Here is a 240688-nt window from a genome sequence, read left to right as displayed (position 1 = left end):
ACGCATCCATCTTAGGTCATTTTGCCTGGTCACGTGCTTTCAGAAAGAGCCAGCACTTTAGGATGGAACTTTCTGGCAGGCTGTTGTTTCTCCTACTCAATGTAACTGAATGTGTCGCAGTGGGACCTGGGTTTTACTTTTAAGTGCTGTTCTTAGATCTACCAGGCAACTGTTATGTTGTTACCTTCCCATTGTTCTGCTGATGGGCTGCTGGGGGTGATATCACTCCAACTTGCAGTACAGCAGTAAAGAGTCATTGAAGTTTATCAGAACACAAGTCACCTGACTGGGGGCAGCTGGGAAACTGACAATATGTCTAGCCCCATGGCAGATTTCAAAATTAAGTATAATATCATTATATATACATTATTATAAATTAATATAAATTATGCTCTTTTGAGAAACAGATTTCAGTGCAGAATTCTGCTGGAGCAGCACTTTTAAATTTCCAATGACAGTATCCCTTATTGGGCTGATCCAAATGTTCCACCCTTTCAACATAAACTAATGTGGAGTATATAAATGTTTTGAAAATTGCTGAGATCTTATTTTTTTGATTAAGTACGCCATAATTTCACATTCCATTGTGGTCTTTATTGTGGTATAACAGATGGAAGTAATGTGAAGAAATTAAAATCACCTAGACAGTGCACTAACTGCATGAAAATCCTGGGTGGTTACATGACAAAACCCCAAATCAAACTTTCAAATTATATTTTCAAAAACTTGAATGTCTGCTATTTGAAAACTCAAATGAAAAAACCTAAAGAATGAAAGAATCTAAAGTTCATGTAGAAGTCAGTAGGAGTTTTCCTAGGCAAAATTCAACCCATTTTTTTAAATTGGAGTTTTCGAGTTTTAATTCCAGTTTTGAGTTTGTAAACTCACAAATTCGAGTGTTTTAAGCCTATAAACAGACTTTTTATGGCTTTTCTTTTATGAATAAGTAAACATTTGAGTGTTTTAAAATTGTGTTTATGTGAAGAAGAAAAAAAAACTCTAAGGGGCACATTAACTTAGCTCGAGTGAAGGATTAGAAGGAAAAAAACGTTGAATTTCGAAGTATTTTTTTGGCTACTTCGACCATCGAATTGGCTACTTTGAGCTTTGACTACGATTTCGATTCAAACTAAAAATCGTTTGTCTATTCGATAGTCGAAGTCTCTTTAAAAAAACCTTCGACGACCTACTTCGCCACCTAAAACCTACCGATGTTAGCTTTTTTGATCAAAGGAAAATCGTTCGATCGATGGATTAAAATCCTTCGAATCGTTCGATTTTTCCTACGATCGTTTGAACTAATTGCGGTAAATCCTTCGATTTTGATATTCGAAGTCGAAGGATTTTACTAACCCTCGATATTCGACCAATAGTAAATGGGCCTCCCCACCTCACAAATTAAAATTTTGATAAATAGGTCTCTCCATGTTCATAAATCGATCCAAAGTGTGTACCCTACAAAAAAAAAATCAAACTACAATAATTATGATTTTGATGTGTATAGATTGACCATAAATTAACTTTCTTTGTTCAATTAGGGTCGCTTTCTTCCAAAATACAGTAGAGTAGACTCAACAGTGATTCAATATCCAAGACAAGTCCCCCCTTCTCCCCCACTGGCTACTTGATAGGGGATCTAATCTAATAACCTGTAGAATGACATTTACAATTCCTTGTACTATACAGGGCAGCATGACATATTTAAATGTGAGCTCAACATCTTACAGTTCCACATACACTAATAAAACTCAGCACTGGGTCATGTGTGGTTCATTGCCAGATGGCTGGTGGGGAATAGTTTTCTATAAGTAGATTTCAGGACTTGTCTGGTGTTATCAGGTCTCTCAGTAGTGTGTCTTCCCCTGAACCTGCCCTGTACATTCATAGGGCCAATTCACATAGTACCCGCACTTACATCCACAATTGTACAATACAGCTTATCGCTGACTCCTCTGAAAGAAATTACCATTTTTAGTTGCGCAAAACCAAGCAACTTTTTTGAAGCTCCAGAGAGACCAGCATATACAGTATATTTTGTATTAATGCAGACTACCCAGGTTTTTGTGAAAACACAAAAATGTACAGAAAAAAGCAGAAGAATGTACAGCATTATTGCTAAATAGCATTCGGTATTAGATGGCCTTGATTTAATTGGGCAAGAAGATTGTTTACATGTAATAAAAATTATATATTGAATGGAGAATGTAAGGGTACAAGAAGAAGTCCAGCACTCAAAGGAATCCACAGGCCAAGGAAAATTAGTTAAAAAATGACTTTATTGAACAAAGTTGGAAATATACTTGCGTCTCCATGGACCCTACACATTTCATTCTAACAGGGTATTTAATCATGGGCTATGATCTCACCCACAGGAAATGAGCTTTTATGCAAAAAGCAACCAATCAAAAAGGACTAAAAGAGGAAAAAACAGTTCTCTCTCGACAGCACTCGATATATATCTTAAAGGAGAACTCCACAAAAACATAACTTAAGCTTTTTGAAATGTAAACATAATTTCAAGAAACTTTGCAATATACATTAATTAAAACATATGCAGACATTTCATGATTTTTAATGGTTTCTGACAGTTCCCTAAACCTAGCCTCCTGCTCTCCTGCTGATCTCTCTGACTACTTTGCTGAGCTGGCTGACTACTGTTACTTTGTATCAACAGCCAGCTGTCCTCAGCCTGCATCCTCCAAACCCCACAATCCCCTGCACATGTGATTTCAATAAGGAAAGGAACATCACAGTGCAATGCATTGTGGGTTATGTAGTTCCTGCATACTGTCTGTAAGCTGTGGAGTTGTTACAATTTGTAACATCAGTGTTTAGTCCCTCCTTCCCTGCAGGATTTCAAATGATGCAGAAAGAGAAGAACTGTTAAACAGCTGGATTTCAACATAGAAAATGGCATTTATTTAGACTTTTTGAAGAAACAGGTAACTGTGATGGATATATTAGGGCTTTCTGTATTATGTGGGCCTCTTTATCAAATTTTGGTTTGGAAGCCAGAGTTCCCCTTTAAATGAACTACATCAAAATACACAAAAAATAAACATATCAGAAACATAAGTTTAAATGAACAAAGTTTAAACACATATTTACAATGAAAAATGCACAAAGTATTCAAACGGTGTATACAACAATCTGATTTGTTAATAGTAACATGAGACGTCAGATTCTAAATTCACGCCTACATGTACCCTTGTTTTTAAGTCAAAGATCCAAAAATCTTCTCCTTCAGTAAAGTAATTACAATAAGAAAGCACCGAATATGCAAACAGTGTATACATTTCTTGTTTGTTAATAGTTACATGAGACGTCAAATTCTGAATTCATACCTAGAGGCATCCTTGTTTTGAGGTTAAAGATCCAAAATATTTCTCTTTTAGAAAGTACCTTAGACAAATCCCCTCCTCGGTTATCAAGATAAACTCTTTCAATACCTTGTATACTGAAATAACCAAGATCACCGGAATTGCACACATGAAAGTGTTGAGACATTAGTGTCTTTATGTATATTAATGTTCACGGATTCTCTCCTTCAATTTACCCGAGGGTTTGTCCCACTTATTGACTTTTACATTATATATAATATGAACTGTCTGGGATCCATTACTCCACAGGTTTAATGAGAATACTAAGTAAAGATTAACTAGTCAGGGGTCTTGATATGCTGAATTTAAGGTGAAAGACCAGTTAGTTCCATTACTCCACAGGTTTAATGAGAATACTAAGTAAAGATTAACTAGTCAGGGGTCTTGATATGCTGAATTTAAGGTGAAAGACCAGTTAGTTCCCTTTTGCTTTTTAACAAGACTCATGATAAGTCAAGTTTAATTTGGTCATCATTATTTATTTTTATAGTGTTTGAATTATTTGCAGCTTTCCAGCTTTCGAATGGGGGTCCCCATCTAAAAACAAACTTTGTATTACAGGTATGGGATCCGTTATCCGGAAACCCGTTATCCAGAAAGTTCCGAATTACGTAAAGGCCCATAGACCCCATTATAATCAAATAATCCAAATGTTTAAAAATGATTTCCTTTTTCTCTATAGTAATAAAACAGTACCGTATATACTCGAGTATAAGCCGATCCGAGTATAAGCCGAGGTACCTAATTTTACCTACGAAAACTGGGAAAACTTATTGACTCTAGTATAAGCCTAGACACAACTACAGCCCTGTCTCCCAGCAGCGCACCTTCCGCCAAAGAGACTCCCGCAGCGATCGACCGGACTTCTTTGCAAAGTTGATGGTGACAGAGAATTGTGCAGAGAGTGCTGTGTGTCATAAAACCATCACTGATCTTTTGTATAACCAACAGATGGCGCTCTGTGATATTGCCATCACTGTTAATCCTTTATTCAACCAACAGATGGCGCTGTGTGATATTGCAGTTACTGTTATTCTTTGATATAACCAACAGATGGCGCTGTGTGATATTGCAGTCACTGTTATTCTTTGATACAACCAACAGATGGCGCTGTGTGATATTGCAGTCACTGTTATTCTTTGATATAACCAACAGATGGCGCTGTGTGATATTGCAGTCACTGTTATTCTTTGATACAACCAACAGATGGCGCTGTGTGATATTGCAGTCACTGTTATTCTTTGGTACAACCAACAGATGGCGCTGTGTGATATTGCAGTCACTGTTATTCTTTGATATAACCAACAGAGGGCGCACTGTTATTCTTTCATAAAACCAACAGAGGGCATTGTGGGATATTGCAGTCTCTCCCCAAGTGAACTGTTGGTATAGGAATGATTAAAAGTGACTGCAATCTCGGCTACTGCCCGCTGACCCGAGTATAAGCCGAGGTAGACTTTTTCAGCACATTTTGGATGCTGAAAAACTCGGCTTATACTCGAGTATATACGGTACCTTATACTTGATCCAAACTAAGATATAATTAATTAATTCTTATTGGAAGCTAAACCAGCCTATTGGATTTATTTAATGTTTACATGATTTTCTAGTAGTCTTATGGTGTGAAGAAATTACAGAAAGACCCGTTATCTGGAAAGACCCAGGTCCCAAGCATTCTGGAAAATATGTCGCATACCTGTACTCATCTTTTTATTCAGGGCCTCTCCTATTCCTATTCCAGGCGATTATTAAAATCAATGCATGATTACTAGGGTAATTTAGACCCTGGCAACCAGATTTCTGAAAAACCTAAATAACATAAAAAACGCAAATAATAAAAAAAAACAATTACAAAATTGTCTCAGAATATCATTCTACATCATACTAAGGGGGGTATTTACTAAACCCCGAATGCAAAAATCCTGAAAAATGATTGATTTTTTTCATAAAATCTGAAAAAATTGCGAACTTTTCAGAATTTATTAATCCCCGAGGATGGAAAAGTCCAAATCTGAAAATCCGGCATCTCAGACCTGCCGAGGTTGCATATAAGTCAATGGGAGAAGTCCCAATGATTATTTGATGTGCGCTGGGTTTTGTGCAATACCTTGAAGTTTTCAGAGTTTTTGGGCAAAAAGCATAAGAAATCAGAGTTTTCAGGTAAAAAAATCAGAAAAAACTTGAAAATCGTAGGAAAACATTGTGAAAACCGGAGGAAAAATAGTAAGAAATTTTCGGGAAAATGTAATAATCAGTTAGCGTAAAAACTTGAGAGGATTTCATTGGAGTTTGTAGCAATAAATATTGAGATACATTCAGACTTTGATAAATAACCCCCTAAAAGTAAACTCAAAATTGAGCAACCCCTTTAAGGTTCATCAAGTACAACCCTTCTAGGGCAATATATTTTTGCATACGTTTTATATTCTTTAAATAAATAAATAAAGTTCAAGCCTTCTAGAACACTGTTTTTTTTATAAATAATTAAAATATATATTTGGTTCCCGTCAGGGCAGACTTACAAGCACTGCACAGAGGAAATAATGTGTAATAATATTTTAGTACCATTGAAGTTATAGAGTCAGTGCCTCAGCAATTAAATTAATTTGTGCTGCAAAAAAACTATTCTAATGTGCTGACTTCATTTCATGTAAATTATTAAAAAAAAATCACATTGCAATGCAATACTTCAACTGTTCACCACCAAATATTAATGAATTACTGGAAAAAAAAATTACTGAAAAATACTAAACATGAAAAAAAAGTGAATCTTTATTCAAGGACAGTTAATAACATAACCAAACCTGCTCTTTGATTGAGTGCTGCATGCACAGTGACATGGTGACAGTTCTCTCTGTATATTCCCTTTCTCTAGTTGCTTTCCTGCTGGCATTTCCGAGCCTGTCTAAGGGCTTCAAATTGTCTTTTCACAGACCGATGAGACGTGAAACTTCATACAAAATTATTTGACCATATGGCTGTGTGTAAACTATCAGCCAATTATATCCTGACTTTCCTAAACAGAATGGAAATTACAGCCTCAATCTTTTTTTTTTTTTTTTCTTGACACCAGTTGTCCCCACTCATTGTCCAAATATAGAATTTGCTGCCTTAGCAATTGCGGCTATATAAATGAAGGTGTGATGCCAGGTTCCTTTATCCTTCACTGCCCTGCAATGTGCGGTGTTAACCACTGGTCCCCGGGTTTGCTGGAACAATATTTATTTTAACGTTGTTTGTAGCAGCTGCAAGTGTGGATTACAGGGAGACTTCATACTCCAGGAACAACGCTCATTTGGGTATATTTAAAGGGAACTCATGGTGCCATATTTATAATGAGAAGCCCACTGAACAAACAGGACATGGAACAGATTAACCTGTGGATTTATGATGTTGAACAATTACGCCACAAATTGAGTGCAATGCTAACAAATATTCTGTTTCGCCTCTGCTTACATCTGTATTGGATTCCTTCTCTCCCTCACACTCAGAGGTGGGGCTTATAAGATTGTTAAGAGCCTTAGGACTATCTATGAATCATGGCTGGTTCTAGAAAATCAGTTTTTTATGTAATGCAATATCATAGGTCAGTTGTCTACAATCCAGACTTACTGTATACTCTGTTTCCTCAATGGTCAATACTTACATCGGGTTGAACTCCTCCCCCTTGTTAGCCAGGGGGCGGGGCTTCAAAGCTAGTTAGGAGTTTTAGGACTACCTTGGAGTTTTGAAAATCTCCAAGACACGGAGCACTAGCGGGGCTAAAACCACTAGTTTGTTGTTCAAACATTTTTAAAATCATAGAGAGCACAAACTTGACACGCTTGATGCGTTTCGTGGACCAAACCACTTCCTCATAAGCTGGTTGTGGTTTGAACAATAAACGAGTGTTTTTAGCCCCGTGAGTGCTCCGTGTCTTGGAGATTTTCATTTGGATTTCACACAACGAGAAGCGGTATACGCGTTGCAGCACAGCGTGGAGGCGTCCGGAACAGTGAGTGCTGCCTTAATTTTGTTCCTTTCCTCTACCTTGGAGTTGTGGCCAGAATCAGTATTACCCAGGGATGGATCTTCAAAGCTATCTGGTAGTTTTAGGACTACCTTGGAATTGTAACTTGGATTTTATGTGGTACAAAAAGGTCAGTGGCTAAACTTAAATAGTTCACTTCACTTTTAACATTGCAAGATGGATGTGTGTGCTCAAAAATGTCCTACACATAATTTTATTAGCAACTCTTTCTGTCAAATACTAATGATGAAAATAAAGACTTAATTATTTGGTGGATGTGTTGGGGGTATATTTTACTACCTGAATTATTGTTAGAGCAATGCATAACAATATAATAAAGGCAGCTTGTATGTGTTACAAAATCATCGTTTATTTGTGTGTCTCCTGGATAAAAATGCAGCAGCCATCAAATGTATTGGCTGTACTTCTCACCCCCAAATTGTTTTTTAAAGTGTTTTAATTATTGTTGTTTATAAATTAATTCTTAGGTTCATTTATTTTTTTTACAGGTTCATTGTCTGGCCATTATAATATCTTTTACATCTGGGAGAAAGGTTAAAGGTAAATTGTGGCTTGCTGATTACATTCAATAAATACTTTTGCCAGCTAGGGAACTCATTTTATTTGGAATACTGAACCATGTCTCTAGATCATGCATGAGGTCACGTCTACAGTAAAATTGTGTAGCAATAGCTCACCCAACTACCAGATTGTGTGTAATCTGGGATTATTATGACAAAAGAAGATGGCAAGATCTTTAAGAATTCAGGATAGTTAGAGAAGTACACCACCTTCTACTTCTGGGTCAGGCTGTGACCCAATCCCAAATTCCCCATGGAGGTCTACAGTTAATGATTCAGTTAGTGATTTAATATCATATTAGATGCATTTCTAATCCGTTAATGTTTCTGAAACTGTGGGGCCTTAAAGAGCCTGTAAAGGTCAGAACCACTTTTGTTGGGTTTTATGCTGTCCATCCATGTTTTATCAAATGCATTTTTGAAAATACCTAAATCAAAGCACGATTCCTGGATAGCATTATAACTGTGCTGTTCATTCAAGTTCATATATTGTATCTCATTTCTCTGTGTACTTTTGCAGAAAAGCAGCAACCATGAGTAGTGAGGCTGAGATGGCGGCTGCCCAGTTTCTCTGAAAGACAGAGAAGGAGAGGATTGAGGCACGAAACAGACTATACTATGCAAAAACATCTGTCTTTGTGATTGATAAAAAAGAGATGTACGTCAAAGGCATCATCCAGAGCCGTGAGGGTGGCTAATCCACAGTAAAGAAAGAAGACAATACTGTAAATTAACAGTTTGTGTTAACCATGCATTCTAGTAGAAGAATTATATATATAAGTATATATATAAGTTCCCACTGGAGATAAAATGCATCTGTGCTGTCTAGAACCGTTTAAATGGGTTTTAAATTAAAAAGACCCATATCCATGATAAAAATAGTAGTATCTCTATATGCCCCTTGATGTGCTGCAGAAACAAATCTTAATGACATATTCACATTAAAGTGTAATTTTTTTCAGACTGTAATGATGATAAGTCTTCCCTATGAACCCACCAAAATTTTTATAAAATTGAAGACATGCCCATTTGATCTAACCATCTGTCCTGTATAAAGTGTTATGCAGCCTGCATGATCTATGTGAGTCTTTCTTGCTGTCTAAAAATTCTATTTAGTTCATGGTGAGTTTTTGGTTCGATTTTGCTGAACAAGAATCCATTGCATGATTGGGACTATAAAGGGTCTAATGATAATTTAGTGGGAGTTATAGTGTTTAATTTGAGCTAGCAATTTTATTTTTGTCTTCATTGTTGATTTAAGGTAATGACAGTCTACTTCAGTAGAAGGAGAAAAGTAATGGTCAACTCTACAAATATGAAGTTTTAATTTACAGGGTGGAAATTTAAAGGTGATTTTTGGAAATGTCAACTAAATTGCCAAATTTAGGAAAGGTTTGCGGCTTGGTGCTTTGGAGGAGAAAGACATGCATACCCAATTTGGATTCAGGGGATTTTGTACTTTCCAAAAATATATGGTTTTCTGGGGTAAACAAAGTTTTTCTACCTTTGCCCCTCCCCCCAAAACAATGTAAATGTGTTGATTTTGCAGTACCTGAAATGAAAGACTATATGGGGGGGTCTTCATTTTGGGGCTCCAATATGCCACATGCTTAGGTAAACCTATACATATTGAGCATCAAACTGTTCAGGGGACCCTAGGCTTTCATATTTGGGGTGATTTGTCTTGATACCTAAAAGTATGTGGGAAATACGATGCTGCAGGGTGGAAATTTTGAGGTGATTTTTGAAAATGTCAACAAAATTGCCAAATGTAGGAAAGGTTTGCGGCTTGGTGCTTCAGAGTAGAAAGACATGCATACCCAATTTGGATTCGGTGGAATGTGTACTTTGCAAAATGATATGGTTTTCTGGGGTAAATATACTTTTTCTACCTTTGCCCCCCCCCCAAAACAATGTAAATGTGTTGATTTTGCAGTACCTGAAATTAAAGACTATATGGGGGGGTTTCTTCATTTTGGGGCCCCTATATGCCACATGCTTAGGTAAACCTATACATATTGGGCATCAAACTGTTCAAGGAACCCCAGGCTTTTATATTTGGGGTGATTTATCTTGATACCTAAAAGTATGTAGTAAATACGATGCTGCAGGGCGGAAATTTTGAGGTGATTTTGTAAATTTCACCAAAATCACCAAATTTGAGAAAAGGTTTGTGGCTTGGTGCTTTGGAGTAGAAAGACATGCATACCTAATTTGGATTCGGGGGAATGTGTACTTTCCAAAAATATATTGTTTTCTGGGGTAAAGATAGTTTTTCTACCTTTGCCCCTCAAAAACTATGTAAATGTGTTGATTTTGCAGTACCTGAAATGATAGACCATATGGGGGGGTCTTCATTTTGGGACCACTATATGCCACGTGTTTAGGTAAACTTATACATATTGGGTGTGCACTAATGTATAATGTAGGTTTGGTGGATAACATAAATCAGGGAAATATTCTATATAGTGCAATATTGAATTATCTTAGTATTCATTAAATTAGATGTAAGCTAATTTGTTTACTATACAGATCTAATCATTTATGGCATTTGTTTATGCCTCAATTAAAAAAAAGTTTTACAATGTATGAGAAAAACAATGGGTAAGAAGTTATCCTCTAAACTAATGTAGTCATTAGTTTAGAAATCAACATCCTTTGATAGTTTCTTTATTTATATTTTTGTGGGCAATGGACCACCATCTGAGGTGTAATGGTGTACTTGAAGGCTACAGGATTTGCAGAAAGTGAATCCCAAGCAGGATTCTCTATGGTGACTTTAAACAGCGGTATAGCGCTTCCCATTTCATATTGTCATTATACTTACTATATCATAGAATGATCAGAAACTAAGGTTTTCTGGCTAACTTCTGTATCCTTCTGTAATTTGGATCCGCATACCTTAATTTTATCATAAAATGATTTAAGCATTAAATAAACCCAATAGACTTGTTTTGCACTCATTAAGGATTAATTAAATCTTAGTTTGGATCAAGTACAAGGTACTGTTTTATTATTACAGAGAAAAGGAAAAAATTTGTATTATTTGGATAAATATGGAGTCTATGAGAGACAGCCTTTTCGTAATTCAGAGATTTCTGGATAACAGATTTTCAGATAACGGATCCTATACCTCTGTAAACTATGAGCAAATTTAGTTAGAATTGTCACTTTTCAATGCTTTATCTCTGCCACAACCATCTTAATTGCACAGCAGGAGGTACACACCAACATGAAAAGAGAAAAGTTGCTGAACAGGAATTTACACATTAACTCCAAAAATAATTGGACACAAAAATTAGACTAGAAATGGGCACTTTAAAAATCAAATTTTTATTGATTATTATACAAAACAGCTAAATCCTCATTGCATTTGCAATGTCTTTTTTGTGATTGTGTGTTGGTTATAACAGAAAGTTAAAACTTAAAGGAAACCTAATCAAGAAAATATATTGTAGAATCTGCAAGCGTTAATATTGCATGCCTGAACATAAATCTCAGTCAGCATAAGAGACAACAGTTATTAATGATAGATCCAAATTATTTTTAGGATTTATAACATTTGCATTCTGACCTAGTTACAAGATCTTCAATGCAAGTGCCATCCTTGAAGGACAGTTAATTGACAGCAAGAAAGCATCAGAAAAACCTCTTGGATCTATTGATGTGAACCATATCCAATACAAATTTGGACATACAAAGGTACCTTTGCTGAAGGCAATTTGAGAAGACCAAGGAGTTGATGCAAAGGAAGAAGCAAAAAGAAAACAGTTGAAGTTGTTCTCCATTCTACAGGAAACCAATCAGTATGTACCTTTAGATTTTGTGTAACATCACTGTTAATGTGAAAGGATAAATGTGACTTTTAAAACATTTTTTTTAGGAAACAGAGAACCTGGCAGATGCTGAGGAGCGATGTGAAGGCTTGATTAATACAACTGGAGGCCAAAATCAAGGAACTGAACAAGAGACTGGAAGATTATGAGGAATCAAATACAGAACTTACAGCAAAGAAAGGGAAACTGGAGGATGAGTGATCTGAGCTGAAGAAAGATATTGATGATCTTGAACTGACATTGGCCAAAGTTGAAAAGGAGAAACATGCCAACGAGAACAAAGTAGTATTTTGATAATTCCTTGCATTGTATGGAAGATATTTTGTTAAGCCTAGCTTAATGTATGAATTAGAGATGTGAGCATAAACAACATTAAAAAGCAATCAAGAAACTATGTGTAAATTAAATTTTTTAGGAAATATGATTAAACATATAATGTAACATATATACGGTTAGTATACCACTACATTAAGACTATTTCAGAATTAAGTCTTTAAGCTTTTAAAGACTTTTTATGAATTAAGTCTTTAAGACATTATGGGGCAGATTTATCAAGGGTCGAAGTGAATTCGAGGGAATTTTCTAAGTAAATAAATTTGAAATTCAAAGTAATTTTTGGATACTTCGACCATCGAATAGGATACTACGACTTCGAATTTACTTAGACTTCGATTCAAAGTAAAAATAGTTTGACTATTCGATAATCGAAGTACTGTCTCTTTAAAAAAACTTCGACTTCAATACTTCGCCAAATTAAACCTGCCGAAGTGCTATGTTAGCCTACGGGGACCTTCTACAGCATTTTTCTAAGTTTTTGAAGTTGAAGTAAAAATGGTTTTAAAAGGATTTAATCGTTCGATCGTTTGATTTTACTTCAACCTCAGAATAGCCAAATTCTATGAAAAAAAGTTTGAATTCGATATTCAAAGTATTTTTAACTTCGAAATTCGACCCTTGATAAATCTACCCCTAAGATTACATTTACCTTCATTTAAGACTACATTAAAACTATGCTCTTTCTAAAAATAGAACAATACATAATATTATTAGTACTCTGATCCCATGCTTAACACAATATTTTGTCCCAAAGTTTATTACACAAATCTATTAAAATATATTTTTAAGGCACCCATGGTAATATACTCAATCTTTTTACCACCATGTAGGTTAAAAACTTTCCTAAAAAATGGTTGGATGAGAACATTTCTAAGCTCACTAAAGAAAATAAAGCTCACCAGGAAGCCCACCAACAGACCTTGGATGACCTACAGGCTGAAGAAGTTAGGTTAACATCCTGACAAAAGCAAAATCAAACTGGAGCAGCTAATTGATGATGTACGGATATTAATGTTAGGTGATAACAATAATTATGTTATCATAAAATCCATTTGTTAATCTTTGATATGTTTTATGTTTCTTCAGCTTGAGGGATCTCTGGAGCAGGAAAAAAAGCTGCATACGAACATGGCAAGGACAAAGAGAAAGCTGGAGGGTGATCTGCAGCTGGCCCAAGAGTCTTTAATAGACTTGGAAAATGACAAGCAGCAACTGGATGACAAAGCAAAAAGTAAGACAATGGTTTTACTCCAGACATTTGAGAGCATAATAGAGACAACATACAAATGGGATTAGTACACATTTTCAGAAAGAGAAATACTAATAATTACTTTGGTTATTTTTTACAGGAAGGAGTTTGAAATCAGCCAGGTGCAGACTAAGATTGAAGATGGACAGTCACTTGCTGCCCAGTTGCAGAAATTAAAGAACTTTGGGTACATATTAAATGTTACTTACATATTTCAAATAGTTTGATAATCATTCATTTAATCAAAGCTTCAAAGAGAAATACAGCAATCTATAAATGAATGTCCTAATTACTTTTAAAGGACCACATTGAGGAGTTGGAAGAAGAAATAGAAGACCTGCAGAGAACTTGAAGAAATTAGTGAGCGCTGGAAGAAGCTACAGGTGCCAATTCTTTTCAGATTGAGTTGAACAAAAAGCGTGCAGCAGAATTTCAGAAGATGAGACATGATCTTAAAGAGGCCACTCTTCAACATGAAGCTACAGCCTCTGCTCTCAGGAAGAAATATATAACATTACATCGTTATTATGGAAGATATAACTGTACTGTGTGGATGCTAAATTTATTTACTTTTTAAAGTCAAACCTGGAAAAAATGTGCAGGACACTAGAAGGACATTTGAGAGTCATCAATGACATCAATGCACAAAGAGCTTATCTTTGGACAGAGAATGGTAGTTATTTACAACAAACATACCTTCCATTTAATGGCAAACCCAATGTGTTACTTGCAATGTCTTAAATTAGGTGAATTCTCCTGTCAGTTGGAGGAGAAAGAATCTTTGATTTCTCAGCTCACCAAAGGCAAACAGGCCTTTACCCAGCAAACTGAAGAACTAAAAAGGCATTGGGATAATAAACAAAGGTAATTTTAGTTTCTTCTCAAATATCAAGAATAAGATAATTTACAATCCATGTATGATTTGCTTGTTTGTTAAGTGCAGGCAATTTATGCACTTTTATTTTTATTTGTAAAGGCCAAGAATGTCCTCGCCCATGCATTGCAATCTTGCCGTCATGACTGTGACCTGCTCAGGGAGATACCTGAAGAGGAGCTGAAAGCAAAAGCTGAGCTGCAACGGGCCCTGTCCAAGGGCAACAGTGAAGTGGTTCAGTAGTGAACCAAATATGAGACTGATGCAATCCAGCTCACTGAGGAACTGAGGAAGCAAAGTAGGTTGATTTTATAAGGTGTCTAAAAGAGATAGATATAAATTTTATCTTGTGCAGCTTTTGATAAGAAGCAGAAAAACTTTGACGGTATTAACTTTTATTTAATTTTTTTTTAGCTTTGACCATTGGTAGTGTAAGCTTTTCTCTGTGTTTCCTGGCCCTAGCTATACCTACAGCCATTTTTGTATGATCTAAGTATATGCTCAGAATTCCAGATGATTCTTCTTCTGTTGATACAGAGGAGATCTCAGATCTGACTGAACAGATTGCAGAGACTAAAAAAATCATCCATGAGTTCAAAAAGCCAAGACAGATTGAGCGAAAAAAATCTGACCTGCAGTCATTTTAGATTTTATAAATTATTCTTAACCATCATTGGAACACAATGAAGCCAAAATTATACCTATTGAGCTTGAACTGACCCATGTTAAGACTGTAATTGAGAGAAAGTTAGCTGGGAAGGATGAGGAGATTGAACAAATAAAGAGGAACAGCCAAATGGCACTAGACTCCATGCAGAGTACCCTGGATGCTGAGATAAGGAGCAGGGTTGATGCTGTAAGACTAAAGAAGAAGATGGAAGGAGATTTGAATGAGATGGAAACACAAACTATGCTAATCGACAAGCAGCAGAGTCTCAAAAACAACTCAGGAATGTGAAGGTAGATTATTGTTCTTCTTTTTTGCATGTTGATCACCTGTGTGAGCTGCCAAGTGATATTGCTTTCTGTTTATAAAAGATGCTCAACTGCACCTTGATAATGCCCTTCAGGGAATTGATGATCTGAAGGAACAACTAGCAATGTCTGAGAGTAATACCCTCATGACAACAGAAATTAAGAAGATGAGGTCTGCTTTCTAACAGACTAAGTGAGCACGCAAAGTGGCAGAACAGGAGCTCCTTGATGTCACTGAGCGTGTGCAGCTGCTCAACTCACAGGTATAGTTAAAGGTCTTTGTAAAGTTCCCCCAGTTCATTTATTGCCCTTCGACTTAATGTTCATACATGTAAATGCACATCTATTAAAGGTCGAATTTTGACTTTAATGTAATTTTTTTAAAAATCTTTTAAATAAACTGGAAATTCGAATGGGGGTTATTTAATAAAAAAATGCAAAATATCTTAAACTAGCACAAATTTTACTGACTCGAAAACTTGAATCGAATTCTAATTGAAATCAACCAAATTCGATTCAAGTTTTTCTATGAAAAAAACTAGAATGTCAGGAAGGCTACTAACATGTCCAAATTGGTCCCTGGACCTCTACCATTGACTTATACATGAACTCGCTGAATAGTCAGAGTGTAAGAGGGCCAGAGTGTGATAAATCTTGAAATTCAAATTGAAACTCAAAATGAGTGTGGATAAATCACGATTCGAATTTGAGAGTTTTGACCAAAAAAAAAAAATTTGAAAGTTTGAATTTAACTTTTCAATTTGACCCTTAATAAATCTGTCCTGATTTTCCCTTCATTCCCATTTTCTAACATGCATTGCTTTTCTAGAACACCAGCCATATCAACACCAAAAAGAAGTTTGAAACAGATGTCTCTCAGCTACAAACTGAAGTTGAAGATGCTGTCCAAAAATTAAGGAAAGCAGAAGAAAAGCTAAAAAAGCCATTACTGATGTACGTTTTACACATTTATATCCTGTTTCAGCTCCTTGTTAAGCATTTCAATACTTTTTTTATGCATGTGTATTAGACATACAAAGATTGTAAACCCAATCTACATTGTACCAAGTGTGTCGATGTATTCATATTATCAATTTTTCAATAAGACATTATTATTAGTGATGGGCGAATTTATTCGCCAGGCGTGAATTAAGCTCTGAAAATATAAGGCCACACATTAAAAAGTATAACTAGAGGATTTAAAAGAAATATTCTGCTAAAACAACTATCCAAGGTAAACAAACAAGTACCCTGTCAAATCTCCCAACATTTGAAAATTTTAAAAGGGACCAGCGTATAGCATGGTGGATTTTTTACCATTGTCATTTTGTGGCCATACACCCTAAACAGTACACCCATTCACTGTCTACATATAACTGTATTTTCCTTCATAAGGAACAAGCCAATGTACATCTGTCCGGATTCCGGAACATGAACAGGAAGAGTCTGAGAAACGTGCTGATCTTGCAGAATTCCAGGTCAACAAGCTTCGTGCCAAGACCCGTGAGGTTACCAAAATCGAGAAGAGCGAAGAGTAACCAGGTGATGAAGTGAAGGGCCATAATATTGGAAAGGTAACTTGTTCTTATAATCCCATTTTATAAAGTAACTAAAGTAACCTGCACAAAAGACAGTACAAAGTTTAGAAAAACAGATTGAAATAAATGTTGCTTTTATGTGCATAGGAAATGCCTAGAAAATATAGCTGCAAAAGATATTTGAAATGATTGGGATGTATTTCTATATATTCTGTATTTATACCTCCCCTAAAATGTAATCGGTAATTTGCTTTGCAGAATCCCTTTTTCAACTGTGATATATTTTGAGGTGCACAGAATCCACAATTTTTGGATTCAGGCAAGCACTTGATCCCCCCACAAAAGATTTGAACTAAAACAGAATTAAATACAGACTGTAAATGGCATATTAGCATTTGCGCAAAATTCCCAAAATGGCATCCATTCTGTCTACATTGACCGTTAGGGTTTGGTTTTGCCAGCTGAACCCAAATCCAGCACTGGACTGAACTGAATCCTGTATTCTGTGCATCCCTGGTAATAGTTCCCATGACTCCACTTAGATATCTACAACAACGTTTTGCTTTCTGTTCTTTTTTTAAAAAATTTCAATGAATTTGCATTCAATTTACTGCTTTGTTGTCTGATCAATTATTTTTGTCTGTTTTCCTCTTTAGAAAGCAGAAGAATAAAATCTGCACAGACTGTTTGCAATACATTATGAACTTTTATATAATTAAACCTTTTGTATGTATGTAGTATGTGTAGATTTATTATGCAAATAAATCCTTTTAAGGTTTGGTTATATTATCTGATTTTGTATTTATTTTGAACTTCTAAAGATATTTTACTGATGTGTTTAAATAATAAGTCTTCATTGGTTTAAGGCTGGGTCATTTTGCATTACACCATATGAAACCTCTCCAAGATAATTAAATCCAATCTCACATGGCCGGGAACCTTGTCTCTATGGGCAAGAAAAAGCAGTACAATGCAATCCGATGGAGAAAATGTTTCCTCCAGTTCTCCATCTTGTTACCTTGCTTTTCCTGTCCCATGAAGAATAATACAACCCAAAACTTCCCTTGATAAACCATTTTTTAGCATTTTCAAGAATTGTGCCTGCTTTTTCTATCAGAAACAAAACTAACTCTTTCACTATTAAGATTATAGATTGGAATTTGGTAACATCTACCTACATTTATCTGGAAGATGGTATGAAGAATATAGATTTTAAGGCAACATTTTAAATGTGGTAATAGATGAATTGATATTCCAGTCCCTATAAGGTTAAACATACATTTTATATGAATTTTTTGTCTTATATAATTTTTAGATCGGTCCATGACTGGGCAGAAATCTACTGATATAAATTGCCTTAAAAACCTTAAATGAATATGGTACAGTTTGGTGTTTCCAATGTTTTTTAAAAATATATTTCAGGTATTTTTACATTATTAAAAATAAAACAAAAGAAAACATCAAAAATAAAACTGATGTCTAATTTTAAAACTATTTAAATATTATTTGCCAACAAAATCATGACTGATTATTACACAGTTTGGGTTTCCACATTTTATTTAGATGGCTCTTATCATTTAATAGTGCCCCTTGTTTAGATAATTAGAATAGTGTTGGAAAATGTGATTTATATTAATTAAAAAAAAGTATAGCCACTACTTTGATTGCAGCCCTGGCACAAATAGCCTCAAAATATAAATAGTCGTAGGTTATACAAAAAAAAAAAAAAAACCATAAATAAATAAAAAATGTAATAGAGTGTGAAGTAACATTTTATTATGATAATTAAGTGCTAAAGTGTGTAATTATTTTCTTTTATGTCTTTCTATGTTCGTTTTCTTTCCCCATTCACCTTTTTTCTTTCTGTACCCTTTGGAAAATTTAAAAATGTAATAAAAAGAGATTTAATAAAAAAATATAAATAGTTAAATTGTAATTATATGTAGATTCCTGTATTACGCTCATTGTCAAACAAAATTATACAGAATAAAAATTATAATCCTTAGACAGGATGGACTTTCCGTTAAAGGTGAGGGAAACTTCAAGAGGGTTCCACAAAGTTTTGTAATAGAAATGAAGATGGATGTCACCCCCTTGCATTATAAAGCCCAGCTACAGGGTTAGCACTGTTATAAAAGCAAAAGGAAAACATGGCACCCTCCAGAAATCGGCAGAAAAGAGCCACCAAGAGGTAATTATGCTTGAAAGCTAGTTACTGGGATGACAGGCAGTCCCTTATCTCAAATGCTTGTAAATTTCCAAGAGCATCCTAAAGATTTATAAATTATGGATGCACCGAATCCACTGGATTTTGAAAACCCCTGAATCCTTCGTGAAAGATTCAGGCTGAATAACGATCCGAATCCTTGTTTACATATATAAATTAGGGGTGGGAATGGGAAAACATTTTTTACTTCCTTGTTTTGTGACAAAAAGTCACAGTTTTCCCTCCCCGTCCTTAATTTGCATATAGAAATTAGGATTCTGAATCTGTTCGGCCGGCCAGAAGGATTTGGCCGAATCTGAATCTTGCTGAAAAAGACAGAATCCTGCCCGAATCCCAAACCAAATCCTGCATTTGGTGCATCCCTAATATGAAGCACCTAGGGATTACACTGTTCTTAATGTTTTAATTTTTTTCAATAAAAAGTCAATTATAATACTTTCTCAATCCTGCAGTGTTGCAGACTAAATAGTAATGTTGACCAAAGTGTAAATATAATTGTTCTTAAAGGACATCTAAAGCTTACATTTTCCTACCATGAATATGTTTGGCATATCTCCCCCACCCAAATGGCCTTATTTGACTGCATACATCCCCTACGTTTGCCAGTGTCATTACATTTCCCTAAAACAAATATAAGCTTTCACCTGGGGGCCATTTTTCCTCTGACACATCATCAGTGCATTTGTATCTGCAAACAGCACATCTGTGACGTAAAGTTCATGCAATGAACCAGCAATGCCATCTCTTCATTGGCTGCTAGACTGGAGGGTGTGCTCATTAATCTGAGTAGAGAAGAACTGAGCATGCTCATGAGCCAACGGCCAAAGGAAATTCAGGAGGGAGAGGGCTGAGTGGGTTAGAGGAGTAGAAGGGATTCTAAGTGATTACGTGGATGCTGCAGCCTTACTATTAACCTTTGAACAACCAGTGTAGCAGGTATTTAGAGATTTCAAAGAGGCTTTTCAGTGATTACATTTTTTTGCATGGGGGGGGTTTACATGTCCTTTAAGTATATGTTAGGAGTATAATATTTAAGGTCTCTTTTTGCAAATTTTACTTCACTACACATTTATGTACAGTTTTTAATAAATCCCTTTTTCTATTTGTTTAGTAGTACAACAATGTTTTAATTGATAACAATAAATTGGATCTTAATTAGCATTATAATAGTATTACAGTATTGTATTAAATTGGATATAATAAAGTGTTATTCATTAAGCACCCAGTAGGGGTCGTTATGATGTTATATATTTAAGGGAATTGTATTTTAATGTTTGTAAGCCTATGATTAAGGGAGTTATTCCTGAAACGCGTCAGGCGAGTTTGACTAGCAGTCTGCTGCAATAAATCATCTTTTTATTCAACAGTAACCAGAAGAGGCTAGATCATTTTAGCACACTCTGGGTTGTAGTATTTTTGTATACAGAGTTGTGTTGCATAAATAATGTCTTTCATCATGCTGCCCCAATGTTCAGCTGTGACCATACTAAGCAACTGGTAAGTCAAATGTGACATTAGAGCTCACCACACAAAATTTCACCCACTTTCTTTTCATTCCCATGGGATTTTTAGAATTGTATTTCTCAAACAGTGAATTCTGATTTTCTAAAAATCCTATAGGAATGAATAGAAAGTCAGTTATTTCTCTGTGGAGGCTTGTTTATTAAATGTTTAGTTAAATAATTTAATAAAATAATTTGTTTTATTATTTATTAAAGAATTGTAGCGGTTGTAGAGGTTTTTGAAACCACGACTACACTCACAAGCTCTAAAATTACAAATGTCATTGAATTTATTCAAAGATAAAATATAAAAAGTATGAATGAAAAGAAGGGATCAACAATGTGCTAATAAATATGAATACATTTAAAACCTCTAAAAATTTAAGATTTGAGTTTTGCTAGCAAAAAACAAAACAAAAATGAAACCCTCTTAGAGGTTTATTTATTAAAGGTCACATTTTAATTTATTAAAAAACCCAAATGTAAAACGCGTGAAAGAAAGCGCTGGATGAAAAATACAAATATCTCTTAAACCTCTAAAAACTCAAATTTTTCAGTCAATTCGTAGCAAAAAAAATCACAAAAAAATTCGAAAATTCTGATTGGATTAAAAATGGTCCAAGAGAATCAGCACAGCTCCCATTGACTTCTATAGCACCTTGACTCTTTTACATGGCAAAGTTTGGCATTAAGGTTTTTGTGTTTTTTTTCACTTAATAAATTTATTTTAAGAAATATAGGAAAACCACACATTTTTAGACATTCATGGAAAAAAACCGAAATGTGATTGTTAGTAAGTGTTTGGACAGTGATGCCACCCTTGGATATCCCTTTGGGGAGAATACACCCTAGAAGAAACCTATTTCTTTTAGCCGTCACAAGAAATGACCTGTCTACTCATGGAAATATCGTAATGTGGATATTACAAACTAGCTACATTTATACACTCTGTAATAGCAGAACAAAAAACAAGTAGTACATTGTAATATGAATGAAAATAACTATGGCACATAAAATTTCAGAGGTCGATGTATTGAACATTTAGGTAAGATTTAACAAAGTATGAAATTAGAGCTCAAAAAAGAAGAATTCCTTTGGGATTTTTTAAAATCATATGTATCAAATGGTGAACTCAAACTTTCACCCACTTATGAATAGGATTCTAAAAATACCATTTGATTATTTAGAAAATAATAAGCATTATTTCTGTAGTGAACTGTAATTTGATAAAACTACCCTTTATATTCTTTATTAAGAACTATTTCCCCATTGATAAAAATCAACAAAAAGCAACGTGTGACACGAAAAAAGTATGTTTCAATTGGATCCGTTATCTGGAAATCTGTAATCCAGAAATCTCTGAATTACAGAAAGGCCATCTCCCATAAACTCCATTTTATCCAAATAATCAGATTTCCTTTTTCTCTGTAATAATAAAACAGTACCTTGTACTTGATCCAAACTAAGATTTACAGTACTGTAATGAATCCTTATTGGAGGCAGAACCACTCTATTTGGGTTTATTAAATGTTTACATGATTTTCTAGTAGATGAAGGTATGAAGATCCAAATTATGGAAAGATCTATTATCTGGAAAACCCCAGTTCCTGAGCATTCTGGATAACAGATCCCATACCTGTATTCAGACACAAAATAATAATAGTCTATGTCTGTCTGTTTATTTGCATTGCTGCTTTGCTCTATGTCTATGAACCCCAGAGAGCTAGAGAAGGTCCCTTACCTTTGGCAGCAGAGCTAATAAAGAAGACTATCAATTTGTATCTTGTCTTGTTTTATGGAAGTGGTTCTGCCCATAAAGCACTATTGGAGTCTATATTTGGGGAATCATATTAGAAGGATCCAGCTGGTGTAGTAATTTTATTTCTGTTGACCATTGCAGGAATTTCTGGATGGTACTGAGCCATATGGGAAAATAATTTTTGTCTGGATTAACAGTTCAGATTTGTCACACGTACCATTGGACATTTAACTGGAGTGTTGTCAATACATCCCTGTATGGTGTGAACACTATAAGTGATATTTAAAGTAATTTCTGGATATTTTAGATATTTTACCTTTATATTTAGGTATTAAATGATCACTATCATAAAAAATAACAATAGAATTTATGCCTGAAAACAACGAGCAATACTAAGTTTGCCAAACCTTGTTCTGTTTGTTCCATGCCTTAGGTGGCACCATTGAATATAACTAAAATGTTGCAATGTAGAAAATACAGTTCTGAAATCTGCTTGAGTGGTTCCAGCCATCCTTCCCATGGTTTAAGTGTCAAGAGAAGCACTGGAGATGGGGGGAGGGGTCAGAAGACTGGTACAATCATATCTAACTGTGTAAAGGTTTCCTAGTTCGATAAATCCCCATTTCCTTTGGTCCTAAGACATGAATTCCAACATTAGTCTCTGAGAATAAGCACTCTTCTTGCTTTGAATACTGTGTATATATTTCTTTTTCTGTCTGCAGTGATGACATTTAGCAGATCATCATGTTAGCTACAAGTATGCAGATTGTATTACAGCCCATCATGTCCTCTGTTTGCCCAGCTGAAAGCACATCGCCTTTCCCTCTGCTTTGCATTACGTGTATCTCCTTCTGAAGGAAGTGTTCCAAATGAGGGGAAATTCCTCGTATTTGATATTTCAGTTAAATACAGCAGTGCACTACATTCTATACATATATTTGCTGTATATACACACACACAATTCATTTTTACAGGGAAACCACGTTCATATTTGTCTTGGGACACTTAATTAAATGTAAAAAACGGGTAAATGTACTGTGGAATAAATTAGCCAAGAGGGATGTACAACTACAGTGGCAACCCCTCTACAGGTTACTTCCCTCACCCTTTCCTTAACTTAGAGCAACCCAGGGCAGACAGGAGCTGAGTTTACTGAAACAGAATTTTTTTGCACCCCTCCCTGTAGTTGCAACCTAGGTAGCTGCCTACCCCTAGTTCTGGCCCCTGGGAAAAAACATTATCTTCACTAGGACAATTCATCCACCACACCCCAGAAAAAACTGTTTTTAAAATCAACTGATATATAGATGTTTGCTCTTTGTTAAATCATCTAGACTACTCTCTTACCTGTGTTCATAGAGGGTGACTAAAGTCCTGCGCGGGTCCATTTTTTGTACCCACAACCTGCAATCCGCAACCACAACCCACATTCTTACCCGCTTGGACCGCTACCCGACCCGCAAGTACCTTATCCGCAACCCTTACTCGCTGACCATCAAGAATCAGGAAGTGCTGTCATTGTAAACCGGAAGTGACATCTTTGGAAGTAGACATGGTCAGAAAAAAAGGAGTAAAACAGGAAGTGCTGTCATTGTAAACCGGAAGTGATGTCATTGGAAGTAGACGTGACCAGAAAAAAGGAGTACATATCGCAATTGAGAAGACCAGCAGCCCGACCCACGACCCCCAAACCCGAAGAACCGCTGACCCGCGTCTTTACCCGCACCCGGAATTTCTACATGCAACCCACAGGGTAACGCAGGTTTTTCCGGGGGTACCTGACCCACTGCAGGACTCTAAGGGTGACTATCAGGGCCAGAACTAGGAATAGTCAGAAAAGGCATGTGCCTAGGGTGCAATGGTGATGGTGGTGGAGGGTGGGAGCTGTGCATATACCTCTACTGCTTGCATTCCCCCCTTTCTGTAAGCCAGCACGTTGAATCTCCCCATCAATGATGCACTGCAGTCTCTCGCTGTTGGGGGATTTGTGGTATGAGTCACGCACCTATGGGGTGTGGCTGGTATTGGAGGCCAAGCTGAAACAGCTAAACACAATTCAGCTGTTTCAGTAAAAAATATGGAAGGAATTTTCCATTTATTTGCCTAGGGGGAGATTCCTGTTGGGTCTTAGGGGCAGATTTATCAAAATTACAAATCTGAAACCTTGATTAATCTGGATTTATTAAAGAAAAAAAAATGTTTCTATGGAAGTCAATGGAGAAAACTGAATGGAACCATGTTATTCTCACTTGTGTGTGAGGGTTTTTTTCATGACAAAACATGAACATTAATATTTGGTTTGAGGTTTTCTTTAAATAAGCTAGTACAGGTATGGGACCTGTTATCCAGAATGCCCGGGACCTGGGGCTTTCCGGATAACGGATCTTTCTGTAATTTGGATCTTCATACCTTAAGCCTACAAGAAAATCATGCAAGCATAGGCATAAACAATAGGCTGGTTCTGCTTCTAATCAAAGACAAATATAGAGAAAGAATGAATATATAGTGGGAACTTCTGGCATACATTGTGGGGTGGTGCAATTACAAGGGTCATTCTTTCTCTATATTTGTCTTTGATTATTGTTTATTTGACCTTGCACACCATTTATTTGTTTTCATTGGTGAGAGGTGCACTCTAACTCACGTGTTCTTAGCAACATATGGTTCTGCTTCTAATAAGGATTAATTATATCCTAGTTTGAATCAAGTATTATAGAGAAAAAGGAAATAATTTTTAAAAATTTTGATGATATAAAATGGAGTCTTTCTGGATAATGGATTTCTGGATAACAGATCCCATACCTGTACTCGAGTAATGTGATTGCAGGGAAAAAGTTGCCGTTTTTTCTACGCGATAATGTGTTTTTTAATCTCTATAATGAATAAATCGGCCTCCCCAATTTTTTCAAATTTAAATCTAATTGTACTTACTGTATGTGTATAAAGCTCGGTATAACTATATATATAAAAGTTAATTAAAAAGATATAAATCCAAATCTTACATTGTAAAAAAAGGTATCTATGCCAAAAACATTATTTGCACCTACGAATCTCTACATAGTACAAGGGTGCATGCAGGACAAATAAAAAAATAAATTAAAGACTCAGGTAGGTGAAATAAATCATCTTCCCATTTTGCGTATAATTTTGATACCGTTGAGGTAGTAAAAAAAAAATCTTACCTTAATTTCATTATTCATAGCATGTGTGTGTGTCAATCTTATTTCTGGAGTTCTTGCCAGAAATCCAAATATGCTGAATGGGCATCAGCCTCAATTTCTTTCCTATCCATAAAACATTTTATCAAGATGCTCTTCTGCTTTCATTCCCAGTTCTATATTGGGATTGCAATTACTGGGACAGTACACACTTCCCCAAGACACTTTATACAAAAATGGTTTGTCCATATGGTGTCTACTGGTCATATCCAGTTTCCTATGTGGTCAACGGCAGTAAATAAAAAAAAATTCCAGCGTCAACTGTTTTATAGCAGCGAGCTCCTAATGTTAATTTCCAAATATAGAGATTAACATAAGTGGGTTAGCAGATGGGAGAATATAAAAGCTTTGGGGTGGACAATGTTTTTATCCTTCATTGGTTGTTCATCTAGAGGTAGGTTTTTGTCACTCAATCCAAGGATGTTTATTCTGAAGAGCAAAAAAAATACATCATTTTTTTTTATTTTTCTATCCAACATCAGGAATTCCATGCCAAAAAAAAAGAGTTTCTTAAAATTTTTAAGATGTTTTTTCAGAAGAACTAGTCTAAATCTGAAGATTTAAAAAAAAAAAAATATTTCCAGCATTAAGACTTTGTTTCATTACAACTTAGTTTCTAGATTTTTTAAACTTTGCATTTTTACAATTATATAAGACTGTGTGCAATTTGAAGATTTAAAATATTTTTTCTACATTTTTAAACTTTGCATTTTTACACATATTTTTTAATGATTGGTACATTAAATATGTTCATTTGGACTGTTTCCAATTTGAAGATTTAAACATTTTTTTATACATTTTTAAACTTTACATTTTTATATATATTTTTAATAGTTGGTACATTAAAGATTTTCACTTTCGACTATTTGCAATTTGAAGATTTAAGAAATGTTTCTACATTTTTAAAGTTTGCATTTTTACACATATTTTTTAATGGGTGGTACATTAAAGATGTTCACTTTGGACTATTTGCAATTTGAAGATTTTAAATATGTTTTTCTAGATTTTTTAAAGTTTGCATTTTTACAATTATTTTTAATGGCTGGTACATCAAAGATTTTTGAACTGTTTGAAATTTGAAGATTTAAAATATTTTTTCTACATTTTTAAACTTTGCATTTTTACACATATTTTTTAATGGTTGGTACAATAAATATGTTCATTTTGGACTGTTTCCAATTTGAAGATTTAAACTTTTTTATACATTTTTAAACTTTTCATTTTTATAGATATTTTTAATAGTTGGTACATCAAAGATGTTCACTTTCGACTATTTGCAATTTACAGATTTAAGATATTTTTTCTACATTTTTAAAGTTTGCATTTTTACACACATTTTTTAATGGATGGTACATTAAAGATGTTCACTTTGTACTATTGGCAATTTGAAGATTTTAAATATGTTTTTCTAGATTTTTAAACTTTGCATTTCTACACATATTTTTTAATGGTTGGTACATTAAAGATGTTCTTTTTGGACTGTTTTCAAATTGAAGATTTAAAAAAAAAATCTACATTGGACTGTTTGCAATTTTAGATTTTAAATATGTTTTTGTAGATTTTTAAACCTTGCATTTCTACACATATTTTTAATGGTTGGTACAATAAAGATGTTCACTTTGGACTGTTTGCAATTTGAAGATTTTAAATATTTTTTTCTAGATTTTGAAACTTTGCATTTCTTCACATATTTTTTAATGGTTGGTGCATTAAAGATGTTCATTTTGAATGGTTTGCAATTTTTCATCTTGTAACTCATTCAAGATAGTTTCCAGATTTCTAAACTGTTCAGTTTTAACATATAATTCATTTAATATACAATTTTGAAAATGCTTAATATTTTTAAAGCATGAGCCCTATTTTATTGAAAGGCAGTCAGAAATTTTCAGGTTATTTTTCCCAGATTGGGATGTTTGATGGACACCAATCCCTAAACGGTTTCCTCACTTGTTTCAACAGTTAACCCTGAAGAATTCTTTCTTGCCTTTGGATATTATTTTTTGATATCAGTGCAGATATTTTAGGAATAAGATCAAATCATTTTTCATATTTACATTTTTTCTCCATTAAACTTCAGAGTGGGCTTCTTGCCATATAGAAACCAAAGAGGTACTTGAGACATGTAACAGAAAGGCAAGAATTAATACTATATATAATACACTATTGCGTCTATAGTTTAATTAATTAAAAATATATATTTAATGCACGGTTTTCATTATAATGCTAATGTGTCTAAATCTTTTTTTTACAGTTTGACATGATCATTTTCCATCACTGAAGGACACCAAAGGTAAGAGATCTCAGATAGCTACCTTGAAAAATCTTTATCAAAATAAATAAATAAATAAATGTTATTTGTAACTTATCAATTGTTTTGTTTAGATGACAGACCAATTACATTTATGGAGAAATATCTTTTAAACAGTGATCCAAACTAGACTAGTCCTTTAAACAAAACTTGTAGCCATGGGAATCTTAAAACTCAGTACTGATTCATGTGGCATCACTGCTTAAAAGTTAGTAAACTTGTATTTTACCACCATTTTGCTAGGATTATTTGTGTGTATATTTGCAGAAAAACAGCAACCATGAGTAGTGACGCTGAGATGGCAATCTTTGGGACTGCTGCCCAGTTTCTCCGAAAGTCAGAGAAGGAGAGGATTGAGGCACAGAACAAGCCATTCGATGCAAAGACGTCCGTCTTTGTAATTGATCCGAAACAGATGTATGTTAAAGGCATCGTCCAGAGCAAGGAGGGTGGCAAAGCCACTGTAAAGAAAGAGGACAATACTGTAAGTAAAAATATATTTTGTACTTGCCTTGCTGATTTTGCATTTGACTTGCCTTGTATTTATGAAACGTGGGTGCCTATTGAAGGTTACTCATGCTTTTTTTTACCTGAATCAGTTCTCTTCAGAATGAAGAAAAACGTTGGCAGTTTTTGTTTTTTTCCTTTCAAAAGAAATTACAGAAATTGCTGAGGTTTTGAATCCCAGCACGAAACTCACGCAGGGCTCCTTAAAGATTGCTCATGCCAAATAGCACAAGCAATCTTAAATAGGCCCCCTAGTTTCTATAGATTTGTGAAAGATATTTCCTATGTATTTAGAGGCACATTTATCAAGGGTCGAATTTCGAAATGTATTGGTAAATTCAAATTTTCTCAGTTCGGATGAATTGAATCGACCCGAAAACTCAAATCGAATTTGATTAAAATGAGAAAAACTCTATTCGAATGAAAAAAAACCTTAAATGTAAGGAAGGCTGCAAACATCACCAAATTGATCCCTGGAACTCTCCCATTGACTTATACAATAATTCGGCAGGTTTTAGGTGGCTAATAGTCGAATTTGAGTTCTTAAAGGGCCAAAGGGGCATGTTATTACTTATTATTGGAGCTAAATATCTGGAAAGATTTCTGGAGATATAGGAATCAATCAGATCTTTGCTTTTGTTTTCTAACTTATAGGTGGCTGTTTAAATCTAATTTCTGATTGGTTGCCATGGGCAAAATCTCCAGATTTTAGTAAACATGCCCTAGTGTATGATAAATCTCGGAATTCGAATTAAAACTAATTCAAAAAAATTTGAATTAGAATTTTCACGTTGACCCTTAATAAATCTGCCCCATAATCTTTTCCCGCCATATATACTGTATATATCTTAGCTTTACTGATAAGAATAAGGATTTCAAGGGCATGTAAAGGCAAAAAAATAAAATCCCATTTTAACTTTCTTTAATGAAAAAGAAACCTATCTCCAATATACTTTAATTAAAAAATGTGTACCGTTTTTATAAAAAACCTCACTGTATGCAGTGAAATTTACTGCTGTGGGTAGGAATTGTCAGATGGTCACTAACTGCTGAGCAGGGAAATAATCATACTTATGAACAGCAGGGGGAGCCCCCGCCTTCCCAGCCATGCAGAACTCAAGCAGCTTTGTTTATGACAATCCCTAAGCAGCCCAGACCACACTGAGCATGTGCACAGTCATAGTCTTGCAAAGATGTTTAACAAAGTTACAAGATCCCCTGTAGCCAACTTTGAAAACATAAATTATTTGGATTATTGGATTTTTAGGCTTGTGGTGCAGTAAATTCATGTTTATATTTAGTATACAAAATACAGCATTTCTAGCCTTATTCTATTTTAGACTTTACATGCCCTTTAAGATCTCACTCAAATATAGAAATACATTCCTTCTTCAGGTGAATCTTTTTATTTACTATAGAGTCTTATAAACTGCTGAATTCCAATACAATAAATGAATCATTTTATCTGAGGCCCCTCACTTGTAAATAACAAATTTTTTGGCATTTGTTCCCATGTATCTCTATATCTTACAGTTGTTATGTGTTTTTTTTAAGACTGCAACAGTGAAGGAGGATGAAATCTTCCCTATGAATCCACCAAAGTACGATAAAATTGAAGACATGGCCATGATGACCCACTTGAACGAACCATCTGTCCTGTATAACCTCAAAGAGCGTTATGCAGCCTGGATGATCTATGTGAGTCTCTGTTGCTTTACTGTGATTTTCAACACTTTCATAAAAGAAATTGATATAGGTCTATGGATCATTTAGCAATAGGTTTGATAATTCTACTGTGATTTTAAACACTTTCATAACAGAAATTGATACACGTCTATGGATCATTTAGCAATAGGTTTGATAATCCTATTCTAGTTTTGATTCCTTGAAGGAAATGGCCACCTTCTTCAATATAAGATCTTTTGTTAGGATGTTGCGTGGGTGTCTGAACATTATACATGGGTTTTTATATATGATGTTTCTGTTTCCAGACCTATTCTGGTCTATTCTGTGCTACAGTCAACCCCTACAAGTGGCTTCCTGTGTACAACCCAGAGGTGGTGGCAGCCTACAGAGGCAAGAAGCGTCAAGAGGCCCCACCCCACATCTTCTCCATCTCTGATAATGCCTATCAGTTCATGTTGACAGGTAAATTGCCGTGTCTCCCTACCAACATTTACTTTGTTCGAGTGAAGGAATAGAGGGAAAAATAGTTTGAATTTCGAATGGTCGAATATGGCTACTTCGTCCATTGAATGGACTAAGACCTTCGACTTCGAATAGAATGAATTGAACTAAAAATCGTTCCACTAGTCGAAGTACTGTCTCTTTAAAAAATTCTTCGACCCCCTAGATCGCCACCTAAAACCTACTGAGGCCAATGTTAGCCTATCGGGAAGGTCCCCATAGGCTTCTTAACAATTTTCTGATCGAAGGAATATCCTTCGATCGATGGATTAAAATCCTTCAAATCGTTTGATTCGAAGGATTTTTCCTTTTCGTTTGGTTCGATCGAACGATTATTCCTTCGATCGTTCGATCGTAGGAATACTGGTAAATCCTTCAACTTCGATATTCAAAGTCGAAGGATTTTACTTTGACGGTCGAATATCGAGGGTTAATTAACCCTCGATATTCGACCCTAAGTAAATGTGCCCCTCAGTGTCAAATAAAATCTACTCTGCAAGCTTTTAAATGACAAGTTATAGTTCCTCTACAAAGCCCATACCCTCTGTATACAACTTTGGGAATACTCTTGGAACTTTCTTTTAACATGACAAAAACATGGCAAATGATCTGAGGACTGAATAACAATTTGACCTTCAGAACAAACTCTATTCTACCCTGTTATAACTATGCCCCGAAAAAGCCTCTGCAAATTAATTTTTAAATTTCTTAATAATTCCTCATATTATTTATTTTTTAGTAAGAATAAAGATATTCTTTTGTTTTCCACTAGATCGTGATAATCAGTCTATCCTAATTACGTAAGTATAAATAAAAATAATAAAGTAATAATGATGCTCTAGAGCAGATACATGATTTTGTTGATGTGTAAATGTCACTAATTAATTTCTCTTAAAGGAAAACTATACCCCCAAAATGAATAATTACGCAACAGATAGTTTATATCAAATTAAGTGGCATATGAAAGAATCTTACCAAACTGGAATATATATTTAAGTAAAAACTGCCCTTTTACATCTCTTGTCTTGAAACACCATTTTGTGATGGTCTGTGTGCTGCCTCAGAGATCACCTGACCAGAAATACTACAACTCTCACTGTAACAGGAAGAAGACAGAACTCTGTCTGTTAATTGGCTCATGTGACTTAACATGTATGGTTTATTTGGTGTGTTTGTGTGCACAGTGAATCAAATGATCCCTGGGGGTGGCCCTTAGTTTTTTAAAATGGAAATTTTCTATGTAGGATTACCCAATGGCACATACTACTAAAAAAGTATATTATTATGAAAATGGTTTATTTACATGAAGCAGGGTTTTACATATGAGCTGTTTTATGCAATATCTTTTTATAGAGACCTACATTGTTTGGGGGGTATAGTTTTCCTTTAACATTTGTCTTTCTCCTAATACCTCTATAACACTGATCATCTCAGTCATTAGACACCTTCTGCAGTCTCCAGGCCAATGTGTATGCAGGCTGTATGCACCAGTACACCAGCAACTAATGGTTAGTGATGGGCGAATTTGCGCCATTTCGCAAAACGGCGAAAAATTTGCGAAATCGCAGTTTTTGACGCCGGCGCCTGTTTTTTCAGAAATTTTTTTTTGACGCCGGCGAATTTTTGCCGCAAATTTTCGCGGCGTTTCGCGAATTTATTCACTGGCGGCGAATTTGCGCCTGGCGAATAAATTCGCCCATCACTACTAATGGTAAATTGGAATGGTGCAACACTGTATTTCATCCATATGTATATATGCATCATCTTTATGACCTTGCACATACTGTACAGCACTTATGTTGATGGTCAAGGACTTCTTGCATTCAAGAGTATAAGTTCTTAAGGAAAGAAGAGAATTAACTTATTTCAAAAAGCAGAAGTGCAACAAAAGGGATAACATACCCCACTGGCGTGCAGGGTTGTGGTTGCTCCAGTGTTCAGTTTCAACATATAAAAAGAGGTAAAAGAGGACATTTTTCACAATGGTAGGGGGTCTTTAAAACACATTTGTTTTGGGCCTCGGTAACTTCTAGTTCCATCACTGTCAAAAAGTATCTGGCTAAAAAAAAGCATCTACCACTGCAGTGAGCACCACAGATATTATTTATTTTTTCTACTTTTCTTTGAACCAACATTTTTGTTCTTTACTACTTAGCGGAGAATCTGGAGCAGGAAAGACTGTGAACACGAAACGTGTCATTCAATACTTTGCAACAATTGCAGCTATTGGTGACAAGAAGAAAGAGGAACCTGGAAAAATTCAGGTGAGATTCACACTAATACAAACGAATACCATGGAATGGACATTTCAGCGAGTTTTTATAGTTAATTCAAGTCGCTTACCTAGTTTAACCAGACATTTATGTAAGATTCACAATCACATAAATAGAGTTTGATTTCATGTCACATACATTTTGTTGGGTTTACGTAATCAAAAACACTAAGGCAGGCTTCCTATTACTATACTGTATGTTTCTCGGATTCCAAGCAGGACAAAATAAGATTTTATTATACAGCTTCTATGATGTATTGTATCACTGCAAGATACTGTATATCATGACCAAAAGAATGAAAACCTTCATAGACAATAAAGCTTCTTGTATACCAGTGGAGGTGATTATTTTGTACTTTGTTTCTTACAGGGTAACCTGGAGGATCAAATCATTCAGGCCAACCCTCTGCTGGAAGCCTTTGGTAATGCAAAGACCGTGAGGAATGACAACTCATCCCGCTTTGTAAGTTGATTCACATACAAGTTCAGTCACATAACTACCCCCAGGGGGGGGGCAGATTTGCTCATGTGGGTGGGCCCTGGTGCCCCCCACACCCTCAGTAGTTCTGGAGTCATTCAGTGCTGGGCCAAGCCAGCTAGGCACCCTAGGCAGTGCCCTAGGCAGTGCCTCCCATGGCAGGCATGCGTGTGAAGCAGCACATATTCACATGCTCATGCACGCACCCACCATTGCAAAGGAAATAGGAAGTGCTGGTGGAGGTGGGCGACACAGGGGCAAGGAGGCAGAAGAGGTAGGTGCTTGGTGCCCCTGCACCTTTGCGCCCTAGGCACTTGCTTGTTCTGCCTATCCCTAGTTCCAGCCCTGGGATCATTGATTCCCCAACCTGTTTTTTAAAGAAATTGTTCAGTATAAAAATAAAAACTGGGTAAATAGATAAGCTGTGCAAAATAAAAAATGTTTTCAAAAATGTCATCTGTAAAGGCTGGAGTGACTGGATGTCTACTTCAAAACACTTTTTTGTGTTTTGCTTGGTGTTACTGTTCCTTTAAGCAATGTTCTAACCACCTTTAATATTTTGTCCACTTTGAATAAATAGGGTAAATTCATCAGAATTCACTTTGGAACCACAGGAAAGCTGTCCTCTGCTGATATTGAAACATGTACGTTTGTCTTTGTGATACTTTTCTAACATGCACTCACTCTTTTTAGTACAAATTCTAATTTTAGAACCATTGTGTTTATTTAGATCTTCTGGAAAAATCCAGAGTAACATTCCAGCTATCAGCAGAGAGAAGCTATCATATCTTTTACCAGATCATGTCTAACAAGAGACCAGAGCTTATTGGTGAGTGAGTTGATGGATATTTTGATTCAATTATCCTATGTAGAACTGTACAAAATTGCTGATCTGGTAGCACTAGTGAACTGCAAGTGTTTGTTTCCATTTTTATGCAGATATGCTCCTGATTACAACAAACCCTTATGATTTCCCATTTGTGAGCCAAGGTGAAATCACTGTAGCGAGCATTGATGATCAAGAGGAGCTGATGGCCACAGATGTAAGTAACTTCCCCTATCTTGGTTGGGAAGAGTTTAATTGTTAATAAATTTATTTAAGACTTTTCAATGAACCTCTTTCTAAACTTGGTACCTAAAAAAGGTCATGGATCTTGTTCTGAGGCCCCCATATTCTATTCAAACTTGATGTCCTAGGTTGGCATGAGAACAGATCAAGTCTTACAGTTTTTTAGGCCCATTGTATATCTAATTGTATACATTGCTAAAGCTGCTTTGTAGTCACTGATATGGTCATTGTAATAGTTATGTTTTCTGACTTTTCAGAGTGCCATTGACATTTTGGGTTTCAATCCTGATGAAAAAAATGGCATTTACAAACTCACTGGAGCTGTGATGCACTACGGCAACATGAAATTCAAACAGAAGCAAAGAGAGGAACAGGCTGAGCCAGATGGCACAGAGGGTGAAAAATTACATTTAGATTTAATTGCAAAAATATTAATAGATGATATGTATTGTCTGTATAGGGCATGATCATCTGATGTTCTTGCATTCATCTTTGTTCATACTTTTAAGCAGTGGCGTAACTAGATATTACTGGGCCCCACAGCAAATTATTTTTCAGGCCCCCAAAATGTTTAGAGGTTGACCAATATTTATTGAAATTGTATATGAATTAGGGCCTCATGGGGCCCCTATACCTCCTGGGCCCCCTGCAGCCGCAGGGTCTGCTTCCTCTATAGTTACGCCCCTGCTTTTAAGAGGGCTGGGATAAACCTTATCTTTATCCAATTATTGCATTAGAAGATCTTCAGGGCATAAGTATATTTACTTTTACAGTACTTGTGTATAGTCACATTTCAGTTCTGCAGGTTCCTTAGTTTTTTACTGTTTTGAATCTTCTTTTTATACAATATTACAGTGGCTGACAAAGTTGCCTATTTGATGGGTCTGAACTCAGCAGATCTGCTGAAGGCTCTGTGCTACCCAAGAGTCAAAGTCGGCAATGAATTTGTCACAAAAGGTCAAACCGTCCAGCAGGTAATATTATGGTCTAAAGTCACAGATATCAAAGAGTTTAACCCAGGGATTATAGTAGTAATTATAATGTCTCTACTTTAGGTGCACAATGCTGTTGGTGCTCTGGGCAAGTCAGTATATGAGAAAATGTTCTTGTGGATGGTCATAAGAATTAACCAGCAACTGGACACTAAGCAGCCAAGGCAGCACTTCATCGGTGTCTTGGACATCGCTGGCTTTGAGATCTTTGATGTAAGTATAAAATATATAGTGCTTTTTATCATGAATAATATAATGTACAGTATATATGGTAGAATAATAGTGTGTTTTTATGATCAGTACAACAGCTTAGAGCAGCTCTGTATCAACTTCACCAATGAGAAACTGCAACAGTTTTTCAACCATCACATGTTTGTCCTGGAGCAAGAGGAGTACAAGAAGGAAGGTATTGAATGGGAGTTTATCGACTTTGGCATGGACTTGGCTGCCTGCATTGAGCTTATTGAGAAGGTACACAGTTTTACCATACTTACCATTAATACATAGCTGTTAACAATAATAGTGTTATACAGCACTAGAAAATATTTAGACCTGTGATTCTATAAGGATCCTAGTATTGATGAGCACGTTTGTACACTACAGCCAATGGGCATTTTCTCCATCCTTGAAGAGGAGTGCATGTTCCCCAAGGCAACAGATACTTCTTTCAAGAACAAATTGTATGACCAACATCTGGGCAAGTCCAACAACTTCCAGAAACCCAAGCCTGGAAAAGGCAAAGCTGAGGCTCACTTCTCTCTTGTTCACTATGCTGGGACAGTGGATTACAACATCTCTGGTTGGCTTGACAAGAACAAGGACCCACTGAATGAAACTGTCATCGGGCTCTACCAGAAGTCTTCTGTTAAACTGCTCTCCTTTCTCTACTCTGCATATTCTGCAGGAGATGCAGGTACTGCAAAATTCTAACCATATGAAAGATATAATATGTATCTCTAACAATATTTCTGCATATAAATATATGTTTGCATTTAACTGTCTATTGTAGATACTGGTGGAAAGAAGGGTGGCAAGAAGAAGGGTTCATCTTTCCAGACTGTGTCTGCTCTTTTTAGGGTAAATTATATTGTACTTTACTATCATAATCATTTTTAACTCAAGCCTTATGGCAGTCATACAAAGCAGCAATATATGTCCAAATCCTAAGGGCTAAATCCTTCTCTAGGGCTAAAGGAAAAAGCAGCAGAAAGACCTCCCCCCAGCATTGCAAAGTACATGATAATGTTTATATATAATCTCTGTAAAGCATGTATATATAATGATAATATATTTAATTTAATTTTAGCAGGGCCCTTTTTACCTTTTGTGTTGGTTATTGGTTGTTTTTGTATGTAAATCTGCATTTTCACTGAATCCATCAGTTGATTGTATAGCTAGGGGGTTATGTTGTGCTTTATAAATACATGTTGATAATAATGATAATAATAATAATAATAATATCATTGTTTTAATCTCTGTTCTACAGGAAAATCTGAACAAGCTAATGACCAACCTTAGGAGCACTCACCCCCACTTTGTACGCTGCCTGATCCCTAATGAGACAAAGACTCCAGGTAAGTTAAAAAAATCCTTATCATCCACAAGAAAAAGTGCAAATAGAACACTGACTAATAAGTATATTTACCTAATTAAAATGTTACACTGGTCAGAAATAAATATGAATCTTTTTATATCCTATTACTAACCTATTTTTTTAGGGTCCATGGACCACTTTCTGGTAATGCACCAGCTCAGGTGTAATGGTGTCCTCGAGGGTATTAGGATTTGCAGAAAGGGCTTTCCAAGCAGGATCCTCTACGGTGACTTCAAGCAGCGGTATGAATTGATCAATTCCTCCTTTATTGATAAACTATAGAAAATACTAAATGGCTGTTATAAGGTGGGTTCTCCTCTAAAGAACTAACATGCAAAATGTTCATATGAGCTCACATCTCTTGACAATGTTTAAAGGAAAACTAAACCCCCGTTGCTGTGTCAGCACAGCGGAGCTCACGGAACCATATTCAGTAATTCGGGAAACTTCAGAGAGTAAGCACCGTATCGGCGCATGCACAGTTGTAGCAATTTTCCTGTCTCCGAACAACTGTACATGCGTCAAAGCCATGGAAATTGGCAAAGGGACCCAAAGATTCCCAAAGCGCCACAAGATGGAGCCCATGAGCTCCTCTGCACTGACCTGCCAATGTGGGGTATTTACCAGCTTTAGTCATTTACTTGTGTGAACACTTGTGCGGGGGCGGGAGCAGGGAGGGAGGGTAGGGTTTTTTTTTTATTAGAAAGAGGGTTTAGATCTCCTTTAAGCAGCCTTACCATTAAATCCAGCAATCCACTAGGTTATTCATCAAAAACTTTCATAAAGCATAATTTCTCTTTTCGTTTTAATATAGTTACAAGATTCTAAATGCAAGTGCTATTCCTGAGGGGCAATTTATTGACAGCAAGAAAGCTTCACAGAAGCTTCTTGGATCCATTGATGTTGACCACACTCAATACAAATTTGGACACACTAAGGTGAATTATTCAACACTTTAAGCTGGTTCCTTAAACTTCCTCCTCTACTTAACAAAATAAACCAATTAAATATAATATCTAAATTTCTGCTAATAAATGACATTCAACAGGACAATTTAAAAATGTAAACTAAACACGTGTTACCAACAGGTTTTCTTTAAAGCTGGCTTATTGGGTACTCTGGAAGAGATGCGAGATGAACGTTTGGCCCAGTTAATCACTCGTACTCAGGCCATTTGCAGAGGTTACCTCATGAGAGTTGAGTTTCAGAAGATGATGGAAAGAAGGTATTTCTTATTTAAATGTTAAATCACAATGAAATAGATACATTTTGGTTTGATATTGATAGAATATGCTTATTTCCAGAGAATCCATCTTCTGCATTCAGTACAATGTCCGTTCATTCATGAATGTCAAGCATTGGCCATGGATGAAACTTTACTTTAAGATAAAGCCTCTCCTGAAGAGCGCAGAGTCTGAGAAAGAGATGCAAAACATGAAAGAAGAGTTTGAGAAGACCAAAGAACTTTTGGCAAAATCGGAAGCAAAGAAAAAGGAGCTGGAGGAGAAAATGGTTTCCATTATGCAGGAAAAAAATGATCTTCAGCTTCAAGTTACATCTGTAAGGGATGCATTTTAAACACCGTTTATGCAATCTGTAGATGATGAATTTCAAATAGTTTTTCTAATAAGAAAATATACTAAACTATATATATATGTATAAAAAGCAATATATCCATAGATCATGGTTTGAGGTAAGTTTTATTTATTTTCCTAATAGCCTTTAGACAATGAAGACAGAGCTCTTCACTAGTGTTTTTGAATCTCTTAATCTCTTATCAACCAAGATTGTCAAAACAAACTGTTCCATTCATCAAAGAATCCTCCATTTGTTAGCTATTCATTTTTAAAGACTCAAGGGCGATTTTAACTCTTCTCAGAGGTGGGACTTGATTGTAGGGCAATTCTCTCAGACAATACTCCAGCTCAAAAGTATTCTTCATATTGTTGTCCTGCTGCATGATGTAATTTACACCAATGAATCACTGGCCAAGGGGATGGCGTGTTCTAAGAAACACATTTTTTTATATAAAACTTTGCAAGTCTAGGGTATGTTAGCAATACTTTCATCTTTTGACGTTGTGTAAAATTAATTACAGAAATATTTTAATTCCTTTTTGGCTGAGCGCACAAAAAAATATTTATTTGTGTGCTCACGTCATAATAAATATAACATTTTGTTTTTTCACACAAAGTACTTTGTGTGCCGCATTACAATTTGCCCTTATCCCTGGAAATGAGCACACAGATTAAAGGGAACATTTATTGCAGTTGATGTGTTTTTAGCTATTTCATAAATATTGCCCTACCTTGTTAGCGAAGATCCTTCTGCTACAACTGTTCTTCAGAGAATACGAATTATTGTTACGAATTTCTTTCATTTATGGCACCCGAATAGATCCTTATGTAGACAGGTTAACTTTTGGGAAGGGTTCTGAGTTGAATGGTAAGCATAATGCTTTTTATGTGTTTCCGGTATTGTGAAACACTCACCATGAAACTGGACCAGACAAAAAAGTTTACTTATCCCTAATTTTAATGTTAACATTTCCAGGAATCTGAGAGTCTGGCAGATTCAGAGGAAAGATGTGAAGGTCTGATCAAAGCTAAAATACAACTGGAGGCTAAAATAAAGGAATTCAATGAAAGGCTGGAAGATGAAGAGGAATCAAATGCAGAACTTACAGCAAAGAAAAGGAAACTGGAGGATGAGTGTTCTGAGTTGAAAAAAGATATTGATGACCTTGAACTCACACTGGCCAAAGTAGAGAAAGAAAAACATGCCACAGAAAACAAGGTAATTGACTTTTACTAAATAGATCACTTGCAGACACACATACAAGTACAAGTACCTTGTGTCTATATCAGATGCTTTTCTCTAATACTTATTGTAAAAATGCAGGTTAAGAACTTAACTGAAGAGATGGCAGTTCTGGATGAGACCATTGCCAAACTAACTAAAGAAAAGAAAGCTCTTCAGGAAGCTCACCAACAGACCCTTGATGACCTTCAGGCTGAAGAAGACAAAGTCAACACCCTCACCAAAGCAAAATCTAAGCTGGAGCAGCAAGTTGACGATGTAAGGATATTAATTCCAGGTGATAACAATGATAATGATGCCATGAAAGCTATTAGTTAACATTTTGATATCTTTTATATTCCTTCAGCTTGAGGGATCTTTGGAGCAGGAAAAGAAGCTGCGTATGGATATGGAGAGGGCAAAGAGAAAGCTGGAAGGTGATCTGAAGCTGGCCCAAGAGTCTACAATGGACTTGGAAAATGACAGGCAGCAGTTGGATGAAAAAGTGAAAAAGTAAAAAATGGCAAAGAACTAACTTTAGTGTGAACCAGTGTGGAAGACAGATCATTACTGACCAACACACTGCTGACAATTGCATCTTCAAAATATAGAAGTCAATTAAATTATATATTTCTGTATAACCTTTATAGGAAGGAGTTTGAAATAAGCCAGTTGCAAAGCAAGATTGAAGATGAACAGGCTCTAGGTGCTCAGCTTCAAAAGAAAATTAAAGAGCTGCAGGTATAATTTTCATGTGCTTAATAATAATTTTTGTAGAACACACCACTTTAATATTGAATCAAATTTGTTTTAATCACTATGTATAAAGTATTACATATATGGCAAATATTTTCACCATGTTTCGTGGAAATGACACCCATAGTCTAATAAATTTGCTGCGCGTCAAATTTTTTTTGATGCCTGTAGACTTTAATGGGCATCGGCGACATTTCGCCGGAGGCGAATTTTTGGTGAAATGAAAAGGGTCAAAGTCGCCCATCCCTATTACTATGCTATTTGATCATTTGGTGCTGCTATTTCTCTGGTCTGTTTAGAGACAATGGCTGAATGGATACTGTTTTTTCATTGTACATGACTAAAGCAGTACTAAAAAGATCAAGTTTAAACTTTAAAGTAGTCTGTTCAAATTATAATTTAATGAATTAATTTGTCTAGGCCCGCATTGAGGAACTGGAAGAGGAAATTGAATCAGAGCGTGCAGCTCGTGCCAAGGCAGAAAAGCAGCGTTCTGACCTCTCCAGGGAGCTTGAGGAGATAAGTGAGCGTTTAGAAGAAGCTGGAGGTGCAACTTCTGTTCAGATTGAGCTGAACAAGAAGCGCGAAGCAGAATACCAGAAGATGAGACGTGACCTTGAAGAGGCCACTCTGCAACATGAAGCTACAGCCTCTGCTTTTAGGAAGAAACATGCTGACAGTGTTGCAGAACTAGGGGAACAGATTGACAACCTTCAAAGAGTCAAACAGAAGCTTGAAAAGGAAAAGAGTGAACTGAAGATGGAGATTGATGACTTGGCCAGCAACTTGGAATCTGTCTCCAAAGCCAAAGTAAGCGATGAACTTATGTTTCGATTTTAGTACATCTTCACTGCAGGAAAAGTAATCTAAAAGATATACTAATTTAATTTTCTTTGCAGTCAAACTTAGAAAAGATGTGCAGAACTCTAGAGGACCAATTTTCTGAAGTGAAGACTAAGGAGGAAGAGCACCTCAGAGTGATTAATGATATTAATGCACAGAGAGCTCGTCTGCAGACAGAAAATGGTAACTATTCTGTATATAAGATATTAAAATACAATGATGGACCCTGGGCAGGGCACTACATTTCATCTAAATTTCATTTTGATCTGTTAGGGGAATTTGCTCGCCAGCTAGACGAAAAAGAATCTTTGATCTCTCAACTTTCCAGAGGCAAGCAAGCTTTCACTCAGCAAACTGAGGAACTGAAGAGACAACTGGAGGAGGAAACAAAGGTAATGGTTTTCTCTTAATTAACAAAAAAAATTACATTTGATATATAAAAAGTGAAAAAAATATACCGAGCACGGAATTCATTCTCTTTAAAATCCCTATAGGCCAAGAATGCCCTTGCCCATGGATTGCAATCTGCCCGCCATGACTGTGACCTACTAAGGGAGCAATATGAAGAAGAGCAGGAAGCGAAGGGTGAGCTGCAACGGTCACTCTCCAAGGCCAACAGTGAAGTGGCTCAGTGGAGAACCAAATATGAGACTGATGCAATCCAGCGCACTGAGGAACTGGAGGATGCTAAGTAAGTTAACATATATAAATATATTTAAAAACATATGAAAATATTTATTTTTGTCACTATTAAGCAATGATTAATGATGAGAAAAATTTTTCACCATGTATGGTTTCACAGTAAATTTCACTGTCAGTTTCAATGCCAGCAAAAAATTCACCATGTGATAAGTTTTGCATGCGACAAAAATGTCATGCGTTAGACAAAAATGTCACCCATAGACTAAAAATAGTAATGCATTTTGCTACAAAAATGTTGCCCATAAACTTTTATGTGTCAAGAAAATTTTTCTCAATTTTGCAAATTTTTTCCTAGTTTCACAAAAGTTTTGGCGAAGCAAAACAGGACAGATTTGCTTATTACGAGTAATGATTAGTGATGGGCGTATTAATTTGGCAGGCACAAATTTGCAACAAATTTTCATGTTTCGCCGCCAGTGAATAAATTCATGAAATTGCAGCAAAAAGTTGCTGGCAAAGAATCTGTGGCAACAAAAAAAATTTTGCGGGTCAGAATTCTTGTTGCGCGTCAAAATACTTTAATGCGTTTTGCAAATTTTTCAATTCACACATCACTAGTAATGATCCATAATAATGTATAGCATATCTTTCTGTACAAAAGCCACATTTTTTATGACCCCCTAGCACATTTTTAAGCCTGAAAAAATATGGGTTGTATTGTTAAACATGAGCTTGATAGCATCTATAAAGTAATATCCATAAGAAATAATGATGGGCGAATTTATTCGGCAGGAGCGAATTTGCGTAGAATTGACGTGATTCGTCGCTGGCGAATAAATTCGTGATACGGCCGCGAAAATTCGCCGCCGTAAAAAAAATGGACGGACGGAAGCTTCAAAAACGAGACGCTGGCGCCGTTTTGCGAATTTTTCTCAGTTTCGTGAACTTTTCGCCGTTTCACAAATTTTCCGGTGAAGCGAAATGGCGCAAATTCGCCCATCACTAATAAGAATCCTCTGATATAAAGTATTTATGAACATTTACAAATAGAACTGTAGAGTTTAAAACTGTCAAATTAACAAACAAAGGGCCAGATTCAAATCAGTGAGAAAAACTGATAACAATGTTTATCGCATGAAAAGTCATGGATGAGATTCAATTTGTGATGCAATTCAATTCAGAAATGCTTATCTCATGGTTTATCACATGAATTGGAACTGAATTAGGAGAAAAGTTTTTTCTGCTAAAATTGAATCTCATCCATGAGTTGATGATAAACCACAAGAAAATGTTTTCTCACTGAACTGAATCTGTCCCAATGTCTTCCTTTACTATATTTTACAGTTTTCCTTTTCTAGCATCGTTTTCTCTTTTCCAGAAATTGGTGGAGTCTAATATACAGAGGAAACTATTCCTTTTCAACTATGCCTAACTTTACTACATTTTGGTCCAGATTCAATTCAGTGAGAAAAAGTTATCATGTCAAAAGTCACTGAAGAAATTCAATTTGAAGTTCCAGTCCCATAGACTTCAATAGTTTTCACATGATAAATTTTGATATGAGTTTTTCTGAATTGAATTGTGAAAACACATTTAAGTCAATAGGCAGCAAAATATTTTTTTTACATGTTTCAATTTTTAACATGCAAAGTCAATGAAAGTTTTTTTTTGTGGAGACTTTTTTTTATCTCTGCCACTTTTTTGTTTCAGATACTTTTTGTCCAAAAGCATTAAAGTCAATGGGTGTTTTTTCTTTTTGTCTTGCCAATTTTTTGTTTTGGCAACATTTTTGCATTGGTAAATTTTTTGCCACAGTTTCGGGGTAAAATGTGCAGATGGGAAAATGCTGAATTTGGCTACAAAGCCATGCCTGGTGAAAAAAATCCACTCATCGCTACATATAACCCCGATTTTGGCTTTTTTAGCTGAGATGTACTGCATGTACTATAAATAATCCAGTTGCACACCTTTTCTTCTTGTATTGTGGCAGTTGTGGTGTAGATCATCAGATTATGTTTGTCTCCATTCTTTGCCTATTAAATACTAAATGATCTCTTATAGAGAGAAACCATTGCTGGCATTTACATGACCTACCAATGTATATATACAGGTATATTTGACATGTTTATACTGGAAATGCTTGAAATTGGATTAAAAAACATATTTGAATATGGCATGACACATTATAATATTAATGATATTCAATTTTTTCTGCCTTCTCTAAACATTTTATTTTGTTTTTTTATCCATCTTTTGGACATTTATATACACATATGTTTCTGGAACAGATCTAAACAGATTTTTTTGTGAATTTGTATTACAGGAAGAAGCTTGCTCAGCGGCTTCAGGAAGCTGAGGAACAAATCGAGGCTGTCAACTCTAAGTGCTCCTCCCTAGAGAAGACCAAACAGAGACTTCATGGGGAGGTGGAAGACCTCATGGTGGATGTCGAACGTTCAAACTCAGCTTGTGCAGCTCTTGATAAGAAGCAGAAAAACTTTGACAAGGTACCATTAGATCATTATGGCTAGAAAATAAGAGTATTTATGCAGATAAAAAGATTAATATGGGAAAGAATTTTTTTTTAATGTCTTCCATTTGTGTCATTTATTTCAATCACTTAGGTGTTGGCAGAGTGGAAACAGAAATATGAAGAGACCCAGGCTGAACTTGAGGCCTCTCAGAAAGAGTCTAGGTCTCTAAGCACTGAAGTGTTTAAGATGAAGAACTCATATGAAGAAGCATTAGACCAACTTGAGACCCTCAAGAGAGAAAACAAGAACCTTCAACGTATGTTTTCGGGCCTTTTATATAAAATCATTCACTATGGCATTAGCTTTTTTTGGTTCTAAAAGAGATGTTTAAGATTTATTGGCCAGCAAATAACTTTAGAAGAAAGACTCACTTTCTAAAATATTTTCCCCTTCTTCACAATCTCTTGTTCTTCCTCTTGTAATTTCATACTCACTCTCTTTTCTGCTACCTTGTCCTATAATTTTTTTTCTCCTTTCCCTTATTCTCCACCCTTATATAACTATTTATGCCTTCTTTACACTACTTCAGAGGAGATCTCTGACTTGACTGAACAGGTTGCCGAGTCTGGAAAGATTATTCATGAGATAGAAAAGTCTAAGAAACAGGTTGAACAGGAGAAATCAGATTTACAATCAGCGCTAGAAGAAGCTGAGGTCAGTTAATTAATGTGTCAACTAAGGAAACATGTATACATGTTTAGAGTCAAAATTGAAAACTTTATATATTTATGAATTTCTCTAGGCATCTTTGGAGCATGAAGAAGCCAAGATTCTTCGGATCCAGCTTGAATTGAATCAAGTCAAAGGTGAGATTGACAGAAAAATTGCTGAGAAGGATGAAGAAATTGATCAGATTAAGAGGAACAGCCAGAGAGCTCTGGAATCCATGCAGAGCACCTTAGATGCTGAGATCAGAAGCAGGAATGATGCACTCAGACTAAAAAAGAAGATGGAGGGAGATCTGAATGAGATGGAAATTCAATTAAGCCATGCCAACCGACAAGCAGCAGAGTCACAAAAACAACTCAGGAATGTGCAAGGACTGCTTAAGGTGAGACCTTGATTAAAACTATATATGTAATTCATGAGATTGCATGGTACAGTATTATTCTCTACTTTCTGCTTGGCTAAACATCATCTTCTTTAAATTCAGGATACTCAACTACACCTTGATGATGCCCTTCGAGGAAATGAAGATCTAAAAGAGCAGCTGGCTATTGTTGAAAGGAGGAATAACCTCATGCTAGCTGAAATTGAGGAGATGAGGACTGCTCTAGAACAGACTGAGCGTGGGCGCAAGGTGGCAGAACAGGAACTCATTGATGTTACAGAGCGTGTGCAACTGCTTCACACACAGGTAAGTGACTGTAAGAAGAAGTCTTTCTGTATTTTTCTTGGCTGAATTAGTTTTGTGTATATTAGTGGTCACTTGATGTTTTTATTAAATATCACAGAACACCAGTCTGATCAACACTAAGAAGAAGATTGAGGCTGATATCGCTCAACTTCAAAATGAAGTGGAAGAAGCTGTTCAGGAAGCAAGGAATGCAGATGAAAAGGCAAAGAAAGCAATTACTGATGTAAGCTTGTTATTGCTTATTTTCTTAAGGTCACATTTATTTTCTTAATGGTCATAATCACCCGCTGTCTATATAACTAATGCATTTTCCTGCTTAACTTAGGCTGCCATGATGGCTGAGGAACTCAAGAAGGAACAAGACACCAGTGCTCACCTTGAACGTATGAAGAAGAATCTGGAGCAGACCGTGAAGGATCTCCAACATCGTCTGGATGAGGCTGAACAACTGGCATTGAAAGGAGGCAAGAAGCAGCTCCAGAAGTTGGAGGCCAGGGTATGATTTAACCCAAATGCATTCAACCCCACAGGAAAAAAATAATTGTTTTTATCATTAATATGTCAGACCATTTTACAATTTTCATAGGTGCGTGAACTTGAAAATGATCTTGATCTTGAGCAAAGGAGAGGATCTGATGCCATCAAAGGAGTGCGCAAGTATGAGAGAAGAGTCAAAGAGCTGACTTACCAGGTACAGAAAATGTATTTGAATGGCACACTTAAAAAGAAAACATAGATTTTATCAGTGTCACTTCTTTCATACCTTATACCTTATTTCTTGCAGTCTGAAGAGGACAAAAAGAATGTTTTTAGGCTTCAGGACTTAGTGGACAAATTGCAGCTGAAAGTCAAAGCATACAAGAGACAAGCAGAGGAGACTGTAAGTATATTTAATGTCAACCCTAACAATGTCAGTACATGGGTTATTTGATTTGCTTTTCAAAGGACAGGCCCAGTTGTTTCCTGAGTAATATATATATATATATATTACAATAATACTATTACTATTAAAAGTATGGGACCTGTTATCCAGAATTCTCGAGACCTGGGATTTTCTGGATAAGGGGTCTTTCTGTAATTTGGATCTCCTTACCTTAAGTCTACTAAAGAATGATTTAAACATGAATTACACCCAATAAGATTTTTTTCCTTCGGTAAGGATCAATTTTATCTTAGTTGGGATCAAGTACAAGGTACTGTTTTAGTACTATAGGGGAAAAGGAATTTTTGTTTTTTAAAAAATGTCATTATTTGATTAAAATTGAGTCTATGGGAGATGGCTTCCCATAATTCAGAGCTTTCTGGATAACAAATTTCCACCGGACCCTATACCTACTTTAAAAATTGTGGTGTGGGCGAATAAAGGACAATTAGAATTGAGAATCCAGTCTATTTATACTGAATTAAATTAGTCATACCAAGTAACTTTGAGCAAGATAAAAAATTATGCCGCAATTAATACTTTAATGAATAACTGGTTGCTGCTCAGCCTTTTTTTTAATTTTTTTTACATATTTTCTTGTTTTAGGAGGAACAAGCTAATGTCCACCTGTCTAGATTCAGGAAGACTCAGCATGAACTAGAAGAGGCAGAGGAACGTGCTGACATTGCAGAATCCCAAGTCAACAAGCTCAGAGCCAAGACCCGGGTTATTGGAAAGGTAACTTGTCCTTACCAAGGAAAATCCGATTTTTTTCTGACTTTTTCATCCGATTTTCATGAATTTACCATTTTTTTTCGTAATTTTCACCCGAAAACTCTGAAAAAGTTGGGGTAATGCACGAAAACCAGCGCACATCAAAAAATCATTGGGACTTCTCCCATTGACTTATATGCAACCTCGACAGGTCTGAGATGCCAGATTTTCAGATTCAGACTTTTCCATACTCAGGGTTCAATACATTTCGAAAAATTCGTGATTTTTTAAAAGTCTGATTTCATATAAAAAATCACGATTTTTTGTGATTTTTGCATTTGAAGTTAAGTAAATAACTGGGCTGAATTCAAATCTTGCAAATAGCATTGATCCTGGATTCGGTGCATCCCAGTTTCCCACAGCTCCTCTCAAAAATCTACAAAAATGTTGGCTCTTTTAAAATGATCCGATAAGTTGCAGTCAGTAAACTGCTTTGGTACCTGACTTAATCCTTTTGTCTGTTTTTCTTCTCTTAGAAAGTGGAAGAGTGAAACTTGCACAGAATATTTGCAGAAGTTCATAAAATATGGACTGCTGAATAAAGAAACCTTTTGTTTGTATGTAGTATGTACAGTGTTCAGCATGAAAATAAATCCTTTTGGGATTTAGTCATATTGTCTGTTTTTTTATTTATTAAGTCTCAGATTTTCTGAAGCTATTTTATAAACATGTTTTAAATAAGTTGTTAAACTGGGTCAGTTTGTGGAACCCCACTGTGAACCACTCCTGGGTAAATAAATCCTGTCTCTCACTATAACATTTTTACATTAGGAACACAGATTCCTATAGTTCCTTCTCTCTGCTCTCTTTCCTATGGTCAGAAAGGTGGCAAGGCAAAGCAGTATAAGGCAAAGCAGTATAATGCAGCCTGATGGATCAAGGGCTCCCCCAAGTGCATCCATCTAGTTATGTAATGTCAAGAAGTGTACCTGCTCTTTCTATAAGTACAGAAATACAAAAAAATATATATTTTTAAGTTATGATTTGGTAACTCGGGGCTGTATACCTGGTAGCCCACACATCAGATGTGGCCCTCCAAGACATTTGGTCCTGCATGAGTTTCCTAACTCAAACTGGGTTTCAAATGGCAATGTACATTTACCTGAACGGGTTTTGGGAACAAAGAAAAATGTTGGCACCTATAAGCTGCTTAAATATTTCTTAGTTCAATAAGCCAGTTCAGGGTAATTCTTGTTAATTGGCAAGGTTTTCCATCTTGAATCACAATCTGAGTTAGGAAACTCTGCAGGGCTTCCTTAGAGATTGGTTGTGCCAAAAAGTACAATCAATATTTAATAGGCCCCACTATTTTGCTAGAGTTGACACCTGCCCATTTGTAACCCAGACAGCCCAGTTTTGGAAGGGCTGTCCATGTCAAAACTGTCTGACCTTTTTTCCAAATTAGGAAATCTGGACAGGACTGCCTTTGATTGATGTGGTGATCCCCTTTCACCACTTCAAATCCCACCCTAGACATCACAATCATTGCTCGCGATATTACCCCACCCCCATGACATCACTGTCCGTCCCCCTGCCCAGAATCCCAGCAGACAGAAGGTGGCAACCTTATATATGGAACAGTTAGACAGCGCTGGTCTACATTATTTTTAAAATGAAATTTGATATTAAATTCCCAATAAGGATAAACTTACATTTTATATAATTATTTAGCCACCAGCAGTCTCCATGAGCTGGTACCAAGGTACTTAGATATAAATCCTCCTTCTTTCATTTAGGTTAAAACACAATTTTGGCTGATTTATGGGAAAATGACAAATATGGTATCTAACCCATGGTAACATTCAATGGGTTAGATACCATATTTGGCAGTTATTTCTAGCATTTATTATGGTTTCAAACAGATTTCATGTATATTTATATTAATATTGACTTGTTATATCCACAAGTCACATCGCTATTTGGTTGCTAAATAGTTTAATGTATAGAGTGTTAAAATATTAGCCAGCACAAATAAATATATGGACTAATTAAGTATTTAGATGAATTACTTGTGTTCCTTAAATTCTACATTCATTTGGCAACAAAATCACAACTAACCATTGCACAATTTAGGCCTCGACATGTTTGGTTCATTTGAACAGTGTTTAAAATGTTGATATATTAATAAAAATAGAATTCTTCTTGGCTAAGGCAATATATTTTACTTCCTTTAAATTACAGGATTACAGCACTTCATAGATTAGAAGAGTATAAACTTTGGCAAAGATTGGGTGTATAACAAAAGGTCATTTTATATTAATGGCTGACACACAAAACCCTGTACAATTCTGTGCAGTAGAGTAGGCGTATATGTACCTCAGACTTACAAATTACACAGAAAAACTAAAAACAGTAAGAACATTGCCCAGCTGAACTTACAATCGAAATTGAGAAGGGGGGAGAGACTTTAAAAACATTTAAAAATACATCTGGATAAACACAAAATATATTTTTGGTAACAGCTGAAATTATGAAACAATTGTTAGACAATACAACTATATTCTTTCATTTTGGGGGGTGAAACCCTCCTTTCATGAAGAATGTATGCAAAAAGTGAAAAAAAACAATTAAAATTGACACCTCACAGCCTAGGTTTAAAAAGAATTTAAAGGCGTATCATAATGGGCCATGTGTAAATTTTCAGAGTATGACATTTTTCAGCACAACAAGTTATCCATAAAGTCCATTTTAAAAAAACCAAAATAATGTTGATTTTGTGATTTTGAGTCCATATTCTAAACCTACCATGATCCTCTTAGATTTTGACTACTGTGGATCATGTTGACACCATGTCAGTTGTCTAGGGGACACTATAACATGAATATACCTCTTTCAGCAGGAGGGCAACAAGCATAAGTGTATTAAGGAAACAATGAAGACCGATGTTATCCTTACAAAATATTATAAAACCCAGCTATACAATCAACACTAAGAAAAGAGAAAACAAAAACAAGGCTCCATCCAGAAACAAGTTTACAATCTGAAGGTGAGTGGGCTAGAATCCCATTCTTCAGGTACTGGGACAATAGTCATAGCAGCTGGTTGTTGTTAACAGTAATGAACCCCAGTCATCCCCATCCCCATAGCCAATAGCAGAATCCCAAGAGTTTGCTTCAGCTATAGGTGACCCAACCAGGGGTTACGGGACATATGGACAATTACTGAGCAGCACTCACTCTACTAAATATTTCTAGTACATTCTAATGTATAAATCATAGAGAGATGTCAACCAAAGTGTTAAACTTTAACAGTTTTGATCTAGATCTATATGTGCATCTCAACACATATTCATGTAAATATAGAATTCTGTACAATGCCAATATGCTCCAATATACGGATGCATGGATTTTTACTCACCTAACCTACTTCCCAGCAGCAGTGAGCAGCCGTCCATTTACAATGTGATGGTGTACAAAGAATGAAAAATCTTGAAAAATGTATAAAGTTAAAAAAAATTAAGCCCTGCTAGTTGTCACTGGTTGTGACAACCCAATCCAGCGGTGAGAATGCACTTGTTTATGTATTAACATATGTTTTTTGTAGTAGGCATACACCACTCTGTAAGGGTTGTTTAATAAATAAAAATAAAAAAGACCTTAAAGAGATGTGGTACAACACCATTTATACAAAAACAAATTTGCGAAACGGCAAAAATTCACTGAAATGCATTGAAGTATATGGGCAAATTGCACAACAAATTTTTGACGCGCAACAATTTTTGTCACCCATTAGAGTCTATAGGCATAATTTTTGCAGAAAAACTTGGCGAAGAATTTGATTCGTCACTACCCATAGCACATTTGCACATTTAAGTAGGGTTCAATGTCATATCTTGATTTTGAGGATTTAATAGGGCTGATCCCATGCCCAATATTAGGGCCAAGAAGAGATTTAAAACTATTCTAGGCCAGTTTGTGTTAAAGGAGACATGTTGTGTAAAAAAACAAAAATGTGAAAGTGCATTAAACTCTTTTAAATCTAGAAGGAATGTGCTAAAAAAAGTTTGAAGATTTCTACAAAACCTCTGCTAGTCCTGCACATCTGTTTAACTTCTTGCACTATAGGATAGGAACCGTTAGGACCCACCCACACCTCATTTAATACACGGACAGGGACTGTAGCAGATCTATAGGGAGCTCCAATAAAGGGGCCATTTTTAAAGATATTTTTTGGCTGAAAGTAAAACTAACAAATATATTATTCATTATTACCTACAAAACTTTTTATAAGCACATTGGAGCTTTCAGTTAGAAAGCCAATAGTGGCATAGTAAGCCACAGGAGACCGGGGGAGCCAAATTTACTCATTTAAAATAAAAGTTTTTTTCTTGGATAGATTTTATTTTATTTTAGTTTTTGTCACAATTGTGTTTTTTCTCTTAACAGCTAGGCTATTTATGAAAAACTCAAATCAGAAAAACTTAGTTGCTCTAAAAAAAACCACATTAAAGGAGAATTCAACCCTTAATTAAAAAAAAAGCCTACCACCTAACACTACATAGACCCCTTTCCCTTCTCCCCTCCAGCCTCGGTGTTACCCTGGGTAAATGCCCCTAACTCTTTACTTACCCCTCGGTGCAGATTCAAGGCATCGGAGTTCACGGACACCATCTTCTTCTCTTTGGTAATCTTCGGAATAAGAGTGGTGTATCGGTGCATGTGCAGTTGGAGCAATCTTCCGCTTCGTGACAACTGCGCATGCGCCGAAATTCACAGAAAATTTCCGAAGTGAAGGAAGAAGACCCGAAGATTACCGAAGTGCCGAAAGATAACGCCTGTGAACTCAGATGCCCTGAATCTGCACTGAGGGGTAAGTAAAGAGTTAGGGGCATTTACCAGGGGTAGCAGCTAGGCTGGGGGGGGGAACAGGGAGGAGGGTCTATGTAGGATAGGGGGGTAGGATTTTTTTTCATTAAGGGTTTAGTCCGCCTTTAATCCATTAATTTTTTCAAAATTCATCTTAAAAAACAAACAAACTAAAATTATAAAATGGGATGAATGTTGAAAATTCACCTTCATGTGACCTATATAGAAGCTCGCTTGGTTTGAGCTGCTGAATCATTATATCATTTCTTTCAAATGATAAATCTTAATTTTGAGTAAGGAAAACTAGCCAAATTTGTGCTTGCCAAAATGTCATACACATGTTTTTTTTTTTGCTGTTTGTGTTTTTATTGAATCACAGCAAAGATTTAATTTAATTTAAATTTAATTAAGCTATCCCTTTTTGTTTTGGTTAGAATTTGGGTCACTACCCAAATTCTAAACAAACACTAGGGGGCAGAGAGGTATTAAAGTTTCAGTTTTTGATGTGAACATTTTTACATTTGAATTTTCCAAACCCAAATTCAGACATCCGTTTGGGATTGAATATAGATGTTAATTCTTCCAACAAACCTATTATTATATTTTTTTATTGGCATTATAAAAAATCTGTTTTCCAATTGAAATCATTATAATGTTAATATAATGTAATGGTGACATATTCATTCAGTGAATAAGTGGAAAAAATTATAAGCATTATATATGTATATATATATAAGATGACTAAAAAACAACTAAAATAAACAAGTCAAACATAAGGGAAGCTGTAACATTTAACGGTCTATGGGGAAACCCCTCGTTGGAGGAACTTCTAATTTTGTTTCTGTGATACGGATAAAGATGTTTCTGTTTTATCAATTATATGCAAAATAATTGTCTTCTACTGAAAACATGTATAATAAAACATGTACAATAAATATGGGAAAAGCTGCATGGAAAAGGAAAATATTAACCAATATCCTGTATCATCTATCTATCATTTATCTATCTATCTATCTATCTATCTATCTATCTATCTATCTATCTGTCTGTCTACGTTTGTCTGCTTCTTTGTATTGCTCGTTTGCTCTATATCTATGAACCCCAGAGAGCTAGAGAAGGTCCCTTACCTTTGGCAGCAGAGCTAATAAAGAAGACTATCAATTTGTATCATGTTGTGTTTTATGGAAGTGTTTCTGCCCATACAGCACTATTGGAGTCTATATTTGGGGAATCATATTAGAAGGATCCAGCTGGTGTAGTAATTGTATTTCTGTTGACCACTGCAGGAATTGCTGGATGGTACTAAGCCATATGGGAAAATAATTTTTCTCCAGACGAACAGTTCAAATTTATCTCACATACCATTGGACATTCCACTGGCAACTCTAAATGTTGTCACTACATCTTTGCATGGTGTGGACACTATAAATGACTTTAAAAGCAATTTCCAACTATTTTACCAATATATTTAATGGACACTATCATAAAAAATTATACAGATATGGGATCCGTTATCCAGAAACCTCTTATCTAGAAAGCTCCAAATTACAGGAAGGCCATCTCCCATTGAGTTCATTTTAATCAATTCATTCTAATTTTTTTTAAATGATTTCCTTTTTCTCTGTAGTAAATTAAAAAACATTTTCTTTTTCTCTGTAATAATAAAACAGAACCTTGTATTCAACCCCAAACTAAGATATAATTCATCCTTACTGGAGGTAAAACAATAAGGTTTATTAAGGGGCCGATTCACTTACTTCGAGTGAAGGATTCGAAGTTAAAAAACTTCGAATTTCAAAGTTTTTTTTTGGGCTACTTCGACCATCGAATGGGCTACTTCGACCTTCGACTAAGACTATCGAAGGATTCAAAGTAAAAATCGTTCGACTATTCGACCATTCGATAGTCGAAGTACCGTCTCTTCAACCCCCTAGTTCGCCATCTAAAAGCTACCGAAGTCAATTTTAGCCTATGGGGAAGGTCCCCAAAGGCTTGCCTAACTTTTTTTGATCGAAGGATATTCCTTCGATCATTGGATTTAAATCCTTCGAATCGTTCGATTCGAAGGATTTTATCGTCCGATCGAAGGATTATTCCTTCGATCGTTCGATCGTACTATCTGCGCTAAATCCTTTGACTTCGATATTCAAAGTATTTCAATTCCCAGTCGAATATCGAGGGTTAATTAAACCTCGATATTCGACCCTTAGTGAATCAGCCCCTTAATGTTTTTAGTAGGCAAAGTATGGTGATCCAAATTATTGAAAGCTTTTTGTAATTATTGTAAGCAGAAGTTCTGCCATGCTTTATGGCTGAGATTCTAGCTATCTAGCTTATGTGAATTGGAACATTTTTACATCTGAATTTTCCAAACCCAAATTTATACATCCATTTGGGGATTGATATAGATGTGAATTTCACTGAGAAGACCAACAAAACTATTATTTTTTTTTTTATTATTGCCATTACAAAAGATGATCTGTTTTTTCAATTTAAACCATTATAATGTTAATATAATATAATAATATAATGTAATGGTTATCTATTTATTCAGTGGATAAGTGAACACGTGGAAAAAATGATAAGCATTATATATTTTTTTTTTGAAGATGACTAACTAAAAAACAACTAAAATAAACAATTCAAACACCAGGGAAGCTGTAACATTTAGTGGTCTATGGGGAAACCCCCTCACTGGAGGAACTTCTATTCTTTGTATCTGTGATACGGATAAAGATGTTTCTGTTTTCTCATTTATATGCAAAATAATTACTCTTCTACTTAAAACATGGACATAAAAATCCCAAATGTGGAAAAAGCTGCATTAAAAAGGAAAATATAAATCAAGAAGGTGTGGGGCCCCTATTATCGGGGGAGGGGGCAGTTGGCTGATGAGAGCAGGGAAAAAGCCCAAAGTGCGCATGATGACATCACCAGCAGCCCCAGAGTTATTCATTACACTTAAAATCACAATACTATGAGTCTTGTCATCATGGTTTTATGCATAAAAGACCTTGGCAAATTAATTTAATTGCTTTTTTATGTGGAGGATGAGGAGATAAGCAGAAACCTCAACTCTGGGATGGCAGTGGATGTGCTTAGACTACTTAGACTTTCATACACTACCATACAGATGGTTACTGTTTAAATTAGCCTGGATCTGGCTGAAGGATACATTACAAAAATTTGTGGTAGTGGTAGTAAATTGAACATTTTCAAATAGGACCAGTGTTGTTAGTAATATACTGTATCATCTATCTATCTATCTATCTATCTATCTATCTATCTATCTATCTATCTGTCTGTCTGTCTGTCTGTCTGTCTGTCTATCTATCTATCTATCTATCTATCTATTTGTCTATGTCTGTCTGTCTACTTCTTTGTATTGCTCTTTTGCTCTATATCTATGAACCCCAGAGAGCTAGAGAAGGTCCCTTACCTTTGGCAGCAGAGCTAATAAAGAAGACTATCAATTTGTATCTTGTCTTGTTTTATGGAAGTGGTTCTGCCCATACAGCACTATTGGAGTCTATATTTGGGGAATCATATTAGAAGGATCCAGCTGGTGTAGTAATTTTATTTCTGTTGACCATTGCGGGAATTGCTGGATGGTACTGAGCCATATGGGAAAATATTTTTCCAGACAGTTCAAATTTATCTCACATACCATTGGACATTCCACTGGCATCACTGCATCCTTGCATGTTGTGGACACTATACGTGACTTTAAAAGCAATTTACGAATATTTTACCAATATTAAATGGACACTATCATAAAAGATAATACAGATATGGGATCCAGAACCCTCGTATCCAGAAAGCTCCAAATTAAAGGAAGGACATTTCCCATAGAGTCCATTTTAATCAATCCCCCCCCCTGGACTTGTACTTAATAATAAATTAGATTCTTATGCTATATATATATATATATATATATATATATATATATATATATATATATATATATATATATATATATATATATATATATATATATATATATATTATTTTGATTTGTTCTTTGATATATGAGCACATTTATTATGATTCCCATTAAAGAACTGCCACAAGATTAAGCAAGGCTTAAATCCTGGGGTCAGTACCCTTTCAAAAATGGACCATCTCAAAGCTATTCAGCTAAATTTGCTGCCTATTCTCATGCAGTTCCGTTTTAGCTCCACTCCTTCTCTTATTAAGCTTCCTGCTCCTTCTCTGTGTGAGGAAGAAGAAAATCAGAGCAGGTGGGCATCTGACAAAGTGTGTGTGTTGTGTGATAGAGAGTATAAATGAACTTGTGTATATATAGCTGTGTAAATACTTATTTTCACATTATTAAATTGTATAGGTGCAAGTTCGGTGTTAGTTTGCCTACAACTATTCTCTCCAGGGAAATTGCCACAAAGCAGATTGACCCCTCCACTGTCTCATTGAATCTTTCAACTCTATTCACTTTCTAATACCCCTATGTCTCCTCACTCCTCTATATAGTTGTATAGCTATAAATATCTATAATATTATATTTATAATATTAATATATCTATATATTTGAACCTCAGTCCCTGCTCCTTTCCCTCTTCTACCTATTTGCTTTAAGCTCACCTTTGCCTATTTTTCCCACAATGTAAATACTGTACTATTATTCCTTCTAATATGGTGACTCTTATCTTTTAACCCTTGGCCTTCTAAACCACCACACCACTCTGGTAATAATGCATCTTCCCTCTAGCTAACAGAATGCTTAAACATAAATTCTACACTCTTGTCATTATGTCAACTAGTGATGGGCGAATTTGGGGCTTTTCGCTTCGAATTTTCACGGTGGTTTCACGAATTTATTCGGCGGTAGCGAATCGCGGGAATTCACCACAAATTTGCGCCTGGCGAATAAATTTGCTCATCAATAATGTTAACCCCTTTTCCAACCACCTAGAAAGTAGCTTATTGGCAGCCAAAGTAAAGGACATTTGTCCACTATCAGTCCACAAGAACATTTGTATTTCTCATGAATGTAAGGCACTGCTTTGGTTATACACAGACTAGCAAGATGGCTATTATATCTGATGGGCTGACCTTGCTAAAAGTACATGCCAAAGGTACTGATTTGACTAATAAAGATGGCTGCATTAGCACAGAATAACGTGTGTGTGGGTACAGATATAATGCTGGCTAGCTTTGTGAAAGAGCATAAAGTCAAAATGTAAATCCAGAGAGCAGACACCCTTGGCCTCTTTAAATTATTGGCCTCTTTGAATTATAGATGGTTATGAAAGAATTCTAAATAAACTTGTAAAGTGTGTTGTTTGGTCTCTTATACAAATCATGTGAATGCACTGAATACAGTTAAGCTGGCCATATACTGCAATATCCTCTCACTTTGAGAGGTCACTAAATAAGCATATCTAAGGCTGATTAGGCCACCTACATGCTGAGCCAAATTGGAATTATCCAATTAATGGTAAAGTGTCAGTAACAGAATGTGAATGCTATACGTATGCAATTTGTACTACTTTATATATTATATTATTACTATATATATCATAACATATCTTTTATAGAAAAGCTTTGTAGATTCTGAAACCAAAATCCTTGCCCCCACCTGTAATATTTGCTGCGGACACCCAGTGGCACAAGTCCCAGTGGGCACAAATGTGTAAGCAGCAATCCTGCCCTGCTTTATGGCTGAGATTCTATCTGTATAACAGAACATTCTGGCACAGTGGCACAGATTCCTGCAAAGCATTAACATCCAGCCTTTGCTTGGAGAAAATGTGTAGACTTGACCAAGTTGCAGCTTTACAAATTTTATCTGGTGGAACAAGAAGACGCTCTGCCCAAGATATTGCTGTTGCCCTTGTCGAATGAGCTTTAATAAAAATTGGGGGAGACACATAAGCAGCTATATAACACGTTTGAATAGTATCTTTTATCCATCTTGATAGGGTTAAATTCAATGCCGCCAGGCCCTTATTTTTCCCTGACATAGCAACAAAAAGATGTTCAGATCTCCTGAATGCCTCCATCTAAGCAAGGTACTTCTTTATCACTCTGCAGACATCTAATGAGTGATTCCTTAGTTCTTCCTCTGTCACTGGATTAGGACAAAAACATGGAAGTCTAATTTCCTGGTTTATATTGATCCTAGAAGGAATCTTAGATGAGAAACCAGGAAGTGTCCTGAGCACAATCAGATCTGCATAAAATTGCAGATAGGGTTCTTTAGCTGCTAAGGCCTGAATTTCTGACTCTTCTTGTTGAAGTTATCGCCGTAACAAAACTTGCCTTAAAAGAAAGGTGCTTTAAGTCAATCCTATCCAAGGGTTCAAAAGGTGGGTCACATAACCCTTCCAAAACTATGTTCAAGTCCCATTGAGGAACAGGATTTTGGGCCAATGGTCTTAGTTTTTGTGCCGCCTTCATAAATCTCTGAATTAGAAGAACAGTAGAAAAGTGGATGCCTAGATAAGTCGAGGATGCAGAAATTTGAACTCTGAGTGTCCCATGAGATTCTTATCCAGTCCTTGTTAAAGAAAATCAAGAATATCGTTAATAGTAGGGGAAGCTAAGTTTATATCCCTTATGAGGCACCATTGCTTAAAAACTTTGGTCTACTTGGTCTTGGGAGATCAGGTCTTTCACCTGGGAAGAACCCAGTAATTCCCGTTGCACATTTTCATGACCTGAGATAACCAGATTCTCTTCAGCAGAAGGAAAGAATTATTATTACAGACGCCTGATCCTGGCAAATCTTCTGGATTTCGCTGCTGATCATCAGGATTGGGGGAAAAAATGTATGCTAATCTGAATCTCCAGCTGATTGTCATCGCATCCAGAACCCAAGGTTGGTCCTGTTGGACTAGAGATCAGAATCTGGGAAGCTTGGTGTTCTTCCTGGTTGCCATTAGATCCAATTCTGAAGTACCCCAGAGGGGACTCAACTTCAGGAAGATGTCTTTCCTCAAAGACCATTCCTTGGGATCTAATTTCAGACTGCCAGAATATTGTCTTTTCCCTTGATGTGAGTTGCCAATATAGCTAATAGATTGTCTTCAGCCCACAGAAGAATTCTCTGAGCTTCTTTTAGAAAAATATGAGATTTTGTTCCCCCTTCACGATTCAGGTACAATACAACAATGGAGTTGTCGGACTGGATCCTGACTGCTCTGCCTTTGATGAGCTCTAAGAAAACCATTAAGGCATTGAAATGGCTCTCATCTCTCTGAAGTTGGATAAGAGAGCTTTTTCCATGGCATCCAAAGTACCCTGAGCCGAACGACTCTTCATATGAGCTCCCTAACCCAAGGCAGATGCATCTGTTGTTATTGAGCTCCAGTCAGACAGATTCCAAGATGGTGACCCCATGTGACAAGTTTGAAGTCATGGATCATTGCTGCTATTGACAAGCTGAAACTTTAGGCTGGTGCAATAAGTTCATTATATAAAATATGGCATTTTTAGTCACATCCATATGTAGGGTTTAGTTCTCCTTTAAATAAAACAGAGTCTATTAGTCTGGTGGCAGCTCCCCTCTAGTTACCAGGGGTGACAAAAAAGCCACTTCAGGTAACAGTAAGAGCCAGTGGCGGAACTACCAGGGGCGCAAAGGGTGCAGCGGGACCAGGGTCCGTGCCCCTGCACCCCCGACGGGGCCCGGGTCCCTTTAGAGAATTGACTTGTATCCGAGTGCGCCGTTCTCAGTAGAGCGTGACGCGTGATGTCACCAATGACAGCAGGACATGCCCAAGTTCCGGCGGCAGATCTAGAAGGAGCTGTGCCACTGCAAGCTGGTGGTGCGAGGCCACGCAGTTTCTTACGTGGGACAAAGGTGCGTATCCAATGTGCCATTGTTGTACGCGATTCTGCTGAGCCCTTCTACTTGTGGTGCCGGCCTCTCAGGGGTCTGCACAAATGACCAAGCCTCGTCTTCATCACCTTATAGATGAACCGTATTACCTGTTTACTTCGGGTGGGTACCTCGCCCACCTGTACATTGAAGGATTCTGTGAGTTAATTCCAGGGGGAGTCTCTGTGGCTGCCCCACTGCCCTTTTTGCTGTTGAATCATCCCCCCCAAACACTAATTCTTTGCATTTTTTTTACACAGTTCATTTCCTATTTAAATGTTTTCTGTGACTATTTTGTAATTTTTTTTTCTATGTCAAAAAATTAAATGTAAAAAAACAGCTGAATAAAAAGTTCTAGTAACGCCTTGGCTATGTGGGAGCAGGAGCTACAATGGGCACCAGAGGAAAGAGATAGGGGTTGGGTTTCTAGCTAGGGCAGTGGGGGGTCTCTCACTAGGGGAGTGGAGGGTCTGTCACTAGGGGAGTGGGAGCTTATGTAATGGCGGCTATCGTTTCTTATAGGCAGTGTCTCCAGTAAGGGAGGTGGGGCAAGCACTTCACTAGGTATTAAAAAGCTGCCTGGGAGGGAAGGGTGCTGCCGATATGCACTATGAGAAAGGGAAGAAGTGTGCAACAGTTTGCCTTGTCTCACCTTACCAGCAGCCTGCTGCCCACAGCATAACACACCTCACTGAAGCAATTCAAGCAAAGGTGTTTTTACAGGTTGTTCAAATGCTCCATTCTTCTTATGTAGTTGCAGTTTGGTTCTGTCTGTAAATATTTCATTACAATAAATCTGCACCTACAATCATGCACGATTTTACCTATTGATTAACATGTAATATAATGAAAGAGAGACCTTGCACATGCCCCCCCCCCCCATAGTGTAACATTAAAGGGGTGGTTCCTCTTCAGGTTAACTTTTAGTATGTTCAACTTTTCAATTGGTCTTCATTTTTTTAAATAATTTTTGAGTTATTTCTCTCCTTCTGACTCTTTCCAGCTGGGGGTCACTGGCCCACCTAAACAGCAAATGCCTTGTAAAGCTATACGTTTATTGTTATTGCTACTTTTTATTTTTTATTCAGGCTCTGTGCAATTCATATTCCAGTCTTTCAAATCAGTTCATGGTTGCTAGGGTAATGTGGACCCTAGCAACCAGACTGCTGAAACTGCAAACTGGAGAGTTACTGAATAAAAAGTTAAATAACTCAAACCGCAAATAAAATAAAAAAAATTAAAAAACCAATTGCAAAGTTTCTTAGAATATCCCTCTGTGCGCCATATTTAAGTTAATGTAAATGTGAATGACCCCTTTAATGCTGCGACCCAATGTGTGGGGGGTAGGGGGGGCCCAGTTGTAAATTTCCGTTCCAGGGCCCTTAGGGGGCTAGTTACGCCACTGGTAAGAGCCACATTTCTGTTTATTAAACTAGAAAATTAGCTCTTCAAGTACACTGTAGTATGCTTTCTGCACTAGCGTCAGGATCATCATGGACACCCCCTGGAAAGGTGAGCGGGAAGGGGGGGGTAGCAGCGCAAGCCTTGGGGGGAGGGTAAGTATTGGCTTTGCATGTCTGGCCGTTTTAACCTTGAAAGCAAGCGAGTTGCAGGTCAAACTTATTCCCTGTGTAAAATGTATAATAATGCAGTAGAATTCTAAATAACTCAGATATATTTATATGCACTGGGGATCATTTGGAGGTGTTGAACTTGTTTGTCTTTTTTAAATCCAACTTAACTATGTACCCATCCAAACTACACTAGACCTACCCACACAGAATGCAAGACTTTCAGGTAGACCCACATTTAGATAGTCGAAAGAACGGAATAATCAACACTGATCCCTATTTCATAACTATTTGTAAGATTGTAATGTTGCCTTTTACCATATTTTTATTAGTTTACAACATATTTTCCCAGAAAACCATTAACCATGGGTGACTGTAAGATGACAGCCTTTAGGCAGGCTGCCCAATTTCTCTGAAAAGTCAAAGAAGAAGAGGATTGAGGCACAGAAAGGTCCATTTGATGCAAAGATTTGGTCTTTGCAGAGCCGGGTGAAGGCTGGAACAGGGGTAGGCGTTTATAACTTTATCCATGTGAGGTGATGACATTCAGCAGAAAAACGTGTTAACTACGAGTGTATGTATAGTATTACAAGCCCTCATGTCCTCATTTTGCCCAGTGCTGAATTTGTCCTTCCCCTCTGCTAATGACTTTTCATTACGTTTCTCACTCTGTCCAAGGTGCTTTATATGAAGCAACATTCCTTGGCATGTTGTACTTTTAGATTATAAAGAAAGCCAAATATTTAGCTAATTTCCACCAATGAATCTCTTAATGTTACATTTATGAATGCAGGTCAAATGAAGGAAAACTCAAGAAATTGTGAGGTGAAGTACAGGCAGTCCCCAGGTTACATACAAGATAGGGTCTTTGGGTTTGTTCTTAAGTTGAATTTGTATGTAAGTTGAACCATTTACATCTACTTATTAAATGCAACAAGACAGATTTTTGTCTTAACATAGTTTTTATTTTTTCATTTCTGTGCTCTGCAGTAGACAAAACATGTCATAGGGGATTGGGGCAGGAGGTATATTAAAGCTAGTTGTTAATAAAGGCCAAGCAAACCACAGTACATTCAGGCCCGGATTTGTGGAGAGGGTGGAGAAATTTTAGGGGCGGCATGCCTCCCTGCCACATAGTAAAATACATTGGGAACTCAGAGCGCTAAGGCACTAAGGCGCATGCGGGCACTCGCAGTGGTGCACACGCTTGCGGCGGGGGCGGATGTATGCATGGCCGACCGGTGTTAGGACCTGGAGGTCTCGGGTGACGAGCAGGTAAATCCGCCCCTGAGTACATTACTGTTATAGCCTCTGTTTGTAAGTATGAGTTGTAAGCCGGGTGTATGTAACTCAAGGAAACCTGAATATATATTATTTTATATTGGATATTTTATCAAGTCCGACCTGGTACACTCATCACAAAATCCACAGCTGCCTGGGTGCTGGTAACATAATCATGTATACAAACCATAAAACCGCACTCCTAGGACTTCATAGTGAAAAAAAATTGGTGTTTATTTCAAAGTTTCGGCTCCATCACTCGGGAAGGAAGGTGAACACTACACAAACGTGATCAATATTTAAAGAGAAAATGGCACCAACAAGGCAAGTGTGACATCATCAGTGAGTGTCAACCAGCTGTGTGTCAGATTCCCATCTGTCCAAACCCCTCAGGCATCGCTACTTTGTGCTCATACATAAGTGACAGTAACCTAACTAGAGGGGGGCAGGCCCTGGCGAGGGACGTGCAGCCGGGCCCCCGCCCCCGCCCCCTCCGTACGCCTGGAACCGCCCAGAATTCCGCTAGAGTCAGTGGTGTGAGAGCTGCCGGGGGGCCCTGAGGGGATGTGGCCCCTGGTCCAATTGCACCCCCTGCTCCCCCGGTAGTTACGCCACTGATAAGTGATCATACAATGTACAAGTGTGATTAAAGCATATATCATCATTGCTAGTTCTGGGTTGTGCTTCATATAAAAGTGCCCGTGATCCAGTGCCGTATCAAAGTGCTATTCAGTGATATAACCCCGATCGTTATCGGGGAAATGTTTGGTTAAAAACTTACTCCAAGATTCATAAAGATCAGGCTCATGAGTCCCTTGTTACCCCAGTTGCAGGAGGCACCGCCAGTGTACAATGCCTTATTGCCCAGCCTTCCATATTATTCTATCACGGTATGAGCGAACGCTCTCTGTTTCGTGGGGCCAAACCATTTCCTTCCTGTCTGGGTATTAAGGCACACTGGTATACCTGCCTGCCAGGGAACGCTCTACCTTCTGTTGCCCTTCTACTTTCCTCCCGGGGTGAAATGCATTCTAAAAACAAAGCACACATATAGTCAGCAACTATGTATCATAAACCCTTATCAGTTCAATTTAAATATTGATCACGTTTGTGTAGTGTTCACCTTCCTGAAGACGGCCTGAGTGATGGAGCCGAAACGTTGAAATAAACACCAATTTTCATTATGAAGTCCTAGGAGTGCGTTTTTTTGGTTTGTGTGTATATACACACACACACACACACACACACACACACACACACACACACACACACACACACACACACACACACACACACACACACACACACACACACACACACACACACACACACACACACACACACACACACACACACACACACACACACACACACACACACACACACACACACACACACACACACACACACACAGGTATCCAGAAACACGTTATCCGGAAAGTTGTGAATTACGGAAAGACTGACTCCCATAGACTCCATTATAATAAATTAATCCAAATGTTTACAAATTATTTCCTTTTTCACCTGTAATAATAAAACACTACCTTGTACTTTAGCCAGACTGAGATATAATTAATCTTTATTGGAAGCAAAGACTAGTAGTCTTAAGGTATGAAGATCCAAATTACAGAAAGACCCGTTATCCGGAAAGCCCCATGGTCCCAAGCATTCTGGATAATAGGTCCCAAACCTGTATATATACACTGAATATATACTATATATTAGGAAAATGAAAAGATGCCCCCTCCAGTTCTAAAATTTATATGTGAAGCAGCTGTAAAAAAGAAATTCAAAAAATGCCTTTTCTCGTGTAAAATTATCAGTTTTCCTAGCATGTGTTTTGCAGTGTAGCACACGAGAACAAATCTGGATGCTGAATCGCTTCTTACAGAGCAATACAAATTGTCACTGTGCCAGAAATCTAAATATGCTGAATGAGTATCAGTCTCAATATCTTTCCTATCCATAAAACATTTTATCAAGATGCTCCTCTGCTCTAATTCCCAGTTCTATATTGGGATCTCTAGGACATTAACACATTTGTCAAAGATACTTTATACAAAAATGGTTTGTCCATATGGTCGCTACTTCATTACTGGTCATATCCTGTTTCTTATGTGGTCAACGGTAGTAAACAAATTTTTTTTTCCAGCGTCAACAGTTTTATAGCACGGAGCTCCTAATATTAAATTCCAAATATAGAGATTAATATTTCTGCATTAGCAGATGGGAGAGTATAAAAGCATTGAGGTGGACAACTTTTTTATCCTTCACTGGTTATACATTTAGAGGTAGGTTTTGCCACTCAACCCAAGCATGTTTATTCAAAAGTATAAAAAAACATTCATTGATATATAGATATATATATATATATATATATATATATATATATATATATATATATATATATATATATATATATATATATATATATATAGGCCATCTCCCATAGGCTCCATTATAATAAAATAATCCACATTTTAAAAAAGTATTTATTTTTTATCTGTAATAATAAAACAGTACCTTGTACTTGATTCAAACCAAGATAGAATTCTTATTGGAAGCAGCACCATCTTATTGGGTTTATTCAATGTTTATTCAATGTTTACATTTTCTAGTAAGTATGAAGATCCAAATTATGGAAAGATCCGTTATCCGGAAAACCCCAGGTCCCAAGCATTCTGGATAACAGGTACCATACCTGTATGTATATATATAGTCCAAGCTGGTGCACTCAACAAAAAGCAATTAAATGCCTGGGTGCCGGTAAAAACTTACATATACTGTGTGAAAAGAGAGACTCACAGGACTGTCATGAAAAAAAGCTGCAAGGGCTGTAGTTTATTCCTCGACGTTTCGGCTACCAAACTTTAGCTGTCCTCACTTCCTGAGGACGGCTAAAGTTTGGTAGCTGAATCGTCAAGGAATAAACTACAGCCATTGCGCCTTTTTTCATGACAGACAGGAAAAGATCAGGAAAAGATGCTCCTCTGTCATATCCTGTTTTTTATGTGGTCAACGGTAGTAAACAAAAAACATTTTCAGCGTCAACTGTTTTATAGCAGGGAGCTCCTAATATTAAATTCCAAATATAGAGATTAATATTGCTGGATTAGCAGATGGGAGAGTATAAAAGCACTGGGGTGGACAACCTTTTTATCCTTCACTGGTTGTATATCTAGAGGTAGGTGCCACTCAACCCAAGCATGTTTATTCCGAAGTATAAAAAAGTCATTCATATATACTGTATATATATATATATATATATATATATATATATACACACATATATATATATACCGCAAGATTGATTAATAATCAGAATAGGCAGACTGCACTGGGTCCTGTGTTGTCATGTAATCTAATGTAGCTTTATAGTTTTTATATTGTTTAATACAAATGTTTTCCAACTCTGCAGAACCAGTGGCTGCACAAAAATAATCCTCCAAATAGAATCCCAGTGTATCTGTTTAAATCTGGCTCCATGATCTTTGTCCCTGCAGCTGGAGTTGGAAACAGTAAAGGGGATGTAAAGGCAAAAATAAAATCCAATACAAATCTCTACACAGTCACCAACTGCTCTACAGGGAAACAAACAAAGCTGCTTGAGTTCTGCATGGCTGGGAAGTAAGGTGGGGCTCCCCCTGCTGTTCATAAGTATGATTGTTTCCCTGCAGAGCAGTTAGAGACCGTCTGACAATTCCTATCCACAGCAGTAAATGAAGGGAGAATTTCACTGCATGCAGTCAGGTTTCTTAAAACGGTACACATTTTTTTAATTAAAGTATTTTGGATAGGTTTCTTTTTCAATAAAGAAAGTAAAAAGGGGATTTTATTTTTTTGCCTTTACATGCCCTTTAAACTTCAGAGCCTGGAAATGTTTATCTCTAAATTTGTAATGATGTCTTTCATGCATTTAATTTAAAATCTAAGATATTTTTCTTTAAGCAGTGCCTGAAAATCTTGAAAAACACAATCCGGTTACAAAATGATCCCTAAGATTTTATTGTCACATAGACAACCAAATGATACCTGATATATATTATCTGCAAAAAAAACTGCCATGCCTTACATTTAAATGTTCACATTTGACAGAAATATACAAGGATTAACCTTTTTTTTTTTTTTTGAGTATTCACTTTTATTAGTCAGAAGCATATCCATACATTAGAAAAAGGTAACATTGTACACAGTGGACGGTAAAGATACATCAATTTTTTTTGCAATACAGGTACAATGTCAACAATCACAGTACATAAAGCTTAAGACTTCCTCAAAATTTGTCACACAGTTTAATTAACTGAACAAAACATCCAAAACTGTTGCTGCCTGATTACCTACTTAATATTTAAAAGGTATTTGCTCCAAACCTAATTCTATCTCCCTCTCGTCTGGTCGTATATTTCAATGATGAGTATTCATGAGGCAATAAGGTAAGTACCCAAAACAACCCCACATTACCCCCTCGTGATCCCACACCTAAGAGGCCACCCCACCCCGCTCCCAAGGGGTCTCCTACAGCATAGGCGGTAAACTGGATAGGTATTCCTTCCAGGGTAACCATTTAGCTATAAATGACTCATGACTATTCGATAGGTAAGCCGTAAGTTCCTTCATTGAGTAAATATCAGTTACCATTCGGAACCAATTATCTTTATTAGGGATAACTTTACTCCTCCAAAGCAGGGGTATTTGTGCTTTAGCAGCAATGAGTAATTGTAAAAGTAACTCTTTCTTCCCACATGTAATAGGTGCAAAATTATGGAACAATAGAATCGACGCGGAAGTGATCTGCACTTGTTCCCCCATTATGTCCGAGCATACCTCCGAGACTGTAGACCAATAAGTTTGTAAGATGGGGCAGGTTAACCAAACGTGTTCCAATGTCCCCAAGTCCAGTTCACACCTCCAACAGGCATCACTATCTATTAGCCCCATTTTAAGGATTAACCTTTTATATACTACAATGCTGTGTCTACAGTTTGCTCTTTAAAATGTTTGGAAGTAATGTAGGATTTTGCCATATTTTTGATGGATTTTATTGTTTTACCAGAAAACCATAAGCCATGGGTGACTCTGATATGATGGCCTTTGGGGCGGCTGCCCAGTTATTATTATTAAATGTAATAAATATATCCCCAAAAGCCACAAGGTTACTTAATTGCTTTTTCATGCTATCACATTTACTAAGCGTTGTTTCTGTAGGCAGCTAACACATTCAGAGCACATTTTGAAAACAGTGTTTTGCTGGGCAGAAGTCTGGTACACCTACTGAAGCAACCTGCTGGGGGAATTCTGGAACTGCCACAATACCCAGGGTGGTGACAGCTCCAGGGATCCCTTATGGAAGTAGGTGCACTTGTGCTCTATTCATCATAGCAGACTGGGTCGGTTCATTGGCCCTTAGCACAATTATAAGGAAGGAGTGTGTTTGGAAGCCACTACCTTTAATGAACAGCATCAACATACACATTATTTGTGTCCATTTTATCATCACTACACTTGCATTTGTGCTAGAAAATTACACTTAAGGTGTCACTTACATATAGAAATAAGTTCTCTTTGGGAAGGAATCGTATAATGTAGAGTCCTAGAGAATTCCAACACTGTAAACAGACATTCTATGAACAGGGAAATATACATTTGGGCAGAGTAGATTGAACTTCGGTTAGTTTGTTGGCAAGTTTGTTCCCATGCCATGAATCTATATATCTTACAATAGTGATGTGTTTTTCCAGACTGTAACAGTGAAGTATGAAGAAGTCTTCCCTATGAATCCATCAAAGTTTGATAAACTTGAAGACATGGCCATGAGGACCCACTTGAACGAACCATCTGTCCTGTATAACCTCAACATGATTGATCTATGTGAGTCTGTGTTTCTTTATAAATAGTGATGGGCGAATTTATTCGCCAGGCGCGAAAACGGCCGTGAAAATTCGCTGGTGAAAATTCGCATTTTTGCAAAAAAAACGGACGCTGGCGTAAAAAAAACGGACGCCGGCGCCGTTTCGCCCATCACTATTTATAAATCAATTTTCTCTCCATTGTAAATTGAGACACTTTAGTAACATAACCTGATAGATGTCTACAGACCATTTAGCAAGAAGTTTGATCATTCTTTTGAGCTGACCATTCTTGTTTTTGTATTAGTGGTTCCTTAAAGGAAATGACTACTTCCTTCAATAGTTAGATCTTTTGTTAGAAGGTTGCAAGGTGCATGAACATTATACATATGGTGTTTTTGTTTCCAGACTTATTCTAGTCTCATCTGTGCTACCGTGAACCTCTTCAAGTAGCTTCCTGTGTACAACCCAGAGGTGGGGGCAGCCTACAGAGGCAAGAAGAGTCAGGAGGCCCCACCTCACATCTTGTCCATCTCTGATAATGCCATCAGTTCATGTTGACAGGTAAATTGCTCACTGCTAACATTCAGTATTACATTTTAAATAACCCAGACTATTTTAAAAGCTTTTAAGAATTACAGATACAAATTACAGAGTTGTAGTTCCCATACTCTATCCCATACCTTCTGTATCCAATATTTAGAATGCACTGACACTTTCTTTTAGCTAAACAAAAACATTACCAAACTATATAAATATACAGCTATAGAAAGCTTAGACCCTTTCACTGTGGGGCCTGCAAGAAGCAGTGAGGATTAGAAGTTGTTAAAACATATTTTAAAAAGAAATGTAACAATAGGGGCTGAAGAAGGCCCAGAGTTGTAGATACTCCAGTATCCAGTATTATGCAATTTCAACACATATTTGTGAAGCAAAACTTCTATTCTATCCGGTTTTAGGGCAAAGTAACATCTAGTTCTGTTGCTATCAAAAAGTACCAGGCATTTATACTTTTGGCTAAAATAAGCCATCTATCCCGCAGTACCACAGATATTATTTATCTTTTGTATTTATCTTTGAATCAACATTTTTGTTCTTTGTTGCTCATTGGAGAATCAGGAGCAGGAAAGACTGTGAACACGAAATGTGTCATTGAATACTTTGCAACAATTGCAGTTATTGGTGACAAAACCTTTGTCAAGATGCATTACCATTAAAACATTTACAATAAAGTTACTTGATTTAAAAAAACATTGTCCTGCCTTGTGAATTACATAATTCCCCCCCCACTATTGTAAATTTAATATCATCAACAAAATTAGCAAATTAACTAATCCAAGAAATTAAAAACAAATATGTAACAACGTGTCACAATCAGTTTTTTTATGATAAAGAGAGTATTCAACACCTGTATCAGATGGAGCTCTACAAATTCAAGCTCCTTTCCCCATTTTGCTATATAATTAATGGAATCTGAAGATTGATTCAAATCATCCAACAATGATTTATAGTCAGACTCATTGCCTCTCAACTAAATTGTAGATAAGTTGTTTGTAAAAAATAATATTCTGACTGTATTTGGAAAGGATATGTGTTTTCTCAAATTAGTACATGAAAAGATTCCCATATGAGTGCCCCCATAGCTGTACCTGCTATTTGTTGAAAAATAGCTTTCCTCAAAACGAAAGCAATTAAAATTGAGACACATATACAATAAATCAATAATAAAGTTTATGGTTGGGCCATTAAAAACAATACTGCTCGTAAAGGATCTTTCTACAGCATTAATTCCCTCCTGATGTGGAATGCTCCTATATAAACTGTCCACATGAATAGTAGCCAGAAGCAGTGAATCATCACGGGTAACACAGGTAAGAAAGTGTGTGGTGTTCCGCAAATAGGTAGAAGGTAGGTAGAAGGAACAAACTATTGGATGCAAAATACGGTCAATAAAAATTCCTAAAGGGTGTACCGGTAATAACCCCTCTCGAGCTGAAACAATCAGCCTCCCAGAAGGTGAGTTTTATGCATACACAGACTGGTTATGGATATAAGATGCACCAGCATATTACTTTTACCAGGACACATGTACTTTCTCTTATAACTTGTCCTTGTGGATTGTCATTTGTGGGCAAGACTGACTTAATGTTGCGGCTAAGAATTTATGTCCATAGATCTGCTATCAACACTGCTTTTAGAGATCAAAGGCCAACTAAACCTGTAGTCAAACATTTTTTAGAGGTTGGACATAGGTTACCCACCTTTAGATTTATGGGAATTGATCATGTCCCAGTGCTCAGAAGGAGAGGAGATTGATCATGTTTGCTTCTGCAACGTGAGACCTTTTAGATTAAAACTTTAGGCACACTTTCACTGAAGGGTCTCAATGAATATTGTTTGTTTAGCTGTTTTTTGGATAAACACTAGTTGGATACGTGAGAGTCTTACATTTATTATGGTTCAACATCAGATTACATTTGTAAGCTGATGTACATTTTTTAAAAATTTCTTGGATTAGTTCACCTTTGATGTATGTTAACATGCTAATTAGTTTGGCGTAAAATAGTGGTCACTTAAATGCTTTTTTTGATCTTACAGAACACCAGTCTGATCAACACGAAGAAGAAGACTGAGGCTAATGTCTCTCAACTTCAAAATGAAGAAGAAGAAGCTGTTCAGGAAGTGAGGAATGCAGATAAAAAGGCCAAGAAGGCAATCACTGGTGTAAGCTTTGTAAGTCATATATTAAGTCATATATTAAACAAGAACTCATAGTCACCCGCCGTCTATTAAACAGGAACTCATAGTCACCCGTCGTCTATATAACTAATTTTCCTGCTTTCCCTGGGCTGCCATGATGGCTGAGGAACTCAAGAAGGAACAAGATACCAGTGTTCATCTTGAATGTATGAAGAAGAATCTGAAGCAGACCGTGAAGGATCGTCAACGTCGTCTGGATGAGGCTGAGCAACTGGCAATGAAAGGAGGCAAGAAGCAGCCCCAGAAGTTGGAGGCCAGGGTATGATTCAAACCAAATGCTTTCAACCCCACATGAAAAAAATAGTTGTTTTTATCATTAATATTTCAACATTTTTCGTAGGTGCGTGAACTTGAAAATAAGCTTGACGTTGAGCAAAACAGAGGATCCAATGCCATCAAAGGAGAGTCAAAGAGCTGAGTTACCAGGTACAAAATAAATAATATCAAATTGAAAAACACACAGATATTACCAAAATGACCTTTTTCATTCATTCTGATTACTGATCACGTATTTCTTGCAGTTTGACAAAAAAAAATTTTTCAGGCTTCAGGACTTAGTGGATAAGTTGCAGTTTAAAGTCAAAGCATATAAGAGACAAGCAGAGAAAACTGTAAGTATATTTCATCTCATCTCTGATGACATCTGTATATGGGTTATATAATTTTATTTAATATTTGAATATAATATATATGGTATTTATCTGAGACGGTGAATGTACTGGGACAGTTAGAAATGTGAATTGAGAATGTATAACTGTGTATAAACAAAATATGGCCATAAACAACTTACCCAGATCCATGTGGAAGTTGCTCAGCCCCCTTTGAAAATGTTCTTTTCTATTTTATCAAAATTACAGGAAGAACAAGCAAATGTTCACCTGTCAAGATTCAGGAAGGCTTAACGTGAATTGAAAGAGGCAGAGGAACATGTTGGTATTGCAGAATACCAAGTCAACAATCTCAGAGCCGAGAGTAGGGATATAGGAAGGCTAAAGTGTCCTTGCAAAGTTTTTCCCTATTACTGTATTACAGTAAAATTCTAACATCTGCCTATACCTTAGTCTGCAGTCTCCTTGTGATATGTAAATTGGTCATTGAGAAATTGCTTTGGTTAGAAAGAAAACACATTAAAAATAAATGAATCCTCTTGCATTCTAATAACAAATTTTTGCTGAAGAGGTCATCAAAGAAGTCCTTCAGTAGTTTTATGTTCTAGATGCAAATTAATGTCCAGCAAAAAGGGATCATGTGTGTGACTCTTAATTCTTCTAACTTGGTATTTGAGAATTGAAACTAGAATATGAGTAATATTCTTCTTAAACGCCTTAGAGGAAATCTGCTCCTAGGTCGCAATACAATTACCCACAGCAGTGCACATAATACATCACTGCTACAGCACTCCTGGGATTCTTGCTTTTACAGTACTGTTTACAGGTCCCATCTGGGGTCTGGTCATTGTACTATAGGTACAGGAATATGGGGAAAAACATTCACTTCTTTCGGCTGTTACCACCAGACACTGGTAAAGTGGCCTGGCTCACAGATTAACAATGTCAATTGCTACCCTTAAATTTAGCACTTGAGCCCCTAATCTGGGTGATTGACCACTGTGGTAGTATCCCAACCATCAATTTTAATGGTTTTCTGGTGTACGTGTACTTCCTTGATGAACTATAGGAGGCTTTGCTAATTACCCTTAATTTTCCTCAGATGCTTTGCCAAGGTGTCTGGGACCCACTGGGGCTTCTACCTCAGGGGCCCCCCAACCCAGAGGTGAACTCTTTCCTCCACTTCTCATACCCCCTACCAGCCTCCAACCCACACCCTCACCATCCTCCTGCACACCATACCTCTTCCTTGCACCATGACAGTGGGGTAGACCACCTAAAAAGTGGGGAGCAGGCCTAGGTCGGCAAAGCCCACAAGTACCAGGGCCTAAAAGGGTTTTTCCCGGTGTCACACTGGCCCAGTTCAACATTGCCATTGTCTACCACCTCTGTCTCCAATGTTTCCACCCTCAGGCCAGGAACTAATCATTCAAGTTAGCTTCTTCCTGCAACCAGTGTGTTACGATTGGTATCTCAACCCTAGAAAAAAAACCCAAGGTCCCAGACGCGGCTCCCGGTCTAACAGCAACCTTTCACTTCGGGAGGAGCCCTCCGCTACTTGGGTGCTGCCAGGTCTTAGCATGAAAGGACCAGGGGGAGAGTTCTGGGCAGGCAAGGGAACCATTCGTTGTTCAGCAATAGAGAACAAGAAGCATAGTCGGGGTCACAGGTCGGGTGTTGGATGTTGAATGCTGCTGCCCTGGCTTTCTGCCTGTTTACTCAAATCTGCCTTAATCTGCTCCCTGTCTCTATGAGTAATTTCTACTCTCTGCCATCCAAACAGACTTTTTGCAGCTTAGGAAGTAACCCTTCATTTTGCTATTCCTCACTGATGGCATGCCCTACTCCATCTGAAACTTCATTGAAGCTTCCCTACTCATTGTTTGGGAACACATATATCCTAACCCCCATGTAGAGAGGTAGAATGAGTATACAAGAATATCACTTCATTATTTTATACTAACTGAGGTGGATGATCTAAAGCTTATCTATGGAACTAACTAGACATACCGTAGGTCATCTTGTTAAGTAGTGCCTTTATTTTGCACTGTCCTACTAATCCCAACCCCTAGGGAAACACCATGCATGTAGGTAAATACCCTTCCCTTCTGCCTAGAGTCATAGTAACATGGACAGCATTTGTAGGTTCTATTTTACCACATTCCAAAACTTTATAAAGGTTATAAGAACAAAACAAGCCCAGTCCATGTTATTATACAGTATTGTCTTATGTGCTGATCACTGTTCAGATCCAGATTGCACTGTAGGTCATGGCTCCAAGTTGGCTGCATGTCTCCCGCAGTTATGAAGATTTTTGGTTTTGGGATATCATTACTTTAACACAGCTACACACCTGCCTTTTCTCTTTCATTCGGCAAGCAAATTGCAGCTACAGAAATCAATTCCCTCTATGGTGGATAGCCACTACAGGAAATTGTAAACAATTAGTAGAATAAGTGGAAATATAGTTCTGACTGCCCGCTACACAAGAACCAGAATTCATGTTTACTTCATTTATTCAGTTTTCAGATGCATGTTGCAAGCTCAAGTGCACCAAGAAGACTCTTTTATTTCATATTCTATTAAATTTTTGGCATATAAATCAGGGTACATAATCCGTTAAGCATTCTACAACCACTCTGAAATCTATACAAGCAATATATTTGAACTTAACAGGCTTTCCGGGGATGCAATCCCTGTGGAACCAAGTGTGTAAATATGCCAACACATTACTGTGCTACTGCCAGCTGCTTTCTGTGTGAGATTTAGATTACCCCGAATGGCGCAAATCTTTTTTTATTAATGTTACTGGCACGCTATGTACTAGTGCACCGCCTGCTCTTTTCAAAGTAGAGGCTCTAATTACAGCCACACTCAGCTATAATGCTGAAATGCTGATGGGCACATAGGAATATTATATACCAAGCTGTGACTAACACTAGTGCCAGTGTAGAATGGATCTGGCTCCATACTCCTCTTATTAAGTAGAAAGAAACCGGAGTTAAAGGGAAAATATACCCTCCTTTTTTACGTGAACTCGTTCAGTTGGGTCATGTTGAAAACTTCCAAAAATAAATATACTTTTTTTTTTACCCAAACATTCCACAGATTGAAAAGAAACAATGTTTTTCCTTCGGATCACAGTGTCATGGAACCTCACCCATTAATGTGAAGTGGGGGATTCTGGGTCTTCGTGTTTCCCTGCTTTCCTTATTGGGTGGTGCAGAAATTCTTCGGAAAGCAGGGGGCTTCAAATTCCCAAATCCAGCATCAGTGTCTCTGCAGGAATCCAGTGCAAATATTGTGCCAGAGAATTCAGGTAAGCATAACAGTAAGTGACAATATAGGTATGTCATTGGCATAACATGTGTTCCCTTCAGTTACATGAGATTCAGAGATTGTGCTTTTGCACAATCCACCACTAAAGAAAAAACATATGAAATGACAGCTGTTGGTATCAACATGTACTTTGCTGATGTTATTATATGCATTTATTTGCAAACCTGGACTGGGACAGTCTTCAGCTCTCCCTTTAAACTGTATTAAAGTTGTTTACCCATTGAGTTGCTTCCCTGTATTCTGATTGGTTACCATTTCAATGTCATCTTCTGATTGGTTGCTTCAAAAAAGGAGACATGAATTCCCCCCAAAAAAAAGCACAAAACCGATCTATATAAAGGTGAACTTGTGGAGCGGTCCTCATTGTTTGCCACTGGTTGAAGGGAGAGGATCGACTTCAGAATCCCACCCACCCAGTTGTTAATAATAATAAAAGAAAAAAGTTTAATATTGTCACAGCTATAAATGTATAAAGGTTACAGGTTAAGAGGAGGTAAACAGCCTGGGCTTCTTAATCCTTTAGGCAGCCTGCTGTGGAGATCTGATGCATGGGCTGTCTGGGAAGGTATGTATTGAGCAGTTATTAGCAGTTGTTACTGTTCTGATAAATACAACAGATAATTAAAAAAACAGTAGCTGCGGGCATTCTCCACCATGTACATGTCTGGTGTTTATCTCTTATGGTTCATTGGTAAGTAAAATAAAAATGCTGGCTACAACTTCCATGTAACTTTACTCTGTAACTTTACAGCTTGAATAAAAACTTGTTTGTGTCTTCTCCCATGTCCTGAGTCATGCCCTAAAACCACTGGCGTAACTAGAGTGTGCTGGGCCCCCCTGCAAAAAAAACTTCAGAGGGGCCCGGTGCACTCAGATCCCCATACTCCCACCCACTTCTCTCCCACACCCCACCCCTACTTTGCCCATGTCCCATCCCGACTCCACCCACACCCCGCCCTGCGTCCCATTCCTCGCCGGTTAGAGAGTGGCTGGGGAGGAGGGGGGTTTTCTTATTAGCTATAGAGGAAGTAGACCCCACAGTCTGGGCTCCCTTGTGACTGCGGGGTCTGCTTCCTCTATAGTTACGCCACTGCCCAAAACCCATATCCTTTTCCCTTACCATCACAGCTTTCTTCTGGGTAATTCTGTTTCTTTCCCTTACTCTTTAACACCTTGGTTACTTATGTGACAGTTTCCTATTGTTTTGTGGCTACACTTGCTTATAAACCTAGCCATACACAGACCTATATAAGCTTCTAGTTTATGCCATCCAAACTAAATCAGCAGCTTAAAAACCATCAATATCTGCCCAAAAATTGAATCAAACGAGGAGTTGATGGTCCTCTCCCGACAGGTCCACCTAGGCACCATAATAATCTGGCTCAAAATTCAGGTCATACCAATTCGGCCCACTGACACGAATCAAGTAAATATCCATTTGTTTGGTGACCTCTAGTGATGAGTGAATTTGCTACTTTTTTTTACGTGCACAAGTTTTTTTATGCACGCAACTTTTCTTCTCCCTCCAAGTCAATGGGTGTTTTTTTCTCGCTGCAAATGCATTAAAGTCAATGGGTGTTTTTATTTTTTTTACAGTATGTGTGCTTTTTTTCTCATTCCAAATGCATTGAAGTGAATGGGCGAATTTTTTTCCAGCAAATTTTTGGTGCAAATTAATGAAAAAGTTAGCTGACAGCTAAATACAGAATCTTGCAGCAAATTCATGAGTGACGAAAAAAATGTGCTCATTTCTAGTGACCTCAATCACATCATCCTAATTAGGCCCACTACAATGATGGTGAATTCAATTAAACATCCACTCTATTGGTCGTATTGCTTGGGGTGCATGTCCTCAATGCTAAACATGTAGAGAAAAATATAGAAAACATTGGTGTTAAAGGAGCCTGCCCAATACATGTATCATTAACACAAAGGCTGTATTGGATATAGAGTATAAGGTCTTATTTATGTCTGCCGGTACACTGAACAAAGTGTGCATTTCCACACAGTATGTTGTATTTAAAACCACTTTCATTTAAGGTACTCACATCCTAAACAACCAGATTTCATTTGAATGATGGAACATTGCTTATGTTTTCTCAGCCTATCAGATACCACAAAGAATAGGTATCTATGGTTAAATTATATCTGTCTCCAACATTCACTTAACTTTAATAGTACCAGGGAGGCGGTGGGAACGTCTACTGCCTCCTCCTCCTACAAGCCGCTCCTGATGCGCTGCACGTCTTTTTCTGTGCCGCTTCCAGGCTTGTGTCTTGTATTTAAAGGGACTGCAGCCATTTACTCACTGCCCAACATAGGTCTATTTTCAGATTGGCCTTTGGACTACTACAAATGGCATGTATTTCAGCTCCAGTACTCCAGCATCAAGACTCTGCTCTTCCTTGGTAGAAGTGGATGCCTCTGAGATTGGAGTGGGAGAAGTGCTTTCCTGCAGAGATGAATTATGATATTGGTAACAGGGAATTACTGGCCATTAAATGAGCCTTTGAGGAGTGGTGACATCTCTTGGAGGGTGCTAAACATGTGGTTTTGGTGTTTACCAATCACATCAATCTCCTGTATACTGAGTCTGCTAAGTGCCGAAATCTCAGACAGGCCAGATGAGCAATATTCTTTGCCCGATTCAATTTTATCATAACCTACAGGCCTGGAGAAAAAAATGCTAAAGCTGATGCTCTCTCCAGAAGTTTTGTCTTTAATCCTTGAGAGAAGACTGAACCCGTTTTTATTGTTTCTAAGGAAGTGATTGTGGCAGCACTGAGTCCGGATCTGTATTCTTCCTAGTCAGAGGCTCAGGTTAATCTAATGTACCACCAGGCAAACTCTTTGGGGCAGAAAGGAAGTTGGGGAGCACCTCCCATCAAATGAGAAAAACAGAAGATGGTGTGCAGGGTCAAGTGGTAATTCATAAGAGACAAAGCCCATTAGATTTGGGTGAAACGCGCGTCAGGCGCTCTATTAGTTTTAAAGTTGGTTAGGCAGGGCGCCGGAACTGACGAAAATAAGGGGCTGACACCACTTACTGGGAGGGTATGGTGCGGTGGGTGAAGGGGTTGGTATGGAAGTGGTTTTTACAGGCATTTCCCACTAATTTTGCATAGCAGTAGGCAACCTGCAACTACAACTCTCTCCATAGCAGTACGCAATCTGTTACTACAACTCTCTCCAACCGCCACCTTCTTGTAATTTAAGGCAGCTTTTGCCAATTGTAACTTAAGGCAACTTTTGCCAATTATAAGTTAAGGCAGCTTTGCCAATTTGGGGGGGGGGTACGCTGTGGGTGAAGGGGTTGATTTACAAGGTACTGCTTCAGGTGGAAGCTTCAACGCTCATATCAGAGCAGATATCCGTCAATTGGGAGGGCTGTGCTGTGAGTGAAGGGGTTGGCTGACCAAGGACTGTACAACGGGGGTCGTTCCAATAGAGACGCAAGCTCTAGAATTTACTAAGCCTGCCTCTCCAACGATTAGCAGCACCTCTATCCATACTAATGTTGTATACATGGGGGTGCTAACTAAGTGAGCGACTTACACAACCCCATCGATTTAGGCCCCACTGACCCTTTGGGTTATGTGCTTCTAAGGCGGCGATCTGTGTTTTATAACATTGCATGTAGTCTACTACCCCTATTACCCCCATATTTATGGCCAAATAGTGTTTAAACAGAGTGTTTTGGGGTGACCTCCACTAGCATACATTTACCACTTATCAGTACCACCAGCCCACTACCCCAAGTTAATCCGTCTCCCCGGTCCTAACCATGTTTTAATTACTACTGGCAGGGTCGGACTGGCCCAGCGGGAAACCGGGAAAAAACCCGGTGGGCCCCGACCCGTCATGGGCCCCCAATCGTGCTATTCCAAAAAAAAAAAGTCGGAGCGCCGTGCCCTCTGTGCGCTGTATGCGCATGCTCGCCAGCACCGCTCCGTCTGCTCATGCGCGCCAGCACCGCACCATCTGCGCATGCGCGCCGGCGTGGAACACATGGAAGGGAGCGCATGGCACGGTGCGGTGCAGCAATCAGTCCGACACTGATTACTGGAGTTTTTTATCTTATTTATCAGAAATAAAAGTTAAGTTTTAATGGTGTATAAATATGAGCTTGTGGATATGCTTTGATGGGAGGGTGCAAATACATGGGCCAGTTCTTTCTCTTTCTTGTTCTATTATAAACACTTTGGGGCAAACTTACTAAAGGGCGAAGTTTCTAACGCTAGCGAAAACTCGCCCGTGTGACGTCATTTTGCCACTTCGCCAATTTACTAACGGGTGCTGGTGTAATTTCTCTAGCGAAGTGGACCTACTCTAGCTCTAATTCGCACCCTTACGCCAGGAAGTTAAGCTATGGCGAAGGGACGTAACTACGCTAATTCACTAACTTGCGGATTTTCGTGAACGTTACCTCTTGCGCCAGACTTTACTTCGCCACCTCAGACAAGGAGAAGTGCAATAGAGTAGATAGGGATGGTTCAAAATAAGTTGAAATTCCCAAAAAAAAGTCCCAAAAAAATGCTGGCGTCTTTTACTTTTTATAGGGCGATAGGCTGAAAAACATCAAATTTTTATTAGGGTACCCTCCTTCCCCCCTACATTTGATAACATATGGCACCTAAACTATACTGTGGGCACATGTGTTGGGCATTAGAAAACATTTATTAAGGTTCCGATCACTAGCGTAACTTCGAACCGCTGATCGTAACATCGCTAGCGCAACTTCGCAAACGATCGGTAACTTGTGCGTAACTTCGGAACTTTGTGAATTTGCACAGCTCTTGCGAATCTGTGCCTGACGAAGTGTGGCGAAGTCAACGCTGGCGAAACTTCGGAGGTAAGTAAATTTGCCCCTTTGTTCTAGAAAACATTTGTGAAGCAGTTATGTTACAAACTCATGATTCCAAGGTAGCTTGCCATCCGGCCACAGTAAAACCTGTTCCCTTTTGTCCTGCACTCTCTGGTGGCCAACATTGAGGCAGGATGTTGGTAAATAGTTTGTCAACGCTCAAAACCTTCCAGGTCTTTACCTCAGGGGCTGCTACAAATGCTTCCTATTCCTGAAAGGCCATGAACCCATATCTCCATGGGTTTCATTGTGGAATTACATCCTCCTAAAGGGAATACTGTCATTTGGGTGGTAGTGGATCATTTTAGTAAAATGTCTCATTTCATTCCCCTTCTCACCCTCCACTCTGCTAACTCTCTTGCTGGACTCGTCCTATCTAATATATTTCATGGGGTTCCATTGAACATTGTTTCTGATAGGGGGGTTCAGTGTGTTTCAAGGTTCTCGCAGGTCTTTTGTTCACTTATGGCGCTTTTTTTTGGCGATCCTAATTTTTTTCTCAGTCCCTAGCCTAGTTACAAAAATATTCAAGCCAAAAAAAAGTTTGCTGGGAGTAAAAATAATTGCAAAGTCACATTGTCCCATTCATTTTGTTAAAAATGTACAGTTTTACAAATCTCAAAAATAAAATTGATTGAACCCCCCGTCTATTGACTTAGAAAACTCAACAGGTTTTACAGTATCTGATTAATTATTCCACTTTCGAGTGATAAATGTCAAAACTTTGTTTGAAAAAATTTAGATTTTACATTTCCATATATTTGTCCCTTAATGTAATGAATTGTTGGACACAGCAAGGTTCTGCCATATCACCAGAGATATATTTCGGTCTGGTGCTGCCCTAGGAACTGAACCACTTACTGCCCCCTATGTTGTCATTGTTGAATTTAACTGTAATTGCCTGGTGGTGATCTAGGGGGAATATTTTTAATTACACAAGGGCTTTCTCCTAAAGCTGCACCCTAGCCAAGGGCCCCTGGCAGGGTAGGACTGGGGGGCCCGGGGTCACCTTGGGCTCCTGTGCCAGGGCCCCTCTCTGCTGCACCTCTGCACCACCACTATGTTTTGGCAGCGACTGCCCAAAAAAGGGAGGTTGCAGCAGGAAAAAAGCCACCGGAACTGGGATCTGAATGCGGAATATATAAATATAGCCTTGCATATCACTGATACATTACTCAGTACTCAGTAGTTCCTAAATTTACTACAACAATATTGTTTTTTGAATAAATTTGCGATATAATTTTGCCAAATGCCTATTCCTTTCCTGTTACAAGCTTCGGCTGGGAAGGAAGCTGCTTTTATTTACCGAGGGGCTTGAAGGCATCTAGAATGTATGATCAGAAACAAGAAACATTTGGCATTGACTCTGAATCCACAGTGCCCAGCCAACTGACAGATCCCTCAAGCAGGTGCCACTCTACTCCATTTAATCGGTTTATTCATGCCTTTGCCAATGTAGGTTTAACAGCTCTATTCACAGAGCACAATCAGTAGCACAATCCCTTCAGTTCCTTTAGTATCTCACACAGCTCCCAATAATATGACACATGAAACACTACAAGGAACTTTTACTCAGAGGATGTAGCACACATTAGCGTGGGCCACGTTATGTACCTACCTAGCCCTTCCCCTATCACTTACTGTTCCTGGCTGGTGAGGTACCACTGGGTATCCCATCTTTACTTCTCAGCGGAGCCTCAGTTGCTCAGCTTGTTGGGTTTCACTGTTCCTTGTCATCTATCAGGTTTTGAACCAGAAAGTAATTTTTTACACAGGCTGTCCTTTTCAAAACTACTACCTACCTGAACTGGTTGCAGAGTCCCAAGACGCAGGCAAAATTGTGCTCATTCATCATAGTCAGGTCACGTTAAAGGGGTGGTTCACCTTTTAGTTAACTCAGGGGTGCCCAGACTTTGTTACCCTGGGATCTACTCTCGACACCTGGCCCCTTTCAGGCGAGCTACCTTGATAAAAAATAATGGGCGGTCTACCATACGGCACAAGAAAAAGTATCATTAGCTCATAAAATGGTTATAATACTATCTTGAATAGATTTACCTTGATAAAAAATAGTTTGTCAATAATAATACTAAAGTTAGTTTTTCATGCTGGCAAGGGAGAGAGTATGAGGCAGGCAGGGGATTTCCCTCTGGGAAGAGTATGAGGCAGGCAAGTGATTGCCCTCTAGGAAGAATATGAGGCAGGCAAGGGATTGCCCTCTGGGAAGAGTATAGGGCAGGCAAGGGATTGTCCTCTGGGCAGAGTATGAGGCAGGCAAAGGACTGCCCTCTGGACAGAGTATGAGGCAGGCAAGTGATTGTCCTCTGGGAAGAGTATGAGGCAGACAAGGGATTGTCCTCTGGGAAGAGTATGAAGCAGGCAAGGGATTGCCCTCTGGGAAGAGTATAGGGCAGGCAAGGGTTGTCCTCTGGGCAGAGTATGAGGCAGGCAAAGGATTGTCCTCTGGACAGAGTATGAGGCAGGCAAGTGATTGCCCTCTGGGCAGAGTATGAGGCAGGCAAGGGATTGTCCTTTGGGAAGAGTGTGAGGCAGGCAAGTGATTGCCCTCTGGGCAGAGTACGAGGCAGGCAAGGGATTGTCCATTGGGAAGAGTATGAGACAGGCAAGTGATTGCCCTCAGGGCAGAGTATGAGGCAGGCAAGGGATTGCCCTTTGGGAAGAGTATGAGGCAGGCAAGTGATTGCCCTCTGGGCAGAGTATGATGCAGGCAAGGGATTGCCGTTTAGGAAGAGTGTGAGGCAGGCAAGGGATTGTCCTCTGAGAAGAGTAATAGGCAGGCAGGTGATTGCCCTCTGGGCAGAGTATGAGACAGGCAAGGGATTCCCTTCTGTGGAAAGGATGCGCCAAATGCAGGGGAATGGAAAGGCAATGAGATCTCCATTTGGAGAGAAAGGGGGTGCAAATAAGAGGGGTTAGGAAGGGGCAGGTTAGGGGTCTCTAACTGATGATTAAATTGGACAAGGGATTCCCGTCTAGGAAGAGTATGAGGCGGCAGGCAAGGGGTTCCCTTGGGTAAAAGGACAGACAAGGAGGTCTCCATTTCGGGTGCAGATAAGCGGTTACCATTTGGGAAAGGAAGAGGCAGGTTAGGGGTTTCTAACTACACAATGGACTGTCCCTGTGCCTCCAGCTCCGGTTTTCCATCCCCTGCGGTACCTGTCAAGTTTTTCTCCAGCTTTAGGGTATGGTGGTGCTGATCAGCACTCAGTGCAGGGCGGACCCATCCCTCAATCGCCTACCGATCCATCTCCATACGGCTGCTGCAGAGACACAGACCTATTTTCACTACACTCCCATTGTTCTTTTTGCAAGATGTCGCTTCCAGCCTGCGCCTTATACCTCGCAGCTCACGTGGTTACGTCTGTATGTGTCAGGTTCTTGAGACAGGTCACGGTCTACCAGGAACATTACCGGGATCTACTGGTAGACTGCAAACAACGTCCTGGGCACCCCTGCTCTACATCATACTGAAAGTTAATTTAAAGGCGAACAACCCCTTTAAGTCATAGTCCTGCCCCTAATTGTCCCTGCCCTGTCCTGCCCTCCTTCATACCAAAAACAAAAGTTGCCAACAACACTCTCACCAACTACAGTGAGCTTTATAGATCTAATCTATCTAGGGGTAGGCAGAAGAGGCACGTGCCTTGGGCGCAGAGGTGGAGGGGCGTCATGGACAAAACCTCTTCTGCCCCCTACTTCAGACCCTTGTTTTCCCCACCTGCAATCCTGCATCCTGGATGTGTGCGCTCTTCTGCGTGAGGAGAACAGGTGAACAGTCCATTGAAATCCCAAACATATTGCTGGGGATCATATCTAGGTAACATCCATTTTGTGTAGTATTTCACTTGTTAAACCCAAATATTCTAATACAATACAAGATCTTTATTTTAGAGCTAACTTTATTGCAGGTCCAAATTGGGCCTGGTGTAAATATATATATATATATATATATATATATATATATATATATATATATATATATATATAAAATAGTAGCTGACCAGTCTTGTATAGACACATGACCTCTCTACTTAAACTGCACTAGTTATACAATTATGAAAGTTGTGACTTCATAGGTTTTGACAATTCATTTGATTTCCTACAAATGTGACACCTAGTTATTTGTATTCAGGCTTAGTCTAGAAATACAGGCTGTTTTTTGACTGATGACTTTGCCCACCCCCCTGGAAAATTTTCTGCAGACGCCCATGTCTACATTTATCAAGGGTTTCTGGTAAAACTTTTTCTTGTTGTTCATGAAAAACTAGAAAAATTGACCCTCTCATATTTTGTACCTTCCAACAGGTCTATTCTATCAATTTCCATACATTTTGGAACGTCTGTGTACCTTCCTCCCTTAAGTGTCTCAACACAAGCTATTTAATGTATATTTATTATTTATTAAAACTGGCCCACCTCTTGGTCTGTTCCATTAATGTCCTTGTTAGAAGTGAATTTATAGTGTAAGCACCCATAGCTGCTCTCATTCCTGGGAAGTCAAAAGTGGGAGGGTAATAGTTGGGCACCAAGGACCCTTTTTTCTCCTCATTCTCACTGCCATAGAAAATCCCAGCAATTTAAGTTTAGGGAATTGCTGCCATCTGCTGTTCACACTCATTGTTGCTGGTAAATGAAAGATGTAATAGATTTAATAGAAGTAGGACAGAGCACTCAATCATGAATAGAGAAACATACTATCAATAAACACTGCAAAGTGCTACATTTCAACTAAAACAAATGAAGAATAGTAAAGAAAACATATAAAATACATACATCTTGGGGGGTGTAGTGCCCAGTCAGGGCCGCTCCTGTCATGAGGCAAGGGGAGAACCTCAGAAAACAGTGAGGGGCCAGTTACCAGGGGTGGCTTTTAGCTGAATTTTAAGGATCCTCTAATAGTAAACTGTTTCAAATTGTACAAAATTACCTGCCTGCCATGGTATAAACTCCCTTAAAAGCCTGGCACAATGTAAAGATGCCACACTTGCTTTATTTATAATGAGAATTAATTCACTCTTGTACTAGTACATTTAAAAGTAAAAAATAAAGAAACAAATACTAGAAAGAATGTAGAAAACAACAAAACAATACAGCCGCACAATGTAATAACCCCTTTTTGTGGGGCATTTACTGAATCAGACCTGATCACTATGTTGGCGCCGCTTCTCTGTAAGCCATGGGGTTGTATCTTTCAAATCCAGTGCTAAGGTCTGTAATCCTTTAATGGTGAGATTTGCTCAGGTGGTCATAGATGGTACAATTACAGTCTTTCCAGGAAAAGATCTTTCCAAGATAGATTGATCATTCCAATACATACGTGTAGAGCTGAATTGTCAGATATACAGGGAGAAATAATTCTACCTGTATATGACGATTCAGAAATTTCCACGTTTTGCCGCTGACTAATAAATTCGCGAATTTGCCAGAGACAGTTCCAACTTGTTGCCGGCGTCAAAAGTCGTGTTTCGTGAATTTTCACCCGTTTCGCGAATTTCGCAGGAAATTTGCAAATTTTGTGGCGAAGCAAAAGTTCGCCCATCACTGGTGCCTTCAAAGACACCCGATCAAAATTTTCTGGCCAGCTCAATTGACAAGTCTTCTGCTAATATCGGTCGGCTTGTCTCCCACCATACACACTGAATATCGTATGAAAATTCGTTTTGTAAAATATTATCAGTGCGTCTAAGGCAGGCATGTCCAAAGTCCGGCCCGCGGGCCAATTTGAACCTGGTTTCAAATTTACACTGGCCCGCAGCCTCCGTCATGAATTCAATAATAATGCAGCCCGCCAGCACAGTGCGATCAGGAACATTCACTCCCGGAGATGGAATCGCGTAGCAATAGACACTTACTGGCACGTAGTGACGCGCAACTCTCGCATACTTCTTTAGTTTACTGTACTGGCACATCAGTACGTCTATTGACACCTTCAGCACTAAAGAAGTATGCGAGATCGACGCGTCTCTACGTGCCAGTAACACCTTCAGCAGTGCGTCACTACGTGCCAGTACATGTTTATTACTAACACCTTCAGCACACATGCAGCAGTATAGACCAAGTTAATATTACTGCTACGGTACATGATTCCTTGTTTAAGTGAGGCATGAATAAGTCCAAACAGACTCCACTTCCTAAACGCTGTGTACGCGTCCATCTCCAGGAGTGTATGATCCTGGAATGATCCTGATCGCAAGCTAGCTACCTTGGAAGGGATAGCAGTGTCAGGCTGAATGGTCGGCCCCAACACATTTTCACCTCACCAAATCTGGCCCTAGTACAAAAAGTTTGGACACCCCTTGTCAGGCTTACCAGGGTTTTCAGATGATGGATCTTGTCAAGCTGTAGAAGGACTCACAAGCGGCTCGCACAACACTGAACCCACCTGAGGATGTTACAGGGGGAACCGTGAGTGGAGAGAAGCCAGTGAGGCTACACAGGATCGAGGTACCAGAGGGTCGAGAAGAGAGGCGTAGTCAGGCAGATCCGAGGTCAGAGGCAGGCAGCAAACAACAGGAACGATAAACAGGTCGAGGTCTGGGTATTCAGCAAAGGATCAGAGTCGAGGGCAATCAGAGGTCATACACAGGAGTCAATAAGAAAAGTATAGCTAGGTCTCACAGGAATAAACCACGATAACCAGGCATAGAAGGAATAAAAAAGTAGGTTTAAATACCTTAAGTCTTGGCGCCGCTTTTTCGCCAGCGTCGGCACGCCTGCGTAAAGACGCAGGCGTCACTACGTTCTGTGCCGTCCATGCGCGCACACGCGCCTGCGCTTCGACGCTCGTGACGTCAGAGCCGCCGAGAGCCGCCGCGCTGGAACCCTTCGGTAAGTAACCTTACATTGCCCCCTACCGAGATGCGGCCTCTGGACGCAGATGCTAGAAGGCTTGTCTGGATGAGTCTTGTGGAACTGAGCCACAAGTCTAGGGGCATGTAGATTTGAAGAGGGCTCCCAGGAATTTTCTTCCGGTCCATAGCCTTTCCATTTGACCAAATACTGTAGTCTTTTCCCTCTCCTTCGTGAATCCAAAACCTGTTCAACCACAAATTCTTCTTGGTCATCAACTATAACTGGAGGAGGCGGAAGAAGAGTTCTTCCTGGAAATTGATTCTGTACCACAGGTTTAAGCAACGCCGTATGGAACACCGGATGAATGCGGTAAGACTTGGGTAACTTCAATTGAAACGAAACGGGATTAATTTGACGAGTGATAGAAAAAGGACCCAAAATCTTTGCCCTAACTTCTTACTTGGACAGGATAATTTGAGATTGACTGAAGATAACCAAACTTGGTCTCCGACCTTGAACTCAGGATCCATTCTTCGTTTACGGTCAGCAAAGCTCTTGAAATCTTGTTGTGCTTTAGTCATTGTTTGTTGTAGTAATTTTAAGTTATGTTTCAGAAAGACAAGCCGATCCTGAACTGCGGGGAGCGAGATCTCAGGAAGCGATGAAGCTGGGAAAATTGCAGGATTCAATCCATAATTAGCAAAAAATGGAGACTGTTTGGTCGAGGAATGGCATGAATTATTATAAGCAAATTCTGCTAAAGGAAGTAAATATACCCAGTCGTCCTGGAGATAAGAAGAATAACATCTTAAGTATTGTTCTAGAGTTTGGTTTGTCCTCTCTGTTTGACCATTAGTTTGGGGGTGGAATGCTGAAGAGAGAGATACCTTAATTTGTAGTGCCCCACATAGAGTCTTCCAAAATTGCGAGGTGAATTGTGGACCCCGGTCAGAAACTACTTCATCTGGTATCCCATGAAGTCTAACCACCTCCCGAATGAATACTTCAGCAGATACAGGAGCAGAAGGTAGTTTGGGTAAAGAAACAAAGTGAGCCATTTTGGTGAGACGGTCAACGAACACCATAATAGCAGTGTGTCCTTGTGATGGAGGAAGTTCTGAAATAAAATCCATAGACACAGATCCCCACGGACGGGATGGCACAGGAAGAGGTTGTAAAAGACCTAGTGGTTTGCTATGAGAGGTCTTAGATCGAGCACAAGTTTCACAAGAAACAACGTATTTAGTACAGTCCTTGTTCAATCCAGGCCACCAAAATAATCTTCTTGCCAACAAAGAGGTCTTTTTAATCCCTGGGTGCCCGGCTAATTTAGCATCATGGACAATTCTGAGTGCCTCTAAACGAAGGTTTTCTGGAACAAAAAGTTTATTCTTAAAAAAGAAAAACCCGTCTTTATAACTTGTTTCCTGAGGAAGTGAAGAATGAGAAATAACTCCAGAATCTCTTTTAACTTGATCAAGGAAGGAGGTCTGAAGGAGAAGAAAATGGTTAGGTCCCAAGATGGTTTCGGAAGATTCATGTGAATCTGGTTGTGGAGAAAACATCCGAGATAAAGTGTCAGCTTTTGTGTTCTTAGTGCCAGGGCGATAAGTAAGGTGGAAATTAAAACGCATAAAAAATAGTGCCCATCTGGCTTGCCTGGGCCTAAGTCTTTTAGCTGACCGTAGATATTCCAGATTACGGTGATCTGTAAAGATAAGGATAGGATGTTTGGCGCCTTCAAGGAGATACCTCCACTCCTCTAAAGCGAGCTTAATCGCCAATAGTTCCCTGTCAGCGACGTCATAATTACACTCAGATCTTGACATCTTATGAGAAAAAAAAGCGACTGGGTGAAGTTCCTCTTTAATACCTGATCTTTGGGAAAGAATGGCTCCAACAGCATTTTCCGAAGCATCCACCTCTAATATGAAAGGAAGCGAAGGATCAGGGTGATGAAGGACAGGAGCAGAAATAAAAAGATCTTTTAAACATTGAAAAGCTCTTTGAGCTTCTGAGGTCCACATAAACTTTACATTGGCTCGTGTGAGACTGGTGATAGGTGAAATGATTTGAGAGAAATTTTTAACAAATTTTCTATAAAAATTAGCGAAGCCAATAAATCGCTGGACGGCTTTTCTAGACGTGGGAGCAGGCCAATCCAAGATTGCTGAAACTTTTCGGGAATCCATTTGAATTCCTTGGGGAGTGATAAAGAAACCTAAAAATTCCACAGAATCTTGTTCGAAAATGCATTTTTCCAGCTTAGCATAGAGCTGATGAGTGCGTAAGCGTGAAAGAACCTTCTTCATATGTACTCTGTGGTCTTCGAGAGAATTGGAGAAAACAAGGATGTCATCTAAGTAAATTATGACAAAGACATCCAAGAAATCACGGAACACGTCATTCACAAAGTGTTGGAACGTTGCTGGGGCGTTACATAGGCCGAACGGCATAACAAGGTACTCAAAGTGCCCGTATCTTGTGCGAAAAGCAGTCTTCCACTCATCTCCTTCGCGGATCCTGACCAGATTATAGGCCCCTCTAAGATCCAATTTCGAAAAGACTTTAGCTTCACGAAGCCGTTGGAATAACTCTGGGATGAGTGGAAGTGGGTATCTATTCTTAATAGTTATTTTATTTAGTTCGCGGTAATCAATGCAGGGTCTTAGTGAACGATCCTTCTTTTCTACAAAGAAAATTCCAGCGCCAGCAGGAGAAGTGGAATGACGAATAAAACCTTTGGCTAAGTTCTCATCAAGATAGTTGCGAAGTTCCCAATAACTCAGGCTCAGATAGAGGGTATATACGACCAAAAGGTATTTGTGCACCAGGTAGCAGGTCGATAGGACAGTCATAAATGCGATGTGGGGGCAAAATGTCTGTACCCTTCTTATTAAAGACATCCTTAAAATCTTGATAAGCCACTGGAAGATTGTCAGGAACTCCTTGCGAAGATGCTAGCGAGCAAAGTTCAATAGGCCTGCAGGATCTTATTGGTTGACATCTTGAGAGACAGAAGTCAGAAGAAAAAACTATTTCTCCAGAAGCCCAATTGATAGACGGATTATGCTTGCGAAGCCACGGCATCCGTAAAATAACAGGAAATAAGGGTGACGCCACAATGTCAAAGTTAAGAGTTTCAGAATGAACTTTATTAAGGGACATAGAGAGGGGAAAAGTCTCTTGAATGACTGGACCAGATAATATGGGTGAACCATCAGCAACTCGAAGAAACGTGGGATTCTTTTTCTCGTGCAAGGGAAAACAGTGAGCCTTAGCCGTCGCAGAATCCAGGAAACACCCACTGGCCCCAGAATCAATTATTGCTTGCAGTTTCACCGACTTGTCTTCCCACTGTAAAGAAAGTGGAATGGTAAGTAATGGAGTAAAAGGAGACGTAAATACTGGAGATTGGTTAGAAACTGCTTTACCCTTCAAGGAGGGCCGAGTGGGGCAATCACGAAGCAGATGACCAGCAAGTCCACAATAGAGACACAAATTAAGCCTCCGACGTCTTAAACGTTCCTCAGGAGTTAATGCTGATCTAATAGCTCCGATCTGCATGGGTTCAGGGTCCGCAACCGAAGAGGAGACAGCAGGCAACCGAATTGGTGGGGAAGCATGAGGAAGTACCCACATTGGGGAACCTTGACCTGACCTCTCAGCTCTGCGCTCACGGAGTCTGCGATCAAGTTGTATGGTGAGCAAAATGAGATCGTCTAAAGTCTCTGGGATTCCCGTACGTGCCAATTCATCCTTTAGGCCTTCTGACAACCCCAGACGATACTGGTGTTTGAGTGCAGACTGATTCCAGTCAACATCTGCTGCAAACTTGCGGAACTGAACTGTATAATCTTCGGCTGGCCCACGCCCCTGACTCAGAGAACGAAGTGACGCTTCAGCCGCCGAAGTCCTGTGCGGATCATCATATAATATGGCCATGGCTTTAAAGAAAGACTCCACTGTAGCCAATTCTGGGCTCTGCAGATCCATTAACCGAAAAGCCCAAGCCTGGGGATCTCCGGACAACAAGGAGATAACAGTACCCACCCGAGCCTGTTCAGTAGGATAGGTACGAGATTTCAGAGTAAATAAAAGTTTACAGTTATTTTTAAACAGACGAAAAGTCTTCCGATCACCGGAGAACCGTTCCGGGAGATGAATCTTGGGCTCAGGAAGGTCAGAAGGAAGTACTTGGCTCTCAGAGGCAGATTGATCAGCCGCTGATACGGATGCTGAACCACCGAGAGGCGACTGCAGGGTCCGCATCTGATCTTGCATCTGGGCGTAACCTCCCTGAAGTTCACGGACCGCTTGAGTAAGCGAGGATAACTGTTGGGTAAGGACTGAGAATGGCGATGGCCCTTCCGCTTGATCCATTTGGCCTGGTTATACTGTCAGGCTTACCAGGGTTTTCAGATGATGGATCTTGTCAAGCTGTAGAAGGACTCACAAGCGGCTCGCACAACACTGAACCCACCTGAGGATGTTACAGGGGGAACCGTGAGTGGAGAGAAGCCAGTGAGGCTACACAGGATCGAGGTACCAGAGGGTCGAGAAGAGAGGCGTAGTCAGGCAGATCCGAGGTCAGAGGCAGGCAGCAAACAACAGGAACGATAAACAGGTCGAGGTCTGGGTATTCAGCAAAGGATCAGAGTCGAGGGCAATCAGAGGTCATACACAGGAGTCAATAAGAAAGTATAGCTAGGTCTCACAGGAATAAACCACGATAACCAGGCATAGAAGGAATAAAAAGTAGGTTTAAATACCTTAAGTCTTGGCGCCGCTTTTTCGCCAGCGTCGGCACGCCTGCGTAAAGACGCAGGCGTCACTACGTTCTGTGCCGTCCATGCGCGCACACGCGCCTGCGCTTCGACGCTCGTGACGTCAGAGCCGCCGAGAGCCGCCGCGCTGGAACCCTTCGGTAAGTAACCTTACACCCCTTGTCTAAGGCCACCTTAATAAGAATTCATGTAGACATACCCTTACATTGTAGCACAGTATGCAGAAAGACATGCTTCTCCCAGAATGCACTATTCAGAGAACAGATTCAGTGCCTGGATCACTGAGCTGCCAGGCAGAAACACCAGAGACAGGAACATTAAAGGACATGTAAAGGCAAAAAAATCAAATGCCATTTTTACTTTCTTTAATGAAAAAGAAACCAATCTCCGATAAACTTTAATTTAAAAAAGTGTACCGTCTTTATAAGAAACCTTACTGTATGCAGTGACATTCTTCCTTCATTTACTGCTGTGGATAAGAATTGTCAGACGGTCCCTAACTGCTCTGCAGGGAAACAATCATAGTTATGAACAGCAGAGGGAGCCCCCACCTTACTTCCCAGCCATGCAGAACTCAAGCAGCTTTGTTTGTTTCCCTGTAGAGCAATCGGTGACTGTGTAGAGATTTGTATTGGATTTATTGTTGCCTTTACATCCCCTTTACTGTTTGCAACTCCAGCTGCTGGGACAAAGATCATGGAGCCAGATTTAAAAAGATAAACTGTGATTTTATTTGGAGGATTATTTTGCTGTAGCCACTGGTTCTGCAGAGTTGGAGAAAGTTTGTATTAAACAATACAAAAACTATAAAATCCACAATAGATTACATGACAACACATGACCCAGTGCAGTCTGCCTATTCTGATGCCTCCCTTTGGGCTGTTCCCTTTTGTGCTTTTATTTTGAAGCTTTTGCATCCTTTTTGCAATGGGTAGTTCAATGGGAAACTTGTTCTAAGGGGGTTATTCGTTATGTAGATGATTTCCTATTAGTCGGTCCTGCAGGTTCTAGTTCATGTGGAATTTTGTTAAGTACTTTTACGTGATTTGCAAGGAAATTTGGCATTCTGTTAGCTGTGGAAAAAAACATACCTCCTACTACAACCTTGGAATTCCTTGGTATTCAGATAGACACTTTAAATCGTGAATTTCGCTTACCCGAAGAAAAAGTAGCTAAGCTGCGAAGCATTCTAAACTCAACTTTAAAATCAAAAGGTTAAATTAAAACATATACAATCTTTAATTGGCCATCTGAATTTTGCTACGCGGGTTATTCCTATTGGTCGGGTTTTTAACAGAAGTCGGGTCTAGACAATCCTAACTGGCACATAAGAATCCCTCAGGTAGTTAAAGGTGACCTTATTGTTTGGCAGGAATTTCTGGAGAATTTCAATGGCATTACTTATTGGCAAGGAGAATTATATGAGAATGCAGCATTGAATCTGTATACATCTGCTTCAGCAGGGTTTGGCGCTATCTCTGGCACATATTGGATTGCGGATGCATGGCCAACTTTCTAGAGCTCAAGCTACCAAAAATCTAGTGTTGCTGGAATTTTTTCCACTGTTAGTTGTATTGGAGGTTTGGGGCCCTCAATTGGCTAACAAACGTATTGTTTGGCACTGCAATAATATGGGGGTGGTTCAAGTAGTGAATAATCTCTCTTCTAACTACCCCCCCAGTACTGAGATTACTTAGACAGGCAGTATTCCGTGCTCCTAAATTTAACATTTTGATTCAAGCAAAACATATCCCTGGTTGTAACAATGTTGTGGCCGACGCATTATCTCGATTTCAGTTCAACGAGCTCTGGGAAATCGCCAATTATTTGGACAAAGAAGGAACACCATGCCCGCAGCATCTGTGGAATTTAGTATTGCCAGAATTTCAAAATGGTTAAGTATGTCATTGGCAGACAAAACTTGGCATGCTTACATCACAAGCTGGAATGAGTGGATGAAGTTCAAAACAAGTTTTCCCAAAGTTCATTATCAAGGGGACAGTGATTGTCTTTTGTACTGGAGCAAGTTAAGGCTCAGGACTCTCTTTCAGATATAACGAAAACATTAGCAGGCATATCCTTCTTTTTAAAGGTTCAAGGTGAAGCTGACATAACTAAATCCTTTTTGGTCAAACAAATCCTTCGGGGTGTTGGTAGGATTACACAAGCTGTTGACATTAGGAGACCCATAACATTATCATTGTTGAAAGATTTAGTTTTAGTTCTACCTCAATGCTTTTCTCAGTTTGAAACAATTTTGTTTACTTGGTTATTTTCAATGTCTTTCTTTGGTGCCCTTCGGGTAAGTGAGTCGGTCTCTCATAGTAAAAGGTCCCCAGGGGGTATTGGGAGTGAAGATATTCATTTGGTTGAGGGTAAATTAAAAATTATATTAAAAAAATCAAAAACGGATAAAGTGGGAAGAGGGACAACCCTTTGGCTTGGTAATAGCACGGAACAGTCGATATGCCCAGTATCAGCTTTTAGCCATTATCAGCAAGTCAGGCCCTGCCTTCCTGGCCCTTTCTTTATACACAGTGATGGATCGTTCATGACAAGATTTCAATTTGTGAAAATTCTCAAAGGAGCTGTCAGTAAGTTAGGTATACCACCTGAGCACTATAACACACATTCTTTCCGCATTGGAGCTGCCACGCAAGCCTCATTGATGGGTTTAGGAGAAGACTTCATCAAAAGGCTTGGCAGATGGAACTCCTCTAGATATCAACTTTATGTTAGACCTACCCTTGTTTAGTAAGTCTTATCTTCTTTTCGTTACAGTTTCTCCCCCATTGGTCTGGATTATTGGACACTCTTTCGTCCACAGAGCAGGAGATAGAGCAGAACAACGAACCTACACAACTAATTTAGACAGTAAAGATGTTAGAATTGTTTGGATGGGCATTCGAGGCCTTAAATGGCCAGATTTTTTACCAATAATTTTGCAAATGAAAGCTCGTTGGGGTTTCCCAGCAATTATTCTGATCCATTTATCTGGGAATGACATAGGAAAGGGCAGAAACATTGACTTAATTCGTAATATAAAAAGAGACCTTGCTCAGATCAAATGTATTTTTCCCAATACTGTGATAATTTGGTCTGAAGTCATGCCCGGATTAGTCTGGCTTCAAGATGCAGGCTTTCATCCCCTTGAGAGATGCCGTAAAAAACTTAATTTTGCTATTGCAAAATTTTCCAAAACAGTTAATATTTTGGTTTATAGGCACTGTGAGTTGGAACAAGGTTATGAAGGTTTGTATCGCTCGGACAGGGTACTTTTGTCAGATATTGGTTTTGACATTCTGAACATGGGATTCCAAAATGCAATAGATAGAGCTTTACATGTGTTGGGAATGGCCAAGGCCAATGTAATGATTTAATTGACGTGGAGGTATGCCTCTGGCTAGGCGGTAAATTAGTGGGGCTTAAGGATATTTGTTGTTAATCTTTAAGGCGGTCCACTGCAGAGATCTGATGCAGAGGCTGGTTTGGAAGATATGTATGAGCAGGTATTAGTATCATTAGCAATGGTTAATGTTCTGATTGATATGATATTTAATAAACAACAGCTGTGGCCATTCTCCACCATGTACATGTCTGTGTCTATAATTTGGTTGTTATGTCATAATTGGGTTGTGGTAAGTAAGTAATGCTGTCTGCAACTCCCATGTTTATGTTTATTATACAAAATACAGCATTTCTAGCCTTATTCTATTTTAGACTTTACTTTCCCTTTAAACTTTAAATTTCAATTTTGGAAAAACAGTAAAAAATAAAAGATGAAAAATAATTGAAAAAGATCTTTGTTTCTGGTACACAATCTAAAAGCAACTCAAAAGAAAAAAGAGTTTGGAAGGTGAACAACCCCTTTAATTATACATGCACAATTCTAAAAATAAAACAATTATTTCCCTTAATTTCTTTATAAAAGGTGACAATTCTATGGCCACATTAAAACCATCGGGAGATTTTGTACCACATTCCAAAATCTAGTGTTGTTCCCCCTGTCCTTTTGGTAAGGTTAATTTCTTTCTTTCTTCTTTTTTGGATAGATTTATGATTCTTGTGTGTGCTAAATAAACATTTCATGTGTGACACTGCTAAATGTATTCCAGTGTATTGTTTGTTCATGTTGTAGGACAGAATCCGCATGTGATCGGTGGCTTAAGAACTTGTTATAACTGAGCAATGTGCAGAATAGAGAGCTAAGGGAAAAGCTGGACGATTGTGAGTAAAATATTCACAATGTTCTGGATTGCATAGCATTAATAGTGGCTAAGACACTGTCCACAAGCAGGTTGCTAATCAGGTGAGTAATAATAAAGGAAACAGACCCTGTGGTTGCATGGGGGGGCCGGACTGTGGGATATGCAGGACTAAAATCCTCCCTCTCCAGCCGCTCTCTAGAAGAAAAGTTGAACACAAGCCTCATGGGCAAGCACACATGTGAGAATCTGTGGGGAGGGGGAGACAGAGGACTGCATTGCTATGTCTGCCTCTCCGAAGATTTTTTGCTAGTTATGCCAATGGCTGAGATGCTCAGTCTGCAAATAACATAGTAACATAGTAAGTTAGGTTGAAAAAAGACACACGTCCATCAAGTTGAACCTTAAGTCTGTATATAACCTGCCTAACTGCTTTTTGATCCAGAGGAAGGCAAAAAAAACATTCAAAGCCTCTCCATTTAGCCTCAGAGGGTGGAAATTCCTTCCTGGCTCCAAGATGGACTAGTCCCTGGATCAACTTGTACTATGAACTATCTCCCATAACCCTGTATTCCCTCACTTGCTAAAAAGCCATCCAACCCCTTCTTAAAGTGTATCAGCCTGTACAACTGATTCAGGGAGAGAATTCCACATCTTCACAGCTCTCACTGCAAAAAACCCTTCCGAATATTTCGGTCTATTCTGGTGCCAGAGAATGAACATGAAATTGTTTCTTCTCTTATGTTGTGCAAATTGAAAAGTGTCCTCTTTTATATAAACACAGGCACATACCTGCATCAAAACTACACAGTTCTGCCAGTTGAGTAAACTCCCACCACATGTATGAACTCATAAAACGCAAAGTCGGCAACAACTCACAATGTTTACACAATTCTACATGAGAAAAAATATGGGGAAATGATCCAACATTTCCACTAATGAAGCTTTAGCCAGAGAAATAGTCTGCTCTTTCAGACTCCAGAGATAAACAATCGTCTTAATTCTAATTGAGAGGAAGTCGCTGCGCCAAAGAGCTGAAACGCTGACAGGAACATTCGGGAGTGCTTATTTGTTCCCTTCTTTTCATAGCCCTCATATTTTTAATCATCGCCCAGAATGCTGAAGATACTTTTTATTTGTATGATTATGATTGGGTCTCCTCTGCCAGATTCAACCCCAGGCCAGAAATTAATTAGCGTGTATTCAGGGCACTTACTGAAGAGGTGTGTCTGATTGGCTGCTTAGAAATGAGCAAAAAGGTAGCCCGTAATTAATGTGCCATCTGCTCTGTTAATTAATAGGAGGGGGCGTGCAAAACATGCTGGGTTTTTTTGTATTCGAATATATAGGAGAATCACCGATATATATAATTCTGCTGATAATAGAGAGCTATGCAAGAAATAAAACTTGATTTTAACTTGATTTTAAAGGCAACTTCCACTATGTATGGAAACTAGTTTCATTTGCAGTAACCCCCACTATGAAGCTCCCCCTGGGTAAGTGAATCTACTCTCCATCCGTACTTAAGCTGGCCATATTTTATTCTTTGTACAGCAAAACGTCCGGCAGCGATCATTCATTTTAATGCAATGATCTAAAACGAACCATTCAGATTTTAAATTGTAGGATTAAAGTAGAAAAAATAAATCAGTTGATATTCTGGCCATTAACTGACAAACAGCAATCGTACAAAAGTTATGTCCCAGGAAAAAGTAGTGACAGTCGCCCATGGATATCATCAAATCGGCAATATATGCAGAGATATTATCCTTACCTGACAGATATTTTCTAACCTGTCCAATCAACAAATGTTCTGTGCCTTTTTGGCAAGCTTTACCCAAGTACAGAATTTTGATTCTCTGTGCTTCATGGTACTGAGCAGGCCCGGACTGGCAATCTGTGGGTTCTGGCAAATGCCAGAGGGGCTGCTATAAGGTGCCATAGAAAGTCAGTATTTAGTGGGCTGGTGGGGGCTGTTTGGGCCTCTGTGTACCTGAAATGGCAGGGCCTATTTTAATTCTCAGTCCGGACCTGGTACTGAGCTGTTCTGTTTCATACGGTCAAGTCAAGTCAAGTTGATTTTATTGTCATTTCAGCCATATACAGTAATACAGTACATAGTAGAAATGAAATAACGTTCCTCCAGAACCCATGGTGCTATACAGTACATAAGACTGCAAGTCTATTCTGGGTGGTTAAGCAGGGACCTCCCCTGGGTAAGTGAATCTAATCTCCATCAGTACTTTCTCCATCATTCCATATTACCCCCAGCTTTCCTCATTGTCTCCATTTTGCCCCAGCATCACCATCTTGTCAACAGTTTTTTCTTTTAGTTCTGTTGTTCTTTTCAATTGTTTTTTTAAAAAAAAAATATATTATTTACAGTTTTTCCAAAATTGAAGTTTAAAGTTTAATGTTCCTGTCTCTGGTGTTTCAATATGGCAGGTCAGTGATCCAGGAGCATCTGAACTGTTACAATCAGTTGATATATTTCTCAGCAGTATCTGTGGAATATTAGCAACTAGTGTATCAATTCTAACAGTGGCCTTTATGAAACTCAGAGATTCTGCTCAACAGGGACAAAGATAAATGTTTCAGCTTTTGTTTCAATTCTCACAGCTGCCTTTAATGAAATGGCTTTGGAAAGACAAAAGAAGATGACAAAAAACTGTAAATTTCAGTATTAAAAGTTGAAAAAGGTGTTGTAAGGTGAACAACCTACTCATAGAACAAGATTAATCCTGTTACTGATGCAATTGTTTTCTATCAAATACAGATACACTGGCACACGAGGTACATAGCAATGCAGGGTAACCCCTTGCTTATTTATTTGTGCGAACGTGCGACGTTTCGGGGCGAGCCCCTTTCTCAAGCACCCTTTCTCGTTTGGGGATTGCCGTGCCCTCCACGCTGTGCACCGGGTCATCTCTATGGGAAGTGAGTAGTGTGCTCTGCTTCATCCTTGTTCCAGTGCAATTGTTTTCTATACAGGAAGGATTTATATTTCTTTTCTGGAGTCTAATAACAATGGGTTCATCTTCCTCTGGATCGTTCTGGAGGAATATTGGCACAAAAGACAGACAGGTGTCTTTTTTCATCCCCCGCAACTATGTGTGAATTTATGATCTATTTCCCAGGGTGACTATAATGGACATAACTGCTCTCTCCTGGTTCTTGAAAGCAGACTTGTGGTGCTGAATCCAAACATATGTCAGTGGCCGGGGAACGGGCAGCTGTGTTATATCTACAGAGTCCAAATATTTCCTGCTGCCGAGTGTCTGTGAGATTGGCACAGGGGATACAGACATATTGTTGCTGATCTATTTACAATTTGTCCCCAGTCACTCAGTTTGTTTAAGGCTCAGAGCAATTTTAATGCAGGGGTGGGGGGTGCTAGGACAGAGCAGAACAAGATCAGACTCAAATACCAGTGTACCCCAGTCCTAGTGGGCCCCACTCCAGTGCTGCTTGCCTGCCCGCTGCCTGCCTGGGATGTGTAGCAATGGGGAGTGGAGTGGGCAGGGGTTTGCAGCAGAGATGGCATGACTAGGTTCCAGACTCTCCATACTGGTTTCTCATGGAGAATTAGGTGTTGTGATCTGGTGTGGACTAAAGCAGCCAATTTCCATCTGTCTGTCATTCTATGCAGTGTTGGCAGTGAGCCCTTGAGGCCAGAGCCCCAGGTACCCCAGTCCAACAATGGAACCTGATAAAGATCTTAATGAACTAGCATAGTGTTGCATTAGTTGCATAACTATTAGTAGTATAATACCTTTGGGACCATCCTATTCAGTGTACACTGCCCAATTGCACCAGCGGGTGGCACTACTGTACCCAGCAAGCTGAAAGTACAAAGCGGATGGATCTATAAAGATTGTCTCAGTGATTTTCTGCAAACACCTTTTTTTTGCAACTCTATTCATATTTAAATCATGTAAGATCAGAGGAAAGATCTGCTGCTCGTGTGCTAACTTTGAAATGAACAGAAATGATTGTGGGAAAAGATTGGTTGTGTGAGAGTTAATGGGGGATGATGCACGGGCTGGCTTTATACAACAACACATTTTTCTAATAGACAACAATTCAATTGCCCATTTAAGGTGGCTCTGCAATTGATGCACCCTCAGCCTTTCTGGTTCTCAATCTAATGGTTGATTTTAGCTAGGGCCACACGGCGCGATTTTGCCGCGATTCTGCGCTGGGCGAGTTGCGAGTTACGAGTCGCTGCGGTTTTTAAGCCGAAATAGCTTTGTTAACTTTGGCGCTGGCGTCAATGCAAATCGCGGCGAAATCGCTGCGCTAATTCACACGCGGCGATTCTTTTTCTACTGTCGCCCGGAAACGCCCAGCGAGGCAACTTCGGGCGACAATAGAAAACGAATCGCCGCGTGTGAATTAGCGCAGCGATTTCGCCGTGATTTGCATTGACGCCAGCGCCAAAGTTAACAAAGCTATTTCGGCTTAAAAACCGCAGCGACTCGCAACTCGCAACTCGCCCAGCGCAGAATCGCGGCAAAATCGCGCCGTGTGGCCCTAGCCTAAAGTTGCCAGGGACCTTACAGGTACAATAGTCATTTCTTGGATCATTGATCTCTATTGTACTGTATTTATCTACCCACAAAGATCTGGAAAGGCTTCATAGAGAGACAAGCATTAAATATGAAAACTATGGTAGCTCCCTCCAGTACCAATTTGCTGTAAAGGGGCATTTGGAAAGACACTATTCCCTGCTACATGATAATGGCAGTCAAAATGCCCCATGTGCTATTAACCAATGTGACTCTTCATGTGCTGCGAGTTATTTTTCCTTGCTGGAGTGCTTTGCCTTGGCTGGAGTCTCTGTGCAAACACAGCACTCAGGTCTTTCTTATCTGCATTCTCCTGCCATAGACTCTAGTGGGTCAGTCTAGTCGATCAGGTCCAGGGTATTGTGGTTTATCTGGAGGAGAGAGATAATAAGGCTGATTATCTCAGTATCCCCCAGCATTAACAGGTTTAGAAGGCAGGGCTACATGGCCCAATGCAATTGCAAGAGCTGGTGGGTTCTTGGTAGGCAATAAAAAAGGCCAGTGTTCCAGGACCAATTAGCAAGTCTCAATGTAGTTGAACACTGATAGAAACCTATACACTGGGCAGAATTGTTCATTTTGGGAAATGCATTTCTTTCCATTCACCTATAGAATACCCATATGTGTACATTTAAAATGCCAGACCCTTCAAGGCAGCTGTTATAATTATCATTATAAATGTAATTTGTGTGGACACACCCCCTAATTACTTTGTTCATTTTACAAAATTTGGCAGGTTATGAAAGTCTGAATACATTTCTGTGTTTTTTTCTGTGTTATTACAGTTTTGCTAATGAAGGTGAATTGCCCTTTAAGGGCTGAGACACACATGCAGATTCGGGGACATTAGTCGGGTGACTAATCTCCCCGAAATGCCTTCCCGCCGGCAAGAATGTGAATCGCTGGCGGAATGGCATACGGATCACTTCGGTTTTCTCGTGAGGCAACTTCGGTCGACTTCGGAAAATGAAGTGATTCGAATTTTATCCCGCTGGCGATTCACATTCTTGCTGGCGATAAGGCATTTCGGGGAGATTAGTCACCGACGGTAGAGGAGATTTGTCGCTGGGTGACTAATCTCCCCGTGCTCCATCACCCTAAGCTGCAAGTCACAGTTTCCCCAAGAGATCTGCTTTCTTTGCTTATTTTAAATTATTAAAAAAGTATCCAAGTGCATCTGCCAAATATTCTGGGCTCTCTGCCAAAAGATAATAAAAGCTGACCATAGATGTTGAGATTTTTAAAAGATCCGATCGTCATTGTTCCTCAAATCGGTCTTTCGGCAAGCGAAATCTTTGCGTCTATGGGGACCTTACGTTTTAGAAACTTTGTATCTTTTTCTGGCTGTTCAGTGCAGGAGATCAAAGAGAAAGTCAGGACATTTCCGTAACAATCCATGACTGCGGGTTGAGTTGTGTGTATTACACTATAGAAATGCATGCTTCTTTATTATATATTATATATCATATTTATATGGGTTTGATTCTAGGTATTCCTGCTGCTGTCAATCAAGCAAAAAAAGAAGTGGGTGCATAGTATGAAGGATGTTTCACCAATGCTCAGTGACATTCCAAGTCAGTTTGGATTTAGTGATTTGGTGAATTAGTGTATTCATTGCAGGAGGCCTGGGCCCCAGGTATTTAAAAAGAGAGAGATCTAAAGGGTATTATACTCAAAATTAACTCTATGGGGAATTCTGAAGGGGGAGTAATTCCAGCTTGCACTGTGTACTTCCTGTAGTACTTCTAGTATAGCTCACATTTCCCTAAAGTGTGGTTGTTGGGAGTAGTGAGCCTTCCTTTAAGCACCCCCTATGGGGCAGCAGGACTTTGTGTTGTGGAATACTATAGGTTCTTCTTATTTGGGGGCCCATATTATGGAATACAGAACATGGCAAGAGATCCTGGGCAGTGGGAGAGGTGGGGTACAAAAAAGAGTTAAAAAAAAGCAGCAGTTGAAGTGAAAGTGCTACAATCGGATGAATACATTGTATCCTTCTTTGGGGGGGTTATCGTAAATGACTTGCCCTACAGGTAAGCAGGGAAGTGGCACACGGGTGTGAGTGGCACAAAGCAGCCAGGGAGCCAATTCCTTGCTCTGGTGAGAGAGAGAGCTCCACTCCCCCAGTTCCCCTCCCTGCTGTGGGCTGAGCTCTTCCCCTGCACAAGGCTCAGTGATTCCTCAGCCTCTGGGCTGTGAGCAGCTCTCTGTGCCCCTGCGCTGCTTCCTCCTAAACATCAGGGCACAATTACTTGCCTACTGGACCTGGCAGGGCCTTCACCCCACTCAGCTGATCTCCCCTAAGTAGGGGGGAGAGGATAAAGATCCAGTAAAACACTAGGAGCTCCCCCCTTTTCCCCTTTCTGTGGATTCTACTGTCATGTCTGGAGCGCTGTGCCGAACTCTCTATGCATTTACTGGGGACCAGCACCAGCAGGGACTGAAGTTCGAGGCTGGAGAGGTGATTAAAGTCGTGCAGGCATTAGATGGAGGCTGGTGGGAAGGAGAGAAGGATGGCCTGAGAGGATGGTTCCCTGCCAGCTACGTTCAGATCCTAGAGGTAAGATCACTCGCATGCACCCACCTGTTGCTCTGCTTCCCATGAGTACTCTGCCCACTGACCCACTGGCAAGAACAGCTGTGACTTAGCCTTTACAGGGAAAGTACTCCCATGTGCACAATTAGAGTATAAGGAAGGATATCTCCGTCTTTGCAAAAGAAAGTAAAAATAAATCAGCTATGGGAACACACTGCCCATAAAGGAAGGTAGGTCACTTCCCATAATGTTTAGACATTGTGCTAATTAAGGCTTCTGCCCCCTCTACTCTATATTAGTAACTAACAGCCATGCTTGTATTGTGCGTACACATGGACTGACAGAACCTGGGTCCCACATTTATTTCTAGTCTGAGGGCTGCTGCTGTTGTAAACTTGCCCCTCACTGGTGACGTGTGGTGATATGATAAGTGCCTGGGTATTTGTACTCTGCATACATAGGGATACCCAAACTGTGCCCTGTCCTTTCCTTGTTGTTGTATGGATGTCCCGAGTGGATATAAATCAGATTGTGACATAGCTGGGGTTATGGGAGATGTTTGGTTTGGTACCTACCTATAGTCCCCTGTAGCCACAACCAGCTGTAGCCATTTAGTGCCTGACTGTATCTGAATTCATTTGATTGCTGAGAGCAGGAGGGGCTGAATGGCTGAAGATAATTCCCTCTAATTGGCCCTATATTTGCATTTTATTTACCCCAGCCCCCGGCAAATGACTATATTGCATCTCAGCTGATACAAACTGATACACTATGAGTATATTATATCTCTGTAACTAATTACAGTCCATAAATCCTTCAAGCTCATTATACACATTCCAGTGATATACACATTGATATGATAATGATCATTTCATAGAAATATTAATGACATGACAATGGTGGAGCTTACTGTATGATAAAAACCCAGTGATTATAATAAGTTTCTTATGAGTCCCCAGAGCCCAGATTCACCAGCACTAAGGCACACAGAGTAGGAATGCACGAACCTGCCTGTAATTGTGGGAGGGAGTGACATCTCTATTCCAAAAAGTGTCCACAAGGCGGCGTCTCTCCTTGATCACTAGGGTGTGACTATTGGAACTTGTATTCCTGGCAGGTGTTTGGTGCAAGAGCTTTGTGATTCTTTGCTTTACATACAATCAGTATGGCAGGGCCAGCCGACTGCAAGATCACCTGTTTGCAAGAAAAGCCATGGTGGAGGGGCTATATTTTTGATTCATAATATAAGTGGATACTGTTTATTCATACATATTATTCTGAAGCCAACTCGTCCCTTTAATATTATTTTCATAGGAAATCCATGCTGAATGGCTTGTTGGTGGTTAATGGAATTGAGAAATACGCTGCATGAAAAGCAGTGTAGTCTGAGGCATACATATCAATGCAAATCAATTGTACATACAGTGGTAATTGACTGTATTAGATACATAGGCACTTAGGCTGGAGGGCTGCCATATATAGACACCAGTGCAGATTGTGCTTAATGGTCATATAATATAAATGCCCATGGATAATGAGCCCAAAGGTAGCACAGTGCCAGCGCCACAACTCCCCAGAGGTCTCTGTATAGAAAAGAATTTTAACTGCAGAGGAAGGAAAATGTTATGAGCATCCAAGAGTTTATAGCAGCCTGATCCCAGGAATCCTATAATTATATGGGTGCCAGTGTCAGGCAGCATCAGCAGGCATTAGATTCCTGTAAAAACAAGTTCATTTCAGTTTCCAGATAAAATGCTCAGTGGCTCCAATTTGTGCCAGGGATGCCTTTGGTTGTGATGGGCATAGGAAAAAAACAGGCTCTGCCAGATGCCAAATTAGAAATCATAATCTTTCATACTGTTGCCTGCTTGCTAGGGATGCACCAAACCCTGCTTCTGGGTTCAGCCAAATCCTAGGGTACAGATTTGGGTAAATGCCAAACTGCCTGCACACTTGGCAGAATCCCAGATTTGTTTCAGAATTTAGTGCATCCCTACTTCTTGCCCTACTGTTTAATGAAGGAAGCCCTGTTTATTAGCCCCTGCCCTCTTGCTGGGGCAGTTACACAGCCAGGGTTTCCACCTTTCTTACCTATGAATAACAATGGCATCAGAGTGAGATATTATTGACTGGGCTAGCAGGGGTGCTGATGGTATTTGCTGCCTGAGATTGCAGATATTGAGCCCTGTGCTGGGCAGGGTGGGATGGGACAGGGTTTTGGTCTGCTTCACGAAAAGTGTGAAATCGATCTTAAAGTTAAAGGGTTATCAATTGCCTAGCGTTGACGCTGTGTGCTGGAGAAACCCCACATTGCACTGCTGAGAAGATATGGGCCTCCACTCATGACTTCCTTAGGTGAAAGTCACCACAATTCTCAATTGCAGCTTGTAACAATGGACTGAGCCGTCCCATACACTGTACAAGGCAGGGAGCTGCCATTAGCTCATCCCCTCCCAAACAATTGCCCTTTTTGCATTCTGCGCTCAGATTACATGCAGGATGCTGCCACTTTGTAAAATGATTTGTCTAAATTGGGAAACTGGGCAGCAAACTGGAAAATGAGGTTCAATGTTGATAAATGCAAGGTTATGCACTTTGGCAAAAATAATATAAATGCAAGTTATACACTAAATGGCAGTTTGTTGGGAGTTTCCTTGAATGAGAAGGATCTAGGGGTCTTTGTAGATAACAAGTTGTCTTATTCTGGGCAGTGTCATTCTGTGGCTACTAAAGCAAATAAAGTTCTGTCTTGCATAAAAAGGGCATTAACTCAAGGGATGAAAACATAATTATGCCTCTTTATAGGTCCCTGGAAAGGCCTCATCTGGAGTATGAGGTGCAGTTTTGGGCTCCAGTCCTTAAGAGGGATATAAATGAGCTGGAGAGAGTGCAGAGACGTGCAACTAAACTGGTTAGAGGGATGGAAGATTTAAATTATGAGGGTAGACTGTCAAGGTTGCGGGTTTTCATTTGGAGGGGTTGAATTTGATGGACTTTGTCTTTTTCAATCCAATTTAACTCTGTAACTATGTAACTATACAGCACTATTACCAGTGGGCAGAGACAGGAGACTGGGGTGGGGGTGCTAAGATGGACACAGCAGAACCATCCTGAGACCTGTATTCCATTGATTTAGTACATTTCATATTGCACTAAGGGAAAGAATAGTATCAGTGAGCATGCTCCATAAGTCCCTACTGCCAGAACACAATAGGCATGTGCAGTGCCACTGACATCAAGGATATGGTTCAGCAAGATCAGATATGGGTGCTATACCTTTGGACTCTGTACATAAGGCTTTACAATTCTTTTGTCAAGGTTTAGTCATGATCACATGACACAGCTGATTGATGTGTTTTTATTTGGTTTGTTATGAAACTGGTTATAAGAATTGTTCAGTTGGCCACTATCATGGGCTTTTGGTTTTCTTGACTTCAGTTTGTCCCTATGACATTCTCCCTGTGTTTTATGGCATTCGCTCTCCTCCCTGAGGTCACTTTCCCTTCCAAATGATGGGCAAATATTTGCCCAGTAAATCATTTGGTTCTTATCATAAGTTTTTGGAGATTAGAGGGTGGAAAGTGAGATTAACCCCTGGTGGCTCAGTGTGCGCTGAAGTTGCTGTCTGTTTATCAATGATGGGCACCAATCAGTCTGGCAGCTTTATATTACTCACTATTCAATCTGTGTATGCTCATTCCTTACAGCATTAGGTAAAGTTGTATCTGTTTGCTGGGATTTGATTTGTTTTCTTCTGGTGAAGTTCTCTTTTGTGTTGGCAGGTTGGCAGGGGGGCACTTTCCTTGGTCACCATCTGTAGCTCTGTCTCTGTTAGCTATTCTAGATATATCCTCAGGGTCAGAGCTAATGGCAGGTCAGCAGATTTCTTACATATTCAGAGACAGGGCTAATAAATGCACGTTGCAAGGTTTTTAAATTAAATTGCAATCAGTGCAGCCCTTCTAGCTGGATTTTCTAGATGTCTTCCTGATTTCTCAAGAGGTCTGGTAACCCTCAGTCAATATCTCACACATGTCAGGATTAATTCATTCAATACCTAAGGCTTATTTACACTTACAGCAGTGAGAAACATAAAAAGCCTGTGGCAGAGGAAATAAAAGTACAAAAATAGCTTTGAATAATCAATAATTGTTACAATATGATACTATCCAACCCTACTGTGCCCAAATGTCCATTTTGCTTTACTGTCTCCATCTTGTCCTACTGTCTACTACCTACCTACTGTATCATACAGTGATGTTAGGGAACACTAGTTGTGCCCTTCTTTAAATAAACCCATAGTAACCTTGAGTGCCCCTGATCCTGAGTTAAAGGGGTTATGATGCATATGGAGGAAATGCTTGTGTTTCCTGCTGCACAAGGGAACAGGCTGTCAGTATGATGGGAATAGAAAATCTTGCTCCCTGTGTCATCGCCTATGTTTGGTGCAAAGTGGGAGAACTTTTTTTTCTGTGTAACAAAAGGAATTTGAGAGCACTTCCTTATTGCCCCCTACTGGTTACTGGAGCCTGAACAGTTAATTCGATAGATATAATTATAAGGAGCCTGAAAAGCTCCTTAAAAAAGACTTTCAAGCAAGTAAAGTAACTTTTACTCTTATAATACCTGGATATCTAGAGGAAGGGGTAAATATATCTCTATCTTTATCAATACAACAGCGGTACTTTCAGGAATCACTATTATTCACTAGAAGAATGAATGCCAAGAGCTCAGTATATTATAATTCAGATCACTAATATGCTAATGACACGCTAATTGTCAATAAGATGCTCTGTGTAATTCTGGGAATTCATAAATGTGCCAGAAATCCATCTTTTTCTCCATCATGCTCCTGCAAGATCCTTATAGGCAACCAAAAAAGAGCATTTGAGAAGATTTTGACTTTGAACTCTGCTGCTGTGGGGAGGGAGGGCAATGGATGGAGCAGTGGAGGGTTAAAGGTTTAGTTCCTCTTTAACCCACCACTCTAAACCCTCACCTGAACCGGCCTGGACTACTTCCATTTAAAAATCCGTGCCCACCCCTGTCTCTGACATCACAGAGGGGGCAGGGCAGATATGCCTCTATAAATTGGAAATGGAAGTGGCACAACACTTAGTCCATGGGCGGGAAATGCAGCCGGTAGAGCTCCACCTGAAGCCACCCGCAGCATGAATTCTTTTTGTGTGTTGGCCCGAACCTGACCGACCCTGGGGTTCTGCCCATACATCCCTAACTAGGAGGCCAGTCATGGCTAAAAGCTCAGGCAATATAATTGTATATGAAATCAAACCAGCACCTTTACCATGTGATCATGACATCAGCAGCACCATGTGACCTTCATATTATCGATGCACCAAATCCAGGATTCGGTTCGGCATTCGGGCAGGATTCTGCCTTTTTCAGCAGGATTCAGATTCTGCCTGGCCGAACCGAATCCGAATCCTAATTTGTATATGCAAATTAAGGGCGGGGAGGGAAATTGCGTGACTTTTTGTCAGAAAAAAAGGAATTTAAAAAATGTTCCCTGTTCCCCTTCCCAGCCCTAATTTGCTTATGCAAATTAGGATTCGGTTCGGTATTCTGCCAAATTTTTCTCGAAGGATTCATGGCCGAATCCAAAAAAGTGGATTTGGTGCATCCCTACTTCATATCAAAGAAATTTCCAGATCCAGTGAATCACATCTGCACTTCTGGTTCAGACTCCTAAAACAAAGTAGTAGAAGAGAAATGACCCCTGCTACATTGTTTCAAGAGTCAGACCCAGAGAAAAGAACAGACATACACAATTATATATAAACATATCTATAAACCCAGTGAGAATAGGGAATGAATGGATATTGGGAAGTTGCTGAGAATTATATATATTAGCTCATATTAGGCAAACAATTGTTTATTGGTGAAGCTCTCCTTTAATTGCTGACATGACTGAACTACATGCTGATGATATTGAAGGGGAAGAGATTTGGCCGTAGCCAGCAGATATATTATGCTAAGTGCAGACAGGACATAGGAAAATCAGTGTATATGTTTGGGGAGTGGGTCCCAGGGGGAACTAAGGGCCAAACAAGATCTGGAAGAGCTGGAAAGCAGGAAACAGCTTATATGGTGGTACAACAAATCTCAAAGTATTAATATAGTTTTCTACCAACCCACAGTATATACCAACTGCACCTCCCTATCTCCCTTCTGTGTAACAGTGAGCATAGCTTCCCCTTTTATATTTGTGCATATGTATAGCTAGACTCAGCCATAAAGCAGGACTAGATGGAGATATATTCACGTGATTATAATATATAAGCAAAACCATTACCCTAACATTTAAAATTAAATTATAAGTAAATCTCACCCAAATTGCTATATTTTGGTAAACACTAAATGTTGGATGTACATGATTTCTTCATGTACAGTTGCCCCTTAATGATTGAAGCTTTTCTATCCCGGTCCCTGATGTTTTTGTTCTGATCCGTCCCCCAGTCTCTCCCTTTGCTTCTAGAGGTTCTCTCCTCAAATTACTTAACACCTTGTTCTATTTTAAACACAGATGTGCAAAGGTGTTGTGTCACTGCGCGACCTCATTCCATATATTAAGAGTGCATCTGGGACACGTGTCAGCTTGCACGCTAAATGCTTCCCAGCAGCCCCACTGCACTAACTCCCAGACTGTTTATTAAACAATATTCCTGCAACTCCCAGTGGGTTGGTTCTAATAAGTCTGGGACTTTCCTGTAGGAATGAGCTGGTTTCCCTTAGATAGTTCATTTGCTTCTATTTCATAAGGTTTTTTTCATGAGGTGAAACTGACTGGGTGCATAGGAGTTTAGGGAGGCAGGTGAATAAATCGGTTCTGCCTGAGGCCACACTCACCCCTGACAAGGAATACACTGTCACTCTAGCACTCAAGTGATTAGGAACAAGTTGTCTCTACCTTTCAAATGTTGCTCTAAATCAGATTAGCTGACTTTAAGGACAAGAACTTTATTCTGTTTACAACTGTCCTTAGGGGATAGTGAAAACTGCAAATGAAGATGCAGACTAGGACAAGATGGAGATTAGAGCAAGATGCAAACTGTAGGGCAAAATGCAAACTATAGGATGGGATGGAGACTGTAGTGCAAGATGGAGACAGTAGGGCAAGATGGAGACTACAGAGGACAAGAGGCAAACAATACAGCATAATGAAGATGGTAGGACAAGATTGAAAGCATTGATAGTAGGCCCTTTATAGACCTGAAAAATTACCACTGATAAAGTAGTGGCAAAATGCAAATAATAGGATGGGACACAGACAGTAGGACAAGATGGAAACAGTAGGGCTAACTGGAGACAGTAGGGCAAGATGGAGACTGTAGGACAAGGTGGAGACTGTAGGATAAGATAGAGATTGTAGGGCAAGTTGGAGATGGTAGAACAAGAGGTAAACGTAGAACAAGAGGTAGACGGTAGGACAAGAGGGAGACAGTAGGACAAGAGGGAGATGTTAGGGAGAGATGGAGATGCTGGGGCTAGATGATGGAGACAGTATGAAAATTCCTTGGCTCTGTCTTAGAAGAGTTATTTGTTACATCTGGTTTCCAAGTGCACAGCAGGGGGTAAGGAAACCCAACATGTGGCTGTGATATATCATGTGACCTCTGTCTATTAGCCAAGTTTTTGCTCTCATTTCCAAACAAATGGCAGGGGGATGGGGATACTAGGCATTGGCTGCCATATATGTAAGGCAACTCCCTTGGCACTGGGGTTTGTGGGTAATTCTCTACATGATAAATTTATGGATATACCCCTTTTCACAATAAATTTCCCTTCCTCCTGGCGACCCACTGAGATTTACTTTCCTGCATTAGGAAACAAGCCAAGTTGCCCTTTGTTTTGCACAATGGAATTTCACATAATCAGAGAGATACGGTTTCGCCCTTTAGAAAAGGCAGATCCTGGCTGGTTACCTGAGCCCTCACCTTCAAGGCTTTCCGGCAGTTCTTCATCTGTAACTCCCAGCAACCTACCTACCCGTCAGCTTTTGGCACAACAAAAATCTGCTTCTGGAAAAGGCGACTGTTCCCATTCATGCAGCTGAAGATAAGATCTACTTAGAACCATTGATATTGCTGTCATATCAGAGCAATATTTTGTGAAAGTATAGTTGGCCTTTAACCTTTGGGAGCATTCTCTTCATTGAATATATCAGGGCTGGTTATGTGTTGTTGAACTACATCCCTTAGAACTTTTGGCTGGTAGAGGATTTTGGGAGCAGTAGTCACACCACATCTGTAGGGGTGGAAGCTGGAGATGCCACTGTGACTCGAGAATTTCACAAGGCAAGTCTGTTTGTTACGTTTATCCAAGGGGGCATCATGCTCTATGCCAGGCACAGTTGAGTGGGCAGCACCCTGCTGGATGGAGATGAAACAACCAAAGCAAACTCCCATCTATTTTGGCACAAACAATGTATTTTTGTGATATGAAAGGAACAAGGACATGAAAATGTAATTATTGGATAAGAGACTGTGCCAGTACAATTCAGTCCAGTGCCAGCAGGCACAGACCCACCTCACTCCCATAGGAACTCAACTCCCTTTCACTGAGGCAAACTCCTGGTGTTGGGGAAAATTCCATACAGTCCGTGCATTATGGCCCATCTTTGTATAGTGAACAATCACACAGGTATCACTAGACTACAGTGTTGTAAACTAAAATGAGCTTTACAGATAAGGTAGAAATTTTTTTTTCCCCATGTGCCCTTGAGTATGTGGGCCCCCTTTCTGGCCTTTCACAAAGCACAAGGGTTGTGGTATCTTAACATTCAAATAGATTATACACTTTGGCTGTTATGGCGCCAAAGCTGTGCTGCGCATTCTTCTGTCATATGGGCACCATCATTTTCTAAACAAATGAGCAGGTTTAGGCAAAGGCCTGCTTGTATTGACTGATCTTTTTCAATTTCTTTGCAGCCATATTGTTCTCTTCCCATAATCGCACAGATATTCCAATGGGGTCCTCCACCCTTTGCAGCTAAAATCCAGGGTGTTACTCCCAAACCATCTGCCGATGACTCACATGAGCCTGGGGCGTTTTTGTTGTTATTCATTTACTAGAGGTTTACATCTCTTTCATTGTTGGATGGTGTAACTTGCAGATTTTTATTGGTTTAACTTCCCCTGCCAATGCAGAGTGTTGTGTCCACAGCAATGAGGATAATGAGGATTTTAGTTACAAACTTAAATGCAAGATGGATTATGGATGCTTTATTCGTGTGTCCTTCTATTCAGCTTTTTATCTCATTGGCTTACGGTTGGTGGCAGGTATAACTGGCAGCATTTTATTGGTTTAAGTTCCCCTGCCAATGCAGAGTGTTGTGTCCCCAGCAATACAAAGAAAGAGGATTTTTAGTTAAGAGCTTTTATTCACTATTTCTTCTGTGCAACTTGTGATCCCATTGGCTGGATATTAGTGGCAATCCCTCAGGGGCTGCACCTGCCTCATGCTCCTCTTATGGGATTGATTTCCTAGACTCTTACCTTGTCCGATCTTATTGGTACAATTTCCCCATCTACTAGTCTAGCCAGATCTCATAAAGGTGGCCATACACAGGGAGATCCTCTTGTTGAGGTTGGTGATATCGGGTTGATAGGGCCCATGATTGGATCAGAATGGAGGCAATGCGGGCAGTCAGATCACAGGACCGCAATCAATGAACAGATGTGGCCATGATCCGCCTGGCGACTAATCTCCCCGAATCTGCCCGTGTGGCCAGACTCTTAGATGAAGTAAAAGATATTTAAGGTAAAAACACATTTTGTATTCAACCACACATAAACAAATGGTGTTGGGTTACTTATCTGCTGCAAGGGGTGGCCTGTGACTAATAGCGATTAGATAAGAAAACTTGGCTATGGCAGAGCAAACAAACCACTGCACTTCTGAAAACTAAACAAAAGTGGGTGGAACCTGTAGCTCTTAATTTTTTGTTGTCAGCCTATGCTATTTTCTCTGTTCATATCCTTCGAGGAACAGCAAATTTCCATCGACTTTGCAGCCCCTAATGGAAAACAGCATCACTTGCAGTGAAAGTTTAAAGGGATACTGTCATGGGAAAATCTTTTTTTTAAATGAATCAGTTAATAGTGCTGCTCCAGCAGAATTCTGCACTGAATCCATTTCTCAAAAGAGCAAACAGATTTTTTTATATTCAAATTTTGAAATCTGACATGGGGCTAGACATATTGTCAATTTCCCAGCTGCCCCAAGTCATGTGACTTGTGCTCTGATAAACTTCAATCACTCTTTACTGCTGTACTGCAAGTTGGAGTGATATCACCCCCCTCCCTTCCCCCCCCCAGCAGCCAAACAAAAGAACAATGGGAAGGTAACCAGATAGCAGCTCCTTAACACAAGATAACAGCTGCCTGGCAGATCTAAGAACAACACTCAACCACTGAGACACATTCAGTTACATTGAGACGGAAAAACAGCAGCCTGCCAGAAAGTATTTCTCTCCTAACGTGCAGGCACAAGTCACATGACCAGGGGCAGCTGGGAAATTGACAAAATGTCTAGCCCCATGTCAGATTTCAAAATTGAATATAAAAAAATCTGTTTGCTCTTTTGAGAAATGGATTTCAGTGCAGAATTCTGCTGGAGTAGCACTATTAACTGATGCGTTTTGAAAAAAACATGTTTTCTGATGACGGGATCCCTTTAAGAGGAACCATGAACAGTTCTGTGATCAGTTCCCCCACACACCAGCTTGTTCCAATAAAGGGGAAATAAAAGCAGCTGCTACATGAGCTGTGGGATTTGTCTCTGGGCTCAGACGTGGATTTATATACAGGTTTATTCTGCCGCTTCTGAGAATCTGCAAGTGAACGAGCTTGACATGCCGTGCGCTGGGGAAATAGATGGAGAATTATAACATTTGGGCAGATATTTGATACAGAGGAAGGGCAAAATTCTATAAACATACCTGTGGGTTTAGAACCATATTTGGTATTTGGCAGCTGAATATATAGGGAGTTTACTGACAGAGCTGACAGAGGGAGTTGCACATAGGCACTGAGCACTGTTCAGTTTAGAGCTCTGCAAAGATATAGGTAGGAAGAATGGAGAACAGCAGCTACAGTAGGGCAAGACACACTTCACTGTAAAAAAAAAATTGTCATGTGACTGCCACATATAATATAAAATAATGTTTTAAAATCTGGCATTTGCATGGGGTAAAATTACACACACTTTGATAAGTTTGCCATTTATTTTACACAGCTTTTCACATCATTTTTTTCAGAGAATTGCATTTTACACAGCATAAGAAATATGCCTCTAAGAGTTGGGAAGGTGGAGACAGTAGGGCAAGATGAAAACAATAGGACAATGGGAGGACAGTATCGCATAACGAAAATGGTAAGGAAAAAGGTTGGCAATATGTATACTGTAGGGCAGAGATCCTCAACCAGTGGCTCGTGAGCAACATTTTGCTCCTGGTGATCTCAAAGCAGGTTCTTATTTTTGAATTATTAAATGGAAGCAAGTTTTAGTTGCATAAAAACCAGATGTACTGCCAACGAGTCTCCTGTAGACTGCCAGTCCACATAGACATAGACCTTATTTGGCACCCTGGGAACTATTTTCATCCTTGGGTTGCTCCCCAAGTCTTTTTATGTTTGAAAGCAGCTCATGAAAAAAAGCTTGGGGATCGCTGCTGTAGGGCAAAAGCATGGAGAAAAGCTTGGCAAGATGGTGCCAAGAGTTTAGCAAAATATAGACAGTTGGACAGGACAGAGACAGTAAGGCAAGATGGAGGCAGTAGGGCAAGATGAAGACAGTAAAGCAAGATGGGGACTGTTGGGTAGAATAGAGACAGTAGGACAAGACTGTGCAGTAGGGTAAGGTTTGGGTAATATGAATACTGTAGGGCAATATGCAGAAAGCTTGGAGATTAGCAAGACGGAGACAGTAAGGCAAGGTGATAAAAGCAGTATTAGGTGGACACAGGAGGAAAAGATGAAGACGGGGAACAAGATGGAGACTGCAGATCAAGATGGATAAACTCTGACTTGATGAAGAAAGTAGGGCAGTATGGAAAAAGCTGGTCAGGATGACAGTGGCAGTATGGTAAGAATTGAGCAAGACAGAAAGAGGAGGGAGAGATGGTAGCAAGGCAAGACAGAGAAGGTAAAATGTCTATAAAAGTGATGCAGCCTATTTCTACAATTCCCAGATGAAGCCTGTAAGGTGGCCATGGGTGGCAGTGGCAGATTTATATATTAATTATCTGCTCTTTTTTGCAACAATTTATTGGTAATGGGGAGGGGAGAGAAGGGTATTTCTAATTGTACATAAGGGTTAAATCTGTGGAAAGTCTGAAATATAAGATTGAGTTTCCTCTTTTCTGACCACACAATTGTGCAAGAAGCACTCAGGACACGTGCGAGTTCTGGTCCTTGCAAAACACTATGGAGAGGGATACAAAATGTGCTGTTTAAACAGATGCAGGAAGTTCGCTACAGTGCAGGGACCCAGTGCTTAGGGAGGATTCTGGGTTAAAAATAGTGATGAGCAAATCTGTCCCGTTTCACTTCACCAAAAAAGTCTATGGTTTACACACAACTAATTTTTACATGCACTACAATTTTTTCTCACTCCAAATGCATTAGGGCTATTCCACACGGGGAGATAGCCACGCGTTTGCGGTCGCGGCGACAAAGCGCCGCGCCAGTCGCCGCGACCGGCGCAGGCGACAGTTTTGTATGGGCGCCTATGTAAAAACGCCTGTGCTAACCACAAGAGGCGATGCGCTTTTCAACAGTCGCCTGAAAATGCCTGGCGAGGCATTTTCAGGCGACTGTTGAAAAGCGCATCGCCTCGTGTGGTTAGCACAGGCGTTTTTACATAGGCGCCCATACAAAACTGTCGCCTGCGCCGGTCGCGGCGACTGGCGCGGCGCTTTGTCGCCGCGACCGCAAACGCGTGGCTATCTCCCCGTGTGGACTAGCCCTTAAAGTCAATGCGTGTTTTTTCTTGTGATGACTTTTATCTCTGCAACTTTTTTTGTTGTGGCGAAATTTTTGCGTAGTGGATTTTTGCTACAGTTTCGCAAAAACATATGCAGATAGAAAAATACCTGGGTATCTGGGGAAGGAACTTTCTGTGCAGGTGGGAGAGGGGTGGGAAATACACAGTCACTTACTCCCAGTGCAGTAGGTACAGTGGGTTCCCTGGGTATCTGGGGAAGGTAATTTCTGAGTAGATATTAGAGAGATGGGGAACACAGCAGTGAGAGTTGGTTTCTTGTTTCAAATCCACGTATAAGTGAAATTATGCTGTATCTCAGTATAGAATATTCCCTTCCTGACATCATTATTTATGTAGATGTCTATGTGTGATGCATCTGGCAGATTTGCACCGCACAGCTGATATCCAGATTCTGCACAATACAACTTTCCCATACTGAGAACACAACTGAACACTTGGCAGAGCTTTATATGAAGTAAATGTGTTTCTGGGGATGAGAGTTTTCAGCAAATGTTCAGCAAATTCTGGCAGACGGGTGCAGCGGCTGAAAGGAATAAAAGGCTATTATTATAGATCAGAGGGAGCGTAATATGATATAGAAATATATGAGCATATTTGGAATGTGCAGAGCTGTTCAGGTTAGAAGGAAAACATGTTTGGGTTGCAGAAGATCAGTTGCAGTACCACTTCTCACCAGTTTCAGCCAAGGGGCAGTGTTTGCCCTATGGTTGTAATAGAACAGCGCCACAATGAACAAATTTATAATAAAATTGTCTTTTCAAATTCAGCTGCTCTGCCCAGCACTGGGAGCACATCACAGCAGATAAAGGAATTGTTTGCTACCATTACAATAAACAGAAGAGGGAGGGAGGAAGTAACCAAGAAAGAGCCTTTGCTCCTCTGCTTTAGTAAAAAGGCACAAGTCAAATTAGCAAAATTTATGTAAAGACTCCAATATCAGCACCACTGTAAGTCAAATACAAATATCTATAACAATAATAAAGAAAGGAGAAAAAATATACTCTCAGTTCACCCCAGTCTATGGGTGCATACCATATGAAAAAGGCCAAAAAATGGTGAGTTTTTCTCCAAAAGTAAAGACCAAAATATGATAAAAAATTCAAGTCATTTATTAGGACATACAGGTGAATGCATGACGCGTTTCATGCCTACTGGGGCACTTACTCATAGGCCAATGAGTAAGTGCCCCAGAAGGCACAAAATACGTCAGGCATTTAGTAGAAAGGCACCCAATCCCTGTGAAGCCACATTTGCTATACTCAATAGGCCAGCTATTTTTAGGTATTTACAGGGCAGGTAAGGATTGTATACATGTGTACAGAGAATGGATGCCCATTACATGCAATGAGGAAGAGTATATAATTCTATTTCCTCCCAGCCTTCTATTTGCTGAACATCCTCGATGTGAAGCGCAAACCTCACATGATCATATCTCCCTGCTGTGATGAGCTGAATGTTACACGTTCCCCTTAGAGATCAGATATGAAACAAAAATATTTATTCATCAGAAATCTTGATATACAAAACGATTTTTTCAAACAAATGTATATAATTATTACAAGGCAAGGGGCAGGGCTTTCAGAGAAGTGTGGACCATCAGACCCACACAAGGAAATGCAGAAGTTAAAGTGTCAGCTCACTAGCTCTGACGTGTCTTACAACTCTCTATTCTGCTGCATAGACGATGAACACAACCTGATCTGCACTAATTCCCACCCGACTGATTCAGTACAACATTGCATCCAGATGTGATCTTGGTCATAGCCGAGCCCCCTGCTGTGTCTATGTGTTCTCAGCTGCTCAAGATGAAATTAAACTCCCACCCCCCCCCCCCCCCAACACTTGGCTTGTTGTAGATACTGACTGATTAACTAGCAACAGCCTGTGGTGCTGGAGCGCCTACTATACTACAACTCCCAGAAGCCTTTGCTAACTATGACGCACGTGCAATAAGACTATTTTTTAGTATTTGAGTGTACATAACAGTACAGTGCAGGGTCAAGCCAAGTCAGCCGGGCATCCTATGTAAACCGCCTGGCCTTCCTCGCCCCCTCCCCCACACCGAGCATTTAAGGTGAGACCAGAGGATAGAACACACAGTGAGAGGACAAGGGTCAGAACTAGGGGTAAGTGAAGGAAAAGGTATGTGCCTAGCCGGACCAGCTTTGCACTGCATGCACGTGCCTACTCTGCCTACTCCTAGCCATCCTGATTACGGTTCCCCTTGATACAGAGACACAGTCAGCCATCAGTAGGGATGCCAGCTTCTCTGGAAAAAAATACCGGCCTTCCTATATATTTAATTTTTTCCATATTAATAACATTGGGATGAGCCATCATTTTTACCGGCCAGGTGGCAACCCTAGCCATCAGTCTTTTTATTAATAATATATTTGTAGATTTGGAATTCCTCCAATATCCATTCTCTCCAAAAGGAGAATCTGAGTATTATTTAGTTGCTATGGTCAGAGGTCCTAGCAACCACAATGCTTTACGGGAACTGTTCATTATTGAAGATCCATGTCAGGTTAATTTCACCTAGTATCAAGGTTGTATTAAATCCCCTACTACTACACAGGGTCACTCCCCCACAGCCATCGGCACCCGACAAGAATACAAACTTTGTTACTGTCGGAACCTAGTTGCCCTTTAAATTCACTTAAAATCTCCAGTTTGGGGATGTGAGAAGAGAAGGCGGGAACAGTGCGCTGCTGATCTGGAGCTGCCCATGACAATAGAGGCAATGAGGTAACAGGTTGAAGCACTTCCCAGATTTCTATCCGTGAGTCATTGCTCAAACAATTTGTGTTCTGTGCAGTATGGAGAATCGAGGGCAAATTCCAACACAAGGGCCACACCCTGAGGCCTGCTGGCTTCCCTGGGCTCCACAGCTGAGATGCGTAACCAACAATGGGATTACAGTCCAGTTTGCAGAGAGGAACACAAATGCCCTATGTGGGATTAAGGGTTCATAAAGCTTATTTGTTGCAGCCAGGCAGCTTGTGATTGGCTCCCTTGGGAGGGAGGGGGAGTAAGAATGATTTTTAAAGGTTATAACATAAAATAAGAAATTTAGATGATACTTGCAACCCAACCCACAACCGGCAGACCCACATCTATACCTGCACCTGAAAATCCTACCCTCATTCTGCAAGGTACCCACTTTTTTTTTCTGGGTAACCAGCAGGTACCTGACCCTCTGCAGGACTCTAGCACACAAAGTAGTACACCCCCTTGTGATGCAATATACTAGCACATGCACTTTAATCATTTTACTGTGGTCATAACTTGCCCTTTTTTTGATTAAAACAATCAGGGTGCTTGTGTTTAGGGGAGTGTGTGCCACACAGAGTCCCAATTAATCCGCAGGGTAGCTGCTAGGTGTGGGACACATCTCTGATGTGAGGACAGTCGGTTACGTTTGTTAGTGCGGAACGGCGTGGGAGGATAATTAGATACACATTTCCTGTTCCTTTTCGTGTCCATAGAGATGAGCACTCGAACAACCAAGCAAGTTCATTGCACAACTCCCCCTTTCTCTGATATTTGTTTCAATATTACATTTCTTATTTTTGTATTTACTAACAGTGAGTGGAGTGTATGAGCTCTGAGTTTTGTAATCTTCCAGATTATTCTATTAATCAGTCCAAAGAGTCTAGAGGCAGCAGTGCTGTACATGTAACTTGGTCTCTTACATAATAAGGAACTAATACTGCTTGGCCAGTTAAATTACTTATTTGTGCCCTGGGTACCCCTGGAACTATAGCAGGGTGACTGCTACCCCAATGTATCTATATATCTGTAACTTTGTTATGAGCTAAGGGGGCCCAGCCTGAAGGCCAGTTACGGTAATATTTGGGGTGAATGCTTATTTGTGCCCTGGGTACCCCCGGAACTATAGCAGGGTGACTGTTACCCCAATGTCTCTATATATTGCTATGTAGAAAGGTCACGTGTACACGTACACGTGAAGGTGATGTGATTCCTTTCACCTCCAGTGAGGTCAGACCCCACTCGAGAATTATGTGTGTTATTCCTAAAACTGAATGGGAAACAGATTGCTCTTCCCCGTAAGCGTAAAAAGTCCCACATCTGGGACCCAGCTGGAAAATACTCCATTCTGTGCCTTTCCTGCCAAACTGTTCCCCCCAAGAGAGAATCCTAAAACCCAAAGTTGGTGGGGAGGGGGGAGGCAGCTGTGATATTAGGAACCAATGAACAGTGAAGTATTTAAAACATTTTATATCTTCTAATTAACCTGCTCGTGTAACAGGAATTTGAAACAGAACTCTGCAATCCACCATCAGAATGGTTTATATCAGGGTAGTAGGGGTGAGCCATATAGTTGGTGTTGGACTACAACTCCCATTATTCCCTTGCAGTAGAGATGCAAGTTGTACTATTGCATCTTCAATGCAAGAGTTTAACTGCAGATGAGTCCTAATGAAATAAGGCAGCAGTTCCAATGTCTATAGCATTGTAATTAAAGAAAATAAAGTGTATGGGAAAGTCTTTGGCTGAAAGTACCCATATCCCATCCGTTTGAATTCTGTGCTGACAGACTGAAGGAGTCACACTTAAAAGGCAGTCACATTCTGATCCTGTGCCAACTGCATGTCAACATCTCCCCCAGAGCCCGAATTCATTAGCGCTCCTTGCCTGGAACACACGGCCCTGGGCTCTCTTTGATTTTGCCCCGCTGCTCTTTTATCTCTGAAGCCAAATTTATCCTCTGCTGCCCGTCTTTCTGCTTTTAGCTCCCGAATGTTTCCATCATTGTAAACAATTGATAAATATCAAATCATTCAATCTATGGAATACAACACAGTTTTTTACTGAAATCAAACTAAATCTGAATAAGTGTGACATCAGAATTGTATCATCAATAGCAGGCCCGGACTCGCAATCTGTGGGTTCTGGCAAATTCCAGAGGGGCTGCTGTAAGTTCCCATAGACAGTCACTATTTAGTGGACTGGTGGAGGACGTGTGCCATAAAGAATACTTAAGGCTAATGTGTGCAGGGAAAGATTTCAGCCTTCCACGCCCCAAGGCTGCAGGGTCCTAGTGCCACCCTACACATGTAGCAAAGCAGTAGGTATTACGCGTACCAAAGTACGCATCCCCAGTGCTCCTTAAAATCCGGCTGGGTGGCATTCCACATCTTTCTGAATGTATGTCATGTGTGCCAATTTCTACACTGGAGGCAAAAATGCTGCATGTGACATTAGCCTAATAGTTTCATTCTACTTATCAGTGTGATGTAAAAGTGTGATGTCACAATGATGTTAAAAAAATAGTTTTATCCTGTTGCAGTTGCTTACCAGCTTTTTTTTAAAAAAATGGATATATGGAACAGGGCAGCATTCAGCATCATACTGTATACATTTCTAAGTTACAGTAGAGGCCTCATTTTAAAATATGTGATGTAATTGGTCCCTATGCAGATTCAGATTACACAGGGCATGGTTATGGGGAAAGGTACCAACCAGTTGGCTGGAGGCAGGGAATATAACAGGAGAAGTAAGGTCTAAGAAGAGAAGACTCCATTATGGTCAACAGGATCAGCCTTGGAAACCTTGCATGCTAACTTTGTAAAATGAATGTCCCCCATCCCCTCAAATGTCCTTTATACTATCTGTCTAATATGACACTGTTGTTGGACCTGAAGTCAGACTATTGCGTTGGAAATGGAGGATGCCAGTGATGAGCGATATCCAGGCTCTTCTGCCCAATAGAAAGCTGGAATGGTGGCATTTGGGCAACAATAGATGCATTGTGCCCTACACAGCCTGGTGCCAATGTGCTGATGTATTTATAGAGCAATGAATGATGCAGCCTGTGCAGCCAATGCCTTTGAGGAACAATATCCAGAGAAGGGCCAAGTGCCAATCATGGGGGACATAACTGGAGGATTAGAAGACACCAGTAAAAAGGACCTTAAAAGGATAACAAAAGTGACCCCACAAACAGCATTTTTTTCTATGAGGTCCCAGTCTGTGGGGCACATCACCCAAGGGACCCAGAAGACCAGTGAAATAATAATCATGGCCTTGCTAACTGAGTATTATGTGGTCACATAGTTACTGATGGCAGCCCTGCTGTGGATGGGATTTCTTCTGCTAAGGATTTCTTGGCAACAGAATACCCATAGCTGTTCTTCTGAGATGAATCCAGATATGTCAACCCATATTTTTGTGAGTCACACTGATTTAAGAGCCCCAAACATGGTCACCACAGTATCAGGTCCGTCACCTGCTGTCAAGTAATTTTCACATGAAACAGATGTTATGTTTTGGGTAGCTGAGGATGAGTAGAGTATAACAGTGCTTTATTAGCAGGCTCTCATGCAGCCATTACACAACAGTAACTTTCACTTTCACTTTTAAGCTGTCAGAAAGTATGCACAGTATAAGTCTTGATCACAGTGACATCTACAGGCCATTTGTATAAACACCACAACAGAATTAACCGGAGTATCAGCAGAGGAGCATAAAGTTGGGAGTGAGCAGGTGATAGTTTGGGTTGCTGGTTCACATTGCAGCTGTGAAGTTTTACACTAAAAATAAATTGCCTTTTTTGTGCAGCCAAGAGACTGGAAATTGCGCAATAGGTTTTGCGAGTTGCATTGACATACACAAGGGCTAAAAACAGAGATTGAGTAATAACATTTGGACTAGAAAGTGTATAATGTGAGTACTAGTCTATGGAAGGGCTGAGAGTCATTATCTGCTGCTCAGCTCCTAACTGGAGATTCTCACAATAATAACAGAGTGTATCTGTGACCAACAGTCGCACAAGCTTCCATCAGGGATTGTGGCTCTGGGGGTAGCTAGAAAAAGTTGGGGGGTGGGGAAAGAATTACAGCCAAATACACCACCCACCTGCCTTCCCAGTGCCTACCTGTAGGGTATTATGGATATTTGAAGAAAGTAAGTAAGAGTAACCACTCCGACTTACCGCATGTGCCGGTAAAAGGGCCTGGCAGCTTTTGAATGTGAGATTCCTTCAGTGTCCCACGCCGCACAATATGGAGGACAAAAAGCGATGGTTCCGCACTCCAACGTATTAAAAGTAAAAATCTGTATTTGTCCATATTTAAAAAGACATGCTGCACAGCATTGCTTGACGCGTTTTGGGCGACATAATGATCATAATGATCATAATGATTAAGGGGGTCTGCGCCCTAAAATGCGTCAAGCTATGCGGAACCATCTCTTTTTGTCCTCTATATTATGGATCTTTGTCTTGTTTTTGGGATCTCAACACCTACTCTACAGTATGTGTACAACTATATTAAAGGGGAAATTTGTCTTTAAAGTAATTGTTTAATTTTGGGCTTCACGTGTTTTTCCTGCTGGCACTCAGATGAATTACTGGTTTCTAATAGCCATTGCTCCTAGCAACCAGAAAGAGTATTTGTAGGATTTGAAAGGGTCTCATTTTTTTTAAAGTAAAGAATCACATTTATTAATTTATCTTTAAAGGGAAACCTAATACTGAGCCCAGTTAATCCCTGGAGTCACAGGTTGAGAAGCCTCTGGAATAAATTAGAACGCCGGGTTAAAAAGAAGCAGACATCCACAGTTGCGCCAGCATTCAATTATATATCAGTGCAAGGGGGGAGGGGTGTCCGCCACATTTAAAGCAATTATACTATATACAAAAGAGGACTTATCCCCCTATCCCGTTGCACTGTAGAAAATTAGACACAATGTATTACAGTAAAAAGCAATATTTATTAATAACCATGCTAGTGAAACAAATTAAAACATATTTAAAAAACCAACAGCGCTGCTGGAAACAAAAAACGGGGAATACCCTGATGTTAATTAGTGATCACTATTTTTTATATACTGGTTGAAAAACCTTGCATAGGTAAAAAAATGTGGTTGGAGCAGTATAGATAGTTTGGTAAAACGTATTAGATGTGAACTCCCGGCAGAAACCACATTAAGGGCATTTTGGCATACATGCCCTTAATGTGGTTTCTGCCGGGAGTTCACATCTAATACGTTTTACCAAACTATCTATACTGCTCCAACCACATTTTTTTACCTATGCAAGGTTTTTCAACCAGTATAAAAAATAGTGATCACTAATTAACATCAGGGTATTCCCCGTTTTTTGTTTCCAGCAGCGCTGTTGGTTTTTTAAATATGTTTTAATTTGTTTCACTAGCATGGTTATTAATAAATATTGCTTTTTACTGTAATACATTGTGTCTAATTTTCTACAGTGCAACGGGATAGGGGGATAAGTCCTCTTTTGTATATAGTATAAAAGCCTCTGGAATAGATGTATTATCTCACAGTCAGTTCATTTAAAGGCCAACTATGGCACTGCTGGATGTGTAGACTTCACTTCTAGTGTGCCTGGCACCTGATAAATAAAAAAATTATAAAAATCTGTTATCTCCATATTCAGCCCCCATTTCTTTGTCTTTCCGTCTGTTATTAAAACTACCACCTAGTTGCTAAGGAAACTGGGATCCCAGCAACAAGAATGTCTTTTTTTTTTCCAAGATAGCAACTGAAGTGATTCAGGAAATTCTACAGTATTTATGTACAGCAGTCAAGAGCCCTTCATACTGGGGAAAATAACAAGCATAAATGTGATATATTCCCAGCATTCCCATGATCCAAAGGTGGCAAATGTAAATGCACAGCTATTGTATTCTCTACCAGAATGGCAAGGAAATATGGTCTGTGCCACTGTGACAGAATGCTCAGTTATAAAGATAGCTAGAATCTCAGCCATAAAGCAGGACAGGACTGCTGCTTATAATGGGGATCAGATAGGATCTGCGCCACCGGGTCAGAATGCCCTGGGTATCAGACTGCAGAACTGTGACTACAGAATTCAACCAAGAGACAAATTCAGAACAAACATTTACCAAATAACCAGGGAAACAAAGTAGAAATGAGTAGTAAGAATAAGTTGTGTTTCCATGGTGACAAACTTGTTATCAGTTGCTCCATGCCTTGTGTCAGGAGACCGCAGTGAACTCATTTATGTACAAACAACGGTTACTATGCAAATTAATTAGGCTTCCATCATTTGTGGTGATTATAAAGGGATAAGGAATAATTAGCAGATGGGACAGAATCTTCTGGCACCGGAAACAAAGGAAAGCTCTCCCTAAATCCAATCAACTTTCATCTATATAATGAAATGTATTATCGTTATATCAAAAAATTATTCATTAATATTTCCCCTCCCCCAGCTGTTATATTTCCAGGTTTAATATGCGTAAAATGGTGCGGGGGGAATCAAAGGAGGGGCCATGGGGAAATGTGAGGCCATAGAGGCGAAACTGGGTGCCATCCCTTAAAAGTTAATTAACACAATTAGCAGACAAAAGTTAATTAGTGTTTGTGAACATAGCTATAGATGTTTTTCCCCTCTCCTAGGTACTCATGATACAAAGGAAAGAGCATATAGTGGCCAATGAAGTTATGCATAAGGTGACCAATCCCTAAAGACTATTTAAAACATTTTTTGGGGTGAATGCAACATTTGTTATGGTGGCATAATGGCTTGCAACTAGGGTTGCCACCTTTTCTAAAAAAATTTACCAGCAGGTGGGGGGGGGCAGGAAAAAAAGGGGCGGTCCGTGATGCAAACATGGGTGGAGCCACACACAGTGATGCAAAAGTGGCAGAGCAACACGAGCGATGGCGAGAAGCCTGAAAAAAAAGGTCAATTCTGAGCGAATTGGGGGTGGGCCAAGGACTTTTTTATAAGGATATTACAAATTACCGGCTACTACATTGGCTAGGCCAGTAAAATACTGGCCAGGTGGCAACCCTACTTCCAACACTAGCTTCAGCACTTGGGTCCTGAGTTTGATTTCACGCATGGGTCTAGGGTCTTATGTGCTAGGGTGCATACATGTAGATGTATTATGTTTCCCTGCAGAATGCTTCTGACTGTATTGCTAGAGGGCTACTGAGAGTTGTAATTCGGGCTTCTAACATTTTTTTTTAATATTCTTCAGTTAACAGCATGGCCACCCACACAGAAAGAATAATGTGTAGTGAGTCATGGGTGGGGATGAGAAAACATGGAATCCATCTCCTCTCCAATAAGATTAGCGTCAGTAAACACTTGTCATGTTGCTTACAATTCATTGGCTTGTTAATACTTAGATCAGAGGAGGTGAATCAGCAAGAGGAATCTGTTGGGCTGTGGCCCATTATTGGAGTGTGTGTCAGGGGAGCAGGTCCCTATGGAGCTTTAAATTGCTGTGGATTAGTGGGGGCTGCTCCCAAATACAAAACATGAACAGAGGGGTGATTATCTAGTGAAGTTCAGGAAATGTGTAACAATTATGAGATCTAATCTACCCAAGAGGGAATTAAAAGTGATTAATATACAAATGTAACTGTCATCATTCAGTCTCTATAGTTTATATTCTGTTACTGCTAGAGGGGTCCTTCCCCACCCTTGTGTTAAAAGGGTATTAACCTGATCAATTATGAACTAAGGTTCACCAATATTTCACCCAGAGAAATCATGGCTATACACACCAATAGGGATAAATCCAATAGTCACTGCTTCCAGCACTCTGACATGATAGAGGAGCCAGGAGTAGAGATCTGGTTCTGTCACTCACACTGGGGGGCAGCAGTAAGATCCTACTGTTTGCATATATACTTCAACCTCTGGAATGGTTTTACCACCTCTACCCCAGCATGATGGAAGCAAGTTGCTCGAAAATAGTTCTAGGGAGTGCCAAATAAGGGCTGTGGTTAGCTATTGGTACCCCCTATGTGGACTTGCAGACTACAGGAGGTTCTGTTTGGCAGCACTCCTGGTTTTTAGGCAACTAAAACTTGCCTCTGAACCAGGGCTGTGTTTAGGTCTGACGTTGCCCTATTCACAGAACCTAAACCCACAAAACCGTGCCGCCCTAGTCATAGGCCCTCAATATAAATACGCCCCTGCTCCAAACCAGGAATTTAAAAATAAGCACCTACTTTGAGGCCACTGGGAGCAACATCCATGGGGTCAGTGAGTAACTAGCCACTGGTCAATGCATAGAGCGCAATTGTCTCTGCACTAGAAGAGTTCAATTTCCAATTTAATAACCAGAAATTCAGCACTTAAAGTTACATGAAGAGGTTTTTTGCCTCTTCTGGTAACTTGCACGCTGCAGCCCCTGAGGCGAGTTTCTCAACTCACCTCGTGGCAACATGGAGTAAACCAAGATTTATAAAAACATTTATATTTAGGACCCATCAGTTAATACTATAGTAATCATCATCCTACCCTCATCATTTCCAGTGCAAAAACTCTAACTCTGATATTCCATTTACCAGTTGATTGTTCTGAGCCTTCCCTCAGGGGAAAATGAGACATACCATTTTGCTGAAAGAGCACCAGTGACAATTAGCATAAATGACTAAAGGTCCTCATAGATTTCTCTTGCGGAACAACCGATTTTAGCGAAGTCCGACCAATCCTGCAGTTAGTGGGATTCGAACGATCGAACATCTTACGATTTTTCGGCCGACATCTGTCAGAAAATTGAACTGCCAGGTTAAAAAAACTTTATCGTCCCAGTGCAATCTATCTATGTTTGTAAGGAAAAGATCTTTTAAAAATCTTTACATCTATGGCCATCTTAAGGTTCATCCAATCTATTTTCCCCCTCCAGAATAAGTAACCATCTTATTTGCCCTATATGAGGCCTGGCCAGCAGATATCTATGGGGCAGATTAGAAAACACCGTGGGTGAAGACTTTTGACTTGTCCTTTACAGGCCCACATTGTAATCTAATTGTTGCCCTCCAGCACTTTATTGTTGACCTCCAGGGTTGCCAAAATCTTCATCTAAGATAGGTGATCTAGATCTTTAATCAAATTGATCTTTTTATTCCAGAACATATTGATATTTGACTATATTGATTCCAGTTCAAGTTCTGTCCAGTTCTTTACTAAATATCCACTAAAGAACTACTGGCTCCTGTTTTATAAGCATCACAATTAAATGTGGGCCATGTATTAAATGCTGTCTTACTATAGCCAAAGGTTCTGGGTTCTGAGGGATGTTAATGTATCCATAGCAGGCATAAATTAAAAAACAGAATGTTTTGGTGTCTTTAAAGTCCTTAAGGTTCATAAAAGCAAAATTCTGTTACCCAGACAGATCCATCCTTTCATGACGCGGAGGCTGTTGTCCAAGCTCTATTAGACAGGGTTTGTGTTAGCAATACACAAATATCAACAGGTTCAAAGCTGAAGGGCTTTTACTTTTAGCCGCAATGATCTCTGTTAGACCATGGCGAGACACGGATAGAATTTGCTTTAATCTGATGGGGCTGAACCTTAAAGGGGCATTATATTGACCCGAGAGTGAAAACATAATGTTGCGTGCTTCTCACTGAGCAAAACACACAAATACTCCTTTCTTCCATGCTTCAGAGATGCTTTCTTCAATAATTCCTTAGTACTCTAAGTCTGGGTAAGCATTTTATCCAGCAGGACACCTCTTTTAACCCTATTGGTCTCCCTATATCAATTGCCACTGCAATTGGGCCCATTTGCACAATCCTGTCATGTTGCTGCTAACACTGCAGGGACACAGGATTGTGCTTACTCATCCTAAATGAGGAAGATGGCATTATTACTGTGGCAGGGTTACAAGGTTGTCCCCTGAGGATTTTAAATTAGGAAGATGGTATTATTATTATTATTATTACTACTGCTATTATTAAGGTAGGGTTATAAGGCCTGCCCTGGAGGGTTTGAAATTAGGAAGATGGTATTATTATTATTATAATTATTATTATTATTATTATTATTATGAAGTCAGTGTTTTAAATTAGGAAGATGGTATTATTATTATTATTATTATTATTAATATTATTACTACTACTACTATTATTAAGGTAGGGTTACTAGGCCAGCCCCAGAGGATCTCTGTGAGAATGTGTAAAAGAAAAGGCCTTGGCCACAGTGGGAGTGAAGCATGCTGGGATGACTATGACATAGGTGATGAGGAGTTGTACATAGCGGCCTCCGCAGATAGAATATTTCGGCAGGAGTCAGGAAGCAGCACAGGCATATCTCTGGTGTTTGTTTTGATTTTGTTCCTAAACACGACAGATTTAAAGCTGTTTCTGCTGCTGCCAATCCCAACACTAACAGAACCGGTCTGGCTCGATCTGCTCAGCGTCTGTGCCCCGTAAACAAAGGAACAGCTTACAAGGAACAAAATAAAGGGACACAGCTGCATTCACTGTCATATAAATGGATGTATTAACAAGGAGCCACCCTAATTAGCAATACTAGCAAACAAATAAACAACCTTAATATGTAACATTTTAATAGGGGCCCAGCCCTTTCCTTGCACTTCTTTGTACACGCCTCTCTGTACCACCTATCATATATAGTAATAAGGTTCTAAAACACCTTGTGCTGATGCCACTTTCTATTACATCATTCTGTCCCTTCTTATACTAGTGAATGAGCCCCTACACAAAGTTTATTTGTCCTGAAATGATTCCTCCTCTTCCCCCTCATTATTGAAGTTTAATTAGCAGTCTGCACAAAGCGACTAATAGGCTTGGCAATTGTGAGCTCATTACGGTGCATTAGGAAGCTCTGGCTAAGGAGGCTCTCGGTTATTGGCAATTACGGTGAGTAATTTGTTTGTTACATGATAATGAAGACACGTGTTCAGGTAGAGCCATGTCTAAAGGGGAAACTGCCATTCTTTATGAATTAATTCGTCTTTATTGCCCTTCCACAAGATATAAATGGAATTAGTCCCATCTGCAGCATCATTTATCATACACTCACAAACTGGAACAGCGGGAACGTAACTTGCAATGCTAGTTATTTTTTGTGTAGGGCAGTCCTGACAGGTTGAGGGGCCAGCAGTGAGCTATCCAGCATGGGGCCACCAATTTGATGGAGGAGTCAATAATGTTGGTAAGTCCTGCTGACTTGCTTTTCTGGAAAGCTATTGCGCTAGAATTCTGCTGTATGGCTGCCCTATACTCCATTTTAGTGATGAGAAATTCTCTATAAATGGGTTTAAATATCCTTGCTGGATTTTATGGGTGTAAAACATGCGACCAGATTGGCGTGGGACATGCTAAATAAAAGTATTATATTCTTATCGTGGGACCGCACGTGAAAATTCCATCATGTCTTTGAAATATATTTTTCTGACTTGAGTGTAGAATGATGGGCCTGATGGTCTTTGGGGATTATTTAGCCAAAAAGAATAAATTAATAATGCTAAATTTTGCCAAGTTGCTGGAACTCAAAGTAACCTTAGAGGAAATGCCACATACTAAGGCTATTTTGGGACTGATGTGAATTTTGACCGCTTTTACCCCAAAGTCAACTGGAATCTATATTGTGGTTTCAGTGTTTGGTATCAGGATATGTTGGGCTGAGGTTTCATGCAAGGTGGTATCCCTAATCCTGAACAATCCATTTTCCTTCAGTCCTCTCCCACCTGCACAGAAAGTACCTTCCCCAGATACCCAGGGAACCCACTGTACCTACTGCATTGGGAGGAAGTAACTGTGTATCCCCACTCCTCTCCTACCTGCACAGAAAGTATCTTTGTTAAGATATGTATTCATGTGTGTGCTCTCATGAAGATCCTATAGTAATCTGATACTGATACAGAGTCATGTGACATGATCTATGTCTTCTAATGCAGAAGTGTTAATAAAGTTTTGTCGTTTTGAAGCAAGAGAAGCATGGTGTCTGTGTGCAGTTTCTCCTCTGTCTAAAAGAAAGCTGCAGGCTCACGAGAGATTGAGCTACTGGTTATCCCATCTCTTAAGTAGAGTGGCAACAGGTTATGGGCCCAAGAAAAAGGAGGAAATCGATGGAGTGGGCTGATATTTGGTGGAGATGAATGATGAACTATGGGAGACAAAGTTTCTAGGCCACATGTGCCTGATGAATCTTAAAGAAACTATCCTGCATGAACCCACAGAGGACACAGACTTGGATGAGGACAGAAGTAAGAAAGAGGAGGCTGAGTTAATTAAATTTTGGATGATGGAAGTCTGTCTCTGATTATGAGAGAAGCAGCTGATGATGGAAGGAAAGCACTTCAAATCCTAAGAAACCAGCAAGGGTAAGCCACAGATTATTAGTTTATATACAGAGTTACAATCTCTTCAGAAAGCTGCAAATGAAAGTGTCACAGACTATATAATACATGCACTCAGAAATGCTGGAGAGACACTGAGGGGCACATTTACTAAGGGTCGAATATCGAGGGTTAATTAACCCTCGATATTCGTCCATCGAAGTAAAATCCTTCGACTTCGAATATCGAAGTTGAAGGATTTACCGCCAATACTTTGATCGATCGAAGGAAAAATCGTTTGATGGAATGATTAAATCCGTTGATCGAAGGATTTTCCTTCGATCAGAAAAAGCTTAGAAACCTTATGGGGAAGGTCCCCATAGGCTAACATTGGTGCTCGGTAGGTTTAAAGTGGCGAAGTAGGTAGTTTTTTTAAAGAGACAGTACTTCGACTATCGGATGGTCGTATAGTCAAACGATTTTTAGTTTGAATCGTTCGATTTGAAGTCAAAGTCATAGTCGAAGGTTGAAGTAGCCTTTTCGATGGTCGATGTACCCAAAAAATTTTTTTACTTTGAATCCTTCACTCGAGCTTAGTAAAGCTGAGTGATGGACTGATGATTGCAATTAATCATTTAAACCCTTTGCTAGCCATAGAACACAATGTGATGGAAAAGTGACTTTGACTGAGTTTAAAACACAGTTAAGAAGTTTTAAGGACACTGAAAAATACTGTGTCAGCCCAAACACTGATAATGTGATGCAGATCAGCACCCCTGTTACAACAGTAAGGGAGAGAGGCAACATTAACCCTGTCTGCTACAACTGTGACCAAAAGGGCCACAAAGCCAACACATGCCCAAGAAAACTAAATAAAAGAAGGTCACAGGGTGTAATTATTGCAAGAGCCCAACGCATAAAGAGGCATTTTGCAGATGCAAGGGGCGGGACAATGTAAAGCAAGCAGCTGATGACACCAAGCAAACATTTGCCTTCAAAATAAGCGAGATGCAATCAAACAGTTTTACACCAAAGGGACTAATGGCGGATACAAGAGCAACATCACATATAAAAAGTTTAAAAGATTTGATGAGACATCCAAGCTGGAGAACCACTACATGGGGTTGGCGGACGATAAAAAGACTTCTGGTATAGCGCTGAGGAGAGGTGACACAGAAGTGTGCCTGACTGACAGCAAGGGGAACAGAGTAAAGACAATGTTACTAAATGCTCTGTATATCCCCACATATCCACAGGACATCTTCTCTGTTGAAGCAGCAACAAGCAACGGCGCATCTGTTAAATTTCGGCAAAATAGGTGTGAACTGATCCATAAGAATGGTACCAAATTCAACATAAAGAAATGTAATTGACTTTATTTTCTGAACACTTTTGATACTGTGACAGTTGTCATGGTTGTTATGATATTCAAACCTGGCATGAAATCTTTGGTCACTATAATTATGATGATCTTTTAAAATTACAAAGTGTAGTGGATGGAATGAAGATTAAGGGTAAGGTTGATAAGTCTAACCTAAATTGTGAAATTTGCACCCAAGAAAAATTTGTTGAGAACAGAAACAGAGAGTCTGACACCCGTACCAAACAATCACTTCAACTAGTACACACTGATTTAGCAGGCCCCATAGAGCCAATAGCAAAATATGATTTTAGATGTGCCATAGCCATAGGCGATTTTCATTAATGCTTGGAGAGGCTAAGCCTCCCCAAACCAATTTGCCGGAAGAAGGGAGTAGGTCAGACTAAGCTTTACCCAGGATGGGTGTTTGTGCTGGGAATCAGGGACAAGAGACAAAGCAACTGCTAATCCTCCTTTTGCTTGTCTGGTACATGCAACTTACAGTATTAGCCACTGAAAAGTTCAAATCAAATGTATACGGTCTGATAATGGCACAGGATTTATAGCAAAGAACTTTCAGTCACTGCTCAGTAAGAAGAGCATAAGACATGAGACACCAGCACTCTACTCACCCCATCAAAATGGGACTGCTGAGAGAAATTGGAGAACACTATTTGAGATGGCACGTTGTATGTTACTTGAGAGTGAATTGAGTTATGGACATACAGTATGCAGTAATGACTGCTGCTATGATTCGCAACAGGTGTTTTAACAATCATTTAAGGCAAACTCAAAAATGAAAACTTTTGGGTCAGAATGCTTTGCATACCAGTATGACAGAAAGAAACTAAACTCAAAGTGTAAAAAGGGAATTTTTGTAGGATATGACAAAAATAGTCCCTTATAGCTGGTGTATTACCCAAGCACTGGAAAGGTATTTAAACACAGGCTAATAAAGTTCATTACAAAGAGTGTGACTGAGAAACAAACTCAGACTGATGTGTAAGATGCTGATGATAACATTTATAGGGAAAGGTGTGTACGCCCTAAATTAAACCCAAATCCAGGGGAGGTCCCAATATCTGAAGTTGAGAGTGCAGAGGGCAATGATAATGGCAAATACAGGACAGTCATTGTACAAGATACCCCAAAATGGAAAGAAAAGCCCCTTAGTACTTAGATGACTATGTATTACAATCAGATTGTAATGTTTAGATACTGACAAACATTGGCTGCTGTTACAGAGCACATGATGTACCACAAACTTTTAGAGAAGCCATAGATTCACCCCAGTCACAGATATGGCTTAATGCAATGAGAGATGAAATAGATTCACTAAAAGAGAATTATACCTTCACACTGACCACTCTACCAGAAGGTAAAAATGCAGTGGGGGGGGGGGGTAGATGGGTCTATGCAATAAAAAGCATAACTGGATATTGTTTTAGTCTATCCATGAATTGTTCATTGATTTCTTGGAAGTCAAGGAAACAACTCACGGTTGCACTGTCTTCCTGTGAGGCTGAATATATAGCACTGGCTGCTACCACACAAGAGAATTTATACTTTGTGCAGTTACTCAAAGAAATGGACAGTGAATGTTATGACTAAGCCAGTAACAAAGTTTAAACTGGGAGCATTTGTACATTACATATTTAGAGTATAAACCACTATACTATACATTTATGCTAAATATGTATTTCTTTTATATGGGAGCAACTCTCCCACCTGCAAGAAAGTTATCACATCATTTCTTAGTTAAGTTAAACAGGCAGGATGAAGAAGAGAATGGATGGTGTCTCTGTGTTTATCAGGAGAGGGAATGACTAATGTGGCGATACCAGGAAATAAACCCAGCACTAAAACTTCAAGTGACATTCTCTATTAAAAAAAAAACCCTCTGCTGAGGCTGCAGGAACCATGGAAACCAAATATTGTCAGTGGCACCTTGAGTGGGACTGGCAGGAGAAGACGCCAAAGCCACATGCCTGCTCCTCACCTCTGCAGTGGTTTGAGATTACACATGGGTGCTGAGCGGAAGCCTCACATTTATAAGTGATTTTTGGTTTAACAGAATTACAGTTATTGGATTCTGCCTCTGTTATATTAATAAAACCTTAGAAAAACTGAATGGGGGAGTTGGGGTAAATGTTATCTCACATTTAGTAGTTTATAAGTTAAAGGTCAATCCAGCATTGGGCTGGGGCTGTTCAGAGTTGGGATGGGGGAGCTGTTCCCTATCCAAGCTAAAGCAATGCTTGGTAGTTACTTATTAGCCAGGGGCGTTACCATGAGGATTTGCCAGCTTGGACCCCACTTGAGCTGGAGGTCCTGAGGTCTCAGTAGTAGTCATGGTAAGGTTAGATGCTGTTATAGCTCCTTCTAGGGCTGAGAAAAGCAGCTGAGGTTCCAGCAGAAAAGTTAGTAACTTAGTACCCTGGGTGTGACCTCCCGGGATAGGGTCTCAAATAGGGTTGCCACCTTTAGAGAAGAAATTTACCGTCCAGCATGGGGGGGCGTGACAAAAGAGGGCATTCCATGCCATCAGAGAGACGGGATGATGTTGAAAGTGGGTAGAACCATGACATCATGACCCCCTCCAGGAGGATCGTGGCAGAGCAATATGAAGCAAAATGTTAAGTTAAGTCGGGGCACTCCGCCAGTGAGCTCAGCCAAATTCGTCTCAGGCACCACGAAATAGCATGAAATAGGTTACCAGGGTCTACAAAGAGCCACTCCTGGTACCTTTAAGAGCCGAATTTCAGGTATTTAAACTGGAAATTCAGCTTTACTAGTGTGGGAGAGTGCAATTTTGCTCTCAGCACTAGTGTTGCGGCCTCCCTGTGGACAGTTAAGCAGGGGAGAGTGTGGAAAAGGAGTTGTAGGATCTGCCTCAGGTGGCCCTTACCTCAGGAAAGGACCTGTTTAGAGTACATTCTGGGCAGATCTACTGGCACTGAACAGTAGATCTATTCAGTAAAGGGTTGCCACATTTTGCTGCCTGTAACTGTAAGGGGTGCGGGCCAATGAAGCAGCAGAGGGTGGGACATTGATGCTCTAGGGGTGATCCAGTGACATTAAGGGTCAAGTTTAAATCAAGTTTATGTTCACTATTCTTCTTTCAGCATCTGTTTCTCTTCATTCTGTCTTTATGCAGCAGTTCAAGAGTCAAGTCAAGAGTCAAGAGTCAAGAGTGAGTTTATTGTCATTTCATCCATATATGTTCGTACAGTACACAGTGAAATTAAACAACATTCCTCTAGTTGGGTGTCAGATGAATGATCCAGTATATCTTATAAGGGGGGTTCCTTTCCTAGCAGATGAATTAGAGCTCATTCAAATAACTAATTAATGTACAAACAAAATCTAACAAAATAACTGCCTGTTGCACAAATACTGCATGTAGAGAGACACAATGTCTGGTGATTTAATAGAGTGAGCTCTAATACATCTTCTAGGCAAAAGGAACCCCCCTATAAGATATATTGGATCTTATTGTCAATGACTATCTGACACCCAACTCCTTCAAGAAGACAGAATGAAGAGAAACAGATGCTAAGAGAGGAACAGTGAAGATGAACTTGAATATTTCAGAAAGAGTATAGAATTTTTAGTTGATTGTATTTAGAAAGTTTCTTATTTCAGAATACTGAGGCTTGGATAAAATTTTCATTTTTTACGATAGTTCCCCTTTAAGGGGGGGTGCGCTTGCTATTTATAGTGCAATTGTTCAAATCCAAGGACTCTGCTTCTATGAAAGGCAGTTTTGGAAATTAGAGATCCTGAATGAACCCCAGGGACACGTGACAAAGATTAGAAAGTCACTGGTGGTTCCTCTCATTATCATTTCCTGATCAATAAAAAAAAAAACTACCTCTTAATGTTTGTTTTCACCCTGTGAAGAAATCTGATAAATATTTCAGTTGCTTTTCTCAGAATTTCAAGATTTATGGGTGTAAAAGATGGAGGTGATTCTACTGTCCTATTCAGCCTTCTCTCAGGAAGGACTTGTTACTAGTTAGTTACCACTGGACATTCTTCAATACCCGATTGCCCTTTCTAGTGATGAGCATTTCAGTGTCACTACCCCTCTTATACTGTAGGTTGCTTGAGCATAATGGTATTAAAGTTCAAATATTATCTATGTCTGCCAGAGGATCTCAGGTCCATCTATTAAGGTTGTTTCCATCACAGACCTGGAAGTTCCTTCTTCATCCAGACTAGCATGACTATGGGCACAAGAGGGTGTTTCTCTCAGTGGATTTTTTGGGTTTCCATGACCTTTATGTTACAGGAGTGTCATGACTAGTGGTCCCTAAGAGAGGCAACAATGCAATAAAGAGGGAGTGGGTAGAGGAGCTTAACCAAGGGGGCCTGGCCCCCCCATCCCCTTCCAGTAGTGCATGTTTGGGGGTTTGGCATAATGAAAAGGACTAATGGTGGGGCCATGTTTTTTCTTTGGGGCCCATTATACTTTTTTTGGCAGGGCTCCTAGGCGAGGGACCTGTCAGGGTCAGACTGGGTCAATGGGACCCCAGGAAAAAACCTGGTGGGCCTCCACCTTCAAGGACCCTGCCAGTGGTGGCCTGTGATTATTGATCGGGACTTTGACCCACTCTCCTTCAGTTCTGTGTCAGGCATTGGGCTGTTAAGTTCAGAAATTTGTTATGAAAAATGTTTTTTTTAATATACAGTTTATAGAGCTTTCGCCTTGGGTGCTTATATAGAAAATATAGCCCTGAATGTGTGGCTCCATGCCTTTGACTGCCATCATGAGCTACAGGTTGGACCATACTATTTTCTATAACTTTGTACATGTATAGTTGAAGGAAAACTATAGCCCCAAAATGAATACTTGAGCAGCAGTTTATATTTAATTACGTGGTATATTAAATAATCTTATTAAACTGGAATATATATTTAAGTAAATATTGCCCTTTTACATCTCTTGCCTTGAGCCACCATTTCGTGATGGTCTGTGTGCTGTCTCAGAGATCACCTGACCAGAAATACTACAACTCTAACTGTAACAGGAAGAAGTGTGGAAGCAAAATACAGAACTCTGTCTGTTAATTGGCTCATGTGACCTAACATGTATGGTTTGTTGGTATGTTTGTGTGCACAGTGAATCATATGATTCCCAGGAGGCCGACCATTATTTTTAAAATGGCAGTTTTCTATGTATGATTACCCAATGGCACATACTACTAAATGGTTTATTTACATGAAGCAGGGTTTTACATATGAGCTGTTTTATGTAATATCTTTTTATAGAGACCTACATTGTTGAGGGGTATAGTTTCCCTTTAACTTGCAGCCTAACTATTCATTAGGGATGTAGCGAACCGCCGAGTATGTGTTCGCGAACGCCGTTCGCGAACACCGGCAAAAAATGCGAACAGTTCGCGAACTGTTCGCGAACTTCGAACATCCGAAAATCGTTCGATTCGAACGATCGAAGGATTTTAATCGTTCGATCGAACGATTTTCGTTCGAATCGAACGAAAATCGTTCGATTTTAGCGATCGAATGGTCGAATGGTCGAACGATTTTGACGCGAACGCCTATTGGCGAACGTCGCGCGACGTTCGCGAACTTGCGGCGGACGCGAACAGTCGAAGTTCGCGCGAACTAGTTCGCTGGCGAACAGTTCGCTACATCCCTACTATTCATAGCTCCTCCTCTGCATCCTCAGCACAGGTTGGCTGTCTTTGGTTCCCAATCCATAAAAGGCTAGTGCTTACAACAAATCCACTTGTGTCTGCCCCTGCCCCACTTACTTACTGTAACTGCTCAGGAAGCAGCTTGAATGCACTTTTTTGATGGTCAGAAAGAAACGTACAAGTTATGAAACTCGAATGAAGAATATTTGAGCAATGGGATTGGCTAATATCTTGGGTAATCTTGGGGATGGATTCTGTGAATTCCGATTCATTTTAAACCATGGCTTCCACTTCTGTATTTTGTCACCTATGTAAAATGGGGGGTTTCCATGCTTTGTACATTCAGTATGAAACCAATGTTACAGTAGAACCTGACATTTATTATTACCAGACTGCCTTCCCTTCCCTATTATGTGCTACACATCACTAAATGCCACCTTGCCATCTGCTGGGCATCTGTTAAATGCCAACATAGCCCGCAGCAAACAAAACAGCAGAGCCCCAAGTCAAATAATAAGAACAGCTTTGAATGAAGAAGTTTATTGTTGCATATATCGTTGTGTTAAGGGTGCTACAAATTGCTGATTGGACATTGACAGGGGGAAACTATTGGAAGGGTTACTACCTGCTCTGCTCTCATTTTCACTACAGACATAGGGGCAAATTCACTAAGATGCGAAGTTGCGCCAGGCGCAACTTTGCCGCACTTCGCCGCACTTCGCCGCACTTCGCCAGGCGTAGTTTCGCCAGGGCTCCGCAAATTCACTAAAATCCGAAGTTGCGCACAGGGGTAGCGTAAGGTTGCGGAGTTGCGCTAGCGTTGATTCGCTATATAAAGCGAAGTTACGCTAGCGAAGGCTCGAAATTCAAATTTCAATGGAGGAACACGTATCTGCACTACAAATGCCTAGAAAACCTTCAAATCAGCAAATAAAATTTTTATTTTGCCCTACGCATGTGCCCACTGTCTAGGTAAGTTGCCATGAGTCAGGAAATGTAGGGGGGAGGAAGGGGAGCCCCAAAAAATTTTCAATCTTTTTCAGCCTATCAGCCATCATGTAGAAAACACGCCAGCGTTTTTTGGGACTTAAAAAAAAAATTGACTTTTTTTTAAACAATCCCTATCTACTCTATTGCGCTTCGCCAGGTCTGAGGTGGCGAAGGAAGTCTAGCGTAAAAGGTAGCGTTCAGTACACTGTGCAAGTTAGGGAATTTGCGTAGTTTCGTCGCTAGCGAAACTTCGCCTGGCGTAAGGTTGCGAAGTAACACTAGCGAAACTACGCCAGCGTTCGTTAGTAAATTTGCGCAGTAGCGAAAATGCCAAACGCTAGCGAACTAACGCTAGCGTTCGGCGCTTCGCGGCTTAGTGAATTTGCCCCATAGAGATTGGGAGCACTGGATAGGTGCCTGTGCTATCACAGGGTTTTATGGTATAGGAAAGGCCAACGTTTGTATGTTCACTACAGTCCATTCTTAGTATATGAAAAATTATAAAGTTTTTTCCAACCATGAAACAAATACCCAATTTGTGCAATAACGGTAAAATAATTCACACTTTTTGAGGTAAGGTTTTGAAACTTTCACACTGAAAAGTACAGATTTCAAGAATACTTTAATTTGTAACAATTCACAAAGCTGTTTCCCTTTGTGCAAGTGTAGCCCTTCTCGTTAACTCTAGCCCTTCTCATTAACTCTCAATAACTGTGTGACTGGTGCTGATTGTTGTGTATCAGCTGGAGGAAGGAAACAGGATGGTATTAACCAATGTACATGAATAGCAGTGAGAACCTCAGTGTTTCATATGAATAGAGAGAGGGAAACAAACAAGTTGCTTGGCTTCTTATTGGGAATGTACAACATGGGATTAGGGAGATTTACAGAGTAAGTAGCTGTATCTGGGAATTTGCAGCCCCTTAATACTTGAGAACCTGGAGATTCTGCTACTGTTCAGCCTAGGATGCCCTATCTCTCTGAGATCATCTTAGTGAGTGATATCTTTCTCTTATTAGAGATTAGATGTTAAGATCTGTGGGTCTAGCCTGGGATTCTCTATTTCTAAAAGAGTTGGTCTAGATGGAGCCATTAGGTCAAAATGGTGACTGTAGCTCAAGCTATAGACAGTAGGGCGAAATTTAGACAGAAGGACAAGATGGAGAATGTAGAGCATGATTTAGACAGTAAGGCAAGATGGAGACAGTAGGGCATGATTTAGACAGTAGGGCAAGATGGAGACTGTAGGGAGCGGGGAATTATGGGGCACTAAAATTGTATATAACTTTTCCCATTAAAAAACTGGTGACAGTAAGGAAGTAACAAGGTGACCATACAAGGGCCTATAAAAGCTGCCTTCAGACTGAGACAGCAGTGTATTGGCTGCACAGTGTCGGACTGGGACACCAGGGGCCCATCCAAAAACCTTAGACCAGGGGCCCACCAAGAAAATTTAGACCAGGGGCCCACTCTCAGTACTATTATTTTTCCTCTCCTCACTCAACCTCTATTCTTCTAGTATCTTTAAGTTATACATACTGTAACCTATTATTCCATCTATGTTGCCTCTTTTTCTCATAGAAATAGGGAATGGCCATGAAATATGCCAAATGTTTAGCAGCATGAGGGCCCACTGACACCTGGGCCCACTGGGAGTTTTCCTGATATCCCGGTGGGCCAGTCTGACTATGTGGCTGCATATTGGTCCCCGAACAATATCTGCCTGAAAATTGCCTCATAGCTTGGATCTACACGTATATATGTCCAACTTAATGGAACAGTAACACCAAAAAATTAAAGTGTATTAAAGTAATTAAAATATAATGTACTGTTTCCCTGCATTTGTAAAAATTGTGTGTTTGTTACAGAAACACTACTACAGTTTTTATAAATAAGCTGCTGTGTAGTTATGAGGGCAGCCATTCAAGACTCAGGTACATAGCAGATAACAAATGCACTCTGCACAATACATTGTATTCCATAACAGAGCTAATCTGCTATCTGATAAGTAACCTGTGCCTTTTCAGCTTTAATCGCTACCCCCCTGGATACAAGGGTGGTGGTACACGTAGCTACTCCCTTAAATGCCTTCCCGATGGCTAGAATGTAGATTCCCGGCAGGATGGCATTCGTATCGCTTTGGCTTTCCGAAGTCACCCGAAGTTTCCTTGTGAGGCAACTATGGGCGACTTCGGAAAAACAAAGCAATCCGAGTGCCACCCCGCCCATGAGGGATGAGATTGCAGGAAGATTAGTCGCCCGAAGAAGAGTCGATTTGTCGATGGGTGACTAATCTCCCCAATTTGTTGGCGTGCCACCACCTTAAAGCAGCCTAATCATATAAACTATAGTAGCCTTTCTATAGCAAACACACAACTTTCACCAATGCAGGGCAAAAATACATTATATTTTAATTGTTTTAAAAAGCTTTTATTTTTTGGTGTAACAATAGGGTAAGATGGAATTAGTAGAGACTTGGCTCTGAACCCCACGACTATTAAAACAAGTAAATAAGTAGCCATGTAGAAGGTGATTTACCCTTTATTCAAGCTCCTGAAAGTTTCTTTCTAACCATCTGCTACTGAAATATTCTTCACACTATAAAACAAAGAGAAAACAATGGCAGCTTTGTGCCAAATTCCTTTGGGCTGAGCTCATGCCAATCTTTGTATTTTTTATTTAATACTTCCGGTGGATCCGAACTTTGTGCTGACCTCCCTGCTAAAGTACCAGCTACAGTATATCTGAATAAATAGGAAACAAAATAAATATTGTTCTTTGGTTAAACATCTGCCAATTCCCTGTTGCTGAAATTCAAAGATATAGAATGACTTGGGCTGATGGGAAGCTTATTATTACTATATTCTCCCTGGCACTGATATTAAATGGTCCTATTTACATGGACCCAATTTAAAGCAGACAGCGGTAGAATGTAAGACTGTGGGTCAGAGGCAGGAAATGGTTGGTATTCCAAATGTACTGCAGATAACTGTGAGAGTTGTAGTTCTGTAAAAAGGCAAATCTCTTACATTGGAACAACCAGAGAGCACTTAGGATAATAAGGCATAGGCTTTTGGGGCCATATGTTTAATGCCTCCTCCCCCCACTTAAATTGAACCTAATAGGGAGTAATATACAAAATTTGGAGGTGCAGGAGCAATAAGGAGGACAAGAGTGGCTTAATTTTTGCTGCAGTTTGGACAAATTGGTTCCGAAGATTGTTTTCATTTGATTCACTGGGCACACATTGGGTGCTTCTAATGACACAACACACTGTTGGAACCCTAGAGCTACCTAGTTGGATGCTTTCTATTGCATCCATTATAGAGCATTCACACTTACTGCTACGTACATTCATAAATGACCCCTTATTTGTAGAACCAAGTTATTAAACATCCACCTAAATCTGGGGGATCTTTAATCACAATGACAGTCCCAGGGGCAATCCTGGCCCCTCCGCCGCCTGAGGCAGCAGCAGTTGCTGCTGCCCCCCACCCCCGGAAATTCACTCTTAAAGTACCAGGAGCAGCATTTTTGCTGCCCCTGGAACCTAGTGGGGCGCTGCCGCCTGAGGCGACAGCCTCAACTCGCCTCATTGGCGAAGCACCCCTGGACAGTCCTCATTGTTATTGACATTGGATGTAATTGTGTCTGTAGCCATTGGGCACATCTCATTAGGGGAAGTGCGGAAACATGGTGCGGAATGTCGCGTGCCAAATAAGGACCTAGGTTTTTAATGCCCCTTGTATTGCAAGGATGAGCTTGGTGCCAAGTCTGGGTAATACAAGATGTCTCTTTGTTCCTAGAAAACTTGACCTTAAAAGCTGATTGGACTGGGTGCCCTTCTGAGCCTCCCTAACTGGGAAAAAGTATGAATAAGGCCCCAGTTTCTTTTCCCTCCTAATGACTAATCAGCCCCTGAATAGAAAGTTCTCACGACAAAGAGAGAAAGGATCAGATGTGGCACATGCTCCGTATGGTGCAGAGTAACTTCTCTGATATCCATCTCCCTCTCTCCAATCCTTTCCCTTGTTATTGGGAACTGGCGACCGTGGTGGTGATTCCTCAGGGTTTGGCAACGCAACAGCTCCAAGTTCAACGAGAGTGGAAGATTTTATAGTGAAACTGGTAAGCAGAGCTGGTGCTGATGGGGGCGAGCGTGCCATTAATGGGAGCTAAGGTTCAACAAGGTTGTTACATTGCAACTTGTATAGTTAATGGTGCCCAATAGTGATGGGTGAATCTGACCCATTTCGCTTCGCTGAAAATTTGCAAAATTGTGAATGAGCCACAATTTTTTCTTGATGTGCGACAAATGATTTCACCGATTAGAGTCTATAGGCATCATTTTAACAGCAAAAAATGTTGCTGCTCGCTAGTGCCCAGTATAATATGTTCTGTTATCTGTTTTCTCCTAATTGCCCCCTCATTGGATTCTGAGGAGACACATGTCTCTCTGAATTGCCCTAAACTGTGTTTGGATGTAGAGATCTCCACTGGTGACCACATTCCTCATTAAATGTATGGGAAATTGCACATTTTCTTTCTCCTTATCTCCTTCAGTATTCTCTCCCACTTCCCTCCCATTGGCTCTATGTATCCTACCTTCTGCTTCACTTTGCCCTAGTGCTTCCCTCCCATTTTCTCTCTCTCTCTTTTTGTTTGCCCCCTTGTTCTTAACTTTCCTTTAGTTCTTCTCCTATTCTCTCGACCCACTGCATTCCACTTTTTCTCTCTATGTTTACTCTTACTGCATTTCCCTCTCTTCTCTTCTCCTCTTCTGCCTCCTCTCTCCTACAGCTTCTCTTTTTCTATCCCTTTATATCCTCACATTCACTTTCCTCTCTTCTCTTTTCTCCCACCCCCACTTTCCTTTATATGTAATTTTCTCCCCGTCTGTAAATGAGGGCAAAGTCTTATAAAACATTTATTTTTGTGATTTAGAAGCCTCCAGTATTAAATCTTTAATCATTGCTGGATGTACCTTTAATTCAGCCCTTTTACTGCCAGCAATAAATATGTGGGGGAATGAGCTAAGCATAAAGTAACTGACATTTATAATCTGGGCAAATGTAACTGCATTAGAATAATTTCCAATTCCCACTGAGTGCAGTGAGTAGAGCAAAACTTTGCGAATAAAAATTCGCCTAATGCAATGTAATATACTTCATTAGGCTTTAATTGCATTGCGAATCTTATTTGTGTATTGCAAACCTTTACAACTTATATTCCCCCATATGTGTGTTATAACTTTCTTACCTCGGACACTGCTGTATAGTGGTATTTACAGTATATGCATGAGTTGGAGTTAGATACAATGTGAGGGTATAGCTTATTGTGTGACCAGAACCAGAGCCTTTTTTAAATTTATATTCATAAATATGAGTGGGAGCTGCCATATTCTCTTAGTAAAGCATGAGAGAATGAATTACTGTATGAACAGAACATTAGATACCAACCAGCAGACTGGGAACAGAAACCAATCAGGCATGAGTTGCAGAGCCATTGGCCTAACCACTTCCTTCTAATGGCACATCAAAGTCTTGTGGAAATTCAAGGCTCACACAGTCCTGGGCTAATTGTGCATGATGGTGGAAGGATCCATTTCGCCAACCAAGCCCTGCCCCATATATAAAGCCAAGCCCATATTTCGAACCACACCCCTTTCAGTAAGTTTCACCCTCTTTTCATCACTATGATTCAAGTCACACACAAATCCATGTCTCTTACAGACACACACACACACAGAACAAGCACTTAACAACCTCATCTGAAGCCAATTAAATGGGACAAATCATTTGGGCAACTCTCCCTCTTCTGTGCAATTATGGATGCTGGTTGACACTCCAATCAGAATCCAGCCTACTCCAGGTAGCAAGCTGCTATCTAACCTAGAGACATTACTGTGCTTGCAGCCACCATTGTTTCTTTCCTGCAGACAGTGACGCTACAATAGGTATGTAGGGCTTCCTTTCATAGATTTAGAGATTTTGAGCTTTACGTTATTTAAAGAAGATATTTTGTGTAAAAAATAAGAACGTACCAGTGCGTTATACTCAGTATTGTGCTTAAAAATGTAGTGTTTCAGGCTGATTTATTGAATATATCTGCAAAAACCATAATAATCCCTCCCTTCTCTTCCACTTTCTGCTCCCTGAATTCCCAGGCTGTGCAGGGGAGCTGGTTCACTGTAGGACAGGAACCAATCAGCAGCTAGCAGGACCTGATAGGGAACTGAAGCCTGTCTTCACTTGTCTGACTGCAGAGTGTCATTGTGTGATTGGCTGCCCCCCTCCTACTGTGGTTCTGACAGGGACCTCTCATTTGAAACAGGGACCAGAGAACATCTATAGGGAGCTCCAATAAAGTGGCTATTTTTAAGATAATTTTAATTTTTAGCACCATGTAAAAGCAACACCATATATTACTTATAATTGCCTACAAAATTGTGTTTTTATCATTTATCCTATATGTCTCCTTTAAGGATCTGAACAACAAGCGTAAAGGATATCTTCCCCTTTTTATTGAAATTGCTTACATTTATGATTTCTGTTCTTGTTGTGCAAGATAAAGTATATTTGTGGTTACTAAAATTCCTTTCTGACAAAACAGCTTTCTTTTTTAAAAGAACAGCATATTTTTACCTCTGCACCGATCAGGCAGTGCTGAATCAGCTTCAGCCACATCTGGGACCAGAATAACTAGGTCAGGTATGCTTGGTATCAATAAGGAAAAGTTATGTCCTAAGGATAATTTGTAAAACCAAGCTCCCTGGGGTTTGTACTGGGGATATGAGCTGAAGTATAAGGAGTTACCTCTTCTGGGGTTGGTACCTGGGACATACAATTTGAAATAACTCTCCTTACAGTTAGTTAGGGGGGGCATGAGCTGGCAGAAATACAGGTGTTAGGGGTTAACTCTTCTAGCATTAGTACATGGTACATAAGCTGTCATAAAAGGGGTTAACTTGCCATAGGGTTAGTAAGGGGAACATGGTTGTCATAAAGGGTGTTAACTCTCCCTGGGGTTAGTACAGGGGAGAGAAGCTGTAAAAGTTACATCCTGTGTTATGGATGAGTCATGTCACTTCTTACACTCCCCCCACCATCCCAACTACACAAAAACAACCCCACACCACCATCACCACTGGCTAAATACATAGGCATCAACTGGAGCTGTCATTAATCTCTGTAAAGAGAAGTCCTGCAGCAAACCCCAATGGTAACACAAACGGTTTCCTTCTTAAAATTTGGTGGACAGAAACATATTATACAAATACTATAGCCTATACTACACTTAAAGCCCTGTATCGTTTACTGCAACTCCCTGCATGCTTTAACTCTTGATTATGTGCAGACAAATGCTGGGAGTTACTGTCCAGAAAAACCCAGAACCCACAGCTGCAATATAAAACCCATGGGATCAGCCAACGTAATGAAGCAGAACAAATTGTCATAATCATATTTTTTATAATAGGGGTCACTGATAGATTTTCATTTTTAAAGAGGTGGTGACAATTCACCTCTATATAACCTGGTTAAAGGTGTGATTCACCTTTAAGTTAACTTTTAGTATGTTATAGAATGAACAATTCAAATCAACTTTTCAATAGGTCTTCATTATTTATTTGTTATAGTTTCTTTTTAAGTATTTGCCTTCTTCTTCTGACTCTTTCCAGCTTTCAAATGGGGGTCACTGACCCCATCTTAAAACAAATGGTCTGTAAGGCTACATATGTATTGTTATTGTCCTTTTTTATTACTCATCTTTCTATTCAGACCACTGCTTTTCATATTCTAGTCTATTGTTTAAATCAATGCATGGTTGCTAGGATACCTTGGACCATTATTGCTAAAATTGCAAACTGGAGAGCCACTGAATATAACGCTAAATAACTCAAAAACTACAAATAATAAAAAATGAAAACCAATTGCAAATTGTCTTAGAATATCACTCTCTACATCATACTAAAAGTCAACTCAAAGGTGAACAACACCTTTAAGCAAAGCAAGCCCATGATCCAAACATTGGATTTTAAAAAGGGTCTTGAGTGGTCTGAAGTCTGATAACCACTGCGCTAGGGTATAGTTGAAATTTCGGCTGCCCCTCTAAGCCAGATGTCAGATCTTGAGATAGAGGGGTCAGATATTGTGTCTGTGAGCAACACAGGTCTACAGTGGGTTACTGAGGAGAAGTTAAATTGGTGCTAAGATTGCTTATAGCATCCAGGGCCCTTCTACCAGTATTGCTGGATTTTTGGAACCATTTTATATCCCTTCTGGAGGCAACTACAGACAGCTTCAAAATGTGCTATTTTGCCTCCTCTGGATAAGCTAGTAGTGAACGGCCCAACGTGACAGTCCTGTCATTTTTCAAGCTTAGTTGCTATGTAGCTCTGCTTAGGGCACCAATAAAATGTGCTGAGCTGAAAGACAAGTGAATGATCTGCCTGAATTTAGCACTGGCAACTTGCTTTAAAATCAGAGGCCTAACTACAAAGGAAGCAGACCCTGTGGCTGCCGGGGGCCAGGAGGTATATGGTTGGCCCCATGAGACCCAAATAATGAGCAATTTCAATATCTATTGATAGAACAGGACAACCTCTGGATATGGTCGGGGCCCTAAAATGAATTTGCTGTTGGGCCCAGTAACATCTAGTTACACCACTGATCGAGTGCAACCCATATTAGAAATGCTCCAGGTCTCTGCTGTTGGAATTATTTGCGTTTGATTTATATGGGGTTTGATCCAGTGAACACTGGGACTTGTTTACAGGGATTATCAGTTTCCTGCTTTTGGTTCAGCTTCGGGCACTTCCCAGTTCTCATATAAAGACTCGGGGCCAGAGGGCTACAGTCGGTCAGCCACTATTATTGTGCTCCACAGAAGGCCCTGGAGTCTAATTTCATGGTTCCTCTGCCAACTCCAAAGTAAACAGCCTGTCATAAACATGGGCCAATGCTCAGAGCAGTCTGTCTCTCATGTACATGGGCGCTGCTGTTAACTCTTCATTAGTACTGGGGCACCTTTGGGAAATATGTATTTTAACTCCCATTCCGTGAAAATATTTACTCAGAACAGACCAGTCGCTCCTCTTCATATAACTTGCCATAAACAGTCTGATTCATGGTCAGATGCCTTTGTAATCACCTTGTCCTGTTTTACACTTCCCCTTTCATTGTCATTTATCATTCTTGCGCTCTTTCTCTTATATATTTTATTGCTTCATGATTTGTGTATAAAGTTTCCATTTCCTGACTCCTCTCTCTCTCTCTTGTCCTCTCCCCTTTGGCTGCTTTTTGTTCCTGTTTGTTGAGCTGCGTCTGTGCCATTCTTTTTCTGTCACCTTGAATCCTGCCATTCATTTGATTCCCCCACCCCTTCTTACTCCCTCTGTTTTTCTTCGTGATATCTTCCTCCTCATTTCTTTGTCCCTTTCTCTACTCCTGGTGCTGATTTGTGAAACAATGTTGCAAATATTATTATAGCATAGATAGGACCGTTAATAAAAACAAACGGGGTTGGACAAGGGCCTGTTAAACTGGACACGTACAGGATTCTAGGCTGGTGTATTTTGTCAAAATTATCTATATCTGAGCATTAAAATTGTCCCCAAATCACCTCCCATCCACTGACTTTTTCTCTGACTTATTTTATCTTTTTCTTGGCCACTGTGTGTTCCCAAATAAGAGCAGAATAGAGACACAAATTACTTTATTATCAGGCAATTCTTATCAGAAGCTATAATGATATTTCAAGAATCATTTCATTCTCTGTCCCTATTTGCCATTGTCCCACTCTTCCTTTTCTTCTCCTGGAGCCTTGCAATGAGGCAGGTTACAGAATATCCTTTTCCTGTGATGCTCATAAAGTCATAAAAACTGTACTTTGTGTTTTTAGTAATAACATATATTTACAGGGCTGGGAGGAATGAAGTGAGGGAGAGTTGGGTGCCAGGTGCTTTATTAATTCCAGCTCTTGAGTTGTACCCAAGAATGACAACTTACTCAGAGCTGCTGGAAGGGAACAAGTTTCAGCCTTGTGCCACCCTGTAGGATAGACAATTCTATTCTTGGATTCCTGCAGAGATATTCTTAGGAAATGTATAAGTAGATAAGGTAGTAGGAAGGTATAGTTAGGTAAGATGGCGACAGTAGAGCAAGATTTCAACTGTAGAGCAGGATGGAGGCAGTAGAAAAAGATGAAAACCATAGGGCAAGATAAAGACATTAAGACAAGATGGAGACAGTAGGGAAGGATAAAGAAAATTTACAGCCATTATATTGTCACTGATGCACAACTCCCAGAACCAACCAACAACCAAACCCCCTCACCCTCCTTTAGCCTATAAACTTTTACTCCTGTTACATAAAACCTCTCCTCCCAGCACACCTGCTTTATCTGTATTTTCCTGTGTTCTGCTGATTATAGAAACCTTTTCAGATGCCGGTGGATTCTGCCAGAGGCAATCACACAGCATCTCACTTCCAATCTCCTGCAATTTAAGCCCATGCAGAGTTCAGCTCTCATAACCAGTGCCGGAATGATTCCATCACAATTACCAGCTGCTTTCAATCAGTTTCTCCCTCTGTGACATACAAGGTTATTTCATGGGAAATCAACACCTGGAATTAGCCAGGCACTAGATCAGCCATAGGCCAGATTTGCAGTGACCCCTTACCTTTATTGTGTAAAAAACAAGAATTTGCCATTTCATTATACTCTTTTAAATATAGGCTGAATGTGCTTAAAAAAAGCTGTGCTCCGGGTTGATTTATTGAAAATTTTTACAAAAACCCTACTAGTTCCATCCATATTTTCCACTTCATGCTGCCTCCTTTCCCAGGCTGTGCAAGAAAGCCAGCAACACTCAGCACACTGCACTGTAGGATAGGAACCATTCAGAACTGGGCTGACCTGATAGGGAACTAAAGCCTATCTTTACTTGTGTGACTGTAGGGCTGTGAATGGCCGTACAGGACATGCCCGCCCTCCGATTGAAATAGTGACAGTCCCTGTCACTAGGAGCTACAATATAGGGGAGAACTAAACGCTAAAAATGAATATTGCTAAAAATTCCATATTTTATATACTGAACATATTGCACATATTGTTTCAGATTCTCAATAGCAGCAAAGATTCAGGACTTCAAACTTGTCATAGGGGGTCACCAACTTGGAAAGTGTCCGTGACACTCACATGCTCAGTGGGCTCTGAGCAGCTGTTGAGAAGCTAAGCTTAGGGGTCGTCACTAATTATCAAGCAGAAAATTAGGTTTGTCTGTGATATAAGATGATGGTACAAGGCCGATTATTAAATTATAATGCTTATAATGCTAATTGCACTGGTTTCTGTCCTTTATATTGTGACATTTCTATTCTATGTGTACTGTATATTGTGAGTCAGTTCCAAGTGACGGCAGCACAGAGCATGTGCAGTGAATCAGCATCTCTATTAAAAATAATATTTAGCCATAAGTAAAACCAGTACCATATATTATTATTCATTATTGCCTACAAAAGTATTTTTTTTTCCATTTACCCTATATGTCTCCTTTAACCCCCTCAACACTGGCCAATCATTTGCATAGGGCACTGATCTGCTTATTGTAGTTGGAGAAAATACTTTAGCCAGGTTATAATGTCAGACCTCTTTGTGAAATTGTATAAAATACCAAGTCATTGAAAGGTATAAGGATTTATTAGGAAAACGGGGACGGGCTCTGCCTTATTATATTGCAAATTGGAAATGATAGTGACCTGCTGTTAAATTGGAATACAGAACCCCCTGAAGGTCACAGGCAGTAAGAAAGTTTATATCTCAAACTAACTGCTATTTGCCTTGATCACTGACTCGAATACAATGATGGAATTATTTTTATTGTGATATTGAATCCACTGGCAAATCAGAAAGCAGTATCTACAAAAGGGGAATAACAGAATGAAATAATTCATTTAGTATGGAGCTCAGAATGGAACTTTATGATAATCCATCCTTGTCTTTATATTTTTACTTGCTTTGTTTTTTTTCTTCATTATTTATGTTTTTCTCTACTGCAGCAGTTTAGAGCTTCTATGGCTGTTTGGTTGCTAGGATTCCACTTACCATAGCATCCAGGGAATGCTTTGGAAAATCATGAAGAATTGTATTTCTAGTGCTACTGTATATTACGTAACGCATTTCACCCAAAAACTATTAAATAAACAAGCACTGACCAGAATTAGTTTCACACTGTGTTATATTAAGTATATGTAACAAAAAAACTGCCCTGCTTTATGGCTGAGATTCTAGCTATCTTTATAACAGAGAATTCTGTCACAGTTGCACAGATCCTTTCTAATACCCATTGTAAGCAGCAGTCCTGCCCTGCTTTATGGCTGAGATTCTAGCTATCTATATAAAAGAGCATTCTGTCACAGTGATACAGATCTTATCTGATACCCATTGTAAGCAGCAGTTCTGCCCTGCTTTATGGCTGAGATTCTAGCTATATTTATAATAACAGAGCATTCTGTCACTGTGGATGGGCAGGCAACTCTTCTGTACATCCAGCTTGTAGAATGGTACAGTACATATATAAATATAAAAGTGTGTGTTATAGCAAGAGATCACAGAATAGGGAGACAGAATATGTAACTGTTGTGGTATATCACAGCTCTGTTATTGCTGATACAGGATTTCCAGATGTCACATGCCTTGTACCCTTTCATTTTCTCTTTCCCTTACATTCAGGATTTAAAATAAACAGTCATTGGTTCTTGGGACTTTCTGTGTCATAAATCTGACTTTCTTCATCAATTTCCAACAAAGAATCTAAATCCCTTTGATTCAAACTATAAAGCATCCCCCCCATCCCAAATAAAAGCAGTTCCCTGGGCATCGGTGTCTGCTTTTTTTTCTCTGTTATTGCGACTGTCAGCTGAATGTAGGCACAAGCTTGTCTTTCTATCCTTCAGTCAGGTTGCTAATGATTCCATCAAAAGGTTTCATCTGAAAAAAAAAAAAAGTTTGCATTTTACAGTGACGTTGCCATGGCGATTCTGTGTTTATCATATCTAGAGAGAAGTTCCATTTTAGCAGTTAAAATACAGTTCTGCTGAGATACAATCACCAGGAAACAAGGGCGACCCTAGCAAATCTATAGCTGCCAACATTAGTCATTTCCCCTCTCTGCAAACTGCCAGCGTGACCTCTCGATAATGGTTTTATAATGTGTGTGACATGTCATCCCATCTCTGCATATTTGTATTGATATAAGGATGGGAGTTGCCATATACAGGGATTAAATGTTCTGGAGATAAAATAGAATAAGTGATATGGCAGGTTCATAGATAATGCCTTGATATAAAGCCCCCCTATAGTGCAGGTCATTTATTAGGCATAAATCATGTGTTGTTCTCACTTGGCATGATATTACATTCTGTTTTCTATTGGATTTGCATAGGGAATGATAAGCACAGCTGCGATATCTTACTTGCTCCCCGGAACCAACAAACAACATAAATATTCTGCACAGTTTCTAACTGTTTATTCCTGACGTTGCATCTCCCACTCGGAGACTTCTAGGACAGCAATAAAGACTTCTTTCTCCTGCTCATTTATATCCTATTTATGATTGGGAGATGGGGTGCCCAGGAATGTTTCTATTCTCTATGATATGTGCTGCCAACTGTGCTCTCTGCCACAAATACCCAGGGAACCCACTGTACCTATTGCACTAGTAGTAACTGTGTATCCCTCTCCCATCTGGGAGAAATTATTATGGAATGGGCCCATATAGCTGTCTTCCCACCTGCTCTGTATCAGCAGAGGGTTTGCTGGCCCAGTACCTCAAATATTTTGCTCAGGAGGAAGTTGCTGTCCTGTCACTTAAGCATATTTGTATTTAAAATTCCTCTCCCGTCATTTCCTATTGCTTCTCCCCTCTGCTAAAAACCAGTTAGGCCCTCCGTTTCACAATTTTCTCAATATTTGCCTTAACCCTTTAGATGCTGCACCTGAGCCTATTCTACTCTCTCCTGGTGCTTTTCTCTAATATCCCTCCCATATAGTATAATTGGAAACTATGCCCCATATTCTCCTGGTCTTATTTTTCACTGGTCCTTCTCCCTTTTTTATTTTTAACCCCTTTTTATTTTTCTCCTCTTCATTTGTTTCTCTACTCCCTTATCCATTTTCAGTTGTTTGAAATTATACAATTTAGGGGCGGGATATCATCACTGATTCATAATTAATGTGTCAAGATTTGATTGGGCGGTTTGTCCAATTTCTGCCATAATGTCCAGCCATATTGGGATGTAAGGCAGAATTGAATTATCTATCAAGAAAGATGCATTTCATTGGAAAGCCAAAAGGAAAAGAAAAAGAGCTACAAGAATATCATATACATACACATGACCCATCATATGTCTGTATGTTTGGCCTGTGAGCTGATTGGTTGGAGAACTGTTCAGGTCAGCCTCTGCAACACCATCCTTAGGGTAGGATTGTGACTGACCCAGCAAATCATCAGTTGGTCTTTACAGAGAGAGCAGATCAGTGGGGTAGACAGTGGTACATAGAGACCTCTGGGCTCTGGTTGATTGCCAGGGAATGACGCCTGTGTGAGTTCATATTTACAGTTATGCTGGAGGGGGCACAGGGCACGGGTTAGGGGGCTGCTGTACACCAGAGACATGATCAGTCATCTTTTTCTTTTCACTGGGAATGAATTAGTGATATTTCAGGAATGTGCTCCCAGCCAGACAAACCCTCATTGTGCTGTCACTGAAAGGGCTAATTGTTAGGGTTGTTCCTACTAGACTATGGGCGAGAGAGAGGGAGAGAAAAATTCATTTTCTTTGTGTTGCACAACTGGGTAACAGCTTCCTGCACTTAATCCCACAGATGCATCACTTAACCCTACGCCTTCCAAGAGGGCCCTAAAACAGACCATTAGATAAACAGGTTGCACAGTGGAGCAGGGCTGGAAGTTCGTTAGCTCTTGCTACAGGTTGGGCATTTTGGGCAGCTGAGGAGTGCAGACAAATCCATGTTAAAAGGGCAAACAACACAGAGAGGAAATTATATTCCACTTATTATGTCTCCAGTCTTTATCCAGATAAATCTGCTCTTGCTATAAATAGTACAGAGATCCCAGGTAGGGTTGTCACCTGGCCGATATTTCACCGGCCTGGCTGGTAAAAATTATGCTTGATGCCAATGTTATTAATAGGAATAAACGAAAGGAAGGCTGGTATTTTTTTCCAGAAAAGGTGGTAACCCTAGTCCCAGGCCTCGGGATGTGAATTAACAGCAATTTGCAGCTTTTATTAATCCCAGTCAGTGTGCTGGTGTGACGTGTTAAAGATTGATACTACTGACGCGCGTGACCCTCAGTGTGAATATATGATGTTTGATATAATAACAACTTCATTTTAGTCCATTGTACAGTGCTTCAGGCAACCCTCCTTAACTTTCTCAACCTTCCAGTTTAAACAGCCACAGGCCTTTACTAGCAGCACTGCTGTAAATATAAATGATTTTTTCAGATTAAGGGAAACAGCCTGCTTTGAATTACCACTGCCATAAAGCAAGGCTGTGTGGCATAAAGTAAGTGCAGACAGTCACATGCACACCACAATATAGACTCACTTGTGCAGATGCAAGAAGTGACTATGGGGATAGCCGTTACATTGACTTTTTTTTTTAATATTCTCTTTGTAGAAACCTGGCATGATGAATGCCCAGAGAATAGAAGATCAGACTCAAGTTCCCCTTCCACAAGGCTGGCAGAGCTACATGTCTCCGCAGGGATGCCAGTACTACGTCAACACATTAACAAATGGTGAGTCCAAAATATTTCTGCAACAGAGGGGTTCTATGTGTTGTTATGTACCATATTCGGGTTCTATGTGTTGTTATGTACCACATTCCCACGGGGTCAGGTAATAGTTTACCCAGTTTTTTGGGTTGTTTTTTTTTTTTTGAGACTCCCTCTCTTCTTATTTCTGATTAATAACTACATGATTGAATTGTGCCTGGTGCCAAGCTTGAGCTCTGTACGTGGGAAGATTCTATGCTTGGGGCTCCTGAAGTCCCAGGGACAGAATTACTACACATTATTGTTCATTAGAACGAGGATAGTAAATATTTTTATTTAATGACTAGTAAGGCAGGTCACAAATTGTAATTGGCTATGTGAATTCTACAATTTAGGGCAGGCAGATGCCTAGGGTGAAGCTTGAAAGGGTTGCAATTCTAGGGGAGAGGGAAACTGAATATTTCTACAGCATCCTCCATCAGATAAGACCCGAGATACGGATTTTTAGACCTTCAGGTTATGTCAAATAATCTGGGACCCCCTAGGGGACCCCTCTGCACTATTCCTTTAAAGGGATAGGAATTTACAGTAGAATCCCAATTTTGCATCCCCAGATTTTACAGTTTCAGAGAATTCACAACATTTTGATGTGGTCCCCTGGGCAATGTAAAATCAGGGTTATACTGTAACTATGCAGCAGGTATATTTTATATGTGCCGATTTGCCTCCTCCTCCAAAAGACCTTATAGTCTAAAGGGAACAGAGAAACAGTACAGAGTGATGGAGGGTTCCTGTAAGCTCAGATGTTTAGGGAGAGTGAGAATCTTTAATTCCTAGAGGATTTTAGGGTAGGAATTGCTGATTCTGTTGCCGGACCTATGTGCTCAGAGGGCTGGAATCTATGGCATGCTAGTATAACATGCCCACCCAAACTTAATTCCTCTGAATCATTTTTATTGCAACTGCCATCAATACAGTTCATCACGCTGTGTCACAGCCGCTAAATGCAGGGATGGAATAAATGGAAAAATTAGATCTTTACAGGAGAAAGATAGCACCACATCATTTGCTTTATGCTCCTATAATGTTGGGGCCCAGTGTTTCTGGTGAAAGGCCTACATCAGGAGCCCAGGAGCAGAGAGCACAGAGACTGGGGCTGGGTACCTGGGGAATAGTGGCATAACTACTTGGGAAAAGGCTGTTACCACAGCACCGGGGTAATTTCCCTGGTGGGGCCTGCAGCTATGTGGCTGGAAAGCCAGTGGAAGACCCTCAGTGCTGTGTGTTTCCCAGAGACATAGAGATACCATTGGGGATTGGGGTGGAAAGTGATGGGGCAAATTTTGCCGTGGGGCACCTAAGCCTTTAGTTGCACCACTTTGGGAGGGGATAGGATTTACTTAAACTGGGCAAAGTTCTTGTCTGAAATGGGAAAAAGAGCAGCCCATGAGCAGAAAGTACAGCTCATCAAACTGGGAGCCATGGCACATGATGTTTCTGCACTGGTGTTCTCCCAAAAGCTTCACTATCACCACCCACTAAGCTCAGTTAGTGCTGAGTCTTGGTTCCAACACACGTTAGAAATATACTGTAAATAACACATTGTACTACACTAGTCCATCACTAGAAGAAGCATTTCTGATAGATAAGCACAAAATCCCCAGCTAATAATGAGGAACTCCCTGTGCTGGTACATTAAGTTGGTAAAACGTTCACCTACATTTTTGCTGCTGACCTGTTATACCCACTCTCCTCCTTTTGACAAGGCGTGGTGGGAAGGAATCTGCCTGTGTCCCATTTCTTCTCTTGCACATTGGAACCCAGCCATGGCCTTCTCTGACCCTCCTCGGGCCTCCCCTCTGCCTCACACGCTCTTGTTCTGTGGATCTGTCCCAGCTGGTGGCAGCAATGGAGAGCCATTCCCTAGCGTGAACTCTCCCAGGTCTCTTGCTTTCTCGGGTCCCAGAGCAGTTGGTGAAGGAGGGTCATGAGAGGTAGGGACATTAAATAAAATGTTATCCATGTTAAACCTACTGCTAAACTATAACTCCCTGCATGCATCTACAACCAAAGCCTGTTGCTTAACATTTTTAGAAGTGGACACACAGCATCTAGCCTTTGCAATTCCAGGAGTACCCAAGGCAGACATAAGCACTCACCCCAAATCTCAACCTAACTGTCCTTCAGGCTGGGCCCCCTTAGCATAGAATAAGGTTACAGATATATAGAAATATTGGGGTAACACACACTCTGCTATAGTTCCAGGGGTACCCAGGGTACAAATAAGTACCCCAAATTACACCATAACTGGCCTTCAGGCTGGGCCCTCTTAGCTCAAAACAAGGTAACAAATATATAAAAACATTGGGATAACAGTCACCCTGCTAAAGTTCGAGGGGTACTAATAGGGTAGCTGGCCTACAGGCTGCCCCTTCCACACAACCACTGCTCCGGCCCCCTGTAGACTGGCTGGGCAACAGGTTGAGATTCACTGCTTTAGAGGTTTGAATAAAAAACATAGAAGTGGAAATTATACCCCAGCCCTGCACTGCTGACTTCCTGGTGTGTTTAATAGTCCAGAAAAGTGTCCAGGAAGCATGAGCTGCAAAGGAAATACGCTAATTTAAAATAACATAACCAAACATTGTCAGATATCTGTATATGACTTTGAATATGGCTGTGTGTGTATAGGAAAGTTTAATTTGGTTTTGGTTGTGCAGTGCCTTATTATAAATGAGCATCAGAAGTCTCCACCTTGTGGCGAATTGGGGTCGCTGGTATCAGTGTGTAGATTTTTATTCCAGTGTATTTAAACTGTGATTTGTGCCTTATTCTGTAACCAAATTCGATCTTGTGCTGTTAAGCCAATCCTGATATTCTGATTGGCTGCATATAATTATGGTTTAATGATCACGTACAGGCACTGTGAGATTTTTTAACTGTTCAGGTGAAGGGCCCCCGCTATAGCTTTTATTGCTATTTCATTTATGTGCTAGGAGACCCATAAATATTATTTTTTTTTAAATATTTACTTATTCTGGGGTTGATTAATGTTGGGTGTTTCAGTTCCACTGAGCCTTGTTCAGCCAAATTTGGTCAAGTCAAAGAGCCTGGGCAGACCGAATCCAAACCCCACAAAACACAGGAAAGTTGCTGTGCTCTTTTCACACATACATCAGTTTTGGCTTTATACATGTTATGAGCAAACGTAGGGGCTGTTCCTGCCAAATTGTGTTTAGTCAATACCTTAGGCAATAGCTACAGTATGCTGTCTCAGTTTTATGGTATCTCCTTGTACAGGTTAAGAGGGAATTGTGCTTAGTACAGGGGAAACAAAACAATAGAGACTCAATAGTTGGATGCGGTAGGCCAAAGGCTGAGCCCCGCCCAAAAATGTTGCAACTTTCCACATTCATCTCTAATTATAGTGTTGTTGTTCAGAGTTCCAAGATCACTGGATTTATTTTGATTCTGGATGCAGTTGATTTAATTGCCTTTTAAATAGAAGGAAACAGAATTGAAAGTCAGAGGTATGTGGAGCAATGAACGTGGCACTAAAATACACCTCAACAGAGAGATACAGGAATACTGAAGAATAGGGATGGTTTTGGAATAGCAATAAGAAAACAGGTGATGGTCTTTCCCCACCACCATCACCATGTAAAGCTGTATATATTAGATGCAGGACTGTGTAGATGGAGGCAACAAAGAAGATATTTCAGCATAACAAGGAGAGTCAACCAGAGTGTAAAAAGAATGAAGAGTAACATGGAGATCAGTAGGAAAGAGTTGGATCAGACACTTTTTATGGTCTGTGAAGTAGATCCTCAGGGGCAGGGCTGTCAATGGGTTGGGGGGACAGGGAACTGTATTGTGTCGGACCAGTAAAATCCTCTTCAGAAGAGGGTCCCAGACAGATCATGAAAGTTACGCGAATCGTATTGTCATGTCAAAAATTATGTGATTTCTGCAAAAATTGTCACAACTTGTTTAGAAACGTATATATATTACTGGGTTGCCACCTGTCTGGCTTTGACCCGGACAGACCAGTTTTTTGAAGGGCTGTCTGGGTCAAAACTGCCTGCCCAGTTTTCCAAATTTCCAGTTTAGCCCTGCTGAGCAGAAGCCATGAGTTTCATTAAAGGCAGCTGTTAGAATTGATACAATAGTTGCTAATATTCCAAAGACACTACTGATAAATGTATCAGCTCATGTAACCAACAAATGTATCCAATTGTAACAGTTCAGAATGCTCCTGGATCACCGCGCTGCCAGACTGAAACACCAGCTAGACAAACTTTAAAAGGGTTGTTCACCTTTAAACTAACTTTTAGTATGATGTAGAGAGTTATGTTCTGAGAATAATTGCAATTGGTTTTCATTTTTTATTGTTTGTGCAATAAATATACATTTAATAAGTAGCAATAATAATACATTTGTAGACTTACATAGTATTTGTTTATAGATGGGGTCAGTGACCCCCCATTTGAAAACTGGAAAGAGACCGAAAAAGAAGGCAAATAATTAAAATAAATAAATAATGAAGACCAATTTAAAAGTTTCTTAGAATAAGCCATTCTATAACATACTAAAAGTTAACGTAAAGGTCAACCACCACTTTAAACGTCTAAATAAAATAAAAAATAGAAAGCAATTGAAAAAAAAGTCATTATTTCTGTTGAACAATCTGAAAACAAATTATTCTGAAAAAAGTGTTTGAAAGGTAAACAAACCAGTGTAATCTGCTGATAATTCTAGAGTTGCCACCTTTCACCAGACAGGTGGCAACCCTAGGTCACTCGGATGCCTTGTCATGCAGCCCCTGCATTTATAGCTCCAGGGCTTTCCTTTTTATAATTTGACCAATGTTGTTAGTGGAGTACCACAGTGTCTTTGGTCCTTTGATTTTCAAATTGTTTATTAATGACCTGGGGGTAGGCATTGAAAATACTGTTTCTATTTTTACTGATGATACTAAATTGTGCAGAACTATAGGTTCCATGCAGGATGCTGCCACTTTGCGGAGTTATTTGTTGGGAAACTGGGCAGCAAACTGGAAAATGAGGTTCAATGTTGATAAATGCAAGGTTATGCACTTTGGCAAAAATAATATAAATGCAAGTTATACACTAAATGGCAGTGTGTTGGGAGTTTCCTTAACTGTGAAGGATCTAGGGTTTTTTGTAGATAAGTTGTCTAATTCCAAGAAGTAAAATGATTGGTTTGTTTGCATCATAATAGCTGTGGTTAAAAAAAAAAAAGTCAAACAAGTTAAATCATTTTTGAACAATATAACAGGATGACTGGGGAACTGGCAGCTATGCTCTCAATCTCAGCGAAGCACCCCCGCTCCAGGTGTAGGATATATGCAAATCACAGAGAGAGCTGAGAGAAAGCAAACGAAGAGGCAGAACTTGCTGCTAAGTGCTCTTTATTGCACACAACATGTTTCGGGCCCAAAGCCCTCTTGATAAAGGGCTTTGGGCCCGAAACATGTTGTGTGCAATAAAGAGCACTTAGCAGCAAGTTCTGCCTCTTCGTTTGCTTTCTCTCAGCTCTCTCTGTGATTTGCAAGTTAAATCATTTGCCCAGCAAAGCCTACCTGTTATTAATTTGTGTAGTGCGCACAAGGAACATGGCCAAAAATGTTGGGAATCTTGTAGTTCATTAATCTATGTAGGCAGCTTGCAGCTGCACAGCCCCCAGTCATGGTCCTTCATAATGTTCAGCTCCTTTAAGATCATTTGTGAGTCATTCACCCCCAGCCCAGGTCTCCCCTAAATGTGTAGTTGGGACATTGCTGAAGAATTAGAAGAGGCTGCAGCTTATTGGCCAGAAAGGAAGCAATGTGAAATACAAATAAAGCAGCACAGACAAGCAATAAACAATTACTCTGCAAGGCTACGAGGCCAGATGGATAATTCAATGAGGCGGCAGCAATTACCTGTAAAGAAATCATTCATTAATTCCAAGTCATTATTCTTTGTTCAGCATCTTCTTGTTCCAATGTTTGCCTGCTATACTCTCTACCTGCTGTACCCTCTGCCCCCTGATGTAGAACCCTTATATTTCACAGTCAAAACTATGACTATTTCATGATCCTATGTTTTAACTTCTTTCCCCACATCTTCATCCTAGCAAAGAGATACCCCCTTCTGTCCAGATGTAATACTGCAGTTCCAACCAAGCATGGCACCAGATTTCACTAGGGAGAAAGGAAAAACAGACTGATACAATGTAACACAGTGAATAAAAAACAGTGTGAGTTATTGTGTAAAGATGCAATGATTGTTGCTCTTAGCGGCATCTTCTTTTCCTGGGCAGCACAGCACAACAGGAAACTCAGTCTTTGATATGAGTATGCGGGAGAAATCTCTAAACCATCTCTAAGATTCACAAAAACACGGGAAGCTGCTGACCTGCTCTCTTGGCAGAGATCTCTACATGTAAATGTCTAATGAGCTGCATCGGAAGATGCACAATCAGCAGGATGGCAGCACTTTAAAGCAAAGATTTGGGGAGGCCCAGATGTGCAGCAGCTGCGCTTTAACAAGCGCTAATTTAGAGAAAATTCATTCATCCAAGATGTGAGCGTGAACCATGTTTTGTTCAGTGGCTTTATTAAATAAATATATATCTTTGTCCCAATAAGCCATTTGGCAGACTAATAATAAGGACCTAACATGCCCCTGCGGTTGCATTCCTTGCACTCCAGTCTTTCATGTATTTCCAAGGAGAAGCGTTGCCATTTTTTTGTTTTCCTGAATGGCAGTGCTCTCTGCACACCAGGAGGAGGAGCCTGTTATAGCATTGGCACTGACTAAAGTTAATATATTATAGAGCTCTGTGGGAGTGGGCTGAGAAGATGGTTGGTGGGTTTGATTCCCCTTGGCTAAAAATTCCAGTTATAGAGAAAACTCATTTAGCCCCAGGGTCACACTGGCCCACCATTATTCTGGCCTCAGTCCTGGTGGGCCATTCCACCACATCTCTCTTCGATGGCCATTTGCTATGTTTTATTGTGGCACAGATGTCATGGTGGTAGGGGGAGAACAATGGCCGGGGCTCATAGTGCTGGGGGTGGATTTGGTGGTGGCAAGACCCTTTAGGTCAGGTTCTGCTGTGGGTCCCACTTACCCTAATCTTAACTGGATAAATTATCCCCAAGCTTAACTGTAAGTGTTAAGCTTGGAGTTCAGGTTCCTGCATGACCATCGGAAAGAGAGTAGCGCAGGAGTACTGGGAGGAAAGTTGGATTCACCTACCCAGCAGGGCTGTTCCAAGTTAAGCACAGATTTTGCACTTTAAATAGTTACATTTTACACATTATTTTACACGTATTCTGAAAAACAATGCACTTTATTAAACTCTCAGGGTTCGTGTTAGGGCCGGGGAGAAACAAACACAATATTTGGCTAAGCAACATCTTTCCGTTAACTGTGCCGGACCCTTTCAATAAATGACGAGGGCGCTATATTTATCATACAGTGAGGTTAGAGATCGCCACACTCCCCTAGATTGAAATTCTGCACTCTCCATTAATTTCTATGGGATTTTTAAAAGAGTATTTATCAATGGGTGAAAGTTCACCCTTTGATAAATATGCCTTTCAAAATCCCATTAAAAAGAATGGAATGTGGCGGAATTTCACTCTAGCAGACTATGCAATCGTTAACTTCACTCTTTGATAAATATACCCCATGTTGTTGTTTTGCCTTGGATTCCTCAGAATGGGAAAGAGAAATCCCACTAAATAAAGCTGGCCATAGATGCAAAGATCTGATCGTACGAGACCTTGACATTTTTAGTCCCATGATTTCTGTCGGCTGACAATAATATCTCTGCATGTATTGCAGATCTGACTATATCTCTGTGAGCTTCCCAGTAGAATTTGTTGGCCATACTTTCGCATGGTGGCTGTGACGGGCAGAACATCGGCTGGTTTGTTCTCTTTGCTGCTTTATTTTATCTGAATGGTTAGTGGCAGGTCAGGAAATGGCACAGAACGATTGTTCGGCCGATATGAAGATAAAATCTGGCCACCTTAACTCTGTTCCTGACAGAACTGTGCCAAAATGGCACAAAGAAAATCGCTGGCACACAAGGTAAATGCTGGCAGGGTGAGCCCTTGCTTTAAGTTTATTGCAGCATGCAAAGTTTCGGCATAAACCCCTTTATCAAGCATATAAGAACATAATGCATAGAGCAATTTATAGCTTAAGCAAGTAACATGACTTAATGAGTGGGCATGACAACAAGTGCATAATAAAATAATTACCTAACTAAACATGTACATCGGCCTATAGGAAAATAGAAACAAATTAATTAAGGAAACAATAAAGAAAGCACCAGGAATCCATTTACTTCTAATGTAGTTCATATTCTGTGACGAAAGTGTAGACTGTGGAATAAATAATGTCCAGGTTGTTCCTATCAGTAGTTAAGATGTAACAAATGTGGACCCCGTAACCTGAATATTAACATCTAAAAAGTGCAGTTCAGATGGATTAGCTTCGAACGTGAATTTAATTGTAGAATGTACCCCATAAAGATAGGATACAAATTCTTGTAGCCTATCTATAGTCCCAGACGTACAAAAAAGGTATCATCTGCATATCTCATGTACTCGTGTATGTAGTGGTTAAAATTGCAGTTGGAAAAAAATTGTGTTTTTTCGAAGTGGTCCATAAAAATATTGGCGTATGCAGGTGCCATGTTAGCACCCACGGCACAGCTTTGATAAATATACCCCATGGTGTTGTTTTGCCTTGGATTCCTCAGAATGGGAAAGAGAAATCCCACTTAGTAACTCTGTTCCCAATAAAATCCATGATGATGTCACATTAGGTATAAAAATGACAGAACTGTGCCAAAGCCAGTGGCAAGTTGCTCATTATGTTAACAGGAAACCTGGCATCTGAGACTTTGTTTTCTTGTTTTCTTTCCTTTGGTCAGAACTGGCACGGTCTAACTTATTCCACAAGACTTGGAAGCACTAGCCTTGTTAGTGTTCGTTACTGCAGCCACCCACAAGCAGCAGAAGCAATGTCTAACCTGTGGTTTGTGCCACTACTTGGTGTTTTGTGGGGGGCAGCATTACTGTTGAACTGCCTGCCAGGGCACCAGAGATCTCCCAGTAGGACCCACCAAATGACGCTGTCCATCAGCCACCATAGATCTATAGGACCTATTGCATTTAGCACTGTCTGCATGTAATTAAGAGTGGGCCTTTGATGTCAGGCTCTCCAGTTGACTCTAAGGGGCAGAAGTGCCTGCAGGGTTAGGGTTAGTGTATTAGGGTTAGGGTTAGTGGGTTAGGGTTAGTGGGTTAGGGTTAGGGTATTAGGGTTAGGGTTAGGGTGTATTAGGGTTAGGGTTTTATAATGATTTTATTTGAACTCTACAAAAGGAATACAATGAACAAGTACTCAGACCGACATGCCGGTCGACGGTACAACAAGTTACGGACAACCGAACAGTGAAAACCCTCCCCAGTCTGAAGGCCAGATCAATAATAGAATTAGGGTAAGGGTGTATTAGGGTTATGGTTAGTGTATTAGGGTTAGTGTTAGGGTATTAGGGTTAGGGTATTAGGGTTAGGGTATTAGGGTTAGGGTTAAAAAAAACGTGGGCAAAAAATGGCCATCGTGACATAATTTTGGTACTTCGCCGATTTACTAATGTCGATGGCGTAACTTCGCTAGCGAAGGAGATAGACTCTAGCGGTACTTCGCTCCATAATGCCTGGTGAATTTGCGCTCTGGTGAATGGACATAACTACACAAATTCACTCACTCATGATGTGGATTTTACTGAATGCTACCTCTTGCGCCTGTCAGGGAGCCGGGAGATCCCTCCAGGGAGGTAGTCAGGATCGAGGAGGAAGCCCTCTTGAGGGAGCAAGGTCGCGGTGTCCAAAGGGTTAAACCAAAGAGTAGTCAGAATCCAGGCAAGAGTTCAGGGGCAGGCAGATAACAGCGAAGTCCAAAGTCCAGGCAGGTGTCAAGATAAGTAATCAGGAACAGGATTAGCAATATCAGCTCACAGGAAACCCAGGAAACACTTAGGAAATGTATTCCGATACTTGGGCGCCATTCTGGCGTCTAGATGGCGTTTTTATTTTGAATTTGGCGCCATTGTGACGTCATTGGCGTCCTTGCGCCGACGTCGGCGCGCTGACGTCATCGCGCCGGCGCCGCTACCCACGTGGCGGCCATGGGCGCCACCATTTTGGGAGCGACGCCGGCAGGGGAGGACGCGCCGCCCGGAGCTCCAGGACCTGCTCCGGGCGGCGATCATGACAGCGCCAGACTTGCCTTCGCCACCTCAAACCAGGCGAAGTGCAATAATATACAATAGTATATAGCAATAAAGTAGTTCCTAAAAAAATAGTTGAAAAAGTCCCAAAAAATGCTACTGTCTTTTCCTTTTTCAGGCTGATAGGCTGAAAAAGAGTGTAAAATCTTTTTGGGGTAACACGCTTCCCCCCTACATTTCCTATCAAATGGCACATAAACTATACACTGGGCTCATGTGTAGGGCAATATAACAACTTTATTTTTTTCATTAAGGTTTCCCGGGCTTGTGTAGTGTAATGTATTTGCTGCAACATATACGTCCATTGAAATTTAACTTCCCGCCGTATGCGAGGTTAGTGAATTTGCCCCTAAGACTCACAAGTCTTACTGGAAGTATGAAAGGTAGTAGCAATTAACTGGTCCATCATTTCCAGAAAGCTCTTGACTTAGTATGTTCATAAAAACTTGAATGTAATAGTAAAATGGAATAGTATTTAATATTCCTCCCCCCCAGGCCTATCCCAGTTTATAGAGGGGACAGAGAGGGGTGTTGGTTTAGACGTGTCACATACACATAAGTCTCAGCGTAGGGTGGGACCGTCTGCCCAACAGGAAGATATTTGTCAATAGCAGAACAGGTCGAGCCAGGCTGACATCTCACAGCTGGTTTTGGGTGTGACTCTGGGAGGAATAAAATAAAAAAAAATTTCATTTTACTATGGAATTTATGATATTTTTTCTGCCTTTGGTCTGAGGGGCCCATGTGCAGTCTTCGCCTTCCCTTTGACTAACCAATAACTGCAGATAATAAATATAGTCGCTTTGTGGATCTAAGAAGTCAGTGGAAAGTTGCTTTGAATTAAGGTTCCTTTCTTATCTCTATCTATTTGCACCTTCATTGTATTGTATCTATGCTGCTGTGCTGTAAACATCAGAAATCCTCAGGTTAGTACTGCCTATAAGATCTGTTATAGCTTTAGGTCTATATAGCGTCTCATGTCCTTCAGGGGCAGATGTTACGGATTCTCACTGTTTGTTTATGTTTAATATCAGTTTATATAATCTCATACTGCATATGTGCCCCCGGCCTTACTCACATTCCTGATCAGTTATACAGTTGTGTGAAATTTCCCAGAGGTTAAACAAGGTGAATTGGGCAAGTAATTCATGCATATAATGGAGTATATGCACATAATGTGAACACTATATTATATACCCCCATTTTCCCCCAGCAAAGATTTCTGACGTTTTAAACAGAAACTAAGGTAACAGTGTAGCATTCTGATTTATATATTATCTGCATATTATCAACGCTGCACATATGCAATGTATTTCCTTTCTGGGCCTGTGTAATTAATCTGTTAAAGGAACATTAACACCGAAAAATCAAAGTGACTTAAAGAATTGACAATATAATGTACTGTTACTTTCCACTGATAAAACATGGTGTGTTTGCTATAGAAACACAACTATAGTTTATATAAACAAGCTGCTGTGTAGCCATGGGGGCAGCCATTCAAGCACAGAATATACAATATATAACAGATGTGTACAAAGAATCCCATTGTATATTCAGCGCCAGATCTGTTTGCCGGCCGTCCCTAGGCCGTGCGGTCCAACCTGGCGGGCACGCAGTCCGACCAGGCGGCCGCGCGGTCGGACCAGGCGGCCGTGCGGTCCTAGCGCCCACCTACACTTCCCCTTCCCAGCGCGCCGGCGAATAAGCGCCAGCGCAGCTGGTGTCATTGAATGGGGATGCACACGTTTCCACAATGCGGCTGGGCGGCTTGCCACCCCTATTTTTTGCCGCCCTAGGCCGGGCCTATGTGGCCTCGCCACAAATCCGGGCCTGTGTATATTCCCGAGCTTATCTGTTATCTCCTGTGTATCCTGTGCCGTTTCCAGCTTTCATTTGTTGGTGTTACTGTTCCTTTAACATTACTACTGCATGAGGAGGTGTTTGCTTGAGAAATAAAATCATTATTTATTTATGTAGAGCCAACAAGTTACGCAGTGCTTTAAATTAATTTATTCTCATGTGTTTATAGGGCTGATTGGGAATTTTCAGTTGATATTAAATCCAATTTGTCCCAGTACTTAGTGACAGAGCTCTGATTCTCTGAACTTCCTGTTCCTGGGCTGCTCTTTTTCCCAAGGTCAGGCAAGAACCTCCCCCTAGGTATATGAATCCAAATTCCTATAGTAGTTACTCTTCATACAGCTCCTGGGCTGCTCTTTTTCTCATGATCAAGCACCAGAGGCATAGGATTAATTACTTTGGATGAACTTTGGACAACAGAAGCCAAACCACTTTCACTGGACTATAAGATCAAAATTAGGGAAGAACCTGTCACTGCTTTGCTCCTCTCCCCTAAGGGCATGGACACACATGTGGACTTGTTTTCGGCGCGGTTCACAATGCGGTTTTTAAAAAAGCTGACGCAGCGTACTGTATATGCTAGCATTATTGTGCCATTGCCTAAGATTAAACCGCTTAACATAACTATGCGGCGGTCGGATCTTTAAAAAAAAAGATCCGCCTGTGTGTCTGATATCATTGTTATCATTATCCCTGAAGGATTGACAATGTTATAGACATTGCACTTATGATTATAATGAGCCCCTTCACAGTGCCAAGATGAGTTCCCTGTTCCTATAGGAAAAGCTTTTTATTTAAGCACAGTAATTACCAATCGCTTGTTGATTTAAACCCAGAACTGTGTGATTATTGTACTTTCCCTCCAAGGTTTCAAAGCCGGAAATTAATTCTATAATGTAATAGAATCAGACTAATTATTATTATAATTAAGGTTTTGGTGTAGACCAGGTGGTTTATTATTGTAACCCGCTCTGCCATTTCCCAGGCTGCTCTGCATGGATCTAGTGCTTATTGGAGCACTACCACATTTGTAAATTGTGTGCAAAATGTAACAGAAAAGTTTCTTAGGGTGAAAAAGAAATGAATGTTATAAAGACATTATATGGAATATGTGACAAATTCACACACAGCTTTATTAAAGAATAACAGCATGCTAATAGTATAGCTTACAGTAGATATGAGGTCCTATCATAACACTACTGAAGTCTAGTTAATGACTGCAGTTGAAATAATACCACCTGGCACCTGCATCGTGTAGTGTTGGCACTGTGGTGCTCGGCAATGATGTAATTGAACTAACATCTATTATGGCATTAGACACGGGGGATCCCCTGGTATTGTCCTTTGCCTGCCTGTATTCTGGACTTTGTGCTGTTAACCCCCTGAGTGCTGATCTTTGGACTTTTACCTGCCTTGCTTTTATACCAGTGCCTTCCTTCAATTAAACATTTCTGTGCCTGTGTCTGCAATTCTCTTTGTGTTGCTGTAATAAAGCCTCCACGTTGGTCCCTACTCCAGCACTACCAACAATGTGCCCTGTTATGGCCCTATTGGTTATGATAGCACAAACTGGCCAATGGTTAAGACATGTCATGACAGGAGAGACCAAATGGAGGGCTGGAACTAGGGATAGGCAAGTGCCTAGAGTGCAAAGCTTGGGGGTGCCAGGCACATACCTTTCACTGGTGCCTACCCCAGTCTGGTATGCTCGTTGTGCTTGTTTGCATGCACACGGCGAGCGTATGAGAGGTGAGGGAGGTGATGTGGCCGGTCAGCACACATATGTATATATATATATACTGTATATACATTCATATGAAAAAATTTGGGAACCCCTCTTAATTCTTTGGAGTTTTGTTTAAAATTAGCTGAGCTTTCAAAGTAGCAACTTCATTTTAATATATAACATGCCTTATGGAAACAGTAGTATTTCAACAGTGTGACGTAAAGTTTATTGGATTAACAGAAAATATGCGATATGCATCATAACAAAATTAGTGCATATATTTGGGCACCCCAACAGAGATATTACATCAATACTTAGTTGAGCCTCCTTTTGCAAATGTAACAGCCTCTAGACGCCTCCTATAGCCTTTGATGAGTGTCTGGATTCCGGATGGCGGTATTTTTGACCATTCGTCCGTACAAAATATCTCCAGTTCAGTTAAATTTGATGGCTGCCGAGCATGGACAGCTTGCTTCAAATCAGCCATAGATTTTCCATGATATTCAAGTCGGTGGACTGTGACAGCCATTCCAGAATATTGTACTTCTCCCTCTGGATAAATGTCTTTGTAGATTTACAAGTGTGTTTAGGGTCATTGTCTTGTTGGAATATCCAACCCCTGCGTAACTTCAACTTTGTGACTGATACTTGAGCATTATCCTGGAGAATTTGTTGATATTGGGTCGAATTCATCCGACCCTCAACTTTAACAAGGGTCCCAGGGCCTGAAGTAGCCACACAGCCCCACAGCATGACGGAACCTCCACCAAATTTGACAGTAGGTAGGTCTCATCAGTCCAAAGCACTTTGTTCCAAAATGACTGTGGCTTGTCTATATGAGTTTTTGTATACACCAAGCGACTCTGTTTGTGCATGAGTGCAGAAAGGGCTTCTTTCTCATCACCCTGCCATACAGATGTTCTTTGTGCAAATTGCACTGAATTGTAGAACGATGTACAGATACACCATCTGCATATATAGAGATATAGCTTCACAAAATCCTCCACATCTACGCGTTTCGGTTCTCCTTGAACCATCGTCAGGTTGGAGAACCGAAACGAGTAGATGTGAGGGATTTTGTGAAAACTTGAATAAAGTCATTTGAAGCTATATCTGTGAGTGCTCCTAAATACTTCCTATTATTCAAAACAATGAGGAGCACCCGGGATTCGACTTGCTATATGGTGAGTGCCGATATACTCTAAATGGCCCCACAGGGTCCCAAATCATATACTACTTACCCTTTAGGCCAGGAGCTCAACCTTGTGCCTGTGAAATGTCACTAATAAAACACAGAAGATTTGGGAAACAGTTTGGAATCTTTTGATCCAAATGATGTTTTCCTGTATCACTGGCAGATCTGTCGTTCTGTTTATCATACCTTCCTCTCTGTAAATCAGTGTTTGCTATGGAGTTGCAGCCTCCCCAAATCACCCAATTACATCCCTGCAGAGAATAAAATGAATAATTGCTTTCACCTGGGTGGGCACCTGGAGAACCACTCTGCATGATTAAATAGAGGCTCGTTAGCCAGAGCTGATTAGCTGCAGCTGATTATAACGAGTTCCTTTCTGGGGCATTTGATTTGTCCCGTGTCTCCGCACAGGACTGGAGCTATGGGGATTGGCACACAGGAAATTTAGAAAACTATCGTACAGTGTCGGACTGGGACACCAGGGGCCCACCAAAAGACCTTAGATCAGGGGCCCACTCTCAGTACTATTATAATTCCTCTCCTTGCACAAGCTCTAGTCTGCTAGTCTCTTTTCTTTACATGCTATAATCTATTATTCAATCTATTTAGTCTCTTTGTTCTCATAGAAATAGGTAATGGTCATGAAATATGCCAAATGTTTTGAAGCAGGAGGGCCCACTGACACCTGAGCCCACCGGGAATTTTCCTGGTATCCCTGTGGGCCAATCCGACACTGCTATTGTATCTACTGCACATCCCCAATGTTTCTGAACCAATGTGAGTGTGGTTGGGCAGCATGCCGCCCCCTAAAATCCTGCCGCCCTAGGCCCGGGCCTTGGTGGCCTCTCCACAAATCGGGGCCTGCCTCTAGACATTTTGGGGTCCTGAAAAATAATTTGCTGTGGGGGCCAGAAATATCTAGTTACGCCACTGCCTGAGCACAACACAGCAGAGGCGCTGAATCAGCAGAAGGAATGAGACTCAACGTATACTGACTGGTGTTGATGTCACAATGTTCTGCACTAATGCATTCTGTCTAACCTGTAGCATCGGACGCACCAATGAGCAGTTCCATGGAATGTATGTGAAGCTGGAGAATGAGACTTTTTGCCACTTTCAGGACTTCGGGTCTTTTTGCCGATCGTTCGGCTTTTCAGAAGGAAGAGATGGCATGGCTTTGCCGTGGTCAAGGGGGGCCATGCTATTTCATGCTATTTCAAAAAGTGCAGCACAGTCAGGCCCCCATGGGCGTCCACACATACTCAGGGTCAGACTGGCCCGGTGGGCAGGGACGGATTTACACAGTGGGCGCCTCTAGGCCCACTGATGTTCGTCGCCCCTGTCCCCCCCCCCTTTCATCATCTGGACTGGAGCAATGGGGATTGGCGCACAGGAAATTTAAAAAATTATTGTATCTCCAGCGCATCCCCAGTGTTTTTGAACCAATGTGGGTGTGGTTGGGCAGCATGCCACCCCCTAAAATCCTGCCGCCCTAGGGCCGGGCTTAGGTGTCCTTTCCACAAATCCAGGCTACTGGTGGGACACTATGAAAAAAACCTTATGGGCCCGACCCTCATGGGCCCCCGCGGGGCCAGACCCTCCTCTCCCAATCCCAATTTGAAAATAAACATTTCCTGACGCGCAGCACCGGGAGCCGAGGCCAGAAGGGAGGAGGCGGCAGTGGGGGGGGCTTAGGGGGGCCCTGGATGGCAGTCCTGTTGGGCCCCAGGTCCTCCAGTCCAACCCTGGGTGCTGCAATAGGTGAGATGGGGGCACTTGCCCCCCCTGGATGCGCCTTCAGTGTGTGAGGCAGAGAGATGAAAGAGGAGGAATGAGTGGGGGAGACCCTGGGATCACATTTTAGGACATCGGGAGAAAGGAAGCTCTGGCTGCGTGCGCTCTCCTAAGGAAGAAATGCAGACTCGCCTCTACTCACTGATTCAAGAGGCTGACACCTCCATCCGTGCTGCAAATGCTTGCCGAGTTGCAATCTTCCCAATCGCTCGATCATCCCCCCTTAGCCCCTCCCTCCTCAGCTCAGCCCCTCCCCTCTTAGCCCTCCTCCGTGCTCAAGGCTGACATGAAAACCCTAGCTCACAAGCTGAACACAGAGCACGGAGGAGGGCTAAGAGGGGAGGGACTGAACTGAGGAGGGAGGGGCTGAGGGCTAAGCAGGGAGGATCGAGCGAGTGGGGAGACTGCAACTCGGCAATTATTTGCAGCAGAGATGGAGGTGTCACTGCAGCCTCTTGAATCAGAGAGTAGAGGCGAGTCTGCATTTCTTCCTTAGGAGAGCGCACGCAGCCGGAGCGTCTGTTCTCCCCCCTGAAAAATTTTCTGTGGACACCTCTGCGGGCCCCCCTTCAGGTCCAGGCCCGGTATAGTAGTACCCCCTGTGCCCCCCCTGATGGCGGCCATGCCCATGTGCCCCCCTCAAGTCACTGCCTGGTAACCAAGCAGCAGAAACCAAGAGAGCTGCAAAGCAGGAAGTAGTTTTCTGGCTATTATGTTAGACATTCAGTTACTCCAGCCTTTATACATTACATTATTGCTTAACTAACTATATTGAAAACATTTTTTTTTGCACAGCCTATTTATTTACCTAGTTTTTATTTTTATACTGAACAATTCCTTTAAATCACTGCCATGCTTAAGGTCATCAGGAAACACCTGGAAGCAATATGTGAAATTGGAGTGAGATCTCCAAGCAGGAAATAAAGTTTCCTTCCAATACTTCATCTATTCCAACAGCTGGACAAAATGACTAGCAAAATCAGCACACAGAGAAACCGTGCAGCATGGCTGATCCACTAACTAGCGTGAGCCAAAACAGGTGCTGATGGAGGAAAATAAAGTCATAGAGATACTATAAAGGATCCTGGTTGTAAGAGATCTGGCTGTGGATCTAATCTGAGAAACATTATGCACAATCTTAGCTGGGATTGTGGCAAAGGTTACTTGGCACTGGATTTTTAGCATAAGGGATAATTCCTAAATTGGAAGTTTACCAAGTGCTGACTTTGTTATGATAAAATAAACATTGCACAAGAGAAAGGGTAGCAACGAAACCCAAGAGTACCCACTAAGACCCACCAACCTATCATCAGTAATCCTGTACAGTAGGATATGACCCTATGAAATTTCTATACATAAACAACCATGGGGGGGGGTGTACAAAAGCATCTCGGGAGCCACTGTAGGAGTCTGACTGGGAAGCAAGAAGACAATAAAACGCAACTCTACTCAGCAGACAGAGGCACAGGAAGGGTTAGCTGAAGGTAGGCACTGGCAAACACAAAAGTGAACAGAGGTTATTGGACCAATTAAATTATGTCATTGGTTTGAATTTTGTGCCAAGTTTGTGCTAACCTCATACCTGGACTCCATAGAAAATCCTGGGCATCTAGTGGGCATGCACCAAATCTCAGCATGGCGACGCTGATGTCACACTGGCTCAGTGACATCATTGCACATTATATATAGTATATAATATATAGTTACCATCAATATCTATTTATTTTTGCTTAAAATTCTGAAGTTTTACAGAAAATAGTCCAATATTTAAAGAACATGTACAAAATTAATTACTTTTAATGTAAAAAATCCTTTAACAGATATAACATTTTTCTGAAAGAAAAGGTTGTTTTTATTACTGTAACGAGCTGCAGCAGGCCCTATAGATGTCACATTAGCACAGCTGAATGAAGCCACTTGCCCCCTGAGTATTGTCCTGCAGTGAATTGATTTCCTATCAGCCTCTGGCAGCATGGAGCTAGGAGATTAAGGGAAAGACTCCGTCGCTGGCATGGCCTTCACTTGCACACAAAGGAGCAATGACTTCTCTAAAGATAACGATCAGTTTCTTAAGATGAACGAGATCAGTGAAACGGATCAGCCCAGTTCAAGGCCCAGGGAACATGGAGATGAAATATTCCTTTTGTGTCTTAATTGTGTTGGTGCCAACAGGGGCTGGGAGGAGAGAAGGGGACAGTTTGGATGAGATGAGTCAAATCAAAGAGGCAGAAATCCAAACTGTGCCAATGACAGTCAGGCTGTATGGGTCAGATATTACTGATACCAGACTGCCTTCAGCTAAATTGGCTTAGCAGTGTTATAACTACCGTGGTTGCATAAGGTGTGATTGCACCCAGTATAAATTAATTGCTTAAACCGCAATCAGGTAAAATGTTAGTCCTTTAGATGTTTCTTGCCGATCACCTCACAGTCTCTCAGCTGTAAATAAATCTCCAACAAATATGTGTAGCTCTCCAAGGAAATATACACAAAGGGGGATCAGCGCCTGTGGCAACAGAAATCAAGAAACCAACATAGCGTAATACGTTCGCTACAGAGAAAATGGGGGAGGGGAAATGGGCAACCCAGTGTTGTTGTAAGTTCTACTAGGTAAGTGCTCCCCTGGGTAAATTGCCTACTTACAAACTGCTTCTGCAGTAGTGCACATATAAGGTGTGAAGCTTATGGGGGTGTGGATAAACCTCCTGGTTTATATTCTTTCCTGTGCGTTAATCGTTCAAGTGCTTGAAGTATGGATACCTCCACCACTGAGTGAAATGCCTACTTACAAACCACTCCTGCAGTAGTACGCATATAAATGGTTTTCCTCACACTCCTTGTCACGTCTTGCAGCTCTTTTGCAGACCCTCCGGTGCAAGGATAAGAGCCAGAAATAGTATAATACTGTTTATTCTAAAATACACTTAAAAACAAATAGAATATGCACTCACATTTTCCTTCATAATAAAATCGCTTTAAATCAGTGTCTTTGTAGTTGTAAAGTCCCAGGAAAGGTCTGTTCGGCCGACTTCAGATCCTTGTTCTCTGGTGTTCAATTTTTATTCTCCTAACGCGTTTCACTGTTAAAACAGCTTCATCAGAGGCATAGATTATTCTGAACTCTTGTTCTCCCTTAAAAACCTATTTCGGTAGCGTCGTTCGTGACTTCCGTTCGTAACTTCCGGTTTATGCGTTCCACCTCTGCGTTCCAGCTGCTTCACTTCCGGTTTTTGCGCAACTTTCGTTTGTTGTTAAAATTGTCACCGAAGTTTCACCGAATTTATATTTGTGTGTGGGCATTCTCCTCTTTCTTTATTTAGATTGGATTGTCCATATACTTCTGTAGTGATTCAGACTACTATGTCTGTAAGCAGGTATCTTTTTTTCATTATATAGGGGCATTCGCTCAACATCAATGTGGGAGTTGTAGTTCCTCTACTTTTTACACATTATATCAATTCCAAAGTGCTAAGTGCAATATGTACAAAGGATCATTACCTTTTCTATAAATTTTTTGTTATACATATAAAAATATATATATAAAAACATTTTTTATCATTATACATATAAAAAATTAAATCTTGTGAAATTAGTGCATTAAATATTACATAATATTAAAGTGCTAGTGCATTATTTTTTAATATTGAGTATTTTTGTTACTCTGTGATGTGTACATAAACATTTTAGTGTCGTTTGTTGAACTATTGTGTATTCCCAGCTATAATTTTATTTTTTTAATTTTTGATTGCACCCAGGCCTGTAGGAAACCCAATGGCATTTAATTGTGGGTGAAAACTGAGGAAAGTTTGCGTGCCCGCAGATCAAATGTAGATTCTGTGTGATTCCAGGGGGGAGGAGGACTGTGGTGTTTCAGACCCTTGTGATAGTCTCCAATCTGTGTCATAAAGGCACCCTTATGTATTAAACATGTATAAAACACATAGATGCCTGGGGGGGTTACTTACTGGGGATACTGTAAGTGAGATGCCCTGTGGCAGAGAGGGGCATTGAGATGAAAGGTGCCATTTGCGGGTCACCAAAAGGTATGAGGTCAGAACATAAAAAAGGAACTGCTGGGAACGGGTTGCTGTTGGTGGGCTGGTACAACAATATAATTATCTTATTTATTTTGCAGAGACAACATGGGAGCGGCCTAACAGCTCACCCGTCAGCCTGAAGAGCCCAATAGTCAAGAAGATGTCACTCCCTACAGGTGAGGCCCAGATTTTCTGTCCCTCCGTACATGTCCCTTCTGAGATTCTGTAGAATGGCATGCCTCCCAACTGTCCCATTTCCTGCGGGACAGTCACGATTTTGAGAGCTCAGTCCTGGATTTTTATTACAAAGTATCTTTAATCTCCTGCACTGAAGCCAGAAAAAGAGGCAATGTTTCTGAAACTTAATTAAATAAGAGGCTTTTTGGCACAGAACACTTAGCACTTGCATTTTGATACAATTGTAACTAATACGTTAAACAAGTCTCTTGGGGGATCTATGACTCACAGCTTAAAGGGCAATTTCACCATCATTTGTAAAACTGTTAAAACACATAAAACATGTCCCTAAAACTCCCAGAAATGTGTTCAAACTTTCATAACCTGCTAGCATTTGACTGGGATCTCCCTAGGTGCAAAGCACCCTCTGTCCCCCCAGCCTCAACCCCCCCCTATGGCCCTCCTGCACTTACCTATTCTTTCAAATGACAGCGGCTGGGGCCAAAGAGAGAGGTCGGGAAGTGACAGGAGTCAGGGAGGGAGGTAGGGAGAGCTGCAAGTAGGGAACAGGTTTGTGCTGGCAGGGCCCACTTCGGCACTGTAACCTGACAAATTTTGTAAATTTACAAGATTTGTTTAATTGTTAGTTTCAGCCAGACCATAACAGAACCAACTGATGACACTGCAAATGCTCTCTGGCACAGCAAGGGTTAAACAGCCTCATCTCTTCAAACAAGCGTAAATCTCGGTGTTACCACCCTCGACTCCCCAATCCCGTCATTCATCATTCCTTATTTTGCCCTTTCACAAATGGAAACCTCAGTTGCCATAGAAACAGTACAATTGTTTAGCGTTTCAACAACCAGCAACTAGTAATTTTTTCTTGTTTACCTCAAAAAAAAATTCCACGAAAGAAACGTTGGGAACATGCTTTCCGAAAAGCAATTAGAAATAATAGAGCTGAAAAGAGCTGAAAGTGTGAATATTTGTATCACTAGAGGTGGAGAAAGGGGGAGACCAAAATAATTCAGTCATTGATTTGTAGTTTAGATATTCTAGAATTCTCAGTCGCTTTCACGGAGATCAGTCGCCAGATCAGTGGTGTGTAGCCATCATTATAGCAAAGTGGCTTAATCATATGTATAATAAGTCTTCTGCTGGGAGAGTGAATACAATGGGGGTTTATGGTTGCCAGGTTCACTGTCCCTATCATAATATGGCTGACACTCTTTGACTGTTACCAGTGGCAGAACTAGATGTTTCTGGGCCCCACAGCAAATTAATTTAAAGGAATAGTTCAGTGTGAAAATAAAAACTGTGTAAATAGATAGGCTGTGCAAAATAAAAAATGTTTCTAATATAGTTAGTTAGCCAAAAATGTAATGTATAAAGGCTGGAGTGACTGGATGTCTAATAAAACAGCCAGAATCCAACTTCCTGCTTTTCAGCTCTATAACTCTGAGCTAGTCAGTGACTTGAAGGGGGGCCACATGGTACATTTCTGTTCAGTGAGTTTGTAATTGATTCTCAGCATTCAGCTCAGATTCAAAAGCAACAGATATGACCCATGTGGCCTCCCCTCAAGTCTCTGATTGGTTACTGCCTTGTAACCAGGGTAACCAGTCAGTGTAAACCAAGAGCAGGAAGTAGTGTTCTGACTGACTTGTTATACATCAAATCACTCCAGCCTTTATACATTACATTTTTGGCTAACTAACTATATTAGAAACATTTTTTATTTTGCACAGCCCATCTATTTACCCAGTTTTTATTTTTACACTGAACAATTCCTTTAAGGCCCCAAAAATATCCAGAGGTATTCCTGTTTTACCAATATACATTAAAATGACTCATTAATTAGGACCTTGTGGGGCTCCCTATACCTTCTGGACCCACCGGCAGCCGCAGGGTCTGCTTCCTCTGTAGTTATGCCTTTGCCTGTTACATCTTTGGAAAAGGATTACTAGTCGGAAGTAAGCAACTAGGAATCCCAGGAGGTGGATTTGACACCACTGAGACCATTTGGTAAATAGCAGGCATGTCTGGTGTAGGTAGTGTTGCCACTTGGCCAGTATTTCATTGACCTAGCTGATAAAATACCAGACAGGGCTGGAGTATTTACAGGCAATGTACTTGCTGGTAAATTTCTAATTCTTAGCTTTTCTGTCTCCGATCAGCCACAGTTCCTCCTCCTAACTCCCCTTCCATCCCACTCATTGCTTATTTAACCCTGTCTCCTCATCAATTCTCTGTTGGCTCTTTGGTACCAGAGTGACCCCCTTTCTCTTTCCAAAGCCACCACCCAATATAACAGGAACAATCTTGGCTTGTTTTGAGTCCAGGGTTTCAGAGAAAAAATAGTTGGCACCAACCCTTGTAGGCCCTGCCAACCCAGACCTGCTGTACATAGCTTGTGCTCCTGCACTGGGGGGGGGGGGGCAGACTGGGATTTGCAGGTGCAGGGGCCCAGATGCAGCAGGTGCAGTGGACCCAGACCCTCCCAGTCCCACACTGTATGGAACCCTTCTGGAATCTTCATTAAAACAGAAATCTGACAGTGGGGCTGATCCCCGTTGTGCCTTCTAGTTGCATCCTAGAAGTTTTGAGAACAGCGACATTTCCATCCTTCCTCTTACCTTGCAACACAGGGCATTCTTATATATAGTAATGAAATGTTTACAGGGCAAGTTAACCTGACTGTTAACTAATCTGATATGAAGTTCACCTTTATATTTATTCCTTGGATGTGGATAATCCATCATTTAATGTTAAGAGGTATTCCAAATCCAAGACAGGAGATTGTTCATGTTGTGTCACACTCCAAACTGTGCATACTAGTTCATTTGAATTTGAATTTCCACTTTAATTTGCACTTACAATGTTTTCACCTGTCCCTTAAAACATACTACAGCCCCTTTTTCTGGCAAACAACACCCCTTAGAGGTTTAGAGAGAGTCAGCTGACAGAAGTCCAGAGCATGTGCAATAAATCAGCAGAAAAGATGATGGGGAGCTACAGGGGCATCTTTACAGGCTCAGATCTTCCCTGGTAAAAGGGCTGTGGTTGCCTTGGGCTAGTACAGCACCCCAAACAGCATTTCTAGCATATGTTTTGGTTAAGCTTCTGTTGTCCTTTAATTTTAATTTTTTTTAATTAATTTTTCTGGTTGCAGTTAACGGTTTCCACTCCTCTGGTTCCTCCGTCCATCAGCCTGAATCAGGCAACATGCATATACGCAAAGCCAGCAATGAGCACCAGGTGAGTTTATAAGCAGCTCTGGATGTGGTCAGGGAATGGGAAGGGGCAAGTTAAAATATGAAGGTGCTAGTGTGAAAATCATGCTTGGTTAACCCCTCTGTGTAATGTTTATAAAGAGCTCAGAATGTTTCTAATTAGCAGTTGCAATTATTTTAGTAGTCTTAGGAAGAAGCCTGAAAACCATCAAAAAGTGCTGTGAAAATAAGTCCTTGCCCATTCAGTCGCCCTTTATGCTGTTATATCCGTGCAGATCCCATTTCATTACTGCTTTCTTTCCCTAAATTAAAAGTCAAGGATTAAAGTCCAACTAAAAAAGCCCATTCCTTTATTACCCTCCTGCCTTTAAGCCAGTATCAATGTCATTCCAAATGGATTTTCCTCCCATCGCTTTACAGAGATCTGATTGCATGTGCTGGAGTGTAAATAATTGCGGCACTCATGGAACACTGGAAATAAAAGGGTTTTTTTTTTAAGCTTTAAATGGATTTTATATGAGACACTTTGAGGAGGGGAATCAGAATCTCATAATTAAATGAGAATCAAAAAAGGGAATGTATTTCTCATTGAAGGTGAAACAGAGTCTATTGATCCCGTTTGTACAGGGGGAAGTGGGTAGACTGGGAAAATATGAATAAATCATGGCATTTCATTAATTGCTTTTATTGCTCATTCTGAGCCAACATGTAATGGTTCCAGTCCTTTTGATGCTTAATTTATTTTAGCGTTTTGACAAACAATCAGATGTATCTTTCATACAAACTACTGGGAGTCTAGATGCTCGTTGGGTGAACTGCTAGTGCCTGATGGCCACTGAGCAGGATTTATTGGCAGTACAGGCCCAAATGAGACAGAGATCTATGCTTATTATGGGGGCTCAATGTAACAGCTCCACAATCAGTTTGATAAACCAGGGAAATCAATAATTAATAAATTGCCATGATCATTCCTGCTGCAACCAACTGCTCCCTTTATTAGTTAAATAAAAAAAAACAAATCTAGAACCACAGTTAGTAAATATAAAATTCTAAACTGATTCCTAATCACCATTATTGTTCAAATGTTTCAAGCAAGTACTCAAAATGAAGCCCCACCCCCAACCCGTTATCCATCACAGGCAACTGATGCCAAGTCATAATGGATCCCTGCCTGGACACTTTTATAGATGGATAATTTCATACAGGGTTTTAATTAGGAACTCTGGGTAAAGGTGGACCAATGCCTTACTGAGAAGAGCATTGATTTAATGAATGGCTGTTATGGTCAGATAAAATAACCATCATTCTGCCATCACTGAACTTTTAGGTGAAAGGAAACATTACAATTATCATTACTGTCTCAACGCAAGATAAAATAATTTTTTATAGTCTGTACAGTAATTCTATTTCATATGCAGCCAAGGTTTCTAGACTTTTTGGGATCGTTGCGGAACCAGTCCAGGGCAGCAGATAAGCACTTGCCAAGTCTCCCCCTAACTGGCCGTCAGGCTGGCCCCCCTTAGCTCATAACAAGGTTAAAGATATATAAAAACATTAGGGTAACAGTCACCCTGCTTTAGTTCCAGGGGTACCCAGGGCACAAATAAGCACTCACCCCAAATCTCACCCTCAGGATGGGCCTATCATCTGGTGTTCATCCGCTATAAATATGTGGCATAAAAACCAGTTCTTACCCAGCTGCATTTGGCACCTACTATTCTCCTCTGACACAGATGTGACAATTCCCAGTGCCTTACATCAGTCAGTTGATGCGAAACCATAGCACAAAGGTTAAAAGAGACCAATACAGGTGGGTGTTTCCTTGTGGAAGTCTCTTTATACAGATAATAAGCGGCAGATCTCCAGTGACGGCAATGCAGCGAGAGGAATCTGGTTTGTATTTAGTAATTATTTAGCTGTCGATTCTAGTGATGGGTGAATTTGGGGCTTTTCGTTTTGCCGAAAATTTCGCGAAAATGGCAAAAAATTTGCGAAATGGTGCCGTCTCATTTTTGACGTACCGACATTTTCCGGCGAAAATGCGCCGGCGTCCAAAAAACACGGAATTTATACTGCAGTTTAACAAATTTATTCGCCGATGGCGAATCGTGGGAATTCACCGCAAATTCCCACCTGCCGAATAAATTCAACCTTCACTAGTCGATTCTGGTCAGATAATTGTGTGACATTTACAGAAGTTGGGGGTCATCGTTGGTCAAAAGAATTCTATTCTTGAGATAAAGCCCCGGTGTTAGAACTAGTCAGGGTGTCGTATTGGATGGTACAGCAGGTATTGAAATGAAGCTCAATGGGAAAGATGACTCAAATTATTTTCACTCTCAGCAATCAGCAATGTTTTTAATGTATGAATGTGAGGAATAATGGTGATATATTTGGGTTTGATAAAATTGTTTATTTAGACATCTTTGTGTGGAATCGTAGAGCAGCATACAAAACTTCTTTGTATAAGGCAGTTTATACTTGTTTAGGCTGGCTTGATTTTTGTATTATTTTATTACAAAGTAATGTTTTGTAACTGATATAAAAGTATGACAAACATAACTATTCTATGTATGGACTTACAGGTATATTACATTGTATTGTTTTGGACAGGAACTTCCTGTGCAGGTGGGAGAGGGGAGCAGTAGGTACAGTGGGTTCCCTGAGTATCTGGGGAAGGTAATTTCATTAGCTTGTGATCTCATGTTAGGACTAATTTCCATGTAAAACATGTATCTCCCATAGTAAAATGAAATGTTTTTTCACAGCAGTGTTTACATAGATTTTCCCAGTATTACTCATTATATCTAGGGATGTAGTGAACTGTTCGCCGGCGAACTAGTTCGCGCGAACTTCAACTGTTCGCGTCCGCCGCAAGTTCGCGAACGTCGCGCGACGTTCGCCAATAGGCGTTCGCGTCAAAATCGTTCGACCATTCGACCATTCGATCGCTAAAATCGAACGATTGTCGTTCGAATCGAACGATCGAAGCCATTGGATTGAATGAAATCATTCGATCGAATGGCTTCAATCGTTCGAATCGAACGATTTTCGGATGTTCGCGAACTGTTCGCGAACTGTTCGCATTTTTTGCCGGTGTTCGCGAACGGCGTTCGCGAACACATACTCGGCAGTTCGCTACATCCCTAATTATATCACCCCAGGGTTGTTAATTTGCTTTCTGTAGCACAGGTGCCTGCAGTTTGTATGGAGGGTTTTGGAATTTAGATGCCTCTGGGCTCCAGGAATGGAGATGATTATCTTTTCCACAGCTACCCTCTTGTTGGAACCAATTTACAGAAGGAGATGCAGTTGATAGAATGTTGTGCAGTTGATGAGCTGCAACATTTTCCATTTATTTACAGTTGTTAGACGTGAAATATGAAGGATTGTTATTGTTCGGGGGCCCCCCCAGGGAAAGAAAGCCAAGTAGAAATTCTATATGAAGGCAGATGTCAGCCTGGTTCAGTCATTTAATTTGTTCTGTCACACACAGGGCAAGAGAAATGAAAAAGCCATTAAATGCAACATAAATCAGTGTTGGCTGCTATTCCATCATTGGAGCCCTATAGCGTTGTCTCTAACAAACTTGTTTCTGAAAAGGCCAAAATGTATAAACCCTAACTACACTGTTTGTCTTATTTACTGCCCCTTTCTCCTTGTATGCTGCCATTTTACATTTCTAGCCCCGCCCACTGCTTGAGTTACGGGATCCTTGCCCCACCCCCTGTAAGGTGACATCACCTATAAACCCAGAATCAATTCAGCACCGATAAACATTTCACCTACATATAGTTAATGGGTGCAGGCCTGGACTGGCAATCTGGGGATTCTGGCAAATACCAGAGGTGCTGCTGTAAGATGCCATAAACAGTCATTATTTAGTGGACCAGTGGGGGGCTGTTTGTGCCTTGTCCAGACCTGAATGGGTGCCACATGCAATGCTGGAGATTCTACGACTCCAGGTTCCCCTTTAGGGCAGAGACACACACTGCTATTTCGGGAGATTAATCGCGTAGCGACAAATCGATTCTTCTTCGGGCGACTAATTTCCCCCAACTGCCTTCCCGCCGGCTAGAATGTAAATTGCCAGCGAGATGGCACTTTGGCTTTCAGAAGCCGCCCGAAGTTTCCTCGTGAGGGTGGTGGCAGATGAGGCTACTGGGGGAGATTAGTCGCCAAGCGACAAATCGCCTCTTCTTCGGGCGACTAGTCTCCTCTAAATGCCTTCCCGTCGCTAGAATGTAAATCACCGGCGGGATGGCACTCGGAACGTTTTGTTTTCCGAAGTTGCCTCACGAGGAAACTTCGGGCGTCTTCAGAAAGCCGAATCGATCGAAATGTCATCATTTACATTCTAGCCGACGGGAAGGCAGTTCGGGGAGATTAGTCGCCCGAAGAAGAATCGATTTGTCTCTGGGCGATTATAAAAAAAATATTTTCTATTAACATATATCAGTCTATATTTAAGTAATCCCCAAATAGTGACACTGCAATATAAATATTTTGTACATTTACTATTGGAAACAGATGCTAGAAAGCAGGAGCCAATAAATGAGCGCAAATGATTTACTGGGGGGGTCTGACATATATATATAAAAGGGTTTAGGAGGGTTAAAAGAGTAAATAAGCAGATAGCCTGCCCCTGGGAGCTTACAATCTAAATAACATTAGCTGCTCCCACTGTTGTTCTCCTGTACTGTGCACTCACTGGAGTTTCACAGTCTTGCCCTGTGCTGTGTCTGTGTGTGAGCTGTGAGCAGCAATGGGGAGAGTCAGGCAGATTATTGGGGGGGAGGGGGAGTGATTTTGGGATGAATTAACGGCTACAGACTGACTGGCCAATGTAGGTCTCGCTGCTGCTGCTGCTCAGTTACCTGGGGACCCCGCGGGGCCACACTCCATTCCATCTCCTCCAGCAATAGAGTTGGGCAGTGCACATGAGCGCTGAGCTCTCCTCCTCCCCCTGATCAGCCGAGCCGGACCCCGATCCCGGAGACACAGGATCATATCATTATTAGCCATGTCGGATAACGAGAGCAGCTTTGATGATGCCTCTTGTCTCTCTCCGCAGAGTCCTGGATCCCCGTCGCCCACCAAAAAGCAGAGCAAGGAGACCACCATCACGGTGAGTAGGGCTGAAGCTGACATGTTGTTACCATAGCAATCCATCCTTATTCCCCTATAAGTTCTAAAGGGTAAATAAGCAGCTCCTGCTAGCACAGAAATCTATTTCTGGTTATTTTTGGATAGAGTGAATGTTGGGGGCAATAGAGCACAGAATGGGCAGAATGTGGTGGGGGTAATAGATCTTAGAATGGGGTGGGGGGGGGGGGGTTGGTTACAGGACATGTCACATTATATATATATTTGTTTACCCCTAATGGACCATTGGGGTTAAATATGGCAGTGATGGAGAAAAAGGGGCACGTTTAGCATGGCTCTGTGGTAAATGGCTGGAGAATGTCCGTGCTTTATAAATACCTGTCAATACTTATATTGGCACAAATGGCTTTGTCTGGACTACAGATAAAGGTTGCCTTGGTGCAATCCTTCTCCAGCAGGTGATTATTTATAGCATAGGTCTAGCTTTACCTTTAAATAAGTCTTATATGCCAGGGCGGCATTTACAGGGTGTAAGGATTCAAATAAGCAGGTAATACACCAAGAGTAAACCAATAGATTTGCCTTGTTCAGATGCAGAACCTATAGGTTTTATTTTGTACTACTGCCACCATCCCCGGTCAGGTTATAAAATGTAAGGATGTAGCCTCCCCAGAGTGCAGATTTGGACATTGTTATGTATTAGTATATGAATGTATGTTTGTAATTCTGTTGCTGTGTCATCTGTGTGTCACCCCCGGGGTGATGATAAGGATTTAGGAATAAAAAGAACAGATACAAGTGTTGGATGCACTCAAGTCTGTTTTCTTCCCCTCAGGACAAATGTAGTAATGTATAATTCTTTTATATTTAGACACATACCCCACTGAAGGGTCATTGCACACTGTAGCACTGCTGGTGTCATTGGCCACTCATACGGGTAGATATTGGTTAAACGTTGGTGCTTTCATTATCCCCAGTCTATATAAAAGGTGTTCCCAGCATCCCTGGCTCTCACAGCTCAGTTACCCAGCCAGTAATTACAGATAGAATCCTTAGCTCTCCAGTTATACACATTTTATTGCACAACACAATAACAATAGGAGAAAATCCTTAATCATGCGAGGGCAGGTACTCAACCGGGATTCATCATTCGAAATAGACTTTATCCTAATTAAAATAGATGGGATAGTCCAGGAATGCTGGGAACTGTAGTTTAGCCAGAGCAGGAAGAGCACATATTGAATGAAACTTGAATTCAGGAACCACCTTTCCCCATAAATGACCACCCCACTCCAATTACTCAAAACTCAACCAAATAAACCTTTAGTCTAGGGACTAGGGACTTACTTTGACGTAGTTGGCCAGCTTAAATATATTGCAATATATGGACAAACAATCCCTGTTTTGTTTAAAGGGTAAGGCATTTTTCAGTAGCAGTATGCACAAAATGTCTCTGTCTTAAATATATTGATAGTGGGTTGAGTGCAGAGGACCTCTTGTATTTGACTAGGGACTGCTGGCAATTGTAGTTCAACAACAAATGGAATAAGGTAAAACAAAATAAATAAAGGAATAGTAGGTATGAGCTGTAGCAGAGTGAGTAACATGGGAATGTGCCATTCAGGGAGAGACATAGCGTAGAGCAGTGATGGTGGCAGGAGGGGGAGTACAAGATATTTGTATGGGGGGGGTTATGTAACGTTCCATAATTGTATCCGTGTTTAGCGCAGATGGAACACTTAGTATCCAGAGAATTTCCAATATATGTCACTATACCGGCTCTCTGCCTCTAACATTATTATTCCCTTATCAGCAAAGGGTTTTAGAATCAAAAGCAACAAGGCCAGAAAAAATTATTATTAGCACGTGGCATCAGATTCTGAACCATAAAAACTCCCAAGACTGATCACTTAATTAAACATGTGTCATCGTGCCTGTATTTATTAGCAGTTGGAACCTGGGCAAAACAGATTGTGTGGGCTCCATATGGCATATGTCTGCCAGTGCAACTCCCTTTGAGTCTAATTGGGTGCTGGGAGTTGTTGCAGGTTTGGCAGCACAGAAAGATCTCTTTTACTTCCTTGTTTTCTGGCAAAAAGTAACGCAATTTCTCTCCCCGCCCCTAAAATGCAAATTATGGTTCGGATTCGGTTCGACCGGGCAGAAGGATTTGACCGAATATGAATCCTGCTAAAAAATCCAGAATCCTGACCGAATCCTGGATTTGGTGCACCCCTAATGAAAATATCATGTAGTGTTGCCCTGCAGTAGTAAAACTGATCTGTTTACTTCAGAAACACTACTATAGTTCATATAAACAAGCTGCTGTGTAGCAATGGTAGAAATTGAAAAAAGGCTATATGGCACAGGTTAAATAGTGGATAACAGATATGTTCTACAGAGCTTATCTACTATCTGCTGTGTAACCTGAGCCTTTTCTCCTTTGAATGGCTGCCCCCATTGCTACACAGCATCTTATTTATATAAACAATAGTAATGTTTCTGAAGCAAATACACCAGTTTTACCAGTGCAGGGCAACACTGCATTATATTTTTGTTACTTTAAAACACTTTAATTTTTCTATGTTACTGTTCCTTTAAGCACCCCAGTCCCGCAGACCAATAATCTGGCCTAACACTGCAGCCCTCTCGAGACCTGATGGACAAGGACTGCATCAATGCACCAATGTGGTCCTTGTCCAATGGGTTTCTCTATCCTTCCCTAATAGATTACGGGGTGAATGTTGAATTAAACAGATATTGGGTTAAAGGTCAGTAAATTGGCTGGGCCATTGGAAAGGGCTCATACACTAGTCAATGGCCTGCCCTTTCCAGAGATGTTGAGTCAGCAGCTTTTATTGGCAGGTTATTGGTCTGTGTATGGTAACCTTTAATTGTGCCAGGTTGCCCTGCTGTCCCAATCCTGCCCTGCTCTATCTTACATAGTTACATAGTTAAATCAGGTTGAAAAAATACAAAGTCCATCAAGTTCAACAGAAAAAGAAATAGATGCGGTTCGCATCGGAGCTCACCCGGATCAGCTGTGTCTATCCAGTCGCAGCCTTTACGAGACGCCGGTTACTTCGTGCCGGTATCCACTACAAAATTCATCACACTCTCGTGTTTTCGGCGCAGATCCTGGACATCACTCGGACAACAGCGTTAGATGCAAAATTCAGGCTTTATTTCATCATACACACAGGTAAGGGTTTAGGCGGTGGGTGTGCACGCTGACTTACGCGTTTCTTGCCGGATCCACCGGCACTTCCTCACAGTCAGTGAATATAACATGACTCTAGACTTAAATAGCAACAGTGACTGACATCAGTGCTCAAAATACAGGTGCATTCAAATTCCATTAGTGATTGATACTTATTATTCATATATCATTTAAAATAGTGGTAACACGATTAAAAATTAAAAGTTTAAATATTTCTTGACATAACCATGCTTTTCATATCATTTATACAATAAACTGAAACAAACAGCAAGTTCAACCCCTCCAAATGAAAACCCAGCATCCATACACACACCCCTCCCTACTTTTAATTAAATTCTATATACCCATACCTATACTAACTATAGAGCTTAGTATCAGAATAGCCTTTGATATTATGTCTGTCCAAAAAATCATCCAAGCCATTCTTAAAGGCATTAACTGAATCAGCCATCACATCATCACCCGGCAGTGCATTCCACAACCTCACTGTCCTGACTGTGAAGAACCCCCTACGTTGCTTCAAATGAAAGTTCTTTTCTTCTAGTCTAAAGGGGTGGCCTCTGGTACGGTGATCCACTTTATGGGTAAAAAGGTCCTCTGCTATTTGCCAGCTGCTTGTATAAGGGATCAGCCTGTAAGATTAGTGCCCTGTAAGCAGAGAGAGGGCACGGCTTCAAGACTGTGTCGGTTACAGAAAAGTAAGTTGGAAGTGATTTATATGTGCAGCACTGAGCACATGGCCTTATGAAGGTATTGACTGTAAAATGGCTCAGCGAAGTCTGGCTATGATCCAGTGTTGGTGCTGAGCAGGAGACAGAACAACTGCCCTAAGTAACTATGAGTAAGATTGGCTCAAGATGCCCAATATTATGGTTCATGTGGCTCAAGGAAAGCACTAAAAGATGAACTCCACTCAAAACTGCTTCAGGAGTCACTGGTCAGGGGTACAAAGAACAGAAAGCAACAGACAGACAGTGACAAAAGTGATGACATTTACACATAAATATAAAGTGAGAATGAGGATTAAGTGGGAATAAGGAAGTTGCTTTCATATAAACAGCCTTTAGGTGGGTTCCTCTTTAAAGACCATTGGGAGGGGGGAATTGGGGATTCAGTAGGGAAGACTTATTGCACAAACATTTTAGCACCCTTGACTTAAAGGAAAACTATACTCCCAAATGAATACTTAAGCAACAGATAGTTTATATCAAATTAAGTGGCATATTAAAGAATCTTACCAAACTGGTGTATATATTTAAGTAAATATTGCCATTTTACTTCTCTTGCATCTCTATTGCACCATTTTGTGATGAAGTGTGGAAGCAAAACACAGAATTCTCTGTCTGTTAATTGGCTCATGTGACCTAACAAGTATGGTTTGTTTGGTTTGTTTGTGCTCACCGTGAATCATACGATCCCAGGGGCTGGCCCTAATTTTTTAAAATGGCAATTTTCTATTTAGGATTACCCAATGGCACCAGGGCCGGAACTAGTGGTAGGCAGAGTAGGCACATGCCTAGGGCGCAAAACTGGGGGGGCGCCAGGCACGTACCTGCTCTGTCGTCTACCCCGTGTCCAGTCCCGTCCCTCCCCGATTGCCGCAGGTATCTTTCGCGCAAATGCGCTTCTGCACATGCACGCACGCCATTTCACTCGTGTGCTGGAGCGAAGACAAAGCCGCAGGTAGCGGCGAAACAGCTGTCGAGGCACAGCGCGGCAAGGGGAATTGCGGTATCCAGCTTTTAGAGGCTAAGTCCCATATTGGTGTGGGTAAATATGTCTATATGAAGTAAATGTGGACACCTCTTTAATGCAGGTTACAATTTGGCTACTACTAATTGCATGCACCTTGCTTTGTTTAAATGGATATTTGATACCTCCCAACTGTCCTATTTTCTGCCAGACAGTCCCGATTATGACAGCTCAGTCAGCAGTCCCGGATATTTTATTAAAAAGTCCTGAGTTTCTCTTTTATCTCCTGCACTGATGCCAGAAATAGATACAACTTTTCTGAAACTTACCTGTAATTAAAGAGGTGGTTCACCATTAAGGTAACTTTTATTATGTTATAGTATAGACAATTCTAAGCAACTTCAATTGGTTTTCATTATTTATTTTTTATAGTTTTATAGTTATTTGCCTTTATGTTCTGACTCTTTGCAGCTTTCAAATGGGCGTCGCTGACTCCCTTCTAAAAAACAAATTCTCTGTAAGGCTACAAATGTATTGTTATTGTTACTCTCCTATTCATATTCCAGTCTCTTTTTCAAATCAATGCATGGTTGCTAGGGTAATTTGGACCCTAGTTACCAGATTGGTTAAGGTGCAAATTGAAGAGCTGTTGAGTAAAAAGCTAAATAACTCAAAAACCTTCAATAACCTTCAACAAATTGCAAATTGTCTCAGAATATCACTCTCTACATCATACTAAAAGTTATCTTTCAGCTTCATTAGCAAAACTGTTATAAAACTGTTATAATACTAGTGATGAGCGAATTTATTCGCAAGCCATGGATTCTCGACCACATTTCGAATTTTAAGGTGCAAATTTTTTTCGCAAAACTGTTGCGAAAATTCGCATCGAAAAACACCCATAAGAAAAAATGGCCATTGACTATAATGCATTTGGAGAAAAAAATCACCATAAGAAAAAGACCCATTGACTTTAATGCATTAGGACAAAAAAAGGTCGCCTTAAGAAAAAAAGCCCATTGACTTTAATGCATTAGGATGAAAAAGCGCCATGAGAAAAAACAGCCATTGAATAATACATTTGGAGCGAGAAAAATTGTTGCGCGTAAAACGCCCATTGACTTCAATGTGTTTCGCGAAATTTCGCCGTTTGGCAAATTTTTCTGCAAAGCGAAACAGGACAGATTCGCTCATTGCTATATAACACATAAAACATGGCCCTAAAAGTCCCAGAAACCCGTTAAAACTTTCACAACCTGACAATTTTTGTAATATGGGCATGGTAATTAGGGGGTGTGGCCACAAAATGGGCACGGTTAAACATCCATAGGCGCCTAAAAAAAATGTTCCCACTGGAAGTGTATGGGCTCCTGTTGTGGGGGGTACAGCACACAATGTGGGAATATTCTTAATCAAATACTATTGGTTCCCTCATCCATAGTGGGGGCTTTGTGCACCAGTGGGGAAAAGAGTATTTTAGTACCATTTCCAGCACCAAAGTGGGTGTAGGGGGGGGGGGCTGCATCGCTAGTGCGGCTTTTTTTGCTACCCAGTAACTTGCAGGCTGCTGCCTCCTGAGGAGAGTTGCTCAAATGGCCTCATACCAGCAGCGTCCCTGCGTAGGACTGATACGCATATCTGGGCCCACTGGAAACTTCACCACTTGGGCTCCCCACCTCTATCGCCAAGGACCCCCCATCACATACCTCTCCCCCCTCCAGCATACCTCCAGTCACCAGCACTGCAAATGCCTGTCCACAAGCAACTGTACCCGTCCGCCCCACAGATCCTGGGCAGGCAGTAGGTTAGGTGCAGTGAGGGCATCCAGGATTTCTCCTGGTGATCCAGTGGGCTAGTTGGACCCTGCAGCCAGTCACAGTGGCCCCAAAGACTAGGGACAGACAAATGTGGATCTGCTCCTCTGCTGCTGCTCTGCCGGGACCCAGAAGCATGGTCTCCACTGGGGTATAGGCAGATGCAGCAGATTTTGATGCCGAAATGCAGCATTTTACATTTATGTCCTGTCTTCCGAATACAAGAGGAGCAGCAGGGTAGCGGATTCTCCACTTCGTGGATTCTCCATCATCTGGCCCTAGCCAAAAGGGGGTCGATCCCCAGTACTGTAAACTATACTCTCTTCCAGCATTATTTAAGGTAAAAACTATGGCAATTGCTATTCCCATATATAGATACAGATAAACTCATTACAGCCTAATACAGGGATTATTAATATATTACACATGTTCTGGGACTAACTGTGCCCTCGGTGCTGAGCACATCTGTGCATGAGACCCGCCAAGTGATCTTGTTCTTACATCTGTAAATTTAGCTGGAGTAGCCCCTGGGGGCCCTGCTGGGAATAAACAGCAGTTGGTGTATACAGTCTGAACTAAATTATTAAACATACAAGATAAAAAATTCTCTTATGCCCATCCCTTTGTCCTGACCCACAGGCTATGGCCCCCGTCCACGGGTGTCAATGTCCTATACACCCCTGATTTCCTCTACAGGGGACTGCTATACAGTTTAATAATTCCTAGTGGCACTAGATTGCAAGTTCTCTTGGGGAGATACAGACAGCATTGGCTGGGGTTAATAGAGCCAGAATAATGCTTTCCCATGCCGCATTGTGCCCAGCGTGAAGCTCCTCGATCCTGCACCTCTCTCCAGCAGGGAAAGGATTGATATCACTAGCTCCTATCCTTCCTCATGAGCAGTTAGAGTTATTAATCGAGTAAGTGCCCCCCCAGCCGTTTCTGCTCAGTTGCCATAGAAACCGACATTGTAAGCTCTCAGTCAAGGCTTGACACGGTGCGGTGCAGGTTTATCAGTAAATTCTACTAGACACTCAAGGGGGGGGGGGAACTACTGCTTTCAATGGCTCTAGGTTTTCCCATAGACAAAATCTGGGCATACACAGCTAGATCAAAGGATCTTGTCCAGTTGGATCCAGATCAGTGTGATTCAGTAAATTGCTAATGATCGGATCATGCTGCCATTGGAGACCTTCCATGAGAGGACAACAATATGGCACAAAGTAGCCAGGAGCCAGACTAGGGTTTCAGGTTAATAATTAGTCTCAGTGGCAGGTGCTTAACAAATTAACACCCCTTGGTGAATTGGGGGTGTCTAAAAGCTCAGGAAAGCCCTTGTCTTAATGCTCACCCTGAGCAGGTACTAAGGTGCTTGACTCTGGAGAGGCTTGGGTCCCATGACACTCCTTCCTACACTCATTATGGTTGACGGAGACCCATGTCTTCTCCTTTTTAAAAGGGATTTAAACCTCAAAAAAAGAATTGATGGAAACAGAGTGTTCCTCTGATAAATTTTTCAATTTACATTAATTTGTTGTTTTTAGGCGTTGCTGGGATATTTGCAGTTTTAGGCTGCTGATATGAGGCTCAATGAATAAGTGCCATGTGCTTCAATTTTTGCATCATAGGGGCACCAGGAATCTGTTACAATACATAAAATTTATTATAGAGGGATGAGAAAAAACACAAAGCTGATTTACAATTACTGCCAAGTCCATGTACCCCCAGCAATACAGATCATCCTAGTTCTTATCTTTCTTTGTCAAAGGAGGGAAGGAAATAAACTAAAGCATATTATTTATTGGTGACAATGTTTCAGCACTGCATGCAAATGGTCTAATGCCTCCATTTGTTGGAAGTAAATAACAGAACACACCAAGACCTTCGTATTGATGAATTGGTTTTATCCAGATTCAGTTGTCATTTTTTGTGGCAGCAGAAGGTGCTGGGAGAGATAAACCATTCTGCTAGTGAGGTGGGGAAGGTGAATAGTTTGGTCTGGGGAACACAAGAAACGGAAAAACACTGGTCATTAATTTTAAGCAATATTAGTTGCAGCGTTACCAGCATTGGGGCTCTTTGGCCATAGAAGCAAAGATTTAGGGGCATATTTATCAAGGTTCGAATTTCAAATTGAAAAAATATAGAAATTCGAATTCAAAAAGACCAACCGAAATTAAGTCGAACTTTTTTTTGTTCGAATAGGTCAGTTTTCAATCAAATAGGTCCTTATATGGCATAAGTCATACAAAACAAAGGTTCATATGATTTTTGGACTTCGTGTATATCATCCTGTACCATTGCGATCTGTAATTAGGTTCAGACAAGTTAGAGTATCTTTGACAGAACTTTCGTACGATTGCTGTCATGGCCAGAACATTGTCTGATTTGTTCTTTTAATACTTTATTTAATCGAATGATTTAGTAGCAGGTCTGAAGATTGCATTTATGATCATTTGTAGGACATAGGAAAAAATCTGCACAGGTTTTGCTTGCTGAGTAAAACAATATGACAAATATCCCTTCCAAGCTGCAAACTAGAGCAGCAGTGTATACTAGTCATATACAATAATCACATTCCCAGCACTACTCCCCTGCAATGGTGATTTGACTGATCAGATGGGGCCCCCCATGTCACCTTTTTGTTACATACAGTATTTATAGATTTGTAAATTTAACAAATAAAGGCTAAATAATGCTGTTTCCTTCCAGATAAACTGTGTAACGTTCCCCCACCCCGACACGATGCCAGAACAGCAGCTTTTGAAGCCCGGGGAGTGGAGTTACTGTGACTATTTCTGGGTAAGTGTCTCATGGGGCTACCAACTGTACATCCCACTGTGTCATGTTACCAAGGATTTACTATTTGTATGACACACTAAAGCTAATTTCAGTAGTAAGAAAATAGAATAGGTTTATTCATTGTATTACATTAAGGAATGTTCCTTCAAAAAATTAGGTTTAATGTGCTCCCATCCTCGCACAGGTAAAAATTTGGGGCATCCATGTCTCCCTGTCCCTCTCCCCCAATTCTCCTATGGACTGATCAAAAAATCAGAAAGAAGCGTTGCCATTTGCTATTTATTTTAAAGCGTTTTACTTTGCCCCAACACGCTTTTATATTTAATTTTTTAATATTTTTTTTCCCATAAAAAAATAGGGAATGACCATGAAATAGGCCAAATGGTTAGATGCAAGAGGACCCACTAACACCTGGGCCCACTGGTTTTCCTGGTATCACGTTGGGCCAGTCCAACACTGAAAGGGGGTTTTCTAATCCTGGTTTTCCCTGGCTCCAGCCCAATCCCAACCCAGAAATACCTAACGCTTATTCCCCATGCAATGTTCCTTATCCATTTCCCTTTTTATATTTCTGACTTTTTGCTAAGAAAGCAAATTTCATTTTAGAAACAGGCAGTAAAATTTCATATTAGAAACAGGCAGCTTGTCGCCATTTCCCTCCTTCTGATTCAATGTACAAGCTTCATGCTCAGTAACACACTGGGGCCTCATTACCTTTTATTCACTCACAGTAATGGCCCCTTGGATTATTATCCTTCCGAATCTAAACTAAAATAAAATGATGGGAATAAGACAAAGGCAAAGCCCACTGAGGATGATATTAACCCCCCGCCCGGTGTACGAATCATTTGTATTGCGCATGACTTTCCAGCGAGTTGCAGGGAAATAAGAACCAGGATGATAAACATTTCCTTTAATTATAGAGAGGAATTAAAGGCCAATGATACAAATTCTAGACCAACGAGATGTTTCCCTTTGTGGCCACATGAAATGTGAATCTCTGTGTTTCACTTTTAGGCGGATAAGAGAGATGCGCAAGGGAACAACACTGTGACTGGGTTTGAAGACCTCCTCCAGAAGCAGCTTAAGGGCAAACAAATGCAGAAGGAAATGGCCGAATTTATCCGTGAAAGGTAAATGAGGCGACTTTCTGGGAACAGAAGCAGCACCCGAGGGATCAGTCTGCTGCGCTGGCAATGAGTTCCTTAAAAACAGGTTCAATGAGATTTATATGGAAATTTAGACGTCAGGAGAATGGAATGAACTAGACAACTTGGAATTAAAGTGAGACTTTTACTGATATAAAGAGTAACCAAACTCAAAAATAACATATACATATATATATATACAGTATATATATATATATATATATATATATATATATATATATATATATATATATATATATATATATATATAATATATATATATATATATATATATATATATATATATATATATATATATATATATATATATATATATATATATATATATATATATATATATATATATATATACACATACACATTCATATAAAGCTGCTATTGATGGCTGTCGACACCCGCCTGTCCAACACATAAGGTCTCTGAATTGGATCAGCCTGCTTAACTTGTCTTTTACCTAATAGTTTGGTAATAAATGGAGAAAAAAAAAACCTTAATTGGACAGGGGACTGCATGCTTGTGTAACTACCTCTGGTTGTCCAGACTGCAGCAGTTATTACCAGCACATCCAGGAGATCCTGTAATAATTAAGAACAGTAGGCATAGGAATCTCTTGGCAATAGTAATGAAGCATCTCCAGTCTGTTTCCCAGAAGGGGAGTGTCAGCTTTTAAGAACCAAAAACTATGGCAGCAGAGATAACCCTATTCCTGTACTAAGCACAATTCAGCAGAAACAACACTCTAAGTTTGCTCACATCTTGTGCAGAGAGATACCATAAAACTATGCCAGCAAAGGTATTCCCATGTACTAAGCACAATTCAGCAGGAACAGCCCCCTACGTTTTCACATAGCCTGTAAAGAGAGACACCTTAAAACTATGGCAACATAGGTATTCCCCTGTACTAAGCACAATTCAGCAGGAGCAGCCCCCTAAGTTTGCTCATAACCTGTACCGAGAGGTACTATAAAACTATAGCAGCATAGGTATTTCCCTGTACTAATGCAATTCAGCAGGAACAGCCCAGCGCTGACAGTGAGTCCCTCTTTTCTACCCACAGAATAAGGATTGAAGAAGAATATGCAAAAAACCTGGCAAAACTCTCTCAAAGTCCCTTGGCCTGTCAGGAGGAAGGGTAAGTCTCCCCAAGCGGATTAAGGATGTCGTGTCCTGTTTCTCCCACAGCAGACTAGTATGAATGTTGTTAATGATAGTAGCAAATCTCTGTATTTACTTTGCCCACACAGATTTTGGGTCCCTCTCACTTGGGAGAGGCAGAAAGAGTCAATGTTTCTGTTACATTCCATTCACCCTACACGTGCATTACTTCCCTTACTCAGTGTCTTTGTAGAATGAGCAGAATGAGCAGAATAATTGCTTTCTGTACAAGAGCAGGTCAGAGAGAGACTACACAGCAGAATTCTTCCCTTAAAGAAGCTTTGTAAATCAGATTGGTTAATTGTCTGGGCACAAAGGAGGGAATGGGCATTATGAGTTACCCACAGGCTTATGAATATTTAATTACCCTCCTGATTTCCTTATCTTAATTATCCTGGCTCCACATCATATGCTTGCACTCTTATTCATGAGCTGTGTCTCCACAATTCATAGACCAGTACCTATGGCTCAGCATCCCAAGGACATAAAGTATCAGTTCATGCCTTGAGTTTAAAGGGGAGCTATAATGCAAAATGTCAGTGCCAATCTGTGTCAGGTGTTTATATTGGTCCATAAGTAAAATAAGGATAAGATAATAGGATTCCTTTAGGCTTAGGCCCACCTGTGGCAAGGCTCATCTTCAGTACATTGATTGGCCAGTCCAGTCCTGACCCTGCCACTACTGTTTATTGGTTATTGGTAGCTACTCCTCGAATTGGTTCTCCCAGATAACATTGGAATTGGGTAACTGATGCAGAGCTCTTAGCCCCTTCTATTATGTTGCACCGGTAGGTACATGCAGGGTGGAAAATATTGCAGATATTTTTTCACACTTTTGCTAAACATGACATTATTGACATTGTCCTATTATAGATATATATAGATAGATAGATATATATATATATATATATATATATATATATATATATATATATATATATATATATATATATATATATATATATATATATATATATATATGTAAGTCCGGGCTGATTCTGGGTCCCTGGCCTCCCTGAGACATTCAGATGCTGCCTCCTGTGCTTACCTTTCAGGGCTTTGGCACAGGTCAAGAGGGAGCTTCACTCCAGTTTGCACTCTCTACACTTGAATAGCCACATTTCTGACTTACAAAACCTAATTTTGGCTCATAAAGTTGCCAGGAGTGGCATTTTGTTGCCCCTGGGTACTTGTGGGATGCTGTAGCCTGAGGCAAAAATCTCACCTTGCCCTATAGAAGCAGCTCCCCTGTGTCCAATTAGACACTGAAGGATTCATATAGAAACAATTGCTATAATAATGTCTTTTTCTGGCAGAACCCTGGGAGAGGCATGGGCCCAAGTGAAGAAGAGTCTGGCAGATGAAGCAGAAGTTCACCTTAAGTTTTCCTCTAAGGTACAGAACATTCTATCCTGTCTTGTGGTATTTTATATTAGAATGGCGCTGCCATGTGGCACTGCTGTATAGATAAAAATCATACAATCCATATGTAGTCCCCTGTATGTAATTTGGGTTATACTAAAATAACAAAAATTGCTGAGCAATAATAACTGAGATATAATTGGCAATAATCAAGGGTGTCATTGCTTATGAATATGAAGCAGAAAACACAAAACAACTTAATTCCTAGAAAGCCAAAGAGAAGTGAAGACGCCTATAAGAGAAGGGGCCCCTCTCTGATCAGAAGTCCCCTAGTAACAGTCTCTCCCCAGGATACACTGGGTGAATTTGAGAAATATGTTGCTCGTTGGATGCAATTGGACAGAGGTCTTAATGGAACCTATATTGGTGTATGGAACAGTTGGCACCAAATGTTGAGTTTATCTACATCACACCTGAGATGGTGGACAAGTATTGGCACCACGTGCATTGTTCTTATCTAATATGCTGCTAAGCACTAAACTATAACTCACACACTAGCAAATCCCTGCACCTAAGGATATGAGCAACACCCTGATCTCATACTACAGTATTTTGGATAACAATATAAGCCCCAAAATGGGAGCTGTTTTACAAATAGGAGACTAATTCTGGTATACAAGATATTATTTGTGATTTATATTGAATACTCATCCTCGAGGAAGCAAGTTTAATTACAATGGTACAAATACGATTGGTCTGCACTATCTATGAAACTCTTTTAACATTAATATAAGCTTACAAGAAGGAGTGGCAATACTTTCTTGACATTATATTAACTTTTGGTTAATATTTCAGTTCAATACAGCAACAGCTGCTACTATTCACAGTTATTGTAACAATATTATTATTTTATTATACATTTGCTTGTGCCACAGCAGGGAGGGGCCCCTCCTTTTACAAGAGTCTTATTGAATGTGTTTTTAATTACATGTGTTGGCATACTTCACTAATAAACATTGCCATTTTAACTATATCCAATATTATCGATTAAGTACATCATCATTTGGCTTTCTGGGAATTAAGTCCTATTGTGTTTTTGTTGCTTCATTTTATGGTAATTTGGGTTATGAAAATATATTCGCCTTTCCATCTTGGGTATCTCATCCCAACTGTCTGCACATACAAATAGCTATAAAAAGAACAGATTTTGAAGGGTTAGCCCTGGAGTGCCCATACTTTACTAAAGAAGGTCTACTTTTAGTGATGTTGTCCCATTATGATCTACATCCATAAAAACATTGTTAGCATTCTGTTCTATTACTTAAATATTGATTTTGGGAAGATGTATGTTTCTATACTTACCAAACAACAATTTCTTATGTAACCTTTAGGGATGCACTGAATCCAGGATTCGGTTCAGGATTTGCCCTTTTACAGCAGGTTTCGGCCAAATCTATCTGCCCGGCCGAACCAAATCCGAATCATAATTTGCATATGCAAAGTAGGATTTGGATTCGGTTCGGTATTCAGCCAAATCTTTCGCAAAGGTTCAGCCGAATCCAAAATAGTGGATTCGGTGCATAATTAACGTTATAAATATCTGAATGAAAAGCATGAAACAGGAGGGCAATAGAGACAAGCTGTTTGTTGACAGTATCTTGAGTTCTACTGATCACCAGCTAAAGGTCTACTTGTAGATACCAATCTGCCTTTTGGTTAGCCCCCTGGGTTAGCCCCTTGGAATAGCCACATTAGAAAGATCTCCCTCATAAAGTGACCCCATACCTTACCCACAGTGCACTGATTCTCTGTATGTTCTGTTCCTGGGCTGCTCTGTTTCCCATGGTCAGACAGTACACCCCCCATGGGTAAGTGAATCCAATATGCCCCAATAATTAGCCAGGTACAGAGCTCTGATTCACTGTACTTCCTGCTCCTGGACTGCTCTCTTACCTATGGCCATCAGTACCATCTACAACCAGTACTTACTTAGGTACAGAGCTATGATTCACAATATTCTCTCTTCTTGATCGATTTCCCTTGTTTAGATAAAAACCTCCCTTTATTTAGTGTGATCAATCTTCCCACAGTACTGTACTGGCTATAAACTCATTGGCAAATGTCCAACATTTTAGCAACCCTCATTGTATTAGCCTTTATTTCCCCTTAAAAGGATAAGGAACATGATATATACACTTCATAGGGCCTGCAGGGACCTCTGTCCCTAAAAACAGCAGCATGTTTGACAGCTGCCACATCTCACTGCTTAATTTCATGTCCCTAGGTCTGTGGCAACAATGGACAACCACCATGAGTTGTTTGAGCCATACTTGTTCTAACCAGCAGGTTCTGGTTGGTGATCACCTGTAGGACCTGTAAGAGAGGCTGTTCAACTGGTTGTTCTGGCACAGTAGGACCCTCAGTGTCTATAGCCGAAACTCATTTTGACTTTTGGGACTTTTATATCCCTCAGTGGTGTCACAAAAAGTCCCTCATCCCCTTCATTCACTTTGCTGCCTTTCTTTGTATTTTTAATTACAATCATTTGGCTGACCCATTCCAAGTACAAATCAATGTCATTTGATGATCAACAGTTACAGAGTGAGGTGGAGAAGCCTCTACTTAACTTTCGAGAGAACTTCAAGAAGGATATGAAGAAGTTTGACCATCATATTTCCGACCTGCGCAAGCAGCTGGCCAGTCGAAACGCCGCAGTGGAGAAGGTGAGCAAACCCAGTACTTATGGGATCTCATTACTAAGGTTGGGGATGAGACACATAGCGTTTAGCAGTTGCAGGGCAGGGCTCCTGATATAACAGGACACCAGAATGGGCAGAAGGTGGTCTCCTGGAGGCCACATATTCTGTATATAAGGGTAAAAGTCTTATTAATCTGAAGGAGCTGTTGCCCCTCACCACCCCCCAGTATTTTGTGTAATGACATCTATACCCTTCTGTACACCAGTCACCAGTGTGTCTCTGTTTATTGCTCATCTATAACTCCCAGCATCCTTACAGTTGTCATAGCTATTGGCAGTTGTAGTATAGTATGGCTTTTATCCTTTCCTTAAAGGAGAACTAAAATGAATGTGGCTAAAATGCCATATTTTATATACTGAACTATATATTGCACAGCCTAAAGTTTCAAACTTCAAACTTGTCACAGGGAGGTCACTATCTTGCAAAGTGTCTGCGACACTCACATGCTCAGTGGGCTCTCAGCAGCTGTTGAGAAGCTAAGCTTTGGGGTCGTCGCAAATGATCAAGCAGAAAATGAGATAAACTTGTAATATCAGCTGATGCTACAGGACTGATTATTAAATTCTGATGCTAGTTGCACTGGTTTCTGAGCTGCCATGTAGTAATTATCTGTATTAATTACTAATCAGCCTTATATTGTGACATTTATATTCTATATATACTAGGGATGCACCGAATCCACTATTTTGGATTCGGCCGAACCCCCGAATCCTTCATGAAAGATTCGGCCGAATACCAAACCGGGTTGGAAGGGGAAAAAATTTTACTTCCTTGTTTTGTGACAAAAAGTCATGCGATTTACCTCCCCACCCCTAATTTGCATATGCAAATTAGGATTTGGATTCGGTTCGGCCAGGCAGAAGGATTCGGCCGAATCCAAATCCTGCTAAAAAAAAGGCCGAATCCCGAACCGAATCCTGGATTCGGTGCATCCCTAATATGTACCGTATATTATGAGTCAGTGAAAGTTTTTTGACACCGGAGACGGAATCGATGCAGGCGACAATAGGAATTGATGCCGACAACAATTTGATGACAATTTTGATAATCAATTTTGATGAATTGTCAAAATCAGTGTTTCATCTATTTTTCGCCAGTTTCGCAGGGATTTGCGAAATTCATGGCAAAGACAGGAGGTTCCTGTCTGACCATGGCTTCACTTACCCAGCAGTGTGTACTGTCTGGCGATGGGAAAGAGAACAGCCCAAGATCTGAAAACAGGGAATGTGAGCTCTGTTCCTGGATCAGTACAGGGACAGGGTGTTTATTAATTTAGCCAGAGAAAGGTTAATTCCCTGTTTAACCCAAGTCTACTCACTTTTTTCAAATGATACACAGACACTTCTCATCACATACAATAAACATTCCTTACAACAGAGAGTAAATTATTGTTGGGCAGAAAGTCTCATATCTCAGATATCTCATATCTCTGCATATGGATCTGTATGTCATGACAGACACAGGAATATGAGACTTGATATTTTCTGCCAAACATTAATTTATAATTATGGATATCAGGACCTTCCCCAACACAAAGCAATGACTGGGTTGTAACACTGCATCATCTTCCTGGAGTGCCCATAAGTTTCTATAAGTTCTGTAGGGACCGCAATGAGTTTTTCTCTGGGATTGTGTATGAAATAGTACAAGCCAAATGAGAATATGAGTTGCTCCCTGCAGGCCAGGAAAGCCTTAGCCGAGAGACAGAAAGACCTTGATGTAAAGACCCAACAGCTGGAGATCAAACTCAGCAACAAGACAGAGGAAGACATTAAGAAGGCCCGGAGAAAGTCAACGCAAGCAGGTCAGTAGCCAGTGGCTAATAGAGGGAGGAGACGCCATACTTGTGGGGTCATATGAGGGAACATAAGGACATCTGCCCTGACAAACAGATGCACACCGGGCTAGGGAAAGTATTCATGCATTAACATATGCATCACATCATACAGTCATTCTATAGAGTACAAATAACCTGCATGTTAAGAATATGAATCTGCTGCCCCCTAGTGGCAATATTTGAGGCTACAATCACATAAACAGCATTACCGCAATTATTTATTAGAATCTTGCTCCCATTGCTGGACAAATACCTTATTTTACTCTTCTCATTTTAATGAAAAGATCTGTATGTTAAACCATGTGATATCAGGGGACAAATCAGGATGCAAATGAAGTAAAACTGTTTTCATAAAGCTTCTTGCTTGCCTAATCAACCCTTAATCATAACAACAGCGTTAGTCTGCAGATGAAAATTAAATTCTGGAAACTGACCGATACTTTTCACTTGTAGGAGATGACCTGATGCGTTGTATGGATCTGTACAACCAAGCGCAGTCCAAGTGGTTTGAAGAAATGGTTACAACGACCCTGGTAAGTTGCTATTGCTCTGCAGTTACCTACGGTATTGGCCAAGGGCTTAACTTGATACCTTTGGGCCCATGGGCAAAGTCTAATACATGGATTGTTTGCTGTGTGCAGGGTGTTAGGGATTCCTGGCACCCCATACAGCTGTAAGGTCTGCTCCCCCTATACTAGTATTGGCTCACGTTTCTCCCATTTAAGGAGTATTTCCACTTAGTGTACAATGTGCTGTATCCAGGCAGTCTCTCAGTCTGTTATTAAAACCAATGCCCAGTTGATATGGTCTGCAGGACCCTAGCAACATATTAGATGAAGTTCCAAATCTGAGTAGATGGCTAACCAGAGTACGCGATCCTAAATATTACATTTAAAGGGCATGTAAAGGCAAAAAAATAAAATCCCATTTTTACTTTCTTTAATGAAAAAGAAACCTATCTCCAATATACTTTAATTAAAAAAGGTGTACCATTTTTATAAGAAACCTGACTGTATGCAGTGAAATTCTCCCTTTGTTTACTGCTGTGGATAGGAATTGTCAGACGGTCCCTAACTGCTGAGCAGGGAAACAATCATACTTATGAACAGCAGGGGGAGCCCCTGCCTTACTTCCCAGCCATGCAGAACTCAAGCAGCTTTGTTTATGATGATCCCTAAGCAGCCCAGACCACACTGAGCATGTGCACAGTCTTAGTCTTGCAAAGATGTTTAACAAAGTTACAAGATGGTGACCCCCTGTAGCCAACTTTGAAAGTATAAATTATTTGTTTGATTAGGCTTGTGGTGCAGTAAGTTCATGTTTATATTTAGTATACAAAATACAGCATTTCTAACCTTATTCTATTTTAGACTTTACATGCCCTTTAATGCATACCCTCCTTTAATACATAATAGACATGAATAAAATATATCTTCATAAATAGGGATGTAGCGAACTGCCGAGTATGTGTTCGCGAACGCCGTTCGCGAACACCGGCAAAAAATGTGAACAGTTCGCGAACTTCGAACATCCGAAAATCGTTCGATTCGAACGATCGAAGGATTTTAATCGTTCGATCGAACGATTTTCGTTCGAATCGAACGATCGAAGCCATTCGATCGCATGATTTCATTCAATCCAATGGCTTCGATCGTTCGATTCGAACGAAAATCGTTCGATTTTAGTGATCGAATGGTCGAACGATTTTGACGCGAACGCCTATTGGCGAACGTCGCGCGACGTTTGCGAACTTGCGGCGGACGCGAACAGTCGAAGTTCGCGCGAACTAGTTCGCCGGCGAACAGTTCGCTACATCCCTATTTATAAACAGTTCTTGATGATGTCACCTATCACTTGACCCATTCATACTTGAGTGTTTAATATAACCATTCCTGTAAAATACAAGGGAAAAACAATAATTTGACAGCCAGAAAGTAAATCCTCACCCAGAACTCCCAGAATGCCTTGCATGAATGCCCTGACATATATACAGTGTATATTCAAAGTCCAAGTCTCATGGCTATAGATTCCTGTGCTGTGTATACAGTATAACTCATGCTATTAATGGGCCCTTTGCAGGAGCTTGAGAGACTGGAAGTGGAACGGGTCGAGATCATCCGTCAGCACCTGTGCCAGTACACACAGCTACGGCACGAAACTGACATGTTCAACCAAGGGGTAAGTGTCTCATCTACAAATCAAGGGTGGGTACATATACAGGGGAAGCACATTAGCTATATGTGTAGCCCAAATATATGCAAAATATAACTACAAGCTAAAGGACAGCATGTATGTGTATAAAAAGATTTCAGTCGAGTAGTCAGCACGACAATTGCAAATTCTTCTTTGAGCAGTGCACATTATCCAATGGCCACTTCCCACGGGCAAACAATGTGCAGGATAATTGGTGTGCAATATGGCATTTTTGGTGACATCAGCTGTGGTGCTCTTCCAACTATTCTACATTTAAAAGATTTAGTACATGTTAAAAGTAAGAGAACATTTGGGTGACCACTACAGCCAGCATTCCTTTAGCCGATCAGGAGAATGGGATCCTGGGTGTTTTACAGTTGGTTACCTTTGCTTATCACCCTTTCTTCTGCAGACGGTAGAACCAGTGGATCAACTACTCCAGAAAGTGGACCCGGGCAAAGACAGGGAACTGTGGGTGAAGGAGCACAAGACGGGAGACATCAGGCCAGTGGATATGGAGATATAGACTTCTACTCATGCATATATTTGTACAGCCATGGACATTGTACATTCCTGTACCAAACACAAGAGCATTGGATCCCTCAAGTGATTGGGCTTCATGGAGAACTGAGATGTGGCACTGGCTCAAGCACCACCCCCCCCCCCCCAGCCTTTGTACCATCTCTGGGGATCAGGGAGGTCTGAGGATGGGTTTGGATAATATAACATCTTCTACTGACAGCTCTAATGGATCTACACTTACATTTAATTTCTCCCAATATCTTCTCCTTCTTGTAGTACCTTAAGCAGGGTGGCTCCACTGCCTCTTACCCCAGGAAGGCACAGTCCTTGGAGTCACATTAGCGTACCAACAAAGGCAGGGAGATGGGATCAATAGGGGCTTGTGCCAAGGGACTGCCAATAGGGGACACTGAAGGGACAAACAAAGTTACTCAACTGAAATGTTCCTTTTTTAAGCTATCCTTCCTTGTTAAAAGGAAATAATAATTGCTTATATCCAATTTTTTAAGGAGAAATATGCAATTATACTGTAGGTGCAGTCTTGTAACCAGCTGATGGGCACTAATCAGTGGAAATGTATAGTCAAGACTTGTGCCGCCTGCATTTTATTTCTAGTTACTGGATATGTAGCCATTAGCCCAACTAGAAACCTCCCCAGAGGAGACCTGTATGGCAGGGGGTAGAATGCACTGAAGCCCAATGAAGCCCACAGCACTGCCAGGCTACCAGTCAAAGTGTTGTTCAGTGCCGCTGCTTGCAAGCAACCAATCATAACAAGAAAAGCTCTGTCCAATGTTTCCCAGCATCCCTCTAACTTTGATTTTATTAGAGCACAAATGAGTTTATAATGTGCAATAAAATTATAATGGCTTACAGTATAACCCTAGGGATTTATTGCAGTTCCCCGTCTTGGGGCCCCCACAATTTATCAACCTCAGCCCACCAGAACATACACGTTCAGAAGAAAAGGACCAAATAATGTGGTGGGGGAAAGAGAGATTTTCTAAGGACTTGTATATAGGAAATGACTCAGCTCCAAGCTTCTCACCAGTCACCAACATTCCACTGAATGGGACTATTCTACTTACCAATGGTGAGTCTCTGTGGAGTAGCACTTAGTGCATGTCCAGCCAGCCATTGTCTACAATGAACTATCACTGCAATTATGAACCTGCTTCCCCATTTTTCCCTATGGCTATTTGACTGATCCCTCAACTGAACACTTTCCTGCCACGAGACGCAGACTGTAATGGCTTTAAGATCTCAACAGCAATAAAAATATGAAATGTCTTAATGGAAAAGAGCAATCACCTGCTTCCATCTGTGGGCATTCCAAAGGCTACAATTGTGTCCTTAAAATTAAAATGTTTCATGGCCCCCTAAGGGGGGGGGGGGCAACCAATATAAACAGCCAATATATACAGTAAAAACTTTTAATTTACGTGAACCCAAATTGTACATTGTAATTGGATATAATGGATCCCAGTAGGGATGTAGCGAACTGTTCGCCGGCGAACTAGTTCGCGCGAACTTCGACTGTTCGCGTCCGCCGCAAGTTCGCGAACGTCGCGCGACGTTCACCAATAGGCCTTCGCGTCAAAATCATTCGACCATTCGATCGCTAAAATCGAACGATTTTCGTTCGAATCGAACGATCGAAGCCATTGGATTGAATGAAATCATTCGATCGAATGGCTTCGATCGTTCGATTCGAACGAAAATCGTTCGATTCGAACGAAAATTCGATCGTTCGAATCGAACGATTTTCGGATGTTCGAAGTTCGCGAACTGTTCGCATTTTTTGCCGGTGTTCGCGAACGGCGTTCGCGAACACATACTCGGCAGTTCGCTACATCCCTAGATCCCAGTACCTTGTTCTGTGTCCTGTTACTCTTTGAGGGATACATAAGTTGAAACCATCATTTGTTCTCTAAACTGAGAGAACAGTGAAATGAGAATCAGAAGTGATACTTGTAATATATGAAATGCAAGATATCCCCAGTGTATATATATATCTGTGTGTGTGTGTGTGAGTTGCCATACTATCCCTATATGTCTCACAGCATTGCACAGAACCCTCCACCCCACCCCTGGGTGAATGCTCCCCTCCCCAAATTCTCCTTTGTATATTGTAAAGGCAAAGAATAAAGGCAGAGTATATAAATACTAATTTAACAAAATAAACTTGATAATGGAAAAGTCTCTGTACGTGACTTGGACTTGTGTCTTTGGGTAAATACATTGAAATACAAGGTAAAAACCCGCTAAATAGCGACCTAATTCTGGGTTAATAAAATAGGCAGATACCAGTCAACGTGAATTCGGTTCTGATTGCTGTGGTTTAGTTGGCCTTTAAATGCCCCATAAATACATAGGATTTGTCAGAGAAACCCACTGAAAATAATACACAGAAAATGAAAAAAGAAAGTGAGTGCACAATAAAGAGGGGGGAAAAGGCTTTACTTCTCTCTGTTCTATTTTTCTCTTCTCACATAACCTGTTTTTTTTTGTTGTAATGGTTAAAGCATTAAATAAAAACTATTTTAAAAAAGAGGGGAAGAAAGGAGAAAGTGGGGAGAACATACCTATAGCTGCAGTGTCGGACTGGGACACCAGGGGCCCACCCAAAAATCTTAGACCAGGGGTCCATTCTCAGTACTATTATTCTTCCTCTCCTCAACCACTCAACCTTTATTCTCCTAGTCTCTTTTATTTACATCCTATAATCAATGATTCCATCTATCTAAGCCACTTTTTCTCATAGAAATAGTAAATGACCATCAAAAAGGCCAAATGTTTAGCAGCACAAGGGCCCACTGACACCTGGGCCCACCGGGAGTTTTCCTGGTATCCCGGTGGGCCAGTCCGACACTGTATAGCTGGCAGAATGTGAGACAAGAACCAGCTGAAGGGAAAGGAGGTAATGGAGCAGAAAGGTGAACAAAAGGTAAATAGTGTACAATTGTTGCCTAAAATGGAAACCAGAACACTCAAGTGATGGAAAAAAAGTTAAAAGCAGCAGAAAAGGAACCTGACTCTGAAGTTAGGGTACTAGCACCATCTGTGTTCCTGTTTAATGAATATGATGTACTTGTTGTCCAAATTGAGCAAATGAGACTGGCACTTGAAGGGTTAAAGAGCTGAGGGAAAAATACACCTGACTGGTGAGTCCATAAAGCCTTTTTGTGCAGCAGTAAATTACATAAGATGCCATCATGTTCTGAAATGGGGAAGAGAGAAACAAGGAAACAGTAGCCATGACTGCGAAGGGCAAAGTCCACATTCTACTGCCACCTACAGAAATGCAGGGATAATGGTGGATGATCAGAATTATTATTAAGCACTAATATGTGGTGTATACACTGAACTTACTGATTTACATACATAGTGCAAACAATACAGAAGTAAAGAGGACCCTGGACACAAGAGCTTACAATCTAAAAACAAACATCTACTAACAGCCTTAGCCCAAGTCACTGAGCAACACCCCAACAGCTTTAGTGGGCAAACATGACTAACCACACACAGAAAAGCCTCCATTCCCAGCACACCCTGCTTCAAGGATTTTTCCACGTGGGGGTAGGAATTTTGTTGACTGATAAAATACTACAAAAATGTAACAAATTCTTATTTCATAATACAAACCTTTAAAACAAATAAATATACAATCTTCTTTACAAAAACTGAATGAAATAAATATACAAACCAAACAAGTTAATAAGCAAATTGTTTCTTTCCAAAAAACTTTCCCTTACAGCTGAAATCTTACTTCTCTTTCCCAGGGACTGCCTATATTTAGTGATGGGCGAATTTGCGCGGTTTCGCTTCGCCGGAAAATTTGCGGAATTGCGCACAAAATTCGTGAAACGGCGTCTCGTTTTTGACGCCGGCGCCCATTTTTTTATGCCGGCGGCCGTTTTTGACGCCGGCGCCCGTTTTTTTGACGCTGGCGGGCAATTTTTTCGGGTGAATTTTCGCGGGCGTTTCGTGAATTTATTCGCTGGCGGCGAATCACGCAAATTCGCCGTGAATTCGCGCCTGGCAAATAAATTCGCCCATCACTACCTATATTACATAAAACTGTGTAACTAGAATTAGAAAGGGACACAGCTAATAGGGGCAATGCCATCAGGAATACCCAGTAGGGATCTCAGTAACACAAAATGAAGCACAGGAGGTCTCTCACAGTGTAGAGATTATCCTTTATTTATATAGCGCATAAAGTTCCCCCTGTTGTAAAGTAAAAGGTTATTAAAAGGCACAAAGGAGTTCCATGTGCATGTCAAAGCACGAGGCCAAAGGGACAGTTGCTTCTAATATACTCATATTTTTTTCAACAAGGGATACGTTTTTTATAATACACACATTTTAGTGATTCATGTGACAAAAATGACATCACTAAGCTTGTTTGTAACTGATGACATCACTAAAACCTGTTCATAAGGATATAATTTACAGGATATTCATGGCTTTTGTGTATTATATATTTATATAGAGACTGACAGCTTAAAGGAGAAGCAAACCCTAAAGTTAAAAAACCCCTACACTACATAGACCCCCTCCCTCCTCCTGCTTTACTTTACTTACCCTCTCAGTGCATTCTGTCCAGCGGAGTTTACAGGCGCCATCTTCAGACGCTTCGGTAATCTTCAGGAAGTAAGTGACGTATTGGCACATGCGGAGTTGGAGCAATATTCTGTTTCACGACAACTGCACATATGCCGAAAATCACAAAATTGCATAAGCGCCATAATAAGACCTAAAAATTACCAAAGTAGCAGAAGATTGTGTCCATGTAGTCCGCTGGACAGAATCTGCACTGAGGGGTAAGTAAACACTTTGGGGCATTTGGCAGGGGTAGCAGCTAGGCTGGGGGGGAGGAGGGAGGGGGGTCTATGTAGGGTTTTTTAACTTTAGGGTTTGCTACTCCTTTAAAGGGCAATTTCCCCTTCATTAGCAAAACTGGTATAGCACCTAAAAAATGGCCCTAAAACTCCCAGAAATGTGTTCAAACTTTCATAAACTGCCAAATTTTGTAAAATTGACATGGTAATTAGGGGGTGTGGCAAGCAAATAGGCATGGTCAAAACATTTTACCACACTACATGCACTAGACCTTTTTGTCCCCCTTTCCATTATTCAAAGTTGGCAGGTATGCAGTTCAGTTCCTGGCAATCTGTCCCTTCCCCAAGAATTCTTATGTCTTCAGGTAGTGCTACCTTCCCCCAAAGTACCTTTCCCTTTGGACTTAGTAGCCACTACCACATGGCAGGTACACAAGCAAAACCCGTCCTCACCCTGGGGACTCACACGTAGCCAAAGACAGTATTCATACGTAGGAGACAGAAAAAAGGGAAGATTGTATCATACTTACCGTGATCTTCCTTTCCTGGACACTCCATGTCATACTTACCGGGATAGCCCCGCCCCAGTGCTCCCATCAGAAGGACCCTCCCCAAAGTTTTAAAAGCCCAACCCCACCCCCCAGTCCGGTGTCTCGTAATAAGCTTCTAGAAACTACCGAAAAAGGGATGGGAAACCTGACATGGAGTGTCCAGGAAAGGAAGATCACAGTAAGTATGATACAATCTTCCCTTTTCCTGGACACTCCATGTCATACTTACCGGGACTTAGCAAGCTAATATCCCAATGGGAGGGAATTTGTTACACATAAGGAAGTGGCCGAGTATAATCTATACCAGATAAAACTCAGAAGAATGAAACCCCCAAAGGTGGACCAAAATCTCCTTGTGGAAATCTGTGAACTCTATTTTCAGAGGAAATGGACTGGAAGAGAATAAAAGGAAATAGTACTCCTTAAAGGAACCCACACCAAAGTAATGATACCGAGTGTGAAACCAGCATGACAATTACATTTAAAAAGAGAGAACTATCTCTTATTAAATAGAAGCGGATAGGAACCCAGAGTAACACTTCTACATAGTCTTACTCCTACTGCATACCAGCACGTTTATTCCAACCGCATAACATCCACAAGAGGACTCTTGGAAATGGCTCAAAAGCATGGTACCTGCAAAAGAGGATTTAGTAGGGGGAAGGAAAAATACCATCACTAGTATTCTACATGACCCCGCTCTGTATGACACTACCGGTACATGGCATCACCTAGTGTAGTTCCCAGTCTCTTTAATACTAAGGAACCTGTATTTATTCTAGACCATAACCAATACACCTCTCAATGAGAGGTCCGTAGAATGACTTATGGAGAAGGAGTGCTGCCAATGTGGGAATACCTTTCCTGCCCTGTGAGGTATCTAGAAGCATTCTGCAGTCTGTACAGATTGAAATTGTTTTTATCTTTAGCTCATGATCCAACACCAAACAAGACTGGATAGTATTAAAGATCAGCGTGCCCTGGAGTAGACCAGGTAAAAGAAATGCCTGCAGATATGCATAACCTTGCTATGATACAGTCCTCGAGCCTTCACAGATGTGACCTGTACATAGCTGGAGTTATTGTACCCCATAGATTGGGCCTATAAACAATCTGTATGGCCTGCTCCCATGAGTTTACCATATAGGAAGAAATTTGAATGACTCAAGGAAGTATTACAACCAACAATACTGCTAGAGATTGGTTATTCTCAAATCCCCGGACATGGACAGTACCATCCTTAAGTGTTCAAGATTAAAATTAATCTAGGTATGGAGATATAATTATTTACCTATTATTCTGCAATGGAACTCCCCTACTAACAATACATGCATGTCCAAGCCTGTTGGCAAGAGATGCAATAACCAGGACCTTGCCTAAGGCCGATACTGCAGCCTTGGTCTAAAATGATAAAGTGTATAAGACCCTTTTTATAGCTTGATGTTAAGCCCTATGATACTTACCTCAACTAGCCAGGCCAGTCTATGGTGGTGTAAAAGGCTAAACCCAGAGTAACATAGCCCTTTAGAAAACCCAGCATGCCAAGATTGCATGCTTCCTGCCCACCATATGGATTAACATTACAGAATAGCCTGTTATAACGAACCTGTGGATCAAAACTTTTAGCTATAACTGAATTGATGGAGAATACCTAATTTTACAGCCAGCTTTATATGGTACCCATTAATATAATATGTCCCATGAATATATAGTCCAAGAGCTGACCCCTATTGTATTGGAGACAACTAAATAGGTCTGTACTATAAAATACCTCATTGCAAAGCTCTAAAACCCTGTGGCAGTAGTGAATACAGTATACAGTATGTGATTTAACCAAACATTTGCACTGACTGATGCACCCACTGTCTTCCAGACTGAGACCAGATAAGTTGCACTCCTGTAACCAAGATGATGAATATCATACCAGTTTTATAAATAGACCTTGATTAACCTGATGAATATCATACCAGTTTTATAAATAGACCTTGATTTATCATTGGAATATACAGAACATCTATCTTGCCTGATATCCAGCTGTGGCGATATTAGAATCCTTGTTAAATGTATATATGACTGTATACATGTCTACGTCCATTTAGCCCCAGGCCAATCCTATCGCAGAAGCAGGATACGTATTTATCTTATTTTCTTAATCAGCAGGAATAAGTCCAGTCGTAGAACATAGATTCTAATTAGTGAGATCCTTAAGACTGATAACTATTCCAACAGCCCTATATAGTTGAATGTAAGCAAATATATGGACCACGTTGACTTCAAAAGTTGTGGTCTACAAGTTCATGTTATAATACAGCCATTGTATAATACCTACCTGCTGTTTGACTATTGCATAACACCCATATGCAATATAGTCATATACCTTTAAACCAGAATTGGCCACTACTCTCACACCATCTTTGTAACGGTGCATAATCCTATATATTACATAGCATTTATATGAATCAGAATTGGCCTTAGCCAATCCATTTAGACAAGATACATGTCTACATCAGTTACCACCTTTACTGTATCTGTAACCCATATACCGATTGTGGAATACTTACCGGGACACAGTCCCCTAAGCCATTATGGACTGCTGTAAATAAGGGTATAATACTTATCTGCAACACAGCTGACGTACTTAATTAAGTTCATAATACCTATATCTGACTTGGCTAGCGCCTTTAAGTCAGTCTTGGCTGCTGTTATCAGCAAGCATACGTTACCCTATTGGCTCATTTGCAAGAGTAATCCATGCTTATAACCTAAATCAAAGTTACTTGAAACAGACATGACCCAGGGATACTGGAGCCTTAACTTGTGTTACTATGCTTACATACAAACCTGAAGGTTATATAGGCACCCTCCGGAAATGCCTAGAACCTTACCACACCCATTACTCATCAGTTTAACATTTACCTTCCGTTTGGTTGTTCTATTGATTGGTGTCCAAACCAGAGAGATGTATAGCATGTTCATTTACTTTAGTTATAACCTTAGTAAGCACCAAAGCCACTGAAATGTTTAAGCATATACATACAGTAAGGTTATAGTAGTGACCAGTGGCTGGCCCAATTAATGTATGACATGTGCATTAGTATGTGGTTATTATAGCCAGCTCCGAACCACTGATGTTACCCCATCTACATTCAGTTTGGTGTAATATTAAAAAGTGCCTATACCAAAAATGTCTAACATGTACATTCATATTTGGTTATTAAAACCAGCTCTGGAACCACTAAAAAGTTTCCACATATACAGTCAGTTTGGTTACCACATAATGCAGCAACAGGCCCAGAAATGTATAACATATGCATTTGTATTTGGTTATTCAAGCTAGCTCTAGAATCACTGAAATGTTTCACATATACAGTCAGTTTGGTTACTGCCTTATGCAGTGACAGACACAGAAATGTATAATATATGCATTTATATTTGGTTATTCAAGCCAGCTCTAGAATCACTGAAATGTTTCCACGTATACAGTCAGTTTGGTTACTGCCTTATGCAGTGACCGGCCCATAAATGTATAACATATGCATTTGTATTTGGTTATTAAAGTCAGTTCTAAAATCACTGAAATGTTTCCACATATACAGTCAGTTTGATTACTAGAAAATGCAGTGATAGACCCATAAATGTAGAACATATGCCTTTGTATTTGATTATTCAAGCCAGCTCTAGAATCACTGAAATGTTTCCACATATACAGTCAGTTTGGTTACTGCCTTATGCAGCGACAGGCCCATAAATGTATAACATATGCATTTGTATTTGGTTATTAAAGCCAGCTCTAGAATCACTGAAACAAACAGTCAGTTTGGTTGCAATATTCAGTAGTGCCAGGACTAGGAATTCCTACATAATGCAGACAGAGCACTCGGCCCAAGAGTAAAGAGGCCCCTTTCTCTGGCTGCCCATCCCAGCTAGCCAGTATCCACATGCACACACATATACACACGCATATACACACATATATAAACACATATATATACTGGCTAAACAGTTTACTTCCTTCCATACAGCAATGTCTAAGCTTCTAAGCTAGCTAAATCAGAAGCAGAGTAGAAGAAGAAGTACATGTTAATTTAGTTCACAAACCTATACTATAAAGGAAGAGTTGTAACACAGAACCTTACCTGATGTTTCAGATAATCAATCTGAGCTGCTAAGGGAGGGGCTGGGAGGGGATCTACCTGTTCATTAACTGAACCTGAACACTGACCTCCAGAGTAATTACCCAATTACCTGCAGCTGCTGTTAACCGAACCTGCAGATCAACATAGTATTCTCAGCGCTCAAATAAGAAGGCTAACATTGTATTTGCAACATTCACATCACATATAGACAAGTCTTGCCTTAATGCTGCTTTCAGACCCTGCAGATCATCATTGCATAGAACTGCTCTCAGCTGCTCTCAGCACGTAGAAACAGTTTTGCATTATCACTGCATTGCATTATCATTGCTCATAGAATGTATATATCAGCCTTGCAGCTGCACAGTTCTTCCAATGGCCAACATGGCTCATACTTTTTTAAGAGTTAGGAGACTCTGGAACAAGGTGGCATTCTCAGCTTAAATTTAGCTTTAACTGCCAGTAGATTTAAGACCTCAGGGTTTTCTTTTATTTAACCCTGGAAGCTGCCAATTACCTCAACCTCGGGAAAGTCTTTTGAGGGAGGCAGCTGGCTCTGACACCTAAATTCCTCCAGAAGAAAAAAATAATACCCCCATGTGGGGGAAAAAAGAGAAGGAGGCCATAAGGTTCAGGCCGCTAACTAAATATTTGTCATCAGAATAACGTACCTAACTGCCACCTCCCTCTCCCATCTGTAAAAATCATAAAGGGTGTATGAGCCATATACCCCAATGCCGCTGGACGCTTTTTAGACATGCCCAGGTAGGCATACGGATGGAGGGACATAGCACTTGCCACAGACCTGGATGTAATCAGGCTGGAGGGCACATGGATCAAGGAAAGCAATGATATTAGCCACAGTAAAAACTGTGCCTACCTGATCCAGATGTTTAAACACTGAAGATTCCACCTGAGGTAATGTGCTTAGGGGTAAAAGATCACCAGGACCAACCCGAGTCCCTAGGACGCTAACAGCAGCCCTACTGCTTCCCCAAGGTTAAAAAGAAAACTTGCTTCTAACAGGAGCAAAAAAAAAAACTGAAGCAGAAGGAAAAAAAGACACCGGACTGGGGGGTGGGGTTGGGCTTTTAAAGCTTTGGGGAGGGTCCTTCTGATGGGAGCACTGGGGCGGGGCTATCCCGGTAAGTATGACATGGAGTGTCCAGGAAAGGTTTTCTTCAGGTTGAAGCTCAATACTTATTTATAGCAGAACATACTGCAGCTTTCTCCAAGCTTTCCTTGGCCACTCTTTACAAACAGCACATTCACCCTCTCTGCTGCCTCTCTCTCTTTCCCTCTGGTTCTCTGACTGGATGCTACAGTTGGGGCTATTTTATAAGCTCTCTCTGACAACCCCTTGGATTTGGTGTCAAACCCAGGCTATTCCTGGATTCTTCTCCTTTTTCCAGACGTCCTCCAGGCTTTCAGCCAATCGATCACTCCCCTGTCTGTAATTGGCTTGATAATGTCACAGGCAGAGCAGAGGGAAGGCTTGTCTGATTCCCTTCATAATGTTATTGAATATCCTGTTCCAAGCAGCTTTGCAATTGGTATTTATTTATTTGTATAGTTTCTGAATAATTTGCCTTCCTCTTTTGCATCTTTCCAGCTTCAAATTTCCAGCTTTTCAATTTTCAAAAATTTGCTGTTACAATTTTATTATTATTGTTACTTCTATTCCTTATTTTTATATTCAGTACCTCTCCTATTCATGTTCCAGTCTCTTATTCAAACCACTGTCCAGGTGCTATGTTAAGACCCCAGCAACCAGATAGCTGCTGAAACTGCAAACTGGAGAGCTGGAAAACAAAAAACTAAATAACTGATAAACCACAAATAATAAAAAATGCAAACCAATTCATAATTTTCTTAGAAAATCACTGTATATGTCTTAAAACTTAAAAGTTAACCATTTTAAGATTACTTTTGGGCTAGTAACTGGCTCAATACTCAACATGAACTGGTTTCACCTGCATGTAATACCCTCACACTCCTGCCTAATGACTAATTTTATTGGTTCTCCCTTGTCAGGCACTGTCAACAACTTAAAGGGGTTGTTCATCTTCAACCAACTAGTTGGTTTCAGATAGATCACCAGAAATAATGACTTTTTCCAATTAATTTCTATTTTCTATGTGTTACCGTTTTTCTAATATTTAAGTGTAAAGTGTCATTTTTCACCCTCTAAAGCAGCTCTGGGAGGGGGAGTCACCGACCCTATAAACTGTTCTAAATTGATACATTTCGTATCTTTGTCCTTGCTGAGTAGAATCTCTGGGTTTCATTACAGGCAGCTGTTAGAATCGATACAATAGTTGCTTATACTCCAGAGATTCTGCTGAAATGTATCATGTATGTTGCATGTATGTTGCACAATTGTAACAGTTTAGAGTCTGCACCTGAATTACGGAGCTGCCAGAGTGAAACACCAGAGACAAACATTCAACTTTAAACTTAGATTTTGGAAAACCAGTAAAAAAATAAATAATGGAAAGTAATAGTCTTTGTTTCTGGAGAACAATCTGAAAACAACTGAACTGAAAAAAAGTGTTTAGAAGGTGAACAACCCCTTTCAAGAAACCCTTGCAGTATACCTCCTGTTTGTTATGTACTACATTTCACCTGTAGATGTCACTGTAAATATGATTTATATATATATATACAAATATCCAATATATACTTGGATTTTGAAGTCGTTTGCACATGGATAGGAAACTGGCTACAGGATCGGGTACAGCGGGTGGTTGTTAATGGGACATTCTCTACTTGGAGTAAGGTTCTTAGTGGGGTCCCTCAGGGCTCGGTATTGGGTCCACTTTTATTTGACCTTTTCATTAATGACTTAGGGGAGGGTATTGTAAGTAATGTATCAGTGTTTGCAGATGGCACAAAACTATCCAGCCCAATTAAATCCATCCAGGATGTGGCATCCTTGTAACACGATCTTGACAAACTGGCAATCTGGGCAGCTAAGTGGCAAATGAGATTCAATGTTAATAAATGAAAAGTCATGCACCTGGGATTTAAAAATATCCAAGCCACTTATACCCTTAATGGGACTGCACTAGGCAAATCCATTATGGACCTTGGAGTCCTTGTAGATAATAAACTTGGCTGTAGCAAGCAATGCCAGTCAGCAGCATCAAGGACAAATAAGGTCTTGAGCTGTATTAAAAGGGGCATTGATTCACGGGAGGAGGGGGTCATTCTTCCACTGTACAAAGCACTGGTAAGGCCCCATCTAGAATATGCCGTACAGTTTTGGTCTCCATCACTCAGGACATTATTGAATTAGAGAGGGTACAGAAAAGGGCAACTAAGCTCGTAAAAGGTATGGAAAATCTTAGCTATGATGTAAGACTGGCCAAGTTGGGGTTGTTCACGCTGGAGAGACTGAGCTAGATCGTGCATGAGCAGAAACGTAATTGCGTAGAAATTCTCAGCGGCAGTCGGGGGGAGATGGGACCTGACAAGGGGTAGGCGACAGAGCAAGTACGTGCCAGATGCCCCCCACCCAGCTTTGTGCTCTAGGCACGTGCCTACGTTCTGGCCCTGCTAATGAAGGTGAATTGCTCTTTAAGCTGCAAGTCACAATTTCCACCTGCTTATCTTAAATAAGTGCTTCTTTGCTTATCTTAAATTGTTACAAAAGTATCTAAGCGCACCAACCCCATATTCTGGGCTCTCTGCCAAAAGCCAGAAACTTTGTATCTTTTTCTGGCTGTTCAGTGTAGGAGATCAAAGAGAAAATCGGGACATTTCAGTAACAACCTTGGGACTGCGGGTTGAGCTGTCAAAATCGTGACTGTTGGGAGGTAACGGGAGGCAACGGGACAGTTGGGAGGTATGCCTCTGTATGCTGGAGGGAGGTGTGGTGCTGCCAGCAGCTGGTGAATGAGTATCCCTGGAGGGCAGAGTAGAGAGGCTAAGGGAGAAGCCTGAATATACCTGAGTGCAGGAGCTCAAATGATGAGAACCCCATAGAGGGGGAAAAGTTTAAATGCATGATACCGAAAGCTAATACACTGTATTCCTATGAATTTATGCTGGGAAAAGCCTTTTGAAGTAAACCTGTAGCTTAGTATCCCTGTCTTTTGCTCCTGATGCTCTGCTAAACCTGGTTACCACTGCTAATTCCCCCAAAAATCTCATGTACAAGCAGCCAACTCACAATACTGTATATATGAAAAAAATAAGAAAAAATTGTCACATGGCATAAATATTATATTTCACTTTGTTTCGCTCAGACAACTGATGTAGGGGCTGGCTGTAAAAAGTATGTACTGAATAGTTATTAGTAATGGTACTGTTCTAAATGTTATGATAGTTAATTAATAATAAAACAACAGCTGCGGCCAATCTCCACCATGTACCTGTCCAGTGATTTTTATTACTGAAATGTTTGGTTGTTGGTAAGTACTGTAGGTAAATGTGGCTACAACTGCCATGTCAAAATCACATAGGAAACAACACAGTAAAACCCAAAATGTTAATGCTTAAACAAAATGAGACTTGAAACATATAAATGGCCCATGTACAGAGCTCTGCAATTGGTCGACCATCTATCAGACAGGTTTGAAAATCCCATTGGAAGAGGACAGCACATTACAACTAGGGAAGTCGCGGACTGTTCGCCCGCGAACTAATTCACGCGAACATCGACTGTTCACGTCCGCCAAATGTTCGCGAACGTCGCGCGACGTTCACCAATTTGGGTTCGCCTTAGCTGGCGCTTATTTTTGACCTGCTTTGTAATTTCGAAAAACGGTCCGCACACACCAATATTGCAGTCGGGGATTGTGCCCCTTTTATTAATGCCACCAACAATCAATAATCAACGTTTCGGGGGGACACAGCCTCCCTTCTTATCCTGAAGAAGGGAGGCTGTGTCCCCCCGAAACGTTGATTATTGATTGTTGGTGGCATTAATAAAAGGGGCACAATCCCCAACTGCAATATTGGTGTGTGCGGACCGTTTTTCGAAATTACAAAGCAGTAAGGTGACCTGGCAAGGTCAACGGAAGACCAGCACCACTACGCAGAATAAGTGGAAGGAGGTGTGCGGTAATATAAAATTTCATTGAAGCTTATTTTTGACCTCTCACCCCAGACCAGCAGATACATGGCAGCCAATCAGGAAGCTCTCCCTCCTGGACCACCCCCACACCCCCTGGACCACTCCCCTTCCATATATAAACTGAAGCCCTGCAGCGTTTTTTCATTCTGCCTGTGTGTGCTTGGAAGAGCTAGTGTAGGGAGAGAGCTGTTGAGTGATTTGAGGGACAGTTGATAGTAACTTTGCTGGCTAGTAATCTACTTGATACTGCTCTGTATTGTAGGGACAGAACTCTGCAGGGATTTGAGGGACATTTAGGTTAGGTAGCTTTGCTGGCTAGTAATCTACCTTCTACTGCAGTGCTCTGTATGTAGCTGCTGTGGGTAGCTGTCCTGCTGCTGATCTCTCATCTGCTGCCTGTAACCCAATAGTCCTTGTAAGGACTGCTTTTATTTTCTTTTTTGTTTTTTTACTTTGCTACTATAAGAGCCCAGTGCTATTAGTCTAGCTGTGTTGGGGAGTGGGACTGGTGTGCTGCTCCTAGTAGTTCAGCACCAACCAGAGTAATTTTTTTTTTTAATATACATATATTTTTTTTTTATTTTACTTATCTTACTGTTCTTTAACGTGTCCAGTGCTGTTTGCTGTTCTTCATAGTAGTGCACCAATAGTGCACTTGCAGGCATTGTTTGCCCAGTGTGTTCTTCAAACAACTGCCACCTAGCTGTGTGAGCTTGTTCACATTCTGTCTAAATATCAATAATAATACCGTCTCCAGAAACACCACCTGAGTGACGTTTTCCAAGCAGCAATAATATATTCCGTATCCACTGCTGTAGTGTATACGTTGACCTTGCAGGCATTGTTTGCCCAGTGTGTTCTTCAAACAACTGCCGCCTAGCTGTGTGAGCTTTTTCACATTCTGTCTAAATATCAATAATAATACCGTCTCCAGAAACACCACCTGAGTGACGTTTTCCAAGCAGCAATAATATATTCCGTATCCACTGCTGTAGTGTATACGTTGACCTTGCAGGCATTGTTTGCCCAGTGTGTTCTTCAAACAACTGCCGCCTAGCTGTGTGAGCTTTTTCACATTCTGTCTAAATATCAATAATAATACCGTCTCCAGAAACACCACCTGAGTGACGTTTTCCAAGCAGCAATAATATATTCCGTATCCACTGCTGTAGTGTATAAGTTGACCTTGCAGGCATTGTTTGCCCAGTGTGTTCTTCAAACAACTGCCACCTAGCTGTGTGAGCTTGTTCACATTCTGTCTAAATATCAATAATAATACCGTCTCCAGAAACACCACCTGAGTGACGTTTTCCAAGCAGCAATAATATATTCCGTATCCACTGCTGTAGTGTATACGTTGACCTTGCAGGCATTGTTTGCCCAGTGTGTTCTTCAAACAACTGCCGCCTAGCTGTGTGAGCTTTTTCACATTCTGTCTAAATATCAATAATAATACCGTCTCCAGAAACACCACCTGAGTGACGTTTTCCAAGCAGCAATAATATATTCCGTATCCACTGCTGTAGTGTATACGTTGACCTTGCAGGCATTGTTTGCCCAGTGTGTTCTTCAAACAACTGCCGCCTAGCTGTGTGAGCTTTTTCACATTCTGTCTAAATATCAATAATAATACCGTCTCCAGAAACACCACCTGAGTGACGTTTTCCAAGCAGCAATAATATATTCCGTATCCACTGCTGTAGTGTATACGTTGACCTTGCAGGCATTGTTTGCCCAGTGTGTTCTTCAAACAACTGCCACCTAGCTGTGTGAGCTTGTTCACATTCTGTCTAAATATCAATAATAATACCGTCTCCAGAAACATCACCTGAGTTGTTGTTGTTGTTTTAAAAAAAATGCCAGGCAAAGGCAGGCCGCCACGCAGAGGCACTAGGGGCCGTGCTGCTATGCTATCCTGTGGCCCTAGGAAATTGCCCAGTTTTACAAAGGCAATTACCCTGAACTCCCAAAATGCTGAAGAGGTAGTTGACTGGCTTACACAGCACACCCCATCCTCTACCGTTTCTAACTTTGCCACAACATCCTCATCCTCCTCTGCTATGGGCACCCCACGTAACACTTCCTCCACCACCGGCGCCCCTTCTTCACTGGAGTCAGAGGAGTTATTTACACATGAGTTTCTTGAACTGAGTGATGCGCAACCATTATTGGCAGAAGAAGATGAAGGAGATGAGGACGTTACACCAGATATAATTCTGGCAGACAACACAACAGAGATGGACATAATGAGTGATGAGGAGGTCCCCGCTGCTGCTTCCTTCTGTGAGCTGTTAGAAGAAATTGATGCATCTGAGGAGAATGATGATGAGGAGATTGATGTTTTGTGGGTGCCCAGTAGAAGAGAGCAAGAGGAGGATAGTTCAGATGGAGAGACGGAGAGTCAGAGAGGCAGGAGGAGAATAAGACTTAGAAGAAGCAGGGAGGACAGCTCGCAGGGAACAGTAGGGCAACAACATGTATCGGCACCTGTGGTCAGCCGGCCAACGCACCCGCCCTTGCTGCCAACTTCTACTGTTACCACCAGATTTTGCCAGCTTCAAAAAGCTCTGACAAAAGCGTTATAATTTGCAATGAGTGCAGTCAGAAACTGAGTCTTGGGAAGCCCAACACCCACATAGGTACAACTTCTATGCGAAGGCACATGAACGGCAAGCACAAAGCACTATGGGAGCAACACCTCAAAGGCAGCAGACAAACTAAAAGCCACCCTCCTTCTGGTCCAGCATCTTACTGCTCTACCTCTGCTGTCCTTGACCCGTCTGAACCACCCTCCACTCCGCCTTCCACCTTGACCACCAGTTCCCAGTCATCTGCCCCCAGCCAAGTTTCTGTGAGGGCCATGTTTGAGCGTAAGAAGCTAATGTCTGCGAGTCACCCCCTTGCCCGGCGTCTGACAGCTGGCTTGTCTGCACTCTTAGCCCGCCAGCTTTTACCATACCAGCTGGTGGACTCTGAGGCCTTCCGCAAATTTGTAGCAATTGGGACACCGCAGTGGAAGGTACCCAGCCGCAATTTTTTTTCCAAGAAGGGAATACCACACCTGTACCACCATGTGCAGAGCCAAGTCACCGCATATCTGTCACTTAGTGTTGGGGCAAAGGTCCATATGACTACTGACGCATGGTCCTCCAAGCATGGTCAGGGCAGGTATGTCACCTACACTGCCCACTGGGTGAACTTGCTTATGGCTGGGAAGCAGGGAATGCGTGGCTCAACAACAACAGTGGAGTTGGTGTCACCGCCACGGATTGCACGCGGTTCTGCCACCACCTCTACTCCTCCTTCGCTCTCTACCTCATCTTCTTCCTCTGCTTCCTCCTCCTCTGCTGCTGGGTCCTCGTCCTCCACACCTGTGCACCCCCAGCTCCCCCTAGGCTATTCGACGTGCCAGGTACGCCGTTGTCATGCTGTCTTGGGGATGACGTGCCTGGAAAGCAGAAACCATACCGGATCTGTACTCCTGTCATCTCTGCAGTCACAGGCCGATCGGTGGCTGACCCCACACCAACTGAAGATCGGAAAAGTGGTGTGTGACAACGGAAGCAATCTGTTGGCAGCACTGAGACTGGGCAATTTAACACATGTGCCCTGCATGGCACATGTTCTGAATTTAATAGTCCAACGTTTTGTCTCGAAGTACCCAGGATTCCAGGACATTCTCAGGCAGTCCAGGAAGGTGTCGGCCCATTTCAGACGTTCCTACACAGCCATGGCACGCCTTGCTGACATTCAGCAGCGGTACAACATGCCAGTCAGGCGTTTAATTTGCGACAGCCAGACTCGCTGGAATTCAACGCTCCTCATGTTTGAACGTCTGCTGCAACAACAAAGAGCCGTCAATGAATACCTGTTTGAACTGGGTGGTAGGACTGGATCTGCAGAGCTGGGGATTTTTTTCCCCCGTTATTGGGTGCTTATGCGCGATGCCTGCAGGCTCATGCGCCCTTTTGAAGAGGTTACAAACATGGTCAGTCGCACCGAAGGCACCATCAGCGACCTAATACCCTTTGCTTTCTTCCTGGAGCGTGCCGTGCGACGAGTGACAGATGAGGCTGTAGACCAGCGTGACGAGGAGCAGGAAGCGCACGATTTCTGGTCGGAATCACCAGAACGAGCCCAGGCACCTGCTGCAACGCAGGGAGAGGTGTCAGAAGTGGAGTCAGAGGAGGAAGGTGGCTTTGTGGAGGAGGAGGACCAACAGGAGCAGGCTTCCCAGGGGGCTTGTGGTGACCTTTTGGGGACCCCTGATCTTGTACGTGGCTGGGGGGAGGAGACCGTGGATGATATAGTCCTTGATAACGAGGAAGCAGAGATGGATACCTCTGCATCCAACCTTGTGAGAATGGGTTCTTTCATGCTGTCATGCCTGTTGAAGGACCCCCATATCAAGAGGCTTAAGGAGAAGGACCTGTACTGGGTTGCAACGCTACTAGACCCTCGGTACAAGCATAAAGTGGCAGAAATGTTACCAACGTACCACAAGTCCGAAAGGATGCTGCATTTACAAACCAGCCTGCAAAACATGTTGCACAATGCTTTTAAGGGTGATGTCACTTCAGGAACTCATCAACATTCCAGGGGCAGAGGTGCCAGTAATCCTGCCACGAGCGCACCTGCAAGGACAATGCACTTTGGCCACTCTGTAACGTCAGACATGCAAAGGTTTTTCAGTCCAAGGCAGCGCCAGGACCCTTCTGGATCCACCCTCAAAGAACGCCTCGACCGGCAGGTAGCGGACTACCTGGCATTAACTGCAGATATCGACACTCTGAGGAGCGATGAACCCCTGGACTACTGGGTGCGCAGGCTTGATCTGTGGCCAGAGCTGTCACAATTTGCCATGAACCTCTTGTCTTGCCCCGCCTCAAGTGTCCTCTCAGAAAGGACCTTCAGTGCAGCAGGAGGGATTGTAACTGAGAAGAGAACTCGCCTAGGTCACAAAAGTGTGGATTACCTGACCTTTAATAAAATGAACGAGTCATGGATCTCGGAGGGTTACTGCACGCCGGAAGACTTGTTCTGACTCCCCATGCAGCTGTCCTTCTCTGCACGCCGCATGACTCCACACACAGCTGTCCTTTAGCGTCCTCCTCCCTCCGCCACCGTTACAAACTAGGGTGCAAACCCTACTGGTTTCATTTTAATCAAAACTTTTTGGACAGGTAAATCCTGAGTTTTTCTGGCCTCTGTGCTTCAGTGGCTGCAACCAAAAAAATATATATTTTCAGCATTTATATGGCATATTTTTTCTGGCCTCTGTGCTTCAGTGGCTGCGACAAATTTTTTTTATATTTTTAGCATTTATATGGCATATTTTTTCTGGCCTCTGTGCTTCAGTGGCTGCGACAAAAAAAAAAAAATATTTTCAGCATTTATATGGCATATTTTTTCTGGCCTCTGTGCTTCAGTGGCTGCGACAATTTTTTTTTATATTTTTAGCATTTATATGGCATATTTTTTCTGGCCTCTGTGCTTCAGTGGCTGCGACAAAATTTTTTTTATATTTTCAGCATTTATATGGCATATTTTTTCTGGCCTCTGTGCTTCAGTGGCTGCGACAAAAAAAATTAATATTTTTAGCATTTATATGGCATATTTTTTCTGGCCTCTGTGCTTCAGTGGCTGCGACAAAAAAAATTAATATTTTCAGCATTTATATGGCATATTTTTTCTGGCCTCTGTGCTTCAGTGGCTGCGACAAAAAAAACATAATTTTTCAGGAAAGTACACATGCCTAATTTTTCAGGGTTCTGCAACAGTGGCAAAATCGCATCTTTTATGGTCACCGCAGGTGATCAATAAAGTAGACCAAAACTGGGCCCACACTGCAGAATCAGTGTTTTTTGGTTCACTTCACTGTACATTGAATTACCTCTGCCTGACCGTGCACGTGCGCACAAGCACGGTGACTGCTAAACACACCACTACAGAAATATTGCCACCAACAGGACGAACATCCTGGAGGTGACAAGCAACTAGTAATTAAAAACTATTATTTGCTCACTTGACGGTATCATTCATAAAAATTGTTACAAAGTATCTTATTTGCACCTGTTAGCTGTTCTGAGCTCTCTGCCAAAAGCTAATTAAGTTAGAAACTGTTTTTTTTCTGGCTGTTCAGTTCAGAGAAAAGAGGGACTGGTGTGCTGCTCCTCCTAGTAGTTCACCACTACCAGCACCAACCAGAATCAAAATTGTTACAAAGTATCTTATTTGCACCTGTTAGCTGTTCTGAGCTCTCTGCCAAAAGCTAATTAAGTTAGAAACAGTTTTTTTTCTGGCTGTTCAGTTCAGAGAAAAGAGGGACTTTCCAGTACAAAAGAGGGACAGGGGGTTGAGTGGTCAAAAGAGGGACAGTTGGGAGGTATGCAAGTGCCACCTAGCTGTGTGAGCTTTTTCACATTCTGTCTAAATAACAATAATAATTCCGTGTCCGTAAACATCACCTGAGTGATGTTTTTACAGCAGCAATAATATATTCCGTATCCACTACTGTATACGTTGCCCTTGCAGGCATTGTTTGCCCAGTCTTTAACCAAGTGCCACCTAGCTGTGTGAGCTTTTTCACATTCCGTGTCCAGAAACATCACCTAAATGACGTAGTGTGATTTCTGCCCTTTACAGCACAAAACGCAGCGCTGTGTAAACAATGTATTTTTCAGATACATTTTTGCCCTTGATCCCCCTCTGGCATGCCACTGTCCAGGTCGTTGCACCCTTTAAACAACTTTAAAATCATTTTTCTGGCCAGAAATGTCTTTTCTAGCTTTTAAAATTCGCCTTCCCATTGAAGTCTATGGGGTTCGCGACGTTCGCGAACCGTTCGCATTTTTGACGCAAGTTCGCGAATATGTTCGCGAACATTTTTTCCGCCGTTCGCTACATCCCTAATTACAACACAGTAAGTTGCATTTGTGGGCAAATAAGACCAAAATTCACTTGTTTTAAGACCTCACCAAATGAGTGGATCTCACTATATGGCCACCTTTAATCCTACTAAGATTTACGTTTATGTGATCTTAATGATTCTCTAACTGTGGCTGTAAATGTTTTTAAAGACAAAAAAATAATATATCTTAACAAAATTTCAACACAGTGCAGTTCGTTACAAACCGTGGCTTCAAACTGCATTTAAAAACATTCTGTTGCATTGCTTTTGGAACTGTCATAAAACAAGACTATATCTGTTTTTGGTAAATATTTAGTAATAGGAATGATGTATTAATGGGAAATTAATAAAATAATGAAATCAACACTTTTTATTGATTTATTAAAAATAATTTGATATATTGTTAAATACAGATTTAGAACTTTTTCCAGGAAACCTAGATAAATAGAATATTGCCTGCATTCTCTTATGATAGTTTACGCTACGGGTTAGGAATGCATCAAATCCATAGGTTTTTTTTTTGGTGTTTCAGTCAAATACCGAACTGAATCTGAACTCTTATCTATGTATTTTAAAAAATCCAAAAATTATACCAATAGTAAACAGTAAATTGCTCTGTTCAGTTGCAGAGAACTTTACAATCATACAACTGGCGTCATGGATTTGATTAGGCAGAGAAATCCTGCCGAATTGGTAGGGATCATTGAAGTCCCAAAGTGAATCCAGGATTTGGTGTATCCTTACTACATTTCAGTAGTCGGATGTAGCTTCTCAGATTATTATACATAACTTCTATTGAAGTTGGGTGCAAGTCCCACTTCTACAGTCATCCCACTGTCCAACTCTATAGAATGAACAACCCAGCCACCCCTAATTGCACTGTGACTTTTCTGCCAGGCATGTAATCTTACAGTATGAACTATAATCTAGTTTTCTCAGCTGTATCTTTCAACTTTTTCCAAAGTTCAGATGAGGTACTGGGCTAAGAAATATATAAAATGTGATGCTCAGTTTCAAATATACATATATATTTACTTGTCCTTTAAGATGGGGGATCTGACAAGAATGGCCAACGGGGAGGCACAGCCCTGTAATAAAGTCGAAAAGAGTATTCAATGTGCATAAGCATCTTTCCGACAGCATAACATAGAACCTTTGCATATTCTTCCTCAGAATAAGTTTTGCTTTTAGAGTGCCACTTACCGAAGAGAAGCCTTTACCAAAACTAGCTCTGTTCTTTGTGTGGATTTTACAAAGTGCAGCCTCTACAATATCTGCTCTCTCTTCGAGCTCATTTATGGTCTTTCTATAATTGTTTAGGTTCAGGTTTGCTTGCTCCTCCTACAAAATGAAAATATTCATATTGGACTTTATAGGTTATTTATTGCATTGGGTGCAAACTATTTGCTGTTATGGCTACTCTAAAATATGTGGACCATGGCTTCTCTAAAATATGTGGGCCAAGTGGACTCAGCATTTACAATGAATTTCATAAGTATTCACCCCGTGATGCACTGTAGCATTAGTTTTCCCCCTTTTCCACTGTGTATGGTATTACCAACAAACATCAGCAGAATACCCACCCCTTCTTCTTTCATTCTCTTGTATGTCTTCAGTTTGCTCTGCAGCCTCTCAACAAGTTCTTGGGACCGCTGCTGCGTCTTCTGATCTTCTTCTGCCTGAAAGACCAGCTCCTTATGCCTTTCATATTTTTTTAAAGTCTTATTAGTTTCTGCATGTTTTTTCTGCTCAAAGTCCAGTTCTGTCTCAAGTTCTTTTTCCTTCAAAACACAATAAAATAATTTCTGTGAACGTTAATAGACATAATGTATATTTAATTGGCTTTAATTCGGGTTTAATGATGGGCGAATCTGACCTCTATTGCTTTGCTGAAAATTTGGGAAAATGGCAAAAAAATTGCCAAATGCATTGGATTCTTTGGGGCCAATTTTTTTGATGCAAAACTATTTTTTCACCCATTGGGGTCTATGGGCATCGTTTTTGTGACAAAACCTGGTGAAAAATTTCGCTCATCATTATTCAAGTTTTCTAAGGCTTTCTAGCTAAGTAAAATAAGGCCATTGCAATAAGTTGAAAGGACATTATTTGTGTATTTGTTAGCTTCATAAAGTCAAGTGTTCTACCATTTTTCATAAAGGTGGTTGAGTAAGATTTTGTATGAGTGACAGGTGCCCAGAATACAACAAGAACTACAGCAGGCTGACTGTTACTTCAATGTTTCTATATATCTGTAACCTTGTTATGAGTTAAGAAGAACAAGTCTGATGGCCAATTAGGGTGAGATTTGGGGTGAATGCTTATTTGTACCTTGGGTACTCCTGGAATTATAGCATAATGACACCCATGTTTCTATATATCTGTAGCCTTGTTACAAGCTAAGGGGCCCAGCCTGTAACCTTGTTATAAGATAAGGGGGGCAGTCAGTGTGAGATTTGGAATGAGTGCTTGCTTGCTTTTATGAATAGTTTTGGAATTGTTAGTAAGGGAACTGCATTGCACCATGAATCTGCAACTAGTCCATATATGAGCATATGCATTACCTGGCTAAAAGGGGGGCTTGAAACCAAGATATTTTTTTAAAAAAAACCTCTTTTATAGTAGTTGATAACCTTGGCCCACTTTTGAGAATTTTAACACCTTTAAAACTTAAAGTAAAGTTGCACTGTGTCACATTTATTTCATATTTTTAAAGGGATTTTATGATGAGTTAATTTATTAACATTTTACTAGCCATGATGGATTGCACCTCGATGAAAGGGGGTTATATGTGCAAGGGAATAGAATGGCTAAGAGGCAGGAAGGGTGTTTACTAAGTAATGGGTCAGCTACCTTTATTTCAGGAAGTTGAGGAACTTACTAGGAAAGATTTCTTTTGAACCCTGTAATAACTAATAAGTTCATTCAGTTTCCATGGGTAAGTATAATGGCATCTCTACAATATTTAACTGGGAAAGGCTTTTCACAGGGTTAAACACAGAAGGAAAATGGAATGTCTATAATATACTGCTTAAAGATATACAACTCAGTATATTCCACTTGTGAGTGAAGATAGACATCGCAAAGCAAAACCCTTATGGTTTTATAGAAGTGTTGGTGTTGAGCCAATAAAAAAACAGGCTTTTAAGGCATTAAAGTTAGCTGGGACAGCTGAAAACATGAAAAAAATAGAGATGGAATAGAGATGAAAAAGTGTATTGCAGTAAAGAGTAAAATGAATCCAGCATTTTTTTAAATTTGTAAATAGTAAAAAAAGTAATAAGCAGTGGGATCCTTATTATCAGTGGGAGGTCAATTAGTTGATGAGAGCTGGGAAAAAACAGAAATTCTGAACTAATATTTTTTATCTGTCTGTGTAACTGAGGAACCAGCTAATGAAGGCTTCTTTTTAATAGACTAAATTCTTTTAATATAACTGTTGATGCATGTTTAAAAAATTAGAACATGTGAAGGTAAACAATGGCCCAGGACTAGATGGTATTCATATCATGGCACTAAATGTGAAGGTAAACAAAGGCCCAGCACTGGATGGTATTCATCTCAGGGTACTAAATGAGCATACTTCTTTGACGAACAAACATCTTTACTTAAAGGAAAACTATAGCCCCAAAATGAACACTTAAGCAACAGATAGTTTACATCATATTAAGTGGCATATTAAATCTTACCAAACTTGGATATATATTTAAGTATATATTTACATCTCTTGCCTTGAACCACCATTTCGTGATGGTATGGGTGCTGCCTCAGAGATCACCTGACCAGAAATACTACAACTCTAACTGTAACAGGAAGAAGTGTGGAAGCAAAAGACACAACTGTGTCTGTTAATTGGCTCATGTGACCTAACATGTATGGTTTGTTTGGTATGTTTGTGTGCACAGTATGAATCATACAATGCCAAGGGGCAGCCCTTATTTTTTAAAATAGCAATCTTCTATTTATGATTACCCAATGGCACATACTACTAAAAAAGTATATTATTATGAAAACGGTTTATTTACATGAAGCAGGGTTTTACATATGAGCTGTTTTATGCAATATCTTTTATAGAGACCTACATTGTTTGGGGGGTATAGTTTTCATTTAATTGTAAATTTAGGATTTCTTGAGGTCCGGCAAACTGGCAAGAGACTGGCGAATTGCTAATGTGGTGCCACTGTTCAAAAAGTCATACCTACAGGCCTGTTAGTCTGGCAATAGTGGTAATAAAGCTGTGGGAAGGGTAATAAAGTATATACTATTTGAATTCATTGCAAATCACAATACTATGAGTTTGCGCAAGCATTGTTTTATATGTAATAGGTCTTACCAGACTAATTTAATTGCCTATTGTAGCACACCCGTGAGTGTACTTTTGCTGTGTATTAAGGCTGTGTGTGACCAGGCTAAAACTGCTTGTAGTGTGCCCTGGACCCCCAGTGTACCCGTGCAACTCCCTGCAACTCCCGGTACCTGGTGTAGATCAATGCAGCAGGATATTCAGCCAGACAGTTTCTTTGCAGTAAACTATAACTGGTTTATTTACAGAGAACAGTAACAAGGTAGTAGTTCACAGGCACTTTGATGTTCACAGTTATCATAGAATAGCTTCACACAGCAATAATCCCTCTAGAGAGTACAGGGTGCAGCAAACGGGCTAGTATTCAGTATTACAGCAACAATAGACGTGGGGAATAGTTACCACTCTCACTAGGCACTATCCCTCTGGTGAAACACTAAGGCAAGGGTTTCTCAGCCTGGGGTCTTGGGTCTTGGTATCCTATCTGGTCCTCAACTCACCCACTGTAGTCCCTGCACTAGTGGTTCAAATACCACGGGGTCCTAACCCCACTACACCTCCTCGTTGGAGCCACATCTGCTCACTAGCTACCCTGAGCTGACTTTCACTCCTAGAGCGACTATTACAGTACTACTAACACTATCTTACACTTAACTAACTTTTCCGGCAGACCTGGACCTGTAGTACCTCTCAGTGAGGCAAAGTCCCAGGACAGACCCAGACCTCATGGTGCTAAACCCTTTTATATTATCAAACAGTGCCATCTAGTGGACAATCCCCAGGTACTAGTGTGGACCCCACCAGGGACATAGCTGCCTAACTTAACTAAAGAACCCTTAGGTGTCCAAATACTAAAGAGGAATGCCTGAGATAAATACACCCAAATCTCAGGGTCTCTACATTCTCCCCCCACTTAGAAACGTCAACGTCCCCGTTGACAAACTAAACCGTTACTCTCAAGTGCACAATAAATCACATTTTAAATAACATTTACTATTTGTACATCACGCTTCAACAGCCTCTCCAGAGGACTGCCCATGGTACAATGGATCCTGTAAACAAAATATTGCAAACATGCATTTTTCCTGAGCACTGTATCAATACTTAAAATGCAACCTCATACTGGGTCCACGGCCGTGGCCCTAAATCCTATTACCTCGGGATTAACCCTACTATTACCAACACTGTACTTAAATCATGTATTCACATTTCTTTTATTTATGCACTTAGGAGGAAAAAGGGAATTGGGATTTTGGGACAAGTGTCCCTTAACTATTTACAGTCTTTGGGTTGTTTGCCAAAGTCCTCCTTCCAGGTGGGTGCGATTCACCCCTAGAGTGGCTTAAAATAAAGAACCCACTACAGAGTCCAACATGGTTTCAGTCATGCTGCAGGTCAAACCTGAATCTCCTTTCTTTATGAGTCCTGACTCCAGGGGAAGCCTCCCCAACTTGAAGTGTCTCAACCCAGAGGTTAATAACAAAAATACAGCTCCATTCCTTGAAGTCACTTGAAACAATAAACAAAGTGCAACCAAAAGACCTCCAGTGGTCAACTTTAACTTTAGCTGGGGGTGGTTACTTCACCCTCCCCCCACAACAGAAAACAGCACCCTCCTGGGTGTGGCAGGACCAAAGGTCACAGAACTCTATTACAGTCCCTGATCACCCTGAGGACTTACACCAGGTACATGAAACGCCGTTTAACATCCTCATAAGACGTGTAATATCTGGGATGAGGCTTCTCCACCTTCTGGCCTTGATCCCCAGTGACTTCCACACTGAACAGCCTCGGGATAGGATTGTACCGGCCGCTGCTGTGAACTGCGTGCTTCAGCACGGTGCGGCCCCACCACCATTCCTGCTCCAACATGCGGACATATTCCCAAGCCTGCATTCTCTTGGGCCTTTCTGAGTGTATCAGAATATTAGGGGGCATTTTCTCCTTCATGGTGATTTCTTCCACCACCCAGTCATCCAACTCATTTTCCACCCTCTCATATACCCAAAGAGGGGCATATGGCATGTAATACCCCCAGAGTCGGTTCACCCGGAAATTGATGACTCTCTGGATGCGAGACACCGATTTGAATATGGTGGGATCAGCCCTACCAGGCAACACCCAAAAGTTATTTTCCTCCTCAGGACTGACTTTCGGCGGGGCCCAGAAGCTTGGGGGAAGTTTAAACATAGGCTCAGCTGCTGCTCCTCCTTGTTCCTCTGGTTCCCCCTCATATTCCTCCCAGCCAGGAGCCGGTTCACCTGTGGATACACTACCCCCTTCAGCCGAAAGGGGCACACCACCCATGGGCACTTTTCCTTCCTTTAACCCCTTCAGGTAGGATATCGGGGCCAGCACCTCTTCCTGCCCGGATTCCACATATGCCAGGGTAGATTTAGGTATCCCCCCTTCTGAGCTTGTCCCTCCACTGGACACCCCCCGTGGCGAAGATCGGCCACGTGGTCCTCGGGCCCTAGGGGACCTACCCCGAACTTGAACCGGGACTCTCCGGCTAACGGGAGCATTAGAGTCTCCTTCTGCTGGCTTCCGCACTTCAGCAGAGGCGGGGGTAGTAGCGGGCAAGGCCTTTGGGGTTTGGCTCACAGGAGTGGAGGGTGAGATAGGAAGCGCGGGTGGCGCGGGTAGGGCAATGGCACTATCCTCCCCCTTGCTGGTGACTATGGTTTCACTAGGGGTGCCCTGGACTTCCGCTAACCCGGGCTCGGGCACGGACAATTCCCCGCTCACCTTCCCATCTCCTCCTGCGGCTGGGGACGGCACCGGATCAGTCGGGCCCGGAGTACTAGGCCTGGACACAACCGGGTCTTTGGCGTGGCTTTCCTTCTCCGGCCCAGCATTTCGCCCTCTCACTCTAGTCGCCAGGAGGGCCATCACTGCTCCGGGAGTACCTGACTTTGTCTCGTCCCGCAGCGGCCCGATCCAGCAAGGTCGTTGACACTCTGGGCATACGGAGGCAATCTGTTTCAACTCCGCATAAATCACGGTGCTGCAGCCACCACAAATAGGAACCAAGGTAGGGTCCCCCTCATCCGTCATATCAGCCGCAAACAGTCCTGCCCAAAAATAGCGATAGCCGGCATCCAGCAGCATGACTCCAGCGGGTCTCTCCGGCAGTGACCGGTAACTGGCTTTGTCACTATCCGACATCTTGACTTCTGATTTGCCTCTATGACACTGTAGACAGAGCTCTGATATAGCGTCTGCTCCGCTCACTAGCTGGTCTCACACTGCCCTTCCAAGATGGCCGCCGTGACACCAACAGCCAGACCACTCCTTCTCACTAGGCGCCAAATCTCCCGTACTGTCATTGGTTGAAACACGCCTCCTGGTCTCGGGGAGGGTGGCTAAACAGGGTGGTACGGCAGTCTAGTCGCTCACGTCACTCACCACAGTTTCGCGCCTTCCCTCTGGCGCCAATTTACACAATCAGGATTGGCTCTCCCCACCTGTCTAATCGCGGGCTTTTCAATCAGCCTCTGCCTCCACAAAGCAACAGTAATTTAGGGCGGTTGGAATTCAGGCTACAAGCTGCGCTAGGCCAAGATGCCTTTTTCCTCTCTGGTCCGGCACTGCAGCGCCTGTCACACTTTTCTCTCACAGCAATGAATTCAATAAAGATATCCCGGACGAGCCCCCAAATGTAGCACACCCGTGAGTGTACTTTTGCTGTGTATTAAGGCTGTGTGTGACCAGGCTAAAACTGCTTGTAGTGTGCCCTGGACCCCCAGTGTACCCGTGCAACTCCCTGCAACTCCCGGTACCTGGTGTAGATCAATGCAGCAGGATATTCAGCCAGACAGTTTCTTTGCAGTAAACTATAACTGGTTTATTTACAGAGAACAGTAACAAGGTAGTAGTTCACAGGCACTTTGATGTTCACAGTTATCATAGAATAGCTTCACACAGCAATAATCCCTCTAGAGAGTACAGGGTGCAGCAAACGGGCTAGTATTCAGTATTACAGCAACAATAGACGTGGGGAATAGTTACCACTCTCACTAGGCACTATCCCTCTGGTGAAACACTAAGGCAAGGGTTTCTCAGCCTGGGGTCTTGGGTCTTGGTATCCTATCTGGTCCTCAACTCACCCACTGTAGTCCCTGCACTAGTGGTTCAAATACCACGGGGTCCTAACCCCACTACACCTCCTCGTTGGAGCCACATCTGCTCACTAGCTACCCTGAGCTGACTTTCACTCCTAGAGCGACTATTACAGTACTACTAACACTATCTTACACTTAACTAACTTTTCCGGCAGACCTGGACCTGTAGTACCTCTCAGTGAGGCAAAGTCCCAGGACAGACCCAGACCTCATGGTGCTAAACCCTTTTATATTATCAAACAGTGCCATCTAGTGGACAATCCCCAGGTACTAGTGTGGACCCCACCAGGGACATAGCTGCCTAACTTAACTAAAGAACCCTTAGGTGTCCAAATACTAAAGAGGAATGCCTGAGATAAATACACCCAAATCTCAGGGTCTCTACACTATTATGAGAAGATGGGCAGAAAACTTGACTCTGACTCTTGACTAACTGATGTTAGTGGATAGGATCTACTTAGACTTAGGGGCACATTTACTAAGCTCGAGTGAAGGAGGAATTTCGAAGTATTTTTTTTGGTTACTTTGACCATCGAATAGGCTACTACGACCTTCGACTACGACTTCGATTCGAATGATTCGAACTAAAAATCGTTCGACTATTCGACCATTCGATAGTCGAAGTATGTCTCTTTAAAAAAAACTGTGGACCTTCTCCATTACTTTTCTAAGGTTTTTTGATCGAAGGAAAATCCTTCGATCGATCGATTAAAATCCTTCGAATCATTCGATTCGAAGTATTTCATCGTTCGATCGAACGATTTCTCCTTTGATCGTAGGATTTGCGGTAAATCCTTCGAATTCTATATTCAAATTCATAGGATTTTACTTCGAGGGTCGAATTCGAGGGTTTATTAACCCTCGATATTCGACCCTTAGTAAATGTGCCCCCAAGAGAACTGACTGAAGGATAGATTACAAAGAGCACTGGTAAATTAAACATTTTGTAATTGGACCAGTATTTCTGTAGAGAAAAGGCGCTTACAAGGGGGCATGATTATTCCTTAAAAGTACATTAGAGGACATTATAGACAGATAATGGGGATCTTTTTTTCCATAGAAAATACCAACGCACCAGAGGCCATCCCTTTACACTTGAGGAACTGAACTTTCAGTTGAAGCAGTAAAGGTGGCTCTTCACATTGAGGGCAATGAGGTTGTGGTTCTTGAACAAGCATATTATCCACAGCTTTTTTCATCATAAATTCTACACGTAGATAGTATAGGTATTGTTATATGTAGTTATATATTTAAGTGTGTAGACAGGTCTGTATACAGTAAGTATGTTTATATATGTGCACTGAGGTTCACCTTTTTCTTTCCAATTTCTGAATTAACTTTTTGCCATCTTTTAAGGTCATCTGCTCAGCTTGCTCAATTTTGGCATTTAATTCTCTAATCTGATTCTCTAGTCCTTTATTTATCTTCTGTAAATGATGTGTGAGGTCTTGTTCATGGTAAAGTTCATCTTCTATTCTTGAAGCCTAGAAGCAGCAGAGTCAAAGGTTTTAATTTTAAACAAAAGATTCTTTGAACAGGAAGTGAGGAACACTATTAGCTGATTTATTAAAAATGACATGATAATATTTACTGTTTCTGAAAAAAAGCAATATTCCTCAGAACATTTTTTAAATTTAAAATAAAGATGTTCATGCTGTCATTAAATTCTGCTGGAATCTTGTGCAATCCAAGAAAATATTTCATGTTGAAAAAAGTGACAATAATATGTACCTGAGAAGAAAAATATTAAGGAATGTATTTCAATTATTTCATGTAATATTAATAATTTGGTATAGATTTTTTCTTAAAACATTACAATTTAAAGCATCTTATGCACAGAGGACAGGACACCCCCTACAGTTCTTGCTAGCTGGGAGAATATATAAAGATAAAAAAATTAAATAGATCTTGGACTGCCCCATTTCTCCATTTAATTGAATGTGTCAATGTCAATGTTATGACATTTTCAGTGTATTTACTGTAATTTCTTACCAATTTAATTTCTATTAAAAATCGGAATAATTATGGCTGTTTCCAAACTTTGAAAATGTTGTTATGTGGTTTTTATTTGGCTAAAGCATTAGATGTAGCCTCAGAAATGTAGAGAAATGTATTAGATGTGCTTTGCCCATGCAAAACATTGGTACAGATGAACACTAGATGGAAGCAGATTCCTTCTCTTTGAATTTCCTCTGAAAAGCCATACATTGACTTTTTGTGTTACACGCCATGTTTTGCACAATATAAAGGCAAATCAATATACTGACTATTGTTGGGGAAAGTCAATTTTTTTTCCAATGATTCACAAAATTAGGGATCCGGCTTTGCAGTGCAGTAGCAAATTATTGATTGTGCTTGATATTTCATTTAGTTTCCATTAATGGACATCTGGAATATGCAGCTGTACATGATATTTCCATGATCTTATTCATAATCATGTGCAATGTGTTCTTGATGACTTTCTGATTTTGTCAAGCAATTATGATGGACTGTATGTTCCTTAAAGGGATACTGTCATAGGAAAAAAAAATGTTTTCAAAATGAATCAATCAATAGTGCTGCTCCAGCAGAATTCTGCACTGAAATCCATTTCTCAAAAGAGCAAACAGATTTTTTTTATATTCAATTTTGAAATCTGACATGGGGCTATTATTATTATTAACATGTATTTATATAGCGCCAACATATTGCGTAGCTCTGTAAAGTAAATGTGATTATACAACTAAATCACATGAATTCTATACATAGAACATATGGAGTAACAAACATCACAATCAATACAGGTACAAAAAGGTGAGGAAGGCCCTATGCATAGGCATACAGTCTAAAGGGAAGGGAGTAATACACAAGGCGTGGGAGTGGGCAAGATCGAATTAAGTTAGTGAGAAATGTGGTATTGTATGTGGTGTTGCGTTTGGTAGTTAAGCAGAGTGAGGGTAGGCTTCTCGAAAGAAGTGCGTTTTCAGAGATTTCTTGAAAGCAGAAAGGTTGGGAGAAAGTCGGACAGACCGTGGGAGAGAGTTCCAGAGGAGGGGTGCAGCCCTTGCAAAGTCTTGAATGTAAGCATGTGAGGAGGTAATGAGGGAAGAGTTGAGTAGCAGGTCAGTAGAGGAGCGTAGTAAGCGATTGGGTGAGTATATAGAGATGAGTTCAGAGATGTAGGGTGGGGCAGAGTTATGAAGTGCTTTGAAAGACTTGTCAACTTCCCAGCTGCCCCAAGTCATGTGACTTGTGCTCTGATAAACTTCAATCACTCTTTACTGCTGTACTGCAAGTTAGGGTGATATCACCCCCCTCCCTTTTTCCCCCCAGCAGCCAAACAAAAGAACAATGGGAAGGTAACCAGATAACAGCTCCCTAACACAAGATAACAGCTGCCTGGTAGATCTAAGAACAACACTCAATAGTAAAAACCCATGTCCCACTGAGACGCATTCAGTTACTGTACATTGAGAAGGAAAAACAGCAGCCTGCCAGAAAGTATTTCTCTCCTAAAGTGCAGGCACAAGTCACATGACTGGGGGCAGCTGGGAAATTGACAAAATGTCTAGCCCCATGTCAGATTTCAAAATTGAATATAAAAAAATCTGTTTGCTCTTTTGAGAAATGGATTTCAGTGCAGAATTCTGCTAGAGTAGTAGCACTATTTACTTAATTCGTTTTGAAAAAAACATGTTTTCCGATGACAGGATCCCTTTAAGGAGTGTGCAAGACAAACTGAATGAATATGACTATTCAATAGGTTTCAGTGGTCTTTTTCCTTTATTAAAGATTCTTGTTATTGTGTAGGCAATGCCAAATTTTATATGGGGTTTATTAACTATTCTTAAAAAATCCTCTCCATAGCTCTGCAGCCTATGGTGGCCATACACTCACCGATATTATCGTACGAAATGAGCCGGCCGACATTGGTAGAAGGCTTGCATATCGGTCGGCTCGTCGATCGGCCCAGGTGGAAAATTTTTTTGAATGCCTTTGAAGGCACCCAAAAATTGGCCATTGTTAGTGCTGAATCGTCAGATACAGGTAGTATTCTATTGTTTCTACTTGTATATCTGACGTGTAGATCCAGCTCTACACGTGAGTATAGAAGCTAGCAATCTTTCTTGGAAATATCTTTTCCAGAAAAGATCGTAATTGTCTATGGCCACCTTTGCTCTCAACATTTGTGTAGACATATACAGCCTAGCACCACCTAAAAATGTGCATCTTTGTTATAAAAAATACAAACTATATGCTCATATAGCCTCAAAACATTGCAGCTTTATGGAGGAATGTAATAAAAGTTGCACAGAGAAAAACAAATTGCACAAATAAGAGTAAAAAATCACACTTCCTTAGACTGTAATTGCGCTGCAAATTTTAATTGCGAATTGCAAATCTTAATTGCGCATTACATACTTTTTAAGAAGAGCTTTGAAGGTGTCATAATCTCTTGGAGCAAACATAATTTTTTGTAACAAGTTTTAATACATTTACTGCGCACTGGCACAAACTGTAAGATTTGCAAACTTTCTTCAACTGCCTGAAGAGGTCGCTAAACAGTTTCTGCATTTGCAATAGCTATATTAAATTTGCCCAAAGGAAAAGTTGTTCAACTACCAACTTTTATTACATTCCCCAAAAAATCCTTTATATACACTGCTAATTAGTGATGGTCGAATTTGCGTTGTTTCGATTCGCTGAAAAATTCGCGAATTTCGCGTGAAATTCGCGAAACGGCGCCGGCGTCTCGTTTTTGACGCCGGCGCCCATTTTTTCGATGCCAGCGCCCGTTTTTTCGATGCCGGCACCCGTTTTTGACGCCTGGCGAATAACTACTGCCAATGTCCAACTGAAATATTTTTTAATCAGCACCATTCATTGTATATTGAGGCATCTATTTTTTATTGCTAATGTAGATGAACCAAACAACTGATGCAGTTTATCTTACCATCCCCTGAGAGGCACCTACAGTGATTTCCTTCCCACTAACCCAGTTTACTTCCAGTGGGATATGATTCTTCTGGAATTCCCCCAATGATCTTCTTCATCTCCCTCAAACCTCTGCCTTTATAACCCACATACATCCACTGCTATCTCCTGTTGCCAAACCTTACTGCTCATCTTACAGTTCATTGAGTTCCAATCAACAACTCTTCCATAAGGAGCTGCCCCTCTCTCTTTTGTATACTAAATTCAAATATTACCTTTTATACATAACTCCTATAAATAACTCCTTGTCCTGAACATTATCCCCCCCCCACATACTAACCATTCAGGGTTATCTATAATAGAACATTAAGCTTAAGCTTCCCACTAACGTTTCCTGCCATTAGACATTAGTTAAGTGTTAAATCCATAAATATATGTTCCATATGAGATCTTATAGCTCGCCTCAGCTGCAGATTTCTTAACTCTTTCTTCAGCATTCCACAGTTCATTTAATAAATCTTCTTTCTCAAAAAATACCTGCTGCAGGTTTTCGTCTTGTTCTTTTTCGCAAGAGATACACACTGGAGCTGTCAGATTTCAAAATCTGAGTAAAAA

General features: G+C 40.4%; 3 protein-coding genes, 1 long non-coding RNA gene and 2 pseudogenes across 5 annotated transcripts; 5 read left to right on the top strand and 1 right to left on the bottom strand.

Moving 5' to 3' along the window:
* Window positions 1-6879: 6879 nt before the first annotated feature.
* Window positions 6880-9039, top strand: LOC121399156. The gene is made up of 3 exons (XR_005964783.1): window positions 6880-7519; window positions 7899-7950; window positions 8491-9039. It is a non-coding gene; the product is annotated as an uncharacterized LOC121399156 (long non-coding RNA).
* A 2968-nt stretch (window positions 9040-12007) lies between these two features.
* Window positions 12008-16897, top strand: LOC108702230 (annotated as a pseudogene).
* Window positions 16898-27729: 10832 nt separating this feature from the next.
* Window positions 27730-48126, top strand: LOC108702859 (myosin-4). Its single transcript, XM_018238602.2, has 40 exons — window positions 27730-27774; window positions 28060-28276; window positions 29854-29997; window positions 30291-30447; window positions 31259-31286; window positions 32642-32750; window positions 33129-33221; window positions 33817-33880; window positions 33967-34065; window positions 34176-34279; window positions 34563-34701; window positions 35161-35279; window positions 35361-35510; window positions 35598-35768; window positions 35901-36210; window positions 36307-36374; window positions 36784-36871; window positions 37016-37133; window positions 37706-37829; window positions 37980-38116; window positions 38196-38451; window positions 39445-39687; window positions 39793-39969; window positions 40058-40203; window positions 40341-40431; window positions 40867-41256; window positions 41346-41472; window positions 41563-41681; window positions 41784-41980; window positions 44255-44438; window positions 44556-44721; window positions 44995-45119; window positions 45208-45516; window positions 45619-45822; window positions 45920-46045; window positions 46148-46318; window positions 46409-46513; window positions 46607-46702; window positions 47351-47482; window positions 47995-48126. Exons 2-40 carry the CDS (start codon window positions 28073-28075, stop codon window positions 48007-48009), a joined length of 5805 nt encoding a protein of 1934 aa, XP_018094091.1. The 5' UTR covers window positions 27730-27774; window positions 28060-28072; the 3' UTR covers window positions 48010-48126.
* A 23564-nt stretch (window positions 48127-71690) lies between these two features.
* Window positions 71691-86975, top strand: LOC108702229 (annotated as a pseudogene).
* Window positions 86976-102969: 15994 nt separating this feature from the next.
* Window positions 102970-206636, top strand: gas7.S (growth arrest specific 7 S homeolog). 2 transcript variants are annotated; one of them, XM_018238592.2, is made up of 14 exons: window positions 102970-103365; window positions 155151-155271; window positions 176275-176352; window positions 179526-179611; window positions 184661-184714; window positions 194131-194220; window positions 195238-195353; window positions 196447-196521; window positions 197861-197939; window positions 200501-200629; window positions 202346-202469; window positions 202956-203035; window positions 204582-204680; window positions 205108-206636. In XM_018238592.2, exons 1-14 carry the CDS (start codon window positions 103186-103188, stop codon window positions 205219-205221), a joined length of 1425 nt encoding a protein of 474 aa, XP_018094081.1. In that variant the 5' UTR covers window positions 102970-103185; the 3' UTR covers window positions 205222-206636. The 2 variants fall into 2 exon arrangements, with proteins under 2 accessions (XP_018094081.1, XP_018094082.1); XM_018238593.2 differs by lacking the exon at window positions 102970-103365 and adding an exon at window positions 143445-143573.
* Window positions 206637-227766: 21130 nt separating this feature from the next.
* LOC121398787 (putative uncharacterized protein MYH16) lies at window positions 227767-232422 on the bottom strand. Its single transcript, XM_041578088.1, has 4 exons — window positions 232396-232422; window positions 228319-228516; window positions 227939-228076; window positions 227767-227823 (listed from the first exon to the last, which is right to left on the bottom strand). Exons 1-4 carry the CDS (start codon window positions 232420-232422, stop codon window positions 227767-227769), a joined length of 420 nt encoding a protein of 139 aa, XP_041434022.1.
* Between the last annotated feature and the right edge of the window lie 8266 nt (window positions 232423-240688).

The sequence above is a fragment of the Xenopus laevis genome, chromosome 9_10S (assembly GCF_017654675.1).
Source record: "Xenopus laevis strain J_2021 chromosome 9_10S, Xenopus_laevis_v10.1, whole genome shotgun sequence".
Lineage (NCBI taxonomy): Eukaryota > Metazoa > Chordata > Amphibia > Anura > Pipidae > Xenopus > Xenopus laevis.
The sequence above is the reverse complement of the archived record's forward strand: the minus strand, read 5'-3'. Positions and strand labels throughout refer to the sequence as shown.

What these genes read in the sequence shown, in the direction of transcription:
- LOC108702859 (XM_018238602.2), top strand. Translation starts at nt 28,073, where the DNA reads ATGAGTAGTGACGCTGAGATGGCAATCTTTGGGACTGCTGCCCAGTTT. An exon ending in CAAGAGACCAGAGCTTATTG is followed by an intron (nt 34,066 to 34,175) that starts GTGAGTGAGTTG and finishes ATTTTTATGCAG; the next exon opens with ATATGCTCCTGATTACAACA. An exon ending in ACAAATTTGGACACACTAAG is followed by an intron (nt 37,830 to 37,979) that starts GTGAATTATTCA and finishes TGTTACCAACAG; the next exon opens with GTTTTCTTTAAAGCTGGCTT.
- gas7.S (XM_018238592.2), top strand. Translation starts at nt 103,186, where the DNA reads ATGTCTGGAGCGCTGTGCCGAACTCTCTATGCATTTACTGGGGACCAG. An exon ending in AAATGGTTACAACGACCCTG is followed by an intron (nt 203,036 to 204,581) that starts GTAAGTTGCTAT and finishes GGCCCTTTGCAG; the next exon opens with GAGCTTGAGAGACTGGAAGT. An exon ending in CTGACATGTTCAACCAAGGG is followed by an intron (nt 204,681 to 205,107) that starts GTAAGTGTCTCA and finishes TTTCTTCTGCAG; the next exon opens with ACGGTAGAACCAGTGGATCA.
- LOC121398787 (XM_041578088.1), bottom strand. Translation starts at nt 232,422, where the DNA reads ATGACTGAAACCATGTTGGACTCTGTA. An exon ending in AAACCATGTTGGACTCTGTA is followed by an intron (nt 228,517 to 232,395) that starts GTGGGTTCTTTA and finishes TGTGTTTTGAAG; the next exon opens with GAAAAAGAACTTGAGACAGA. An exon ending in AGAGAATGAAAGAAGAAGGG is followed by an intron (nt 228,077 to 228,318) that starts GTGGGTATTCTG and finishes TTCATTTTGTAG; the next exon opens with GAGGAGCAAGCAAACCTGAA.